The sequence below is a fragment of the Homarus americanus genome, unplaced genomic scaffold (assembly GCF_018991925.1).
Source record: "Homarus americanus isolate GMGI-L3 unplaced genomic scaffold, GMGI_Hamer_2.0 scaffold54443, whole genome shotgun sequence".
NCBI lineage: Eukaryota > Metazoa > Arthropoda > Malacostraca > Decapoda > Nephropidae > Homarus > Homarus americanus.
In genome coordinates, this window is record NW_024750852.1 from 6,225,587 (window position 1) to 6,473,086 (window position 247,500).

A 247,500-nucleotide genomic window follows, 5' to 3' on the forward strand; every position below is an offset into this window, starting at 1 on the left:
AAGAAACCTGTACTATAACCAAATGCTGTACAGTATTGTTCTGAGAAAATAAATCCAATCTAAAGACACAAGTCTACTTCAAAAATTAAATGGTTACAGCCTGATGCAGGCCAAATGAAAAATTAATAATAAGACCTGGAGACTAGACTGTTCTCAAAACAGCACAAACATGTTTCAGCAACCTAATTTATCCAAAAGTCTTGAAGTGAAGACTAGAATTAAATATCCAATACATAAGTCTGAAAAGCCTATACAGTAGTACTGTACCTTGAAAATTATGCACTACAGTACAGTACTGTGTTTTCAAGTTATTAATCAGTTGTGATCTTAAACTTGTTACTTCTATAATCCAAAATTCATACTACATATTCCTAAACCCCTGTCTTCAAGCTATGACCTTAAACCTTTCAGTATCATGTGACCTTCACATCTCTTGACTCGGGAATTTGTCAGAATGAGCAAGTTAAGTTAACTAACCCAGTCTCACTTATCAATCTATAAGTTTTCACAAAATATTACCTATGGAACCAGACATTTTGTAAACATTTGAACTTAAAAATTTGAAAGCAACAGTTTAAACTGTTCAAGTGTCTTGATACTAAAACACAAATTAAAACTGTTAAGATTAACATGTCAAATTTCCAACAAGCATTAACAATCATAATGTGAAGTTGTTTAAACTATTAATAGCTTCCAAATATTTTCTTTAATATATTTTCTATGCAATTGATGCATTATTGTGTAAATTTTTAAGCCATCTTCACTTTACAAGGCATTATGTTTAGCAGCTAAAACAACTATCTGTGCATACTTTGTGGGAAACAATGAGACCATGGACGATAAATTTTGGTATATGAGGGCTGTCACTAGTCACACGTAAAATTTTGAAGCATATCGATCCCCACCTGCACAGATAGTTGTTTTAGCTACTGTACATACAGTATCCTCCAAGGGTCACCAACTATTTCGCCACATTTTTTTCTTGCACTATGAACAATAAAGCACTTCACTACATCCTCATATACAAATGAGGGACTGACCCTTAAATGTTATTTTCTAAATAGACCAGTAGTTTGGCAGTACTTGTTAAGATGCCATATAGAGGTTAATCTTGTAATTGCCCATCCCTCCCCATCATAACTGTCACCCTTAAAATGGGAGATTGGTTGCACTGGTTGCCTTCTAGAGGCAGGAGATCTAGAAGTAGCCATGTCTACCTAGCCAGTACAGTACAAACTTCATGCCAGTCACATGGCCACCATCTTGATTAAAGAATCAATCAGACATTGAGAATTAACTTCCAGTTGACTAATCAAGAGCCTATGGGAGGAGGTAGGGTATCTGAAGTGCCTGGCTAAGGACTTCCCTTCTAGGTTGGTGACCTCTGTCAGTCAGCTGTTGTTAACCATAGACAGTTAGAAAAGTGAGGAAAATCACACAACCACATACCATCCCCTTGGATAGTGAAGGAATAGATATTCTATGTAGAGCAGCTAAAACCCAATACGAGCTGTTCTCACCATAAAATAAGCACATGACATTCCTAAAACTATAAGCTGGCTCTCTGCAAGTTGCATGGAATAAATCCTACATAACTGAAGACTGAAGCATAGAATTATCAGTTTGACTTTAAAGGTATGTAACACCTACAAACTACCCCCCTAAAACATAACCAAGTCAAGACGGTGTCCTTGTGGCTGGCACATGTACAGTAACTTCATACCACTTCATGTCAGACTTTGCAGCCTTTCTTGCTTTTTAAGGGCAATAATTATGATGGGGAGGGATGGGCAATTAAATAGTTCTAAACCCTTTGGACAACATACTCTGACATGAGTTGCCTGGCAGAGGACATCAACAAGAAAATATATGCAAATCCACACACAGATATATATATAAATGTGTGTAATAACACTAGACTCAACTTGATAGATGTGATTTTTATCAACCAACAGTAAAGTAATTATCACCTTTGACTGGCATCCAGCTAGTCCCAGGACTGAGCCCTCAGGTTGGTGTTTTACTACAGTACATTAGTTGTATACCAATTTGCATATTGAATCCCCAGAACTAGATAGGTAAGCTTTATTATATAATTTCATTTAAATAATGCCATGGGTAACATTCATGTGCTCTACATTACTGTATAGTGCAGAACTAGTGGTTCCAACAGCAATGTGACTTTTATTGACAAGTGATGAAGAGAATATCATCTTTCATTGGTTCTATCTCCCCATCTAATCCCTGGTTCAAGTTCCCAGGTTTGGGAATTTATACAAATTTCACTAATCAATTGGTAATATTCTAGACTTCTAACCCATAAGCCATGGGTTCAATCCTGTGCTGAGTTGGCTACCAATCACATTAATGCACTAAATTATATATTAAACCTCACCCTAGGGTTGCCACTCTATAAATTGTGGTATATGATATAGTTGTAAACTTGGTTAAGTACTGTACTGTAATTGGGATATTGTGTCTAATCAACACAACAGTATATTCTTTAAGGGTAAAGTATATACTGCACTTGACTCTTCCATAGATATAAAACTTAGATAATTTCACTTGACCCCTCTGTAGATGTCAGACATGATCATTCTACAATCTCTCTCTCACTCTGATAGCAGAGTGCACTATCTGTCTCTTCTTAACAATCCCAGTAGATCATAGTGAAGCAAAAAATGTTTGTATGGAATCAACATACAAGACACTCATTCACTCCCCCAACAATATCTAGTGCTACTTTCTGCTTCAAGCATAGGGAAGTAACCTAAACACTTGCCTTGAAAGTCTTGCCCTAATACAAAATATAAATTAAATATATAGAAACTGTGTGTGTGTGTGTGTGTCTTATTTAATTTTAAGTGTACAGTATAGTATGCCATTATGATATACCAGTAATTCATTCATTTTTTAAGACTAATGTAATTTTATGTGTACAACAATATGATAATGTAATTTGTACATTTTTTTAGACACCATGTGGAAAAAGAAACATTAAAAAAAAGAAAGTTGGTACAAATGGAAACAATAACAAATATGAAATGCTTCTGGTATGAGGGAGTGAATGTGTTATAAAGTTGATCTTAGATGACAAATGCAATACACAGAAACTGAGGGAAAGGAGGAAAAAGGGAAAAGTTGATGAATATAAAGCATGTAGTGTGGAATAAAAAGGGGATAAGGAAGATATATGGGACAGAAATGATGTGCTTAAGAGATTGTATGGGGTGAATAGATTACAAAGAATAGGTAATGCAAAAATAATGGCTTGTGAAAGTAAAGAATTGGACCGAGACAGTTGGTTTAACGAGAAGTAAAAGAATGTATTCAGTATTTCAAAGATGGATGGGAAATAGGTACTAGAGATAGTACAAAGTGGTGAAGGCACACTAAAGCTGAGGGTGAGAGACATCCAGGAAGGAATGTGTGAGAGTGAGTGAGAGCTATATATAATTAATATCTGTTAAAAAAGATATATAAAAATCATCTTGATCTACTATCTTCAAACCAATATAAACTGCAATACGGTTACTAAACCGCATGTGATTTTTAAAGTAGTCTGGCTTAAATTCACCATTATAGTGCAGTATCTTATTTCAATTTAGCTATTTATTGATTCTAATAAATTTTGACATTTGGCTGTTTATTAAACTGTCAAAGATTTAATAATACAGTTATATTGCTGCTTTCCTCTTTAATTTATCCAAATGGGTCTCGAAAAATAGTATTAAGTGAGCAAACACAAACTGAGAAACAATAGTGAGACACAATACACATATGAGGTAAACATAACCAATTACTTGAAACCAAAACCATTCAGAATTTATGCACTGTAGTTAGTTTTTAAATATTTTTGGTGCAAAATAGAATTCATCTTGAACTAATCTGGTAATTACCAGTTGACACAATACAGAAGTGACAAAATCTGTGCCCGAGATATGCTACTACGTGCTGCACTTACAGTATCACACACACAATAAAAAAATGACAACTAATGACGGTACTACTCTAGTAATTTTAGACTAGAATACTGGGTTAATGCCCCCATGACAAATGACTTGAACAAGAAAATTAGAGTGAAACAATCTCCAATCTTGTGTGTTACCTGTACAAGCCTTAATACAATAATATCTCCGTTAGCCGGAATCCCTCAAACCCGGAACTCTCCGATAACCGGAATTTAAATTTCCTAGGAAAATCGTTCCCAAAGCTGGAATTTTCAGGAAAATTACGGATTTGGGAAAGATTTTCCAGAAAATTTCAAGAACATTTTCCCGATACCCAGAAAATTCCGGAAATGGGGGAGATTTTCTCCGGGTTTGAGAGATGAAAATCAGGCAGTTTCTGGAAATTCCGAGAAAAACTTCCGTTACCTGGAAAATTCCATGGATTAGGGATATTTTTCCGGGTTCGAAAGATGATAAAATGAGCAATTTCTGGAACTTTCGAGAAAATTTTTCCATAACCAGGAAAAATCCTGGAACGAGGGATTTTTTTCCGGCTTTGAGAGAGTTGTCTCGTTACCTGGAAATCTCTCATTCCCGGAAGTGCTCTGCACCAATTGTTCCGGCTAACAGGGATATCACTGTACAGTACTTACATTATGATAATAAAAAACACTAACTGAAAGGGTAATTAATTAACATGAAAGACTTTAAATATAACTCTTGAGAAAATAATTAGTTAATGATAAGGGTATAAATTTAAAAAAATGATTCTACTTTTGACTTGCATCAAGACCACTAAAGAGGATGCCAAAGAAACAAACCAAGCAGCACCATATATGGCTCTCAATAAATCTATATAATGTACTATAACATTCAACTAGAGTTATATATACATTAGCAGCTCACAGACCAACGATCAATGTACAGTACCATGTTTTCAAGTCAGTAACTGTCAAAACAAGGTCTCAGTAACTGCCAGTATAACCAGGTACTAAAATAAGGCTAATGTTATCAAAGGTAGAACTTGTGAAGCTTTTAATGTCATAAACATGAAAATTGTCATTCATACTTTACAACCAACAAATTTTAGAGTTATTTCCTTTGATTATCATTGATCAGTTTTTAATGTCTTTGATCAACTTCCAAGCTTCAATATGATAACTTGCATTCTTCTATACCAGATTTAATTAACATTTACTATTTAATTAGAAAGAGACACCTCATTGTTTGAATAAAAAAATAGATCACTGTTCATTACCACCAATAAATACTACATACACACACATATCTAGATCTGATATAACAAACTTTAAGATTTTTATTCCCAGTGTACAGTATTTTAACATAACAATATTATGACAATATTGTTAACATTCTTAAAAGTAACAGAGATCCTCAAAGTTCATGTCAGACTTTTCTTTTTTTAGAACCTTTTTATTGAAAAAATAATGTTGGGGTTCTTTTTGATGACCACTTACACTTACACTTGCCTCAAAACCAAACACAAAATCATGATCAGCACTGTTAAAAGCATCATTTGTTAGCCATGATTCAAAAGAAATTTGACTTCGTTGTGTGAGTTTAGCATCAGTGTCAACATAGAACTGTAATTTGTTCAATATTTCATCCTGTTTTCTTAAAGACTTATCAATTTTGTCTTGTTTTATACGTAAAGATTTTTTTACTGGATTTTCACACCTTTTCCATAAGTTTAAGGTTGTTTCTGGCACCTTAAAGTCACCCAAGGAGCTGTCACTTGCTATAAAAATCACATCATCAGTTTCACTTGCATTTTTATCATCATCACTATTTCTCAACAAAAGAGTGTCATGAACATTCTGATCTTTGACCAGATCTTGTGCTCCATTATTTTCAGTGTTTTCATTAGTGTTTAAATCTCTCCAGGATTTAGTTGAATCACTGCTACCATTTTCATTTACTGTCAAAGTATCCTTAACAGAATCATACTCATTAAATTCAACATTTGCATATGAATTGGCTGGCTGCAAATGTTGTGTGTCTTCTAACTGGGAATGATCTAAAGGTGGTGGTGTACTGGGGACAACAGGCATTGTAGCTAATGGTGGTTTGTCATCATTTATATGACATTTTACATGTTTGGCAAGATCACTCTTGCAGTCATAAGACATTAAACAGTCCTTGCAACCATAAACCTTACACTTGTGGGGATACAGAGAGTCATTAGCATTTAAGGCTTCTCCACAATCCTTACAAGCGTACCATACATCATGTATTCGCTTTAAATGGTTTACAATTTTACCAGGATAGAGAAAATCATCACCACAAAATTGACAAATGTATGGGGGGCGGCCACTATGGTTGACCAGGTGAATTTTCATTTTCCAGGCCTTATTAAATTGTTTCTGACAATAAAAACATTCATATTCTCCAACGTAGTGAAAAGATGCATGCATTTTAAGGCGTTTATCTGATTCAAATGTCCTGTTGCACAAAGAACAAACATTTTCCCTTCGTGCATGATGCTCTTTTCTTCTATGTTGCAGAAGATCTTTCTTTGTGATGAAAACCTGATTACACTCATTGCAAGTTTGCTTCTTTTTAGCTCTCTTCACCATCCTATTCTTAAGAACCTTTTCTTCAGCGTGACTTACCATGTTTTTCACGAAGACAAATTTGCTAACAAACACTTTCTCACATTTGAAGTTTCACTGACTGTAACTAATCTTTGAGAAAGCTTCACTAGATAACTCTACAAGATATAATTATTCATGGACATCTTAAGCGTGTGATGGCATGCATTAAATTTATGCTTCATGAAACCTTTTCTTTCTTTAAGTTTACCAAGGAGCAGTCTTTAAAAATGTCACATCAATTCTAGTTTTACATCCATTTATTCAGTCCCACCTTGTCCTTCCTTTTCTAATTATAATTTCAAAGTCACCATCTTTCAGGATTTTCTTCTCTGGGTAAATAACAAATTAAATTCTTAAGCTGTTGTCTACAGGTGAAAGGCTCCATAAAATCTGTAAAAAGGTAAAAAATGAAACTTGAGTTGCACTTGTGAAACATACAATATACAGTACACTTATTGGCAAACTTTCATTGTATAACTACTGCTACAATGTTTAAATACACTGAAGGATAAACTAACAGAGGGTGGACAACAACTACTGTATACAGAAATTGATCAAAAGATTTGAAATCTCATCACATCACATAAGATGCATATAAAGAAGCTTACTATACACAATTTAACCACTCACTACAGAATACAATTTGATTACCTCTGCTAACAAAATATATTACATGGGTATAGAGTGCACAGACAAAAACTGTAAAGTTTAAATACAGTATCATAAAAATCAAACAACTTAAAAATAATAAATGTTCAAAAGATGCTCATAAAGAGGCATAAAGTGTTGGAAAAGTCCCAAATTGGCTAATGCAGTAAGAAAAACAGTCTGGCAGATTCCAACAGCCAAGTAAAATTATTACTGTACCTGTAACCAGTCTCTCATTTTTTACTCAGAATAAACTCCAAATCTGCCCTTACCACCAAATATTAGAAAGATACACATTACTAATCCCTTCATTTACATACTGTAATGTATTTTTTAGGTTACGAGAAGTGTTGGGAAGACTGCCCAGAACACACTGCCAATTATTTACTTTAAACTGACAGGAAAAGCATTCCTTATCAACAAAATTTTAATACCTGCATCTGAAAAGTTTTTTGAGAAATGCATCTCTTTCACAAATAGAGGAATTCTGTACCTGTTGATGTATCATGTATATGAGAATTTATAAAACGGCTAACTCAATTAATAACTGACAACAAAATCTCAATACTTTTATTTTTACTTTTATCCTCTTCACCAGTGATCGACTCATTAGCCGCTTGGGCAGTCGGTCACGTCTCTGTTACGCACTGTTGGCAAGTACTGTACTTGGCATGCACTGGCTCCTGAATGCATCAGAACCTGTTCCGGTGCTATCACAACACTTTCTGGCAGGTTGTTCAAGGAACTCACAATTCTCAGAGAAAGTTTGCCCTCACAGTTTGTTACACTTGTAGTTTCTTCAACCTTGAGCTGTGACCCCTTGTGGGGAGGGCATCCGCCAGCTCCAGGTATGGACACTCGACTGAGTAGTGATCCTTTGAGATGTGTATACAGCTCACAAGGTCACCCCTTGCCCGTCTGTAGTATAAGCTAGGCAGTTGCAAGTGCTCTAATCTCTTTGGATAACTGAGGTGCCGAAGTGCAGGCACCAGTCTGGTGGCCCTCCTCTGGACATTTTCAATCAACTGACAGTCTCTAGCATATCTCGAGGACCAGACACGGGGTAACAGTACTCCAGGCGGGGAAGCACCTAGATATCTGAACGATCTTTAATTAAATTCTAACTTCATAAATAAATAGAACCAATGTGTTTTCAAGGTAGCCACAAAAATTCAAAGATTTGTTAAGCCCAAATAAACTATGATAACAGAGACAAACATAAATATTCAGTACCAGATAAAATACTATTAACCCGTTATTGGTCAAATTCGTAGATCTACGTATGCACGTGACCTTCTCTGAGTGGTCTATTACGTAGATCTACAAATTTTATTTTTTTAAATTCCTGCAGGGTCTGAAATAGCACAAAAGGATTAATATATTTAAAATATGACAAATGGCAACCTCTCAAAACACATCAGCCCTTTTCAACAACCTGTCCCTCTAAAATGCTCTTTTAAGTCAGACGATACTGTTAGGCAAGGTGTGATAGGGGGCGGAAGAGTGATGTGAGACAGTTGTGAGGGGAAGTGCAGAGCTTTGATTTCTGACCCTGCACCCATGCACACACACACACACACACACCCCCAGCTGCACTCTCCTCACCTCTTCCCAAATTTGCTGCCCTCAAAACAGGCTAAGAAATACGTCCAGAGACCTTTTCACGTATGCAATAACACAGTGTGGCATGAAAAAGTGCACAAAACACTAAGTACTGTTGCAGCGAGTGTGATTGTTTCACTGTGCTTGATACCCTGCTTGAGCAATATCATATCATTATAATACAGTACTGTATACTACAAAACAGAATAAGTAACATTGTAAATACGTAAATACCGATATAATTATTGTAGAAGTAACTTTAGTGATAAACAAAGATTTTTTTGTGTGCAGGGTTGGCCGTGTGTCAGTATTAAGACACTTTGTTGGCAGTTCATAATGTAAATAATGTTATGGTAATATGAAGCAATAAACTTGTAACTGGTACACTTATCACTGTTATGAGTAAATTAACCATATACAGTATAAATAACAAAAGTGATCAAATTATGTGAGGGGAACAATAAATATATAAGTCCAGGACTAGACACTATGAGTCCATGCCCCAACACGGTTTGTCACGCCATGCAACCACGAGCCGCACTCGCCACTCCTCCCGACCCAGAGCTTCAAAATGATAAGTACTGTACAACCAAAACTAATGTTATTCTCAGGTTTTATACACCAAGATGCACCTTTTAAGAAAAAAATACAATAATATTAATAATTTTCAGCTGACCAGGTGGTAACATCCCATAACCTGACCAAGTACAGTTTAATAACATAATACTGAAGTGAAACACAGGGTCTATAAAATGGATAATGTATAGTATAATATAGAGACAAAATGGGTATATCTGAGTAAGACAAATTACAGATGCTGAGATGCATTTTGGACATGGCAGGAGAGTAAAGTACTGTATGTGAGAGCACAGAGAAGCACTGTAACATGCAGATATCGTACAGTAGTGTTGTATGGAAAGAAATGATACCCAGCATTGAATGAAATTGTCATAAAAACAACCTCTCAAGAAATAAATAACCATTCTGAACATTAAAAGTAATTTCTGGAGAAAATTACTATACCTTTAACAAGGTTTGGGGGCACCTTATTTAGCTCATCAATCTGCAGGTCATTTTGATTGTCTTGTAAGATTGGCCATATTGTAGTATAACACATTCTGTAAAAAGGAATAGTGGCATGAGTTTCTATTACAATAGGTGCTTCACAAAATGGTGGATTCATCTTAAAACTCCCATCTGTAAGGCCATTGCACAATAGAAGGTAAATGCTTTCTTACCTCATGAAAATACAAAAAACTGCACAAGAAAGAAGTTTATCATATTATCACATTTACAATTTCCAGTACTGCATTTCCATTTTGAATCATAGAGGTGATGCCGAGGACAGTTTGTCCTGTTCATTTCCATGACTGGAAGTTTACCAGACTTTTTGAGGGAGCCTTTGGATAAATTATTTGGCTAATATCAGGGTTGTTGATTGTTTTTTTAATAAAAAATCTGATATATTTGATTAAAATTAAAATAAAGTATTATTGCACCATGATAGTCATCATACAGTCCAAAATGAGTAATATATACAGTATTATATTATCAAAGATGAGTACTGTACAGCATCATTCGCTGCCAACCTGTTACATCATGATAAAACCTGTGCCAGTGTGTGGTAGCCCTTAGTCACAGGCTCACACGATGTCAATGATCTTCAAAATTAAACTGTATGTCTTACATTAGATGGATGGTCTAACATTCACAATGATCCCATTATATGTGTTACTCTGACAACATTAAGTGGTCACAAATATCTAGTTGACACAATGGACACATCTGGCCAACCCCATACTGCTGATTATCTTGAAGAACTTACAAAGTCTTCAATCCAGGAGTCTGAAGAAGATTTTGGCTGTCATGTTGGCAATGGCATGACAGATAACGCAGCCAATGTCACCAAGATGCAAAAACAGAAGAATCAAGTGAATTGCACCTGCTGACCTATGGATGTTCAGCACACATTCTAAATCTTTTGGCTCATGACTTGGAAATTGATAATGTAAAAGAGCATGTGGTTTATGTGGTAAAATATTTTAGGAACAATCACTATGCCTCAGTAAGATACTGTCAGGAAGGTGGTCAACATCTTGTCATGCCCCAGGACATTAGACAGAACACCATCTCAGACTGCCTCAAGATTTATATAAACCACTGGCTACTTCTCATGAAATCTGAGAAATCAACAGGGAAAAAGATTGATTTCGGAGTAAGAAACAAGGTGTCGAACCTTGTGTTGAATTGGTCTGCAGAGGAACTACTGGCTCCACTGGAGCCAATAGCTGTGGCTCTAAATAAGGTACAGAGTGACAAATGCACAATTGCTGAAGCAGTTAATATTTGAAAAGGATTATGTACACCCTTAAGAATCACGCAGGAAGTGGCCAAAACAGTGAAATAAAAGGTAAACCAAGTCCTCACCAAGATTCACCTTCTTGCCAAAGGCACTCAGTGAAAAAGAAATGAATATTGCAATTGAATATGCCAATGAGAAATACCCCTTACTCGCTCCCACCATCATGAAGTTTCAGGCAAAATCACCTCCTTTCCAGGCATTTAAGTTTATTGACGATGTGACCAAGCTTGTATCGGCTATTGAATGGTGGAATTCTCACGCAAGTGTTTTGGGCAGTGATATACTCTCAGCAGTACAACAACTCCTGTCAGCAGTAGCCTCATCTTCAGGTGTTGAACAAGTCTTCTCCTCCTATGGACTTGTTCATTCGAAATTAAGGAACCGCCTTGGTACAGAAAAAGTAGCAAAACTTGTGCTTCTTTTTTAAGTCTCTGGATACACACACTGCTCATGGTTATGATAATGAAGATACTTAAGTAAGTCAGAAATTGTTGTGTATTGTAACAAAACCAAGGAGACATTAGAAATTGATTTTTATACAATTAAATGTAATGTTGTATCCAAAAGTATTGCGATTCAGTTGGTTTTGCTTTAGTTTTCTATATGCAAATTAGAAACAAGTTATCAGTGCCCTTAATATTTTCCTACAACTCCTACTTGTTTGAAGCATAAGTACAATACAAGAGAACATGTAAACTAAGACAAGAAATGTGATGATACTCATCTGAAATTTGAGTTTGTTGTTTCAGTTACAAAAGAATATTGTAATTTTTGCTGTGAGAACAGTGAATGGTGAACATTGCAAAAGTGGAAGTTCCTTGTGTTTAATTGTATAAGCTTCTGTAATAAGAGCATATTTTGTTTCTGTCTGATTAGCAATACAGTAGGCTCTGTAAGCAGTTTCGTTTAGTTTTTCTTCTTTCCCTTTACATTTACATGTAAAAATCAGATTTAAATCAATGATTATTTTTAATCTTTTGATTTAAAGCATGATTTAAATCAAATTGATTCAAATCAAACAGCCCTGGCTAATATGGAGAACTTCACAACCAACGAGTTATTTGCTTTAATGTGTATATTCTTGCTATATTTTCATCAGAGTTCTGATACAATAATCATCTTTATGGAAATTGCTTTGTTTGGTAAATATTTAGACAAATCAGGCGTGCACTACAGTACATTGTTTGGCGCGCACTACATTTTGTCTTTCTCAGCAGTTATGCAGCGGTACTTAGCCAATCATACGCTGCGCAAGCTGCGCTGTCGCTCTCTGCCCAGCGAGTTCAAATTTCACCATGGCATGTGAAGGGTGTCGCCGTTCATATATGGACATTAGCAGGAAGTAGGTAGCTATCAAACAGGGAGGTACTACCACCTGGGAAGTTATTGGAAGCACAATGGTATTGTCTAATGGTAGACCCTGCTGCTATATGGCATCACAAAAATTGTGACCAAGTCCCAGGTTGCTGATCTGACTTTCTGCCTCATTTACACACAATTGCAGGATCTCAATTTTTTCACTTACTTTGACAACACAACATACATCTATTGTTTCTCACTTTTGATCTTTTTTCATTTTTGTATTTCTTTATGGTTCTTTTTTATTATTATTATTATTATTATTATTATTATTATTATTATTATTATTATTATCTTAATTTTAATTTTTTTATCTTTTTGTTATAAATTTAGTTTACTGTGAATTATTATCATCATTAGTAGTAGTAGTAGTAATAAATTTTTGCCCCCAAGGCCCCGATATGGATGAGTGACCTGTGCCAGGGTGGGCTAATCCCTGTAAAAAAAATAAAAAGTAAAATAAATTGTGAATTCCGGGGAAAAGGTGGGGTCCGACTAATTACCCAAATGTACCCAAATGTAGCCTTAAAGAAGTCAAATAATGGTCCTACAAGAATAAATCAGACTGCCAATCACTTCTCGACTAGTATTTGGTGTCACAAAGTCACCAAAAATTGGCAAACTTAATTTAACCTGAGTTAATAGATCGAGTGCATGTACCTAACCTAACCTAACACAACTCAGATTAAATTAAGTTTACCAATTTTTGGTGACTTTAAGACACCAAATAATAATCAAGAAGGGATTCACAGCCCGATTTACGCTTGTAGGACCATCATTTGACTTCATTGCGACTAAATTTGGGTACATTTGGGTTCATTTGGGTAATTACTCGCTCCCTCGGTACAAGCACGCGATCTATTAACTCAGTTTAAATTAAGTTTTCCAATTTTTTGTGACTTTGTGACACCAAATACTAGTCGAGAAGTGATTGGCAGTCCGATTTATTCATGTAGGACCATTATATGACTTCATTGCGGGTACATTTGGGTAATTAGTCGGACCGGAAAAGGTGATCTGACGCTTCAGTTTTTTACAGAATTATACTCTAATTTATGAACGTGTTCATGAGGAAGTACTTTTCACATCAATACTGTGAAACTGAACTGGGTTTGTCTTCAAAGACAACAACCATTCACCACTTCCTCCCGTCTCAGTAACAGTAAGTGATGCTAGGTTAAGTTGTTAGGTTAGGTTACCTTGAACTTTAAAAAAAAAAAGACTTTTTTTTACAAATTTTCCACAGCTACGACAGAGTCCACTGTAAAACACAGTGAAATTACAGCATTTTAAAATTTGTTTACTATGAAAAATCATCGGCAAAGTTGTAAATAATTACCAATTACTTTTTTTCTCTTTCTCCCTATACAAGACACAATATATAAGTACGTGTTGGCAACTTCTAAATATTTACCATATTTAGCTATTACAAATACACACTTCAACTTTTATGGAAAATAAGAACAATGTTCCAGACACTTTACAGCTAAACTATGAATTAGAGTTTTATTCAAACTCCCGTCAAAAAGTATTTTGCATATTTAGATATTTAGGCAGATTTTCTCCATTACTTGTTTTCACGGACAGTGATGGACTGTGAAGGCTTAATCCAAACATTTGGTGAAAATAGAAATTTCACTCAGCATTAAAGAGTCAAGCTTATAATAAATCTTCTAATTTATCTCGTTCTAACTAACTGGAACAATTATCAAACATGGTATGGCCTTCTCAACTTATTTCGTCCATTAAGCATTATTGAATCGAGGAAAAGACCAAACAGTAATGGTATTTACCCTTGAGGAAAGAAGGCTCAAGGGACAACAGGACACGAACACACGATAACAAATATGGGTCGCTTTTTCTAACAAACTTTTCTTCATTAAACTTAGAAAATGGGAAATACTTAGTTTTTAATTTCTTCATTTCTAATTTATCATTTCACCACTTATAACAGCTCACGAACCATTAGGACGGTTAGTATTTTTTTCCTATGAACTTTTTTGTCTAATATAGTACACAAGGAAACCAAAGTACAATACTTGGAAAAAACCTGCCATGTTTATTTTAACAGATTTATCCTCTTCACCACTGATCGGTCACGTCTCTGTCACTCACTGTTGGCAAGTACTGGGCATGCACCGGCTCCTGAATGTACCTGAACCCGCTCCAGTGTTGGTCAAGTCTGGTCTTGAAAGAGCTCACACTCGGTGCCGTCACAACACTCTCTGGTAGATTGTTCCAAGAGTTCACAACTCTCACTCCGAAAAAGTTTGCCCTCAGTTTTCTGGACTTTTTTTTTCTTTTTACGGGTATTAGCCCACCCGGACACAGGTCACCGACCCACATCAGGGCCCGGGGGGAGAAAACGTAATAACAACAACAACAATAATAATAATAATTCAGATACCGGTAAGTAAAATTTATAATATAAAATACAAAAATGAAAATAAAATAATAATGATAACAATAATAATAATGAAAACACTGCAATAATAATAATAATAATAATAATAATAATAATAATAATAATAATAATAATAATAATAATAATAATGATAATAATAATAATAATAATAATAATAATAATAATAATAATAATAATAAGGAACCACAAAGAAATTAAAAAAAAAGATCATTAGTGAGAAACAATAGATGTATGTTGTGTTGTCAAAGTAAGAGAAACAATTGAGACCCTGCAATTGTGTGTAAATGAGGCAGAAAGTCAGATCAGCAACCTGGGACTTGGTCACAATTTTTGCAATGCCATATAGCAGCAGGGTCTACCATTAGACAACACATTATGCTTCCAATATCTTACCAGGCAGTAGTACTTCACAGTTTTCTGGACTTGCGGCTTCTTCAATCTTGAGCTGTGACCCCTTGTGGGGCGAGCGTCCGCCAGCTCCAAGTAAGGACACTCAACTGAGTAGTGCCCCCTGAGATGCTTATACACCTCAACTAGGCCCCCCCCCCCTTGTCCGTCTGTAGTATAAGCTAGGCAACTTCAGGCGCCCCAATCTCTCAGGGTAGCCGAGGTGCCGAAGTGCAGGTACCAGTCTGGTGGCCCTCATTTGAACATTTTCTACCAACTGACAGTCCCTAGCATATCTCGGGGACCAGACGGGGTGACAGTACTCCAGATGGGAAAGCACTTCACTCTTGAAGATCGTTACGAGGGACGGACCGTCTAGATATCTGAACGACCTTCTTATAAGACCCAATAATTTATTTGCCTGATTTACCTTCTTCTCGCAATAGCCCGAGAACATCAGCTCATTGTCAACATACACACCTAGGTCCTTCTCACACAGTCTCAACTAGTGCAGTTTCTTCATCCCGTTGGGACATATGATACGCCTCCTTACCGTTGGTACGCCCCAGGTGCATCCTCTTACACTTCGTGACATTGAATCTCAGCAGCCATTTCTTCGATCATTCCTGGAGCCCACAGAGGTCCTTCTGCAGTAAATGCAGTAAATGCCGGGCACGTACTGGTTCCAAAATGTATCTGTATTTCTTACAGTGTTGGTCAAATCTGATCTTGTAAGGGCTCACATTGGGTGCAGTCACAAGTTTACAACCCTCTCTGGCAAATTATTCTTAGAGTTCACAATTCTCACTCCGAAAAAGTTTGCCCTGACAATTTTCTGAACTTGTGGCTTCTGCCTTAAGTTGTGACCTCTAGTGGGGCGGGCCTCCGCCAGCTCAAGGCATAAACATTCGATTGAGTAAATTACTCAGAATAATATCCTCTGAGGTGTTTATAAATTTATATTAAATTGCCCCTTGCCCACCTATAGCATAAGTGAGGCAATTGCAGGCGTTCTAATTGTTCTGAGTACCTTTGGAGGTTTTCAATCAACTGTCTCTAGCATATTTTGAGGACCAGACTCCAAGCGAGCAAGCATCTCACCTTTAAAGAGTTACGTTTTTACTTTTGTTTTTACTTTTATCTTCTTCACCACTGATCGGCTCACTAGCTGCTTGGACGATCGGTCACGTCTCTGTTACGCACTGTTGACAAGTACTGGGCATGCACCGGGCACTGTCTCCTGAGTGTATCTGACGAGGGACGAAACATCGAGGTTCCTGAATGCTCTTCTTATACGACCCAGTAGCTTATTAAGGGCGGATCCAGGGGTCCGGATCCCCCCCCCCCCTTTTCATCAGGAAATTCCAATACTTTTTCTTTAATACGGTTTTGTAATCAGGTAGTTTTGTATTGTAAAAAGTAATTACTATTGACCTCAGGATATCTCCTAATATCAAGTACACATGGCTTCAAAATGGCCTGAAAATGCCCATGATATTGGTTAGATTTCGAAAAAATTTCAGGGGGCTGATAGCCCCCCCCCCCCACCAACCAGCTGGGTGGGCTCCCTGTGTTTGCCCTGTTTCCCCACTCAACTTCCTGTTGATATTTCTGGATCCACCTATGCCTGTGGTATACCCCACTTAATTGTCACATATACACATGATGATTTCATGCCATTAATCACCGTACACTGCCTGCGGTCACGAAGAAGTCTGCGATCCACGCTAGGACACAACTGCAAATCCCGTACCCTTCAAGTTTAATTCTCAGTTTTTTATTGGGGTACTCTGTCGAAAGCTTTAGCAAAGTCCATATATATATTATCGATTGATATTGTCACCATGCTCCAGGACCTGGGTCCATTTATGCACTTTAAGTAATTGCGTCAAGCAGGAAAGGTGTGTCCCACGAAAAAAACTTGTTGGCACTCCTTTTTTTTTAGGTTGTTACATAGCAGATGTTCCACCATGGAATCCTGTATAAACGTTCTCTACACACTACATTCGTCAAGTTCATTGGCCTATAATTGTTTGTGGAGTGGCGATCAGCCTGTTTGAATATGCTATTTTGCAGTCACTGGGGATTTTTACTCACCCCATTCATTTGCAGAACAGGATTTTAGGAGCTCAGCTAGCTCGTTGCACATCTCTTTTAGCACTCTGGGATGCACGTTCGTCAGGGCCCAGGTTATTGTGAACCTTTAGCTTTGACTCTTTGTTCCTAATAGATTTTTTTCTGGGAAAATAAGGCTAATATGAAGGACTTCACAGACGACGCATTATTTGTTTTTATATTTATATTCTTATTATATTTTAATAAGTGAGTTCTGATATAATAATTATTTTTATGGAAATTGCTTCCTTAGATAAATAATTTGACGACTTCGTCAACCAATTATCTCCAATTATCTCCGATCGACGTCACGGCCACAGTGGACTCTGTGGCTTCTCTCACGTAAAAAAAAAAATAGACCATATACTGTAATAGTAAATTCTTTCTGTTTAATATGCCAGGGGATCCGGATGATTGAGCCTCATGGTGTTTTAAGAAGCACAGAATAGCTATCATGTTAGGTCTCCTGTATAGCACAGAAGTTCCCCACAAAGACTATATTGTGGGGTTTCGTGATGTGGTCTCACACTCAGGATGGGTTGGAGAAAGGACACTCACAATGCATTTTCTTATATATAAATATATTGATTGTACAGTGCAGTTTGGTGCTGGGAAGTTGCTGCTTGGAAGAGGTGTTTGCTGAGAGGTTTTGCCGGTTCAGGAACGTGGAGTAGAATGAGAGCTGGTCAGCGAGGAGCTTGCTCAGAGGAGGTGTTGCGTGTTGCAGGGCTGTAGCTAGAATGAGAGCTGGTCAGCCTCGATCAGAGTAGAACATTCTAGAACTTCCCGGGTGTGTCTCGTTCCGACTTGTAACAGCTGGATAGTGCTAAGATGTTCTAGGGGCACCTGATGAGGTATATATGCAGAAGCAAGTTGCCTTGAGGTAGTCAGTTGTCTGTTCTGTTCAGAGTGTGAAGTACAAGACCAGTGACAAACTAAAGATAATTGTTGTTCAAGTATTGTGAGCAATATGAAGTGAAAAGACTAAGGAATTGTACACTAGTAGTGTGCTGACTATATATATTTGGAAGTGAGAAGTCCTGTACTAAGAACATACCCTGTGAATAATTTTGTGAAGATTTAGTGATTATTAAAGAGAGACTACAGTTCACAAGTGTGTCTCTTTGACCTGGTGAAAATCTACCTGCTTGTTGTTTGTCTATACACTGATACCAATCGTCGAGAAATTACCGGAGACTGGCGGGACAGCTAGTGGTAATTTGACTACACTCGTGATATATCTACTGCTTCTGTATATACGACCTGGCTGCTGGTAACCAGTAGTGGAAGCTGGCAAGTGGCAAAAGGGGTTCGTAACAATATAGCGGTTAGTGACTCTCTCTGTGGTAGGAGGTCCTTGACAGTGGGACAGTCAAGGCAATACAGTAATGTTGATGGATTTTAGCATTAGGACAGTCAGAGTTTACAGGAAGAGAAGTGCAGGTCATCCCCCACCTCAGATAGGTCTGTACCCTAACCGAATGCGAGCAGAGACAACAATATATCTGCAGACCACAAGTCCATGTCATTGATATACTTGTGTGGATAAGGAGGAGTGATCATAGTGTTGGATGGATATATTTTCAGCCTATTCACTATCCCTGTAATGGATTGTAGGAAGGGGGGCTGAATATATTCTCTTTCAGTAGGTCATGCTAGGCTTATATTTTGGGCCTAAGAGACCCTGATTAGACAGCCATAATTTTGAGAATCGGTTATTGATTAATCCCAATAGAAAGATTTGCAAAACATGTGTAATGCTGTCTTTTATTTCTGTTGGTAGTTAACTAGTTTATTTTATAATTTACTGTGTATTTATTTTAATATTTGAAACAATATTGCTGTTACTCTACTTTCAGTACTTGAGTACTTTATTAATGAGATACTGTACTTTTATACTTCCACTTGAGTACTGTACATTGATCTTTGAATACTTCTACTCGAGTAACATTTTGTCAATGTGACAATACTTTTACTTTCATAGCAAAGTCCGGTACTTTTTACAACACTGCTCATAGGTGTGCGTCACAGGAAAATGAATATACAGTACAGTGGTCCCTCGGTTAACGAGCACACTCCGTCCCAGCAGGTTGCTCGCTAACCGAAAAACTCGTTAACCAAAACCATTGTTTCAATGGGTTTTTAGGTAATTAGTTCCAGCTCACCGAAAATTGCCTAAATTCAACAAAAAAGGTAGAAAGGTACACTTACTTTGAGGTGTGTATGTAGAAGGCTCCTGGATGATGATGATGATGGGAATTAGAATGGGGGTGGAGGAGAAGGGAGAAGAGAAGGCATTGGGGTGGAAGAGAAGTCACCCCATGTCGCCATTTCACCCATAAAATTTTAGTTCTCTTGGTGTAATTCAAGATTATTTTCTTTAAATCAACACTGCACTGCATTATACAGTATATTGTCAATATGTAAATTAAATTTCAAAATGACCAATAATTTGCTTGGAAACACAGAAAAAAAGCATTTAGTTGAAGAGAGTCTCAAGCAAGATGTTACCTCCACTGAAGAGAGAGACTAACGCCTGTTTGTGTGTTAACAGGCTGGATGGCGCGCCAGAAACTAATTTCTTTACCTTCACTTATGTTCAGTAATTGTTAAAATGACTAAAAAAGTTAATATTAAACTTTTAAAATTATTGAATAGTATAAACTTCTTGATATTTACTAAAATAGTAAGGAATATAAGCCCTAAAACCGATTACTGTATTGGCGGACTAATACCACAGCTGGTTGACCGCCAAATGCAAGCGAAAACATGTTGAAGTCGCCTCGTAAAAAACTCATTAATCGAGGGATTGCTCGTTAACCGAAGTCAAGGTAACTCGTTAACCGAAATCTCGTTAACCGAGGCATCACTGTACAGTAATTCTTTTTTTTCAGGTGAGAAAATCTTAAGAAATCAATGAAAATTACAAAGAAATTAACAATAAAGGAAAAAAGTAAGTTTAATACGTATTGATGATTAGAAAAATGATGCTTCACACACAAACAATAGCCGAGAGATTTTAATTTACACCTAATATGCTTGGATGTTGTAAATTACGGTAAATTATTTTGCAAACGATTGGTGTGAAACTTATAGCTTTCTGTACATGAATATTAAACAGACTTTCCTCTTAGTGTTAATTTCTCTGCATCTTCGTGGATGTCTGATGATTGCCTCACCTGAAAAGAAAAAAAGAGCAATAATTTTCTGTTGGTGCATGACCTATAAGACACTGTACAACAGCATCTGCCCTCAGGAAGTTTGGCCTCACTGAAACCTTCATATCTTTCATTGTTTCATTTATAATTTGATTAACTAATTACATCCACATATACAGTTGAGAGTTACTCTTGTTATACAAACAAAGTAGAGATTAGAATCTTTTTATCTACTAATGAAAAACTGGCTATGAAGTCCGTACAGGTATACAGTACTGTACTGTGCTGTACAGTAGTGTATACACTAATTACTGCTGTAGTTTTGAAATTGGATTTCTACCAATTTCTTTGTTCTCTCTGTTGTCACTTATTATTCTAATTAACCCACCAAGGGTTTACTTCTCTATATTAGTAAAAGAAGGAAAGAAAAAAACAGTTCAAAGACTAACTTTATTCTGCAAATCAGAAATAAAATTAAAATATAAAACACTGATTTATCTCATAACAAATATGCCAGTGGACATGTTTCAATAATTATAAAATATAATACAATAATTTTCAATATACTTAAGCTTTACACTCTTTAACCAACAAACTTTTCACTTACTTATTGCCAGTTACATCATTCAGAAAAATACCAAATTATAGGCCTATAAAATTGGTAGCACTGAGATTATATTTACAGAAAAAAAATTGCATAGGAACCAATTTGCAAGTAAGAAAATGAATGGTACTACTGTATTGGCACATAACACGAGACAATATCTTTGATTTAATGGCTAGCCTATGAAATGGAGCATATGTCATTGACTAGGTGACATCATATATCACTTTTTAAGGGTAACAATGCTTAATCCATGCTTGTATATTGTTCAGCAGTCATAACCCTTACATAATTTGCCATCTCTAAGAGTAAAAAAACCTTCTGCAGTACAAGCAACATCAACAATGTATAGCAGCGATAAATGGATAAGGTAAATAAAATGAAGTTAATGCATTATACACTACTGTACTCCTAATTACAGTAAATTATTTAAGGATAATTAACAAATTCATCTGAAGCTTGGAATTATAGTGATTATAATGTCCCAATTATGTGTCTCAAAGCTACCTTTCATATTTGACATTCCATAACAATCTTTCCCAGAGGCTACACTTACTTCTCCTCAGAAGCTTCTGTCTCTCGAGGCTCATGAGGAGCTGGAAGCTTCTCCCAAGATGGTTCTACTCCCCAGATCTCCCGTCCATATTCAGCAATTGTGCGGTCACTTGAGAATTTGCCAGATGATGCAATGTTAAGAAGGGCCTTCTTCGTCCATTCTGTTGGCTTTTGGTACAATTTGTTTACACTGTCCTGGCACTGAATGTAGGATTCAAAATCAGCAAAGAGGAAGAAACGATCATGATTCATAAGGATGTTGATCAAATCCTTATACTGGTCAGGATTATTAGGAGAGAAGAATCCACTTTGAATCTGATCAATGCACTGGCGTAGCTCTGGTAACTTGTTGTAGAATTCATATGCATTATAGCCCTTGCGTTTAAGTTCCTCAACTTCATCTACAGTCATGCCAAAGATGAAAATATTTTCCCTACCCATCTCTTCCATCATTTCAATGTTAGCACCATCTAGTGTTCCAATTGTGAGAGCTCCATTGAGCATGAACTTCATGTTGCCAGTGCCAGAAGCCTCAGTGCCAGCAGTGGAAACCTGCTGAGAAAGATCAGCAGCTGGGATAATCTGCTCAGCTAGTGTAACACGATAGTTCTCCAAGTAAATAACTTTCAGTTTGTCACCAACAATGGGGTCATTATTGACAACACGAGCCACTGAACAGATGAGACGGATGATCTGTTTGGCTGTGTGATAGCCAGGTGCAGCTTTTCCACCAATCATTACAGTGCGAGGTACAAATTTACCACTTGGGTTGGCCTTGATGCGGTTATACAAGGTGATGATGTGGAGGCAGTTTAGAAGCTGACGCTTGTACTCATGGATACGCTTTACTTGGATATCAAACATGGAAGAAGGATTGATCTTGATACCATACTCCTGTTCCAGTTGCTTTGCCAGTCGTAACTTGTTCTCCTGCTTAGCTGTCTGGACAGCACGAATGAGGCCACTGTCATTTACAAAAGATTTGAGTTTGGCCAACTGATCCAAATGAACTACCCAATCTTCACCAATCTTCTCTGCAATGACATCAGCAAGGGCAGGGTTACACAGCAACAGCCAACGACGGGGAGTAATACCATTGGTCTTATTCTGGAATTTGTCTGGTGTCATTTCTGCGAAATCATGGAAAATGTTCCTCTTGATAATCTCGGAGTGTATTGCTGCAACGCCATTAACAGCATGTGCCCCAACAATACATAAGTGGGCCATATTGATTCGCTTTTCACCGTGTTCTTCTACCAGAGACATGCGTCCCAGACGATCGTTATCACCTGGCCACCTAGGGGAAGATGATTACATAATGGTTGATCAAATATTGCAAATATTAATAAAGAATAATTTTGGGCCCTGCTGTCGGAACAAGTCAATTAGAATAAAACAGTCATTTATAGTTATCATAATGCAGAACACTTGCTGATCGGTGCTACTAGTTTAGTATGTGGTCTATCGAGCAGGAGTTCGTCTACTGGGATATTTACATTGTAGCACCTATTAACTTAACCTAACGCTACAGTGTAAATACTGTATCCTGGTAGACTGCGTACCATAATAGCACCTACTGATTTACATCAGTTTAAAACTAAATTTTTAAACTTTAAAAACTGTTACAGTAATCTCTCCATTAATTGAAGTCTTCGATCCCTCGAATTCTTCATTACCCAGATTTTTTTCATTCCTGAAATTCCAGGAAATATATCTCTGTTGGGTGGGGGGGGTTGTTCCAGAGTGTTCATGAGCTACGATTGGCCACTACATACAGTACTGTCATGTGACTGCATGGGATGCCTATGATTGGCTGATATATCTCACAGCCTATCTCCTCAAACTTTAGCATCTTGATGCACTTAGTTCAGAGTCTGCTGCCATTGTACAAGCTTATTTACTAGCTCACTGCTAGCATTCAGACTGACAGACTTGACAAGTTTTACCAACCATAAAGACAGTTGAAGCTTTAAACATCACTCACAATGGATCTTGAATATTCCAACTGTAATCAGACATACCTAAGTTGCCTCAACAATTGCAACCCCAGTTGCAATATCAAATTCTGTGTCACTACTAAAAAAATAATAGTCTCTGGTGCACTCTTAAGATTAAGAGAAAATGGACGACTCAGGAGTGCTGAAGTGAGAGAAAACGGACTCCTATGACGGGGCAATCAAATAAACATACACATAGCTGTATAATGCAATATTATGCAATATTAACACCTAAATTGGTGTTTTAAGAAGGTATATCATAAATTATTTAATGTACTACTGTATTGTATGTGTTTATAAATGTTTATTTTCATTAATAAAAGTGCTTGAATTACTTTTTTGGGGCCGAAAAAATTCCTTAGGAATGCATCTCCAGTTTTATAATGGAAGTATACAGTATATATATATATATATATATATATATATATATATATATATATATATATATATATATATATATATATATATATATATATATATATATATATATATATATATATATATATATATATATATACCTGTATATACAAAACTTTGGACAGCTATGACTATTAAGAGGGTTTCATCCACAAAAAGTATGTACTGTATAATATAAATTAAGCTCAACATACTATTTTTCATCAATAACATGTCAAGTGGTTGTCATAGTTACCTTCTAGCAACTTCTTGCAGGTGAAGGTGGTTGATCTCATAGATGATCTGCAGGTGTCTTGGTAGGATGTGCTCTAACATACTTACTGGCCAGCGCTCAAGAGCCTCAGGCAACACTGTGTGGTTAGTGTAAGCACATGTCTTCACACAAATATCCCAGGCTCGAGCCCAAGTAAGTCCTTCAATGTCAATCAGGATGCGCATCAGTTCAGGTATAGCCAATGAGGGATGAGTATCATTCAGTTGGAGGGCCACCTGATAGTAAACACTTGATAAATTACTGTAGTCAAGATAGACATTACAAAAGCATGTAAAATATTGCATCTTATATTCAAAGTTTACAAATTCCAAGGAACAGATTGGTATAAACTTTTTTTTTTATATTACTGTAGTGACTTTTAACAGGAAGTTTCACCTTAATATTTATTTTGCTGATAAAAGAGTTTGAGATAGAGTACAATTAATGCCTATTACAAGCAATAACAGATGGATGAGGTGATAAGTATCAAATATAATAGAACACATGTACAGTACAGTATATGGCACACTACCTTTACAATACAGTACTATATACTGCTCCTAATGTTTTAAAAGGTTATTTCAAGACACTGGAATCACATATTGGATACAACAATAGAAATTAAATGGATATATACAGTATGTGTAGACATGAAAACAGGCAATGCAGCAGTGTACTACATACCTGTACTGTATTACTGTACTTTGAATACTGTACTTGCCCTATGATTTTGCAAGTACTGTATGTGTTGTAAATATCAATAAACACATGACAAAACCTTCTTTGGAAGATGAGATGAATGTTTTCTTGATATTGCATGATAATTTATACTACTTTTATTTAATTAATCAGTTAAATACAAAGTATAATTTGGTGTTCCTATGAAGTCATTTAGTAGAATTTAATACCCAAACTTTATAAAAATGCTTACCTTATCAGGGAATGTGTCAAAGGAAGTGCGAACTTGATCTTTAGAGCCAAACTTGGAAGCCTTAAAGCGCCTGATGATATCTTGTAATGTGGCAGCTACCATGAAATATTCCTGTTTCAAGCGCAACTCTTTACCCTCAAAGAAATTGTCATTGGGATAGAGCACACGAGAGATGTTTTCTGCAAAGTTGCGGTCTAACACAGCCTGAATGTAGTCACCATCATTGACTGGAAAGAATAAGAAAATTAATGTTTTCAGTCCAATGGCAAATGAATATTTTGTTATGGTTAGAATATTGGTTTTACTTAAAAGGACAACTACAGACATAATTTAGGAATGTTTTTACTCTTCCCCCCCTTTTTTTTAGTAAGTAACAATATAAGTCCCTTATTTTTCCAGAGGCAGTGATTTGGTCATTTACTTCCCCAAAAGAATCACTTATATCAACCCTCAAAATTTCACTACAGTCTGTCAAACTGTTTCAGAGATACAGTCTGAACAAGGTTTTGGTCTTTGCCTATAAAATGCAATGAGGTTTTCAGCTGATATAAGAGCAATTGAATGTCTGGCTGTGACTTTAAGTTGTGAACATACTGTACAATATTTTGTTGACAAACCTTACACCCAGTACAATCCTGTACAATAAATACACAATCCAGATACATCTTGAAAGTGAAGTCAAGGTTACCAGAAACTAATAGACTCTTAAGGTGGTACAGTGCTGTACTGTATTAAGATATCTACACACCAGCTTTGGTCTGGCTCTGGTCAGAAGTTCTTGATATATCCTGCCAATAACATGTGTGACTGATGATGCAAAACACACTAATACACCTACATACGTAATTCCCCTCACACTAGAAACAGATTACAGGATATGTACTTGGAGTCACTGCTTTACTGATCATGAATAATACAGAAATCTTAAAGTACAAAGAGGATCTTTAGATACACTTACAGAACTTCAGGTTGAAATTGTTAGGTGACTTAGCTGACCACAGCCTCATGGTGTTAACAACATTGTTCTTGTAGCCAGGAATTGGGTTGTCATAAGGCATGGCAAACACAATCTGATAAAGATGAAATTATGCAAAATCATGATAAATAAATGAATAAAAATGTTACAAAACCAAATTGTATTGACATGAAGTTAGAAAAAAAAATACACACCATACTAATACCTGTACAGGTATTTAATGTAATTCAGCACCAAAGGAACTGTACTAATTCAAACTACAGGTACTGTACATAAATTACCTGAGTGTCAACCCATTTCTTGCCCTGGGGTGTATCCTCAACTCGGCCATAGAAGTTGACTGGGATCATGTACTCTGGTCTTGCCTTCTCCCATGGGTTACCATAACGCAGCCAGTCATCAGGTTCCTCAACCTATAAAGACATTCAACTCTTGAAATATATATTCTGCATTACAGCACCTCTTTATGAGAAAGATAATGGCTGTACTGTATATGGTACTGCTGTATACTATCCTAATACATAATAAAGTAAAATTTAAGTAATGTAATACTGTACAGTATTAAAAAAGTTAATTAAAATATTATCATCCTGATACTTATCTCACACATTTAAAGGACATTACAGTACCACGTACCGATGACTAAAGAATTGAAATGAGTACAGTATAATATTGTGCTTACCTTTGAGGTCTGTCATCAATTAAACAGAACATAATATCTTTTTCTCTTGTAAAGGAGGGTGGTTAATTAAAGAGGAAGCAGAGATATTCCTTAGTTGGCATTCATTCTCTCTGATACGCTGGTGCTCCCCTAACATAACAATGACCCCATACATCTCCTTACTATTTTTTTTTTAAGGGGAATAGCCATCCAGGCACAGTTCATCGACCCACAATGGAACCTAGGGGGCAAAAAAATAATACCCTGTACAGTTGAAAATAACAGACATCCAGGAAGCAGCAGTCTATTCCCCTCAATTCTAGCGGGACTGCCCAGTATGGGCCAATAGGTCCGCTGCAGTTTCCTCCATTCTTATGTTCTTGCCCTCTCTCTCTCTTACAATCCACTTCTGAATAATTATAACCTCACCTATCTTTAACTTTGGTTAGCTCTGTCTGACACTTCTCTCACTTCCATATCTATGGTAGTCATTCTTGCACTTATTCTCAGCACTCTATTCACCTTACATAGTGTTCTCAACCGCTTCACTTATCATTTCAAATTTTCTTCTTCCCAAATCCAGAACTCAAAATAATAGCAGCTCTGAGATTCACCTGTACAACCTCATTTTTACCACCTTTAACATAATTCTCTCTCATCATACATTTTTAAATGCACACTTTTTTTTCTTCTGCTAGGCTAGTTTAACTTGACACACTTCTATTCGCTGACACATCCACTCCTACACACTATACAGTATTTGAAACATCTCATTCGCATAATTTTCTCATATTCATAATGGGCACAATTATTATTTTCAATAAAATGTTTCTCTATATATACACATTGTAATATATAAAACGGTATACCTGTTCTCCATTCTTGATCTTCTGGGCAAAGATACCATATTCATATCGAATGCCATAGCCATAGGCAGCCATTCCAAGAGTGGCCATGGAATCAAGGAAGCAAGCAGCCAAACGTCCCAGACCTCCATTACCCAGACCAGCATCTTCTTCCAGAGACTCCAGTTCTTCAATATCCAGACCAAGTTGATACAAAGCTTCATCACAGGCAGACTGGATGCCCAAATTGATCATAGTGTTTGTTAGTGACCTTCCCATATAGTACTCCAGGGACAGGTAGTAAACACGCTGTAAAGAAGTTATCAGTTGTAGATACAGTATAAAATTATAGCAATTTATTTCTAAATATACTATTAGATATCAGACCACAAAAGACGCATGTTGTGAAGAAAAAAATTATGACACAAGGCACCCTTATACGATGTACAGCCGGGGTCAAAAGACTTAACACTTGACAGTATTGGCATGTAAGTACCCGAAGATCTTAGGTATTAAGGAGAGTTTTATCCCATTTTGTGGTTTAGGCATAGTATGTGATGACAAGTAGTGTTATTAGTATATCCCAATCATATATGTATAACTCAGAAGTAGATGCCAGATATTGCTTAGTGTTCAAGACTTTTGACCCAGACTGTACCTATACTAGAGAAATGTATTCTTTAAACCTTAGTGATGGTCAGTACAAAACTGATAATATGTTACACAAGTATATTTGTCAGTGGCCCAAGGTTAAAAATGATTTGAAAGCATGTAAGGTAAATGTATGACAGATGATTAGTGGGTCTCATTTTTTACCTGACGTGACATAACTAGTTGTCGCCCGTTCTTTAATCTCTTCTTATGTTTGCTGAGTGGATTAGTGGATGTCATGTTTTTTTAACCTGACCTCATGTTTTGTAAGGTCACCCTGTGCACATAAGCTCTCTCTCAGTCTTTGTAATTCAGTTGCCTCTGAAGATGTCTTGAATAAAGACGAAAGCTAAGGTTCTCCATTGTTTCCCTTTTCCCTGTGTGATTTTATCAAGATTTATCTTAGTCACGTTTCCATTGTGGATCTACATGAAATATATATATATATATATATATATATATATATATATATATATATATATATATATATATATATATATATATATATATATATATATATATTCTACAGGTCTCAGTAAAAATAAATCGAGAAAACAAATTACTTTAAAGTATATGGTAGACATGTAGGCCAGCAATGCACCTGGTTATAAGTTATGCTGAATTAAGATGATGATATTTAAAATTTGAAAAAAAAAGTTTAGAATGAATTGCGGAAGCCCAGCCTCACAATCCTGGAAATACCTTACAGATCAGCATCAGTCAAATCATATGGGTAACTAGATTAATAGAATACATACATAGTAAAGACGAATAAGCTAAATATGGACTAAAATAAGAATGGGTGTTTATTTTTCTATTATTCCCTATTTTCCAATGTAACGGATCACCATGCAGTTTCCTATACGGTGAGTTTAACTCAAGGTAATATTTTATATTATTAACTCGCCACTATAGTAAACATCTTTTTAATGCTACCAACTTAACGAACAGAGGATTCTTATTCTACAAATAAAATCAAGAAGCTAGGAGGCAGCAGCGGTCACCAGGGTAACAGATCACGCCGGCATCACGTGACATCTCAGCTGATCCAACCAATATGAAATGTTGCCATGTAGTATTTTTTTACTACCAGGCTAAACATAAGTAGTATAATATTGTTTATAGTCATGTTTACAATGTTGAACATTATACATATACTTCTACTTGGCAATTCTCTCCAAAGTAAATAGTAACTTTTACCAACCTTTTTTGTGCAAATAAGTAGATATGGTTAGGTGTAAATTTGCTTTTCTTTACACAAGCGTGTATTACGTGTAACTGTCTTGTTACATCTAAATGTACAATGTGTAAGCATAACCCGAGTGAAGAGTGTACACACAAATTGGCAACACTTCTATTCACTTACCTAACCCCCCCCACCACTGGTCCATTGCTTACTGCAGTGCCTGGCCCCTCCCTCCGTACTCAACCCTGCCACCAGTCATATTATCATACTGTGTTAGAACTAGTTTATACTACTATCGCTTTATTACTCTCTTTTTTTTCTCGGTGGACGTATATACATGTTGGAGGATAAGATGAAATTGGCTGGCAGCAGGAATAAAGTCATTGCGAGTGTATAAAGTGATTTATTTTTATTTATTATTATTATAGTATTACATTTTGGTCCCCCAGGCCTCGATGTAAGGTCAGTGACCTGTGCCCTGGTGGGCTAATCCCCGTAAAAAAATAATTAACTTACAATGGCCACGGTTGATAAATGTTAAATTTTTTACCGTCTTCTTAGGTTGTTTGGCTGCGTGTCTAATGGTGAGTTTCCCTCCCTTTGTGCATAAAAAAAGGGAATACTTTTTTCATCAAATCTCAAACCAAAATAACGGGAAATCTCTAGCCGTTTCGAAAGATCCCAAACCTGTATCTATAACTATTAAAATGGACTAACGTGACTATTTCGTTGTACGTGCATGGCCTTAAAATACATAAAGCATTTATCTTACAACCGCCACATTTTGATTAGCATAAAATGGAAAAAAAAAATATTATTGCAAAATGTGTATTTTGAGTTTGAATCGAATTCTAACCTCTCAAACATAGGAGACAGTCCATTTATAATTAAGAATTAAGAGACAGCTTTAGTTACCCCAGATGAAGGAGTTATTGAGGAAATTGCGAGGTGCAGGCAATAAAGCAAGTATTACTAATTCATCACACCTGGCACATATACTGTACAACTGATATCATATATTTGCATAAAATATTGACCAAGTTTGACCATAACTCAATAATGACAGAATATCATGGATACATATCGGTAATGTGTAGTGTACAAAGAAAAAAAAGATAATTAATTTTAATCATATTAATTTTCTTTGAACTACTATTCTTTTTATATTCAAGTAGAAGTGGATTAAATAAGGAAAATAGCTAGTCATATGTTTTAACTTTCGGGTTGCCTTTCTCCCATATTCATGGGCATCGTAGGATCTTTACCGGAGGGGGGGGGGGGAGGTCAAGACCTGCTATATCAGTTTATTAAAAACTGGTATACACATCCATATAAAAGTACTGTATGATCAAGCATAATCGAGTTACCTTCGAGTAATGTATGATCATCAATATCACTTATTAGTGTGAACAAATAATCACTACAATTTTCATGTTTGACCTTAAGCAATAAAAACTAAAGAAAATAATTAATTTGATATAATTAGTCCTGAAAATCTAGGGACGACCAATGCTGGCTGTCTGTCACGGTGGTGACTTGCTCAGAATATTAGAGGCGTAATTTGAGTACATAAATAAATACTGCAGGCAGCACTTACCAGCCCCAAAACGATCAATCACGTCTTCAGTGGAAGATTTCATTCTATCTATAACATGTTCTGCTGATGCACGTCGAGCATGCAGCCCCCTGCGGACGTCCATGCCTATTATATTTGCTCTATTATGTCAACCTGCTGGGCATATGAGTGTCCCTAGAGGGACAGGGGAGATTCTATAACATTCCAGCGGTTATTGTTGAAGTTGTAATTAAGTTGTATCAAGCAGAAGTGCCAGTTTAATATAGGCACCGTCTTCATGTCTTCCAGGTTCCCCTACGATATCGTGTGGGGTGATGGCTAAAACTGTATTATGTATTGTGATGTACCCACAGTAGTATTACATTGTTTATTTTACAAAATAGGGCTACGAGTTAAATAAAAGATACCCTATGAAATGCTTTGTTTTGAACCGTCCAATATGGACGTTAGCCCCGCCCACTGGCTTCAGAAGTCCTGCACGAAGGATGACGTCATGCCGCTTCCGTGTTTAAGCCTCCTTGAGTGGAACATGATTGAAGTGTAGGCAATTCTCATGTATTAAGTCATATGTCTTCCAAGATCTTAGTTTTCATTTCCGGAGGTTTTAATTGTCTGAAGGCCTAGTAAAACCATTCCCAGCACAGTATGGTATGGAAATGTGTATAATAGTGATTTGCCTTCCATAATTTCATTATTAATTACAATCAATGAAATATTAGGCGAGGATGCAAGTTCTGTAAGCCTGCCGGCCCGTTTAAGGCAGTACGGATACAACACAGTGAAAACCAAGCCTTTCTTTGGATGCAAAAGGAGGAAGTGTTGCTAGCACTTGCATTCGACAGCTATTACTTCCCAACCGTCGAGTTAGGTACAGTCGGGGACAAAAGTTCGCTCCCCGTGGTTTTTTAAATTGAATCACGGGAGTCTCCGAAACGACTTACCCTGACTGTTTCATTTTAAGCGGGGTCAAACTTTTGACCCCGACTGTACCTATTCACGAACCAGCAACTTCCAACAGCCGTATGACCCTAGTAGTTAACTGAAGCAATGAAGAGAAAGTTATATACACTCGGCTGCCCCAGTCATAAGCAAGATGTTTAAGACTGTCATTGCGCAATTAACGTATAGCCAGAAACTACACAGCTAAAACTTAAGACGTTCTTTCTTGTTTTATACCAACGCCCGCCTGATATGCAAATACAGTACAGTACGTATATAAATTCAAGATTTTAAGATTAAAAAATAAACCTATTTGTTAAGAATATCGTAATATTGCTATCAATTTATGTAAATTTTGAATGAAAAAAGTTCAGTGGAGTACCACAAGACTATCCTTGGACCCATCTTGTTTGTAATCTACATAGTAAACTACATAGATGAAAATATATCGAGCCACATTATCAAGTTTGCGGACGACACGAAGGTGTATGTGAAGGTAGCAAGCCAAGACGATGTCGTAACAATGCAGAAAGACCTGCATGAACTGCTCTGTTGCATTACGAAATGCAAAATCCTATAAGTAGGATACAACAACCCTAAGCACAACTATTCTCTTAAGAACACTTTCCTGGAAAATGCTCCTTCAACTGTACAAATCTCAAGTACGCCCCAGTGTAGATTATTGTATACAGGCATGGAAACCCTTCCTCCAACAAGAGCAAACATCCCTAGAAAAGGTGCTACACTGAGCGACTAATATGATTCAAGAACTATATCACTTCGATTATCCAAATGGACCGAGGGTCTTAAGATTAACACCCCTTCACACAAAGGCACAATAAGACAGATCTCATTGAAGCATTCAAGATCCCACAAGGGATGGAAAACGAAACCCGGGACTTTTCTTTCTAATGTCACTTACCACCAACACGAGAGGACAAGGACTACAAGCTGGCCAAGTTATCCTATAGATTGAACACAAGGAATTGCCTCTTCACACAGAGGGAGGTAGACCAATGAAACGATCTAGCAGCCCAAGCTGTGGAATCAAAATAGCCATTGACAAATTTATCAAGAACAATAGAGGGATCCTACACAGGCCACTGGCCTCAGGTCTCCTTCCCTCGGCATGGCCACCTCTAGTGGGTGGCCATTAGGTAAATAAGGTAAATACAGATTTTCGATATAAAGGTTTTCTTAGCCCTTCACAGCACACACCTTGTGGAAAAAAAATTGAAAATAATTATTGTTAACTTGAAAACTACAAGCTGAGAACATATCTAACCAAGCAGTCTCAGCGTAAATTTGACACAATCTAGGCTGACAGTATGATGCGTTCTCACATAATTAAACTGAGGGAAAACTGAAGCATGAATCTCGTAGAATTCGTACACAGATTATCTTGAGACGCCAGACGCCATTTGACGCCAGGGCGGCGCCAACCTACAAGTAAGGGGTGGGAAGAGAGGAGGGTGGGGGATGTCGCCGAGTTGCAGCACATCAGAGTGTGGGGTCGGGAGGCGAGGTGGGGGCGTGGAGGGGTACCCTTGGCCTGACCTTGGCTGTGTCCTGATCGACCGGGCATCCCTTGTGGTGGTAGCCGGCGGGGCAGCAGCTGGCCCGAGGGGAGTCACACGTCTGCCAAAACTTGGGGGGTTGAGGGGGATGAGGGCGTGAGTGAGGCAAGAGGTGGTATGGGAGGCAGAGAAATTGAGTATGGTGGCAAGATGTCAAGTGTAAGGTACCAGTATGGTGTTAAGAAAAAGGAGGTGAAGGGTGGTAACGGGGACGGGTAAAGGAGTTGAGGGGCAGGTAAGTGTTACAAACTTACAACCGGTTTTAAAGTTACTTCAGGCGTATCATGGTTAGTCTTGCTGTACTCCCATTCATTCCTACTTATAAAAGCGGTTTCTGGCAGGTCCCACTTCAGTTTGATTCACCAGTTATCCAGGAGTCAACATTCTGAACTAGACCTTACACTGAGCAAATTTAAAGCTTAGCAAATATTACATAAAGTTCATTAAACCCAAGATGAATATATCCTTCACAATGGAAAGTGTCCTATAACAGGGGAAGTTGTATTGGGGGATAGGTGTGTTATAGGGTTACCAGTCCACTCTCAATAAGACGTCAACCCAGCCCCTCCCTTCGCTCCTTTAGCTATGACAAACCAGAAATGCCTGCCCTCACCACCAATCCGCTTCCTTTTTTACTGCCACCTGTGTTCTCTTGACTATTGTGCGTTATACACCCAACACAACCCACCACAGTGTATACACCCCCCCCCCCGCCCCAGCATCCCCCTTTCCTCTCTTCCACTTGCAAAATTTCGATCTTGTAACAACTCAACACCAACCTGACCATCAGTGTCTGTGCCAGAATGGTTTCGTTATATAAACATCACACAGGGAGCTCAAGTTTATATATATACAAGTGCACCTGTTACATTCAAGCTAACGTTCTCCAAGTAATATAAAATGATAAGACACGAAAACGTTTAACATTATCTGACGATGAAATGAAATGTAAATAAAAACAAATGGTTTATAAAATTATCGCGATCGTAACGCATGTTAACCAATACAATGTTACCGTCATTTAATTTATTTCCATGTTATAGAAATCATTCACCGACGGAAATTTCATACCAATCTGGGTTCAAGACCAAATTCGCTCTGTGTAGTAACCAATGTGGCAAAATTCCAAGTCAAGATAAATATGAGCAACTTAACTGCTAACAAGGCACGTGTAGGCTATTGTGTAACACATCGGCCAGCCACTAACCTTCCTTTCTATGACACTGCTTGTCAGACGCGTGCAGTAGGTTGCATCATTGCTGCCAAGCACCTACTTACTGCCTACGTTTGTGGTTCTCATAGCTATCCTACATCTGTCATTCATAAAACTGTCAAGGTAGTCTTGCAGTATTTGTTTTTCTTCTTCTAGAAAACGTCTCTTTGGGGTTCGTGGCTTTTGCTTAGCAACTAAAACAAACTTAAGCAATTGCACTCGTTCTCTCGAGCTAAATGAAAAAGTATCTGTAGTTCTTCTCCGATAGAGTACTCATTTAACTTACTTACACACACACACACACACACACATCACTTGACCACCGAAGGGTCAAGACGTACCTGGCGCTCCTCTCGGAGCAGCCAGGTCAACTGTTATGTTGGCCCATACCAACTCCCTCCCCTGAACCCTCCTCCCCACCGGAATATCAACAAGTTCTCGCCAGAAGTTACTATTTCATTTAGGAAAGAAATGGAACCAGTGTTAAACAGAGGTGAACAGTGGTGAACAGTGCTTAAGTCAGTGAGAACAACTCAACAGTAACAGTGGTACCCAAGTTGACCTTTCACACAATGAGGTCCCAGGTACCCAGTGATAACGGCCCGTGAGACCCAACTACCAGCGATGTGTTAATCCGTCTACGATAGGAAGGCCTGGAACCACACCTCACTCATATAACACCATCTGTGAGGGAATTACTACACCACGTGAGGCCCCTCATAACACCATATGTGAAGGAGTTACTACACCACGTGAGGCCCCTCATAACACCATCTGTGAGGGAATTACTACACCACGTGAGGCCCCTCATAACACCATCTGTGAGGGAATTACTACACCACGTGAGGCCCCTCATAACACCATCTGTGAGGGAATTACTACACCACGTGGTGAGGCCCCTCATAACACCATCTGTGAGGGAATTACTACACCACGTGAGGCCCCTCATAACACCATCTGTGAGGGAATTACTACACCACGTGAGGCCCCTCATAACACCATCTGTGAGGGAATTACTACACCACGTGAGGCCCCTCATAACACCATCTGTGAGGGAATTACTACACCACGGAGGCCCCCATCTGTGAGGAACTACTACACCACGTGAGGTCCCTCCTAACACCATCTGGGAGGGAGTTACTACACTACGTTTTTGCTGTTCAACACCTACATTAATCTGTATGTTCACTGTATGTTCCTTTACCTTTCTCTAATGAAGGCTTTTGTTAAACCACCAATGTATGTAATAAGTCATTTATGCCCAATGTATATTTTCAGCCTTCGGGCTGCAGAACTTTTTCAATAAACCGTTAATTATTATTATTATTATTATTACACACACAATGACCAGCATTATAGCAGCTGTGGTTATTGGTGTACCACAAAACTTAAGAGGCCACATCAAGATCGTCTAACAAAGCGAATATACTGTACGTAGATTCTGAAAAGTCAGGTCACTGACCCACATCGGGGCCTGGAGGGCGAAAATGTAGTAGTAGTAGTAATAATAATAATAATAATAATAATAATAATAATAATAATAATAATAATAATAATAATAATAATAATAATAATAATAATAATAATAATAATAATAATAATAATAATAATAATAATAAAGAAATACAAAATGAAAAAAATCAATAGTGAGAAACAATATATGTATGTTGTGTTGTCAAAGTAAGAGAAACAATTGAGACCCTGCAATTGTGTGTAAATGAGGCAGAAAGTCTGATCAGCAACCTGGGACTTGGTCACAATTTTTGTGATGCCATATGGCAGCAGGGTCTACCATTAGACAACACATTATGCTTCCAATATCTTCCCAGGCAGTAGTACCGCCCTGTTTGGTAGCTGCCTAATACTTCCAAATTCCTTCCTGTAACTTGGAGACAAGAATCAGCATACAATTTCAGTTAGCTAAACTATGAGTCGTGAAATAATCTTTAATATTAAAAAAAAAAAGAACTTTTTGGTATATAAAGTGGTCTGCTACTGAGTCTTGAGGCAGGTGATGGCCACCCGAGGCTGAGGGACCATTTGTTAATCAAGGCTGCGGTGGGATTAAACTGGGTCTCCTGTTGCTAAACACCGATAACATGATGAACGACGATATGTCTTATTGTTTAAAGTACGTAATCCCATAGTTAGAATCTTAAGGTTCCCCAGATAACCAAAACCAAAATAACACCAATATTGTTTGCAATGTTTATACTATGAAATTTGTAGTAGGGACAGCTAATATCCATTGAATTAGTTAATGTGCTTAGTAATATTTATATATTCAATATAGCATTATGTGTTGCACAGTAAAGCACAATTAATTACCTAATACTATTTATTTACAGAGCCGATCAGCCAAGAAGGTTGGACAACTACTTCCAGGGTTCATCAAGGCAGAAGAAAGTAATTTACCAAGAGTAGATGTCTTTATGATTGTAGAGTATTATCAAGAACTCCGCCATCCAGCTATGAAGCACGTTAAATTACATCTGATCATCTCAAGCCCATCCCCTGGCCCTGGTCGCCCCTTGTCCTTCCACAACATTAAATATAGACATCAGTGACGAAAACTTACATTTTCCAGACATGAAATAGAGAACAGTGATGAAAGCTCCATGTTGGAGTTATCGGTTTTGCATCATTTTGGCACCCAGCAAGTAAATGCACACGATGAGACTTGAGCAGTAATTTATTTTTACCTAAAAATAAGGTATGCCTGTGTATATCAACATTGTATATGGCCACAAGTCCTGTTAGTGTATATACAGCATATCCCTTTCACCGTGACAGGCGATAATTTATAACTTCTTTACACTGGTTCATTCTCAAAACGAGCTCAAATGAATCACATGAGGTTTGCCGATTCACTGTCATTGTGAAGGTGGGAGTGGAGGCAACTGTATATACTGTGCAATCAAAGACAAAAATCGTGTCGCGGTTTTGTCCGAAGATTAAATATAACCCGTGAACCATAATGAGAGCCTCCTCCCACAAGGCAGAGCGCACCAAAAGTTTAGCCCTTCAGCATATGTTTTCACCAAATTTCACAACACGACTTTTGTCTTTCATTATACATCACCGATAAGTGCAATAGCCCCTCTGATACGATTCGTAAATTTATCTGCTCTTCGTCCATAGTATTTGCACCAGTCAAGTTTTTTAATAATATTTTAGAGTTGATTTAATAACGTGAACATCTCAAAGTCGGTGCATATAAAAAAAAGTATTGAACGCCAATATGGAATTAATTATAAACTACAAGACATTATCAGCCAGCAAAAGTAAAGAATCGTCAATGGAAAAAAGTGGTTACGACTTTCCCTGAGCCGGTCTAGCCTACTTGAGGTGCTGTACTGTAAATGCAACTCGCAAACTACACTATCTGGTGCACACAAGGGAACGGGGAAGAGGAGAAAGTGTTTCACCTGACCTACCCCCACTTAAGATGTAACAGGCATGATGCTAGTACTGTATGAAAATATATTGGATGGTATGATATTAACGGTGAATACAGCAGGTGACTCAAGAAATTTAACCCAACAATTATTAGTGTCATTTATTTACATAGCAGTGGATATATAGTCAAATTATATGCTACTAGCAAGACGGTGTCCTAATATAGCCAAATGTAAGGTAGTTCACCATGACCTAAGTTTGGATTATACGTTCAAGCTGAGACAAGAAAGAATATCGTCCATGCACAATGTCTGAAGGCAGTGATCGTGTTGTTTTAAATTCAAGACGTCTCTTTTGTATGTAGTATTTAATTATAGTTTATATTTGACTAAAAAAAATATATGACGCATATTATAACTACATCAACACGTCAGTGAACACTTTTCAAAAACATCAATAAGAAGCACAATATTCATGTACCTATTTAAAAAGGAAACTAAAGTAACCTTTTTTCATTTCTATTTTTAATTTCTTTCTATTCCTATTTTTTCGCCCCCTAGGCCCCGTTGTGGGTCGTTCCACCTGTGCCCGGGTGGGCTAATTCCCGTAAAAAAAAAGCCAGACTTCCGAACAGTGTCTACAGACTTTACATCACGTGTAAAGACGTTATCTGTGTCTGCTCTTTAAAAATAATTCGTATCAGTGCCCGGTTACGTCTAGGAAGTTAGATATGAGAGTGACCTAACACTTCAGAAACTCGTGTGTGAGCATAATTGTTGAGACCCAAAAGTGTGGGTTGTCGTGGCAGGGGATGTTTGACTTCACAAATATTACATCTCCCTTGTAAGGTGCGGCCTGTAACTACACTACCATTATCTTTCTATATCGACAATGAACTGTGGTTTCGTCACAAGACGACAACATTGAAGTTATCCATGGTTGACTTCAAACACCTCAACCGTAGTTTTCTTAAAACACTAATTTCTAAATCCCTTAGCAATTTCTGATCTATCTATAATACAGTACTCCGCATTTTTGCTTGGCTTCAATCCACAACAACAAAACTTGTATTTTTGTAATTTCTTGAGCAGAACCTTCCTCTGCCCAAGGTCACCAGTAAACTCCACCCCGCCCAGAGCGCGATCAATATACTCACCAGCCTCACACTCCTGGCTTTATTGCTACCTACACACTTCCATGTTATTAAAAGTGTGTGCGTACTCTTGTGAATGAACCACCACAACACATTGAACTCAAAACAAACAACCAAATACTGACGTTATGTTTTCATGAGTGCCAAATATGGTAAACAAGGAAGTCTAGCTATATTTAAAGGCAGGAAATGTAAACCTTTGATGGAAGTTGGACTTAGTGTTCAAAACAGACAATGATTAGCACTAGTGACGACGTTGCTACACGTGCGAGTCGTAATTTCTTAAGAACCTATTATACTGTACTGCACCTAAAAGAATCGCCAGGTCTTGCCCAGTACATTTTGACAATGATGACTTCGTCTTCCCTCCATCTCAAGTCTTTATCATCAATGCTGGGCTCCCTACAACTATGGCCGTTATACTTTATTGAAGGAATTGACAGAAAGTCGCCTGGAATTTTCGACTGTTTTGCTCTACCTGATACATGATATAATACAGCATTATGGTTACCCATCAATTTGAGAGCCAAAGGTGCACCTGAACCAAAAAATAGTATCTAAGGTTAATGAGGAATATTAATGTCCATCACATTATTTTCCGACACGAATTTCAACATCTAAAGCCTATATATTCAATATTTACTCACATCGAGTATGACTTGTCAGTTCTAACGCAAATAAAAAAAAAAGAAAGTTCGTAATTATCACGAACAGAATCGCATTTTGTTTTTAAGTGACAAACTGTCAACCTTAATGTACTGTATAGTCACCCACAAAGTCCTGTCGCCTCTCCTGCTGTTCCACGAACCCCGAGAATCAAGACTCGTGAACACGAAGCAGTAGACACTGGTGCATTATTCTGCCCATAAATACTTCGGATTCACGCGTCTGAATCTCGGGATTCGTGGTTCAGGAAGAGAGGCGACAGAACTTTTTGTGGGTGACTGTACTATACCTGGGATATGTTATAAGTTGTCTCATCAGACAAATTACTGATTCTGAGGTCATGCCTGCGTAATTTTTCAATTTGGGCCATTTTGTTGTTGAAACATTATACTACTACGCAGAAGTAGGGCGTCGATGTAGTTTAAACCAGCTTACATGTTGACGATTCAAGGCCATCTGAGGCTTTGGCAAAGCAAACTCCACGGGCTTTGGATCAGTCAACCTCAGAAATGCGTAAAAATTTTCGGACACCAAATATCTCTGGCAGTATCTTTCATCGTTTAAATCCAGATTATAAATACAGTTACATGACTCCGTTTCCCAAGAATTTGTTGAAAGACCTGAGGTCCGACTCATGTCTTTAACTCTAGCGAACCCCGAGCCAAGGACAACTTTGTTGTGCCACTCCACATGAACCATTTCTCATTTAACATGGGGATATATATAGCTCCTCCAACCCCAGTCAGCGCCAGGCAGGGCGAAGTGGCGTTTCAGTTATTTATTTTTCAAGTTGGCTAAGTCGCATGAATCTCCCATTTCCGCCTATTCTTAAAATTGTTTCCGTATCGAGAGTAAACACACGACAAAATAAATATTAAAAAGCAGTCCTAACTCTGTCCTGGGCAATACGATGCAATTTTAAATAAACTACAATAAAAAAATAAAAAAATAGTTTCAGCTGTTTTACCCAAATTAAAAAAATGGGGGTGGTTCAAATACCGCTTTGCTTTGTTTCTCTGAACCAGCTACAAACATGAACCACATAATGGCAACAATAGTTACATAATACCCATCAACTTTGATCGATCAAGAAAACAGCTGTTGTTACATAAGCTGTGGTTGTGTTAGACTTGGGCAGGGTACCATAATCTTAAGTTCAGGGCGTTACACTCCCTAGCAACACAATAGATAACACAGGCTTCTATCTCTCTCTTTTTTTTAATCATATTCGCCACTTATCAGCTTACTCGCCATTTGGGCGGTTTATCCAGTGTTAGTACAGGAGGAAACCTGGGACTGGGAAACCTGTGGTGTTTGGTAGGGTCACACTGTACCACCAACACTTAAGACATAAACTCCAAATCACCTTCGTAACTAGGCTACCTTAGATAACTAACTCATGAGGTATACGGCAACTAAATGAAGAAGGCACAATATAGTATAATATGCTCATCTAGGTATTTACATTTGTCTCGTAGATATCAAAGACCGGAAACCCAATATCACAAACAGCCGGGGAGACACTGTGCTTGTTTATTCTTTCTGGTTACTTTCATCCAACCTGGCCGCCGTAGTAGGATTATCCAGTATACACAAAAAATAGCCCTATCCAGTTTCCGTGAAATTTATATATTGTACATTATTAATTCATCCACACCGTCTTCCTCGGGGGAACTAAATCATCATTCCACTATCACTATCAGAGGGGTTGTAAAGCGGTGACCTGTTATTTTTGGTAGGTTCACATTTACTTTTATCCTCTTCGCCACTGATCGGCTTGTTAGCCGCTTGGGCGATCGGTCACGACTCTTTTCCTTTATATTCTTCACCAAAAGGTCGGCTCGCTAGCCGCCCGGGCGATCGGTCACGTCTCTGTCACGCACTGTTGGCAAATACTGGGCATGCACCGGCTCCTGAATGTACCTGAACCCGCTCCAGTGTTGGTCAAGTCTTCTCTTGAAAGAGCTCACACTCGGTGCCGTCACAACACTTTCTGGTAGATTGTTCCAAGAGTTTACAACCCTCACTCCGAAAAAGTTTGCCCTCACGGTTTTCCGGACTTGCGGCTTCTTCAATCTTGAGCTGTGACCCCTTGTGGGGCGAGCGTCCGCCAGCTCCAAGTAAGGACACTCAACTGAGTAGTGCCCCCTGAGATGCTTATAAACCTCAACTAGGTCCCCCCTTGCCCGTCTGTAGTATAAGCTAGGCAAGTTCAGGCGCTCCAATCTCGCAGGGTAGCTGAGATGCCGAAGTGCAGGCACCAGCTTGGTGGCCCTCCTTTGAACATTTTCAACCAACTGACAGTCCCTAGCATATCTCGGGGACCAGATGGGGTGACAGTACTCCAGATGGGGAAGCACTTCACTCCTGAAGATCGTCACGAGGGACGGACCGTCTAGATATCTGAACGACCTTCTTATAAGACCCAATAATTTATTTGCCTGATTTACCTTCTTCTCACAATGGCCCGAGAACTTCAGCTCATTGTCAACATACACACCTAGGTCCTTCTCACACACAGTCTCAACTAGTACATTTTCTTCATCCCGTTGGGACATATGGTACGCCTCCTTACCGTTGGTACGCCCCAGGTGCATCCTCTTACACTTCGTGACATTGAATCTCAGCAGCCATTCCTTCGACCATTCCTGGAGCCCACAGAGGTCCTTCTGCAGCTCTTCACAGTCCGCTTGGTTCTTAATTTCCCGAAATAACTTGGCGTCATCGGCAAACATTTGTATGGAGGAGTGTACAACGTCAGGCATATCATTTATGAAACAAACAAACAACAGCGGGCCCAATACACTACCCTGCGGTACCCCACTTGTTACAGGTACAGATGACGATTTCGTGCCATTAATCACCACACATTGCTTGCGGTCATGTAGAAAGTCTTCTATCCACGCTAGGACATTTCCCCGAATTCCGTACCCTTCCAGTTTGATTTTCAGCCTTTCGTGGGGTACACTGTCGAAAGCCTTGGCAAAATCTAGGTAAATATTGTCGATATTACCACCCCGTTCTAGAATATGGGTCCAAATATCCAATACCTTGAGCAATTGTGTCAAGCAAGAGCGCCCCGGCATAAAACCGTGTTGGCAATCTTTTACAAGGTTGTTTCGTAGTAGATGTTCCATCGCTGCATCTCTGATAATACTCTCAAGTACTTTACATATTATGCTGGTCAGGCTCACCGGTCTATAGTTGTTCGTGGAGTGCCTATCGCCCTTCTTGAAGATAGGACTCACATAAGCCACTTTCCATTCACTGGGGACCATTTGTTCATCCAGGCATTTACAAAACAGAATCTTCAGGGGCTCTGCAAGCTCGTTGCACAGCTCCCTTAGCACTCTAGGATGCACCATGTCAGGTCCAGGACTCTTATGGACCTTTAGCCTGGACAGTTTATTTCTAATACCCTCTTCTGTGAACACAATGTGGGTCAGTGCTGTGTCGAACCGTCTGTCCTCAAACGCAGGAAGGTTAGTTGCATCCTCTCTTGTGAACACTGAGGAAAAGAAGCTGTTCAATGCCTCAGCTTTATCCTGGTCAGAATCTGCGTAACTACCATCTTCAAGCCTCAGGTCTGATACTCCTACTCGCGTTTTCAATTTCGACTTTGCATAGCGGTAAAACGCCTTTGGGTTTGACTTGACCTCGCGTGCAACCAGCCTTTGGAACTCCTTTTCAGCCCTCCTACACTCTATCTTTGCTTGGTTTCTGGCTCTTGCATACATCCTCCTGTCTTGCTCATCGTTTGACCCAACCCACGTCTTGAATTTCTGGGTTTTCTTCTTAATTTTGTCGACCGCCGCATGGTTCATGTGTAGGGATCCCCTCGTATTCCTAGAAGCACTGGGTTTGGTCTTGGGTATATATTTATCGATCAAATGGGTCATTTTACTAGTTATGATATTCAGCGTAGTGTCTGCGTTCTTGTACCTTAATAAAAAGTTGATGTATTCTGCCACCATGAAACAACATTGCATAGCACGCTTAGTTAAACCGGTACTATAATTGGCAAAGGCAGTATTGCCGAAAAACGCTGTTTATCGAACTGAACCCAGATATCAACGATATTAAAATATAAGCTAAATTTCACTTCGATTTTATATTCCGTTCTTATGTTAATAATCTGAAAACGCATGTCTCTGACAAATGTCTAAACTGTACGAATGGCAATTACTAAAGAATGGGGAGACGAAATGATTGTTATGGACCTCGCCTACAAATCACCAGTAAATTTCTCTCCATCAAATATCATATCGATCCGTAAATCTATTCTTCAGTGTTTAATTAAAATCTATAAGATGGGATCATGAAAATTCAGCAATTACACATATCTAGTTTCCGAAAAGGGAACATCACCTCCTTATCTACACAAATGGGGCCCCAACTTACTGTAAGTGGTATACACCCCCTTCAGCACGTACTCAGAAGTCCAGACTACCCAGGTTGCCTCACATCCACATTATCTTATGCTTAACAGATCATTGATCGTAGTCCGCGTGGGACACTGAATTCTATAACAAGTAATCAAGAAACTAGATACTACACCATTAAAAATGTAGATATGTAAATAACTGGAATCTAATGAGAATATGCTCTCTTGATAAATCCTACATTACCACTAAATCCTAGTTCATGCACGGCTGAGTTCCTTTATTTTCTGTAATTAACAACAACCAATATTTGTTTTGAACATTTAAAAATATGAGACTAATTAGAACCTGATCTCTTTCAGATACTTGCAGAATTAGCCTTAAAAATAAACGTGCAATAGATTATATTTTCGACCTCTAATAGAAGATATCCCTAAATGTAAGGTCAGACAATGATGATAATTGTACTGTATCTATGTTCTAGATATTTACAGCATCGTGTCTAAAAACCTACTATAAAATAGTCACAATTACATTCTGTATAGGCTAAAATAAAACCGAAGAAAGCTCTAGCAACACAAATGACACGATGAAAGGAAAAAAAGTCTAAACAATAAAAGTAAATGCAACCTCAAATTCACTAACAGGTGCTCCATATATTACTGTGTTCAAAAAACCAGGTCAACATCTCTAAATACCGTAGGCAGCTATCAAACAGGGAGGTACTACCGCCTGGTTACATATTGGAAGCATAATGTGTTGTCCAATGGTGGACCCTGCTGCCAGATGGCATCACGAATATTGTGACTAAACCCAGGATGCTGATCTGACTTTCTGCCTCATTTACACAAATGCAGGGTCTCAATTGTTTCTCTTACTATTGAACACAACATACATATACTGTTTCTCACTTTAGATATTATTATTATTATTAATTTATTATTTTATTTTCAAATTTGTATTTTTTATTATAAATTTTATTTACTATGAATTATTATTATTACATTTTCGCCCCCCCCCATGCCCCGATGTGGATCAATGACCTGTGCCCGGGTGATAACTAAAGTACAGGGTGAGCATAGTCTTTCCCTGATTATGAAAAATGATATCTTGAAGACAATTCTAGATAGAAACATGAATGTTGTAGCATTATGTAGACGAATTCATAGATTTTTGTTCATGCATATTTTAAGCTGCAAAAAACTGTATGTTTGTACCTAGCATATGTTTTGTGTAATAAATATTTGTAATCAGGGATAGACTTTATGCTCACCCTGTATTGCAAACTGCATCAGTACGTGTGGGTTACCTCTGGCAGAGATCCCCCCCCCCCCACCATTGTTACATTAAAATTAATCATTGTATTATCTTGTACACAGAAATTTTTATACCTTTAAGATAACATGTTGGTTGTACTGGTTTTACCTCTAACATGAAAACACTCAATAACATTAAGTACAGTACTAATTAAAAATATTCTATGAACTTTTTTTTTCAGGGGTCTATCCTGCCACCCCATATGACGTCACCATCTTGATTGCCTGGAGACAGTTATGCAGGTCACTGAACCTTGGTACCCGTGATCGTGAGTATCATATACTGCACAGTACTGTGCTTCTGTGTGTGTGTGTCTTTCGTGCGCATTCTTTAATATGGTGAGTAGCTGGAGATAGGGAGTTAAAATGTTTAAAAATGGCGAGAGAATGCGGTGACTGAACAAGGCGAGTGATTTGAATGCTAAGTGAATTGGTGAGTGCATTTGAATCTGACAAGTGTTTAAATATGAACGAGTTTGAATATAGTGCGTGTGTTTGAGTATGGTGACTGAGTGTGTTTGATTATGGTGCACGTCTGGATACAATAAGTAATCTTGAGTATTGAGATAAGGTGAGTTTAAAGTTAGTAAGAGTTCCTATATAGTGAGTGTATTCACATATGATCTCTGTGAATATAGTAAGATTTTAATATGAAGTCAGTCTTTAAATACAGTGAATACATCTGAAAATTTAGTGTATTTAAGAATGGCGAGTTTTTAATATACTGAGTGTGTGAACATAGTGAGTACAGTATACAGAAAGTGAATTTGATAATTAACCACCCGAATGCTATTGGGGAGTTAGGTTAGAATAAATTAGATGATGCTAGGTTTGATTAGCTTAGCATTATGGTGTTTAATGATCAGGTAAGATAAATTGTGGTTCCTAATCTTCATGAGATCCGTTCTCAAATACAATGTGTGCGTGTGACAATAATCGGCTCGTTAGCCGCTTGGGGGGTCGGTCACGTCTCTGTTATGCACTGTTGGCAAGTACTGGGTAAGCACCAGTGCCGGATTTAGACCTGTGGAGGCCCATGGGCAGCCTCTTTGTGGAGGCCCCCCTCATTATAACTACCCAAGAGGGTGGGGTGGCGAGTGAAGCGAGCCTAAACAACTGGGAGTTCCGGGGGGCGCTGTAAGCCCCCCCGGAATATTTTGAAATATGAACACTTCTTTAGAGAATTTTGAAGCCATATGCAGTTATATTGAGAAAATTAGAACATTGAGAAATTGTTAATTAACTGTATATTTATTGATAGTGTACAAATTCCCAACACACACACACACAAAAGTGTGTTTCAAGTCGACCAGCCCTGATATAGCTACTACTGCACATGTCAAAAATTTTCAAGAGACTTCACAGAAAAGAATATAATATTAATTATTACAGAGAGATGATTCTTTGCATTATTAATCAGATAAACCTCTACTCAAATAATGGTTCTGTCCAAGAATGCATGTATAGGCTTCTTTAAGTCCAAGGTCAGATAGATTCAGAATAAGTATTAACTCAACTATAAATAAAATTGAAGTTTTGCATCCAATAAATAAAATATTGTAATATGTGGAGGCCCCTGGGCAGCTGCCCACTTTGCCCACTCCTGAATCCGGCCCTGGTATGCACTGGCTCTTGAATATATCGGTTCCGATGGCGAGTTGGGGAAGCGGGGGGGGGGTGGCTGTGAAGTGTGTAGTGAGAGTTTGGTGTAGTTATTACAGTCCCCAAGGGAGATCGTTGACCGTATTCAGTTTCGACATCTCTACCTTTCTCCTTCATTCTGAAGGAGGTCAAGCCTCACGGCACCGCACGCACACCGGGGCTTACACACACCAAACATACACTACATGCATTATTCCATCTCAATTAATGTATGTGTGTAATGACGTACTCAATAATAATGTTTAAGTTCCAGTTTAGTCCTTGGGGATCGTGTGGCAATGTGTGTTATTGGGCGTTTTCCTTATCTTTGAAAGACACCAAGTTATCATACAGAGAAAGCATGGCAACCTATTTTCCTGGACCCCGTTATTACGATTGATTGTACTAGTTCACAAACATCAGATCATTTGGATGGAATAAAATATATTAAAATATGGTAATTGAAATGCTGGTATAAGGCTACGAACCTTAAAAATAATATCGGGAACTAGAAATAATCGATAAATTAACGGAGGCAGGATGTTGGATCTATTGTGTTTAAGAACAGATGCCAAATTGTACCTGCGAGATTATATTATTCGCGTTTGAGAGATACTGTTGTACTTACAATATATAGAAAAAAATATTAAATTATGAAATTATACTGGCCATCTCTTACATTTCCTGACAAGATACAGTGAGGTAATGAGCTCAGTTGCCATGTCATATCTACCCGCTTGAACTCCAACATGAACATCCCCTATATGGTGAGACTAAATTAATTATCAACGGCATAATTTCTTACCTTTGGATCCTTCTCGTAGTAATGCTGCTGAGTTCTGATCCATCTTGAGGTGAGGTGATCTCTGACTGTGTGGGCAAGGGTGAAATAATAATCACGGGGAGTTGCCACATTTCTGTCTTTCACCAAAGTGTAATGAAGATGACGATTAAATGTCTTCTTGACATTAGCAACATTTTCAACTTGAGCAATCCCCCTTACGGAGATCTGCTTTCTTTTCTCGAGGTCGGTCTGTGGAGTGGTCATCTTGCTTCGCGTGATCCTTCTCTCACGGAGTTCAGCGGTCCACTAGAACCAGTAGCAGACGACGCGTCCTTACACGCTCTCTCATGGACACCTCAAGGTCACGGCACACGCATGCGCGCTATTCCTTAACCCTCACCGCTAGATTTAAAGGGAAACAGAGCAATGCCTCAAACAACGTCAGTGACCTTTGGGTAACCTCTCTAGGTCACTTTAAATGTTCATCATTTTATATAATTGTAGACCTTGTTGTTGCTGTCTAGAAACAGCAATTTATTTTTTTTTTATTCCATGACCTGTGGTGCACCTTTAGAGCTAGTGGTTGACTTTGAGAAGGTCGTCTGCACTGTATGCTGTTCCACGGAAGCTAATTTGAGCTGTGGGTGGAGCATGATGACTGTGATAAATTAATATACAGTATAACTAAATTTTTCGTTCTATAAATAAAAGTATGTGATCAACGACCAATTAATGATCTGGATTGGGTTAAAAATTTTATTTGCCAATAATAGTGAATAACTGTACTGGTTCATGCAGTATAGCATCAAGGCCGTTCTCATAAAGTTATTACCCTACCTGGAGAAATGTTACTACGAACAATAACACATTAGAAATTATCCTGTGTCGTTTAAAACTACTTGGCCTTTATTTATGTTTTTATTTTTTTAACAAGTTTACAGCGCATTTTTATATATTAGTCTAATCATAAACTATATATCTAGGAGATGATTCTTTTGTAATATAAGATGATGAAAATTATCTTTCATTTTAATGTGCGCAAGCGACAAACTAAAAAGTTGCCATTGGGGACCGATTTTTATTTTTGACTTGTGACTTGTGAGGCTAGCTCAGGTGGATCAACCATTATTGAGTTGGGGCACAGTTACACAACACCGGCAGGTCACATACGATGACCGATAACACACTGGATGCAATATTTTTCCTGGGCAAGGCCGTCGCTAAACTAGAAAGAACATAATATGGCAATATATTGATTATGATTATGTAGAACTGCGGAGCGGGCAGAATGGGGTATAATTGGAAGAAGATAGGGTTTGATAGGTTCCCAGAAGTTTGAAAATGTATATGCACTACGTTTTCTTGCCGAGGTTACACATCCAAAACATGAGTGCCTACTTCATCATTTTCTGCACTTAATTGCATTTTTCGTCATGTCATGTCTATGATTCTTTACCATTCCGCTCGGAGACGAATACAATAATGTTCAACAAACTGACGTACTATTACAGTACAAGTACACACAGTACTTGTTCATATCCTCAGTTTACAAACACAGTATACCATGTGAATCTTTAATCCCCACATACAATACACTCATAGTGCTTCATATTTGTTTTTGTTTTTTATCAAACTCTTAAGTGGGGCAAATTTATATCCCTCCCCCTACAGGAATTGCCTAGCTTAAACTATAGGTAGTCAAGGGGCGAATTAATTGAAGTTTATAAACAACTCAGAGGGCATTACTCAGTCGAGGGTCCATACTTGGAGCTGGGGGACGTGCCCCACTAGCCTAGCGGGGCGGGTGGTCACAGCTTATGGTTGAAGAAGCCACAAGTTCGGAAAATTGTCAAGGCAAACTTTTTCCGAGTTTGTAAACTTTTTCTGAGTTTGTAAACTCTTGGCACACTCTGCCAGAGAGTGTGAGAGCACCGAGAGTGAGCTCATCCAATCCTGAGTGTGAACCAAACAATCTCATACCCAACAAATGGTGACTCCCGGAGATTCGCACTCACACAGGATGGAGGAGAAACTGACCACGCTCCCAGTCTTCAAGCAACATGGAAGACTGGCTTATCCACCCAGAAGCAGCTCTCATCGGCTCTACAGCTACTGTCTCTACACCACAGGTCAGACACCCTAGAGCAGCTCTGCTACTCTAAGCAGACAGTCGCTCCTCTTCCGACCCCAGCACACCCGTCCTGCCTCAGACGCCGACCCCGGCCCAGCAGTAACCCCTGCCGCCCCTGATGCGGCCTCTGTTCCTGAGTGCGGACACACACACCCCTCTTTTCTCCCCCAGGTACTCCCTGCTAATGTCCTGCACCCTGCTGCTGTCGTGGACCCAGCTGCTGTCACGAGCCCTCATCCGCTTCTGCTGACGCAGCCCCTGCTCCTGACCCAGGCCCACACACCCCAGCAGGCGCATCTGACGACTCTGTACCTGCCGTGAGGGAAGCACAACATTCATCGCCTCCACACACCCTTATTCTCCCTCTCTACTCCCACAGATATTGTGTATCTAGACAGTTGTATCCAGCGACCGGCTCATCACGCCATCGCCGTTGTCTCACATGAGGCACGCACCGCCCGTTCTGCCTCACATGTGCTATGCAACCCTGCAGACAACAAGTCTCCTACACAGCCTGGAGGGAAGGGGGAGTATTGTAGTGGAATTCTCCCCTACAAACGCTGTTTGTCGCTGCCTAGCCGACCCCACCAATTCCCCAGTGTATGCCTCGTGGTCTAGGTCAACCAGCGCCGCCATACACCACGGAGCGGGGGTCAACTGCTAAGTCACGCCTACCCCCGCTATTTAAGACCTGACCTCGTGGTGATCTCTCTCTCTACCTTCAGCCACGGCCAGCAACACCTCCTCCTCCGCCTGCCTGGCGGTCCTCTCTCCCGCTGGCGAGCATGGCGACCCACAAGCTGTCCTTCTCTGAGCGTCCTCACCAACCAGCTCTCTCTACATCACGCTTGTAACAATGCTGCCTTCCCAGCACCAAGCTGCATTGTACATCCAATACAACATGTATATAGAGAGCACATTGTGAGTTTCCTTTCTCCATCCAATCCTGAGTGTGAACCAAACATCTCATACCCCACACCAGACTTGACCAACACTGGCGCAGGTGCAGATACATTCTGGAGCCAGTTCTTGCCCAGTACTTGCCAATGACGACATGCAGCCTGTCTGGCATTGAGGATCTGTTTGGTGGAGTTCTTGGCCAGCCAGATATTTGCCTCAGCCCAGCCAGCCATTCACCTCAGCTAGCTAGCCATTCACATAAGCCAGCCAGCCGTTCACTTCAGCTAGTCAGCCGTAAACCTCAAGCCAGCCTCAGAGAGCCAAACAATCTAAAAGAAATAACAAACCCCTGCCCGCATCCACACACTCTCCCTCCCATCCACCCACCCTTCCTCCCACCCACCCCCTCCTCCCATCCACACACCCTACCTCCAACCACACACCCTTCCTCCCATCCACATACCCTACCTCCAATCCACACACCCTTCCACCCATCTACACACCCTAGAAAGAAAAATAAATTAATATTTGATGATTTTGATATTCTTCATGAGCAAAGAGCGAGTCATCAGTCGAACATTAACTCACGTCTCACGGCCTAAAACCCCAAATAATAATAATAATAATAATAATAATAATAATAATAATAATAATAATAATAATAGTAGTAGTAATAATAATAATAATAATTGTAATAATAATAATAATAATAATAATAGTAATAATAATAAAAATAGTAATGGAAGTATTACGCTTATGCTAACCGTGGAAGCCAACTGCTTGTTTGGTTGTGGACTAGTTTAGTGACGTAAGAGCGGATCGTTGACGAAGCTTCGAAACTCATGACTATCTTTCGTTAATAATTATCAGTTTTATTTTAGCTAATGGTGGATAGAAGTGATTTAAGAAAACTAATGAGATTATAGATGACGGACCAATCGTGTATGGTATTCTTTCCGCCGTCCAGTCGATTATTTTCATATGAATCAGTAAAGCGAACCAATGAATTAAGGAATCGAAGCACCTCGGGTTCGCCACTCGCCAGTGATCATTAGAGGTACGACTTAGGTGCATCATCTTACAGTTCCGGGTTATACTTAAGTACATCCAGAATAACACAAAAACACCAAAAGTTACCTGGAAAACCATTGGGAGTGAGTAATTAGCTCTGCAAAAAGTACAATAAATAAAATTTCCCATATGTCATTGGGCAAGTACAGTAATTACTGTATACAGGGGGTCCCTGGGTTATGAATGGGTTCCGTTCCTGAGGACGTTCTTAAGTCGGATTTGTAGGTAAGTTGGAACACATACTCTGTGCATACCGTACTTACAGAACAATGTTTAAAATCCCACTACAGTATATCATAGCCTAAGTCCTTATATACATCTAAAATCACTTAATTTAAGACTAAAGAAGAAAGAGAATAACAAAATACAGTAAATGAACATAAAAAATAAGTCATCAGGTAATTAAAATACTGTAAATTTCAAGTTTAATCCCGTTCGTATTGGTGGGCGTTCGTTCCTTTTAATACTTAAGTGAAGCACATTTTACAAACACCAATTCTTCAGACCATTGTCATGTTATTTGCAACCCTCTGATCTAACAAAAGTATTTCTAATGTTCTAACAACTACCTGTACAGTGGTCCCTCGGTTAACGAGTTACCTTCCATAAGATTCTTAACTTCGATTAACGAGCAATCCCTCGATTAACGAGTTTCTTACGAGCGGACCTCAACATGCTTTCGCTTGCATTTGGCGGTCCACCAGCTGTAGTATTAGTCCGCCAATACAGTAAACGGTTCTAGGGCTTAAATTCCTTACTATTTTAGTAAATATCAAGAAGTTTATACTATTCAATAATTTTAAAAGTTTAATATTAAATTTTTTAGTCATTTTAACAATTATTGAACATAATTGAAGTACAGGAAACTAGTTTTATGCGTGCCAAACAGCCTGTCAACACACCAAACAGGAGTCAGTTTCTGTGTCTTTTCAGTGGAGGTAACATCTTGCTTGAGACTCTCTTCAACTAAACGCTTTTTTTCTGTGTTTCCAAGCAAATTATTGGTCATTTTGAAATTTAATTTACATATTGACAATATACTGTATAATGCAGTGCGGTGTTGATTTAAAGAAAATAATCTTGAATTACACCAAGAGAACTAAAATTTTATGGGTGAAATGGCGACATGGGGTGACTTCTCTTCCACCCCAATGCTTTCTCTTCTCCCTTCTCCTCCACCCCCATTCTAATTCCTATCATCATCATCATCATCCAGGAGCCTTCTACATACACACCTCAAAGTAAATGTACTTTTCTACCTTTTTAGTTGAATTTAGGCAATTTTTGGTAAGCTGGAACCAATTACCCAAAAGCTGTTGAAACAATGGTTTCGGTTAGCGAGTTTTTCGGTTAACGAGCAACCTTCTAGAACGAATTGTGCTCGTTAACCGAGGGACCACTGTACTAAAATCCACATAAAAATATTCTATTTCTATCAGTAAATCACTCATTGAAGACACACACACAGCAGTAAAAAGAATCTGTACAAGACCTTCATTAAATTATCATTTACTTCAATACTTCAGGGAAACACTAAATAAACCTGAATTTAATCCACTTTAACCATTAATGCTCCCACATCCAACTCTTCCTCTCATATGAATATGTTTTAAAATTCTGTATATAGTACAGCTAGACCCCGACTTACGACTGCTTCGACTTACGACCGCCGCAGTTGTGACCATTTTTTTCTTCTTCAAATGACGCACGCATTTTCTATACCGAAACGTTTCCAGTTAATGTAGTCTCCATGTATAATTAGAAAATTATGGGGGCCCCATGTGCATTCAGCTGACTACATTAAAGGTAAGTGCTCAGTCACACTGTATCCATTCCTCATTATTTATTACTTTTACTGTACTGTATTTCATTGTAGATTTTTTATTAAAAAAAAAAAAAAAAAATTTTTATCTATGTCGGACTTACGACCATTCGGACTTACGACCTGGATTTGGGTCCCTAACCCCGTCGTAAGTCGGGGTCTAGCTGTTTATGTTTTTTTTTATGTCTCAGGATATTTTCCTTCAAAATGTACATTTATGAACTAATCACTCATATTGTTTCATACTCAATTAAAACCTTGAAAGAAAAATACCCTATAGGGAGTAATCCAGTGCTGATCTTTAATGTTGAGTAACTGATACAGAATGATGAGATCAGATAAGAGATTGTAGTTAGACCAAAAATTCTACATAGAGAATGGGGGGTATATACAGTAATGGCCAGATAGACCAAATTTTTAATAAGGAATAATGGTTCTATGGTTCTGGTAGAGCCTCATTTGATAGACCATAATTTCAATAGTCACAGGTCATGGAAAACAGGCTCAATGAATTATGGTGAAAGCAGCTGAAAATTGTAAAAACAGCCATTTACCATATGAGCTTATAAAAGGATTATTCCTTAAAAAAAAAAAGAAAAAAAAAGAAGCATACAAAAATTCTGAGGTTTGGTAAGACATCCCTATTTTTCCCATAAGAAGTTAACTTCAATTGAAAAGCACTTGTTCATGAAGTATACACAAGGGAACTAAACCACATTCTCTAACAAGGTCCTTATGGATAACCAAACACAATTGTATTTTTAAATGCATCTCCTGTTTGCTGCATTTGACTGGTTTACTCATACTAGTTATACAAATACATTCTCATTTCCTTACACTAATACAGGTACAGTAATATCTCCGTTAGCCGAAATCCCTCAAACACGGGACTCTCTGATAGCAGGAATTTAAATTTTCTCATAAAATAGTTCCCAAAGCCGTAATTTTCCGGAAAATTACGGTTTTAGAAAAGATTTTCCGAGGGGCACATTTTTCAGAAAATTCTGAGAAAAATTCCAGGGGTGGGGGAGTTTTATTCCAGGTTTGAGAGATGAAAATCAGACGCATTTTCTGGAAATTCCGAGAAAAATTTTCCGTTACCCGGAAAATTCCGGGGATGAGGGATATTTTTCAGGGATTGAGGGATGATGTAATGGACATTTTCTGAAACTTCCGAGAATATTTTCCCGCTACCCAGAAAGTTCCGGGGATGGGGGATTTTTTCCGGCTTTGAGTCGTCTCGTTAAACGGAAATGTCTCATTCCCGGAAGTGCTTTGCAACAATTGTTCCGGCTAACGAGGATATCACTGTATATCTATAAGATTGTCAATCAAACAAAATTTCTTATCACATTTACAGCACAATAAATTTTTGATCACATACCTCAAATTCGGTAGCAGGATATCTTGTTCCATATGCAAGCACAGTAAAATCTCTCAATAAGAGAAGTGGACCACACAGACTAAATAGAAATGATAATTCAATCCTCACTAAATTAGTTACCCAGACACAATATCTCATGGTTGCATTGGTCACAAGTTGCATTACTGAGGTGTATTGCATGTAGAGACCTGATGTACAGAGAGGGGCACAAGTTATAACTAGGCCAGAGGTGTGGGAGTAAAATTCTCTCATGTACGTTATTTAGTCCTTTCAGTCATCTACAAAGCTGATTAACACAACCAAAAATTGTATACTACTATGTTAGTTATATTGGGCTATGTATCTAATTCAAAATCTTGCACTTCATTTCATACAGCACATTGCACTTTTATAAATTATTACACTCCTTGTGTGTACAGTATATCATTATTATCAATCCTCTCGGGTAGTTTTTGATGACCTAACTAATTTTAGGGGGAAGATTTTCTGCATCTACTGCAGTACCTACATGTAACTAAACCAACTTAGCACAGCAGTCTTTCACCCAATAAAATATCTAAACTTGCATCTCATGATCATTGCTGTGTGTGAATTCTGCTCATTCCTAATCACACATGCTCTATAAAATATGTTGCTATTGTGCACTAATCCAAACATATTTCCAATCAACAGATAAAATTTAAATCTAAAATTTTCACCATAGGGAAGTAAGAGAAGTTCCTTCCTCTACACCAATGGTTTAGTACTAGAGTACTACACAATCTTACTAAATTACCTGTACTGTACTTGTTTTTGAAACGATTACCCATAAGTGACTCAAGTTCTAATACAGGTTCCAACAATTCATTTTTCAAATATAATGTCATTACTCTCTTATGTAGCAAAATAAATTCTTCTTTCATTTAAACCACATTCACATTTCTTTACCAGGTCAACACCATAATAATCTACCAGCAGCAACACACCCAAATCTTGATTATCTACTCATTGAACAAGTTGTTTTATGATGTTCCAATAATCTAAAAACACTTCCTCACTGATATTTTAAAGAATGCAAAGAAAAAAGTTTAAAAAAGAAGTCTGTGGTAAAGTTTGTCCAGAAGAGAGAAAATGGTTCCCAGTGAAATTAGAATGAGTCCTGTACATGAAAAGTATATAATTACACCAGGATTATATAATACATTCATGGATGAGGTAGTAAATGAGGTGACAGCACGAGTTATAGGCTCATGTATAGTTCTAGTAAATAATGATAAAAAATGTTGACAAGTGTGTGAGCTGTTGTTTACAGGTGACACTACAAATCTTTCTGAATGTGCTTATGTGTACAATAAGGAGAATGGTACCTGAGTTGATACAGTGCTCAGCTCCTGTCTTAGGGTTGCTGATTTCATCCAAGGGCACTCCCAGTCCCCCCAGCTATAAATGGGTACCTAACTTTATGGGTTGGTGAAGTTAAGGTGGTCGAGTGCAGTGCCCCCAACATTGCCTCCTTGTGTACCAAAGGCTCAGTATGTAGTGTATCCACATTGATCCTAAAAATAAGTAGGGAAGGAATACAAGGAGAAATTTGTTAGTTTAAATGGAGATAGACTGGAAGATGAATTTTTCAAATATCTGGGAGTGATGTCTAAAGTAAGAGAATGAGAGAGAAAGATTAGAAGACAAATATAACATGCTTGAGAGCAACATGTGAAGTAAACAGGATGCAAACAACAAGAAATATGGAGATGTGCAAGTAAACGGGGTGTTAAGCAGTGAACAGATTAGGAACTGCTCTAGTGTTATGGACATACATAGAAGATGGGAAGTGAAAGAAAGATTAATAAAATATGTGCCTGTTTGAGGTGAATGATATGAGAGATAGAGTGCAATGAGAATGAGATGAATGGCTGGGGTGAAGAATGCAATTGAAGTGAGACACCTAAGGGAGATAGAAATCCAGGAACCAGAAACATGAGTAAAAGAGCAAAGACTGCAGAGAGTATAGAAAAGGTGATTTTGGGGGAGGACATGGTGTTAATGCATGATGCTGGCTTGTATGAAGTGACTGGAGTAAATCAGATGGATATTTAGGACCTTATTGTGAAAGTGGTGTACCACATCTTTTAAAGCAATAAGAATGAATGAATGACAACAAATGAAGTGAAATTGTGTGTGTGTGTATTTACAGTATGTACTCTTGCTTCAGACCAAAGTGCATAAAGTAGGGGAAAAAAGAAGCAGGTATGAAAAATCTAAACTATATTAGCAAAATCAAGACAAGTATCAGTGTAAAGAATAAAAATAATATGATAAAAGGCATGAGAACTGAAAATGTCAATTGATAATCTCTCGGGTGAAAGTATGAGAGAGTATGATGAATACAATATGTTGAAATTAGTGTAAGAATATAGTGAAGAATTACGAAGTTAAAGTAAGATTGGAGAAAAGTAAACTGCTCAAAATGGACACATAGTAAAAAAACCAATTGCTACAGTCAAGAAGGATAGGAACACGTGTTACCAGAGGAATGACCAGAGATCGTGCACACAAACAATCTTTTTATGAAAGAGAAAAATTAGGTACAAATTTCACTCGCATTATTTTAACTTTTATAGTGAATAGATACACACAGTTGAACAATGCAAAACTGTATACAGGGTATCTTAAAAAAAGGTATATACATCATAGATCACATGAATGCTTGTATCACAACAGCAATAAAGGCCTCACTTGTAGATATCCTCAAACACCAACACACGAGGATAATGTTGCTACTGTAATATAAAAATTCACGAGATCACCATGAAAATCTGTAAGACAGTGTATATAAATTTTTCTGAGACACCCTTATTTGATCCATTTTATTATACAAAATATGAGAAATACAAAATTTGTTTTTTGTTTCATTAATTTTAATAGCCAAATTGAAAAAGGTTGTAATCATCTCTTTCCCTTCATATTTCGTACTGTATTATTACTTTCCTTTATTTCCCTCGAGAACTTCTGTACTTGGTTCACCCTTTTTCTACAATCATTAACTGAGTTTTTAAATATAGATCTTAAATTTCAATTATTGTTTCGCTGACCCACTGTTCCCATCTATACTTAATTCACTGGTGTTTTATGAGTTGTTTATCTACTCCACAACTAGTAAAATGAACATCAACTGCATATGGAATCTAATTACTGTATTAATTGAATTTCATCTATTACCACCCCTTACAGTACCCCAAACTTACATATAAAAAATCACCTTCAGACTTTCATGGCATACAATACCAGAACAACTGATATACATAATGACATTCCAATTATTATGCAGAGAGAGAAGAATAATTTTTTCCTCCTGGTAGTGAAATCACTCGACAGAAAATACATCTATGAATGGCTCAACTTATAAATTAAGTAGAAGAAAACCATGGACCAAAAGGATGGCATTAAACTGTACACAGTATCTGGAAGACCCTAATTTTCTAAACGGTATGGAATAATGTTTAATAACCATAAAAACTGTGATTAGCTCAACTGTAAATTCCCAACATCCAAAATTAGACATTTTTCTGATCTTTCACTCCCAGACGCATTTTCAAGTTTTCTTTTAAGATTGACTCTCGTGTACTTAGCCCCCCCGCCTTCACATGTCGGGGGTAAAATGTCTGAATTTTCTTCACTATCTGTAGTTTCACTAAGGCTGTCAAGCATCACATCACTTGGTGTCATTTTATCATCTGGAGATTCAAAGTGTCTGTGCTTAGGGTTCATTTCATTACTACTTGTTTGTTCCTGTGCATGAACTGCTGCTGCAAGATTACCACAGTTATTCTCATTTAATGAATAAGGTCTGGAAGATACTCTCTCACCTGCAAAAGCTGAACAAACACCTGTCCTCAAGGATGAGGTTTCCTTCATAAGAGAAATTTCACCACTTACAGGTTCCTGAGTCAAATCACAATTACTGTACTCCATCCTGCTGTCATCTGGCTTAATATGTGCACCCGAAGATGCTTCAGCTGTACCTCCAATGACGGCCCAGCAATCACTGGCACACACACTGCTATTTCCTACTGATACAAAGTCCATCTCTTTATTTGTTCCCTTGAAACAAGGTTTTAGCTCCTGATGTAGAGGCTCATCTTGTTGGCAGAAAAGTCGCTGAAGTGGCTTTTCAACTTGCAACTGCTGTGGTCTGTACATTCTTTCACTACACATTACAGTAGCACTTGCAGTATCAGCATCCATCTTTGAAGTTCTTATATCATCTGGGAAAAAAATAAAATATTTACTAATATATAAACATATACTGTACCTTCATCACAAAATGCAAATTAAAAAAGGCAGAATTTCTGTGAACACATTGTCACATACCTCACACATCCCGGTACGGAAGACTCAACAACAACACATTAAAATTCTGCGGGGGAATTCAGAAATAGAAGCCTTTTCCTTGAATTAATGAAAATAAAACTACAACCTGTAAAAAATAATATTTACATAAACAAGTAAGGTTTCCAAGGTATATAAAAATAATAATGGCAGAATATGATAGGAACTGTAACCATAAATGAAGCATCACTAGATTAAGCTACATAATAACAAAACAAATGAACAAGGATCAACCTATGGCAACTGAAGGCCCAGTTTTCTATGTTAAAATCCTTTTATTATCTCCACACCAGAACTTGTGATGGCACCTTACAGCACATCTACAACTTACCGAATCTATCCTAAATACACGATTTATTGAACAAAATCTAAATAAAAAGAAAATTTTACATATCAAAACAGAAGTTGAGCATTTTCCACTCACCTCGAACATTGGGTGGCAAAGTCACCAATCGGAGGTAATCACTCTCAGAGAGGGAGAGAGAGGCTAACAAGTCTTCAAGGGGCAGCACTGGTAGTAGACCAACTTGTTCAGTGCTAAAGGCTGCCAAGCTGTATCGATCAATAATTCCATGACGTTGGCATTTACTATCCTCTATGTCAAAACTGCAAGAGAAGTATTTCATCATATAATTCTTTAATAAACTCATCACCAAAACACTAAAGAAGTAATGTTGTGTTAGGTTCTGATAAGAGGAACAAGAGCCCAGGTCCATATTAACATTCCCACATAAAATGTCAGGTTAAGTTATGGTTTTAAACATATAAAACTTGTACTGTAACTCAAAGTAGGAGTAGCATCCTAGTACAGTGGAACCTCACTAAGGCAGATACTCAATATAATGGAAACTGGCACTATCGGACATTATTCACCCACCATGATACTGTACTACTTGCCATCCATGTTTTTTGCCATATGTTGGCCTCCTTAGCTGTGCGCAATATATCAGGTAGCGTTAGTCAGTATGAGTCGTGTCAGTTTACCCATGGTGTACACACACAGGTTAAATATAAGAAGCCACATTGTGGTCTGTACTCCACAGTCACACTATAATTCTTTTAAAATTACACCAGTGTTTAAAGTGATTGTGAACATGACCTCAGGAGGAAGTTGTTTATCTATTCCAAGGTGGAAGAAGCAGAATTTATCAAAGAAAGTGAAACTGAAACTTTTCAAAAAACAACTAAGGTGTCTGCTCAGTTTTTAATGGAGAAGTCTAATATAAAGAAAGCAACATTATATGACATAGTGCACAATGGAAAAATATCAGAAAATTATCTGAAATACTGGATACAAGTGCAAATTAAGCTAAAATATGTTGATATACCCAGAAAAAGGATGAAGGTGTTCCAGTTCATTATGTACCTTTTGTGGACAAATTAAAGGAAATCATTGGTTGAGAATGACCTGCATCATTTTCAACTTACAGTGGTAAATGAGACTGGGATACTTGTAGATAAAGAGCATATGCCTGTTTACACTTTATACCCGCCCCCATTAAATGATGACACTGTACATCATTACATATACTGTTGTGTATTGTGAAGTGCTTAGAGTTAGTAAATACAGTGTGTGCCTATTTACACTATAATATTACTGTACTGTATTAAGTGACCACTACCTCCACCACCACCAACACTACCTCTGCCACCAACACTACCTCCACCATCACCACTACCTCCACCATCACCACTACCTCCACTACCACCACTACCTCCACCACCACCACTACTTTCACCATCACCTGTCTCATCTATATCAACAACAATTGATCTGCCAAGTTTCTTGTAAAGCATTTATGTATGTAAAGTTTAATGTACTTTTACTTGAACTATTACAGTTGAATAAGAATACAGTAGTATCAGTAGTAATTACACAGTAAAAACAGTAACCAAAACACCAGTTAGCTTGAGACAGGATACATATCTAATGAAAATCTGGTATCAGTTGGTTTCAGAATACCATCTGATATTTCAGAATATGTCCGATATGTCAAGTAAAAGGTTCAGTATTGCCTTCACTGGAGTGGCCTTCATCCCTATTAGTCTGATATAGTGAGGTTCCACTACTAATAATGCTGACAAGACTGCCCATTTTCTTGCCATCAATGACTTCTGCTGCACAGTAAAGTCATTTCAAGCATACTTAATAAAACCTCAACCTCAAGTACTTGTAGTTTCTAAGACATTTTAATGATGAATGTGTATACCCTCAGCCCACTATCAAGAACCTTTTCACTGGCGAGTATCACTACCATTCTTCAATAACATGAAATTTTTGCTATCAGTAAGAGACATGCAACTTCATATACAAATTTTTCTCCTCATTACAGTGACACTGGAGCAGTAAGAAGGGTGAAAGCAAGAGTGATGGAAATGGGGTGTAATTGTAATTAATAAGGAAGACAGATAAGTCAGTTACTGTTTCCAGATGAAATTGCGAGATGTTGCAAATGTTATTGAATGATTTTGGAAGAATGTAAACTAGGTAAAACAACAAATGTGTACAAAATTTATAAAATTAAGTAGAGAAGGGAGATGGCATAAATAGCTATTAGTCTGAAAGGAATTGAGACGTTTGATGTATCTGGAAGTAGATGTGTCAGCAAATAGAAAAATAAGTGATGACTAGGAGAACAGCTGAGGGAGGACAAGTGCACTGTGGATTATATGGAGATAGAAAACCAAGTCACAGGAGACAAATATGGTGATGTGCTCAGGAATGACGGAAGGATGCATTGAGGAAGACACGAAATGAGGGGAGGTTAGACATATAGTAAGTAGCAGTGCAAGGAAGTGATGGAAAATTATGGCATAGACTGGTTTTGGGGGATACAAGTGGAGATAATGTTGGTGGTGAAACAAGAGATAAATAAAATGGATAGAGAGGGGGGGGGATAGGCTACATCACAACAAAACACATCTATTATGGGGAAAAAATATGAGAAAGCAAATAACAAAATACTGTGTATAATCATAAGTCTAACTACCCTGCATCATAACATGAGAGCTTTCAGTGTGGGGAGAAAGGAAGATGACTGTAACTGTCTACTGTATTCAACTTTCATTATAATCCTCTTTATTTCCCTAACATACTGTACTGTGAGGTCCTTTTTAAATCTTCTATCTTCAGTTTTTCTATTTCTCAATATTAAAATCTCAGACCTTCGACCAATGACCGCTTGAAATTGTCCGGTTATACAGGCAGAAATTATTTGTGTAAGTAACTTAAAGGTTTCTAAGGCTTGGCTTTATAAAATATATTTCTTATCCCAGACAGTAGAAGGTGATTAAGACAGTGTGCAAGTGCTAAAGAGTGTGGTCTAATGCACCTGCTCCTACCCAGTACTTTGAGAATGGACTATGATTAACAGACAAAAAAAAACATAGGTAGCTTTGCAACATGGATAATTCTCAAAGCAAGCTCACTTTTTACAATATAGTATTAAGGCAGGCTGGAGTAACTGGAACTGTGTGAAGCCGGATATAATGGGCAGATTGGGCCATGGCGATCGTGATAAGATGTAACCAAGCAAGACACAAGAGCTGCCAATCTGAAAATCAACAATAATCCCAAATTTGTTTGCAAAATATAGAAGAATGTAAAAATATAGAATAATATGCAATTGTAAAATGTTAGATATCAGTACTTCACACTAATGTACTACACTGTACTTGAGAGGTGTCTTTGTTCACCTGTGCCACTGTGGTTCTTGGAGGGAAGGAACAAGTTGTGGCCAAGTCACACAAGAATCGAGTCCACTCTTGAGTTATTGTTGGGGCTTTTACACTTTCCAGCAATACTGTTGCATAGTCTAGAACTAATACAGAAAAATAAAGACAATTAGCAAATAATTATACCAACTTGTTTTGGACACTCCTCAGACTATTCATGATTACTACAACTATATCATGCATAATAATATATACAGTACAGTATAGCATTGATTACTCACTGGTGGGAAGGGCAAGATTAGCCTTGAGAGCTGCCATGATGTGCCCAATGGTACGTACAACATGGTTATAAGAATAAGTGTTGTCAGTGATCCAGGAAGCTTCACGGATAGTTAACATTGATGCACCTGGGATGAACCTAAAACAATGGGAAATTCTCATTTCAAATATATGATTAAATATGTAATTCACATCAACACAAAAGTAGTACAGTGCACCTAAAATGATTTAGTGAACAAGCTCGCTAAACTGAGCGAAAATAATGGACATTCAATTTAGCAAACATTTTTATTAAACGGAAAGGGGTGGCTCAAATTATTTTATTAAATCGAGAAAATACTGTACTTTTATTGCAACAAATTAAAGGTTTTGTTAGGGAGCTTGTGTATCATATGAAATAGCATACTGGTATTGTTTATTTATCAATATTATTCCAATTGTGCATTTTGGTAATAATATCAGTATCGGCCATTTCTAAGTACTGTATTGGAGTATCGGTATTGGCCAAAATCTTGGTATTGGCCAGAATATTGGCATCGTTACATCTCTCCTGAGAATCTGGACTGAAATTGAATATCAGTCAGAGGTTCTTAGACCAACTATGTTAAGAAAGTGTTTGAGTTGGGCTACAAGATGATGCAAACTAGTACCTGATATGTGAGTTAGTTATTCTTATACTGCACTGTACAGTGTATGTATATATATATATATATATATATATATATTAAAAATAGTCAAGATAATTTACATTTTGATCTTGACATCCCTTATCCCTGCTCCCTACAGATCAGCTGGCCAATCACAGATCCAAATAACATCAATCACTTTACCTTCAGATATTCATATCAAAACCACACTTCTGGCACGTAACCCCTTGTGCATGAGACCCCCTCTGAGAAGACTAAAAACATCTGATGTTGCTATATATCAAAAGTGACATTCCTGTAGTGAAGGGATTATTGACAAAAACCTGCTGTACTGTATTATCACTCAGGAACATGAAATGTGTTATAGATGGTTGAATACTCTGAACATAGCAACCTATAATATACTGTACTACATGTGGATTTAGCAACTACAACAATAAACCTGTACTGTCTTGTGGTGTGTGGATAATTTGTTGAGTGGACATATTTAGTGTAGCTTTTCTGTTATCTGGAAAATTTATTGTGTGGGCATTTTTGTTATGTGGACATCTCTGAAGACTAGTAAGTACAGATGGAGGAACTCGTGGGGTATTTCAACATATTTATTTACATTTAGTTTTGTTTATTTCATCATAATACAATAGTTTTTACTCTTTATATTCTCTTGAAGACATTTATGAAACCCTGGAAAGATGACAAGAATTCATTGATGTGTTCCTCTATTAATCTTAAAATCTTTGGTAATATACTGCAAGACTATTAACCTGGTGGCCAGAAGAATGGCAGTGATGCCAACAAGTTGTAGCTGATTACACTCGACTTGTTCCACACTCAAGTAGGCCTCCACAATCTGTAAAACATAAGCAGCATATTATAAAAAGTCTTAATGACCTATTTAAATTGTAAAAAAAAATTATTATTGAAAATAATGATAGGCTTAAGTGGCCTTAGAAGTAGTACAAAGGGACAAGTTTTATAACTAATTCCCCATAAACCATCTTCCAATACTCATCTCACTGGTTCACAGCAAGTCTAATCAATGTTTGTTTATCTTTATACAACTCAACATATTACTATATAAAGGAGCCCCTTCATCACCCTCATTATCAATCAATGTTTTATGACCTTTTCTCACAACCTCTACCCATGTCATTCTTGACGTTCCCCGAGCTCTCTTCAACCTTCACATTCAAACTCATGCATCTCTTGATCCAGTTGATCTCCTCCATTCTCTCCACATGCCTAAAACATCTCAGTCTACCTCTATGCAAAACCTCCCTTGTATTCTCAATATCTAACCACCCTCTTAGCTCTGAAATGGCCTTCCTATCTCTCAACATCATACTACACACCCTAATCACCATTGTCATTTCAGCTCATCCAAGAGTGAGTGTGTGTGTGTGTGTGTGTGTGTGTGTGTGTGTGTGTGTGTGCGCGCGTGTAATAATAATTAACGGTTTATTGAAAGAGCATGGCAGCCAGAAGGCTGAAAATATACAGTTACATAATAGGGGAATGGGTCTCTTGATTTACAAATAAAACACAAGTGACATAAGTGATACAAATATGTTATATAATAACTAGGTGGGGAGAAGCTCAAACTACAGGGCATTTCAACATAGTGACAGTGCAAAAAGTAAGATTGACTAGGAGTGAAAAAACTGGTTGATTACAAGTTATTGATAATTTTTACAATGGTTGGGACTGGGCTGTTCTTATAGCGATCAGTTCGTGGTCATATGGGCTGGATGCGGTTGTGGTGTTGAACAGCAATTGTCGGGCAAGGGATCTCGGGTGGTAGTAGGAGCCGGTGTCGAGGATGGTGCAGAAGCTTCTCACCAAATTTGCAGATGAGGTCGTGGTGGTGGTCAGTGAGAGCCAAGAGGGTCAGTGTGTTGAGCGCTTCTTGATATGTGGAGTAGGAAGGGGAGAGAATAATCTTGCATGCCCTCTTTTGCACTTTTTCTAGGTGTTTACGTTGTATGGCATTTAAGAAGGAAGACCAGGTAGGGGAGGCATAGGTGAGCTTGGGAAGTATGAATGTTGAGTAAACACTGAGGAGCTCGGGGGCAGGAACTCCGAGGGACTTGAGTCAGAGGAGGTGGAGACAGAAACTGGAGGATTTGACAACTTCACTGACGTGTGGTTTCCAATTTAGTTTGTTGTCTATGGTGACACCAAGGAGCTTAGTGGAATCTACAACCTGGAGTGTGTTGGGCCCTAAAGTAATGGAAGGGGGTGGGACAACGTCGGAGGAGAGGTTGATGTGCATAACCATGGTCTTGGTATGGTTGATGGTGACGTGGTTGTTGGTGGCCCAGTTTTGGAGACAGTTCAATAAATCCTGAAGGGCAGTACAGTTGGTAGCAGAATTGTTGACGCTGATCCCAATGGTGGAGTCGTCGACATATTTCCAGCGACCTGGGGTTTCTATTAGGGCATCATTGATAAGCATAAGGAAGCATAGTGGTCCCATCTTGATGCCTTGGGGGACGCCACAGGTGAGTGACTGAAAGGTGGAAACAGCCCCTCGGAAGCGTACAGCTTGGCATCGGTTACTGAGGAAGTCTGCAAGCCATGGTATAAGACTTCTTCGAAACCGGAGGTCGATAGCTTTGTTGATGATTAAATTGTGGTCGACCAGGTCGAATGCCTTAGTGAAGTCAATGAAGGCGGCAGCTACAGATGTTTTTCGTTTCTCCAGATGCCGGTATATGTAGTCAAGAAAGCTGACAAGACAGTGAGTGGTGGAAGTTTTCATATTACCAAATTGCTGGGGATCTACGGCTCCTGCAATTTCAGCATAAGCCCAGTCAAACACAAAACTTTCACAGATTAAGCTGGGTATTGGGGTGATTGCAATAGGTCGTAGCTGATTTAAGGAGTGTGGGCTGGTTGACTTGGGCACTGGTAACACATATGAAGTCTTCCAGTCAGCTGGGCATCTGGCATTGATGATGGAGCAGAGGGGTTTAGCAAGCTCCAGGGAGAACTCTTTGAAGAGTTTCATTGGTAAGCCAATGGGGGTCGTGGAGCGCTTTAACTTCAGTTTGTCCAGAAGTTTTGCTACTTCAAATTCTTCTACTAAGTCAGTGGGAAAGGCAGCTGGTAGATAAGCATGGAGATTGGTTGTGTCAAGCCGGGGGAGCGTCCGGCATACAGTAGCGAAATGGTTATTTGATTGCTCAGCTGCGTCAACATTAGTGAGATGTCTAAGGAAGGGGAAGGGGTGTGTCTTATTGTTTAGTCCACAGAGTTCTTTAAGCTTACCGTACCACTGACTGATGTTGGTCTGCTTCAGGAGTTGCAATTTGGTTGGGTAGTGCAACTTCTTTGCAGTGTATATTTCGCGGATGACTCGGTTCCGAAGGGACCTGTAGTGGTTGTGGTCACTGAGATAAAAGGCTTTGCCTCTCTGTTGCATAAGTCTTTGATCAGAGGTGTGATCCAGGGCAAATCAGCTGGGTGAGATCTGACGGACTTCTCGGAGAAGTGGTGGTGAGCTTCCGTGGTGGTGTTGGTATAATTTATCCATTTAGTGTCCACGTCATCCACACTAAGTACTTCAGTCCAGGGATGGTGAACTATCCACTGCCCGAAGAGACGCACTGCAGAGTCAGTAATCGGCCTGTAGGTCTTGATGTAGGGTCTCTGTACTTGAGTGGGAGTAGCAGCTGGGGACCAGAGCACTGATAGGTGTGTGCTACACCCGATAGGAGGCATTGGTTGAGATGGTTGGTACTGGTCCGCTAAGTCGGTTAAGATAAGGTCAAGGGTATTTTGACCGTGTGTGGGGAAGTTCACAACTTGTGATAGTGACAGCTGGTTCTGGATATCAGTGGTGTCAATTTCATTATAATCCCCGTATAATACTAACTTTTGTGTGTGTGTGTGTGTGTGTGTTGTTTCTGAATATTCTACATTATGGTTAGAAAAGACTTGACAGATGGGGGCTTGGATCAATAAGTACCTGTGTTGCAGCATGTAAAACTTGAGAGGTGTGAAGCTTCATGGTGGCAACTTCACAAAGCCAATCCACCAATACATGATGCATGTGTGGTCTCACGTGCCGCTGGTAATTAAGAGCATACCAAGTGCGAGATGGTGGGCTGTTTTGTAGGAACTCTCGTATCTCAGGGAAACATTGGTTGCTCGGATGCCTAAACAAAAGTCAGGAAAAATGAATGCGTAAAAGATCCTTACAAGGAAGATCATAAAGAATATAAATGCTACAAAATGGAGTAAACTGATAACTACCAGGTTGAGTTAATTAACTTATTTTTTGCTAATTGACTTATTAATTTGATTAACAATTTAAATTCTAAAATACAGGCTAACTTAAGTCTCATTTCTCTGAATTAACTGATTAAATTTAATTTAATTGATTCTCCTAAAGAAAATATTGAAGTGTTATAACCCAGCCCCCCCCCCCCTCCCCCAAGGCATACAGGCTGGCTAGGGGGAGGGGAGGGAGCAGCGATACAGCTCTCCACTGTTATAAAAAATCCATTTCTCTTATCAAAAACAAAATTAGCAGTCCTTGCTATACTGAACTAAAAGGCTGTGTTCTAAAGAAGTCATATGTAAAGTGAAAATTTGTATCATGAAAGCAATTTTTCCATGGACACAGTGTTACACAGGGAGGAAGTGTTGTTGGGGGCTGTTTTTCATGCATCATGTACAACTAAAACTAATCAAACTAAAATACAAAAGATATAATCAACATGGCCATTTTATAGCTGGGTTAGCCATGATTACCTGATGGCATGGTCTCCCAGTTACCATCAGGCAAATTAGAAGCAAGTTCATGGCTGAATGACTTTCCCATCACTAACCCACTTTTACGAAGTGAGAACTGGGCATTATGTGTAGGGTTTCCAAGTGTCCTCTTAGCTGGCAAGGCAGGTTTGCTACTCCCCGAAGTAATAAAAGATTACCCACCTATTCTCACAAAAGATATATGGTAAGAACTCAATAAATTAGTACTCACCATAAATACTGTACATTAATAAAAGAACAAGTAGAAAATTTAAATATTGTGAAAAAGGATTTTGACACATTTACGGTATAATTTATCTCGCTCCAGAAACTTCCCTTAGGTTCCCCTCATACAGGGAAAGAAACATGCAGAAGCCAACCTTCGACAGGCGAAGCTTCCATGCACAACACCTCCCTAAAATATGAACAACCCAAACCAATGACATAATGATGCTCCCAGATGACTGTGTCAGCACCTCAGCATCTGATGATACACAGAATAAAATTACTATTAGAGAAATTAATCAATACGAAGGGAAGGTCCCTGGGTTGGTAATAGAATAGCACTTGCACAGTGATCCTTATCTAGGGAGTGATGCAGGTTGTATTATAGTGGTGCAATCCAAAAAGTAGCTTTCAAAATTTAAACAAAACAGGAAAAAATATGTTGTGCAATGAAAAGTGTCCACTAAATTACACATTTTGTATAAGAGAAAATATGTAAACTATTAGTGTATATAGAGAGGACTGCTGTATTTACCGCTTTGGTAATGTCTATCAAAGTCTAAAGAACTTAAAACTAGTATCCTAGTTACATTCTTCACTTTAAAAATCCCTAAATTTTCTTGAGATTATTGCACTCTTATGCATATTTCCCTCATTTCAATACCACTAACATCTTACCTAGAAGTTGCAAGGAAGTGGGAGAGCAAAAGCACAGCAGGATAGTATCCCGTGAGACAAAGCTCTCGAAGCTCACGACTCGCCTGCAGTTCTGTTCCAGGATCCAGTACCCCTTCAAGGTGTCGTCTCTCATACCGAGAACGCCACTGTAGGAGTCTTGCATGTGTGTCTCCTCCCTGTGCAGCAATCTTGATCCAGTTGACATCAGGAGGATTTGCAAGGTTCCTACCATCTCCAACAACTTCTGATATACGACTTAAAACTCTAATGGCCCACGGACAGCCTGTCATCTGAAAATAGAGCAAAAACCAACATTTATCAATTTTGAAGATTAAAAGCTGAGTTACCTAGAATAATGACAGTTGGATAAATAAAAGCAGAAAAGGAAAAAGCCAAATAGTAAAACTCAAGAAAGAGGTCAATTTTATGCATAACACATGGTATATATAGGAAGTTTGAGAATTTAGTTAAAAACTTATGAATAAATATAGAAGTCCTAGATATTCATATAAATAACCAACAAGCACAAAACAGTACCAATGAAAGGGTGAGTACATGACCTAATTAATTACATTAGCATTGTAAATACCTTATCTACAAATAGTTTTATACAGGTAATCACAATAAAATTATTAAATCTATATATAAATGCGAGTAAAACACAAATTGTAGTGCACGGTTGTCACTCAGACTCCCAAATGCAAATATTGCTCGCTCCAAGTTTCTCTATTTTTTTTCATAAATTAAACATAATGTGTTTATATATGCTTATTATTTTCGAAATTCATATTAAATAATAATTGTAAATTACTGATTAAATATAATGCATGAAAATATTATTATTTTTTGTTTTTGTTTTTTACAAAAATAAAATAATTTATGTATTTTACATGTTGTTAGATGTTGGAGCTCTTGGTGATGTCCCCCCCCCCCCCAGTCCTGCCATTTTTGCCCTTCCCTGGGACAGCACTTCTCTTTGGCCACACTGAATACAGGTGTGAGGAATAAGAACATGGAGTGATGGGTTGGCAGAAACAAAATGGAAGAAAGTGGAAAATGACATGAAGGGCAGGTCTCATACGGGGAATGGGTCATGTTCAAGAGGCAGTCTGGAGGCTTTTCTGGTCTTGTCACTCCTTCCAGGAAGGATTAAGTACCTATTATATAAATACCCTGTACTAAATAACTTTTATAAAATGATACACTCCTATGATAAATTGGATGTGCAAAGAATGATGAGGTCAATGAGTGTGGAGAGGAAAGCCAAGGACCACGTGAGAGACAACACAGCAGTATCAGGAGTGATGACATGGAGACACTGTAACTCACCCAACTGAATTGAAATAGAAATAAAATGGGAACTGACATCAGCATACAGTATATTTAATAATACACAGTATTTACTATACAGTACAACAAAAAACTCAGGAGATTAAAGCAATATTATAGTATCTTACTTGAGCAATGTGTGAGACCCGTATGTGTACATAGCGCTTACAGCACAGTGGTTGACTGCCCCATGGCGGACGGTATAACAGCCACAGCTGTAACCGAGGTCCCAATGTTCCACTAGTTTCAAGGCGTTCAAATACTCTTACAGCAAGTTCTCCATTGAGGACTGGTTTGCCCAAAATCACTGAAAATTTAAAACGATAATTTTAAACTTCCTAAGTATTAAAAAAAAAAATAATAATATATATTAGATATCCAGAATTCTTAATGTACTGTACTGTACTGGGAATATTTAGCCAAAAGTGTTATTATTGTTGCCCAAACATATTTTTTTTATATTGTTCAACTTTTTGCTTTGCAGACCTAAACTATGGATTTTCCTTCACCCACCAAATAACACTATGCAGTAATGAATAGGTATTTTGGCCATTGTGAGAAGTTTCCAACAGACTTTGTGATCACTGGGTCACAGGTCAAAATCATTGTTATTAAAAATAAATATGATGCCAATAAGTACCGTATTTTACAGCATAAAAGACGCACAGCCATATAAGACACACATACCATTTTTGCAGGGAGCATTTAGGAAAAAACTTTTGTGTAAATTTTCCTCCTGTAGCCATTTGCTTTCTTAAAATAATATAAACTACAGTACAGTACCAGTAAATGTGAGGAATAAATAAAAATAATATCAATAAAGAAGTTACAACAAAAATACTGTATTGCCAAGCCAGTAAATAAAAGGCAAATGAATGTTTAACAAAGTTGCCATTTGCATATACTGTACAGTACTCCCTGATTCACCATAGCAACGGAGACGCTACCTCCGCCGATTCCTAGCAACACTCCCCCCACATGCCTTGCCTCCTCCCGCTCCCCCACTGAGCCAGCTAACTGGTGTACAAAGAAATGTATATTTGCTTTATGTGTTTACCCTGAGGACAATTATTTCTTTTACTTTTTTTCACAATATGTATGTAGGATTCAGTGTGCATGTAACCGAGTAAAAATAAATAAAGTAAGTTACATAAATCTTCCCGAAAATATGAGATTAAAAACCACCTTAACACCTCACAGCTTGGCCCAGTACCCAAGTTATTTGTAAATCTTCATTTGTATCAAGTATTTGTAAACTTAAAAATAAATGCTGCAGGTTTGGCATTCATAGATTGTAATGTTTGTAAGAGTTCAGAAATGGTTACTACCTCTGACATTAATTGTCTCAGGTTATCATCACCAGTACAGTACAGATACTCCTCGACTTACGACCACCTGGACATATGACCGCCGCAGTCGTAAAATTTTTTTTTCAATTTACGTATTTTCGAGTCCCAACGTTAGTGATTGCGCTGTGTACTGACAAAATTTTCGTTTGTAATTCCCTTTGAAATGGCTGGCAAGCTTAAAAGTGAGAGTTTTGTGATGCTGAGAAGAAAAAGAGACACCCATTTTAGATTTTCTATGTATTATTTTCGCATTTTCGACTTAAGGCCTGGATTTGGGTCCCTAACCCCGTCCTAAGTCGGGGACTGCCTGGAGTTATAAATCAAGCTTTTATATTTACAATAATTATTTTTTTAATTAATCAAAAATAATAATAATAATGTGTTTAAGTAAGCAATACCATATTTTAAATTCTGGAGTTGGGTTAGGTAGAATTTAGCCGACTGGAGACAGCAACTGGGGGATTCATTAGCTTACGGGATGCCACAACTTCACATATAGGACTCGCTGATTTTTTTAGACTTTTTCAGACCAAAAAAGTGCGTCTTATATGCTGTAAAATACGGTTCTTTATCTGTGAGGCGAGAAAATTTCCTCAGGGTCTTGCCTCTCTAAATCAAAGGTTAGTCATTTCTTATAATTTTTAATAGTTACACAAATTGTTATTTTGAATTTTCAAACTTTGGGGCTATCTTTAATAATAATATATTTCTTTGTTACATGTCTTTAAGTTTTTCAAATATAAGGTTACTACATATAATTTACTGTATACACTACACACATACAGTACTGTATATAAAATACCATAGAAAGGAAAAGACATGGAATAATGTGGTATATAATGAAATAAAATGGGCAATTTTTTTTAAGTAGACTAAACTAAGAAAACTGAGGCACAAAAATGGTATTGACTGGAAACAATAAAGAGAAAACATAAAAGACTGTAATTGAGATGATATAGCAAAAAAAATACATGTACAGACAAGCAATCTTAGATTACAGACAACTCATTTTCCGACACAGACAGGCACACAAACAAAAATTATATATATTCCATTATCTCCAGCCCACTCAGGCCAGGGGATAATAAAATATTTAAATTGTGCTAATGTATAATAATGTTAGTTAATAGAAATTTATTAAAAGCTGAAGGTGCAACAACCTTTCAGTTGACTATTATTCAGCCTTTTACCAAGGGGTCAAGGTAACCTCCCTGGTCACTCTGCATCATCGCAGAAGATGCATATTTAAAAGGGAAAAATATACTGTACTGTACTCTGAAACATGAAGCCTCACCTCCTTCACTGTAGAGGAGGGCCACAGCTAGCTTGATGCTGGCTCCTACATTGCCACAGTGGGCTGCTCTCTCAAACCAGTGCCATGTGTCCTTATTAGGCCACAGCTCCTGTGTAAAAGTATACAGTAGTATATCATTTATGTATAGTATCAGCCTAACTATTATCATTACAGAGGAATAAATACAGTACAGTCAGGCCCCCCAACCACAAGGAAAAACCAAAATAATTATAAATTCTCTATCCTACAAAGCAAACATATGATCAAACTAAATTACCATAATTACCTAATAATAACAAATACAGTATAACTATTCAACAACACACACAAACTAAAACTCCTCGAATTCAGTAGCCCAACTTGGTTTCGAAAAATTTAAAGTACCTATTGAAGCTATTCCATTAAATTAAGCCATTTTATCCCAAAATATGCAAATACTGTATTTAAAAAAACAAAATCAACTCGGGTATTCAATAGACAAGCTGAGAAATTATGGTAAACTGTTGTGGTGGCTGTGTGTGTTGTTACTTGCATTGTATGATACATACTATACTCTGATAACATATATACTCACACTTTTCTAATTTCACTAGAATCTCTTAGTTTCTCCACAAGTGCTCTCTCCATTAGCCAGAACGTCCAATCTCCAGAACTCTCCAATAGCTGGACATTTTTTAGCATTCCGAGAAATTCCAGGGAAAATCTGCCCATTCCAGGCATGGGAATGAATTTCTGAGGATTGCATGGTGCAAATTTCCAGAAAATTCAGAGAAAATATTTCAGTTCCAGGTATGGGAATAAATTTCCAAGAGATTGCATCAAGTTTCTGATGTGGGGATATGTGCCGGGTGCTTGGGTGGGTAAGCTCAGAGTGCTTGTGAGCTATGATTGGTCACTACTGTTATGTGACTGCATAGCTTGCCTATGATTGGTTGATATATCTCGCAGCTTATTTCCTCAAATTCTTGCAACATGACTCTTAGTTTATTGTCTGCTGCCATTATACAAGCTTGTTTGCATACAGTGTGTGTTGTGTAGCACAGTATTGTACAGTATGTTACTGTACCAGCATATAATTAGCCAAGGCTACTGTTAAAGCAGTTGTTAATGCAGTGTTAAGATGTAAAAAGTGATTACTGTACAGTTATGAACACTGTACAGTATGTACTGTACATTCAGCAAGTGCAAAAGTACCGTATGTACATTACATAACACAGTGGACAGTATATACTAGTGTGTAGTGGATGTATGTATAATCCTTCCTTCATGGAGGGAAAGGAGAGCGACAGCTATTAACACCTGCTACAGGTTAAATGCACGCCATATTGTATCATCATAAAACCATTTGGCCTGTCTGCATCACAAGTTCAAGTGAGTACAGTACAATATAGTGTATACAGTACTGAAGTACTGTATACCTGTATTTTGTTTATTTACAATACCTGTACTGTATATTGTATGTGGACAGTAGTGTTTGCATAAAATATATCAGCTCTGTGTCTGTCCCTGTGAGATGCTTAATTTAGGCTCTCAAAAAACTTTCCCCAATACAGGGTGGAAAATTCCAGAAAGTGGGGTGATTTTCAAGTCAAGCTGCCTAAGAACACAGAACTTACTGTAATTTTTAACCTAGAGTTAACACTCAGGGTTTTTGTATGCCGTACGAATGTTTCTTCTTTTGTTTTTGCTGCTTTGGGTTTTTTAACCTCTGTTGAACAAAAATAAAATTTTTCCTTGGTCTCTCATATGCTTCGGCACCTCTGCAAGTCATCGCCACATAGTTGCTGATGTTGGTGAGAACTCTCATACACCTGGCAGAAGGGTGTGACACACTCATGCCTTGCACCCCAAAAAGACCTCCATTTAATGGCCCTATATAAATATTTATCTAACTTACAATAAATCATTCAAGATTATTTGGGTAAAAATGGAACTTTTATCTTAATATGTAGTGATTTTATACAGTAGACTGGTATAATTATTTTTTTTTAGATTTTTCATAAAATAATTGAGTCTCCATCACTGTATCATGTTAAAATATTTTGTTCAAGAATCATTTATTGAAACAAGCTTGAAGAGAATTTATTCAGGATCATTATGGTACCAAATTCATCTTTCAAGTACCTGTACAATTAGAACAGATTCGGTGGATTAAAGTTTATACACTTTTCGCTATCCATAATTACTTTCGCTCGTTACTGCAGCCTAAATGTAATGGGAGAATGTTTGTCCGTGCAAGATGAGATGCATAGTTTAGACTCAGAAAACTTTCCCCAACACCCAGAAACATTCTGGTGAAGTGCAATAGTGTCTACCAATGTGAGATGCATAGTTTCGACTTGAAAATCTTTCCTCAGTACCATACTTGGACAAATTCTGGGGATGTGTGATCCTTTTCTGTGGATGAGAAAATTCACCTTCATACCCAGAAATCTCTCAATCCCGGCTACTAGGGATTTCACTGTAGTGTAAATATAAACTAGGCATGGTAGACCTCCAGCTATCCCCTGTAGAAACCTAACCCTTGTAGTTTGTTATTCTGGATCACTTATGGTTAAACATAACGACTTTTTTAGCATTCCGAGAAATTCCAGGCTTCTTGTACTGTATACATGAAAGAGCAAACAAACAATGATCATAAACAACAGCAAATCTTTAAAAAACCTAAAATACTGAAACCAGTACTGTATAATAATACTCAGCATACCTAATACTGTACAGTACTGTACAAACATGCTTCTTCTAACATAGAATTATCAATCTCTTAGCAGCAAAATAATATACAGTAAGACAAAGATGCACATATACAAAACTTTTATCACATACCTTTGTATGCACATGAGACCATAGGAGAGGAGATTCGTCAATAAGGTTTCGAAGATATTTACTGGTGGCTGAGAGAGTTGTTAGGTCACGCAGAGATACATGACGAAGGACACGATACACCAGTTCTAGAGGCACACCTTCCACTCCCACTTCACTCCACCCGGCTCCCATCCTGGATAATGTTCATTCATCCTGGTTCAATATGAAGGTATGAGGGGAGAGTTAATATACTGCACAGTACAGTATTATGAAAACAAACTACACTAAGATCTCATATTTCGGTTAGGAAGGTACCTAGGTGAGGTCGCCTGGGAACAGTCAGGTCAGTCCCCAGTAGGAACGGGTGAGGTCACAGGTGACACAACATGACTATAATATATTCACTTGTATACTATGTAAAGCACAAGAACAAAATATGCCATACAGAAAAATTAAGTCAAATAAAATGAGCCAAGGTGGATGACCAAAAAACTTAAACACGACATAAGAATAAAGAAAGGAATTTATAAGAAATTAAAGGGAGGGGAGGAGCAGCTCAGAAATAGGTATAATGAACTATCTAGGAATGTTAAGAAAAATGTAAGGAAGGCAAAGAGGGACTACGAAATCAGGATAGCAAGAGAATCCAAGGCGAATCCCAAGGGATTTTTCCAGGTATATAGGACAAAGGCCAAAGACAAAGTGGGGCCTTTAAAGTCAGAGAGAGGGGAAGTGATCGATGAAAGTGAGAAAATAAGCAAAGCATTAAACAGCCACTTCTTATTAGTTTTCACAGAAGAAATCCACGAGGAAATTCCAGAGGTGGAACTGATATTTAGGGGATATGAAGAAGAGAAATTGAAGAATATCACTATCTGAAAAGAGGATGTTCTTGAGAAGATCAATAAATTAGAGAAGACAAAATCCCCAGGGCCGGATGAAACTTTCCCTCGAGTTTTGAAAGTGTTAGGAAGAGATTAGCGGACCCCTCGTAAATTTATTTACAAATCATTAAACACGGGAGTTGTGCCAGACTTGTGGAAACAGGCAAATGTAGTACCCATATTCAAAAAGGGAGACAGAGCATCAGCGTCAAATTACCGGCTTATTAGTTTGAAGTCAGTAGTGGGGAAATTTCTGACTCAATTATAGCAAATAGTATCCGATCGCATTTAGAGAAAAGCAAATTAATCTACGACTCTCAACATGGGTTTACAAAGGGAAACTCTTGTCTAACAAATCTGCTGACGTTTTTTAGGAAAGTCTTCGAGGTAGTAGATAATGACGAAAATTACCATGTTATTTACTTAGACTTTAGCAAAGCGTTTGACAGAGTACCGCATCAGAGGCTTCTGAGAAAATATAAGGCTTATGGTATAGCAGGGAAATTTTTAAATTGGATAAAATCAGGGCTCACCAATAGAACACAGAGGGTCAGCGTAGATGGTCTTAAATCGGAGTGGGGCTGTGTAACCAGTGGGGTTCCCCAGGGGTGAGTACTGGGCCCACTCTTGTTCATAATCTACATAAACGCTCTAGATACTGGGATCAGCAGTGACATAAGCAAGTTTGCAGATGACACCAAAATAGGGCGGCAGATTAATTCAGGGCAGGATGCAAATGCACTACAGGAGGCTTTAAATAAACTGAAGGAGTGGTCAGAGAAATGGCAAATGAAATTCAATACCAGCAAGTGCAGCGTACTTAATATTGGAAGAACAAATACTGTCAATGTATACAGCCTTAACAACATCAACCTAGAGCAGTCGACTTGTGAAAGATACTTAGGGGTACTTGTAAGCCCGGACCCAAGGCCTAGAAAACAGTGTGTTAATGTTCGAAATAAGGCAAACGGAGTATTAGGTTTTATATTTAGAAGTTTAAGTAATAAGAGTGCAGAGGTCTTATTGCAACTATATCTTGCGCTAGTCAGGCCGCACCTCGATTATGCTGTTCAGTTCTGGTGCCCTTATTATAGAATGGATATCAATGCACTGGAGTCGGTGCAGTGAAGAATGACGAAAAATTTTCCGGGACTTAGAAACCTTCCATATCAAGATAGATTAAAGAAACTAAACTTGCATTCCCTAGAGAGATGAAGAGTGCGGAGAGATGTAATAGAAGTATTTAAGTGGATGAAAGGAATCAACAGAGGAGATATAGATAAAGTTCTTATAATATCAGAGCAGGATAGGACTCGGAGCAACGGATTTAAGTTGGATAAGTTTAGGTTTAGGCGGGAGATAGGAAGGAACTGGTTCACAAATAGGGTGGTGGACGAGTGGAACAAGCTTAGCAACTTTGTAGTAAGTGCGGGAACGCTGGAAAGTTTTAAAAGGAGGCTAGATAGATTCATGGATGATAGAGAGTGGTAGTAACTCTCGACAGGAGCTGCCATGTACAGGCCAACAGGCCTATTGCAGGCTCCTTATTTTCTTATGTTCTTATGTTTTGAAATACGTCAATATGATTGGCTGTTTACATCCTGGGGTGAGACGTCATCACCACATTACCGCCGAGAAGACAAAGTATTGTGCGCCTGGGCGCCTAATTATCTACCAAACAAAGCATATGCACAAGAATGATTATCATATCAGAACTCACTGATGAATAAAGTAAGAAAATAAACAGTAAAACAAATAACTCGTCTGCAGGTCAGTCGTCAATGTTAACTGGTTAGGTTAGGGCGGTTAACACCAGAAACAAAGGTCAGATTTGTTCCAATCACAAGAACCAGAGGAAAAACGTATTTTTATGGAAAAATCGAAACGTGACTACTAACATAAATTGACCAGATGAAAGAAATCGAACAACTTCTGGTGTTAGCAATCTGCTCCGGTATTACCTTTAGTTTTGTTTTCATATTTCTGGTGATACTCATTAACAAAAACCAACCATTTTCTGATGACTATGACAGGAGTAAGCGGCATTTAAGCAAACCTATAATATATATAAATTCTAACTTAAAACAACCTTAACTACCGTGCAAGTTAAACACAGAGAGGGGCTAGGCTGCCTTACCACCCATACAGTGACAGTATTTGCCTCAGCTCTGGTCTCAGTGTTCCCTCAGCCGCCCGCCACAACAACAATGTGTCCGAGTCTATCACCACAACCTACCACTAATGTTTTATCTTCCTTACGCTCTTTTTAAACCTTGACTCAAAATATGGATATTAAAAATATAATAAAATATAATGGTACCAATTTTAAAATATATATTACTTTAAACGACAATGATTTTAAAATGTGCGTTTTGAGCATAGAATCGCATACAGGAAGAGAGGCTGCCAAAGGAATTTTTGTCCTATGAAGAAAGAGAAGAGAACATAACACCTGTACGTGAAGAAATAACTATTGTTTGATGTAAATTAACCAATTTATAATTAGAACGAGTGAATTAAAATTAATATGCATTAGTGTGGTAATATTAAAATACAATTATCTTGTTTACCTAAGGATAAAACAATTTTTTTTGTGGCCGACTTAGGTCTCGGGCGGGGCAGGTGTAAGAAAAATGCGCCATTTTCCGGACGAATTATTTTAGACAAATACCGCAAAAAATCTAATACAGTACAGTACTGTATTTTTTCTACTTTGACAATGCTGTTTACCTTCATGGAGAAAGTAAACATTGAATAAAAAGTTTATATATATATATTCCACAGCGATGTGTTATAGCTCAACTAGTAATAGATTTTATAAGAAGGTCGTTCATATATCTTCAAGAGCAAGGTGCTTCCCGAAGTTCCCGACCTTCTGGTCCTGTCACCCCGTCTGGTCCACGAGGAGGGAAGGTCAGTGGCCTGTGTAGGATCCCTCCATTGTTCTTGATAATTTTGTCAAGGGTTACATTACTGTTCTTGATTCCACAGCTTGAGCTGGTACACCGTTCCAATAGGTCAACCACCCTCTGTGGGAAGTATTCCCTGATATTCGTTCTGCATAACTTGGCCAGCTTGTAGTTATGCACTCTTGTGTTGGTGGTCACCTCACAAAAAAATGTCCCGGGTTCACGTTTTCCATCCCTTGAAAGATTTTGAATGTTTCTGTGAGATCTGCCATATTGTGCCTTGTTTGAAGGGTTGTTAGTCCTAAGGCTTTCAGTCTATTTAGATAATCGAAATGACAGTTACGGACTCATCTTTGTCGCTCTGTGTTGCACCTTTTCTAGGGATGTTAGGTCTTTCAGGAGTTAAGGTTTCCATGCTTGTACAGTATATAGCAATCCAGACAGGGACGTACGTGAGATGTGTACAGATGATGGAGAATATTTTCCTAACTTTGTAAAGTAAGAAAGTCCAAATCACCCAAGGATTTAAAATGAAACATAACATGTTGGATCCTTAGGCATTTTTATAAATACAATAACACTGTGATAACAACATGATTCATCCTAGACAGTGGCGAGTGCATAGGAAGTGGCACACATTCCACAAATTAGAAAAAAAATATCACTAGCACAAGTTGTGAACTTAATATAAAATTTCAATAAAAGTATGTCCAATAATAATAAAAAAAAACACTGGTACAAAAAGCCTGTTACCCATTACAAAAACAAACAAAGGATGACATCTAATGTCTTTACAACCATTTCTCCTCAAGATTTTGAAAATTTTGCTATAATATCCATTTGTGGCTTTGACAAAACAAATTTCCACCTGTTTAAAAAATACGTCACTGCAGAAAACTCCCCACAAGACTTTTTAAGTACAGTACAGTACTGTACTTTTAATAAATTTAAAAAATGCTTCAAGAGTTGTAATTACAGTACTAAGTGTGTGTATATATATATATATATGTGTGTGTGTGTGTGTGTAAAAAAAAATTTCATCCCCTACAAAAAGATTTCTGAATGATATGAATGAGAATATTATTCATAAGAAAAGATTTCAACCTTGTAATTACAGTACATCAATAAAATTTAGATGGTGTACAAAAGTAAACATACTTTCTCTTCTAGAAAATTTATTGACTTATCCACCTTTCTTATACAGTACAAGCATTACTATTTGGCTTCATAAACCAAGTCCTTGTTCCTCTGCCATTTTTAATAGATGTGCCAGAACCCAATATTTAAAGGAGAGCAAGTATGCACATCCCCAATAGAATACTAGAGCTATGATATTCACAAGCATAAGAACAGCATTATTTACATTGAGCCACTGGACACAGTTTTTGTGGCAAGAATCCCATGTCAGTCAACTTATTTTCACAGAACAAAATATTTTACAAGGACTAGATTGCAGCATCAACAGTTTCCTATTTATTTTTTTCATTTTGACACTTGCATCCAACTTTACTCTGATTTAGTTGCTCTTCTTTATCACTGTTTTTAATTAAATTAAATATGATGTTAATAGTGTAGCATTTCAAATGATTTCAACAAATACTTATGGTATAGTAACAGAAAATAAATACCCTGTATAGCATTTGTTCACACGATATCTTCAAAAATTTCATACAAAAATGTTTTACAGGTCAAGCAAAAAGCTCTGAAGTTTAACAGTTGGATAAGTCAAGTTTCTTGACTTTGATAATTTTCATACCATACAATACAGAATGAATTAAAATTACGACAACACAGTTTAGATTGGTCACTGATGCTAAACTATCAAAATTGACTTTTAAACATCTCTTCAGCAATGTTTTATAGCACCCCAAGTATGAAAATGTAATGCATAACTGTGGTCACTGAGCTTTGAAGACTTGTCTCACTGAACTTCTTGTTTAGGCATTATGGATAATCCATAAATATGTAAAACTCTTCCGTCTGACTGTACTGTACTTTCAAATAATTATTTTTATACTGTACTACATTTCATAGGAATGTGACTTTATAAGCATAACTACCAAAAACTACCTCTGTAATTCTCTCATTACATAGGTATAGATTCCCCTAAAAAGGGAGTCTAAAACTATATTACCTTATAACAAATATTCCAAAACTTTATTTGGACACAAAAATATAGGTACTGTATGTACCAATTTCCTTCTATCACCGTCCAAATTCAATTCATTATTGCCCACAGATATAAATAAACCCAAGACATACTGCAAGAAATGAAAAAATTGCTTAAACTAAATGCGTCCATATAAAATCAAGATTTTTTTTAATTCCTTGTATAATACTAATAAGTCCCCAAATTAATAACAGTTTAGCTAAATTTCACAAGATAAACTTGCAAAAAACTTGAATATAGCAATCTACATTATAAATACTGTAGCCCCAACCAAGAAAATATTACCATGAGCCTGTATTTAATGTATTTCTGTAATAAATATTTACTGCCATTTATCTATCGATGAATGTAGCTTTTGCAAACAATAATCATGAAGTATTATGCAATGAACTTAATACTCTACACTCCATTCTTTCCAAGATTACTGCATTTTTTTTTCATGATTGGAATGAAAAGGGTTTCCACAACAGAAAATATCAATATTTCCACTGTTAAATTGTGTAAAAAACTTTATGTACATATTTTCCTACATTCAAATTCTGCCATCTTAATGTTCCACAAAAAGTTTCTTATAAGTGGTTTGATAAATTGACAGATGATGTTGAAACAAAAGTGTGAAGTATAAGGATGTAAATTAATCAGATGGATCCTGGCTGTTACAGTTCATTGCACCGTAAGATTGTTCCTACCATTACCTACATTATCTATGACCCCCTTACCAACAATATTTATTATCCATAGCACAAAAAATTTGAAATAGTCACCATTTTTCAAATTATTTAACATTAGGGATACATTTCTGGAAATGTATATAACAACATTTTAGGGGCCAGGATAAAGAACATGTTGTAATCAAGTCAAACTTAATAAAGGTACTGGTTGATTTCCAAAACATGAAGCCAAAAATAGGCATTATGATATAAAAAACTTCTGTGAAATTATCTATAGGATGATTTACACATGGGTAGCCCAAGTGTATCTCTAATATATCCGTTATTTGTCAAAGCTATAGAACAGTATTAGTGTTTCGTGTATGTTCAATAAAAAAATTTGATATTACAATCTCAAGTGTTTCAGCCACTCGCTTATTATCTCATAAATAACAGTTATATAAGCGAAACTTTGGAGCTACTAATGAGTGAATTACCCTTACGCTTCAGCAAGATTCATTTCACAGCAAAGCTAAGGCATGAGCTGGCTTCACAAAATTTGCTAGCCAGTAAATTGTCAACTTTCATCTAGCTAGTAATATCTGGAAGCCTTGTTGCTTGAAGAAGATTTAAGACATTTTATCATAAATACCACTTGGATTTTTTATTAAATAACTTGTGATCCTTCTAATACAACTTCCTATCAAACACCCGTGAATATTTTTTTCTTTTTCTTTTTGCAAATATGCTACATCCTTCTCAGTATAGTACTGTGGAAGTACATTACATTCTTTCACACACCTAAATTCACACCCAAGCACACACATCAAGGGGTGAAAAGTGAAATGGACAGATAGAATTAGTAACAAAATAGTGTAAAAAGTGGGGAAAAAGAAGAATGTTACCAATCAACTACAAGCTAAATCACCTCCAAACCCTAAGTGAGCTTGGTCTTTGGTCGGTGACCCTTGACAACCACTGGCCTGTTCTTGATGGAGCCCCGGCGCCTCTTGCTTGTCTGTTAGAGAAAGTGTAAAGTTAAAACTTGTCCTGTAAATAAATTTAAAAGGAATCATGTATTTATTTCCATATATGTATCTCCCAAAATACAGAAGAAAAATAAAGTACAGAGGATCCCCGGTCAAACTTAGTCCATTTATCACTGTTTTGTTATTATGTTGGCCAGTCAGCTAGCATGGAATTACTGTGACATAGAATGCAAGACCACACTGAGGACCCAAGCAGAATTCCCACTTAACATAATTTAGAGCATCTCTGTGCTGTCAAAAAATGCAACAAGCAAATGTACAATGCCTAACACCAAGAAAAAAAAAATGGAAGTAATTTATCCTTCTTTACAGTAAATTTCCAGGAATGCATATTTAATAATAAGCAGGAACCCCCTGTACCTTCCATATATTGTAAATATTCAATGTGCACTAATATAAAGATCAAAGTGTATATAATGATTAGTTTAAAATATTTACATACAGTATATCACATACTATTCAAACCCTTTCTTATGACAATTTATATTCACAATGAATGACTAATATTTTCGGACTACGATAACAAACAAATCTAATGCTCACATGGTAGTCCTGTTTTTCTATTTCCTTAATGTAAACACAACAAAAAACATTAACATCTCTTACAAATTGTTTATGTATTATTTACAGAGCATTTATGCAACAGGGAACTTAAACAAGTGAAAAATGTGTAATTGGAAGTAACATTAGCTGTGATGGTAGATGTACAAATGAAATCAAAACAAGATTAGGGCAAGCAAAAACAGCATTTAGTATCCAAAAAACCTAATAAAATGGGACAATACTTCAATTTGAGAGAAAGACTTTATATGGAAAGGACCGCTGTATGGGTCAGATGGGTGGACACTTTCAGTAGAGGTAAGAATAAGCTACACTGGGAAACAAATGAAGTACAAAGGTTAGCAAAAACCTCAAGCGAGATACTTAAAATGTACAGAAAAGAAAATTGAGATACTTTTATCATATAATTAGAGATGTGGGGATAATATAAGAAATATTAATGGGCAAAGTTGAGGATAGGTGGGCCAGAGGAAGGCAGAGATTGGGATAGATGGATGAATGAAAATAAAAACTAGGTCCCTGGTGAGATACAAAATATTGGGAGGATTAACAACCCGAGAACGTTTAGGGTCGAGGACTGTGGTCACCAACCTTCAGATATGAGAACAGTATTCAGATTGATTGATTGAGGACTCCTAAACAAATGTGAACCTTTTATTCCATTAAACATTCTAATGCTAAAATACTCTAAACAGATGCAACACTTAACATAAAGCAACACTAAACGTCTACTGCAGAAGCACTAAGGAGAACCTTGCACATTCTTATTTAAGTTCCAGTTGCCACAAAAATAAAAAAACAACAGTACGAATCCTGTGCCGAGGAAAAGAAAAAAATATGTATTACAGTAAAACTAAGGAGAACAATAAATTATTTCTCCACTAAATATACTGTACATTTATCTGACTTCCAGTTGACACAAATCAATTACACAAGCAAACTGTATGTGTTAAGAGCTATTATCTACTACTAATACTGTATGCAGTACCAATTAATGTCTTTAACTATATACTGTACAAGTAAGACAAGTTTCACTCATGAAATAATACTGTACCAAGTTCAACTGCAATGTCTGAACTGGTTACTAAGTCACAGATCAGACAGGAAAATGGTGACACAGACAGATTGGTGTGTGTGGGAGGGGAGGGGGGTCACTGTAGTGTTTGATGCAAGATTACCCAAATAAAATAATGTTCCTAAATCAACATGTAATAACAGGAAGCTTGCCAGAAATTCCTGCAAACATAATATCAACTGGGATACTATGATGACAGGGACAATGATGATACTACTGCAAAAGGTAAGTTATGTTGGCAACGTCACTAAAAACGTACGACTTTGAAAAAAAAATACAATCTTAAACCATCCAAGCTTTCTAACTTGACCTTATTCAACCCATCTTAACATTATGCATATGAAATGAAAAAAGGATGTTTTCCTTGAATCTTATGTAAGAACAGTTTCATTGTCTTTGTACACACACACAATATATATATATATATATATATATATATATATATATATATATATATATATATATATATATATATATATATATATATATATATATATATATATATATATATATATATATATATATACACACACATACAGTATACCCTTGCAATTCGTGATTTCGACGATTTGCGGTAAGCAGATGTTGGCTAGCGTGTGAGCCTTTTCCTGCAACACAACGAGTCACCCCACACAGCATCTCGTGTTGTACTCTCAAAATTTAGTGTTTCTGTGTGAAATGGCCCTTAAAAGACTGCCTAGTATCAGTGCTAGTGGAGTGAAATGTAAAAGGCATTGTCAGTGATGACCCTGACAAAGAAAGGTTTTTTTATTATTAGACAAGTTAAAGAAGGGGACGAGTGGTGCCGTGGCTGCTCGGTTGTTTGGTATACTGTAGGTAGACAGTAGTGCACTAAGGTAGTGTTCATTGCTATTCACAATTCTGCCAATTCGCGCCATTTATTGTAACCTATCCCTTGCGAATGGCAAGGGTCTACTGTGTGTGTGTGTGTAAAATATATATATATATATATATATATATATATATATATATATATATATATATATATATATATATATTAATATATATATATATATATATATATATATATATATTATATATATATATATGTGTACACATATATATATATATATATATATATATATATATATATATATATATATATATATATATATATATATATATATATATATATATATATATATATATATATATAACAAACACATAGAAAAATTACAACACAAACTGAGCCTGTACAGAATAAGCTTAAAGCCCATTAATGCCAAAAGCAAATTACCGTACCCTTTGAATTCCAGGAAATATTATGCATCTTGTACTTTCAAAGATATTCATTAGGAATACAACAACTATGTGATCAGCAAATATATACACAGACAATAATTATAAAAATTAGAACATTAATTTGGTTAAAGAAAATAAATAAAAAAATAAAAAATCAGTTATATTGACGATATGAAGATTAGGTGGTTACTTGGACTGACAGAATACACTTCTATATCCCCCACCTATTTTACTGAGTGGGGAATAGTAATAAAAATTAAATTTTTCTGTAAAATCTGTTATGACTTTGCACTTAAAGGCCTTCTTAAGTGACAATAAAAGTACTGTATAGTACAGATCTGTTAATCACAATGCATAAAAATCATCTGAAATATCATACTATCACAGTAGATCAGAGTCTCTCACTGAGGGTTAAACTTACCTGAATTTTATTTCTTTTCACCCCAACACAAGCAGATGAGAACTTTTGTCTTGTTAGTCATCTACTGCCTGTGTCACAGAGAGAAACAATGCCAAACTTTGTCTTTGTAACAATCATAGTGTTATTTTGTTCCAAAAATTAGGTTAAAAGTTTTCTAGGTTCCATAAGGATATCATACTTATTGTACACATTAATGGCATCTCATAGTGTATGACATACTTAATATATAAGAACACAACAGTGATTAAAAACTGGCAATAAGAAAGTAAATTATATTTATGGAAATTTATGGTAAGTATGAATGATAATTTTCCTGCACACAGTAAACTGGCAAAGTATTTCAAGCTCACTTGGGAAAATTCCAGTGTTCCAATACATAGGGATATATTTTATAATTACGTACTGTACTGTATGTGTGTAAATGGGAAGGCCTCATATCTTTTTTTTTTACTTCAAAAACCCTTTAAAAAGCCTGAAGGGTATGAAAACAAACCTGAAAATGGTTACTGAGATACCTGTACTTTAATATTAACCTACACTATGCTAGCGAGACAAAACTACAGCTGTTTTAAAATATAAATAATGTCAAACCTAAAGAAATGTAGTAAAAGACATTTTATAACTACTGTATGTCCTGCTAAGGTAATTACAAGTTGTTTTCAGTCATACCACTTTCCACCAACTCTCCTTCATTTTCTGAATAATAACCAATATATAGTATATTTAGATGAATATCCAGTTAATTTGTGAAGAAGCTAACAATATTTCAATCAAACAACACTTAAGTTTACAATTCAATCCTTAACCGGCAGCTGAGGATTCCCTACTCCATCCTATATGAACAAAAATGAAATGCAAGGAACATGAAACTTCCACTGAAAACTGCTGTCCTTAAAACTAAATTCCATTGGTAATGGCTGCTGTTCCTACAGCAAACTTCCATTGGTAATGGCTACAGTCCCTACAGCTAACTTCCATTGATAATGGCTGCAGTCCCTACAGCAAACTTCTATTGGTAATGGCCACTGTCACCTACACCTAACTTTCATCGATAATGGCTGTTGTTCCTACAGCTAACTTCTATTGGTAATGACCACTGTCCCTAAATTAGTATTTCTGGTGACCAGCGCATCTCATGAGTTAAAAAAAGTGAATTCCGATATATTGAAGTCCGATTTATCGAGGTTTTACTGTACGTAATTCATTTTAGCTATCTATTGTCAATATGATCTTATGGCACAATAAAAATACTGCATATTATTTTTTACTTTATCATCCTGATTATAGTACAATCTATATTTTGAGTGTAGTGCTTTCATAACTTCATCTCGTCTCTTGACTCCCTCCACACTATGGGTTACTAATTATTCAACCATCCAAGAGCCACAAGTAAATAGCATAGCCAACCTAATTAGCGGCTTTATTTTCAGTTTCTATACAGTGCATTCATACATAAAATTTTTGTGAATACCCTCCCTGTCACTAATTCTAAATAACAATTATACTGAATCAAAAAGAGTAAAAATCTCTTGGGAAATTCAATACTGCACATTCAAGCAAAACATCTACCATACTACATTGCCAACTACATAGTGTACCAACTATACACCTACAAAGCCTTCTTCTCTGTAATAACATCTTCCTTCATAGAAAAACTTTAGCATTAACACACCACTGTTCTAAAAGCATGCCTCTCACAGGGTTTGATTTATGCACTGTGGTTAGAGTGAAATGGTTACTTACCTTCACATCAAAACAAAAGTAACAGGCAATAATCTATAGAGCAGAGCCATTGTTCAAATAAATTCTAATTAGAAGTTAAATAAAAACTAAAAACAAAAAAGCAGCCTTAAAACTCTTGAGATATTGGTTAACTACAAATTCTCTAATGAAAATAAATCTGTTGCATCTGGAACTTGGTTACTTTACTTACGTCATGATCACTATACAGCTCCTGGTCAATATGGGAATGAGAAAATTACCTATTAGGGAGATTCAGCTAGGCCAGTAATGCAAAGTCATTCAATGTGAACTAGCCCAGAAAAATATTACACAAACATAATATTGTTGGGGAGGTTGTTTGCCACCATTAAGAGATGATATACTTGAACCATAAGGCGTGATATACCTAAACTGTAAGGCATGATAAACACTCAAATTGTGAGGCAAGACATCCCCGAACTGTATGGCATGATATACACAAAAAGTAAGGCATGATATTCTGTATTTGAACTGTAAGAACTAGAGTACGTCTAAGATACTGACGAAAATGAAGATTATTATCGCATAAAGCCATCCAAATTAAGTAAATAATAAATACATAACTGAGCACACAAACAGCGCATGTACTACACTAGAGGCCTGTACTTACATGATGTACTTCTGGAACACACACATTATCAAATATACTGATAAACATCCATATTATACTTCCAAATATCTTTCTTATGATGAATATGTAAGACAGACATCCATTATCATATGAACAGTTTGCACTTTCCTGGGTTTACAAAGAATGAGTTAAATGTGTGTACTGAACAGTGTATCAGAATCTTTAACCACAGCCAGATGAATATTAAAGAGAAACTGGACAAGGTGTTACTTCATCAAGTAGGTGATGTCACATCAACCAAAACTACATATACCTTTTCTTTACATAAAACAAAGTACAGTACAGGTATTCATCAACTTATGTACCATGAACTGTATGAAATTTCCATAATTCAATTAGCTAAAGGATGAACCTGGTTGCAAAACAAGAAATTTTTCTGAAGGCGGGGGAAGACTCAACAGTTTTTAAATACTCTCAGCGTCATGCCTACTTTGAACCTCTTCAGCTTAATATACAGGGATCCTCCTCTTTAAGATGGGATTAGGTTTCTCAAAAGCTGATCGCTATGTGAAATATAGTACATCGGGATCATTATAACAAGGATTTCAATAGGATATGTTCCCAACGAGTCCAACACGTATCAACATGTACAAAATCTGAGAATACTTAAAGAACCATAAACAAATAATTGGGATGTTCTTTTCCTTTTACTTCACAACTATTTCAACACATAACTTTGTTCAAATACAAAGGAGTCTCAAATGATACTGAAAGTTTTACTGATAGAGAAACAAGATTCCGATACACTGGTAATATAAGTACTGTATGAGTAAAATCTTGAAGGAGTATTTATTGATAATTCTCTATCACATCATCCTAGTAAAAGCCAAACACAATGAGTTATACCTTTTTAGTGAGGTAGACATTCCTCCTCTTCACCTTCCTCTGTGACACTGGGATACGTGGGCGGTTAAACTCGTCTGGTTTTTTTACTCTGTTAATAAAAAAATACACTAGAATAGAAAATTTTTATCTAAAAAGCAAAATGTATTTAGAGAGGGAGGAGGAACTGGAGAAGGTATGTACTGTATGGTTCAAGAATACCTGTATTTAGTAAAAGGGCTTTCATGATCCAAAAATATTTGCATATCTTCTGCTGATTTTGAAGCTTCCGATAATGTAAAACCATACTCGGCAATAATAGAAGATTTTGAAAAAAAGAAAAAGAAAAAAGGGCATTAATGAAGGATATATTAAAATTCTAATATATCTTTAATAAAGTGCTTGTAAAAATTTATTTCACAGAAGGTTTTGAGTTATACAGTACTGGGAGTTAGACATAACTGTGTGCCATCTCCAGTGCTCCAATGTAATAATATCTCTTCAGAATATCTCGATAAATTGTCAGTAATGATGGAGGAATTACAGTTAATGATATAACAATATTAATAGTTGGTATGCAGATGAAACTGCTGTAATTACAAGTAGTGAAGAAGCATTGCAAAAAACTGGTTACTGAATTAGCAGAAAGTAGGTTAGAATACTGTACCAGTAAAGACAGTGATACATAGTTATTTCCAAATTAGAAATAAATTCTAAAATAAAAATTATGGTAGCCTACAGAAAACTTATTTGTGTACTTGCTAAGCAACATTAGTTGTGATGGCAAAAAAATAAAAATAAAAAATAAATAAATAAAATAAATAAATAAAATAAATAAATAAATTAAATAAATAAATATCTTAAGTCAATTAAAATCAGCATTAAATAAACTAAGACTTTGAAGAGGGCCAGAAACTTAAATTTGCAATAAAGGCAGCTGAAATATATGTATAATTAGTAGTACTACTGTCTGAGTCAGAGGCATGGACACTTTCATCAAAAACCTGAAGGAAGTTAGAGCTCTTTGAAATGTGGCATTACAGGAAAATGGTAAAGATGAGTTATACTGATATACTTGGCCCAAATAGTTAATTGGTGATGAACTTTACACCTCAATAACTTAGGTTTTAGTGCACCCCTACACTATGGGTGGGATGCCACTTTTAGTTTTTTATTTGGCTAATACTAGACGATTATATTCAGCACAGAGACACCCCTCGAGTTATACCTAGAGGGTAAAGATAATAGTAATAATAACAAAAATAAACATTTTGTGTTTTCTTTAGTTCATGTAATGTTTTCATTGGAACTACATATAAAAATGCACTTTTTGTGAAGTTGCTCAATTAGTATTGTCAGTTTGGAATAAAGTATTGGTTTGTTCAGAGACAGAGAAGCTTGACAGTGCTGGTGATGGGTGGGAGACTGCCTACTGGGAATAACCTAGATGCAACACCTCGACCATCTTAAAGTTCCTCACCTGTAGACTCGCACCAACCAGTGCTCTGTAGTGTAGGCCTCCTCCAAGTAGGTCAACTTGAAGTCCTTGTTGCCAATCACAGTGTTACGAGTGCGATCAAAGCCATGAGGAGTTCTAAAATCCAGCTAGAGAGGAATTTGTGGTCATTAACATATTACATAATATGCAAATCATTAATGGAGAAAAAAAAAGCCTTTAGCTATTACAATGGAGGATGGCCACTATTAAAAAAAATATTTCTTCCTTTCATTAATGTCATTCATTCACTCCCACAGCTGTAAGAAATGTATTCTGCTGTGGTGCTCCTTTCCATAACAGCGCCTCAAAATGTTTACCTCACCCATCCCTGTCACTTCAAACAACTTAGCATTACCCATTTACAACAATGTCATCCCTAAAATCCTCCAAGGTAAGTTCTCCAGCAGGATTATTTGATTTAAATCAAGATTTTTTTTAAATCAGTTTGGTTTTATTTGCTAAATGTAAAAAGAAGGTAGTAAAAGTTTAACAAATGCTTATATGCTGTATTGTTATAACTAATCAGCCAAAGAAATTAATTATTTTATGCCTTTATCACAGTAGCCCACATAATTAAGCACAAGAAACCTTTATTTTTGTAATATTCACTATTCAATGTTCTCACCACAGAAATTACACAAGTTCAAGATAAATAACTTCACTTTGCATGTATTATTGTACTGTTCTTCTACTTCAAATGTGTAGGCACTGATAACTTGTTTTAGGATTACAGCACAGTACTGTACTTCAGAGTTGAAAATAGTAAATCAACGCAAAACCAACTAAATCACAACACTTTTGGATACATCGTGGCATTCAATATTTGTAAAAATAAAATTCTAATGTCTCTTAGTGTTTGCTACATCACATATTGCAAAAAAAAATCTGATTTAATTAATCACCAGTGTCTGCATTCAAAAACTTAATAAAAAGAAAAGTTTTGCTGATTTTTCTATACCAATAAACAAGTCCAGAGGAGGAAAAGACTGGGAACAGTTGTCAGTCAGTCAACAAGGGAATCTGATTAAATTTTTTTAAAAATTGACTTAAATAAAACAAATCCGATTTAAAAAATAAACAAATAAATAAAAAATCAACTACCCTATTCTCCAGCCATGTACTGTGCACACACAACTGCTTCCTAGGTTTACAGTACTGTATATTCAAAGATGCAATGTTTTTTTTAAAGCTAAATACAAAGGCATAATCATTGTGAAACAAACATAACCCAAATTCATACAAAAACAAATCAAACGTCTTGAAAAATCTAACCAGGTACATAAAGAATCTACATAAAAGCTGCAAAACTTGACTGCTTCAGATATGAAACTTTTTAGTATTCTTGCAGACAAATTTGATTGAGAAAAATATGCAAAATGCATATATTTGTCCATACAAATTAGTGCAAACTGAATTTTCCCAACATATACAGAGAATGTCTAAAAGATTATCTTCTGAATCTATATTAGTTTGTCAAAGTGACCAAAACCAAATCTAAAAAACTTCAGTTACAGGAGACATTTGAAACTTCATTACTTTTTCCATCTCCTGAAGGTATAATGTTAGGTAATTTATCTGAAAATGTTAAACATGGATTTAATATCATAAAAGAACTACTGTATCAAATTGTGAATTTTAGTGGTAATCAAAGTACTATCTATGGTCACCAAATAAACACTGAAGCATATGCAGATTTTGCCTTTCTACTCACACCTCAACAATGGCCTATAATTAATCTCACCTTTAACTCTCCAAATCGATAATAAGATAACTTGTACATCAGGCAGTTCAGTAGAGTTGATGAACCCTGGGCATCCACTCTGAACTCTCCTCGGTCAGTGAAATAATCACTTTCCTGCACAAAGGTAAATTAGGATATAAGTTGACTCGCACACAATAAAACATAGGAAAATACATCCATGATCACTTGAATTCTATGACAAAAAAAAAAAAAAAATTTGTATGTATATTAATAACACTACAAGTAGAGAACTAGCCAAAGGTTAATGATAAATACCCTTAAAAATTTTCATTTTAAACGTAAAAAATTTCACCATCATTCCATGAAACTATACAGTGTCTAAAAAACACAAAACGCAAGTACCGGTATAAACCCTGCCTTACATATTTTTGTGTAGATTATGAGAATGCTTGTATTAAAAAAGCAGCATTGTCATCACTTATGGCAGACTTCAAACATCAATAAGGGAGGACAATGTTGCTGTTTTAACAGTACAGTACAAGCATTTATAAATCTCTAAGAATATCTGAAAGGCAGTGGATATACATTATTTTGAGACACCCTGTATAATGGAAAATTTACTAATACCAGATCCCAAGGCCATCTCTGTCTTCCTCACAAAAAATGATCTTCATTTTTAGCCAATAAAAAAGGATTTTTTTTTTTAAACATGACATCAATACAAATTTCTCTCTTAAATATTCAAGATGCCAATCTGTTTTCACACACAACAAACACAACTTATGCACTTTCGTGAAATAATTTATTATTTCTCTACAGCCATCACTTACTTTGATATCCTTAGGGTGTTCACCTTCAGCAATCCTCACCATCCACAGGAACTTGTTGATGTCATCCCCTGAGTAGCCAATGACACCACCAAATATAACAAGCACATAATCAACATCCAGTGCAGTCATGATGTCATAGGCTGCAGTTTCATTAGAGGACATGGCCTTCCCTACCAGGGCTATGTGAGAATTATTCCAAGTATTGTTGTCGACTAGAGTAGTTCTATTTGCCATGCCAGCTATCTGGTACCCATAATCCCACCAGGACATTACTCGTGCATCTGTGTCAGTGTTCTGTGCCAGCCAGTAATAAGCTTCACGGAAGTCGTCTAAAATCTGGCGACTCCTGTAAAGGATGAGCAACTTTATTTCTGTGTGCGCGCGCACACACACACACACCATGCCCTTAAAATTCACGGGGATTTGGGTCTCAAAATGGCCACAAATAGCCAAGTCCGCGAATATAATTGGCTGACCGGGGGGGGGAGGGGTTACATTTTTGCTCATGTGCAAAGAAATGTACACAAGAGACCCTTGCCATTCGTGATTTCGACAATTCGCAGTAAGCAGATGGTAGCCATGGTGGCTAGCTTGCGAGCCTTTTTCCCGCAGCACAACGGGTCACCCCACGCAGCACCTCATGTTGCAATGGCCCCTAAAAGACTGCCTAGTGTCAGTGCTAGTGGAGCAAAATGTAAAAGACAGGTGTCAGTGATGACCCTGACAAAGAAATTTAAATTATTAGATAAGTTAAAGAGGGGAAGAGTGTTACCTTGGCTGGTCAGTTGTTTGGTATACAGTAGTGCACTAAGGTAGTACAAGTTGCTATTCACAGTTTTGGCTATTCATGCCATTCCTTGGAACCTATCCCTCGCGAATAACAAGGGTTTACTGTATTCCCATTATGTGTTTGCCCTTAGGACAATTATTTCTTTTACCTGTATTGTATATGTATGTGTGTGTGTGTGCACAAACACACAAAACACATGCAAATAGATAATAATGTTAAAATCCTCTCACAAATACTCGGAAACAAGACAATAAAATGTATTGAAATGTAGAAAAAATGTGAGTCTACCCTCAAGTCAACTCCATGCTTTGTTATCAAAGTTGAGTTGCTTGGGTTGCCCTACGGCAATTTTTTCCTTATAAAAATATTGTCTCCAGAACGAATGGCTCTGTCCCGGCTGCAAAAATGCCAGCAACTTTAAAACTAACTGCAGACATTCTTGGGTACATTCAGGGTGTCATCCGCGAATTGTCAGGGCATGATGTATGAATGTATGTATGTACAGGATATATATATATATATATATATATATATATATATATATATATATATATATATATATATATATATATATATATATATATATATATATATATATATATATATATATATATATATATATATATATATATATATATATTTGAGACACTGCATTTATGCAAAGAATGGAAAACATTTGCAATGGACAATTTATAGTTGATAATAGCTACAGGATAAACAATCAAATCTGTCAAATGTTAGCACAGCAAGAAACTCGAGTTCATACCTAATAAAAAGTACAGCAGTAAACAAAGTTTCATTAACATTCTTGGAAGTTATTGTAAAATGATGAAAAATATCAATTAAAAAACTAGGAAACCTGAAAATAAAAATGACTGACCCATCTTGGCTGTACGACGCTAGGACTATTGAAGGTGAGGAATATGCATTGGAGGTGACCCATGTACAGTGGACGGAGAACATCATGAGGATCATCAGTACAGCCACAATCACCATACTACGGATGTTGACACCAAGTCCATCATTGCTGGACTGAGGGGAGATGGAAACAAACTAAGGTCAATCCTAAGTCAGAAATTATTTTTTTTTACTTATGGTTATTTGACTGTAGACAAGACAAGATCTAACTCTGTTCTGACTTATGAACAGGGTCCAGGAACCTAAACCATTCGTAACTCAGGGATTGCCTGTAATAATAAAATATATACTGTGACCTAGAGGTATTTCTACTTCCAAAGTGGAACAGTCTGTATTATGGTAATGCACAATATAAATCATTTAATTGTCTTTCAATAGCATATATTTAAATACAAAAGATTTTCTTCAGACTATTTATGAAACCTCACTTCCTCTGAGAGCTTCCCTTTGATGGGGTAACCACAAAAGTAAAGCAACCAGTGTAACCTACCACAAAGTACAGTATTTCCTTTGCCCTCTCTATTCCCTTCATTCCCTTCCTGATCTCTTCTACATGTACTGTAATGTTTTCCTTCCCTCTCAAGATGCAGCTTATCTCCCTATAACATTGTCTATGAGCGAAAACAAATCTAGGTTACACAATACCTGCTGCTCGTGCTTCATCTTACGTAACTTTCCAGCCTTATCATATTTGTTATTTTTCTCTCCATCTTCATCATCATCACTGGAGTCTCCACTCTGTGGACGGGACTGCTCCTCTTCCTGTTAATATGAACAACAGCAGCTATCAAGTAAAAGACATTACCTCCTCATATAGGATGTGGTCATTTACAACAAATTAAGGCTCTGGTTGAACACATATCTAAATAGACAAACCACACCGCATCCAGCAAAATTTTATTCAAATTTTAATTATATTCTCAATAATTTGTCTATATTCTAGTATTAAAATAAACAGCAAATGACTTCATCCTGCTTGTTGACTAATAAATATTTAGTTCATGTACCTTTAAGCATGCAGTTCTATTTTGCATCATCTCAATGTCTCAAATTACCCAGATCGTACCTTCAAATAGACTTCAAAGAGCCGTGAGAAGGCAATGCCACCAAGAACACAGACAACAGGTGTGAGTGTCAACATCAGACGCACCATCACACCAGCAAAGTAAACTGCACTGACAGCAAACAACACAACTGCAAAAGACATGTTCATATTAAAGCAAAATACAAGACAGGCATAGATTTGAAAAGAAATGTGAGGGTAAAATAACATAGTATACACTTTCTCTTACAATATTCCATATCTTTGCTGGTGTAAATCTTAATACTAAACCTTCAGTCTATTTCTAATATACAGATATAAGAAGGAACAAAGTAGAGTAAAACCCTCTTACTCCAAACTTTTTATCTGGATTTCTGCTTTATCCAGAACGGCAAACCACTCCAGTCTAATTTTTGTTAATCTGGATGATGCCCGAATTAACATGAAATTGTTCGGACCTACCCACGTGGTGGCAAAAATAAAGAATAAAGAATAAACTTTTGTACCATTAACCTACAGGATAATATATATGTAATTCTTGTACATATTAGACATACAGTATTTACCATAAAGTTGGTGATGCTGTAGATGGTTGATTTTTTCAAGTCACATTTCTCCATCAAAACTCTGGATTTTTCTCGGTTACTCCAGTCCTTTTCTGGATTAAATAAACCCCTTTGCAAATTACTTTATCCAAAAATTTGCTTAATATGGACTGGATACCCCCAATTAGTCTGAATTAAGAGGATTTTACTGATAAATACTAGAATCAATGATACTTACTGAAAACTCTCTCATCATTGATATTTTTGATGCAGTACCACAGTCCTACCGGGAAGGTAGCAACAAGGATGTGTAGGTCAAAGAAAAAGCTGAACCATGTGGTGGGCTGATGCTCGGACACAGATGCGATGATGGGAATGTGAATCTTGGCATAGCCCGTGTCCCATAGAGAGTAAAATCTGTCAAATACACCATATGTAATTTCCTTCTCATATAGATTGTTTACTTAAAAATAAAATAAATAAATACAGATATTCTGAATACACCTTTCCTTACCTGGATCTTTCCTGTGACCACAATAACCACACTTTATTTACATATATAGTAGTAATATTCTTTCTTTTAGTCACATGCATACACCAGCATTACATCTTTCACATCCTTTCAAAGTTGCTCTTTTTACATTCCAAGTATTATACTATTCTTTTAAGTTTATGACTGCCTTCTTTTCTCCCAAAGTAACAATATGCAAGAGCTAAATTTTTCCCATACCAAAGCAAAGCTTAACTATGAAGCCTCCATACATTAAAATCCCATATAATTCACCGACTTCTAGAAATCATGGTTATGATTAAACAAACAAAACTTTTTGCCTGTATTTTTTACCTTTCCCCTCCTTCCAACCTTTTACTGCTACGACAGCAGGCCACCTCAACCAGGAAAAATGGATACATGTACCAATAGATCTGATTATAATGTACAGTACTTTATTATACAATTTCTTTTTACTCTTTCAAACCTCTTCCCACTTAATTTATAGCATAGGACTTCGCACTTATGATAATTAACCCCTTCACTGCAAGCATACACATTTTAATATTTTATTTGGCTAACACCAGTTGATTTTATTCAGCTCAGAGGGGGACCTGTACACAAGGGGTTAAGAATCTCACAATATGAGCAAATGGGGCAAGAGTTCTGGACCTTTCCAATCATTATGTAAAACATCATTGGTCTAATGACAACCAATATTTAGCTAAAGCACAAAGAAACATAAATCCACTGAAGGTAAAGATTTGACAAGAAGGACAACTTCATAATTATGGGGGTAAGTGTTAAAAATGACACACATACCTGCCACTCCACGGAGCAACAATACCCATCCACGTGAGCCCCACCACAGCCAGGAACACAGCACCAGCAGCCGTCCCAGCAGCCACGAGGAAGAAATGTCTAAATTCTGCCCGGGTCATGACACTCTGCAAATACTTGAGTACAGCGACGGCATTCAGTAGAGCAAACACCCCTATAAGGAGGAAGAGTAAGTAGCTTCAATACTCCCATTAATATCCCCTGTACAGTACAGTTTTACAAATATTGTACAGTAAATGTACACATCAATCCAAAAATGCTTGATGAGCCTCTTTCACTTCATGCTAATGAAGTATGGTTTGTGTTCATACATGTTCACAAGCAAACAATATACCGTTACACTGGCATACATAGTGCTCACCACAAATCTAATCTTACAAAAGGGCAGCCAAGAGTCTGTATTGCTCAGCTGGTTTAGAACTACTATACCAGGAGCATGGAATTTCTAAGAAACAGTTAACTAATCTGAATAAAGTAATCTAATCACATGTACATTGGTATACCAACTATATAATTGCACCCATCTTGAGCTACACCACCATGGGAATTCATTAAATGACATTTTATCAAAATCATACAAGATAATAATAGAGTAATAATAAAATAAGACATAACCCAAAATTAAAAGTAAGTTTATAATGTTTCACGATTTAAGAATGATTCATCAACCAGTTTTTCTGATTCAGCATGTGTAAAACTTAAAAAAGTACCCCAAAATCTTAAATTTATTCAAACTAATAATGGATACATGCAACTGTTTTGGGTACCAATTGGTTTCACTTCTGAAATTCAAGACAAACTGATTGAAACCACCTAATTTTTTATGTAGTATTGCTCTTTAAAAAATTGGAAACTGTTAAAAACCTAATTATTTTTCAAATCATTGACTATATAATGACTAAGCACAGATGCAACAGTTACATCTCATGCATTCAGCAGGACATCAGTAATTTTGCTGAGAGATGCTTTCCAGGTAATACTCTGACCATCCACAGTGTAGCGAGTGGTATGCTCAACGAGAAAAGGAAATGAATATTATTCAAGTGTGCAAATTCTTTATAACACAAACTTTATATACCACAATGGTAATTTTTGTCAAATATACAAGTTTGGTCTGAGGATTCTCTAGCTCAATCCAACTGAGATTTAAATAAAGCAGGAAAGTTAAGTCTGATTAAATTTTCTTTTTTTTTAGTTTTGTTAAAATACATCTGCCAACTACGGCAATGCACATTTACCCATCCAAAGATATCTTTCTAAATTTTTCCCACCTTCCTCAGTCAGGAAAACTTTTATCGTACTGTATTCCATTATATGTTCTCATTTTTCCCCAATGAGATAAACTTTCCTCCCTTAGACATTGCTCAATGCAGCTCTTACTCTCTTTCCAAAAGCTGTTCAATTAACCAGCATTCCAGTCACTGACAATATTGATAACTAAATCATGAAAAATTTATTTATTGTAAGAGTAGCTATGCACCACCTGTACATTGTTTCCTCAAAGATGTTATTATGGTGCAGTACTGTAATTCCCAAGGCCACAGTTACTGGGCATACCAGCCAACACCTGCAATGCTGTTATATCTGATGACCAAAACAAGCTAGAGAAGCTATAGAAATGTTTAGTAACTTTTATATTAACAATGAAGATACTGTATAGTACTGTACTCTTATTTTCAATTTCTACTTTATTTACTTTCAAATACTGTCACTATCTAACCCCTTCACTGTAGGAATGCCACTTTTAATATTTCAATTTTATTCAGATCAGAGGGGAACTTGTACACATGAGGTACAAGTTAGCTACACCTTGAAAAGGATAAGCTTCTTAACTATAGTGTTCTCATGTGTAAGAGGACTTGAATATTTTGGCCCATAAATATTTTAGTTCTTAAAATTTATGAGGTATTACAATGTCTGTTTAACCCCTTGTGTACAAGGTCGCCTCTGAGCTGAAAAAATCATCAAGCGCTAGCCAAATAAAATATTTAAAGTGGCATCCCCATAGTGATAGGCTAAGTGGAGAGAGTCTACAAATTACATCACTGGCATTCTTAAGAAATAAATATGTACATACTTGATCTTTGCATGAAGTAGTTGGCATTTTCTTCAAGGTAGGAAAGTAATTAGTCAAGCAAGGAAAGTAGGGAAGACATGTGAACATAAAAGTATTTATAACTAAAGAAATAAATACTTGTGTGTTCATAGGGTCCTGTTGTCAGTTTAACTGTGTTATGACTACAAAATATTATTACTCTACACGGAACACTTTTTGTTTGTCATCCTGTTGACAAAACTACCTTGGAAGTAGGTGCAGTACACACATGGACAGGAACAAAACTATATACCCCATTGGATAAACAGTGAAAATAAAACAATTCTACCACAATGTACACTGGAGATGAGGGGATGAAATACATGCTTAAAACAAAATGATTAATTGAAGTCAAGAGCTAAATGAGGACAGCAAGAGTTCACACAAAATATAAAGGTCCTCACCAGCTGCTGCCATGTGTTCTGAGGTCCTTATCGGCTGGAAACCAACAAATGGGATCTGCATTGAGCAAATTAACCCCAAGATATAGAAGGTTGTATATGCAGTGTAGAGGCGGTGGGAGAAACGTCCCATAAGTAAGAGGGCAAATACGTGCAGGGGGATGAGGTTGATGATGTAGACATAACCACCCCACGCGCTCACCATATAGAAATATGAAAGGGAAGCCATTGAAGACCAAAATAAACTACCCGTCTTCACAGACTTTACCTGTTAAACAGAAAAAGAGGAGAAATGTTATTGACATTAACTTGAAAACTTTTTAGCATTACTATACTAGCTAAATTGCAACTAATGTTTAGTGCTGTCATTAATAATTTATAATCATCCAACTAACCCCATTACTCAATTAGTTTAAACTCTGCTGAAGTACAGGTTGTCCTCATTTATACCAGGACTGCATTATTAGGAAAGTCAGGTATAAGATAAACAGAGAGAATGATTGCTTTCCACAGTAAGAGGAAGGTTATATTCTTAGCCAGTCAACCTTTTCATTTTTTGCAGTGATTACTCTTTTCTTGAAAGAATTGTATGTAACACAAACACTACAGTACTGTATAAACAAACAACTGAATGTTTATTTAATATCTGACACTTGATATTGTGAAAATGCAGGACAAAACAGTACAAGGAAAAGACTTTTATACTGTACAGTGAAATCTCCATATAAACAACAACTCTCTCCATATAATCGGTGACATAGGGGGTTTCACATCTAATGGACCCTCGATATAACAGACTCGTCTATATATAATTCTTTAGATGGGGGTACCACATCTACACACTCTCGATATAACTGACTCCTCTCTCCATATATTCCGTTAAATAGAGGTTTCACTGTAGACAAGAGTATTCTAACACAGCTCCCGGTTGATGATGATGCCACGATGGTTCGGGTGCTGTATATTGTATCATGGCATTTCTTACAGCATACATACTGTATATTTCCAGTATGATAATTAGGCAGTTTGAGTTAAAATTATAAAATGCACGAGGCAAGAAGTGGAAACATAAGAAACTTATCAGAAAGAACAAGTGCTTTCTTTAGGCTTAAAGTGTAGCATTAGTATATGAGATACTGTACTTTGGGGGTAAAATTTTTGGCTGCTTCTAAGCCATAATACAGTACAGTACTGTACATTATGCATGACTTTTAAAACAAAATTACCTTACCATTGTATTATACAGTATAAAAGGTCTATCCAACATTATGTAATTACCCCTGAAAAACATATCAACATTCTGTAACAACAGCTGGAAAAGTACTTCATGTATTTCTAGTTTATGATTTTGTTTTATTACTTTTTACATAGTATTTTTTCAACTGATCCAAAGACTCAGTTGAATCAGTTAATCTTGGTGGCAACAGATTAAAAATAAAACACACACTGCTCCAAACTTACCCACAGGAAGTATGTAAACATCAAGGCAAAGATAGCAATACCCTCATTGTCATAACTCCCTGCCACTGATCGACTGATGTACCCTGGGACAACAGCAATAAAACAGGCAGCAAACAGACCAGCTCCAGCTGACCAGATCTCTTTGGTTAACAAATAGGTGGCAATTGCTGTTAAGCCACTGCAAGGGACAAATATATGCATCAGTGATTGTACTAAATATTTTTTCAGAATTTATGGTAAGACAAAATTGTCAAACTGTGCAGTCCTACATCTTTTTATCATTTGTGCAATACTGTATGTAGGTGTGTCTGTGTGAAGTGGATAAAGCAGATAAAAATGTCAGTGAAGAGAATATGGGAAGTGAACGATTGATAAAAAGAAAGTACTGTATAATTCATAGGAGGAAGTGGGTAGGACAAGGAAAGAAATGGCAGGATGGAGTGAAGAACGAAAGACTTAAGAGAGGGGGGTGGACATCAAGGAACGAATGGAATGAATGAGTGAAGAACATTGTACAGTATATTCATTTTTAGGAAAGTACAAGCTGTTGATGGTTTGATTTAAGACGGAGTGAAAAGACAAATGTGAACCTGATGAACACTGGGACCTTGTTGTGGAGGGGTACTGTATTAAAAATTATTATACCATTCCAGTCACATCTATTATAACCATATATTGACACTATTTTTAAGTCATAATTATATATTCAAGCACAAAAACATATTCACACAAGAATCTCCATGACACCCTAAAAGTGCAACTCCTCTTACCTGAAAATTGGTGCTAAAAAGACGCATATATCCCGAATATGTACTGGGATGTTAAGAAGATTGAGTATATAGTGTATACTGCCGGAGGTGACCATGAGTCCCGGGTACACTGTGCCTCCTACTATCCTTCCCAGGGGATACCACGCCCTCTCATCAAACCAGTTAAGGAAATTGTAAAACCCATTCTTGACCATATGGGCAGTTGCTCTATAGTTGAACCTGGAAATGAAATTGGATGACCCAAGAAATTTTATCAACTCACTGATAGTATAGGGATTTGATTACATCAAACACAGTAAGACCTCTTATAGCTGAAGGAGCACCAGTACACCCTCCCTTGGGCTGAGACTATTCATAGGGGTATGTGAAAGATTTAAAGTTAGGTTAAACTGTATTAGAGAAAGTCAAGTAATTCTGTTAGTGCCTCATGATTGTTCAGTAGCTAAAACAACTATCTGTGGAGGTGGGGGTCGATATGCTCCGAAATTTTACGTGTGACTAGTGATACCCCTCATATACCAAAATTTATCGTCCATGGTCTCATATTGTTTCCCACAAAGTATGCACAGATAGTTTTTTTTAGCTACTGTACAGGCACTGTATTCTCTACATATAATGTGTTATGTACAGTACTGTAATTTTAATCTATGTTTACATCAACACTGCATTCTTGGCTGATTGTGCTCAGGTACAGTAATGTACAGTACTGTACTACACAACATAAATTGTATGCGAAAACAACAGCAAGAAGGGAACAACCTTGCACGAGAGCCTACAGACTAACTTAATCAAGCAGCAAGCCCACCCATGCACCCGGCACATGGGAACGCATCGTAGCATAATGCTAAAAAATCATTCCAGCTATTGGAGAAATCTGGGGACCATAGATTCCGTTTAACGGGGAGATTACTGTACTACACATTACGTTATGTAATAACTTAAGGGGGTGATTCCTGATTCCTTGCAGTTTTTGTAAATTACCATATTTTAAGTTCATATTCAGATTTTTCCAGAGATATTTCTCTTAGTGTAAAGAGGTTGTGTAGATCCATGCCTACAGTGTTCTTGCAAATTAAAAAACGACTGAACTATGTTTGATTGAGTTACTCAGTGGTTCATTCCTATTCAAATTTGCTGAAGCCTTGTAAAGAAGAGACATACTGTAGCTACTTACTTGCCATTTCCTATGTAAATACTGCACTGTATACCGGTTATTTATTCAAAACACTGCCACCGCGGGATGGATCAACACCGATGCTCAGTGCATGCTTAAGAACCATTTGGTACGGGCAACTTATCTCAACCCCCCCCCCCCCGAAAATAAAACATAAAATTACACCATATTATTGTAAGTTCTTTCTGTTTAATATACTATACTGGAGGGCCCGGGGGCTCCGAAAGTTAGGTAGGTTTGTTTGCTTAGGTTGGCGAGGTCTAATAATGCTTCTGCGGTAAATTTTCACTTGTTGCCACCATATGAAATCTATGTTGAAACTGCATTTTTCCAATGGTTTTGATCTGACATGAAATAATTTGACCATTTCTGGCACAAATCAGTAGTTTCTAAAAAAGCTCCCCTCCCATCTAAGAATCTAGAGATTTTCTATAAAAATCAAGGTAGTGTTCAAAACATATCGATAACCATCGGAAAAGTTTTGAATCTGACCGAACCGGGGAACTCCACAGTCGTTCAATGTTCTGGGTATCGCCACGTTGTTCGATGTTCTGGGCGTGTACTGCCACATACGAACTTACATAATAAAATGTTAAATAAAATGTAAAATATCTTGCTTAAACGTAATTTACATCAGAAATGCCATTGTGTTTTAGTCAAATCTGACCTTTATTTCTTGTGCAAAATAGCATTTTTTTTTATTAACTTTTTCATTTGTAACAGAAATTGCCGATTTACAAAAAAATGGCAGTCGGGTTTATGTAAAACACACAAAAATAACAAACCTAACCTACCAATTTTTTTCAACTTACCTGCTACTGTAATGGAGGATACAGCTGGGCGATCTGGTATGCTTATAGTTACAGACAAAAGATTTTCTGTCTTTTCTTAAAAGTAAAAAATTATCTCACTTAGGACACAGTTTTGATGTTGGTAAGACACCGTGATCTTGTAATATTTGGATTGCTTCACTGCCGTTCTCATAAACTCGCTGAATTACAGCTAGATAAGGGAGGGAACACTTATCACACGCCATCAGGAGCATTAAAAATTTGAAATTACGCAGTGGAAGGCTGGTTCAAAATGATTGGCCAGCCAAGTCACATGATATGATAGTTAAAGGTTGCCATGTCGCAAAGAGGAGGAGGGGAGGAGAGAAGTGACTTTGGCAACATGGCGGGTACAGAAATTTACGCAAGAAATGATATGAAGTTGTATGTTTGGTTTTTTATTGTCTTTATATTGAAAACTGGAAACATGCGGATAGCCAATGGACGAATATAAACCTAAGAGTTTTCTAAGAAAAGTTGACCGTGGGTCAGTTGTCAATATTTACCATCTTGTATCATTTGCTAATTTACCTCCAATTTCCTTTCTCACAAATTCAACCAATTAGCTATTACGTGATGGTCCAACATTACGTTTATAACCATAAGCATTATTGAAATAACATACATCTGGTGTTGGGTCGTTGCTGATATTAACTTACCAGCAAACACTGCTACTACAGCTGCATAAGGAAACATCTTGTAGGTCACAGTAACATAACTATTGTTGGGAAAGGTGTATTTAATAATAATTAGTTGTGGAGAGCCATTTCATAAACCAGGAAGGTGAGTAACACACTCACCAAGGATCAAATTCGTGGATGATGCTCTCAAAACGTATAACTGCAAACAGCCTGGAGAGGAAGCCAGCCAACCAAGCCAGCATCAGCACCGTGAACACTAACAAACTCTTCACCCCTAATGGACTGGACATGCTAGACATGGTCTTAGCTTGTGTCCGACCCATGGTAGTGGTGGTGTGTGACCTGAAGCTGTCTCAGTGACCCAACATGGAAGGTGACGCGTCGCCCTCAACTACAACTCTCAATCACCCGTTTGCGTCTTGTTAGCTCGCCTTTGTGTTTGAAGGAGAATATTAACTAGTCATGAGTGCCATGGGGGTTGAGCTGACACACTTGTACTGGATGTAAACAAACCCCGGCTGACGCTGCCGCCGGTGGCAATGTGCTATTGGTCCACCACTAACAAGTCCCGGCCGAGATGCGTGATGGTCTTCAGCCTCAGTATATAGACTTGTGCAAAAATGAAAATTTGGATGGGTACCACTACTTTATAATAAATAATAAGCCCTAGGATAGAGTAAAACTATTCTGTTCTATCATAATAACATAATAAAGACACCCCCGAGCACAGTCTCCTTCAGAGCTTGTAATATGGCATCACTTATGATATATATATATATATATATATATATATATATATATATATATATATATATATATATATATATATATATATATATATATATATATCTTAATATAATATTATACATAGCATAGATATAGATATAATATTAGGTGATACACAAAACATCAAGGAAATTAAGAATCGACAAATACAGTGCCTTACATACAATCAGAGGTAATTTTATCGAAACCGTCAGCACATTTTACAAAAAGTAAATATGACGCGTTAACAAAATCAGCATACAAAGTAATTGTTATACTGTTTATATAGATATAAAATAACCCCAAGCGGATAATGAGCCGATCAGTGGCGAAAAGGATAGGTTGTAGTGGATTTCTCCCCTACAAACGCTGTTTGTCGCCGAGTAGCCGACCCCGCGAATTCCACAGTGTATGCCTCGTGGTCTGGGTCAACCAGCGCCGCCATACATCACGGAGGTCAACTACTAAGCCAAGCCTATCCCCGCTATTTAAGACCAGACCTCGTGGTGATCTTTCTCTTTCTACCTACACCAACCAGCCAGCAACACCACCTCCTCCTCCGCCTGCCTGGCGGTCCTCGCTCCCGCCGGCGAGCATGAAGAGCCACAAGCTGTCCTCCTCTGAGCACTCTTGTGGGGTATGTGTTGTTTGGTCAGATGCGCCTGCTGGGGTGTGTGCGCCTGGGTCAGGAGCAGGGGCTGCGTCAGCAGAAGCGGATGAGGGCTCGTGACAGCAGCTGGGTCCACGACAGCAGCAGGGTGCAGGACATTAGCAGGGAGTACCTGAGGGAGAAAAGAGGGGTGTGTGGGTCCGCACTCAGGAACAGGGGCCGCATCAGGGGCGGCAGGGGTTACTGCTGGGCCGGGGTCGGCGTCTGAGGCAGGACGGGTGTGCTGGGGTCGGAAGAGGAGCGACTGTGTGCTTAGAGTAGCAGTGCTGCTCTAGGGTGTCTAACCTGCGGTGTAGAGACAGTAGTTGTAGAGCCGATGAGAGCTGCTTCTGTGTGGATAAGCCAGTCTTCCATGTTGCTTGAAGACTGGGAGCGTGACCAGTTTCTCCTCCATCCTGTGTGAGTGCAAATCTCCGGGGGTCACCAATTGTGGGGATGAGATGTTTGTGTCCACACTCAGGATGGAATGGAGAAAGGAAACTCACAATGTGCTCTCTATATACAAGTTGTATTGGATGTACAATGTAGCTTGGTGCTGGGAAGGCAGCATGGTTACAAGCGTGATGTAGAGAGAGCTGGTTGGTGAGGGTGCTCAGAGGAGGACAGCTTGTGGGTCGCCACGCTCGCCGGCGGGAGCGAGGGCCGCCAGGCAGCGGCGGAGGAGGAGGTGTTGCTGGCTCGTAGGTGGAGGTAGAAAGAGGTCAGGTCTTAAATAGCGGGGGGTAGGCGTGGCTTAGTAGTTGATCCCCGCTCCGTGATGTATGGCGGCGCTGGTTGACCTAGACCACGAGGCAAACACTGGGGAATTGGTGGGGTCGGCTACTCAGCGACAAACAGCGTTTGTAGGGGAGAAATCCACTACACTCTCACCAACCAGCTCTCTCTACATCACGCTTGTAACCATGCTGCCTTCCCAGCACCAAGCTGCATTGTACATCCAATACAACATGTATACAAAGAGCACATTGTGAGTTTCCTTTCTCCATTCCATCCTGAGTGTGAACCCAAAATATCCCATACCCCACAAGGTAAGCAGTAAAGTATCAGGCTTAACCGTCTTTCAATGGCAGTGCTAATAATATACAGGAAACATGAAAGATACTGTAATCTTAATTATTTTTCACAAATTTAATTATTTTTATTTTCTAATTTATCTTTTATCCTTAGGGATATCCACCAGCGGCGCAGAACCCCCTTTCTACATATTCCAGCTTGCTTATATATTTTTTCATTTTATCTATTTTTTTTTTTACTTTTATCCTCTTCGCTATTGATCGGTCACGTTTCTGTTACGCACTGTTAGCAGGTACTGAGACAGGGCCATGCACTGGCTCCTGAATATATCAGAACCTGCTCCAGTTAGTCCAGTGTTGCACTGTTGGTCAAATCTGGCCTTGAATGAGCTCACTCGATGCCGTCCCAGCACTCTCTGGCAGATTGTTACAAGAGCTCACAACTCTCACCTAGAAAAAGTTTTCCTTCACAGTTTTCTGTACTTGTGGCTTCTTCAACCTTGAGCTGTGACCTCTTGTAGGACGGACGTCTGTGGGGTACGATATTTTTGGGTTCTCACTCAGGATGGGATGGAGAAAGGAAACTCACAATGTGCTCTCTGTATACATGTTGTATTGGACGTGCAATGCAGCTTGGTACTGGGAAGTGGCAGCGTGGTTACAAGCGTGATGTAGAGAGAGCTGGTTGGTGAGGGTGCTCAAAGGAGGACAGCTTGTGGGTAGCCATGCTCGCCGGCGGGAGCGAGGGCCGCCAGGCAGCGGCGGAGGAGGTGGTGTTGCTTGCTGCGGCTGTAGCTAGAAGAAGAGAGAGATAGGTCACCACGAGGTCAGGTCTTATATAGCGGAGGTAGGCGTGGCTTAATAGATGACCTCCGTGATGTATGGTGGCGCTGGTTGATCTAGACCACGAGGCATACACTGGGGAATTCGCGGGGTCGGCTACTCAGCGACAAACAGCGTTTGTAGGGGAGGTATCCACTACACGTCCACGCCAGCTCCAGGTATGTATACCCGAGTTGTGCCCCTCTGAGATGTTTATACTTCGACTAGGTCGCCCCTTGCCCGTCTGTAGTATAATCTAGGCAGTTGCAGGCGTTTTATTCTCTTTAGGTAGCTGAGGTTCCGTACAACAGGCACCATTCTGGTGGCCCTCCTTTGGACATTTTCAATCAATTGACAGCCCAGCATATCTCGAGGACCAGGACCAGACGGGGTGACAGTACTCCAGGCGGGAAAGCACCTCACTCGTGAAGATAATGACAAGCGACAGACCATCCAGATATCTATACAACTTTCTTATAAGACTACTAGTTTAGTTGCCTGATTCACCTTCTTCTCACAAAGGCCCAAGAACTTAAGTTCATTGTCGACATACACACTTTTACCTTTATCCTCTTCACCACTGATCGGCTTGTTAGCCGCTTGGGCGATCGGTCACGTCTCTGTTACGCACTGTTGGCAAATACTGGGCATGCACAGGCTCCTGAATGTACCTGAACCCGCTCCAGTGTTGGTCAAGTCTGGTCTTGAAAGAGCTCACACTCGGTGCCGTCACAACACTTTCTGGTAGATTGTTCCAAGTGTTCACAACTGTCACTCCGAAAAAGTTTGCCCTCACAGTTTTCTGGACTTGCAGCTTCTTCAATCTTGAGCTGTGACCCTTGTGGGGCGAGCGTCCGCCAGCTCCAAATAAGAACACTTGACTGAGTAGAACCCTTTGAGATGCTTATACACCTCAATTAGGTCGCCCCTTGCCCGTCTGTAGTATGAACTAGGAAAGTTCAAGCACTCCAATCTCTCAGGGTAGTTGAGGTGCCGAAGTGCAGGCACCAGTCTGATGGCCCTCCTATGAACATTTTCAACCAACTGACAGTCCCTAGCATATATCGGGGACCAGATGGGGTGACAGTACTCGAGATAGGGAAGCACTTCACTCTGGAAGATCGTTATGAGGGACAGACCGCCTAGATATCTGAACGACCTTCTTATAAGACCCAATAATTTATTTACCTCTTCACGTTCTGGCTCAATTAATGCAGTTTCTTCGTCACGTTGGGACAGGTGATGTGCCTCCTTACTGTTAATGTGACCCAGGTGTATCCTCTTGCACTTCGTGACTTGAATCTCAGCAGCCATTTCTTCGACCATTCTTGAAGCTCATAGAGATCTTTCTGTAGCTCTTCACAGTCTGTTTGGTTTATAATTTCTCTTATTTGAGTGTACTGGGCAAAGGTGTCAAAAATTATTATTCACCATCTTTCTAGATTAGAAAAAATCAAACATTTAAAATAGCTCAAACAACTTTTCAATTGGCACCTTATTAAATCATAAATAATGCAACTTTTGAAATTGTTTTCACCCTCACCACCGCTAACTCTACTTTTACTTTCATCCTCTTCGCCCGTCGCCACTGATCGCTCATTGGCCACTTGGGTGGTTGGTACCATCTTTGTTCTGCACTGCTGGCAAGTACTGGGCATGCACTGGCTCCTGAATGCATCTGAATCTGCTCCAGTGACTGTTGGTCAAGTCTGGTCTTGAAAGAGCTCACACTCGGTACCGTCACAACACTCTCTGGCAGATTGTTCCGAGAGTTCACAACTTTCACTTCGAATAAGTTTGCTCTCACAGTTTTTTTGACTTGTGGCCTGTTCAACCCTGATCTGTGACCTGGGGCACTCCTGCTTAACACAATTACTCAAGGTATTGGATGTTTGGACCCAAATTCTGGAACAAGGTGGTAATATAGACAATATGTACAGTACCTAGATTTTCTCCAGGACCACAAGCAGTGTGTGGTGATTAATGGCACGAAATCATCATGTGTACCCATCACAAGCAGGGTACCACCGGGCAGTGTATTGGGCCTGCTGTTGTGTGTTTGCTTCATAAATGACATGCCTAACGCTGTACATTCCTCCATACAAATGTTTGCGGATGGTGTTAAGTTATTTCGGGAAATTAAGAACCAAGCAGACTGTGAAGAACTGCAGAAGGATCTCTGTGAGCTTCAAGAATGGTCGAAGAAATGGCTGCAAAGATTCAATGTCACGAAGCGTAAGAGGCTGTACCTGGAACATACTTACGGTAAGGTGGCGTATCATATGTCCCAAGGGACGAAGAAACTGCATTAATTGAGACAATGTGAAAAGGACCTGGGTATGTATGTTGACATTGAGCTGAAGTTCTCAGGTCATTGCGAGAAGAAGGTGAATCAGGCAACTAAATTATTAGGTCTTATAAGAAGGTTGTTTAGATATCTAGACCAGCGATTCTCAATCTGGGGTCCATGAAAAGTTTTTGAGAAATACCCGGGAGTGAGTTTAATGTTTGTGAGAGATTTGGCAATTCCAGTTCGCAGGATATTTTGGATTTGGGTTGAAATGAACAAATGCTTTGGACTATGATTTATTCTTTGATTATTGACAATATTTGTATGCGTCATGGTATATAAGGGGTCCTTGGTTGAAAAAAGTTTGAGAACCCCTGATCTTGATGGTCTGTCCCTCGTAACGACCTTCAAGAGTGAAGTGCTTCCCCGTCTGGAGTGCTGTCACCTCGTCTGGTCCCCGAGATATGCCAGGGACTGTCAATTGATTGAAAATGTCCAATGGGGGGGCCCACCAGAATGGTACCTGCACTACAGCACCTCAGTTACCCTGAGAGATTAGAGCACCTGAAATTGCCTAGCTCTGAAAAAGTTTGCAGTCACAGTTTTTTGGACTTGTGGCTTCTTCAACCTCGAGCTGTGACCCTTTGTGGGGCTGGCATCTGCCAGCTCCAGGTATGGACACTTTACTGAGTAGTGCCTCAATTAGGTTCTCCCTTGCCCATCTGTAGTATAAAGCAGACTATAAGGATCATCTTCCTGTCATTTACAAGGCAAACAAAAAGGCATGGATAACCGGCGCCATATTTAGCCAGTGGTTAAATGTGTACGCCGACCCTGCAATGACAGAATACTATGCCAAGGAGAACCTTGACTTCAAAATTCTTCTGATTGTTGACAATGCTCCAGCTCATCCTCCCAATCTCGACGACTTGCATGACAGTGTAAAAGTTGTACTTCTGCCTTCCAACACGACAGCACTGATGCAGCCTATGGACCAAGGCGTCATCGCCGCATTCAAGGCTTATTATTTACGCCGTACCATGGCCCAGCTGCTCAAGGCTGCAGACGGAGAAAACAAACCCACGATCCGAGAATATTGGCATGGCTTCAACATTCTTCATGCAATTGACAACATTGGCAAGGCATGGGAAGAGGTTTCAGAAAGATGTCTGAATGGTGTGTGGGGTAAATTGTGGCCTGAGTGCGTCAACAGTTTTATGGGATTCACGGACTTAGTCCCAGCTGTAAATAGGGATATCCCCAGCTTGGCTACACAGGCAGGCTTTGATGAGCTGGAGTCAGAGGATATTGAGGACATCCTGGCATCTCATACAGAAGAGCTCGCCAACGAAGATCTGTAACAACTAACAGAACACAGTCCAGTTGAAGACGACGACAACAACGAAGAAGAACCTCAACAAATGCCAACTTCCAGGAGGATGGCAGAATCGCTCAACATGTTCCAGCAAGCAATGCAAATCCTTATAGATGACGACCCAAACAGAGAACATAGCTCAAAGGTTCAATGCAGAATTGATGACAGTCTTGGTTATTACACTGAGATCTATAAGGAGAAGAAGAGTAACACCAAGCAGTCAACACTGGATTCATTTGTTCATCGCAGTATGGCAGAAGCAGCTTCTTCACAACAGCTGGCAGCCAAGGAGGAGCACAAAGCAGCTGAGGAGGAGCACAAAGCAGCTGAGGAGGAGCAAACAACAACGGAGGAGGAGCAAACTTCAACGGAAAAGGAGCAAACAGCGGTGGAGGAACCCCAGTCGGAGCAGGAGGACAAGGCAGCCGCAGTCTCAGTGACTCACTATCCTTTTCTTTTCCTGCCCTCCTCCTCCACTTCACTACCCACCACCTCCGCCCATCGGTGAGTAACAATACAAACTTAATACAGTACACTACTGTACTATACTATTTTCTGTAGAAATGGCAATGATTTTCTGTATATGTAATGTTTTTCATGGGGCATAGGGAGGCTTAGGAACATAACTCCTGTATTTTATCTATTTCTTATGAGGAAAATTGTTCCGCTTAACGTTGTTTTGTATAAAGTCACGTTTTAGGAAGGTAACCCCGACATTAAGCGAGGACTTGCTGTACACTGTACCGTTCAGTAGTTTGAATATTGAATACTGTATTTTCGACACCCTCCCCAGTATCTTGTGAGGATAGTGTAATCTTTTAGAATGTTTGTCCATTCTCTTTATAAACATACACTACAGTTTAGTAATGCTTAAGTACTAGGAGATGGGGTTAAGATAATTTCTATTGTACAAATCTAAAGTTTATTCTATAGAATAATCAGCAGAGTGCTGGAAGCTGCAGTTAAGTCTAGAATAGCCTGATGCTGGGAGAGAGGTGTTGTTGCTTCTGTGGCTAGAGAGAAAGAATGTGTAGTTGATTGTTGGCACCGCCTTATACAGTATACCCAAGTGGTGGTCTGTGATTGGTTCAGCGGGGTTTTGTGTTTGGGTGGTTCGATAGTCAATCAGCGTGCTGGGATCAAGAACAGCAGCCTATAGTTGGCTAAATGCTGATGCCCAATTAGCATGTGGATTAGGAGAGTGCTTGCTCCAGAGATTTTGTAGGGTGTCGGCTACAATCCTTCAGACCATTTTTGTAAAAAAAAATTCTGTGCTCAATGAATCACCCAACAAGTCATTTTACTTTTGTCACTACTCCATATTCAGAAAAATGAGAATGAAGTTTGAGTTTCAGTTATTGCACTTGAAATCATACAAGATGACACACTGCCTCTCAAATATGTTACCACTTTTACATATTTATTTATCTATTTGATAATATTGGAGCATTTTTAACACAACTTATTTTTATAGCAAATACATTCACTGAAATGTATATAAAAAATAAGCAAATTAAAAAAAGTTCTGCTCAGGCTAGTGGAAATAAGCAGCTTGTTTAAGTTTTTAATTTATCATTTTGTAACTTTGTAGCCAACTTCTCACCAACTTTACATAACTCCAGCCTCATTTTTGGACAACAAGAGATTACTTAAGACATCATTTAACAAAAAAAAAAATCACCTGTACAGCTGCACTGTACAGTGAAAAATGGGGTGGGTGCAAGTCATTCTATGAATGTGTAACACCTACTTTGCTTATTACTCAGCATATGTTGAAGGTGCTAGACAAGGTCTAGTACAGATTTATGAATTTGATGTGTGCCTCATTTTCAAATTAAAGAGTAAAATTGTAAAAGCAATCAACATAATTTATAACAACTGTTTCATTAAGTATTTAACATTATAATACTTTTGTCAGCCTGTACCAGCCAAGTCACAGTACAGGTATTGTACTAAAATACAGCAACTTTATATCACACACACACACAAAAAGTGAAATCTACAGATATGCAGAGTTCAAAGCTGCCACATAAAAATATTAATTGCCATGGCATCAGTTCAGGTGTGTATTTATCAAGATATTTTTTTCTTGTTTGTGGTTACTTTAGTGCAGTGTATTGATATAAAGCTCTACTTTCATTGTGAGTATACAGTATTATATAGGTGCTGACCATTATACAATTGATTGATACAGTATATGATTGATCAGTTTTACGATGTTAAGAAATTAACACCAAATTCCCCATAAGTTATGAATACAGTATAAGTATACAATCAGTCACCTTACAGTGGCTTTTCGATGTCCCTAATCCCATACATATACAGGAATGGTCAACACCCGTATAGGAAGTAAATAGTGGAATTATTTTTATTGAGTGCCACCCTATAATATATCACAATCCTTTTATAATGGTCCTTCGGTTAACGAACGGTTCAATTAACGAAATTTTGGTTAACAAATTAGCTCCCATAAGGATTTTCAGTTCGATTAACGAACAAAACTTCGATTAACAAAATCCTTACGACAAACACGAATTGTGTTCGTTAACCGAGGGACCACTGTATCTGGTTTACACATCACTTCACACATACAGCAGCAAAACACCTTTCCGTAAAAATTACTTACCGGTAGATCCATAATCTCTGTTCATTTATGTGCACTGCTGTTTCCTTTAGCTTTACCCTTATACAGTACAGGTACATGCACTCGTTTTAGCAATCTTATACTTTTCATTCTTTCAATAATATGTCCATATAAATTCATTAGACCCTAATCTACTCTCCATTCCAATCCTCTTCCACATACGATATACTCCTACACTTATTTGTTCTTATTTTTATCTTTATATTACTGTACAGTTTTCTCTTTATTCCTAAGACAAATTCTGTGGTTGCTTTCTTGTAACACGTTACAGTAAATAACAATCGTCTCAGTGACAACAGATTCGTTGACAACCAGACTTACATGTCTGACTTTCAACCCAGAGAGTTCTGTTTCATAGTTTTTTATTGTTGATGTAATATTCTTTTAATAACCTTGGTATACACTTAAAGACCTTAGTTGTTGAAGTGCAGTACCTGTAATAACATAACCAATTTTCTTTAAATAGTTCAGATGAGCAGTGTTATCAACCCCCCCCCCATACATTCGTTTTTTCGGACTGGGGTTTGCACCAATTAGTCCGATTTATCGAGGTTCTACTGTACACATTTTTTTTTACAAATCTGCAATCCTTACCTTGACTTAAAAATAAAAACCCAAATTAAGGGATGTCATACAAGTATTTAGTTGCCCTACAGAACCAGGGACCATTTTGTTTAATGTTTTGATCAATTATAATAATTTTTCTTACAGGTTTGAAAGACCTTTAATAATTCATAATGTATATGTGTAAAATAACCCTTGTACAGTATATTACAGTAAAAGGCATATTTTGTTGAAAAATAACAATTACAGGCATGAGAAATTTGTAAGGAAAATTTTATGTTTTTTGGTAAACAAGTTTTGAGTGATAGCAATCCATAATTGTTTTCTTTAAACCTTTATGATTTGAAAAATATATCCCTATTTATTAATTAGACACTAAATTATTGAAATTATGTTATTTTCCAGGGTAGTTTTATTTCACTCTTTGGTCCTGGATGTAACAACAAACAATAATTGAAGTACCATATTTGGTACACCAGTGAACCAACACGAGGGTAACATGTTAAAGGGCAGTGGTGGATTTGTATCCAGTCTTAGTTTGTACAAAACTGATCAACATTAAATTTGCCAGCAAGAGTGAGGGAAAAGGAGATTATTATCTTCTGGGGAGGAATCACACATCTATCCAGTGTCTGGGACAATGGAATTTTAAACACAAATGGTTAACCTGTAAAAAATGCCTTCTGAGTAATTGTAGACAAATAAGCAAACTGAAAGCAACTTAATGGTAAATTATGGAAGAAAATAAAGCTATTTCAGACTTAAGAGAGCCTTATTACCCAGTACAGTACAAATAGATATTACAAAAATTCTTCTTCATTTCTAAAGATATTTATAAAACCTATCTACCTACCCCACTCCATTCCAAATATATTTATGGAACTGAAACATTGCAAAACCTGCTCTTGCAATACTGTATATAATGCAAAATACATATAATTTCATTCTGCCAAGGAAATTTTTTTTTCAATTCTGCTAGCTATCTATGAAAATATCTAATTAAACCACAGCCAACATTTAACACACTATCTGCATCAAAATAATTTGATTATTGTAAAATATAGAATTTTATCTAGATGATCTGATGAGAACTAAATCTTCATGACCCAATTGTGGATTACACTTTACCAATAATGGTATCCCTATCTGAAACCTAAGTTTTTACTTATTTTTTACAACAAGCAATCAAACAATTGAGCCATTCTTATAAAAAATTCTATACACTGTATTTTGAAACATATTTCATGAGGCTGAGCAAATAAGTTCCATCTGACATACAGAGATATGGAGGAAGGTTAATATAATCATCTCTTAAAGATGGATTTATGAACCTTAATACTTTAAACACTTAATGGTAAATTATGCAAGTTGGTTTATCTCATAAAAGTGAAACTACCTTCAGCTTACAGTACGAAAAAAAAAAAATTAGTACAGTACAGGTATATGAATTTGTATATGATAACCCTTTCAGGAGTAAATGCTTAAATTTAAAGTTATCTTATATGTAGAGAAAGTGTATAACAATAGAGTAAGTACAGAACAATTAATGTACTTACACTACTTTCTGCCACCACAAATCATGACCTCACAATCCTACCAGGTTTCCTCCAGTACTTACATAGTGAGAGTGAAAAAACTTCAATCACTAAAACAGAGTATGTATACAGTACAATGTGAACTTTAGTGATGCCCTCTCACTGTAAGGTAAAAACAACAACACCAATGATGATCAATGAACATTGAGTTCCATTTCTTATACACATATAATCAAGAAGAAACAATATCTAAACTGTAGTTCACCAGAAAGATGGCCATGAGGCAGAGTTTGGGTAGATGATGCCTCAACTGACAAATGAGGTGAGTGATGTGTTCTATATGCCGACTTGGCAGAATGACGAATATCGTCAATGCAAGTTTGTTTACATCACATTAGGGGAGTGGTCTTAATATATCAGCATTGTTCACATGAATTATCATAGATTGGAATATTGTAAACAGTTTACCTGTACTGTGTACATTATTTTCACTAGTGTACAAATACAGTATTCTACTCGCTTCATAAAAAAATATTAATAATAAATAAAAGAAAAGAAAAAATATTGGGTAGCCCTCTGAGAATTTTCACTACGTATGGGGCACAAAACAGAATAGCTAAGCAACTAAGACAGGGGTTCTTAACCGAGGGTGCTGGGGTGTGAGACCGGTTTCTTAGGGGTGCGAGGATGCTGTGATCAAACGTGGCTCATATTAGGGGAGTGGCGTAAAAAACTGAGCATAAAATTTCCTTTGTGGATTAGGTGTGTAGAGAAGGGGAATTTGGCAAATTTCCCCTCTTTTGAAGGAACTGTTAATGAGGATGCTTCCTTGCATCCAGACTTTGTTTCTGACATTGTCGAACATTTGCAGATGCTGCGTACTTCATTCACTGGCTACTTCTCGTGTGGAGAGCTGCAAATCTGTGATAATTGGATCCGGCACCCTTTCCAGTTGAATTTGGAAGACATTGATAATGACAGCGACATCAAAGATGATCTCATTGATTTGAGGAACAATCATGGAATCCAAATGGAGTTCGCTGAGGGTCATTTGGAACACTTCTGGGCTTCTCAGCTTGAAACATTTCCTGTACTAGCAAGGAAGACCCTTGCTGTGCTGGTGCCGTTCGCAACCACATATCTGTGTGAAACTGGATTTTAGTGTCTGCTTCACATCAAAACCAAGTGCAGGAATCGGTTGGATCCTCAACACGACATGCGAGTAGCGCTCAGCACCAGGACGCCAAGGTTCGATACCATCATGGAGGACAAACACCAGCAAAAAAGTTACTGATTTTCATGCGCAAGCATAATCAATCAGTTTCGTCCGCAACATACCATGCAAAGTACGTACTAGCAATTGTAAAGTAATTTTGCACATTTGTTGTTATCTGAAATTTTACAATGTATTATTTAGTTGTCAATTGTGTTAGTTTTTGCACTTTGGTAATTCAGTGCATTTTCACTATTTATTTTTGAGTTGTCAAAATTGATAACAAACCATAATGGATCTGTTATATATATATATATATATATATATATATATATATATATATATATATATATATATATATATATATATATATATATATATATATATATATATATATATATATATATATATATATATATATTACTAGCTTCATATGGTTGAATTAATTTATCTTACTGACATAAAAAAAATGCCACTGGTGAGGTCAGCCAATATTCACAGAACAGTAGAGCACTCACTCATGAAAGGGTTAAGACCTACCTCACTTAATTACACAACATTCAACATCACTAATATTAATTAGAAAAATAAATAAAATTACATATTTTGTAATTTACGTTGTAACTATGAATACAAAAAAATCATTAATAAAATATAATCACACAAAATGTTTAGTTTAAAAAATTCTGCAAAATATGTAAAAAGATACCAGTACAGTATTTGTTTATTATATAACATAAACACCCAATAAACTAGTTCTAGAAAAGAACCTCAGCCTGAAAGAGTATAAATCATAAAATTTTGGATAAAATTTAGTGAGAGAAAAGAAACTTTGGCAGGTACAACATCCACATCTATCATACGGTCACCGAGACTCACAGAAAATCTGAATAACTTTGTGGAACTCAATTATTAAACATATTCTTTAATATTATGTTGGCAATGGTAGCTCATAACCCCAAAATAACAATTGAATACCTGGTATCATTTCTTGGAACTTTTTTTCCTTTTCTTCTTCTTTTTTTGGTCATCTGAACCGGAAACTTTTGATGACAATGATGACTCTGAGGATGATGACTTGGAGGAACTGGAAGAAGAGTCTGTTGAGGAATCTGAGTCAGATGAATCAGATGATGATGATGATGATGATGATGATGATGAGGATGAGGATGATGATGATGAGGAAGAAGAGGAAGAAGATGATGATGATGAATCTGAATCACTTGAGTCGTATTTCTTCTTCTTCTCTCGTTTTTGTGATTTCTCTTTGTGTGATGCCATCTTCCTCCTAGAGAAATAATAAACAGTAGATGAGTGTATGTTAGAGTATTCTACATCATTCATTAAAGTATAACCACATGCAGTTGAAGCTTTTGTCCTTCAAAATTTATAAGCACTTAATATCTTGCTAGAATACTGTACACCAAAATTGTTTGACGGTAACTATGCATATATTGCCTTCCAAACTGAAATTGTTTACACGTGAGTCTGAATTTTGGGTATTGATCACCAATTAAAAGTTTAAACCCGAGATATCAATTTAAACTATAAATATTGGAAAAATAAATGAAAACAGGTACACACCATACTGTAAGCATGAATTTCTGAAATTCTTTCCCTTGAGGCCAATAAATGAAGAGTTAGTTTCAATGGTAACCAGGTCAGTCGAAATAACTGTATGAGACCCCCCTCCCCTTATACTGTACTACAGTAATTTGGTGTCAGTGGCAGTAACCCTTGTCATGTGAGGTTATACCTTCTGTCACCTTAAGCCTAATACCTTTCAACTTGGCGGTTCTTTTGAAATGCTGCTTAATATTATGAATACATAAGATGTATTCATGATGACAATCATAATTTATTCTAAAATGATCTTATACAGTATCAAGTAATAAGAACATACTGTTGATATGAAATTCATCTCACTAAATGTCAACAACTACAGTACAATATTATACATCTGCCTGATAATTTTCACAATGATATGCTGTACTATATTGTAATGCTGAGACACAGTAACAATACATGTGTAAAATAACTTTTTCTGATCATTGATTGATACAGAGTAGTAGACATTCTGATAACATGTGACATTTTCAGAGTAGACTGAAACAGAATACACAAAATGGAAATTTGGCAGTAGACAAAGTTGGCATAAACCTATTAAATAATTAATGGTGTTATATAGCTTCATGACTTTTTAATTGGCTGCTTTGGCTTTGTGACTTTCCAATGGCTTTGGCTTTGGAACCATGTATGATTCACACATAATTCTCTATATGCTAGAATTACTTCAGTAATCCTTAATTGTTCAAATTGATTATTAAATTATCATATTTATCCAGTAATCAAATAACATCATAGCTGTAACATGGGTGTAACAAGAGAAAAAAGCTTATTACATTTGGTCTATCTGTTGTTCTTGCTGTTCCTGCTTAACTCTCTTGTTGAGCATGGATGTGCGAGACTCTCGGTGAACATATTTCCTCTTGCCCTTACACTGATACATCCAATGACCAATTTCCAAGCACTTTTGGCATCGTACTCCTTCAGCTGATGGCTTTCTGCAAGAAATATAACTGCCATTATCATATATATTCACATCAATAACAAGGGCAGTTAAGTGATGTTAACACCTCCAAGAGAACATTGAAGACAAGTTTTCTCTTACCTTCATGAAAATGCAAATCATATCAAATGCTACATCATATGATTTATAATTTATAAAGTGATCAAACAATCTACCTATCTTAACCGAAGGTGAGGTTGGTTCACCTTTTTGTCATATAAATCACATTACTGTAGCACTGGCTGGAAGTGTTCAGTTGCTGGTAGCATTTTCATGTAAAAAATAAAGAATGCCGCTGAACACACCGGTACAGTATTCATAATGTACGTAGTGAGAAAAACAAAAGAATAACAAAAGTTAAAAGTCTGGAACATGGTCCCATATAAACACAAAAATTTTTAGAAAAAAATCTCCATAGAAAATAATTTCTTTCTTACATCAAGAATATCTGAGAACACATGGAGGAATTGTAATTTTTGTGATTTTTTGTTTTTTCCCTAGTTCTTGTTACAGTACAGTATAAGTAAATACAGTACACTCTATCCACCTGAGGTGTGCCATGCCTGTGCTTCAACTAGTGACAAACATTTCCCAGCAACCCTTCCATACCATACCTGTATGGAATGTGAGATCATTGAACTGCAGACAAATGACACCCTGAAAGCTAAAATTACAACAGGTGTCTACCACTTTTGGAATGTGGTCCCTGACACACACACTACCCTGCTTTGAAGATGTGTGTGTGCAAAAAGTGATGTCCTTCTTTGTCAGTACATATACTGGTAAAATGACATTTTCAACAATGAACATAATGAAGTGAAAACAAAGGAACAGATTGACCAATGCCCATCTGGATTGTCTTACAAGGATTGCAGTGACAACTACAAGTACAGTATTGAATGAAAACAGTTAAGGAACAATAATAGATAAGTTTTTCTTTAATAGTATAGTTTATGCATTATTATTTTTAAAGAATATAATACATGAGGAAAGAATAACATTAAATATATGTAAATTATCGTAATTAGGAGTAAGTGTGGCTCTCTAAAGGAATGTTCTTTGCCAAAGTGGCTCTCTTGCTAAAATCAGTGAATAACACTGATTTAACCTAACCAATCAAACCTAACCTAACCGGGGACCTCCACAGTCGTTCGATGTTCTGGGTGTGAACCGCCACATACGAATATATAAAATAAAATGTTAACTTTTCTCGCTCATATGTAATTAGTACTAGAAATGCCATTGAAGAAAAGTGTCTTAGAATTGTCAAAATTACTGATTGCAACTATAAATTCCCAAGATTCATTAAGTAGCAATAAGCGAAATAATACCGAGCAATGTGTTTTTCCGATGTTTTTTTTTTCAACATGGAAAAGTAGGGTTCAGGGTAAATTTATAGAAAAGCACCGTTCTTTCTTTGGATAGTACAAAAATGTTTTTCCTATGGTTTTTGATGAGTTTCGAACGAATTTGATATTCATTTCCACCGGAAATCACCCGTTTTTGAGATCCTCCTCCCTCCAACAAGGGAAGATGTTAGGAAATTGGAGTTTTTTGTAGGGTAAAGCACAGAAACACATAATTTCCAATGGAGAACAAGGCAAAAATCGTTCAAAACCCATAAAAACTAAAGGAATAAACATATTTCTAATACTGAAAGAAATGTAACCTAACTTAACCTACCCCTTTATAAAAAAAACAATAAAAAAACAAACCTAACCTAACCAGGGGGGCAGAGCCCCCTAGACCCCCCTTTGTTTATGCCCCCACATCTTAATCTGAAGAAGAATCAGGCCAAATGTGTTGTTCTTCACGCAGTGTACACTGATTATTACACATTGGACAAGTAACGTTGTTCAGTTATACACAGCATTTTCTAAAAAATGAAATTGCCTCACTATTTTTCTGGTGAAACTGGCCAATTGACGTAAAATAATCTCTATCACAATGTCGGCACAGCTCTTCAACCTGTCTGGCCATATCTTGTACTGAAAATTAAAATCTCCGCTCCTCACGCACCCACTCATTGTTCATTTGGTGTTTCTTGGTGTGTATTATTCAAATCTGACCTTTATTTCTTGTGCAAACAAGTGGGGTTTTTTTTTGCAAAAAAATTAACATTTTCATTTTTAACAAACAGTTAATTTGCGGTCCGACTAATTACCCAAATGTAGCCAAATATAGCCAGAATGAAGTCAAATAATGGTCCTAGATGAATAAATCGGACTGCCAATCACTTCTCGACTAGTATTTGGTGTCAGAAAGTCACAAAAAATTGGAAAACTTAATTTAATCTGAGTTGTGTTGTGTTAGGTTAGGTTAGGTTAGATTAGGTTAGGTTAGGTACATGCACTTGATCTATTAACTCAGATTAAATTAAGTTTACCAATTTTTTTTGACTTCGTGACACCAAATACTAGTCGAGGTTAGGTTAGGTTAGGTACATGCACTCGATCTATTAACTCAGATTAAATTAAGTTTACCAATTTTTTGTGACTTTGTGACACCAAATACTAGTCGAGAAGTGATTGGCAGTCCGATTTATTCATCTAGGACCATTATTTGACTTCATTCCGGCTATATTTGGGTACATTTGGGTACATTTGGGTAATTAGTCGGACCCGTTAATTTGCACAAGAATGGAGGTATTTTTTTTAGCAAAACACCAGACACAAACACACACAAAAACTATTGTCTACCAAAGGAACCAACATAACCTACAAAGAGGGCAGGAGACAAGTGACTCAAAGTGAGTACAGTATAGCCTCAAATAACCATGGCGGGAACCTGTGGACAGCCAATGGACAAATATTAACCCAAAACTTTAGATTGTATTTAGTGTAAACACCTTATTATTTACTGTGTACAATCTACTTACGGTTTGGAGCTTAACAATCCTCCAGCTCCAACAGGCATCGTTACACTTCAATGTAAAGTTGAGTTACTGTATATGTGTAGTTTCCATCAAGGCTTCTTTATTTTGATTACTACACAAGTTTTTCCCGTATTTCTAGTAATGTCTGGGCAGGGAGCATGAAGTTTGTAGCACCACCATATACAACACGTAGTATTATTGGTACCAGCAGCTGTAAGTCGGTTGTTCCCCGGGCCAGGGTGTCAACACAAACGTTTTCTTCCAGTTGGTCTTTGGTTTCGTTTTTATCCTCTTGGCCACTGATCGGTGACGTCTCTGTCACTCACTGTTGGTAAGTACTGGGCATGCACCGGCTCCTGAATGTACCTGAACCCGCTCCAGTGTTGGTCAAGTCTTGTCTTGAAATAGCTCACACTCGGTGCCGTCACAACACTCTCTGGCAGGTTGTTCCAAGAGTTCACAATTCTCACACCGAAAAAGTTTGCCTCACAGCTTTCTGGACTTGGGACTTCTTCAACCTTGAACTGTGACCCATTGTGAGACGGGCGACGGGCATCCACCAGTTCCAGGTACGGACACTCGACTGAGTAGTGCCCTTTGAGGTGTTTAAATACCTCAATTAGGTTACCCTTTGCCCGTATGTAGTAAAAGTTAGGCAATTGAAGGTGCTGTAGTGGAATTCTCCCCTACAAACGCTGTTTGTCGCTGAGTAGTCGACCCCACCAATTCCCCAGTGTATGCCTCGTGGTCTAGGTCAACCAGCGCCGCCATACATCACGGAGCGGGGGTCAACTACTAAGCCACGCCTACCCCCTGCTATTGAAGACCTGACCTCTTTCTTCCTCCACCTACGAGCCAGCAACACCTCCTCCTCCGCCGCTGCCTGGCGGTCCTCTCTCCCGCCGGCGAGCATGGCGACCCACAAGCTGTCCTTCTCTGAGCACCCTCACCAACCAGCTCTCTCTACATCACGCTTGTAACCATGCTGCCTTCCCAGCACCAAGCTACATTGTACATCCAATACAACTTGTATATAGAGAGCACGTCGTGAGTTTCCTTTCTCCAACCCATCCTGAGTGTGAACCAAACATCTCATACCCCACAGTGCTCTTATCTTTTTTTTCTTTTTTTTTTCATTCTCATGGACTGAAACTGTGCCTACAATACACAGGGAGATACAGTGTACACAGTGATAGCACAAATAGATATAGTCGTCTATGAGAACAGGAAAAGAAAGTGTAAGGAAATACTAGTTGAAATAAAAATAAATATATAAATGAAATCAACAAGCTTGGCTATCCTTAAAGGCATTCAATTACCGCCCCAAAGAAAGTTTTATTTTATTTTTCTGTGTTTCGTAAGGACTGAGTGGGTGTATAAAATCTGTTATTCATAGCAAAATGCAGTGTACATAGATGTAGCACATACATACCGACAAACGCCGAAGTGAACTGAAAAGGAAACAGAAGACAACTCTAAAGGCAACGGGGCAGGTTTAAAGCAAGAGCAGAGGGCAGCTAAGTACTGTTCTTTTTTTTCCTCTTTATTCTTAGATAGGTAGATTTATACACAGTCCCCACAACAACAACAACAACCATGAGTATGATATGTGATTACTGCAGGGGGACGTCAGATATGGAGGAGACAGGCCTACCCTTACAGCGTTTAGGATGTTGCAAACTGCCGTAAAGCATGAAGGCTGTTGCTGGTATTGCCCTGACTGTGTAGTCAAGGTGAATGTCATGTACAATTCCATGTACACTAATACTGACACGTTCCTTGATAAGAGAGAGGAGTTTGAAACACTACTGAAGGTACACCAACCAGATATTGTAGGAGTCGTCTAACTGTTGTACAAGAACAGGAGAATCGACCCAGAGGAATGTGAGTTCAGTATTGCTGGATATGACTCATTTACAAACCTTTCTCAAGAAACTTGCAAGAGGAGTGTGGTTTTCTATGCTAGGCAAGATCTTGGAGCCAGCCAGATGAGGGTATAGGATGTTTTTGAAGAGTCCAAGTGGTGTAAAATTAAACTAAAGGGAAGGGACTTACTTATTGTCAGGTGTATCTACAGATCCTCAAACTGTGGCCCACTAAATCAAAGGAACTTAAGAGCCTTAATAGACAATGCGGCAATGCTCAACCCTAGCCACCTCCTTATCATGGAGGACTTTAACTCCCTGACACTGCGCGGCGGAGTTTAGCGAGACTACCACCGAGTGCATGTGTTTGAAAACAGCGGTGTGAGCCTGGTGTACTGATCTCGATTTTATGTGTTAAGTAGTATTCTTGTACATGATTGGGAATAATTAGCAGGAATATAATTGTCCCAGGCTGAGTCCTGAAATCATAAAATATTGCTAATGCCAGTAGTAGAGTTGAATGAGTTGAATAAACCATCAATGTATACTCACAGCCGAGGTGCATATCAATTTCTTAAGGCTATTGCTTCCAATCTAAATGGTGTTCAAGCTTGCAATGAAATAATTAAAGTGCAAAAAATGCTTAGACTGGCATTTGCACTTTGGGCAGAGTCAGCAAAAGACCCACAGAGGCCTATTGACGTCCTGCCGTTAGAGTTTCAGGCCTTGAGCAGTTGACAGGTTTCTATCAAATGATTAATGACATTCATAAATACTGTACAAAACTGACAAGAATATCAATAAAGTCATCAGATTCTCTATTAATCGCAAATCAAAACAATATGACCAGTGGCCAGTAGAACTCTCGTATGTCCCACTGGGCAATGTCAGGATTCTTCACTCTCCCTTGCAAACTCTACACTCGACTTACTTTTTTTTTAATTTTTCCTGCAGACTTTATTAGATTCTTCATCACTTATCAACTCATAAGCCTGTTAGTGGCCTTGTAGGTCTCTCTGAGCCTTCCAGGAGACAATATCCAAGGTGGAACAAATTTGGTGGGAAGATTACATGTTGCCTGCTTCTGTCTAAATTTTTGCCCTTTCTCTCAACTGCTTAAAAATCCTCACACTCTAAAAACATCCTTCAGTCTCTCTCTTTTGTTTGTGGGTTAACAATCAAGTGGATTTATTGCCTATAAAGGCCAATATTTTGACCATTACATTTTTAACAAATAACTTGTAGTTATTAACTGTTTAAAAATAATTTAATGTTTCTGCCAATCCAGATAAGCAGTTTACTGGATTCTTGAATGTTTGAGTAAATGCACTGTAGAGAAAGGTGAGGCACTTCGTAAGTGTGTCAGTTGTTGAGTCTTTTTCTTGATTCTGTTCTTTGGAAAGGAGGGGGTTGATGCTTGGTCAGCATGGTTGACAGTACCAACCACGTTAATCAGTGGTTGAGTCATCTTTTCCTGAGGAAGACATATTCTGTAACTTGTGATGCCGAAGTAAAATACAGGGGGGTCCCCAACTTTTGGACGTCAGATTTACGAATGCCCGCCGATACGAACGGGGTTAAACTTAAAATTTACAGTACAGTATTTTATTTACCCGAGGACTTATTTTTTACTTTCATTTCCTGTATTTTGTCATTGTTTCTTTTTCCTCTTAAATTAAGTGATTTTAGATGTATATAAGGACTTGGGCTATGATATAGTGGGATTTTAAACATTGTTCTGAAAGTACGGTATTGAACGTAGCATGTGTTCCGACTTATATACAAATCCGACTTAAGAACGTCCTCAGGAATAGAACCCGTTTCTAACCCAGGGACCTCCTGTACTCATACAATATATACAATATATTCCCAGCACTTACTCACAGAACCAATGATTGCAATTTCGTGTTTTACTGCTAACCATTTAGGGTTCCCCTAGTGGGTCCAATTCCAAGGAGATAGGCAGTAGAGCAGTTAAGAGTTACTATTTTAATCAACCTTCACCTATGTACGACCAGTAAGGGTCTTCTTTTCTTTTAAGTGTGTTTTGCTCTCAAACATGTAACATTTGGCATGTGATAATGCAAAGTCATATACAAGAACAGAGATTTTATTTTATAAATAGGTTTTTGACATCAAAATAACATTGTAAAGATTCAAAATAATATACAATGCAGAAATAAGCATCACAGATGAAAAGTTGAAATACTGTACATATACTGTACTGTACTGTATCAATAAAATTCAATATTAACAAGCAAACATTCATACAAGCAGTGAAACTTTTTGTAGTGATCCATAGGGTAAAATTATCTTCATTCATGCCATAGGGTAGCCAAAGTAATTTTTAATGATCATAAAAACAACTACTGAACCTGTTTACAAAAGGTTAAAACTATTTACTCAACAAAAGTTTTAACACAGTGACACCTGGGTACAGTAAATTAATTGCATGAACTATTGGGTACTGGTACTGCACTGTAGACAGAGCACAGACAGTGTTACAATACACATTGAAGAATTATGTACACCACTACTTGGTCAAAACTGCCCAGGATTCCTTATAAATATAGAAGGAAATTTATATCTTAGGCATATTTGTGGAGAAGCTGTGTAATATGAAGTTCAAACTGCCCAGCTATATTCCTCTTCATGCCACTTTAATGTGTTATCAAATAATGGCAGTGACAATTAATATGAAAATGTTTGGAAAAGTACAATCAAGTTTTCATATTTTGTTTTATTCTATTCCAGTTTTGTTAATTGAATCCTTGAACGGCAGTGCATGCATATCTAACATTTACAATGGAACAAAGCACTATAAGGAGAGATAGGTCCCACCCTCATCCAAGTCCAGAAACAAGGAGGATGAATTTCTGGTCTGCATACCCATGGAGGCAATGGTTGAAGATTAGTGATGATAAATAATGTGTAATGTATGTATGTACTGAAGCAAGTTTATTCTCTTGTTTAAATTAATATAAATTGTGTATTTGAGGGACATCTTACCTATGAAGATTTTGGTAAGAGATATCCTGAATTTTGGGGGGAATACAACAGGGCATAGCTGAAGCTGCTTGTCTGTCCATGGTAGATAGCTATTGAATAGTTGAAGGTGCCAGTGAGAGTTGAACTTCTTCTTGCATGATTTTATAATTCTTGCAAAACCTACCCTAAGCTTATGAGTCACAGCAGCTAAAGTTTTCAATTCATTTATCTTACTTATACAATAGTTCAAGCCACACACACACTCACACACACACATATACATTTAATACAGCAATTGCACTTGGGCTTCAGGAAATAGCGAAATACAACTGTCAGCAGATCTTCGCACTTCAAGCATAGCAAATTCTCAACATTATAGACTTGAAGTTTAAATGAATACATGTTTAAATTCTGGAGGGTATTTTGTGACAATGAGTATTTTTTTTCATAAGGATTCCAAAGCATTTGTTAGATATTATGGTTATGTCTTGAATATCCTTACTTTATTTTTCTAAATCAGTATTTTGCTTAGAAAGTTCAGCAGTAAAGAAAATAACAGATACAGGTGGAAAAGGCTCTTTGGTTATCCAATATTAAGCTGTTTAAAATTTTACTCCTTTTTTTTTCATTTAGATTAAATTTACACATTGTGACTCCTATTGAAAGGTACCTTAATTAAGTAGTATATTTTGAGATATGTAATCACAGAAAATTCACAAGAATAAAGGCTATAGAAATAGAACATCAGAATACTATGGTAACATACACATCCTTCTGGTAATGTATCTAATTAGCTGTGACTAGTTAAGTCATTTTCCTGTTTACCTAATGGTATTCAAGTAGAGTATAGTAAAATGCATTTCTTAAGTTATTAAACCATTTTCATTTTCCATCCAATATCTTTTTATATCATAATACATTAGGCCATTGGCACAGATGACTAGCTGCTATAGGAATTCCTATATAGTCTGTTTATTAAATCACTCCAGTTTGATGATTAACTATTTAAAAGTTCATTTATAATCTAAAAATATAAACAAATGGACAAGGTTCATTTATATGTCACCCTAAAATAATGACATGCACTGTATGTACAGTCAACTCTGACTGAGACTACATATAGGAGTGTGTGCGGAATGTCTCGGCTTCAGCTGTCTAAAGGGTCATTAGCATTGATCTTCCCCCAGCTGCCAACCACCAGTGTGCCTGGCTGTTCTCAATACAGCACAGACTCATGATGGACACAACACTGCAACAAAAATATCTCCAATTAGCTTGGGTTTACTCAGTTACAAGGCACAAAAACTGCAAGATAAAAATCCAAATTAGTTTGCCCCAACTACTAATAACAAGGTAATAAATATAATTACAGTTTTGCTTGGTGTTGGGGTGTCTGAAGGTTTTGTTTGTGAAATATTGATTAAGATGCTATCCTAAAAGCACAAGTCTGACCAACGAAAGAAGCTGGGCAAATATACAGAACTAATATAAAGCACTACAGTATACTGTACAGTACAACTTTATGTTTATTAATATCTTACTACTCTACACAAAACAATACTACAAATTATTATGTTACTGGGTTTGGGCATGAATCAATATATAGGTTTCAAACATCTCATATTTTCTTCAAGGACAACTAAAGGTATGTTGGAGTTTGTAACCACCTCCATATCATGTACAGTCAACAAAAAAATTATCTGCACCATTTCAGTGTTATACAATATGACGCACCGGACCAAGAATTCTGACAAACGCTCTGGGTTTCTGCCATATGATGATTAAAATTGTTCTATTTTAAACTGATTCATTATACTGTATTCCTTTATGGCAACTCATTCCTTCTGGTTAAATTCATTGCTACATTGGCAAATGTAGGTGATATAATAAGAGGTTTCGTAAGCTCCTTTCATAATGCATTTAATTCTTTACAGCAACTCATCCCCTAATGTGAAATACTGTGCTCTATGGCTTACAAAACGTAGTAATGTAATCTATATTGTTCTCTCTCTTGGGTGAGGTTTTATATTTCATCCAATATTGTTACTATAAATTAAATACAGTATAAGTTATAATACCGAGGAGTTACAGAACTTCGCTTCATCTCATATCTGAAATTCCTATACAGCAACTCATTTCCTATGGTCAAAGACATTTCTTATGTGGGTAATACATTGTAGTATAGACTGTATTGATATACGGGTAATGTCTTCTCATTAAGGTCTTCTATGTATTCTTGTTAATTTCTCTATCTTGTATATACTGTATGTGATATACAAGATACAGTATTGTACAGTGTATCACATTTGTTACACAGTGGATCACACAATCAGAAATACCAACCCTACCAAATGAACACGACCTCATTCACAGTGATCATTTCAAAAGCCATCAGACCCAGGGGTGAAAATTTCTAGTCTTGGCTTATATTGGCAGCCTTGCTTTCCTGTTATGGCAAAGACCATAAGTGGACTTGCCAGTTACACTATCCGTTACACCATGAATCAATATACGCTCGATCAGTTTTACGTTGCGAAAAAATTAATACAATTCACTGCAATGCGATGAATAAAGATTAGTTTTACGATAATCGCTACCCAAAAGTTTTTCCTGCATTGTCACTGCTGTGAAAGTGATGTGCAATTAACTAGCAAAATTCTGATATATGAGGAGACAATCTTGGAATGGTATAACACATGTGACCCATGCAGGATGCATGGGAGGTTCTGCCTGTCCCCAGTGATTGCCAGGCTAAGCAGCTGAATGTCTCACGTCACTTAGAGGATGGTTTGAGTGTGGAAGAAGCTATTCTTTGTGCAGTATCTCAATAAAGTATCTGCCAGGATGGATCCAATGATTTCCAAAATGTTGCATGCAACTCGTGATACCCTGATATGGCTGGTATGCGTTGCTGTGTGGCATACTGATCCTACTAAATTTGGAAGCCGAACATCATATTAATTTTGCCGAAATAAATACACATTACATTATGATACTTATGTTAAATTATATACCAAAGAAAACGTAAGTCCCAATACGTATCTTCCGTAGTCTCATGTTTCACACAGTATGTGGACAGATGCTTTTTTTTTTAGATACTGTGCATAAAATAATATATACCCTGTAATAGATTTATATAGGTTTAATAGGATGAAAATTTTATGAAGATATTTTTTCCAGTAGGTATTGGTTATACTGTACTGTAAGTCTGGTCTACCTCTTGTAGATGAAATCCAAGTTATCTGGGTAAAACAACAAAATTAAAGGTTAAGAAAGAACAGAATAGTCAGAGAAAAAATTAAAATATGCTTCAAAGCAGAATGTAATGAGCACAATACCCCTGTATGTCCAAAATAGGAAATACGACTAGGTTGGTCATTAACATGGCGTAATAAAGAAATTTGGGGAAGGAAGCCAAATATAAATATAAATAAAAGTGGTCTAATAGAGAAAAGAGTGTAGTCAAGTGAATAGGTCAGGTGAGTATTTAGAGTTCAATACAAAACTGTATTTCAATTTTTTTCCTGTAATATCAAAACATCTGTATATATATATATATATATATATATATATATATATATATATATATATATATGAACAAGTAAAATCAATACAACAGGGATCCAAAGCGTTGCAGTACATGTCATTTTCTAACGAGCAAAAGTACAATTTCGGTAAATGTAACTTCTGTTTATTTAAAATTATTCCACCACATTTAATATTTATATGATTGATTATATTCATAAACCAAAGTTGTATCCTTAGACATCTTAATTAAACACAATATGCTTTCTACATAATGAACTTATGAACTTACACATAGAGTAACAATTGTAATGGTTGAAACTTAGTTATTCCAAAATACAAATTAAACCTTGTGAAGCTAAAGCCTAATGTTAGTAAATGAATGATATTTACTGAAATAACAGAATACAGTACTGGAGGAAGGTTCACATATTATATGTTAACTACCTCTTCAAGGTTCACTTGCATCATCCAACAGATTTTGGTTAAGTGACCTCCATGCAGTAAAACTTGGTTTATTAATAGGGATTGATCATATATATATATATATATATATATATATATATATATATATATATATATATATATATATATATATATATATATATATATATATATATATATATATATATATATATATATATATATATATATATATATATATATATATATATATATATATATATATATATATATATATATATATATATATATATATATATATATATATATATATATATATATATATATATATATAAAATTCAAGAAAAATCACGAAAATTTTTGGATGTTCCTTACAGGTGCTGCCACTCAGCTCAACCCTGTGACTAATACCTGTACTGTACTGTACAGAGTATCCTGGTATTTTTGTGGTGGAGGGAATGCATGATGACAGCACTACAAAACAACTAAAATAAAGGGAGTGCATGGGGGTGTGAAATAGTTATGTGACAGACGAAGTTATGGATATTTCATTTGCAAAATTTATATGGAAATTCTAATTAATGTGTCTCTTCTCATTGCAAAGGTAAGGTAGTCTTTGCAGTGAAAGGAATCTTAATTTGTTCTTGATTAAAAATAATGTTTTGTAATAATAATAAAAATTACATACACTGATGTAGACTTCTATTTATAATTGTTTTGTGTATAACCTTCTTACTATTTGAAACAGGGTGGCAAATATATGTCTTGAAGCATTTTTGTAATGTCACTTTGTAAAAGCGAGTTTTATTCTATGTACAGTATTACTTAGTTCCACATATTTTCATATCACTTTTTCAGTATACTGTACTGTATCCTGAATTTTTACTTGCCACTGTCTGCATACATGCACTTCATAAGTCTTACAAATGTTCGACAATTTCACATTAAATTCTGGATTGCGCTGCACCATTTAATGAAAGTCTAGAAACATGAAATATGCACAACTATGTCTTTTGAGGTTCTCCTCATTTGGTTTGGATACTGTAAGATCCCCTAAAGCATTCTTTTAACTTGAAAAATGAAGGGGGATTGAGTACAGTACAGTATAAAATATGAATTGTAAACTAGGCAATAATTCAGGGTTAGGAACCGAGGTGGCTGCTAGGGCACGGATAGAGTGAGTGCAGAAGACTCTTGCAAAGCTAGCAAAAATTATTGTGTGGATTGTCTTATATTGTATGAGATAAACTCAGATGTTGTACACTGTAAGGACAATTAGAGTACAAATTAATGGTAATTATTTTTCGAGAGGTTAGAGGTCAGTATTGTGTAGATGTGGGCCTCTATCAGGATACCTGAAAATTTGAAAGATAAAATGCTGAGCTACTTTAACAATGTGATTTTTTTTAAATTCTGAGCGAGGCAAAAAATATAAACTTTACAGAATACTTTTCAGTACACCTGTATTTTAAAAATTTGAGAATATTTAACTGAATGGCATAAAACTCAATTAAAAAATATTAATCTATATAAATTCTCAACATTCTCAGCTATCACAAATTTTATCTTATTTTTTACTACTGTTTTCTACATTTTGTATTTTAATCAAACAAATACTGACATGACAGAGTTATAACACATGACAGTGACACGGTGCAGGACAGGGAAGTGTGGTGAGGGGAAAGCAGCACATCATGTGGTAAGGGATCAAATTATTAGACAGGCTAAATTACCACAACATTGCAAGTACCAAGGGATTGTATATTATCCTACAACAGTATAAACATATTAAGTATAACAGTCGTTTCTTTCAACATGCACCCATTCCTCTTGCTAGATTTATCAAGCCCTTCAAAACCCAGAAATATTTGCATCCTGTATTATGTTTATAAAGATATTTTTGAAAACCAGTGGGTATGCTGTCTTTATCTTCAGGATTATGAGAGCTTAAAAAATTACTGATCTACAGTATCCCTAACTAAAACTGTTTGCTTTTAGAAAACTTCAATCTTTAATTGCTAATTTTCTACTATAACACCATTCCATAATATCAGACATGAAACTCTACTTACAAAAAATTTCCATATTATTGCAACAGCAACAATAACAAGTATGTCATGCTTTATCAAAAATATTTTGAAAACTTCAAAATCTGCATCCATCCTATGATACGATAATCAATCTTAGTTTAATGAACAACTACATGTACTTAAAATGTAATGTTATACAATATCAGCCATTCTATATTTTGATCACTACCCTCTCAACAACTGGTATGAAATAGAAAAAAATATAATAGAAAGCCATGTAATGGTGGCCAGAAAAAAATCCACCCAATATTTCATGATTCCATTAGTATAAAACTGACATCATGCATCTTTAGACCATGTTCGATATTATACAACATCCCGACTGGTTACAAGTCCTGGTTACATTACATTTTGGATTTTTATGCCATTTACTGTGTTGTGTTATAATGAGGTGATACAAATGAAGACTTCTTTATTACTGTACTGTATTTTTTCTTTGATGCTGAGGTGTTTATCAGGCTTGTTTTATGGTAAATATTTACATTTACTATTCCATTATTAGACAAATAAAATTTTTATGAAAACAATAAAAAAATCCACACCCGGCTAATCACAGCTTATAAAATGTAAAAAAAAAAAAAAATATTGGCATCATGCAACCATTCACCCATTTATTATGCTAATGATTCCTCACGACAAGTCAGAAAAGACATATAGTAAGGGAAATGTAAAGCAAACTACATGAATTTTCTGTCATGATACCATCTGTGTGGATCACAAAAACTCGGGTTAATTTATTCCTTGGCCACCACATAAACAAGTTGAAGTTTTACCTTAACTATCCACTTTCCACCGGGGAGAAATATAGATGAATAACATAAATTTTTGTTCACTAGCAGCTTCACACATTTGGTAGATCTTCAATTATTAAACAATTTTACAAATACATACACGTACTGTACTTGGGAAAATCAATACTGTATTGCACTACCATCTCACTGGAGCCACACTAACCTTTTAAGATGTAATCAGTGAGTAATGTTGGTACTGTAGGACTATCCTCATTAATGGCCATCAAAACTAGAGAGAAAAAAGTGTCCAGTATTATTACCTTATGAAAACCAAAGAAGCTACATTTAAAATTACAGTATCTTCAAATATACTGTAATTACATTCCAATGATTTCTTCTTTGAACAGAGACAAATGTCATAATGCCTCAAAAATTATTAACAAAAGGGGAGATTTATTGATAAAGTTAACATATATATCTGAGAAATAGTACAGTATGAGTACTGTACTTTTTATGAACTTAAAGCAGACCTCAAGCCAAAGTTGGAAAGGCAAGAAGTAAAAAAGTGGAAGAGGTATGACACACAGGAATGTTCCCATATTTTTTTATTGCAAAATTCTGGTATATTGTATTCTAAAAATATTTTCATCTTTGTTTTTAACTTTCAAGACTTACAAGTCTTAAACCTTATCACAAACCACCATAAACACTAAAGTGATAGTAGGAATTATTATCATTATCACATACAGCATTCAAACAAGATCTATAAAAAACCCTAGGTTCTATAGGTAGTGAATTTCAAGTAAACAATAAATTAGCTAGAGGAGAAACTTAAAACAGTATGCCAATTTAAAAGGACTACAGTATTATAGTGAGTGTCATAACAACTCACTCTTAATGAGGATCTGAAGCGTTGGATTGTGCGGGGGACCATGACCCACGTCGTAGGGAATGACTGTAGTCAGATACTGCAGGGAAAAAAACTTAATAATTAACAGAATATACAATAAATCTGATACTAATATTTAAGTTAAATATACAGTACAGTATACACCTCCTTAAAATACATGGCAATTTGTTAAAAAAAAAAAGAAGTCAAATACTGTATTTGTACTGTATAGTACATACAGTACAGGGAGTATATTAAATCTCCATCCCCCTTTTGGATGACAGTTGGTTCTTCAATAATTCATAAAAAATGTATTTAATTGGTAAAGATGTAAACCTACTCATCAGTCAGTGCCTAGTTGCTAGAGAATGTTATTATCCCTGCTGAAGCAATATAAAAAGAAGCAATGTACATACGATGTTTAGTAGAATGAGATAGCTGTAACTTTAAAATCCTGGAGATGGAAATCAAGGCTTCAATGTACATCTCATCTCACAATAGGCACTTTAATGTTAGATGTCATCCTAAGTCAAGTAATGTAGGAGTGGAATATACAGTTTTAGGGAATACTGTAGCTCACTTTTACATCTATCCGAGAGGTTGTCACTAGGATGCCTCTTGGTTGAGCAGTATGGGAGAAAGTGTACAGTAAAAGGTCATAATTAATTATAAGTCACAGTCAATATACACATCTACCACATGGTCGGGGGTCTTAAGAAGTAAGAATAACTAATAAACAGTTGGAGGAGATAAAAATAGGGCATAAAAACCAATAGTACAGTATATCCTCTCTGGTAGGGTGGACACTTAATATAGATACCATAATGAAAGACTGATCCATGCTTAACATAAAGAAGTAATGAAAAAAAAAAAAAAAAAAAAATATATATATATATATATATATATATATATATATATATATATATATATATATATATATATATATATATATATATATATATATATATATATATATATATATATATATATATATATATATATATATATATATATATATATATATATATATATATATATCTTATGGAAATACAGTATGCAGTTTTAAAAATAATGCTGAAATGGCAAACTCAATAAACTTGTTCAACTAAAAACAAAACAAAAAATAAGACGGCCACAGTAAATTTAAATCCACCTTCGGATCTGTGCCATTTGGTCCAACCTTCTTCTGTTTCTTTTTCTCCACATTAAAGTTCCGTCTCTTGTTCTGCACCTGTTGGAGACAATAGTACACAACTGTGTATTGGCTACATACTTATTGTAAAATATTTTCTGTCAAATTTCTTTAGAAAAAATCTTTAAACGTGTGTAAATATGTACGGAATATCACAATTACAAATATCAATAATAAGCAGCTCTTTAGCATTTTTTTATATTACATTACTTTGTTTATTCAGTATTTATCAGTGCTGGATTTACAAAGGGGCCATTGGGGAAATGGCTTTCATAGTCAATGGCACTAGGCCCTGCCAAGTCTAAATACGGAACTGGTATTTACCATACACATAATGTTAAATGTTCTCAGTTAAAGTATTCTTGTACAATATCTAACTTAATGTCTCTGATGATATTTTATCACAACTCATTACCATGCAATGTTTAAGTACAGTATTAAAAAAAAAGATAACAAAAAACTTAAATCATTTATTCTTCATACCTGAAGGAGAAGGGAGATAAAGGAATTCTTGAGTTCCTTCTCATATTCCAGTTCATCCCTTAGTGCTAACTGGTTGATGAGTGTCTCGGAGTACTGTCGAATTACTAGCTCCAGCTCCATGAGAGACTCATTGAGCTCAGCAACACTCATATTCTTTAACTCTGTCCCAAAAAAATTGTAATTGATAATCCATACATCATCTTTTTTTGTGTAAATAAGAAATCTATTGTATATTATTACAGTATACATGTACTGTATATATAAATATATTAAAAAATGAATGATACAGTACATTGCAAAGCAGAGAAAATAGGGATACAAAGCAAGTAAAAGAAGATAAGGGTAGAGTGTACTGTGCACTACAATAATTAAATCAAATTAAAATTATTGATTTTTCTCAGGAGAGTACTATATACTGTACTGTGATGCATACTGGAGAGTATGTCTTTTGGTGCAAAGGAATAGGGAACTTTTCTAATCTAATATGTATTTTATGTCAGCAATCCACATTTGGTTGTCAATGTGTTAAAAATTATACATGTATGTGTAACTTATAATTTTTATGAGTTCAAAGAAACAACAAACACAAGACAAGAAGCTAAAATAAGTGAATTTTTCATTTTAACTATTTCTACAGTGGCTGCTTGGTTACATACTGTCTCGAGCCGGTTATCAAGTTACTGAACTTACTTTCTGCAAAGAGTGGGGCCGGAAAAGGTCGTGATGTGGATTCCTGTGAATTTTCTCCTGATGATGAAGTCTCCTCCCCGCCTTCATCCTCAGATGAGCTTCCCTCCTGTGGAAATAAATATACTCTATTGTATATTCATACTGGCTTGGGTATAACGCTTTCTTATTTTACTCAAACTAAAGTGTACAGCACTTGAAAGAAACTTTTTTTTTTACTTGGTAATATGACATATACTCAAGCTTAACTTGCTTAATAAACCATGGATTTTAAAAGTCAACCCCAAGCTTCACCTGTGGGCCTGGAATCACGCAGAACAGACCGGTTGAGACTGGACACATATACTGTACAGTATCTCATTGTATGGTTTAGATGTTTATGAGTCAATTGGATTACTAAGACAAGGGAGTGGGATATGGCCACACAGTGCTAGTACTGTACTGGTTCACCCTGGATGTCCAGCACACATTGCCTCCTCAAAGTGAATTTTATCCTGGTACAGTACTAGTAAATAGCTAAACCAGTCCTGCCATGATAACCACTGTGCCAACACTCCCTTAAATTACTAAATAAATTATGTTTGATATTAAACAGATAATAGAAATAGTAAATACTCTACTCATGACCAAACATCTAATGCAGTATCTGTTAAATTGACTAACTTTCCACACACCTGCATGATATCATCAATTTCTTGAATAACCTCCTCAGCACTTTTGACAGGGTCAGCAGTGAGGCCATTGAGGATCAGGTGGTGTAGGTCAAGGTCCTGGGCCACTTCTTCCTCCTCTTCGGCATTCTCATCTGTCCCTCCATCAGTTTCATCTGCCATCTCACCAGGCACATCCTGCACAAGTACAAAACACATTTGTGTAATTGCTTTATACAGTATAAACACAGATTTTACATTCAATTGTCCAGTCCCCACTCTTTAAAAATGGGTTGGTGATAGGAAGGGCATCCAGTCATAAAACTTGTTTCAATTTGCCTAATGGCAACTAGACACCATGCCATCAGGTAATCATTGCTAACACATGCAAACATTGAAAATGGCCATAAAATGGTGAAGATGATTATATGTTGGCAGATTACAAGAGCATCATTATCCTTTGTTCACATGGGTGGTTAGAATTATCTACCATTAGTGACTATCCTATTCAAAATAAAGATTCAACTCAGCTTTTTCCCCTAGGAAGGACACTCACAAATACTGTAATGTACTGTATCCTACTGTATGGACTACCTCAGGCTTACATCTGGTACAAACTAGGGTGTGGTGAGGACAGTGCTCAGACTAACCTTGATTTCATTGAGGTTGAGGACAGGGAGGTACTGCTGGCGGGTGTAGGTCTTGCTCCAGTCGATGGGTAGGATGTTGCCGAAATTGCCCGTGATTGTCCACCACATCCTGAAAGAGAAGCAATATGATATTAATACTGTATTCTTTACCTGTGGCATAAATTTTCTTTTCGTGATATATAAGCCTTCAGAAAAAACTACTACCCAGTACTCTTCACAACTATCATAGTACTGTATGTTTTAAGACTAAATACAGTACAGTACATTAGTGTGCTGCTTTATTAGCCAATAATGATATTTCTGTAGTTCCAACTCCAGTTATATACAGTACTAAGCATTTCTTCTCGGCCTCTAATTATGCCAGACATCTCTGGTCCGGAATTCTTGTCTGGCACAAGTTTAGTTTGCCTTTACTGTATCTATATTACAGGGTACAGTACCTATCCTAAAAATAAACACCCTGTATTGCTTGTCATATTTCGTTTTTTTTATTATTGCAGTTTCACTCCCAATTGGGTTAGAGCAATTTTGTGTTCACCAGAAGTTATATCCCAGTTAATATACGACTGGTGATCGTCAGTGGTCCGGTAACTATGGGGGGGGTGTTTTTAGACACAGTTTTGTATGTTGATTCCTTTCACTTCTATTAATTTTCTTGGCCAAATGCTTAGCTTTCTAGGCATTTTCTTGTGTAAATGGTTAGTTTTCTAGATGCAGGCGAGTTAAGATATAGGATAGGATAGGATAGGTTAGGTTAGGTTAAGTTAGGTTATCTTTGATATGGTTAGATTAGCTTTTAGGATCACAATATTCTGGTAGTGGAGCTGTAGAGGATGGAAGGAGGGAGGAGAGGCGGGGGGGAGGGGGTAGGAAAATATTTAAGTTGCACAACGAAGACACGTTGTAGATCATGAGATACAGTTATACAATGAATGACATCAGCAAGAATAAGAGTTATACTGGTATACTTATCATTGGTTACAAGAACTAAACTGACAGATTGTAAGGTTCAAATTGGCAGAGAGGGTGGTAAATAAAAAAACTATATATAACATTAAGTATGGATATGTGAGCAGTATAGGGGGTATGAGGCCGCTGACAATATGCTGTGTGTGAAATCTTGGATGATGGCCTCGGCTCAGGCGTGTAGTGCCGAGTCACCCTAGATTAAAAGGCACACAAGTTAATTCACGCTAGGCTGTAATTCACAGCATGTCGATTTAAGCACATCATATAATTCATACCTTCCTGATGCCACCAACCCTGTGATTATATATTAATTATTAAATATAATTTAAATCTCCGCTTAAGGCAGAAGTGGCAGGGCCAATGGTCAGATCATATTTTATCTCGGATTATACAGTACTGTAGTTTAATAAAAACTGCATTTCATTGTAACACAAACGCCTGGCTTAGACCGTAATTTGGAACTGAAGTTCGATAAAAGTATATAATGTTAACAGGATAAGTATTTTTTCTTTGACCATCATGCAAACCACAACCTAGTTACATCAACCATTCTATAGTTATTTCCTCAATGATCATATCCACTTACTCTCAAAGTTGACCATACTATAGAGACTACAAGTAAGCAACACCTCGGTACCAGGCCCCTGGCTACTACTTTCAACTGAAAGTCAAGGGTAATGAATAAATAATAATAATCAACCGCGAGCTCTCCCTGCTCTTTCGCCCCTCACCTGACACTTGCCCCCGCAAAAACATATTTTCTGAGCAAGTGTTATTTCCTTGTCCTGCTGTCTTCACGGTCACATCATTATTAATTGCGTTCCTTCATCATTCTCACTAAAATAACCACAAGCATTATCACTTGGCATAAAAGTTATTACTTTCAAAATACGTTGGGCAGGTGTGACGTACTGTACCTTGTAACATACAACTGTTATGATGGCCTAGAAGTTAGAACAAGGACTAAAAACAGTCTCTTATCCTTGGTCTAGAAGACCATCACCTAGAGCAAGATACAGCATCTTATCTCTATCTAGAATAGACGAAATTTTTTTTTGCATACTTGATATCAACGAAATTCAAAATCTGCCCATAACCATTAACGAGACTGAAGTGAAAGGATTCTCTAAGCAGCCAGGCAAAATTATCATCTCATTCAACCCCCAACTGTGTCATACTCGCCTGAAGAGAAGGTCAAACTAAACCGAACCAGTTTAAGTAGGCCATACTTTAACGATACACCAAAAAAATCCTAAGTTAGTTCCTGTTAAATGTTATTTATGTCTGAGTTAGGTAATAATGGTCAGAGAAAAAACAATTACTGTATGAGTGAAGAGCTGCAAATGCGATTCACTTGCGGTATACTGTATATTAATCTCAGCAGCCTGCACTGAAGGCCATTTCCTCCTCTCACCGACCAGTACAATTGTCTGTGAAGACAAAGGCACTGAAGGAAAGCAGTACAGTACAATTTATATTAGACTGGAGTCTAGAGGTGTACAAACATGTACTGTAAGCTGTCAAAGGGACAAACAAGGCCTGCTTATTTGACGATTTTAACCAAAACTTTCGTAGAGAAAAAAGAATCTTTCATTTTGGGGGAAAGTTCATCTATGTAACAAATTTAAGCATATACATGTATATGTACCCTTTAGCACCAAAGTCTGGAACAGGCTCAATATAACTCGAACTAAAAGTTTCCCGGCAGTAAGAACCTTCGAGTACATAATTATGCCGGGGTGACAAATGAACCTCCCTTTATTAATCGATTGGGTAAACTGCAAAGGAAATTAACACACTATAACCAAAGAATAAATAGAGAAAAGATAGATAAAAGATAATAGGAAAGAGAGTAACATGTGCAAAACACGCAGGCCTGCCTGACGTACACCCGCCAAGCATTAGCATAACGAGTGGTAATGAGTGGCAATGAGAGACCATGAGTCTTCCTCGACCAGACTAGTGACTACACACCTCGTCCTCCACCACTCATGCATTATTCACTCTTCCACGTCTTAAATGGTCCTTCCAGAGCCTAATTACACTATCAATCTCCACTGTGTTTCAGTGTTAAAATTTCTTCTTGCCGATGCTAATCTGGATTTAATGAACTTTCTTTAAGATTTGTTCCACGTATAGGACCTACATCTGAAAACATTGATTTGTATTAAGGTATTTATTACTAATACTGCACATTCCTTTCTCTCAGGGTCCCAATACAGTGTATTCAACGTTAAGCATTAGATCTAATTGAGTATTTATAGTGTTTTTGCCATATTTTATACATACGAGATTAAAAATTAGAATTTATATACAGCATACAACTTCGTTTCTTGTTTTCGTGATGCATTTATCGAGATCTTTTCTACCGCAGATTTTAAATCAAGTATCCTCAAATTCTGATTTGGCCTCTTAGGTTATCAGTCTGATGATCGCTATACTCGTACCCAAAGGGAAACAATGGACGAATAAAATCATTCATCAACTGCATTGTTTGTCTCTCTTAAATCAATTCCCAACGACAAACCTTTCTGAGATCTCTCATACTACCCTTCTCTTAGTGCCTAATGTCGCCTAATTCCCTACGAGCGTGATATGTCGGCCCTATTAGGGATAACCATGCGACAGTTATAATATCTCTTGTTTTAACTATAGCAGTAAAATCATCAGATCGTGAAGACAGATTCAAATACTTATGAAGGGCGTAAATAGACATCAATTACCCCCAAGTGGTAGCTCCAAGTATGAAAATTTGTCTAGGTCATATTTCACATCCTAGCCTGCACCTCATTTTCAGTAAGATATAAAATGGAAAAGTTAAGTATTAAACTGCACAGCGAGGCGATGTGGGAAATTACCAACTAATTAATATTTTAACATCAAATTAACCTCAGCATTTAGCTAAATGATAAAAATGCCGCTACACAAGATTCTTTAGACTACTAAAATGCCATGAGACCAGGTAATGGAAGGGGTTACATTGGGTTGTGAGGCGGGGGCACAGCTGGGGGTGTCATTACTGATAGCACAGGTTGTCTTATTTAAATTTATTCAGGCATTAACAGGATGCCACCTAAATGGTGACAATGTTTGACGTTTACTGGTCACATTGTTAGAGACTTTACAGGTTAGTAAAATTTGTCTCCAACCAAGTGTTCATTGGTAAAATATATTTCACGAGTTTCATAAGTACAAAGCACGATATAGTATTCAACATTTACACATACTGTACATTTACTTACAGTTTTTAAGCACAGTAGACATTCGTAAATTAGCTACACAATTTATATCTTTCACATAATTACTGTTCCATTGTACACAGCAACACGGACATTTTCTTTTCCCGATGTTCCTCGTCGACAAAAAAAAAATAAATACAAAATCCGATTCATCTTTCCAGTTGACCATTAAAAGGTACCGAAGTCATATATTTGATGTTCTCTATTTCATTCACAAGATAAGTTGAATAAGGAGACATTTAAAGCCCATTTCAAATACTGATTGCGTTAAAGTGCTTATGCGGATTAAATAATTGTTGGTCGTATTTTTTGTCATACGAAAGGGAAGCTACGAAAATGTTTAAAAGGGTGAATATCTACCTAACAATTTATATTTTAGTAAAAAAAATCGGTTATGCATGATAATCGTTCACGTTTGTAAATATGAATAATATTTGAACATAATGGTAAATAACAGTTTACACAATCAACAACTTATACACTAAATTCTCGTTAAATCTAAATGGCAACAAGCAATACACTAATACTTAAGTTAATCTGCTGCGACAGTAAATTTAATTACTTGACCCAGGTGGTCATCCATGGAGACTGGCCCACCGTAAATAGGTTTGAGGCCAGTAATCGAATGAGTGGAGGCTGGGAGTGGCGGTGTGTCGGGGATAGTCTATGCCACAAATTATTGATGAATTACACAGGCCGGTCATTTCCCTCTTGTTCCTTACGAGAAGAATCTTAATACGTGAGGTTAGGTTTGCTTCGGCAGTTTGAACATACGGGCGCTTTTCTTGGATGTGCAGGGGCAGATCCAGGAATATCAAAAGGGGTGTCCAAGAAGTTTTGGGTGAGGGTAAATGGCGAGCACAGTGAGCCCACCCAATTTTGAAGCCATGTGCCCTTGATAATAGGAGATATTCTGAGGTCAATCGTAATTACTTTTTACTATACAAAAATGCCTGAGTACAATACTGCATTAAAGAAAAAGTATTGCAGTTTTTTTTATGCAAATGGGGTCCGGACCCCCAGGATCCGCCCTGTGTGTGTGTGTGTGTGTGGGGGACGGTTCCGGCCAGGTTAAATTCTGCAGGCTAAAGCATACTTTCAGAAACCCATCACCTACACAGAACTTAGTAAATGGAAAAAATATATTCCAAAACGCAGATTTCAGAAATGTTTCACCAGCCACAAATGCCAAGGAACCAGCAACATCTACCACCTCACCCTCCACTCGGGCCTCGGTCCCCCCCTTTCCTACAATTTCTCAGCGGCCGCCGTAAAATGTCACTTGAGTCGCGTTTAACGATCGCCTCGACACCAGGATCTATAAAAACTGATACATAAGCTGACTTTTTAAAGCAAACGAAGATTACGTATGGCGTTTAAAATTATTTGGTAATACGAATTGTTATTTATATTATTTTGCGGTGTAGACTCTAGAGATTAGTGTTTTGCAATATCCCAGGTGGATCTGAAACTAAAAGGCGACAACAATCGCGCCCGGCGGCCATAACAAACCACGCTGGGCTGGACGTCATGGCATCTATGGAATCTTTACCTCGTCAGCCATCATAATAAACATTCTATTGGTGATTCTTCGTCTCATAAAATTTCGTCAGTAATCTTAAGTGGGTGGGCAGAATGATATTATAAGAACTTGGAGACTGATTAGTGGCTAGTGAGTGTGGTGGATCGGTTTACTTGGGCGTAAATGGCTAACGTCACACGTGGTTTATACTGTGGGAGGTACTCCTGCAGTTTTTATATCCCAATTTCACTCATGTCCCTCCCAGGCATCCACACCCTGTCTCACCTACACGAGGGTCTCTATCCACCATGTGTGTTCTTTGTCTTAACTCCCATGTCCTTTCCTGCTTCCGTACTGTTTTTTACATGTATTGTACCTTCTATGCTCACGTGTCCTCCCACACTTGTCATAGTCCAACAACAGAATCCAGCGAGTGTGGCTGGCTGGTGGTGTGAGGGGGACATCCTCTCAAGTCTATAGAGAGTTGAGTTAGAATCCTCTTCCCCCACGACGCAGAGCCCCACTATCAAATTATTCGCCCAAACTCTCCCTAATATAAAATAATAGCGGCTATCTTCGGCTCTCAGAGAGAGAGAGAGAGAGAGAGAGAGAGAGAGAGAGAGAGAGAGAGAGAGAGAGAGAGAGCTCCTCGACCATTAAATGAATTCCACGCAGGTGTTCTCCTTTTAGGTAGCTTACAGATGACTTTGTACACTAAGACGCAGTTGGCATGGAAAGTTTTGTGTTAAGTCCAATGTATTTACATATAAGCACCAAACACAAGCGAGTTAGGAGTTAAATTATGAATCAATATTTCACACGAGTGTCCAGGACATCAACTAGTTCCAGCTTGGCTCCTCACCCGACCCATTCGCACATTTTATCATGGCTAGTTGTCCAGGACAGAAGACTCTCTGGAGATATATCGGTTCCTGAAGTTGACAGTATATTTCACAAAACAAAATGGTAACAATACGGTATATCATCACCATCATAACTCTCGTCACCTGAACGTGAGTTTTCACTGGCATTCCTTCATACACGGTACTCTATTGCCGAGGCTGGTGCGATGAATGACCAAGATATTTCATAGTTCAGCGACTTTAAGCAAGGGGGTCAGGCTGGGCAACAACCTCCCTCCTACCCAACGCCCCTGATGACGCCGGCAGCCACACCTGCATATAGCCACCCCCAATGGGATGGTGCCGCCCACGGAGTCGGAAATGAGCAGCGCGCACCACTTCCTGAGAGAAGGTCTGGTAATGGCACCAGCGGGAGGCGGCCGCCAACACCTACACAAATCTCCTGATGGAGGTGAAGGAGAGGAAGAGAGAAAGAGAAGAGGGTACAAGGAGAGGGGAAAGGAAGACACATAAGGAACAAAAACAAGAACATAAGGGTACGAAACTGATACATGATTATTTTTGTTAGAAAAAGGTACCTGCATATTACTGGTATTATCTAAATACATAATTTTATCAAAAGTTTCTGAGTCGCGCCACAGAAACGAAACTCAGACTGATATGGATGACGCCCCCCCCCTCCTCTAGATACCCCACAGCTGTCTTGGCCAGAGAATTGAATTGAAACAGTTTATTTAGCCAGAAAAACACAGATACAGAGTGGATAATAATAATAATAACATGGCTGAGCCAGTTGAGAACCTGAGCTCTCCTGTAGGCACCTGATATATACTATACATTTATCTCAAGGAAGTATTATGTAATATTTAGTAACATCTGAAATAGTACAATAGCATGGTGGTAATAAGAACATCTCATAATGTTACCACGGTTATCACTTCAATATTTATTTATTCCATTTATTTATTATTATTATTATTTTTTATTACAGTGTATAAGTACGTATATACATAAATTACAGTGGAATTGAAAAACATAAGTATAATGGGGAAGCAGTACAACATGGGTTGTATAGTATTAAGGTTGAACAAGAGCACAGGGCTGTCAGGATTACAGTATGTCTAGTTGGCAAATATATTTATTGCAATGGTAATTTCTTATCTATTTACATGATAATTTCCGATAAAACGGTTTTGATGGTACAATAAAAGCAGGTTCTGTAAATACAGTAGGTATTACAAGAAATATTAATACTTACACAATAGATATTTTTTAAGAGATGATTTAAAGGAAGGTCACCACGCTCCAGTAACCCCCCCCCCCATACTATCCACCAGTTTAAACTCAAGACAGAACAGCAACATCAAAACAGCAAGGTAAGAGAGGGGTAAACTAGACCTCACCTGTCATTCTACTCTCCGCCGAACCCCCTGGCAGGATTCGAACCAAGTGGCCAAATAAAGCATGAAGGTCGGCCGAGGGTAAAATAATCCTTGGCTTACAGCAACGTCCCGATGGTTTTTGTGATGGAGCTATTCTGAGAAGGTTTAAATTTTCATATATGGCATCACAAGCGTGTATGAGTAAAAAAAGGGGGGGGGGGTTACGTACTAAAATATGACATCTTGTCCCAGAGTTCACCGCGTTTTGTGCCGTTGTGCTTCGACTGTTTTGGTCTGCCTCTCTCAGTCTTAGTCCATATATGACATGGGCTATGATTTGGGCAGTGACTCACACGCTCATCCCGACAACTTCCCGCCACCGCCAATTACGAGGGCCGGGAAGCCCTCTGAGGGTCCAGGTCTACGTTCTCTCGTACGATATTACTCATATGCAAAGAATTAAGAATTTACTTAACTGGTCTATTCAACTTAAAAGTCCCCAAATAATACTATTAATAAAATTGTAAGTTACACAGACTATTTTAACAAGTTAGTTAAAGTATTGAAATAATTAAGGTAAGAAGACTTTTGGAAAACATTATCTGTCGGTTGGTGTTAAGTGAACGCATTCAAATAACAGTAGTCTCTCAGTGTAATTTTAGTGTTACTTTTGGAGGCTAATTTCCTGTTTTAGCTCAAGTCTCAGGTTTTCAGTTAAGAGGAATATTCCAACCATGAACCCAGAGCTGTGGTGAGGGCTAATGCAAACCTCCTTCATGAATGCCGGATGACTTCATCAGTAGCGTCCCGGCTAACACTTCCCCTCGGGCTGGACCTGGGTGTGTGAGCCCTATGGCGCCTGCTCATGTTGAAACGACTCCACATAAGTTCTATCTAACATACGACACATGGCGTCAACTGCAATCGGTAGTAGCCAAAATTATACATGGAGTTGAAGCGACTGATTAGCTCTCGTTTCTCAAATATATTTATGGCCAATGAAAAGATTAGGGAATAAAAACTGTTCTTTGACTAGTAACGTAGGTTTCTTTTACTTTGTATTTCATTAACACATTCTTTGAAGTTATTTCTATTAATTTAAAGCATAAAACTATCGACTTGAATCAATCATCTTTCATTTACCACAACTGATCAGCATTTTTCGATTTTGAGGCAAAGTCCTGTTATTGGGTCGTATGTTAAACTTTTGCCCAATTGGATTAAAGATATCTAACCGACTGACTCGCTCTTGTTAGTGCTTAAAGACGGTCCCCACCATGGCTCCGACACTGTACTGTACCGCCACGGGAAGGGTAAATATCGAAGAATCTGTTGTTGGCTAATTACTGTAATTCCCGGCCGCACTACTTCACACACATGGGTTTATATACCACCCCCCCCATCCCCGCCCCGCCCCGCACACACCCATTTTTTCCCAATACCATCTCCAGTCGTGACGTCACTGTGACACCCAAAACGGGGCAGTGAGCGGCCACATCCTCCCTGTGTATACAAAGCTGGTAATACAGTTTCTCTCCTGTGTGTACATCACTGCTAAAACATCTCCCCCTGTGTATATAACCCCACAAATACCGTGCCCATCCATGTGTATATAAGCACAAGTCAAACATTCCCGGCATGCGTGTGTGTGTGTGTGCGTGTGTGTGTGTGTGTTAGTACCACTCTTAAATGCCACGGCTAGTTAGACCAAGCTTCTTTATCACACTAGTAACTTCAAAACACAAACACACATAAAACACGAAAAAAACTGATCAATCAAAATACGGTAGCCTAGCGGTGAGTGGGGCTGACGTCACACAACCGCACCACCACCTCAGAAAAGCTCTCTACCTGAGTGACGTCACGCTGTCAATATAACTTCAACATGGCAGGAAACATCTGTGGTCTTCGGATCTGACTCAGGATTGAATCTCACACGACAACCATTGTTGATTTCACGAGTATTGAATTTACTAACGCCCAAAATACGGGGTCAGTCTATATATCTATGCAGTATATAAATATTTTACTTCAGGTAACAAACAACAACTGACTCAAACCTCCGACGCGGCACAGCAGATAAAATCTCTCAAACGGCCACAAAAATCAACAGAGACCGAGATGACTGGCAGGTTGAGTTTATATATCTTTGTTGTGGTTCTTAGTTGTCAGACAAGAGTGGTGGTGCTTACACTAAGACGCCTTGACGACCTCACGCTGCGACAGATGGCGGAGAGCTTCAACACGGCTCTAGCCTCCCCACACACCCGTTAGTAGAAAAAACAACTTGGCTCTTGTTTCCTCAATAATATGTAATATAAAAATGTCCTCGTAACTGGTGTCGTCTTAGGACATAAAGGAGTGGACGGCTGAAGCACCATACTCCAGCGAGGTTACCTTAACTACACCTTAACTACACACGTTCTCTTAAATACCAGTCAAGGGAAAACACTGATGTAGAGAACCCTAGTGAATCGAGAGAGAGAGAGAGAGAGAGAGAGAGAGAGAGAGAGAGAGAGAGAGAGAGAGGCTAACATGAATTTTTCAGCCTGATATAAACAAGTGTGTGTGATCACCTCCAGCCTTGGCCGTGTAAAGCCAGACATCTTCAGGGAAATCCTCCCGTTGTAACTATAATGAACGCCAATGTGCGTTGTATATCACATACACTGAACACACAATAGATATTTGCTGTATAAAATGCATGTTGCAATAGTTAAATAATCACAGATATAATACAAATATGGTGAGATACCATAATATACAGTATAGAATATGTATAACACAAGGTCGACCATGAACTTGCCATCTGCTGCGTGAAATCGCACTTGGAAAAATAAACATTTCCTGGCGTGGGGAAAAACTGAGGCCAGGAAAATCTGCCTCTGGACTGAGTAAACGCAGTCTTGTTGGTTCATACACATACGATTCACAAGATATGTCAACAGCAATGTACAGGTCTAACACCGAGACAAACAAACACACACTCTCTCAAGCTACCCAGAGTACAGCAGTCTTCAGGTGTGTGGCCCGGTAATTAAGCAGCGTGCAGCCTCGTAAACAAGAGGTGGCGGTTCCCTACAGCTGAGGCACACTGGTTCACTGTCCACAAGCTCGAACCCCCAATTTAACCTAATTTGTAATTATCTAACCTAACCTAACCTACCCATCTAACCTAACCCATATACCTCTCTAATCTGGCCTAATTTAGTACCAGTACCTACCTATATAACCTAACATAACTTAACCTAACATGAGATATATGATATTTCCAAGACACTGTTGAATCCATGACGATAGACCGTTCAGGAGACGATAACTCCAAAGCCCCAGACTACTTACTTATTAAGCTTTAATAACTATGATATCCATATAAGCAACTAATAAAAATCCTCACAATATTTACATCAAACGTCAAACCACAACACGGAAGCTAAGCCGAATGACCTCTACAATGTTATCAATCCAACTTAAATAAAAATATGAAAGTAGGATTTAAGGAGACGACTTCGTGCTCAAGAGAGACTACACGCCCTAATAGAAAGTCCTAGTTATTACGCTGGGACTAATCAGAGCGTGGGATCGGTGTCACTATATAGCCTCAGGCCATGTAACCTTGCACTCAACTGGAAATATATACAAGTACAGTAGTTTTATTACACCAGGCGCATTAGACACAGGCTCGTGTTGCAACATATGCGATAAAGACGATTACATCCCACTTGGACGATTCCCATTTGGACGATCGTCTGTTTTATGCGTTTTAACCTAACCTGATCATTTAACTAAGATGGTAAAAATCGCAGAACACAGACGATCGTGGGATAACACCATAAAGACAGCCTCATACTAAACCAAAGTATACGCATGTAAGACGACTCTCACTCCAGCTGCCGCGACAAACAGCCTCGTGTTGGAGCATATGACTGTAAGGCAAACTCGCATTAACACAAAGACAGACTCTTGTTACAGTAAACGCGACAAAAATAGCTCAATCACAACGTCTACTACCAGCGCCTTCACACCATACCGGGACCACCAGCATGCAGGCGAGTTTGTGCACCACAGCCTACGGCAGGGTTCACCACAGACTAGCACCAGACGCTGCCATGATGACCCACCACCGCGGGGCCCAACACCATCACCACACAACGTCGAACCCCATCACCGCAGGGCCTCACACACCGTCATTACCGTCTCGCCGCCCCTGTTTGTGACCGCACTCCATACATGGCCTCATTTAATCGAATGTGACCACGCTGGGCGACTACTGGCGGCGAAGAGGGGCTAGAGGCGGTAGTGTTAGTGGTAGAGGGATTTCTGCTGTTCATACAGTTCCGTAAGATCCACTATGCATTATCACACTTCCATGAAAACTCGAAACAATCTTAATAAACGTACTAAATATACTTCATGATTCAATTTAGGTTGGGGTATAATAGTAAATATTAGATAATAAGGAAACACCTTTCTAAATAATGTGTATTAATCTCACTAAAATTTAGCATCATTCGAATCCCTTTAATTCTCAGTTTCAAGATTTCGTGCGCACATTTTTTAAGGATACCCAACACAATGGTTACACACAAGCACACGACACAGACTGGCTATCACGTTACTCGTTATCATGCAAATATGTCTGCCGCAAGAACTTCCTCTTGTCTCGTGATGCCCATTCATGTACTCCAAATATTCCATGTTGGCAAAGCACAATGTTTCTTTTGTTGGTAATCTGAATGGCTCGTAGAAACTGAAGGGAACACTGTGAGGGTGATGCCTTAGTAAACAAGATGATTACACCCCCATTAATCGCTCGTACAGTAGCTCAGCGCATCAGATTATGTAAAACACTTTGATTATGATGACTGCCCCTGGTGGTAATCCTCTGAGTACTATGACAACCTTTCGCATATGAGAATTTAATTTCATAGCTCGAGAACAGATCGTTAATTGCTGCTAACTGTGCTTGTACTTGGTGACGAACAGATACAACCCAAGGTGGCTACTGTGCTTGTAACACACATGAAATACAAGCAATACATTCAACTTATAATTACCCAACAATAATAAGACTCACAAAAAAATGGACGGCCGTGGCTTTTAAGTACAAGTGTCGAAATGATTGGCACAGGGAACACACGCAGCCAGAGCTCAATTGAACAGATGAGAGAAGGAAAAGAGAAGAGACGATAAATAGTCGCTATGGTTATACTACAAATGAGCAAAAACTCAAGTTGGGGAAAAACCACGACAGGGGCTGGCGAATGCGGGCTATTTCCTGTTTTCTCCACTCACCTAAAAGGCGGTGAAGAAGAATGGTGGTGTGGTAATGAGAGAGAGCGCTGAGAAAAGGAAAAATAAACTGCACATCTGGGTAGAGAGAGAGAGAGAGAGAGAGAGAGAGAGAGAGAGAGACATACTGTACTGGAGCACAAGCGTTTCCTGGGTGCTGCGTTACATAACCATATACAGTGATTCATTGTATTAGCGCCTAAGTTGATACTACAACCCACAGTGACAGACGCCTAACACACACACACTAACAACCACAGTAACAGAAGCCTTAACTTAAGTCATCAACCAGTTAAGATATATTCATCATGTGGTCCTTTTGAGAATCTGGACTGAGGCCGCTACCAGGAACGTGTAGTAATCATAGTCTTGGCAAACCCCGGCGGCTACAACTCCTACTAAACAAGTCTGGGAGGTCAGGCGATATAGGGGATGCACATTTATGGAGTGCAAGTAATTAAGTCAATATAAACTTCTTACGTTATTATTCAAACGTTTTTGTGATGATGTCTCGTCCGGGGGTTTATGGTCTATTGTATTGTACCATTTACATACAGAGTGAGAGATAAATTCGGTATGTAAAGTGAATTATTGTAAAACAGTCGGTATTTCAGATTTGTCAGGCTGCCGATTCTTGTGGGCACAGATATGATATCCTCGTAACTAAACATGTAATTTGCTCATTACACTTTCGGGGGAGATAATTAACTGGTTATTAATTTGAAGGCATATTTGTTTTCAAGAACTAAAGTACAGCTTATTGTATTAGCTAACTCCTAGTCTGCCAGAGAACGTGTGGTAAGACCTCATAAGAGGCGCGTCACAAAAACAGTGTGTCAATGAGTTGCACTTCTTCGCAAAATTAAAGTTCTCTCCCTCTCAAACGGGAGAAGCATAACAAATTAACGAAGATAACTGAGAACTAACACAAGAGGAAAGTGTCAGTTTAATATTTATGTACGGAAGGCCAGTTGCTACACACATCGATTAGTTTGCACTATAATTTTATCGACTACAATACACCTACATGTTTCCGTGTTGTCGGTTTAATTATTTTGTAACTATAGCAACTAGCTATCTGATTCTTTTCTCTGGTGTTAATTTTTCTACCATGTTCGTTAATTTGTTATTATTCTCTCTGCTAAAAACAAAACAAAAGAGAATGTTAATTTTCTGTATTGCGCTATGATACACCCTGCACTGTACACTGGGGGCAGGATGTTGGTGCCTCTTGACGGGGATAAGCAGGAAGCGCGGGCCACATGCTGCAACACAACGCCCTTCCCACACTGCCTTTCCCTCCCATGGTACTGCCTCGCTCTCCTCCCTCCCATGGTACTGCCTCGCTCTCCTCCCTCCCATGGTACTGCCTCGCTCTCCTCCCTCCCATGGTACTGCCTCGCCCTCCTCCCTCCCATGGTGCTGCCTCACCTTCCTCCCTCCCATGGGGCTGCCTCGCCCTCCTCCCTCCCATGGTGCTGCCTCACCTTCCTCCCTCCCATGGTGCTAACACGCTCTCTTCCGTCGTCCCTTTCTCTTCCATTCTGTCCCATCATGTCCTGTTCTCTGTAGTTCAGACCCGTCTTGTTGCCTAAAATTCTATTCCACATAAACTTGTTTCTTTCCATCACGTCTCCTACTGTTCCAGGTTATCCCGTTCCATTCTAACCCCCCTTTACCCCGTTCCGTCCTGCCCCAACATAACTCCTTCCCGCTCTATACAACCCTGCCCCACCCCCACCCGTTATCACCCCCGCCCCTTGTCACCCCCCTACCCGTGTTAACTACCTCACAGCATCCTACTAGGTCCTGGGTGCCTCTACTATCTGGTCCCATCATCCCTGGAGGTACTTCCCGCAACTCCTTTCGACCTTGAGTTCACTGTCACGGTGCCACCATCGTGTGAGTGACCACCAGTGATTGCGAAGGATTGAGTGACCATCAGAGATTGTGAGGGCGAGTGACCACTAGTGATGGTGAGAGATTGAGTGACCACCAGTGATTATGAGTGATTTCCAGTGATTGCGAGGGTGTGAGTGACCAGGATGTATGTGTGTGACGGAGAGAAGGGAGGCAGGACGGGAAAAGGAGGAAGAGGGAGGTGCAACAAAAGCCATCACCTTCACCAGCCGTATACTGTGACCCATAAACACTCCTCACGTCAGTTCACGTCAGTTCACCCCCAGGTCCTCCCCCCTCCCCATATACACTTTCAAGGTCAATAACCCTTCAAACATAATCAATTTTAACTTAATATCATATTTAACTAAATTTAATAGACTTAGTTCCCTTCCTTATATTAACATAACAGCCATTTATACAAAAAGTCTCTGGTACTTCATTTCTTTTATAAACATCACTAAACCCAAAATTTAAACGTTATTCAGAACACTTCGAGCTGTAAACATTCCTTAAACTCTTCCTTCTCTTGACTATGGTAAACTACCACACAAGGCGGTGCTGGACGTATAAAAACTAAAGTATGTCACCCATGTACACACTTCTACTGTCGTCTGGAGGCACCAACTCCCTCTGGGCCACACCTATTATACGCCTCCCTGTCCTCCTCCATCTTGCTCTCCCACATTTCGTCCTGTTCTGTTTAGTTTAGTCCCGTTCCATTTTGTTCACCCCTTCCCTCCCCGTTCCTTCCTGCCCGCTATTTTTCCTTCTTTCTCTGTCTTCTGCAACAGTCAACTCTTCCAGTCTTTCATTCCAATATCCCGTTCCAATCCACCCCACTCTGTACCTACTGTTGATGCAAGACAGTGAGAGCGACGGCGGCGGTGGTGAGGCTGGCGGTCACACGAGGCTAGTGCACCAGGGTGGTGTTTTAAGGGGCTCAGGTGTCCTCCTCCTACCCCGCCTCCTCCTCCTCCTCTCTCGTCTTCCATCACCTGAAACGATACCCCCTCCCCCTCCCCCACATCACTTGACGAGGGTCTTGGGTGCACCTGACACAAGGCTCCACTATAATGAACCAGAACGTCTGTGTGACACCGTTTTACAGAATCACCAAGAACAACAACCTCTCATGACGTGGCTCGACACTAGTGACATGAACTCCAGCATCACGGTCTCCAGGCTGTGGTTCTTGCTAACCTCCACACCCTGGTATTCTGGGGAGGGACGAGAGTGGGCTGATACCAACCCTCATTACCTCCTCCCCCAGTATCGAGGACAGGTAGGCGCCAGGTAAAACTATCAGACTCCGCTAACCTTCTGGGCCTTCATCAATCCCTACACCTGTCAACCAAACATCACCACAAGTACTCGTTGTCACACACCTGTTTTAGAGAAGAGGAAGCCACACCTGCCTGTAGCCGCCACGCCCCTCTGACCCCGAGTTAGAGGAGGTAGTGAGTGACCAGAGGCTGACTGGTGAGGCATGAATGACCGGTAGACAACACATAACTCCCACACAGGGACGCAAACTGAGGAAATCCTGAGTGACGCACACCACTATACCCTGACTACCCCTGCCTGCACCTCCCCAGGCCCGTGCTGGTACTGGTGACCACGGCGTTATGTGATGGTCGCCAGTGTGAACCATTAGGGAGAGTTATTGGCGGGGTTTAGTTATCCAAGTATCCGCCTTTCACGTCCCGACTCAAAGATATTTTTACAAGTGAGGGAAGTTCTTAAGTCACCCTTGTTAAACACTGTACAAGAAAATTTTCACTCCTATATACAATTAATCACTTCTCCCTTCACCTGTGTATCGATTATAAATATACATTGACAAACATTATTACGGTAAGGCAGGAAGACGACCTACGGGACCCCAGGAAACTGATCAAATTCCGATAATTAATCAATAACTTAAAATGTCTGCCGTTCATCAGCACACAATTCACAATTATACATAAATATAGAGTATAAATATAAATCTATGATAATTTGGTACTGATTCACACAAAAAAATATCTACATAAACAAATACAAATGTTTATATTTACGTACAGAGAACGTGAGTCACCTGGGAGGGCGGTTGGGAGGAAAGCTGTTTTATGGGTTCCTTGCCCTTGTTGCCATATTTATCAACGGTGTCCGGGGGGAAAGTTACATGAAAAACATAGGGTATAAACATATCATTCAAATGGCCTAAATAAGGTTTGGGTTAAGTTAGGGTGGGTTAAGGTTAAGTTAGATTACGTTAAGGTTAGGTCTGTGATTTTCCTGTGACCTTTCTTCCTACATTCTTATCAACATCAAAGGAAGGACAGAGTTGTTAAGGAAAACTATCCTCCGCCGTCATCAGGTCTGGGGGCACAGGAGCGGTGTGACAGGTGACGTAGACTGTTAAGCTTTCAACAAGTATTAAGGAAAGTTCTCAGATGAATACCAGTCATGGACGGAATACTTTAGGATATTACAGCACATCCAAGTAATTCATTTCGTCTGGTCAAAATAAACTAGACTCTCATATGACGAATATTTCCATCAATGCTACACTAACACTCTGAAGAAGACCACCCCATGATTATTCCAGACCATGTCCCCCGTGCGTCATCCGGGGGCAACAAACGTTCACTGATGACCAAAACAAAAATAAAGTCGCCTACAAGTTACGCTCCAAGTGGCCCTCGAGACAAGAGTCAAGTAGCCTAGCCCCTCCAACCAGGCTCTCGACTCCACTGGCAATGAACAGTGATAGTACCCTCAGTATCAAGACCTGACCGAATTACTCAGAATAGGCAAATTGTACTTAAGTTTTGCCAGTAAATTTAAACTAAAACTATCCCCACTGGCCCAGCTAGCCTCATGGTGCATCTTACAGTCGCGCCATTTTCATCAGAATAATGACACTCACTCTTCTGGGGAGTTAGTGCTTATTAAAAGATTGGATCAACGCGTTGGTCGCTGGACGGATTTCTATGAAGTGGCTGATGCTGTGGCTCCTGCCTCCCATACGCCTCCCCTTAGCTCCTGGTGGTATCCTGCACCTCCCCAGCCCTCACACCTTGCACAAGCAGCTTATGTTGATATTATAATGGACTACAGAGCTTCAATATCTAAGGTCTATTAACGCGTAACTATATTAGTAAATACACTAATCATTAACAATGAAAACAAAGAGTACAAGCATAGTACATGCGATATAAGATTATTTTAGTACTGCTGATGAAACAAGCAGTATTACTCATTTGACGAAACATAACACACCCACGTTCCCTTTTTATGGCAAAACACAGTGCTCAGTTCACATTAAGGTAAATAATAATAAAAATAATAATAATAATAATAATAATAATAATAATAATAATAGCGAGGTTGTGCTTTTGACTGGAGTTACAATGTTACCCGTCAGTTAAGGCTTCAGTTTGTTCACAGAGGAAGGTGTGGTCGTGCCCTAGACTTGCTGGTATAAGTACCGTAGGTCAAGTTTCTCTTATCCACGGGCGATGTTGATGAGGTTGCTAAAATCTAAACATATAAATATACAAACTAACATGGGGGATAAAATATGCCCTATACAGTATATCCCGATGAGCGGCACTGTTGTAATGGCGGATACTTATAGATATATCCTTTTCTTTCGCGGATAAAATTTTGGAAATAGACAAAGGAAATATATTTGTTCCGGTCTTGATCACAGTACAAGGCTGCTTAACAATTTCACTGGTCTCTGGAGCGATAGGCTGAAGCAACGCGTATTGTTATTTATACATTACAATTATTAATATTTGTATCAGTCAACTTACCTGATATTAAAAAACCCAAACAACAAGTGGCAGTCTACCTGTTCCCGCCGCCTTCAGCCTCTCACTTACCTGTAGAGAAAATAAAATGCATTAGTATATCAAATAACTCATAAATATATATTCCTTAAATCATATTAATTAATACAATAACTATATTGTTATTTTGCAGCCAATAAAACCATTATAATTTACTCCCTTCTGAGCCTAAAAGAAAAAAGAAAATAGGAATTATAAAAAAAAAGCAGAAACAAATTTACGGTATTTAAAATATATTGAATAACTAAATTACTGAATATAACTACAATTACCAACATATGTCACATCAAAGTCATTTTAGTGTGTGTAAACTACTGATACACACAATAGTATGGCAAGGAAAATAAATCAGAAAGTCAAGAGGTGGATATAAACAAATTACTGATAACAATAACACAGACGAGAATTCCCTACAGGTGACAAGTGGCGCCCCAAGCGATCACCAGCGACACTAATATAACCCGCTTGCCCCAATGTCCGCCCTCTGAACCGTAACACCCATCATCATTATTCTGCTGCCATCCACACCACTCATCTGGGAGGCAGCAGCCGTGCCTCGCCTTACCTTTTACGGTGTCTTACCCTCACACTATTATCTCTAGCACCCGCCTATTATTCTACCAAGACTCAGCAATGGCGTTTTGTGATAGTGGTCTCAAACGTCTCTGACCTCATGGTCACGATAGACTCAGTAAGGGATTTCTTTCTTCTCTCACTAACCACACAACTGACTCACTAAGAAAAGCCTTCCTCCTCGGAGAACGACAGTAGGCCTCCCCTTCCCTCCTTTACTGTCTCCTTCCTCTAATATGTCCCCACTTCTCCCCTCCTCTCCCCTCACACTACACAGGACGTCAAACAGCAATATATTTTACTTGGCTGGCGTCTTTCCACCTCAAGGATCATCTTAGGTGTTTTTTTTATCATCACTTCCTCTGTCTCCTGTCACTGTCCGTCACGTCAGTGACTGCTTCCTCGTGTCACTGTCCGTCACGCCACCTTCAGTCTCTAGTCACTCCCCGTTACCCCACGTCTTTCGTTACTGTTTATCTTCGTCACAGACAATTTCTTGGCCCTGCCCATATCTCGTCCTTCCCTTACCATTAAAACATCTCTGGCCATCTCCTCGTCCAGGCCAGAGTGTGTACACGAGTCTCCGAGGGAGCTAGTTTATTGGGCACCCCCTTACATCCCGTGCAAGGTGAAGCACAGAAGCGTTTACAGCGCCCATCTGGGAAGCATGCGTAGTTCATGCTGGCCTTTATGACTCATGCATTGGTAATACAGAATTCACCAAATAGGTAGGATCATGTTACCACCACCACACAAGCCTCCGTCACCACCACCGTCCTCGCCACCCTCACCGTTAATTGGGTCAATCTTAATTCTCTATCCTTACTTTTCTTCACATTCACGTTTACCCCTCCCCTCCCTCTCTCTCTCTTCGCTGTGGTCTCTCCTCTCCTGTCTCAGCTCAACCAACACACACCTTCCACGCTTAAGTAATTAACTAACTCACGTGTCGCTTTCAAATTAACATAGAGTAAAATAACACGCTACACGGGTGACGGTGTTGGCCCCCTCCTCATCTTCCTCCCCTCCCACTCTCCTCTTTTCTGTCTTCTTCGTCTCCTTCTCCTGTCTTTTTCCTCTCTTCCTTTCCTCTTCTTCTCCTTCTCCCTTCCTTTCCTCCTCTTCCCTTCCTCTTTTCCCCTCTCCCTCCTTTCCTTTTCTCCTCTTCCCCCCCTTTCGTTTCTATCTTTCGTCCCCTTCTTCTTTCCTCTTCCTTCTTTTTCTTTTTCCTCCTCCTTATCATGTCCTACCGTTACAGTCACATGTTTAAGAGTAGAGACCACGTGTACACCGCAATATGACACGTGTACAGGCTGAGGTTAAGGTGTCAAATGTACTCAGCAAGAGGTCGAGTTCCCGTGTACAAACCGGTTCACTTTTCTTAACCTCTGTACACTTACATAGTCCCCACACATCTATACACTTACAGTCTCCAAGCACGTACACACTTAAACAGTCAACAAGTACGTACACACATACACAGTACTGGCAATACGCACATAAACCACACTTACACAGCGTTGACATAATTCGTATAAAATTTACGAAGGAAAACATTACCTTTATGTCTGTCTATCTATCTGTTTTTCTTTTCTGTCTACCAATCTTTCCTCTGTGTATCTGTCTATCAACTCTACCTATCTTTCCCTATCACACACACAGTCACGTGATGGCAGTGTGAGGGACATACTCGTCACGCACCAACCCCCGGCCCACACGACCTCCCTGGCTCACCTGTCACCCAACACCAGTATTTGTAACACGACCACAATCATCAAATCTCAGGTAAATCTGTTGTATCTAGGTTAAGGCAGTGCACCACCTGTATGATACCGTCACCACCTGGGAATTATTGTACCTGTAAACTAAAAAAAGATTGTCCCAGAACCGAGATTTTCCCATAAACTTTCAGAATCAACATAATTCTCCCTGGCCCAACAGACACTCCTCGTCTGGCTCAGCGAAAGAGGAATATTGATGAAGACCTAAAGGATATCTTCCTCGTGTAACACTGGAGGGGGCTACTACTCCTACTATTGCTATTACTACTCCTACTACTACTCATTCTACTGCTTCTAATACCTATACTACCACTACTACCCGTACTACCACTACTACCCGTACTACTACTACTACTATTACCACCTTTTTTTATTTGGCCTCCAGCCTCCCCCAAAAAGCCACACTTTCGCCGCCATTTTATTACCTTAAAATTAAATATCCTAATACATAAGTAGCTACCCTGGCTGTGTTGAGTTAGTTGAGCCGCAGATCTAAGCGGCATTCGGTGACTGTTGTCTCAAAGTCAATATCTACGACAGTTGTTGGTTGTGGGGCCGAAAATCTCGTTCCCTGAGCCAAGGCAATGGAGTCCTAAGCAGAGAGGACAGTCGACAACTCAACCAGGCTGCAACGTAACTTTTGGGCTGCTGCTTCTGCTCGGATAACACCTCGGCCAGTCTTGCATAGGAACATCTTGCACTTGGTCCCATCCGCCAGAGGTTGTGAACACCAGAGAAGTGAAGCTGCCTTGATCAACACTCTGAATTCTCTCCCCATATTCCCCGATCTTGTCATTCTCGTTCCTCCTGTGTACAGCATCGAGAGCTAGGTTACGGTGACATGCAGCCATGGGGTCGAAATCCTAATGTCAAAGAAGGCTCTCTGTCCCTGCGTCAAGAATCCTCGAGCAACTGACGTCCACACTACTACTACTACTACTACTACTACTACTACTACTACTACTACTACTACTACTACTACTACTACTACTACACACCATCACTAGGGTGTGTGGGGGCCAGTGACCTTAGGGGAGGTACACGCCCTGGGTTAGTCGGTGGACAAACACGCAACCTTCAGTCACACGTCGACCTTGGCTACCGACACGCACCAAACACAACACAACTACACTGACACCATCTACACTGACATCTTTACTACCACCATAACCACTATCACCACAATTAAGCACCATTAACCACCACCATCACTACTACAAGGAACCAGGATCGACCTCCCACATATTTACTTCACTATGACTAATTTGGGCTGCTTCACTCACCACCTCCTCCCCCTCCTCCGTGTTTCTCCTATCCACACTCTTCATTATATTTCTTCTTCTTGCCCCTTATGTCCCCTTCTTAAGAAAGGTCATTTTTGTTTCTTCTTATTTCACTTTTATTCCTACATCATCACCTTTCAGTCTTATCTTTCCTTTATCTCTATTTCCTCATCACCACTTCCCCTTCCCCCACTTCTTTACTCTTCTCTCTCTCTCTCTCTACACTTCTATCTCCCCCTACTCTCTTCCTCTCTTATTCCCCTCCCTCACGTCATCAATATTCTAACTCTTCTGTATGGATTTCTGGCTCAGCGTGTTGCTATGTACTGACACACACACACACACACACACACACACACACACACACACACACACACACACACACACTTAGCAACCAGCCCCCAATCAACGTCTAAGAAAGGTAACGGTTGCTAAGGGAAGTAATATATGGGTGGAGTTTAGCGGACAGGTAACATTGGTGTTGAAACCTCATTAACGTCACGAGCCGCAACCTGACGAAGTAGTAAACGAGATCACCAGCGACTGAGGAAAGCCCGTAGCTGTAGTGTTATGTAGTAGTAGTAGTAGTAGAAGCAGTAGAAGTAATAGTAGTAGGGATGTGTTGTTGTTGCAAAGGGAGAGGGAAGGAATTACCAGTCATGTTAAATCTCAAGTGATTAGTAAGATTCAAACACCTTTATTATTTTTGTACAGCTGTGGATAAGATTCCCTCGACACACTTAATAATACCTGGCATCTACCTGAGCGTCGTGTAGGCAAAGTGGGATTGGGATTTTAACATTGATTTACTTTATTCCTTTGTACTCTCTCGCTTTAACTTTTTTCTCTTCCTCGTCTTTATCACCCCCTTCCTTCATCTCCCACATTCCTCTCTCTCATTCCTATTCCAAATCCTTTCCACCCCATCAATCCTCACCCCCCAAACTTCTTCCTTGGCGACACCCCGAGCTCGTCCACACCCTCCTCCCCCCCCCTTCTAGCCCATCCCTCCCTCCTTTCCTACCTCAGGATCAATAGGTCCAGCAGGTAAACAAATCAATAAGAAGCGTCCAATACCTGAAGCCCCGAGACTACTCCACCCGTACTGCCCCGCCCCTGCCCACCTGCCCCGCCCCACCCCCCTCTGTTGCTCTAACTCGTAATTAAGAGTAAATAAAAACAGCTGTAGTAAATAAACAAATAAATACGGTAAATTAGAGCATCCATTAAAATGACGAAGATATCAGTTGAAATAAACCAGAGAATCCATTAATATTGGCGTACATAAGAGAATCTAATACTATAAACAAAGGAATCGGTTAATATAAGGAAAGGCATCCATTATAATATATCAACTAATGACGAACGACTGTAAAAAAAAATATGATCGCTAAGATAAATGGTCAAGTGTAAAAACAGAAAGCATTATGAGGAATGATTATTATATTAGACGAATGATGAAGACTAGCAAGATATGACGATCGGTAATAGCAATTCTCCAAGAACAACAAAACAAATGATGATCGTACACTGAGGGTTTTTCCGGGAAACATTTACGCAGGAAATAAATACTAAGAGACGGGGCGAGGTATAACCAGGTGACGCGTGGGTAATTCCCGACACTAACAAGCTACCTGGGCGCCAACTGACAGGTGTTAACGACTTAGTCACCAACGAGAATCTCCCCAGCAGCGTCTACCTCACGCCGGAGTGACACGCCAACTTTAGACTTGCGCCGTTGGTCGTCGCTTGGCACGCGCCTTAATTATTAATTGCCGTTACCGGGTAAGAACTAGGGTCCATTGCCTGAGCACACACACACACACGCACACACACACACACACACACACATAACATGCTAAACAAGAATGATCAACAATAACAACAAACAACAAAATTAACGCATAAAAAACAAAAGAACGATCAAGAACATAACACAGGTTTCCGTTATACCTGAAGAAAATCCCCATCAACTGACAATACACCATCAATTAGGTCAGTAAAGGCGGGTTATGAGGAGAGTAAACTTAGCCACTACTGTACAAGAAGCACCACAACAACAGCAGCAGGAAGACAGAGGAGGAAGCCAGACAACATGACCTTCCTGCCTAAGCCGCCATACAGTCCCACTATAGTTACACTTTGGTTCAGGTTTATTAAGTGAAATCGTCATAGTAGAAGCTAACATTAATTTAGTATGTGTATAGACAATGTAAACACACAATGTACGTAGACAGTGCGAGTAAACAAACACTGGTAAACAATGAGACCGAGGAGAGCCAACAAAGTCATCAGATGGTTCTCTTCTTCTCAGTCAACTGGTACAAGCTGCTGTGAGTGAGATAACATTACTCCACTACTTAAACTAACCTAATAAGAGAGAGAGAGAGAGTGTGTGTGTAGACCAGCTGTTGAATTAAGTTAAGAGTAACACCGACATATGAACACTTGACACACCTCGACATTAGAGTGACAAGCGTGGCGGTGAGCTGTGAGTGCAAGTGTGGAGGGGCCGTCACTCACCCTGATACACACACACACAAACACACACACACACACCAAGGGTACCTCTACACATGCACAAACCAAACGTACACATACATAACAAGAACGTACACAACACGACGTACACAACACGGACGCACACAACAACACGGACGTAGGTTAGGTTAGGTTAGGTTAGGTTAATCTTTAGGTGAAATAAGCTGAGGTGGTGATTCTTTAGGTAATCCAATAAAAGTTTAGAATTCCCTTAAATACACACAAGTTCACCTCAGGTAAACTTTAATAGACCTTCAGTAATTCTTTAAGACACGGTAAGTTTATCTTGAAAATAAAGTGATACTCTTACCTCCCTCCCCTCCCCCACCTCTTAGTGGCCCAGTCCTAACAGGCCGTAAAGTAACGAAGCTTAACTTAACATGACCTAACCTAATTTAACTTAACCTAGGCCCCAGTGCTTATGGTAAAGTTAGGTTAGATTAGGTCAGTTCAGGTTAGGTTAATGTCAGGTTTAGTTTAGTTTTAGGTTAGGCCAGGGTCTACTAGAACACCCGAGCCTGCGGAGATAGATGAAGTCAGTCTTCCTTCATTCAATTTATTTCTCAATCACTGTTTCCCCTTTCACTTCTATTCGTCTCTCTCTCTCTCTCTCCACGCCCTCATTCGATCCAGTTGGTGGCGTGGGAGGCGTGGGCAGTATGGTGTAAGCACATTGATAACCAAACTGCTCCTCCCTCTCTCGGTATACACACACACCCACATTCATACGCCCACACATCACACACACCCACATATACACACACACGCGCGCGCGCCCCCAGGCCTTCTGTACAGTACAAACAAGATTCCCTCGGCTGACCTTGCTGCTGCTGCTGCTGCCGGTTTTACAACAGGTGATCAATACTTACTTCCCCAGCGACCTTCACACACACACACACACACACACACACACACACACACACACACACACACACACACACACACACAGAGACGAAGACCTCCTGAAGCACCCGGGTCTTGTTCACGTCCTTCCAGCATCACAAGAAACCACCACATCCTGTGACAAATAAAAATCCTGACGAAGCATCTTGGCCTTCCTCACGTCCTTCTAATATCACAGGAGACCACAACATCCTGTGGTCAATCAGTATCCTGGCGGAAACTTCCCCCACCCCCACCATGATAATCCTAAAGTTTCCCAAACAGTAAAGGACATCACATCACCCCAGCAACCAACACGATTTAAGACGACTCCCCCTCACACATTCCAGAATTTTAGGCTAAATTTACATAAAAAAAACTCGTACATTTTCTTCTTTGTTTCGTAAATATAAACACCAGGACGCAACCATCTATTTATAGTTAAGCTTCAGTACCTCTTCTGGATGTCATATCAGTCATCTCAGATTTGCGTGTCATGTCAGGCAATTGTGTGTTATTTTTGTTTTTCTATTTCAATCTTCAGTTTGGGAAAGCGATCACCATCCGAGTCCTCCTGCGAACCTGGGTTGTGTCTCCCTTCCCGCCCTTGAGTTATTATACTGGACCACAACATCCTGTACGATATCCTACACGCTTGAGGATTCCTGAATGACGCAGCTGTGGAAGCCTCGAGGAACGTGGTGGAGGATCTGATACATATAAGAGAAACATTCACCATCACAGACAAGATCTATACGTCAGAGCATAACACGGGTCACCCTAACACTATTGGGGGTGGTTAGGTTAGGTTAGGTTTGGTTAATCTTTAGATGAAATAAGCTGGGGAAGAGATTCTTCAGGTGATCCCATAACATAATGGGTTGGATGGAGGCTTTTTAACCCTTCCTGTGTCGTAAGATGAAGGTAAGACTATCGGCTCACGGTACAACACAAACAAACCTGGTATAGCGTTAAAAAGTTAAGGCACTCGGCTCTTTGTGTCGCTGTGGTCAAACCCCATCCACAAAGTTTTCTAAATGGCGTCTGATAAACACCACGACACGTTCCCTGTTGTATCTCCGGCCTCTAACTCGGGGTTCATGACATAATAAAACCTTCCTGTGTCTTGAGGTGACCACACAACACTGGTGGGGTGAGTTAGTGACACAGTAGTGGTAGTAGTGTCTTGAGGTGACCACACAACACTGGTGGGGTGAGTTAGTAGTGACACAGTAGTGGTAGTAGTGTCTTGAGGTGACCACACAACACTGGTGGGGTGAGTTAGTGACACAGTAGTGGTAGTAGTGTCTTGAGGTGACCACACAACACTGGTGGGGTGAGTTAGTGACACAGTAGTGGTAGTAGTGTCTTGAGGTGACCACACAACACTGGTGGGGTGAGTTAGTGACACAGTAGTGGTAGTAGTGTCTTGAGGTGACCACACAACACTGGTGGGGTGAGTTAGTGACACAGTAGTGGCCAATTTCCACTTTCCCTATCATTTTGGATGCGTTTTATTCACCTCAATGGCGTTCTTTCCTGACCTGACTGATAAAGTTTGTCTTGAAGGAGGTAGGGATATCACATGAAGAATAACCTTCCTAGCTTATTTAACACCCTAACGTTACCTGGGGGGAGGGGGTTTGGTAAGGGTAGACTCAGGTTAGGTTAGGGCAGGTTAGTTTAGCGGATCAGGTTAGGTTAGCTTCGGTTTATCTTAAGGTGAAAAAATCTGGGGTTAATCTTCAGGCGAGTCAGGCAAGGGGACATTTTTATCGGGTAAGGCTTAAGGCGGCCAGTGACCAATACCTCCCTTCCCTCGTGTACAGTTCTCCCCCAAAAAGCTGGACGAAAGGCTCTGATAATATTCCCCAATACATCGTAATATGTTGGTATACCTGCTTGGAAGTATTCATATATAAACAACACAGGTATTTATATAAAATATCTGTATTAATAAAACTGAAATTACTAGTCATTCTGAAATTATGGCAATGTTACAGGATAATTTGATCCACATAACAGATAATAGTGTACACCAATACCTGTGGTCGACTGTACCAACTGTTCCCAAATTCGTGGACTGACACAGCTCATAAAACCCCCAACCACATCAATTCCATGGGGTGGGTAACGATACTTTTGGGGGGGGGGGAGGATTACACTGTAAGTCATATGTTTTACTTGGTCCTCAGCACCTTCTCTCAGGCAGACGTGCGTGACATTACCCACTGTATCAAGTTCACTGTTGCCCTGACGAGAGGTTGACAGGTACCTCCCCTCCCCCTAAGAGCGCACTCAATCACCCTGTTACCTCAATTTACAATGAATCAGTCACATTCTTGGGTCAATCTTCACTGTAAGGAAGGCATGAGGGTTCAAACTATGTATTGTGGAGATTGCAGCACACGAGGGTTCTAGTGGCTGGTATAGGTGGCGTGGGAGGCGTGTGGAGGGTCTAGTGACGAGTGGAGGAGGCGTGTGGAGGGTCTAGTGACTAGTGGAGGCGGCGTGTGGAGGGTCTAGTGACTGGTGGAGAAGGGCAAGGGGCGTGGGAGGCGTGTGGAGGGTCTAGTGACGAGTGGAGGAGGGCAAGGGGCGTGGGAGGCGTGTGGAAGTCATGGTGGCGGGGACGGGGTCAGGGGTCAACATAGTGGTAAGTCATGGGTGTACAGCGTGACGACTCTAGCAAGACCAACATGACTGACTACCCGACACACTAAGGCAAGATGGTAGGGCTAGGTTGAGTAGGATAAAATAGAGAAGGATTAGGGAAGGCGAGTGTGAGTTTAGAGAAGAGGGGGGAGGGAGGAAGAGGGAGAGGAGGGAGGAGAGAGGAGGAGGAGGGAGGGAGGAGGACGGAGGGTGAAGGGAGGAGAGGGAAGGGGAGGAAGACCCCTGGTGATGAGCAAGGGCCTGACCTGCAACACTACCCTGACGATGTCCTGCCCCTTACCCCTCCTCCCTCCCCTAGAACCACACACACACACACACACACACACACACACACACACACACACACACACACACACTGCATATTAACTAGTTACTAATATCTAAAGCGCAACGAACACTGACTTAACGACATTCATCTGAGAGTAGGAATGTCCCAACGGCCTCCTAAAGGTGGGGTGGGCGGGCGGATGAACGGGCGGGTGGGGGAATGGGCGGGTGAGGGAATGGGCGAACAGGCGGAGGGAGAGTCATCTAGGCGGACCCATCTTGGCAAATATCCAATTCAGATACACCATTTGTGCCAAGGTTCCCAGAGAATCCTTTTGAAAACTGACGAGCGAGTTGGCTATACAAATTTCTAATGACTGACAGACAGACAGACACAAACGTGGCCTAAGACTTTCATAAATGACCTCTCTCTCTCTCTCTCTCTCGCCTCGGGTATAGGTCAGAGGCGGTACAGAATGGTCACGACAGCTACTAATATAAACTTCTATGACCTAATTCTTCCGCATATTTCCCCTTCCTTATCGGCGTCCACCTCACTAACGTATGAAACTTCCCTGATTACACCACACTAATGCACGATACTGCCACATTCCTCCACCACACTAATGCACGAAACTGCCACATTCCTCCACCACACTAATGCACGATACTGCCACATTCCTCCACCACACTAATGCACGAAACTGCCACATTCCTCCACCACACTAATGCACGATACTGCCACATTCCTCCACCACACTATCAAGGTTGTCTATCTTCAAACCCAACTGAGACTATACTTGGCTGCCCTACGAGTCACAGGTGAGAGAGAGAGAGAGAGAGAGAGAGAGAGGACACGCATTCTCTCTCCCTCTCTCGTCTTTTTCTCTTTCTGTCTGTCTCCTCTCTCTCTCTCTGCTCCCCTCTATTTCTCTGTCTGTTTATATGTCTTTTTCTTTCTTTCTCTCTCTCTCTGTCCTCTGTTTTTCTGTGTCTGTCTGTCCTTCCTCATCACAAACACACCCAGGTGACCTTTACCTGGGTGAGTTGCTTGGAGTCTTGGTTCCCTCTATGAAGTCAGACAAACAAACACACAAACACAAACAAACAAACAAACACTTCTCTTACGTAATATGTTGTGGTCTAGTGTATGAACAAACACTCACTGAATGATACTTAGAGACACTTGTTTGTTTTACTGCCTAAAGATATACCAAAACAAACACACACAAAAAAAAACAGTTTCATAATGTTTAAATGTTTTTGTTTAGTGTATGAACGATATTTTTTTTTTTGCTTTTTGTTTCACCTAAATTGACGAAAAAAAAATCACAGTAATAACAACGATTTCAACATATGATTAAATTTTCGTAATGTTTCGTCCAGTGTCAAATACCCGAATACATTTTTTTTTATTTAATCAGAAAACGACAACAAAGATATTTACTTTATTACCAAGTTCCCATTTTCTTTAAAGAGGAATTTTATTAATTGGCAGTGTGTGTGTGTGTGTGTGTGTGTGTGTCAAGAGCCTCTTCTTATTTGAGTCTTCCCTCTTTCTCTCTCCTCATCCTTTCCTTCCTTCTCACCACGCTTTCACCCCCCTCACCCTCTTCCTTACCTCCCTCTCTTTACCCTACCCTTCCCTTCCCTTCCTTCACCCCTCCTCTCAATCCCTCCCTCACCTCCCCTCCCCCTCCCTCATCCCTCTCACCTCTCCTCACCTTTCCCTTCCCTCTCTCCCTCTTCCCCATCATCACATCTTCTCCACCACCAGACACAAAAACACTCAAGAATATGCAAATCAGGATATAAAAGTTTTACCGGAACACGAAAACAGCCACTAATTGTAACCCCCGAAAAAACATATAATCAGGAATTTCTAACGAACAGTAATAAGACATTAGGATGAAGTGTAGAGGAAGTAAGAGAGAAGATATAGATGGAAGAATATGATAAACACAAGAATAAAGAAAGGAAGAAGAAATACATAATAATTTTGATGGTTTTCCTGAAGAACACACACGCACACACACACACACACACACACACACACACACACACATTGAAGACTTTAATGAGAGATGGAAGACAAAAACCCAAACTAAATATTAACACAAGAATAAAAAATATATACAACTGTGTGACAACGTTTCAGTTTGTCAAGCGTTAAAGAGACAGAGAGACAGACAGACAGACAGACAGACAGACAGACAGACAAAGACAGACAGAGAAAGAGAGAGAGATATTAAGACAAATTTCCCCCTAAAACTCTTGAATCTTTGCCATGTCAACAATCTGGCCCCCACGCTGTCCATGCTAATGATGTAATTAGTCAAAACTTATTTAATTTATTCGTCTCCAAAGGGGCCAATTAATTCGAGGACTTGGGGAGGGGGGGGGTGATGATAACACACACACACACACACACACACACACACACACACACACACACACACACACACACACAAATCTGACAAGTGAGAGGCGGAGCGAGACACTAAGTCGAACACAATTGAGACACGAGCGAGACATCTGTTTGACACCGGTGAGAGACAACGTGAGAGGTGAGAGACAAAGTGAGAGGTGAGAGACAAAGTGAGAGGTGAGAGAGAAATAGTGGCCAGGTATGGTAATCAGCTGAGGGTCGGCGGAGGGACTGTGGCCACACTTTCTACAATACAGCTTTATTTGGCGACCCTCCCTCCCTGTCTCCTTCCCTCCTCTTACTCCCTCCTTCCCTTCTCTTACCCCCTTCCTTTCCTGTCTCCTTCCCTCTTCTTACCCCTTCCCTCCCTCTCTTCCCTCCGTTTCTTTCCCTTCTCCCACTCCCTCCTCTCTCTATCTCCCTCCCACTCTCCTCCTCTCTCTATCTCCCTCCCACTCTCCTCCTCTCTCATTTTCTTCCCTCTCAAGTGGTCTCTCTCCCTCTCTCCTTTCCTTTCCCCACCCCTCTTTCCCTCTTTAATCATCATCATCATCAGTGTTTCCCCGCGTGTCACCTCACCACCATCATCGCTTAATTGACCAACACAGTGTCAAACTCGGCGGCAACATTGTAAAAGTTTGAGTATAAATTAATTATCAACAACTAAACTCCGAAAACCTAACCTAACCTAACCTAACCTAACCTAACCTAACATTAACCTAACCTAACCTAACATTAACCTAACCTAACCTAACCTAAAAATATCTGAACTGACCTAATGTAACCTACAGTAAATACCTAACCTAACCAAGCCTAACCCTGACCTAATCTGACCTTACCAAATTAACCTATTGAAACTCTCAAAGTATTGATAAACTTCCCTACTTACCAACAGTATATTTGGCCAGCCTCCTTACATAAGCGGTACAGAACTGCATTATGCTCTGGGTGTGTGTGTGTGTGTGTGTGTGCGTAGACAAAAATATTTTTTAAGGAATATTTCTATAATGCGGTCTGATATTTCCTAACCTAACGCCACAACGTTAACCTAACCTAACGCCATAACGCTAAACTAACCTATAACTCTTTAATGACGATGGTTTAAGCTATAACTCTTTAAGGACGGTGGTTTAATCTACACTATATCCTCATGGAGTTAAACCATCGTGTACCAATTGTTAAAACAGCGACCAACAGGTGACCTCCTTCAACAAGCTCCTGAAAAAGTTGTCTCCTGCAGCGTCCAGCAAGACCTTGACAACACGAGGCAAGGAAACATCTGCTGGGTTTAATAATAATAACAATGTTGACAAGATGTGGTTCTCAAGTCAGTACCTTAAGTGAGTAGCTTCTTGTTCCGGGTAATGTTAGTCGAGGGAAGGTGAGGTGGGGTGAGGTGGGGTGTGGGAGATGAGGTAGGGGAGATGAGGTAGGGGAGGTGAGGTGGGTAGATGAGGTGGGGAGGTGAGATGGGGAGAATCACCTAAGGGGAAAGGTTGGGGGGAGGTGTTAGTGACAGGTGAAAGCAGGAGTGGCACCTACCTGGCATGGTCAGCATCTAGCAGTTCCTGTACCTCCTGCGGCAGGTGGGGAGGTGCCCGACCCTCTTCATCGTGGCACGAACAGTAGCACATGTCTTCCTCCTCCTCCTCCTCTTCCACCTTCTCCTCCAAGCCACTCTCTTGCCATCTGCTTTCTCCCTGAGCCAAGTCACTCTCCCTCGAGGTGCTCTCTCTCAGAGGGGAGTCCTTCTCGCCCCAACTAACTTTTTCCGCGTTAGTTTGGGGGTCAGGAGCGACACACACGGGATGGGGCTCAGTGAGGGAAGGCACTTGTGTTTCTATCGTGTTATTTAGGTCACTTGTCTCTTGTTTATCACTTGTTGCTGTCCTGTGTCTACACTTACACGTACACAAGATGTTCTTTTTGATCCACTCTTCGTCCACTACAACATTAGCACTCTCAGTGTCTTTACTCTGTCCCACATCTCCCTCCTCTTCCTGATTATCCTCCTCCTCCTCCTCCTTCCCTCCAACATCACTATCCCTTGTGATATAATCAGCGCCGCCAACCTTCTTCCTGGAGTGTGCCATGAAGGTCCTCTCCTGACCATTATATAACACAGAGGCGTCAGGGGGCGCCAGGGTGGTGACGGGGCCGCTATAGTACCCATGATCTCGGAGCCATGAAGCAGCCCGTTGGACATGATCCTCCACCCAGATGGGATTAACCTCTACTAACGACGGCGGAATGCTGTAGTAGCCGCTGTCTGCGTCATCCCGGGCCAGGTGGTGGTCGCCTGTAGCCTCCGAGGACCAGCTGCTGCCGCTGGGAGAATCTGCTCTTGTGTACTGTTCCAGTTTGTTCTGTGTGGCGCTGTACACGTCGGACAGGAAACTCCTTCCCTTGTTGACAAACTGAGCTAATTTTTTTCTGACGCTACGAGTCCTGGTAAACTCACCAGCACCGCCCCCCTCCTGGTGGGCCTCCGTCGGATGTGGGAGGGCGTGGGTGTGGGGGATGTCATCTTCAACGTCAGCCTCCGTGACGCCCACAGCTGCTGCTTCAGCTGATGAGGTTTGCAAGGTGGTGGTAAGGTCGGGCAGTGAGCCTGATGAGTCAGTCTCAGTGTCACTGTTCCCTGCATTCTCGCCCACACCCTCACTCTTTGACGTGTTCTTGATGACGAGTGTGCTGTTGTTGTAGGTCACCAGCCGCGTCTGTACACTGATCTTGTAGAACTCGCCCTCGTCCTCGAGTTTATCTGCCTCACACACGTCTTTGTCGTCGTCGTCTACGGTCGCCTTCTCCTGGGGTCTACCTTCATTAACCCGATCCCTAACTTTCTGAATGACCTCGGACGTTGATGGTACAGTCACGAGTCTCGTTTCATTTCTTATCTTGGGCGTGTCAGCCATAGTAGACGGCGGCTGAAGTGACCCTTGAGGGCTGCCACTCTTCCTCACCTCCTGCTTGACGGTCTTTTTTATCGGTTCAATTTTCGTAGGTGCTTTGTTTGGCGATTTTTGAATCATCTTACGATCTTCCTTACACTTCCCTGCTCTACTGGTGGATGAATTACGAGTCTCACAAATTTTATCACCTTTCTGGTTGCCAGCGCTACCTGTCGTCAGCTGCTGAGATGCTCTCCTGGTGGGGGTGTAGGTCGCTGCCTGGGGGGAGGTGTTCTGGCCTGTAGTTCGACCGTCCATCTTGCAGTAAGGAGGATGCGACTCCGGTGTGAGGGTTCCTGCCTGTTTGTACCTCTCCTGCACTGGAGGTCCTGGGGAGCCCGTCATTCTGCCAACACGCTCCTGGCAAGGCGTAAGTGTGGGGGTGGCAGGACCTGGCGGCGACTCTGTAGAAGGCGTCATGGGTGAGAGGTCCCCACCACCCCGACACACGGGGTCGTCGCGGTCCTTGTCTACAGTTTCCGGGATGTTTTCCTGCTCCTGTTTCTCCGTGGAGGAATCTTTATCATCCTTGTCGTCCTCGTTACTCTCCTGTCTGTGACCACCGCCGCTGATGATGGAGGGGCGGGTGGGTGTGTCCCTCCTGATAACCTCACCGTTCTTCACCGGGCTGATGTCTCTCTTTCGCCGGTGTGTGGGTTTCACCGAGGCATCGCTAACACCCATTTTACGGCCGCTCTGATGCTTATCACCGCTGTTATTCTTCTCCTGGGGGCTCCTCCTGCCGCTCTTCATAGTACTGCGGTCACTAGTCTTGTTACTGACTGGATGGTCCGCCCGGCCCACGCTTTTGTTCGAGTCCACCTTTGAGAGTCGCTCAAAAACATGTGGGCGTCTGGTGTTCTCAGAGGCCTGAAGGCTCCCTCTCTTGTCGTTCTTGTTACCAGTATTCAAAGTTTTCGTGGGACTAGAGTCTCGCCTTCTGGTGTTTTTAACAGGACTGCGGTCTCTCTTACCTTTGACGGGACTCGCCTCCAGCATGTTGTCCCCGACGACATGGTTCATCTTCAAGGCTGAGCTGGAGGTCTGCCGCTGAAAAGACTTGAGGGCCCCGTCTATATCACTCTTCTTCCGTCCCCGTGTCCTACCACGAGGGTCCTGACCTGGCGACTCTTCCTGCAGCCCCTTCTCCAGCTCCGCCGTCAGGGACTTGGACATAGAGACGCCCAACACACTCTTGGCCGTCTTAGCCGTGGAGGTATCCGAGGCGAGGCGTTTCAGCAGCTCGTGGTTCCGACGCTCGTGGTCCATCTTGGCGTGGGCGTGGCGCTGAGGACCCGCCACGGAGCCGCTGTGTTCCCGCCTACTCCCCATCTCCTGCCTCTACACCTCAGCAGGGATCCTCGGCCCTCAACACTACCACATAGGGACTCCTGGAGGTATACACTGTACTAACGTCAACCTTTTTCTCTCCACTTATTTCACGTCACATCACCACAACACTTGAGTAATCTTCACTGTTATTCACAATTTGTCACTTATAAGATTTTTCTAACCTGTAAAGAAATAAACGCAGCCTTAAGTAAACATTGTACTACTCATTGTTGATACTCGCAAAGGTAAATACTTGAGGGTATTATCTCCAAGGGTGAGGTGTCTTCTCTCACCTGCTTCCCCTCCCCATCACGACACACTACTTCCTCTACACCACAACCTACTACTTTCTCCCCACCATAACCAACAAGTCCCTCCACATCACGACCCAAGAGTCACGACATTCTCCCCACCACCACCACACTAACCTCTCTCCACCAACTCAAACCCTCCCCACTCCTACCAACGACACACAACTCATCCCCACCACAACTCACAACCCCTCCCCTTCACCTCAGCTCGTAACAATACTAGTGTGGGGTCATCCGAGGCCCAGAAGCCCTTCTGTAAGTCTCCCGGGAGGATCCTGTACATGGGGTGACGGTAGGGGGTGAGGGGGGTGAAGACGGGGGAGGTGTGAGGACAGTGGTGAGAGGGAGTGAGAGAAGCTGTAGGGGGTAAGATAAGAGCGACACGGTTATGTTAAGGTGTGAGGAAGGTGACCAGGGGGAGGGAGGGTGTTACGGGGAGGGAGGAAAGAAAGAGGCGGGGAGAGGGAGGAAAGGAAACAAGGAGAGGGGAGGAGGAAAAGGAGGAAGGGGAAGAAGGAAGGAAGGAGGGAGGGAGGAAAAGAAAGTGAGGGAGGGAGGGAGGAGGGACGGAGGCAAAGAGACGGAGGAAAGGTAAGGGGGGGGGAGGAGGGCAATGAGGGATGGAAGCAGCAAGGAGAGAAGATTACCCAACAGTCTTCAACACACAAGACAGTAACCTTCCCGCAACACCGTCCTCAACCCCTGAACAATGGACCTCCTCCTCTTCCACCACGGGTCCTGGAAGCCGCCCCACCGATCCCCATCATTATGTTACCAAGTCCACCTCCCGGAGTCACCTTCAGGACGCTACCAGACCGGGTGTTGATGATATCCTTCAATAAACACAAGGACACGGGTTTATCAAGGTTCTTAAGTCAATTTTCTCTTAAACTGAATCTTGTGAGAACGCTTCTGACTTACCGACGGATTCTGAAGCGTTCGAACGTAATTTCCACCCCTTAACTGAAGCTGTAAGAACGTATTTGATTAAGTCGTTTAAGATATGATATACAGACGGATTCTCAAGGGTTAGTGAGTTATATTTTCCCGTAACTGGTGATGTATGAGTGAATACAACTATCTCACACGGCACAAATATGGCGGATAAAGCTACACCGAGACTCGACCTTGACTACCTCGTTGTTAAGGGTCACTGGTTGAGTTAAGTCGCACGTAAAGAACCATCCATCAGTCAGGTCCGGGAAGATGTATATAAACCCCATGGATCCTTGAGTTACCTTTACACCGTCAGGAAGGTAATTCATCGCAGCTTAGAATATCTTTCACCTCGTTACAATTACACTAAAGACAATAACCATTACAAATTCTTAAAAGTTGCTTAATTAACAAAGAAGCATTACGTCACTGTACATTAATCATCAACCCGTGTAGGAGGAGGAAAGGTCAGTAAGTCTCTCTCACACTCAAACGGTGGGAGGAGTCAGATTGAATCACGGGAAGTTACGTGAGGTAGAATAAGAGCGTCATCATCCCCCCCCTCCCTACCCCCCCTCTCTTCTACACCATCTCAACGTCTCCCCCCATCATCCCTCGAGTGCAATACTAGCGATAATAATAATAATAACAAAGGCACTAAATAACACATAACAAGACCTACACCACAACACTTCATTACATCCTCCTCATCACCAACAATAGGAGGAACTGACGCAATGTTTATCAGTCACCACGAGGTAAAGGCGCAGTTACCAGGTATAATGATGTCTGTGTTATCTTGTTCACTTAGATAACACTGAATGATAACTGTTATTATCTGGTGATACTATATCCAGTCACACACACACACACACACACACAGACGTACACATATACACAGACAAAAAGAGAGATACACACACACACAAAATTCCTGTCAATTTATATCATTTCATAAAGGCCAGCATGAACTCCGCATGCTTCCCAGTTGGGCGCTGTAAACACTTCTGCGCTTCACCTTGCACAGGATGTAAGGGGGTGCCCAATAAACTAGCCCCCTCCGGAGCAATCTGTAAATCTTCCTCTCACAGTGACGTCCCGTGAACTATAGCTGGTTGGCTCTCTCTCTCTCTCTCTCTCTCTCTCTCTCCAGTATCAACACCATCTACATATTAACCTTGGCCTAACCTAATGATACGCCAACTTAACCTAACCTAACACTATTCTAACCTAATCCTCCCAGGTAGCGTTGGGTTAGTTAATGTTCAGGTAAATAAGCTGGGGGGACTAATCTTCAGGTGGTCACTCTCATTTACCCGATAGCTGTAGTTTAAATGGAACCTTCTATAACAACTGACAACTTGACACAACACATATTGGGTTAATTAAAAAACTTCTTCCACAACTCTATATTCCAACTAATATTTATCTAATTCCTTTCTAAATCTATATCTTTCTCCTCTAAATATATCACCAAGTGTTCGATCTTGATTTAATTATTTAAGTAAAGTAATTCCTTGATTTACGAAAGAAAAGATCAATTACTTCAAAATCTTTCGCAAACTAATAATTCATAAATAGAGGATTATGGGTATTTTAGTCTACCTGTACATCACCTTTATTTTATGTCACACACCCCGGAGCCCTCAGGTGAAGGTCCCCCCACCCACCCCAACATCGCCCGCTAATTTAACATCCTCACTAAACTCCAACGCTGATGTTTATCTTTGTACCCCGCCAACCTGGTCCCCTTACCCTCTCAAAAGACCCGGCCGTTGAATCCCCCCCCCCCAGTCCCCGCCCCTTCCAGACACACCCTCTCTCTGAACTGAATCTCATCTAGATCCCAATTCTTGATATGTTTGGATCATATAAAGGTTAACCCCCCTCCCCCAAGCTTATTTCACCTAGATCCCCCCTCCCCCTCGTCAGGTAACGTAAGGGTGTTTAATCAGGTTAAATAAGCTTGTTAGGGGCTAATCTATAGGTGATTCAAATGTCTCGATGAAAACTCTGAATACGTGAAGCGACGGAACACAGATAACATACGTCAGCGTTGTATTATCAGTGCGTATAAATCTTATCAGGAGAGGAAAGTGTTGTAGCGGCTCTCCCACACACAGGATAAGTCAGGAATCTGGGGAAAGTCACCACTACCCCAGACGCCACACGTAACCACACCCCCAATGCCACACCTTGCGCTACACCACAAGACAGTCGAGATACAGATACACGAGAAACAATGGTATAGTAGATGGCGGTACATGAGCAATAACGCCCTCCTCCTCCTCCCCCAGAACAACACAAACACCAGCTGGGGAACAATGGTACAGAGACAACGGTACAAACACATAAATCACCAGTAGAGTAAGGTACAGAGAAAACGGTGCGTAGATAATAAGCCCTGGAGTTACACAGTCAACGGTACACACTAGGAGAATCACATGGCAGGTCCCGATACAATGGGCGACGGTACAGTATGTGTAGTCAGAGGTATGGTTCAGTCAATCACCAGCAACTGTAGTAGTAGTATCAAGGGTACATACAGTAAGGCGACGGTACAGAGAAACTAACCCTCGGTACACACCTCGTCAATCACCAGTACTGTACCTGTATTCTCTATTAATTTCAACGGTACACTCAAGTGACGGTACGTGTAGTCACAGACAAGGATAAGTGGAAACTGACCTCCCAGGCTCCCACACTCCAGTCACACACACATCCTGCCCGGCACACACACACACACACACACACACACAGACATCCTGCCCGACACACACACACACCACCTGCTACTGACTGACCTCACCATGGGTCAGGTCAAACTAGGTCAAATGAGAATAACAGACATACAAAGAAAACACAGGAGGCCTCAAGTGGGGTGATAAATACGAGGAAGAGAGAAACTACAATAAAGAGGGAATAATGAATACAATATGAGGGATCTATACGTGCGTGTGCATGTATGTATGTATGTATGTATGTATGTATGTATGTATGTATGTATGTATGTATGTATGTATATATGTATGGGTGTGTGTGTGTGTGTGTGTGTGTGTGTGTATGTATATGTATGTGTATGTGTGTGTGTGTGTGTGTGTGTGTGTATGTATGTGTGTGTGTGTGTATAATATCACCATGTACGTATTGCTCAAAGCTATGTTGTGTATTATTTTACCGTCGTATCAGGGTTCGACTTTTTCTGACAACACCAAATCGTCGCCACACACCCTGATCAACACCCGTCACTTCCGACCGTGGATTACGTTAAAGGACGGATTGACGGTGTAGACGGGACTTGAAAGGCGAGTGACTAATAACACACACGTCCTCCTCGTAACCCTGGACAAGCGATTCCCAGAAGATAGTGCGACGGGTATTGTCTTACTCCAAGCGTTTGACTCCACCCCTGGCACACTCCCCAAGATAAGAGAACACCGTCTATAGAATGTATCATATCGCTTAGGACTACCAGATCATATTACTGTACCATTCATGTACCGAGAGAGAGAGAGAGAGAGAGAGACCATCAACAATACCCTACATTAAGTGTTTACATGGGGGTCTACAGTACCAGGTGACACTCCTCCCCCTTCCGGAAGTACTTGAGACTGGCCAACAACACCTCTACACTACACTACACTACACTACACTACACTCAGGAAAATGTCACTACACCCATCCGCTGCCCATAACTACACACACACTTCCGGTGACGTCACCACAACAACACGACTCGACGCTCCATAAAGTGACAGACAGAAGCAGCACCAACACAATGCTAAGCCAACACGTAAACAAGGCTCAAATTCACCCTCCAGTCACCCAAAAAATTGAGTCTTACGCTACATAAACTGGGGAGGATGATGATGATGATGATGGCAGATAGTGCTAAGCCATTACGTTTCATAAAGCTGGAAATCGCACTCTATAACCCAGGGATTTTAAGTCTAATATGCCAATGAGTTTAAGGACAACAAAAGCCTGGAGGACAATACAAGCAGAAAGTGCCAAGCCAATACGCACATAAAGATTAAAGTCTTACTCCAGAAAACAAGTAACTATACCATACACACACAACAAGGCGCAAGAAAACGATGGTGGAAGACAGTGTTAAGTCAATATTATTACTAGAGTTGGTAATCTCATCCTAAGGACGTTGATTTTCAGTCGTATGTTCTCGTGTGTTTATGGCCACCACACCGAGAGACAGATTTGGTGGGAACTTTCGTCTTAATTATGGATTTTCCGTCTTGGGTGAGTATTTTTGGTGATGTTATTACTCCAACACAACCTACCATCACCATATCCTGCCACCATCACCATAACCAGTTACCATCACTATATCCTGCCACCATCACCATAACCAGTTACCATCACTATAACCTGCCACCATCACCATAACCTGCTACCATCACTATATCTTGCCAACACCACCATAATCTAAACTAACTTAACCATATTTTGTGAATCTGCAACTTTTGGGATCACATCACAGGTTCAAAGTTGACAGGATAATGTTTTAGTGTGTGTGTGTGTGTGTGTGTGTGTGTGTGTGTGTGTGTGTGTGTGTGTGTGTGATTACTATCGGGTTTAATTGTTTTATAGTTATGGTAGTATGGGAATAAAGGTCTCTCTCTCTCAGCCGCCAAGGTAAACAAACCGTCGGTGTAAATAACGAAAACTGACACAAGAGGAATAAATAAGAGACTGACAAAAGACGTAGTGGGTAACAGAAGCACCAAAAGAGAAGGAGGAATCTTGCTATAATAGGAGTTGGTGGCCATGTAAGCTCTTCTCTCGACCCCCTTGGCCAGCTCGGGGGTGAGCGATGGGTTGTGGACTCGACCGACCACTGCCAAGGATGGTAAGGTAGACGGACCAATGCCCAGTTGCCCTCCACACGGGCTCTGAGGACAACTGCCCCCCCACACGGGCTCTGAGGACAACTGCCCCTCCACACGGGCTCTGAGGACAACTGCCCCTCCACACGGGTTCTGGGAGGACAACTGCCCCTCCACACGGGTTCTGGGAGGAAAACTGCCCCCCAAAAATGTAAAAACTAGTTATTGTTTTCAGGTGAAGGAGAACAAGTTATATATTTGTAGTCAACACGAGGGACACCTGCTGTAGCTCTGATGGTGCTGTGACAAGGTGTTGGGGAGGTGAGGAATGGCTCCATTGTACGTTTATCTCCCCAGCCCCCCCCCCCACCACCTTCCTCTCCTCTCCACCCTCCTATCTCCTCCTCCCTGCCCTCTCTTCATTCCCTCATGATCCCTCCCTCATCTTTCACTGACTCCCCGTCATCACTTCCCACTCTCCCCCATCACTTCCCACTCTCCCCCATCACTCCCCACTCTCCCCCATCACTTCCCACTCTCCCCCATCACTTCCCACTCCCCCAACCACATCCCGGCACATTAAGTCGCTGTCGGGACCTTTAACACAGGTGTACAAGTCACGCACACCTTTACAGCGCCACTAAGCCATCATCCTCAGTCAGTCAGTCTCCTGTGTTTACCTACGTCAGCTGGTCACCTTCTTCAGGCCTTTACCAGACTGTTGTGTTTACGGTCACTTACCAGACTTGTGATAAGTCTTAAGTCCTAATTGACCATAGTCCTAATAAGTCCCAGTTCTAGTTCTTATAGGCTCCAGTCCCTAATAAGTCTTTGCCCTAATTGGCCCTAGTCTCAACATTCTTTAGTTGGGTATAGTCCTAATAAGCCCTAGTGATGAGAGGTGCTACTCCTAATAGGTTGAGAAGTCCTAATAAGTCTGTTCTAGTGCTTGCCATTCACAACCTCCTCTCCTCCCCACCTCCTCTTCTTGGCCTTCTCTCCTATTTCTTCCTCTTCCTCTCCACCTCCTCCTCTGCTTCTTCTTCCTCCCTACCTCCTCTTCTCGTCCTCCTCCCCCATGGTGAATAGTTCCGGCACAGAGGGAGGGCCGTGATGACCAACCCCTCCCTCCCCTCCTACACAAATCCTTCTCCCCTCCCTCCCCTCCTACACCAATCCTTCTCCCCTCCCTCCTCCCCTACCTATCGTCCATTCCCCCCTCCTTCCAAGAACACCTAATCCTCCACCTCCCCTCGAATCGCTAAATCCCTCCTCCTCCACCACACCTCACTCCACCGCTTCCACCCGTCAGTCCACCGCCTCCACCCTGTCCTTTATCATCAACACCCAGGTCTCTTCCCCACTCCACCCTCTCCCCCCCCACCACCCCTCCCCGCAGCGATCCTTCCCCGCCGCCTACGCCCACCCACACGCCGCCCACGCCTATAAGAGGAAGTGCGCGCATATCCTGGGTGGCTGTAGGAGGCCAACACGCCACAGTGGGCGGTATAAGGTGGGGATCTAGTGTTTGGGTGGAGGGGGTAGTGGTACTTACAATTTAACCATAATAATAATAATAATAATAATAATAATAATAATAATAATATATTAAGTACGAAGTCAAGAGGTTCAAACCCCACAACACTACACGACCAACACACAGCATCACTAAAGGGGTTCAAATCCTACATAAACTTAGGTTCTGTTTCAACTACGAGACAATTATGAACCTTACCCACGAGGAGGTCCTTTATATTACAGAACCCAAACCAACGGATCCTTTTATAAGAGAGAGTTGAATCCTTCCTAAAGGAGCTCCTCTAAATCGTTTAACTCCTACTCTAGCAGATCTGAGGGCGACCAACACGTCCAATATCTTAGACTGGGGGGCTGGGGGGTGGGGGGCGCTCGGCTACACCACCACCACACTAATAACCACCTGTGACACCTTCCTTAAGAGAGGAGGAGGAGGAGGAGGAGGTGGTATAGTGAAGGAAGGAGAAGTGGAGGTAGCATAGTGGAAGAGGAGGTGGTGACAGTGGAGGTGGAGGAGGGAAGAAGGTGGTAACATAATACAGAAAAAAGTAAGATGATCACGTAGGAAGAGAGAGAGAGAGAGAGAGAGAGAGAGAGAGAGAGAGGAATGCTGCCCCAATGGGCAAGGCTGTGATGGTATCGAATGACTGCAGTGCTTAGAGACTGCGCGTCATATTAACAAGACAGACAGACAGACACACACTGACAGAAAGACAGACAATATATGCCAACTCTGTCTAGGCACTACACTGTTTGTATAACTACACTGTCTATGTATATTGTGTACCTGTATTGTCTACTGTATATACACACACTAAATCAAAGTAAACTTGTAAGACGATTTTACTGAATATCTCTCTCTCTCTCTCTCTCTCTCTCTCTCTCTCTCTCCTGGGAGTAACGACCACAAGTTGAGAAACACCAGCTGGCAGATGTATCACCAGCTGGATAACATAAACAGGTGGTACAGAAAGCCCAGGTGGTGGATGTGGTGGCAGATGGATACCTCACACGGGAGAGATCCAGATGGTGTGAGAAGGAAGGAGGGAGGGAAAGAGAGGGAGCGAAGGAATAAGGGAGGAACAGTACGGTGGATGGGAGGAAGGTATGGTGAGATGGAAGGAAGGAGAGAAGCAAGAGGAGAGAGAGAGGGGGAAAGAGGGGGGAGAAAAAGATGGAGGATTGATGAGGAAGAAGGAAGGAAGGAAGAAGGAAGGAAGGAAGGAAGGAAGGTGGAGAGGAGGTGCACACCAGCAATAGTATGTCAGGATTCTTATAAGGTAATGAGTGAGAGAATATCGTGGTAGTGTGGGTGGAGGGGGAGGCAGGGTGGACGAGGCCTGTGGTGTGGGGGTGTTGTGGTGGTGTGGGGGGTGTTTTGATGGGGGTGTTGTGGTGGGGGGTGTTGTGGTGGGGGTGTTGTAGGGGGAGTGTGGGGGTGTTGTGGTGTGGATGGGCCATTGAAACTGATCTGAAAAGGGAATGGATTAGCAGGGAGAATCCTACTCATGATTTATGTACAGACAGAGACACAGACAGACAGAGACAGACAGACAGAGACAGACAGACAGACAGAGACAGACAGACAGAGTAACACAGACACGGGGGAGGAGAGGCCGTGGGCTGGTGTTGGCAATGTTCAGGTTTACCCTATATGGCAGCTCACGCCCACACCGCATATATCCTCTCACGCCCACACCACCTATATCCTCTCACGCCCACATTCACCCAGTATCCCCTGCCGCCCAGCATCACCAACATTCCTTTCTCCACATGCCCATCTACAACACATCTCTATTACTCTGTCTACGTCCTTCCCCACCTCCCTCCCCTCCTCCTCCTGCCGACCCTCCTCACCTCTCCTCCCTACCTCACTCCCTCCTTCCCACCTCCCTCCCCTCACCTCCTGCCCTCTTCCTGACCTCCTCCCTCCTCCTTCCCTGCACCGCCACCCTCCATATCACAATCTCCTATAGAGATGTGTGCTATCAACACTTGTAACCTCCACCAAGAAGCCTGACATCTCTCTCTCTCTCCTCCATAACAGCCACTCATAAACACGATCAGCCTCTCAATTGGGAAGGGGACGACCCAAACGTTGCCAATACACTGATCTGAAGCACAAAAAAAAAATACAAGATGGTCGTTATAGAGAGGTTATACACACAAAGAATACAAGATGGTCGTTATAGAGAGGTTACACACACAGAATACAAGATGGTCGCTATAGAGAGGTTATGCATACAGAATACAAGATGGTCGCTATAGAGAGGTTATGCATACAGAATACAAGATGGTCGCTATAGAGAGGTCTGAAGCACAAAAATACACCACTATACACAATATGGTTGTCGTTATAGCGAGGCTTAACCTACAAAGACTACATCAACACCCAGCTGGTCGTTAAGGGTGAGTGGACGCTATAATGAGAGGGGGCTTCGATATGGATAAAATAATCGATGGTAAAGGCTTCCCTGTAGACTAAACTGGTACACCATACACCATTACTGCACACTATCACCACTACTACACTATTACACACCATCACCACTACTACACACTATCACTATACGCCACCATCACACTATCACCACACATACTATATTGGTCACGTGGTTTTCTACTGAGATATTGTGTGGTTGAAGACGAAGAAAATAATAATAATAATAATAATAACAATAACAATAACAATAACAATAACAATAATAACAATAATAATAATAATAATAATAATAATAATAATAATAATAATAATAATAATAATAATAATAATAATAATAATAATAATAATAATAAAGACTAGGTGATGAAATTCCCTCAGGCGACCACATCCGGGTACCACAAGTCGGGGTGAACACGGAACAATTAGAGAAGAACGAACAATTGTATCCGACCAACAAATGTGCTTTAAATATCAATAACACTTAAGAGAATTTAAGTTGTAAGAGGCCCTAAGTTGCATTCATAAAGTGTCACCTCATTCTCCATTATAAACACGAAACACAACGACACCAAAACAGGACCTACATAATATAAATAAACTCCACTTCTCTCTCTCTCTCTACCTCCAACATGGCCAAAGAAGGAGCCTGAACGAGATTCCTAATATGGCCAAGGGTGTCAATAGTGGTAATATTAGGGACAACTCTATAACCAACGTCCCTATAAACTACAAAGCGTATTTTAATCTAGAGATACATATAGTGTTTACAGCCCCCTTGATATACCTCCTCCCCTCCCCTCCCCATAAAAGGTTCCTCCCATCCTCCCCAATCTCCCCTCCCCTCCCCTCCCCAGACATGAGAACCTCCGCCTCACACACCACCAACAACACGCTTGATAAATTTCTTTGAGTTCGTCGGCTTCATACGAGGGTAGTAAACGTATACTACCATACTTGTAATACAAATATACACACACAAGTTTATACACTTCGAACAGTATAAATACACACTTTAGTTTACGCTTTGTCAGCTGTGTAAAGTAAGAAAAAGAACATAGGAGGGTCCAACTAGCCTAACAAAACAAGCTTCAATGGTTTAATGTATGACTGTAACTACTGTATAAAATAATAAAACACCTGTAACCTTTTGTACCGGCATTACTAATCAGCAACATACAAACATTTCCGCTCATTTAAATACAAAAACATTCGACCTTATTGCTTCATACATCACTATAATCACCCTATGCAACATTTATCTCATGTCAACAAAACACCCGTTGTGGCCTCAGATGCACCAATAACAACACAATGTATTTAGAGTGGGAGGCACAGCTAACACGGCAAAGTAAGTTAGCGGCCCCCAGCTGGTCCCGCCAATTAAGGCAAAATAATTAACTATACCGGCGGTCGCTTCTACACCACCCATATAAACAAACCTTTATCTATACGACCCAGCTGTGGCGCTCCAACCAACCCCTTCCCCCTATATCTCTCAACCCCTCTTCCTCCTCTCAATTCTCTTCTAATCAACCCCCCCCCTCTCACTTCTCTTCCGATCAACCCCCCTCCTCTCACTTCTCTTCCAACCATTCCCCTCCTCTCACTTCTCCCCCCTTCTAACTTCTCTCAAGTAGGAGGGCGAGGGGCGAAGCAGGTAAGGGAGACATTTCGTGCGTATCTTCGATCAATTCAACTCAATACCAACTGCTGTGGAATGAAACCATCGAAGCAACGAAATTAAAATGTAAATCGGAGGATGAAATATAAATCACCATAACGAACTTAACAACGAGTTTAAAAAGATTACATTCGAGTTAGGGGTCTTGATATAACGTTAAAAGTGACCAGCATACGGGGGTTAATAACATAGTACGGGTAACTACGGCATTATCTGGGGGTGAACGAATCCCATAATGACCACACAACAGGTGGTGGTCATAACTACACTGGTGGTGGTCCTTCCTCACCACCAACAGTTATATAACCAAGGTAAGGAATGAAGATTAATTCCTTTATTGACCAACATTAACTCGAATCAAGATGGTTTTACCGAGTTACCGCACAGTACTGTATTCCTCAGCCGTCGACGACCTCTCGATCCGCCTCGCACAGACTATCTCAATTATTCTAAAACGAGGTTGTATTTTATGTTCATACAGTTAAAGAACCTTCATTTTACTAGAATATATTTTTACTGGTTATTGGATTATATTTTAATTAGTGTGAGTCAAGCGTTAGCCAGCCAATCAACGACTCAGGAACTTCAACGTAGCCTCATACACGCCCACCTTGCCTCCAACCCACGCCCCCGCACCTTCCACACGCCCCTGCACCTTCCATACGCCCCCACACCTTCCACACGCCCCCTGCACCTTCCACACCCCCCACACCTTCCAGACGCCCCCACACCTTCCACACGCCCCCTGCACCTTCCACACGCCCCGACACCTTCCACACGCCCCCCGCACGCCACCCTCGCCTCACCCACGCCTGTTTAGTCGCCATGGAGACTAATATTGCATCATAACCTCTTGCTTATCAGAGGACAAGTGAATAGCGTGAGGGATGATGACCATATAGGAACCCACCTCGCCCACTCACACACCCCCATCCATCTGTTGAGTGGGAGAAACCGAGTGTTGGGTGAGTGGGACTTGCCCTGCCCTGCCCAGCCCAGCCTCAGTTTAGTCTAGTCTAGCCTGGAGGAAGCACACTGGTCAGAAAAAAATACCTTGGTTGACCTTCACACACACACACACACACACACACACACACACACACACACACACACACACACACACACACACACACACACACACACACCAAATAAAACTTAGTTGTTCGTTATTATCGTTCCAAAGATAATTAATATACCCAAGGTCTTAAAAATTTAATAAATACGAGAAAATAAAATAAAAATACCTTAGCCAAATATAATTATTACTATGAAACAAAATTATCTTCAGAGATAAATAATTAGTAATGGAAGAATAACATTGTTTAAGAGTTGATTTTAGGGAATTTCTTAATGACGATACGAACATAATTCTCTCATCCAGTCATTAAATAATGTTGTTGCTGTGGAGGATGTGTGTGTGTGTGTGTGGGGGGGGGGTGTGTGTACAAGACCTGGCGGCCCACTCGGCATGACAAAAGTGCTCTTAATATCAGTGACTTGAACACCAATCCCCGCCCCAACCACCCATTTGACCGCCCAACCACCCACCCTTAAGATATCTCTCAATAGGCAAAAACGACTTACTGACAACTGAAGGACAATCGCCAAATATATAAGCGACAGAATTCAATCGTTTATACCTCGCCCAAATCAATAAGTCATGGAATTCAATCACTTATACTTCTGGCATAAGGTGAACATAGTATCCAATCACATAATAGTCCAATCATAGTGTGAAGATTAGAATCCAATCCCCCATACTCCAATTACAGTGAACTTAATACATTCCAATCACCTACAAGCTCTTGCGTAGACGATCCAACACGACGAATCCTTAGAATCGCGTCTAATCACAGTGTGTCAATATATTCCAATCTTATCACCCTGAGCTTACAGTGAAATGTGATATGGAGGGATTTCACGCAACACTACCCAGGAGGAGGAGAGGGGGGAAGTTGGGGAGGAAGGAGTGGGGAGAAGGTGGGGAGGAGGGGAGGAAGGAGTGGGGAGAAGGTGGGGAGAAGGCGAGTATGAGTGGGTGGGGAGGTGAGGATGGAGAGGCGTCAGGGAGGAAGGAAGAGGTCTGGGGTGGGGAGGCGAGGAGGGAAGAAGAGGAAGGAGGAAGGAAGAGGTGTGGGGGGGATATGGGCAGGTATCGAGAGACAATCCCCAGGTGTTCATTACCACCAAAGAAACCCTACAGGTAATGGTGCTGGTACAACTACGGACATAACAGGTACTACGGACTAGGTAGGTACTCATCCCTCCTCATCACGGACCAGACACGTACCAATGACTAGGTAAGTACATACACACGGTACCAGTGACTATATACCACGGACTACCCATAACCCCCTCATCAAGGACGAAGTATACCAATTACTACACACCACGGACAGAGTACCCACTGACACGGACTGAGTACCTCTTACCACGGACTGAGTACCTCTTACCACGGACTGAGTACCTCTTACCACGGACTGAGTACCTCTTACCACGAACTGAGTACCTCTTACCACGGACTGAGTACCTCCCGCCACGGACTGAGTACCTCCCTCCACGGACTGAGTACCTCCCGCCACGGACTGAGTACCACCCCACAAGACACTGACCACCGCTTCGTTCTAGGTGAGTGAGTCCTCTCCTTCACGCTTCGCTAACTCCTCGTTATTACCACTTACGAGAAACAATATTTTCTTCAATAGCAAATTATAAGTTATCTTTTTTTTTGGGGGCGAAAGGGTTAAGCACCTTCTGTATGGCTACGCTCACTGTGTTGACGCTCATGGGTGTACATGAACCCAGTTGTGTACATGTGGTGTGGTGTGTGTACATGTGGTGTGGTCTGTGTACGTACTGATGTGTGTACGTATTGATACCCTCACACACAGAGCGAGATGGATGCTTGACTACAAACACCTTGATTAACTGAAGTACTTAGTCAAACCTTTACTTAAGTGGCCCACACACCATGGCCGCATCTATTCTTAGGTGGCCCACACACCACCCATGGCCACAACCATTAAGTGGCCCACACACCACCATGTACTTTACACAGGTGTGGTGTAACTGACAGGTGAAGTCCAGATACTATCACAAGCGGTTGGGGTGAGCTGCGATGAGTCATGGTGAAGGTTGTGTGTGGCACCAGGTCACCAATAACCCCCCTTCCCTCACCACCTGGCACCTGGGCACATCCACAGCTGGTGCCAGGTGATATACAGATGGTACCAACGGAGCCCCCGGTGGCTCCCTAATGAGGCGAAGCTCTCTAAACGAGCTTAATTATTGTGTCTTCACAGTTGGATCATCTTATAACTTGGCAGATGGGTATTAGTTTTATACCAGCTTTCACCTGGCCTTCTACACGTTCACAGCTGGTGCCAAGTGACCCCCCAGCTGGTATACGAGGCTGCCACTGTATGAGGTATACTGTCAATCCCCACAGCTGGTGACAGGCGACCAACAGCTGGTAAACAACGACACCATCACGGAGCCCAGAGCTGTGTCCTAGATTAGTCATCACTATCACCTCCCTCCCCTTGTCACCCTCCTTCCCTCCCTCACCCTCCCACCCTCCTTCCCCATATCACCCTCCGTCTCTCCCTCATATCACCACCTTCCTCCCTCACATCATCCCCCTCCTCCCTCACCCCAGCCCCCACCACCACCCCTATTAGACCACCAGAAGGATACTCTCACTATAATGACTACTACTACCACCAACAGACTACCAGAGGCTACTACCAGTGTAAAAAAAACCCAGACCACTAGCCTTTGACCTACCACTGTCTACTCCAACACCAGCACGACGACTACCACCATCGCACCTACCGTCATATCTACCACTAATGGCTGTCAATATCACCTGTACTACCGCCACTGCCAACATCACTACCATCACATGTACTGCCACCGATCGCTACCACGACCACCACTATGCTTCCACCATTAACTCTACCAGCAATTATCGTCAGTGGTATAATTATAATCTCATCTGTGACGATTATTTGCTACCTCTCCCTATTCTTTTTTGAGAGGGACCACCAACCCTCTCTCTGTCCACCTCCTACCCTCTCTGTCGATCACCTACCCTCTCTCTGTCCTCTCTGTCTACTTCCTCCCTCTCTGACTACCTCTTACCCCCTCTCCCCTCTCTGTACTACTCAGGTAAGGTGATGGAGGGGCGTCCTACACACACACACACACACACACACACACACACACACACACACACACACACACACACACACACACACGTTGTTGAAAAAAAAAGACAGGAAAACCAATCAGGAACTTTAAACTACAGAGAAGAACTGTCAATACAAGGTAATCAAACGAGTGTAAATACGTACAAGGATTACCTGATGATTAGACACCCCTGAAGCTACTTGGAGGGGTTAGGTTAGGTTAGGTTAGGTTAGGTTAGGTTTGGTTAGGTTAGGTTAGCACAGCATGTCGTCACCACTGGACCAAGACGGGGAGAGAAGCACGTGTGGCTGGCTGTATGACTCATGCTGGCGTGAATCATACACACTATAGAGAGAGCTGACTAAACAATACAACACTGACCACACTACAACACTATAACTCTCTGACCACATCCTGACCACACTATAACACACTGACCACACACTACAACACTCTGACCACACTACAACCCTACACTACAACACTCTGACCACACTACAACCCTACACTACAACACTCTGACCACACTACAACCCTACACTACAACACTCTGACCACACTATATTAAATTAAAAGAAACTTTAACTATGTAAGGACAGGTTCAAACAATAACACAGACGATTATTTGGATTATATAAAGATTATCACCCCAGCTTACTTCACCTGATGATTAAACACACCCTTTTTTTCCCTCTAATAGCTATATTTCTCGTTTTCTGTAACACCCGTTATCCCGTTTTCTGTAATATGTATCTCGTTTTCTGTTACACCCCCTATCCCGTTTTCTGTTACACCCCCTATCCCGTTTTCTGTAACATCTCTACCACGTTTTCTCTTATGCATTATAATATCACAACCTCATCCCTGACCTTACTTGTCTCTCTTTTTTGTAGCGACGAAAATATAAGCCAAACCGCAAACCGTGTCTCTTTATGTTAACCAATCCCCAGCCCACTGTTGACATCACGGAGAGCAAGCAACAAGGCGTGCTAATCCTTCCTTGTAGATCCGGGAGAGTGATTCATCCTCATATCTTTCTCTCTTCTCACACACACAGATAAAAAGATACATAAACCTATAAGACTTGGACCCACGAGAGAGAGAGAGAGAGAGAGAGAGAGAGAGAGAGAGAGAGAGACATCAACCTCAACTAACATGAACAACACGCTGCCAGACACGCTTCTACCTCATTCACCACCACCCCCTCCTCCCAGCCACACATAGATGGTGATAAATGACCGTGGGAGGGAAGACCACAAATAGGTAAACAGTGCCTACGTGACATAGAAAACGGTGAAACGGTTAGGAACGAGTAGAACATGAGAACTAGGTACTGATAGAGAACGAGACGTGTGGGGGGAGTGACAGAAAATGGGAGGTCGGTTGATATACAAAACAGAAGATGTGTCAATGTTTTTTTTTTAGAACAATGGCTGTGGGTAGATATACTTGACAGGTAGAGTGAACTGTAGGTGGAATAATGTAAAGAGGAAGGTTCATAATAACAATAATATTGATAATGATAATAATAATAATAATAATAATAACAATAACAATAATAATAATAATAATAATAATAATAATAATAATAATAATAAAAACAACAGACGCCCCGTGGGTCATTATAAAGTCAAAACAATTATGCAGCGTCGACAGTTGTGTAGCAGCAAGACATTGGGCCCAACACCTGGTACACCTTGCCTGGCCACCTCGCAGATGGTGCACAATATAGGGTAGGTGTGTGGCAGGACAACAAGGACATTTATCCAGTACCTGTTGCACCTGGCCACCTCACAGATGGTGGTGGTGAGGGTGATGCGGGTACCCTGATGCTCTGTACAAGTCCCTTCACTACCACAACTACCACCATCACCACGGGGTTCCTCCTGCCAGGGGATACTTGGCAATACACGGAGGAGGATGCTGCTGTTATATCCTCATCTCCCCGAATTGGTGTTTTTCAAGTACCGCATCACTTCACAAATTCCTCGTAGCTTACTGTACTAACATCTTCATCTCTTCTCCTCACTTAAAATTACACTTCGCATATTTCCAAGGTTTTGATAATCACCTCGGGTCACTAATATGATAGTATACACACATACACGGGGATAGATGCTGGGTATACACAAGGTTTGATTTTAAGTTTTCAGAGAGGGCGGCGGTGGAGGTCTCGGGCAGCCAGTGGGGCACAAGAGCACGAGTGGGCACCAGCACCAGCCAGCCTCACCGCACGCCCAACACTAAGTCACTGACTGAGATACACACACACACGCCTTGCCTCTCTACCCTCCACCACCACCACCACCACCCTCTCGTCCCTACCCCGCCCTGCCCACCACCACCCTCTTACCCCTAACATAACTTACTCTGCCCTGCCCTACCCACCGCCACCACCCCCGCCTTTAGTCGTCTCCTCGACGTCTCCCACTACCTAGGAGGACGATTTTGAAGAGGAAATGCTTAGAGTTATTCAGGTATTAGTTGTTAAGGTTGATGAGTCTGGCCTCCTCCATTGTCTCCCAGCCCCATTCACTCTGTCTCCCAGCACATAGTGTTGGTGATGCTGGAGAAGTCAGGTGCCTCTGCGTCTCCTAGTTCCTTGTCAAAATGTCTCCCAGCACGCAAATTTCTTCTTGAAAACGATCCTTCTTCACCTCCTGCGTTCTCCATCCTATTTCAAGTCTCCGTTTACCCTGGTCTCCTACCCTCACCTCTACACCCGTCTCTCAGAAGCCCTATTGGAGCTCTTACCGATGTGTGACCCCCTTCTCCCTACCTTTCTCCTCCTCCTCCAACCTGACCTCCCCCTCCACCTCCAGGATGCCTTTGAGACCTCAACATCACCCCCTGCATCCATATTTTTCCCCGCCCTTGTTGACTCGGGTCTTCTTCAGCCCCTTCTTCAGACCCCCCACGCCCTTATTCTCTCCCCCTTCCCTTGAGGCTACTATGTCATCTAGCAGTTCATTCTTACTTTGGTCTCCACTCTTCGCCCCTCCACCCGTCCTCCAGATGCTACATCATCAAAGCCCTTGGAGATGCGTTCCTCCTACCCTCCCCCATCCCTTTGAGACCCGCTCCTCGTCTTGTCAGTACTTGGAGACATGTTACTCTTCCCCCTCCTACTAGCCCATGGAAACCCCTCCTCTTCCTCCTCCCTACCCTTGAGAGTCGACCCCCCTGCCTGTGTACTCTAACCTGTCTGCAACTTTGTTTACCTTGGTGGTGTCTGAGTGAGCACAACCCTCGCCACCGTCCACCTGCTGCACCTTGTACTCCTCTTCGCCTTCACCCCATCCTCCCCTTTGCCCCAATCCTTACCTTCCACCCACACCATTCATTTAATTCTCCTCACCCTCCCCAGGAAGCGACTATAAGCGTATAAATACAACCTAACTGTACCGGGAGGAGGAGGGTGACGGAGGGGGTGACCAGTTTCCGCGATGGTTGCAAAAATAAATAAAGTAGACCTTCATTAGTTCCTCGTACGCTCACTGACGACGCCCAAGTCAAATTACTGAGGATCTGGATGACTTGACTTGTATCCGAACGAGAGAGAGAGAGAGAGAGAGAGAGAGAGAGAGAGAGAGAGAGAGAGAGAGAGAGAGAGAGAGAGAAATGGAAATTGATGATTGAATTGCAATTTAAAACAGAATGACATTACAATTGAAACAGTATGATATAACAATTACAACACTTCTATCTACTGTAACTGAAACAAAACGTGTTGCTGAAACAGTAATTAAAATCAGGTGATTGTAATTACAGCTAGAGTTTATAACAGTAATAAATTCTGTAATTATAATTCATATGATAGTGATACAAAAAAAGTTACAATAGATAATGAGATTACTCTATTATTCTTCATTGTCTGGTTCAACCCCTCCTCCAAAGACCTCCCCCCCCTCCCCTCCAAAGACCTCCCTCACACCCTCCAACAACATAGCCTCCTCCCCCTCCACCACCTGTCTCCATCTTAAAAACTCGACCTATTCAACATCACGTCCAGTCCTTATCAGTGTGAGCGTCCTCCTGCTGCTCTCACCCCTGTGTGTTGAACGTCCACACACACACACACACACACACACACACACACACACACACCAAACAAGACATTGAAGGAGGGGACTCGTCTTCAACACACACAAACATATTCATCTATTCACACACTCATCCGTAACCCATTTACCTTCAACCATTTCATTCTAAAACCAATTTGTATTCTGCCCATTCAGTTCCTCCAGCCCTATTTAGTTTCTGCCCTTTCATCCCGCGCCTATCTCCGCCTCTCTTCCTTTTCTTCTATGAGTCTATTCACCCACCATCCCTCTCTCTCTCTCTCTCTGTCTGTCTGTCTGTCTTGGGGTCGAGTATGGCCGTGTTGGGGGTGGGGGGGGAGAAGAGGGGAGAGGGGAGAGAAGAGGGAAGGGGGGAGAGAAGGAGGAGGAAGAGAGGGGGTGTCTTAGTCGTAGTAAATCCAGGTAAGAAACCTAACCTAACCTAATCTAACTTAATCTAACCTAACCTAACCTCATCGTCCCAAATAGTGTTAGGGTGGTTAATCTCTAGATGGTAATAAGCTGGGGGGTGGAGATTCTTCAGGTAATCCCAACATTTTACCTTCATTCTCACGTTCTTCAGTCAGCAGCAGTTCAGGGAGGAGTTTTTCATCGTACGAATGTTTGTGACTCAGGAGATAAGATTCCCAGATGTGTCGTGTAGATACAGATCATGTGTTCACGCTCAGGTTTCTAATTCCCTGTTTTTACCGTCACACACACACAAACACACACACACACACACACACACACACACACACACACACACACCTCAGAACCCTTAATAATCTCCTCTTCAATATAACTATTTTTCACAGGATGTACAAAATAACTAAAAAATATTAACTAGGTCCATTAAATCGTACTTGAAAAAACACCAACATCATCCCTCACTCATGGATAACAATACCAGAGAGGTGAGGACAGGCGCACACTGGTTCACTATACACTTAACAGTCACTTGTATAATGTTCATTTGTGTAGGTGAACAGACGCTCTATAACCTGCTGTCAGCGTCCGTGTTATTGTGGAGTGACTGACGCTGTGTTAGTATGGAGGAGCGACTGCAGACATTACTGTGTATTTGGCCTGGGGGGGGAAGGAGGGAAGGAGGGAAAGAAGGAGTGAAGCAGGGAAAGAGGGAAGGAGAGAAAGAAGGAGTGAAGCAGGGAAAGAGGGAAGGAGCGAAAGAAGGAGTGAAGCAGGGAAAGAGGGAAGGAGCGAAAGAGGGAAGGAGGGAGTGAAGCAGGGATACAAGGAAGGAGGGAAAGAGGAAGAGGAGTGAAATGGTGCACAGAGAGAGAGAGAGAGAGAGAGAGAGAGAGAGAGAGAGAGAGAGAGAGAGAGAGAGAGAGAGAGAGAGAGAGAGACGGTGTTCACGTCATAGTGTATGGCAGAGAGCCCACGGTACTGTACCACCACTATCTCTAGCTGCTGAGGGGGTGGCGACGGGCTGGCGGATGGTTGGGTGGGTGGGTGAATAGCTAGGAACGATGGGTGTGGTGGCGAGAGACGATGGGCGTATGGGGGGAGGCAGGGGCGTCACTCAGGAAGCCACTCATTCCTACCCTCATGTTTACCCGCCACCATAACCTGCCTGACGGAGTAATAACAAGTACACTCAACACCGCCTTGTGTATATTGGCTGTATCACCGAGCTACTGACGGAGACCACGTGGGGACGAGCAGGGGCATCACACACCCCTGGGGGCGCCACCACCTGGGGGGGAGCCAACGGGACCCCCAGCACTAGACCACGGGGAGAATGTGGCACCCTGTTTGTGATAATAATGATGATAATGATGATAATAATAAACAACTACAGTCATTCCTACAACACACTAACGTCGGGGTCATTTTCATTCTCTCTAATAACCGTTTCCTCCACCAGAACGTTCTCCTCTCCTCGCCCGGGAAAAATTCTACCACCCGGAAAACTTGTGTGGGATAAACACTTTTTTCCTGACTCGAGGTTGTCAAGATGGAAGGAAGCATCACGCACTGACTATACCATCACCACCACTACGTTGACCAACCACCATCAAACACATCGCTACCACTACTAACGCCACCAGTCACTACCACAATCAAGATCATTATTACTACCACCATCAAAAGTACAAACAAACATACAAACTACTACTACTACAATCAACCACTATTAGAGGCGACAGTATAGAGTGTAGTTCGTCAGACCGTGATAGTAGAAGCATCAATAGAATCTCTCTCTCTCTCACATTCCCTCCTTGACTTACCTCAACACACACGACCAATAAACACACATCAACGGCTATACCAGTTTACAAGAGAAACATTCCTCACGCTTCTTCCCCTGTGTGTGTGTGTGTCGTGTGTGTGTGTGTGTGTGTGTGTGTGTCGTGTGTGTGTGTGTCGTGTGTGTGTGTGTGTGTCGTGTGTGTGTGTGTGTGTGTGTGTGTGTGTGTGTGTGTCGTGTGTGTGTGTGTGTCGTGTGTGTGTGTGTGTGTGTCGTGTGTGTGTGTGTGTGTCGTGTGTGTGTGTGTTGAAGCCCTGTTATTATTCCTGAGTCAGCTCGAACACCTGTTGTTTGTCTGTTCCAATAACACACACACACACCTGGACTGTGAGTGTACAGGAAACGCCATCTATGGTCCGGGTCAAGTACCTGTAGTGAGGTTTATTGACTATACTTAATTAACTCGGTGCACCTGTTCTCTTCCCGGCCACTCACTGCCTCCCTGAATATCCCACGTTGTTAAATTAAGTCCTCTCGCTCGTGGCCACACCGAAATAGTTATGGCCACACCGAAATAGTCATGGCCACACCGAAATAGTCATGGCCACAACGATACACCCAGAGCAACACACCCACGCCTAGAGCAACACACCCACGCCTAGAGCAAAGCACGAAGAGTGCGGGGAGATATGATAGAAGTATTTAAGTGGGTGAAAGGAATCAATAAAGGGGATATAGATAAAGTTCTTATAATATCCGAGCAGGATAGGACTCGGAGCAACGGATTTTAGTTGGATAAGTTTAGGTTTAGGAGGGAGATAGGAAGGATCTGGTTCACAAATAGGGTGGTGGACGAGTGGAACAAGCTTAGCAACTTTGTAGTAAGTGCTGGAACGCTGGAAAGTTTCAAAAGGAGGCTGGATAGATTCATGGATGATAGAGAGTGGTAGTAACTCTCGACAGGAGCTGCCATGCACAGGCCAACCGGCCGATTGCAGACTCCTTATTTTCTTCTGTTCTTATGTTCTAGAACCACACCCATGCCCAGAAGAACACGCCCTCGCCTCAGTCAGCCACACAAGAGGAGCCTGACGTGGTGGTGGTGGTGGTGGTGGTGGTGGTAGTAGTCGTAAATAACTCAAGAGTTTGGTACGAACGTCACGGCTGGCTGATACGTCACGCTCTGCCTCCTGTTTTAAGCTGACCCAGGTGTGACGCCCAAGTGTGACGCCCAAGTGTGACGCCCAGGTGTGACGCTCAGTATAACACACACACACACGCTACAAGAAATGTGGGTAACCTAACCTAACCTGACCTGACTCAAGTTTACTCCTCCTTATACCACTGACCTGCTGACCTGACCTCTAAACACCTCTGATAAGCCCCTCCCCTTCTCCGCAAGCTTCCCCTGTTGGGCGCTGTGAACGTTTTTGCGCTTACCCTTGAACAGGATGCAAGGGGGTGCCCAATAAACTAGCCCCCTGGGACAAATTATTAAAAAAAAATCCGCCTCCTCTAACACCCCTTACTGACCTGACTGGTGAATGGTTGTTACACTTACGGGACATTCCATCATATTAAGGTTTAACTTTACCAGCGACCAATAATGATAGATACAGATATCACCTAACTTAACCTAACCTAACCTAACGACATTTATTTTTCTTATTAATTTCTTCCGAAGATATATCACTTAATTCCCAGATAGAGAGAGAGAGAGAGAGAGAGAGAGAGTTACATCACCCTCAGATAGTAGTTTGCTTTTGTTTAGTCTAACCAAGGACCAACAGCCGGAGTAGTGACGTCACGGACCAACATTCGTGTGTACAGTTAGTGTGTACGGTGACATCTGGAGGGTCCCAGCTGGTGTGTGTGTGTGTGTGGGAGGGGGGGGTCACTCGACACTAAGACTAGGTGTGGCTTGTTAGGGTACGTGTGTGTGTGTGTGTGTGTGTGTGTGTGTGTGTGTGTGTGTGTGTGTGTGTGTGTGTGAGAGAGTGTGTGTGTGTGTGTGTGTGTGTGTGTGTGTGTGTGAGAGAGTGTGTGTGTGTGTGTGTGTGTGTGTGTGTGTGTGTGTGTGTGTAAGGCAAGGTTTTCTATTCTTCATTCACGTGTTTTCCTTTCTCTCTTCCCATTCCCTCCTTCATTCTTTACTCTTTGCTTCTTCCTCTTTCTCTCCCTTCTTTTCCTCTATGTCCCTCCCCTTCTTCCTAGTCTTTCCTTCCTCATTCTTTCCCTTCTCCCTCTCCCTCCTTTCTCATTCTTTCCTTCTTGCTATTTCTTCGCGTCTTTCTCTCCCTTTTCCACACCCACCCCCCCTTCCTAGACACCCGGAAATACGGATGGATATAAAACAAGAACGGAAGCACGGACGGGTGAAGAGAAACCCCGGAAAAACGGACGAACTGACGGAATGAAACAAGGACAAGCGGACGGAAATAAAAAAAGGTAGAAATTAATATACCCGACCTTAACCCACTACAACTTTTATTGTTTTTGTTGTTGTTTTTGTTGTTGTTTCTGTTGTTGTGGCACAGGTGGTTCATTTTGTCAGGTACACGGTGTAAAAGCATAAAGGTGGGTCAGTGTGTGTTGTGGGACAGAGTGGGACAGGTGGTGGGATAGTGTGGGGACAGGTGGTGGAACAGATGGTAATACATAGGACGAGAAGGTGAGGCAGATGGAACGACACAGGTGGTGGTGGAAGGGCTGAGGAAAGGGAGGTGGAGGAAGGATAGGGTAGGGTAGGTCGTCATGGATAGTGGATGAGGGCGGGGCTGTTACGTTGACGCCCGTGATACCGTCTATGGGCGGCCGCGCCTCAACACCCCCGCCCTACACACACACACACACACACACACACACACACACACACACACACACATGTAGTTTAAAAATCCCATTAAACCGCCACAACACAAATTCAGAAACAACACTGCCAGGTAAGTTTGCTCCTGAAATTACGTATTAACAAGATTCCGAGACAATCTGGAGAGGTATTGAGTTTGGGATGAGGGTGGAGAGCGAGTGTAGTGGGATGGGAAGTGGGTGGGGAGAGGGTGTAGTGGGTGGGGAGAGGGTGTAGTGGGTGGGGAGAGGGTGTAGTGGGTGGGGAGAGGGTGTAGTGGGTGGGGAGAGGGTGAAGTGGGTGGGGAGAGGGTGTATTGGATGGGGAAAGGGTGAAGAGGGTGTAGTGGGTGTAGTGGGTGTAGTAAGGAACTGGGTAGGCGGGATATGACTCTAATGGAAATATGGGCCGTGATGTGAGTAAGTAACATAGGTCTAGCGTGGGCTGGCTGTGGGTGTAACGTGGGCGGGGCGTGGATGGAGACGCGTGTCGTGGGCGGGGGTGTTGCTTTCCCACGACCACTACACCTTCAACACCACTGAAATAATTACCAACCTAACCTAATCCAACCTAACCTAACCTAACCTAACCCAACCCAACCCAACCTAACCTAACCTAACCTAATCCAACCTAACCTAACCTTTATTTAAATACCTGTTGGGTTTAATGGCGTTCTTCAGGGGCGTTGTATTGGATGTATCGCATCATTAAGAAAAGCAATCTGGTTAATGGCCTAAAATGACCACAACACACAGGTAATAACTGTGTGTGTGTGTGTGTGTGTGTGTGTGTGTGTGTGTGTGTGTGTGTGTGTGAGTTGATGCCGTATCGAGCTACCAAATCTTTGTAATCTTGACGCCATTACCGACGTTATCTTTGAACTGTTGGTTTACTGAAGAAGATAAGAACGTCCTGACATTAAGTACTTCCGGGAGGCAGTACATGAGAACCTTATGTGAGATACTGTGAGTGTCGGGTCCCACGGCGTCAGGGAGGAACGGCAAATGTTTCGTCTAACTCAGCGCCCTCCTGTGTTTACGATCAGCTGACTAGTGTAAACAAAGCCAGGAGGAGCCATCACCACCACTACCACTGTTACCACCACTACCACCACCATCGCTGCTACCACCACCACTACCACCATCACTACTACTGCTACCACCGCCACTACTACAACTACCACCATCACTACTACTGCTACCACCACCACCATCGTTCCTACGTCCATATGAAGTTATCAACACACCCACAAACAAACTGACCCTTGTTGTTAACGACCACAGCCAAGGTTCCCTCACGGTTTCAAAGTTGTAAAATAACTTGGTAAACTCTTAGTACTTTGGAGTATTGTCACCCCGCAGCTAATCAACAGGTATGTGAACGATTGTTTCCCGCCGCCATGTTAATTCAGTTAACTCAGTCGAATTTTGTGAATATCAGTGTTCATGTTTTAACAAGTGAAATAATCATGTGCCAGGTAATTCATGTAAAGTAAGTGTCGTCTGTATTGTTGCCAGACGTAAAGTTATGTGTATTTGAGTTTGACATTTACACGCTCGTGACTCTTCCTCAACGCATCTCCAAGCACCGTCTGTGTTCGGTAGCCGCCTATGGGCAAGATGGTCCTTGAAGAATGTCTTGAATGTGGCGAGATTAGAATCCGAGAACAGGACTACCCAGGGAACACGGTGCGAAGACACTGTGTATAGTAACATAGTAGTGAACATATTGTGTATAATCGTGACACTTCTGGGCTGCATGCTCATCTCCAGGCCGTGTTTCAGCTCAAATTTCAAAGCTGTAGACGTGCATTACGGACAAACAGACAAATACAGTGTTTTATAATAGATTAACCAAAGGAAAGATTATGTTAAAAAAAAGTATGGTCAATGGTTCCGGTATAAACGCTAACACAGAACTATAGAACTCGACTTGTGTATTATCAGGTTTCAGCACCATCATTATCATCACCATCATCATAATCATCATAATCATCATCATGACCACCAGTCAATACCAATCCCCCTACAGAATTAAACCCTTCTTATCTAAGGCTTCCACACCCATCCTCCCTGAAGCCTCTCCTGTCCACCAAGCTTCCCTTCTGTCAGTCATCACGGGTCATTTACCGAGTATCTCCTTGCCTCGTGCGGGCATCAACTTGACCCACTCTCAGGGGTGTGTGTGTGTGTGTGTGTGACGGTGTGTGTGTGTGTGTGTGTGTGTGTGTGTGTGTGTGTGTGTCGGTGTGTGTGCGTGTGTGACGTGTGTGTGTGTGTGTGTGTGACGGTGTGTGTGTGTGTGTGTGTGTGCGTGTGTGTGTGTGTGTGTGTGTCGGTGTGTGTGTGTGACGGTGTGTGTGTGTGTGTGTGCGCGTGTGTGTGTGTGACGGTGTGTGTGTGTGTGTGTGTGTGTGTGCGTGTGCGTTTGGTAGTAACGTGAGCCCTGAGACGCCTCCTCATGATGATCACGACCCAACAGAAGCGATCATAGGACCTGGCCCTCCCGACACCCAACACCAAAGGGCACCACCACGTAGGATCACCTCTCTCCTTGGTCTATAGCTAGTATAGGATCCCCACCTAGTCTTGAAGGATCTCCACCTATAGTCTCACAGGATCCTCAGTTCGTCTCGTATAGGAATCCCCACAAAGTCCTAGTAGGTAGCAGTCCCTCGCTTACACTCCATCCGTGAAGGCAGCGAGCAATCCTATTACTTCGCCTTGGCTCTAAATATCTTCCAATATGCTAAGCAGTTCATGGCGGAGATACTGAAGAAATTGCTATGATGATCTCTCTCTCTCTCTCTCTCTCTCTCTCTGAAAAGAACCACCACCACCACAACAACAACAGGAGTAATAATAATAATAATAATAAACTGCCACTCACACTAACTTCGCCATCTTCCTTCACCATAAAAAGAATCCAATTCCCTCTGGCTCTCAAGTGTACGCTTTTTATCCCGTTTTCTTTTTTCCTTCCTTCGTATCTTCCTTCTTTATTTCTTTCTTTCCTTCCTTCCTTCCTTCTTTATTTATTTCCTTCGTTCTTTCGTTTCTTCCTCCATTTTTACTTTCCTTCTTGCATTCATTCTATTCCTTCCTTCCTTCCTATCACAGAGCAAGCACTACCACCTCCCTCATGGTACGCACTCCAACATACTCGAAAGGGTACGAATTTGACCCCTCCTCCTCCTCCTCCTCCTCCTCAAAAAACTCCATCTACCCCACCTCCCCCGGAAGAGTAAACCCCACCCCCCACGGATGAACAAGAACCACCCCTCCCCCACCTCCTCCCCCGGATAAATAAGAATGACCCCCTCACCCCCAGATGAGTAAGAATGACCCCCTCACCCCCGGATGAGTAAGAATGACCCCCCCTCACCACCGGATGAGTAAGAATGACCCCCCTCACCCCCGGATGAGTAAGAATGACCCCACCACCGGATGAGTAGAATGCCCCCTCACCCCCCGGATGAGTAGAATGACCCCTCACCCCCCCCGGATGAGTAAGAATGACCCCTCCCTCCCCCCGGATGAGTAAGAATGACCCCCTCACCCCCCGGATGAGTAAGAATGACCCCTCACCCCCCCCCTCCCCCCGGATGAGTAGAATGACCCCCTCACCCTCCCTCAGTAAGAACCGTAAGTCACACCTTCTCCAGTTACCCCAACAGATTAAGACGCCCCTCCCCCCCTACAGTACACCCTCACTCACACTCTCTCCTGCTGACTCACTTGACACAGTACCACACAATATACAGTTGACACTGTACTAGGCTGATTATACAGTCTTCCTGGGTCCTCTTACTGCTCAAGACCTGCCTGGTATTACTGTATTGCTGCTCAAGACCTTCCTGGGTCCTCTTACTGCTCAAGACCTGCCTGGTATTACTGTATTGCTGCTCAAGACCTTCCTGGGTCCTCTTACTGCTCAAGACCTGCCTGGTCTAAGTGTTGATGGTTGTCCCTAGTGCTAACCTTACTTTAGAAGTCACACTCAACACTCAAAGGCCTCAGCTAACCAATGTCTCAAGGCCTCATCTAACCATTCTCTCATAGGTCTCAGCTAACCAATGTCTCAAAAGCCTCAGCTAACCATTCTCTCATAGGCCTCAGCTAACCAATGTCTCAAAGGCCTCAGCTAACCATTCTCTCATAGGCCTCAGCTAACCAATGTCTCAAAGGCCTCAGCTAACCATTCTCTCATAGGTCTCAGCTCACCTTAATCTCCCAGCATGACTCGTCCATTCTCAAGCGGCAGAGAATATGGCGTGTTGGGAAACTAAAAAAAAAAATCTCTCAGCAGAAAGATATTATGCTAGCCCCCCTCCCCCCCCCCATAAGTGGAGTAGTGAGGCGAGTGCTGCACATTACCTCTTTTTACCACAACTCCGAGCCAGTGTGTTTGGCAGGTAAGTACAGGTGAGCGGTGATGAAGTGGACGATATACAGTACAGGGTGTCTCAGAAAAATGTATATATACCGTCTTATAAATTTTCATAAGAGATCAGGTGAATTTTTATTATTTAGTTTATTTGTGTTATTTTTTGTGTGGTATTTCAACAGCAACATTGTCCTTACTTGTGGGGCAGGGCGGGGTGGGGCAGGGCGGGGTGGGGCAGGGCGGGGTGGAGCAGGGCGGTGGGGGAGGGAACCACACACACCAACATTTCTCTGAGACACCCTGTATGATCTCTCTAATAGGCACACCTGGACAGCAGCTCTTTAATATAACCTGGATTATTTTTTTTCTGTGAGTAAAATGTAATGATATATATTTTTTTTAATCTTGACTTTGGTAAATTTCATGTATGATTATTCGTAATACAAGTGTTGCAACGTGTACGTGTGAAGGATGAGGTAACCCAGGTAATGTAGGCGACTTGGTTACATATGACGGGAGATTTTATTCACAATTTCGCTTTTTTTTTCGCGTTCGTTCAAAGTCCGATAAACTATTTTTTTTCTGCTCAAAAATTGTCAGCGTCTTTATCGAAGTTGTCTTGTGTACGACCAGCCCGATACTATACGAACTAATTTGCTTACCCTTGTTTACCTGTGGATGGTGTGAGAGATTTACCTGTCGTCGTGAGGTTGATGAGTAAGCGCCACGGATCACCTGAAGGTTATGTGAGAGAGAGAGGGGGGGGGGAGTGCTAATCTTCAGGTGATCCGACAATCACAGTACCCTACAAGTTTAGTCTGGGAAGAATATAGGAAACACGTTATATTTTTAGTATACAAGACTTAATCCCTACTTTTACCCCCACCTTTAGCCCAGCCTTTAACCCCGGCTGGTACCTTCCCACAGTAGCAACAGACACTCATCCTCCTCTACTGAATTATTAATATAGTCAGTCCGTCACACACACACACACAGAGCGTCTAGCAGCAGCCATAGTACACACACGTAACTAGACACTCATATGAACGTGTTGGGGGAGGTTGATCAGCCGGGCGGGAAACGGGAAGCTGTTCACATTCTCCAACTTCCTCGTATTCAGACCAGCGTAGGGCGGTGGTGGAGTGTTGGGGGTCATACCACACAACACAACACACTCGTGACGTAACCTAAAGTAACCTAACACATCCTCAAGCCAGCAACAACACCACGTCGTCAGGTACAGTACTTCCCCTGCAGGACAACAATTGATGACTTCCCCAGCAGACACTTCCACTATGACCTCTCTCTCTCTCTCTCCTTACACTCTATATGCACCTCACAACTCCTGTACCCTACACACACTATGTACCTCACCACAACCCCCCCCCACCTTACCCACCTCTCATCCCATTAGTACTCCTTACCTCACTCTCTCCTCCTCTCCTAGCAACACCACTCTCACCCCCAACCCTCCCGTTCACTTACTCTTTCCTCCTCCTCTTCCTGGCCTCAAACCTCACTTTCCCCACTCCTTCCCCATTCCCTCCTCCACCTCCTTACTTCCCACACATCATCCTTCCCTTTCTCACTTCCCAACACCATCCTTCCCTACCCTCTCTCACCTCTACCCCCCACACCTCCCTTTAACGAGACACACCTCCTCCCCCCACACACACTCACACTGCCCTTGTCCTAAACGACAAAGTCAAACTCTCTTCTCAAACTAACCTCCAACTCCCACCATTACCTCCTCCCCCTCCCCTTCACCCAACACCCTATATTTAATGTTGTCTTTTATCTCGGGGGGCGCTGTAATAATACCTGGCTTGATCCCACGATAAAGCCGGGATGGGGTAAGGTGGGACGCGGCCGTGCAGGTTAAGTGAGCGGCGCACCCCAGCTGTCACGGCGCCAAGGTGTCAAAACCATCGCCTCAAATGATGACAAACCACGAATTTCTGCAGCACATCAGAGTTTTATTTACTATAACGACGTAAATGGAAGGGACGACGTAAATGGGGAAAAACGTAAATGAAAAACGACGTAAATGGGGGAAGCGGATGATCAGCAGCATCTCGTCCACACATGCTTGACTATTTTAACAGGAACTTCTGAGAATACGTACCGCGGGACCTTCCATAAACAGAACTGCAACCTGTGGTTTTACAGCTTACCCGTCGCGCTCGCTAGTGAAGAAAAAAGATGACCATAATGTAATGTTTTATTGTTAACGACTGAAATTAACGACAAAAGATGGATTTTAACACGGCAATAAAGGGAATACTAGCAAAGACCGGCAGACATATTGGTTTAGTTTATTATAATGAAGAGTAATGGTGGAGGTTATGACTTAGTGTGCACTGCTGGACCTACAACATCTCCCTCTCTCCATCACCACCATCTCCCTATCTCCATCACCACCATCTCCCTCTCTCCATCACCACCATCTCCCTCTCTCCATCACCACCATCTCCCTATCTCCATCACCACCATCTCCCTATCTCCATCACCACCATCCCCCTCTCTCCATCATCCCCCTCTCCCTACCACCACCGTCTCACCATCACCACCGTCTCCCTCTCCCTACCACCACCACCACCACCGTCTCCCTACCACCACCACCACCACCATACATGGACCGCTGCTCTCTGAGGCAACACGTCCGGTAAAGGTAACTTTCCTTGACAAGTGGAACCTGTTTGGCGCCGACACACACACACACACACACGCATATATATACATGCCCTCGTGTGTATTGAGAACATGAGAGAGAGAGAGAGAGCCAGGTGTGTGACAAGTGATGTTCTAATCAATAAAACTTATGACCATAACATACTTAACACTACAATAACCTAACTTAGCCTAATCTTACATTACCTCACCTTACCTTAACCACACAACCAAAATTATAGTAACACAAGATGAAATAATACCATACACGAAACTGTTAATTATTATTATTATTATTATTATTATTGTTGTTACCCTGGATGTAATTATCACCAATCGTCTTATACACACACCCTGTCCTGTACTTCCATAAGGCTTAATCTACCCCAAAAGTTACCATCGTTACTGATACTCAACATCACAACCATTCAATTCAACCACTAAAACACAACTACAACACGAACAACAACAACAAACTGAGTAACAACACTATAGTCACTCCTCCAACACATCATCACCCTCCAACACTCCCACAACACCCTCCAACACCCCCCACGGAGAGCCAGGCCACGCACCATGGCAATACAGTGTCATTACTCATTACGTTGACGAGTGAGTGATCGCCCCTCCTCGCCTCCTAGAATACTGATGCTCGCCACCCTACCACCAACACCTCCTCGCCACCCTACCACCACCACCTCCTCGCCTGCACCTACCAGCCAATGAGAGAGAGAGAGAGAGAGAGAGAGAGAGAGAGAGAGAGAGAGAGAGAGAGAGAGAGAGAGAGAGAGAGAGAGAGAGAAAAAAAAGAGAAAAGAGGAAAATAAATAACTTTCAGATCTCCTTGCTGGTACTAAGGCCCTCAACATCACTTTCCCACCAGTTCACCACCCCCCACCAGTACCAATTCCTACCACCACCAACCACTACCATACCAGTCAACCACTACCATCACCCCACCAGTACCACCAGTACCCAACCACCACCACCATCACCTTACCGAAATTGAGCAAAACATCCAAGACTTATTTTGTTTTCAACTTACGACCGAACCGTCAAAACACATTCCTGCCAACAGGTGCCAGACAACAACGAGAGAGAGAGAGAGAGAGAGAGAGAGAGAGAGAGACGGAACATTATGACAGATTTTCTTAGTCGCTGGAAAGTAATACAATGACCTGCTGGTGAAAGGCTACTGTTAATGTGTGTGTGTGTGTGTGTGTGTGTGTGTGTGTGTGTGTTAAACAGTTACTGTCACTATCACCATACCTGCCCATACTATTGCTACTATCACACACACCCGTCTCCTCTACACCTACCTGTACCCCACCACACACCCGTCTCCTCTACACCTATACCTGCACCCCAAAACACCTACCTGTACCCCACCACACACCCGTCTCCTTTACACCTATACCTGCACCCCACCACACACCCGTCTCCTCTACACCTACCTGCACCCCTAACACACACCCGTCTCCTCTACACCTACCTGCACCCCTAACACACACCTGTCGCCACCAGCCACCTGTCCCTACCTGGCCATCCTAATTAACCCTCCATCAATCGTGTTTACTTTCCTCTATACCTGTCCAACGGTCCTCTCATTAACCACCTGCCTTGACGGTGTTCGCTAAATATACACGTGAGAGAAGAGAAGAGAAGAGAAGAGAAGAGAAGAGAAGAGAAGAGAAATAGAAAAAGAGAGAAAGAGAGATAGCATTTTTCTACGTGTGTGTGTGTGTGTGTGTGTGTGTGTGTGTGTGTGTGTGTGTGTGTACATCAACCTCTCAAATAATGAAGAATCTCTACAATTAAGTAAATGGTTAAGTAGGTAATTAAGTAGGTAGGTAAGTAAATTTAGTAGATTATTAAGTAGTTAAATAAAAGTGTGGAGGTTGTGACGCCCAGGAGTAATGACTGACTTATTTCTGCCTCAGACCGTCACTCATCATCACCACCACTCTTACCTCCCTCTCCCCTCCAACGTCTCTTCCCTCCTCTTCACCTCTCCCCTCCAAGCGTCTCTTCCCTCCTCCTCACCTCCCCACTTCTTCCCTCCTCTTCACCTCTCCCTCTCCTCGCCCCCCTCCACTAACGTCTATACTTCTAATTATCCTTCCTCTCCTCCCTCCTGCTACTTCCTCTCCCTTTCCACCTTACCATCCCTCTCCTCCGTCCCTCCTACCATCCCTCTCCCCCCCCTCTCTACCATCCTCTCCTTCCTCACCCCCCCCTCCCCCCCTCACATCTGTTCGAAGATTACTGTAAAATAGTAGTGGTTGATGTTGATAGTTTGAGGAGCCTTGAGGCGTTCTCTCCCTTCCCATCGTGACTCCATCCTCCTTCACTCCACCACAGCCCCTCCCTCTCTATACTCCCTACGTCACTAAGTCAGCGCCCCTCCCTACAAACTCCCTCCTGGTAGCTCCTCCTCCATCATCACCCCTCATTTTCTCTACAGTTTACATACTCCATCATCACCCTCCAACACTCCATCATCACCCTCCAACACTCCATCATCACCCTCCAACACACCCATCATCACCGTCCAACACACCAACATCACCCTCATCACACCACTCCTCATCACCCTCCAACACTCCATCATCACCCTCCAACACTCCATCATCACCCTCCAACACTCCAACATCACCCTCCAACACTCCATCACTCCATCACTCCTCATCTCTTCTTCCCCTTCCTCTTCCTTCGCCACAAAAAAAATGCATTCTTCACCCGCGTTATAACCTGAACCAGTCAAGTCAGGGCAGGCGGGAGTTGGGCTGAGTAATGGACGCCAAAGGTAAATCACAGCAAGGAATTCCCACGCCAGCCACACACACACACACACACACACACACACACACTTACCAGGGAACTAACACACACTTACCAGGGAACTAACACACACACCACACCAGGGAACTAACACACACACTTACCAGGGAACTACACAACACTAGGGAACTAACACACACTTTAACACACACAGGAACTAACACACACACTTACCAGGGAACTAACACACACTTACCAGGGAACTAACACACACAACTAACACACACACTTACCAGGGAACTAACACACACACACACTTACCAGGGAACTAACACACACACACTTACTAACACACACACACACACTTACCAGGAACTAACACACACTTACCAGGAACTAACACACACCAGGGAACTAACACACACACACAACTAACACACACTAACAGGAACTAACACACACACTTACAACTAACACACACACACACACTTACCAGGGAACTAACACACACTTACTACACACACTTACCAAACACACTTACCAACAACACACACACACACTTACCAGGGAACTAACAGGAACTAACACACACACACCAGGGAACTAACACACACTTACCAGGGAACTAACACACACACTTACCAGGGAACTAACACACACTTACCTGGGAACTAACACACACACAACACACACACACTTACCTGGGAACTAACACACACACTTACCTGGGAACTAGTCTACCTGTGGCTGCCTCACACCAACACAACCTTCGTCACTTACCTGTAAAGAGATGCTAATATTAACATAAATAAATTAACAATTATAAGTAACAATAAGAGCTTACATCAGAGGTTGAAAGTTGGTGTGGTGGTGGTGGTGGTGGTGGTGAAGTGGTGGTGAGAGTGGTGGTGAGTGGTGGTGAAGTGGTGGTGGTGAGGGTGGTGAGTGGTGGTGAGAAGTGGTGGTGAGTGGTGGTGGTGAGGTGGTGGAGGAGGTGAGGTAGTGGAAGTGGTGGTGTAATATAGTGGTCGTTCTCAACAATCCCTACATCTCCCCCTAGCACACACACACACACACACACACACACACACACACACACACACACACACACACACACACACACACACACACACACACACACACACACACACACACACACACACACACACACACACACCACACACACACACACACACACACACACGTATTCTTCAAGTTTAAAGAACTTCCTCCATTTCCTCGCCAAGATGAATTATTCTCGGGTAAAAATATAAGCAAAAGTCGGCCAAATGTTCCTCCAGACACAACACAAAAATATAAATAATTACTCGGTCATTTGTAGCAGCTAAAAGTACTTCAGAAGATCTATCGTCTTTAACCTTTACTGATTAACGTTTATGGAATAGTAATAATAATAACAACAACAATAATAATAATAACTAATCATAACAGCAATAATAATAACAGTAAAAACTAGTAATAACAACAATAACATCATCTAAGTTACAACAAGACTCTACCTTAACTAGACACGTTCACATAACACCAGACAAAATTTCCCACTTAAATTGTGCCTCTTAAATGGACCCCAGTCAACGTTTACATTCGATCTCCTAATTGGCCTTCGATAAACGTTAAAGTTGTCTCGTAAATGTTCTCAGTTAACACTTAAATGACCATCAGTAAACGTATCTAGATAAGGTCAAGTCTCCGAGTAATTTTTCCTTTGTGTTTTATCGTTTGTTAAAAAAAATAAATAAATAAAAGTTAAGTGTATTCCTTTGGTCAATTCATCAGCGTGGAAAACTTGTAAGGAATACGAGGAGACCAACCAGCCAACCAACCAACCAACCAACCAACCAACCAACAACCAACCAGCCAACCAGCCAACCAACCCAGCCAGCCAACCAACCAGCCAACCACCAACCAGTCAGCCAATCAACCAGTCAGCCAATCAACCAGCCAGCCAACCAACCAACCAGCCAGCCAGCCAGTCCAGGGTCATCTCAATACAATTCCAACACCAATTTGCTAGGCCATGTTTGTGTCGCCATTTTAATGAACCAGTTAGACCAGTCCTCACTTCCTCAGCTGAGAGAGAGAGAGAGAGAGAGAGAGAGAGAGAATAAAGAAGAACAAGAATAAGAATAACAAGAACAAGAAGATGAAAAAGAAGAACAAGAAGAAATCTACTTCCAGCATTAACATAACCCAAATATTCACACTCATATCACCAGCTTTACTACAACGACTACTATTACTACTTCTTCTACTACTACTACTACTACTACTACTAGATGCAAGACAAGGAAGACCCCTATGACAGCCTCTTCTCCCACCACCAACGAGTGCCATCTACCCCACCAAAGAGTGCCACCAGTATCACATTATCCTGCTGCGTCATCTGGGTCTCGGAAGATGAGGGGGAACAAAAACACGAATAAAAACGGAGAATGAGAGAAAAAAATAAAGGACACAAACACACACAAGAAAAAACAAGCTATATGTCCTGAGTTTTCATTCAGGTCGTGTGTGTGTGTGTGGTTACGTCACAGGAGGCAATGGGTGGGTTCGGTTTGTTTTTTTGAGACCAGATGGAGGCAAAACATTGTTAGGGTGATGAGAAAGGAGAGAAGAGAAGATAAGGGGAGGGGGAACTCCTAACACCTTTATATCAACGGTCCTTCAAAAACAAGACCAACTTCATCAATAAATTACTAGGACCCTCCCAAGCAGTTCCACCCACCAACCCACCCTTAACGTTTCCCTCCTGGTGTGAGTCTAGCCCACCCCTGACGGTCTATACAGCCCACCCCCTGTTAGTCCCTCAACCCCACCGTCAACACCAACCCACAAACCATCCATGCAATGAACCAAACAGCTAGTCTAAGTTCCAATGGTGTGTACCCAACATTGGAGGTGGCATCTTTTTTAAGCTGTATTTAGTCAGTGTAATGGTTGCCTTTCCTGGACTCACTGGCGGGTCTTTTCGTTCGATTTCTTTTTTCAGGAGCAGCTCTTGGCAGCCACAGCTCTAGGCGACCAAAACTCTTCCCTGGCCACACTGCCAACCTTCCACCACCAATAGTAACTATATGGGCTTGGCGGCTATGTATATATATCATCTGTTTCCCATTGTGATCTTCCAGACAATCTTCCAGCAGCGAGACTGACTGGAATATCCTGGAAGCCCCTGGTGACTCCTGGACACAATCTTCCAGACGCATGACAGTCTTGTAAAGCCTTGGCAGACGGACGCAATTTACTTCTGATGACCTTCCAGGGAAACTTCCACAGCGGCAGACAGGGGGACGGTGTGGGTGACTTACATCATCCGGGCGGCTACAGAGAGCGGTGTGGGTGGCTTCACATCATCCGGGCGGCTACAGAGAGCGGTGTGGGTGGCTTCACATCACCTGGGCGGCCACACAACCTTCCAGGCTACTGTACTCTCGCGAGACAACAGAGTGAGGACGGTGTGGCGGCCGCTCACTGTCTGAACCTCCGGGCGCTGCTGAGATGAATCATGCGGGATGAACTAGATTAAATGATTCACTTGGCTGACTCACTCTTCTGATGGGTGGGTGAGTGGGTGGGGTGGGTGAGTGGGTGGGTGAGGGTGGGTGGGTGTGGAGTGGGTGGGGTGGGAGTGGGGAGTGGGTGGGGTGGGTGAGTGGGTGGGGTGGGTGGGTGGGTATCTGAGTGACTGGGCATGGGAGCTACAACAGAAGGGAGAAAACAGGGACGGGAGGGTTATAAATAAAATGGAAGGGTCTAAAGCACCACAACACAACCCTAGTGTCATGACGTCACTAACAAGGATGCTCCAGAAACAACAAACACATACTAAACAACAAAAACACAGAACAAACAACAACTACAACAACAACAACTGCAAAAAACAACAACTACAACAACAACAACTGCAACAACAACACATAACAACAAAAAACACAGAACAAACAACAACTGCAACAACAACAACTGCAAAAAACAACAACTACAACAACAACAACAATCCGCAACAACAACAACTACAACAACAACAACTGCAACAACAACAACTACAACAACAAACAACCTAGCAACAACAACTACAACAACAACAACTGCAACAACAACAACTAACAAACAAATGCAAACAAACAACTACAAACAACAAATAAATCAACAACAACAACTACAACAACAACAACAACTGCAAAACAACAACAACTGCAACAACAACAACTACAACAACAACAACTGCAACAACAACAACTACAAACAACAACAACTGCAAACAAACAACTGCAAATCAACAACAACTGCAACAACAACAACTACAACAACAAACAGCAACTGCAAATAAACAACAACTACAACAACAACAACTCCAACAACAAATAACCAACCTACAACAACAACAACTGCAACAACAACACAACAACAACAACTGCAAACAACAACAACTACAACAACAACAACCCAAACAACAACTACAACAACAACTGCAAACAACAACAACCACAACAACAACAACAACAACAACAACAACTGCAAGAGACCCCAATTTTTCTCTATCTACCCACAGTTTCATCACCATCTCATCACCAAAGCACCACCACCACCACCACAGCACCACCATAAAACCATCACCACCACAGCATAATCACCATTAAAGCGTCATCACCATAGCACCACCAACACCACAGCACCACCACCACCAACACAGCATCACCACTGCACATCCATCACCACCACAGCACCACCATCAAAGCATCATCACCACAGCACCACCATCAAAGCATCATCACCACAGCACCACCAACAAAGCGTCACCACCACAGCATCACCACTGCACATCCATCACACCACAGCACAGCACCATCAAAGCACCACCACACCACCACACACACATCATCACCTGCACATCCATCACCACCACAGCACCACCATCAAAGCATCATCACCAAAAGCAGCACATCACCTCACACATCCAGCATCATCACCATCCACAGCACCACCACAGCACACATCCAAGCATCCAGACTCATCGTAACATACCAAATTTAGCCCCATTACTGCCTGCTAACACTCATCTTCATCATTGAGAGGCCAAGCTGTGATGTTCTTTACTGCTGCTGTGTGATGCTGTGTGCTGTGGTGGTGTTGTTGTGTGATGTTATGTGGTGGTGGTGCTGCTGTGATGCTGTGGTGGTGCTGTGTGATGCTGTGGTGGTGGTGCTGTGTGATGCTGTGGTGGTGGTGCTGTGTGATGCTGTGGTGGTGGTGCTGTTGTGATGCTGTGGTAGGTTGCTGTGTGATGCTGTGGTGTGTGTGATGCTGTGTGGTGTTGTTGTGTGATGCTGATGCTGTGGTGGTGTTGCTGTGTGATGCTGTGGTGATGCTGGTGGTGGTGCTGTGGTGGTGGTGCTTACTGCCCTTACGTCATGTTTCTTGGCCTCCCACACCTTCCTCCTACGCCATCAATCTGGCTCATACAGCATCCCTCCAGGCCTTTCTGCCCCCCACACTGCCCCACCTCCACCTGTCCTCCCCCACCACACTGCCCCACCTCCACTACTGTCCCTCCCCCACCACACTGCCCCACCTCCACTGCCTCACCTCCACTACCGTCCCTCCCCACCACATCCTCACCCCACCACACTGCCCCTCCCCGTCTCTCCACCCCACCACCATCCCTCACCCCACCACACTGCCCCTTCCTTCACCCCCACCGTCCCTCAACCATCCTTCTACTGCCCCACAACACTTGCTTAATTCTCTGGTTTGGTGTCGTGTCGTGGTGTAGTGTCCCTTTTGCAGTTATCCGTTGTTCAGGACTAACACTAGCTCCCCCTTCTCGCCCTCACATACCTTTCCACTCCAATTTAATCTATTTTCCTTCCCTCCCTTCCTCGCACCTCTCCATTCCCCCCCTCCCTCTCTGCTCCCCCTTCCCTGCTTCGTACCTTTCCCTACTTCCTTCCCCACCTCAATCTTTCCCTCCCTCCTCCACACCCCAACACCTGGCCAGCAGCACTCGTACAAAATGAATAAATTATGAACAAGGGAATGGAACAATCAAGAGGCAAGCCCCCCCCCTCCCCTTTCCTTATTGACGTACCTCAGGGTCAGCCCAACCACGACCCTTACAACCACTCACCCCATTATCTAAGGTCCTTTGGTGTTCTACTATTAATAAGATTGACAAATAAAGAATAAATGTTCACTGTTGAAATACCTGATAACTTGGTAAATAAATAAAATGCTTTGTGAAACTCTTGGTATGTTTATCGTCCTGCTTCGCCCTTTGCTTCCTCCTCCTTCTGCCTCATCATTCTCTGTATCCTCCTCCTCCTCCTCCTCATCCTTCCTCCTATCCTTCGTATCAACCTCGCCTTTTCTGCACCACTCCTCCTTCCTCACCACACTGCATTCTTCTCCTCTGCCTCATCCCCTCCTCGGCATTCACCTCTTTCCTCCATTACTCCTTCCCCACCGTCTCCTCCTCCATCCTCACACCTCCTCCTCTCTCTTCCTCCTACATTGTTTTATTCCCCTCCTCCTCTACTGATTCCCCCTTCTCTTTTATTTTTCCGCTTCCTCCTCTCCCCTCTCCCCCACTTCTCCCTCCTTTCTACACCCCCTCCTTTCCTCACCCTCCTCTCTCGCTCTCCCACCACAGTCCTCCCCACAACATACCTGAGGCCATGAACATTAATTAGCCCTCATAATTAGTCCTGTAGCAACATCAGGTAACTACCCGGGCCACCTGAATCTCTTAGTGATACTTTGTGTTGTGTTCCAGTGTAACGTGAACTCTTACCTGTCCTAACCTAACCTAACCTAACCTTTACTGCATGGTTACCTAGCCTAATCAAACCCGACCTGACCTAACCTAAAATAGCCTAGTAACATATCCTTAATATAACCTAATATAACCTAACATTATTATTATTATTATTATTATTATTATCATCGTCATAAACAAACTCACTACACGGCAAGTAACACCTTTAATACACCTGAGACGTTAACAAATCACAAGCTATTACGACGCCAGACAGGTAATACCAGCTCACCTGTGTGTGTGTGTGTGTGGGAGGAGCGGACAAGATACCATACGGTGAGAGAACGAGGAGGAGGAAGAAGATTAAGAAGAGAGGATTAGGAAGAGATTAGGAAGAGAGGAGGAGGAAGAAAGGATGAGGACGAGAGGAGATAGAAGAGAGGAGGAGGAAGAGAAGAGGATGAGGGGTGACAAGTTTATGGACCATAACTCAGCACTGATAAAGGCTCCAGGGATTAACTTCATTTTTGGCGACCCACAGAGTAATACTGCCCCCACCCGACACACACACACACACATAAAGAGGAAGGAAAACAGAGAAAATAGGGACAAGGAAAGATAAATAATGAGAAAGGAAAAAAGAGAAAAAAAAGAGAGAGAGAGAGAGAGAGAGAGAGAGAGAGAGAGAGAGAGAGAGAGAGAGAGAGAGAGAGAGACTAGCCACAAAATTACTCATATCAACAACATAAATTACCAACAATAAATTTTACTCCACCACATAATAATATAACCCCCCCCCTCCCACCACCTCATACCTACACTGTAAAATGTTGTAAACTCTTGTAAAAATAATGTAAATGGTTATGAATTCGTGTATCTTGTAAAATCCTTGAAAAATATTGTAAAATGATGTAAATTCGTGTATAATCTCGTAAAATTCTGGTAAAATACAGTAAAATTTAATAAAATGTCGTAAAATACTGTAAAATAGAGCAAAATTTAAATTGTAATATCTTGTAAAATATAAATAACTGTACATTGTAAAAAAGTGCAACACACACACACACACACACACACACACACACACACACACAGCTGTTCACCCTCCAAGACTGGCGCGTGCAACATTTTACAAGCAACCCAGCAGCCACGTGGGTCAGGCAGGCTGGCAGGAGTCATATATCAGGCAGGCAGGCAGGCAGGCAGGCAGGCACGCAGGCAGGCAGGCAGGCAGGCAGGCAGGCAGGCAGGCAGGCAGGCAGGCAGGTTGATATATGATGCCCATGTCTCTTATTCTTTGTCTGATATATTTTTTTCTCATTGCGGATTATTGCATGAGCTTACGACACGACACACCATGTGGTTACGACACGACACACCATGTGGTTACGACACAACACACCATGAGCTTACGACACGACACACCATGTGGTTACGACACGACACACCATGTGGTTACGACACGACACACCATGTGGTTACGACACGACACACCATGTGGTTACGACACGACACACCATGTGGTTACGACACAACACACCATGAGCTTACGACACAACACCGATAGTAATAACCGTAATAACAACAACAACAACAACAACGCTACTACTCGTACTAGTAATAATAATAACAATACCAATAATAAACAACATATGCAAATAAACAATAAAATCAATACATCTTGTTTAAACATACACAGACAGCAACAAATAAAACACAAATGTAAAAACAACCAAAATAACAGAGAGAGAGAGAGAGAGAGAGAGAGAGATTCATTTTCTTAGTCAAGTTACAGAGACGGATCGTATGAATCCAATATGGCGGCCGGATACTATGACGTCACAGCTACCCCCTCCCATTACACAACATACAACACCCAAGGAACATTAATGAACATCCATGAAACATTACATCTTTTCTTGTTGTTAAGTGAAGCATTGCAACATACTTTTATCATTAAGTGAAGCATTGCAACATACTTTTATTATTAAGTGAAGCATTGCAACATACTTTAATCATTAAGTGAAGCATTAATGTGAAAGCTTTAATGCCCCGTCTTAGGGTGAACCCCGACCTCTCCCGGACCACTCGAAATAATCAGTAACTTCATCAATGTTGCCTAATGATGCCTTGACTGTGAGGGTAACATGATCCACACCCAGCCGCCCCCGTTAACCCACCCAGCCGCCCATATCAACCCTCCCAGTCACCCATATCAAACCTCCCAGCCACACCCCTGCTAACCCACCCAGCCGCCCCCGTTAACCCACCCAGCCGCCCATATCAACCCCTCCCAGCCACACCCTTCTGTTAACCCACCCAGCCGCCCATATCAACCCCCTCCCAGCCGCCCCTGTTAACCCTCCCAGCCGCCCACAACAGCCCTCCCAGCCGCCCACATCAACCCTCCCAGCCGCCCACATCAACCCTCTCAGTCGCCCACATCAACCCTCTCAGCCGCCCACATCAACTCACCCACAGTCGCCCCTTTCAACCCTCCTTCCAACTATATATTTCTAAATTATACACCATTTTAACTTTTTTTTTCATCTTCCATTCTTTCAATCAGTTCAAATTACTTCAACACACCCTAACAGGAAGGTGTGTGTGTGTGTGTGTGTGTCAGTAAATAACACACCAATTACGCTGCCAAACACTCACCAGGACAAAATACAATCCCGGGTATAGATAAAAGCCTGGTTGGGCGGCCACCACCTCCCTATCATAAGTCGGAACCCCACTTAAGGCGGGTGTAAGTAGGCCAACCACTCGGGGTAATGGAGTGCTGCTATTTACACACTTTTAAAACCTTTCACACGATGCATATGACTCCGGGAGCTTTTTGTTACTGGTGTTTAACTATTAAGGACCATTACGGACCACTTCATAATGAGATGCACCACTATGAACCACTACGGACCACTTCATAATGAGATGGACCACTATGAACCATTACGGACTACTTCATAATGAGATGGACCACTATGAACCACTACGGACCACTTCATAATGAGATGGACCACTATGAACCATTACGGACCACTTCATAATGAGATGGACCACTAGAACCACTACGGACCACTTCATAATGAGATGGATCACTATGAACCACTAGTACGAGATGGACCACTATGAACCACTACGGACCACTTCATAATGAGATGGACCACTATGAACCATTACGGACTACTTCATAATGAGATGGACCACTATGAACCACTACGGACCACTTCATAATGAGATGGACCACTATGAACCATTACGGACCACTTCATAATGAGATGGACCACTATGAACCACTACGGACCACTTCATAATGAGATGGACCACTATGAACCACTACGGACTACTTCATAAAGAGATGGACCACTATGAACCACTACGGACCACTTCACAATAAGATGGACCACTATAGACCATTACGAACCAGCTGAAAGTATTAAAAAAATTCTGTACTCTATAACTATATTTTCTAACTATAAATACAATAAATATTTGTTTTTATGTCTCAACCATGAGCGTATAAAAAAACCATTAATAAACCTTTAAACCCCAAATAGTTCCCGGGTTTTTCCCCAACAAGTCCCCCGGCTACTGTACACCGGAACACGTTAAAACAATTCAACGATATATATATACAGTATATATAAATTAAACTCAATGACCCGGCCTGAACTACCAACAATTTCTCAACTTTTAACAATTATATTATTTGAGGCGTGAAGGTTTATTTTTTTTTTAGGGAATCTCTCTCTCTCTCTCTCTCTCTCTCTCTCTCATAAATTCACAGCCAGTGACCTCACCAATGTTCAATTGACTGGGGCGTGTTAACTGTTCCTGTGATCGGCTGATGTAACTGGTGGTGTGGGAGGGAGGTTGGTGTGGGAGGGAGGGTGGTGTGGAAGGGAGGGTGGTGTGGAAGGGAGGGTGGTGTGGAAGGGAGGGTGGTGTGGAAGGGAGGGTAAAGGAGGGGGTGAGGGTGGTGTAAAGGATAACATCACTCTTTCGTCTTCATACCACACACGATCATCTCTTGTATCCCATCACACCACCTCTCCCAACACCCTCCTTCCCAAGATCCACTCCTCCAACGCTCCCCCCCAACACACCAATTCCTCCAACACTCCCCCCAATAATCCACCCTCCAACGCTGCCCCAACACACCACCTCCACCAACACTCCCCAACACACCACCCTCCAACACCCCCACACCACCCTCCAACGCTGCCCCAACACACCACCTCCACCACAACACCCCCAACACACCACCCCCACCAACACCCCCAACACACCACCCTCTCCAACACTCCCCCAACACACCACCCTCCAACACCCCCAACACACCACCCCACCAACACCCCCAACACACCACCCCCACCAACACTCCCCAACACACCACCCTCCAACACTCCAACACACCACCCCCCACCAACACTTCCAACACACCACCCTCCAACACCCCCCAACACACACCACCCCACCACTCCCCAACACACCACCCCCACCAACACTCCCCAATGACCACTCCCAACACTCCCCCAATACACCACCTAAATATTTACTGCCCCAAATTCCTACGTGAGGATGAAGGTAATGTCGCGGTTTTTACTCTTTTTTATTTCCAAATATTTATGACTTAAGAAAAAAAAAGGTTGTGACGTGTGTGTGTTTGGTTAGGTTAGGTTAGGTTAGGTTAGGTTAGGAGTATGTTTCTCTTTCACACACACACACACACACACACACACACATATATATACATACACTGACCTCATTTGAACTCCGGATATAACCTGTTTAATACACGTATCATTTAGTTGTTCGTCATGAGGGACTTGTATTGATAACATGATATTAATGATACCTTTCACCTCTATATGGTAGTATAATAAGGCCTATAGTGCTATTATCACGGTGTTCCATTTCCGCTGCCATTGTTCAGACAGACAGACAGACAGACATATACGGACAGACAGACATACGGACAGACAGACATACGGACAGGCAGACATACGGACAGACAGACATACGGACAGACATACTTACCGTACACCGGGCGCCTTTTATCCCCCTCCCTCCCTACACCAACAGGTAGAGGCACTTACCTGAAAGAGAGAAAAAATCATATTAACATTAATAGTTAAATATCATCAGTCTTCACTTGTTAATACCAATGGTGAAAAAGTTAACATTATTTATCATTAGCATCGTAAATATAATTAACATCAGGTATATAATTGAACTACTAATAAATTAATAAATAATCTTAAAATAATAATAATAAAAAAATAAAATAAAATAAATAATAATAATAATAATAATAATAATAATAATAATAATAATAATAATAAATAAATAGATAAAGCAGAGGCGCACTACAACAGTCATAACTACAAGTTGCTTTTACTGTTAATAGTATATAATGATGGTAATAACAATGACGCCAGCCAGGGAAGAACTCTCGCGTGTGTGTGTGTGTGTGTGTGTGTGTGAGTGAGTGAGAAAGGAATAGGGAAGATACGAGACACACGGAAAGGGATAATTATGAGAGAGAGAGAGAGAGAGAGAGAGGAGAGGAGAGAGAGGTGGAGAGAGAGAGAGAGAGAGGGCTGTATCACTGTACTGACATAATAGCATCTGGGTACCCATTGTGTAACAATCGATATATAATAATACACACACACACACGCTAATTAATTATACAAACACGATCCCTTCATTAACATATACCTGAGTTATTATAGGACAAAAGTGAACCTAAATCCCCCGCTGTAATTTTAGTGTCTGGCCAATGTTATGTTTACCAGCCTGGGGTAATAATAATAATAATAATAATAATAATAATAATAATAATAATAATAATAATAATAATAATAATAATAATAATAAACTAACAATAATAACAATATCAATAACAAACAACAATAACAATAAATTAACAACAACAACAATAATAATAATACCCCATCAACACAGTAAAAAAAAATATAACAAAAATCTACTCTAATTTTTTCTATATAAATCTATCTAAACCAGGAGCTGTGTCTATATAATCCAACTGGCTTAAAACTCCTATCTTATCCCAGATGACTATAAACCTTAAAACAGTAACGCTAAATGCAGTGTTTTTCATGTGTCAAGGTTAGGTTATGTTAGGGTTTGGTTAGGTTAGGTTAGGGCTTGGTTAGGTTAGCATAAGTTAGGGCAGGACAGGGCAGGGCAGGGCAGGGCAGGGCAGGACAGACAGACAGACAGACAGACAGGCAGGCAGACACAGACAGGCAGACAGACAGGCAGGCAGGCAGACAACACAGTCACCAACAACACAACAAGTATTTAACACATTAGCAATTAGGGTCAACTACCACATAACAACTTTAGTCATAGTTAGGTTTTTTTTTTTAACCACTGGCGGAAAAGATTATATTCAAAAATGAGATGCTAGACTTAAAGCATATTTAGGTAGGGTAGGGTAGTGTTAGATTAGGTTGGCGTTAGGTTAGATTAGGTTGGCGTTAGGTTAGATTAGGTTGGCGTTAGGTTAGGTTAGGTTGGCGTTAGGTTGGCGTTAGGTTAGATTAGGTTGGCGTTAGGTTGGCGTTAGGCTGGTCAATCTTCAGGTGATCCTATAAGTGTACCTTGGTCTCACGCTCGCCAACAGGATATCTAACTCAATATAAGAACCCCATCATGGTTGTGCGGCAGGATATTATACAGTACAGGATACCTCAGGATATCACCGAGTCCTTCAAAGCGATACTAGGGATGTATCCTGACCGTAACCACGGTGACCACATAAAGACCTCTTAAGAGCTTCAATATGACCACACACACAGAGGCAATACGACCCCTCACCGTGATGGCGCCTCGAGAGAACACCAGACAAGAACTGGGCAGAACAAGACATCATTTTTTCGCCATCAGGGAATATCGTGTTACGTCAGTGAAGCAAAGAAGAAACAATAAGTATACAGGTTTAAAGTCATCATCCAGAATAAAACTGTAAAGGTAACAAGAAAAAAAGAAACAAAAAACATCAAACATATTCGGTCATTGGGTAAGTTAAGATTACTCACTGGCTAAAAACATCCATCCATCAGTCAGCGCAGTAGAGGCGCACACGAGGCTGATAAAACCCAGCCAAATATACCGTTTAAGGTACTCCCTCTGACGGTACATGTTTGATAGTACACTTAATTGCTGTATATACATGGCTTGCGGTACAGTACACAGGTGAGTGGCTGGTGGTACCTCAAGAATAAATCAATACAAATCTACTCGCTATGGTACACGGGCGGTGGTACACGGGCGGTGGTACACGGGCGGTAGTACACGGGTCGCTGTACTTCTCTCCCCTCACCATAAAATAATTAACAGAAGACTGACCCGCAACACTGCCGCCACCATCAGACCCTCGCTGGTACACGGCTGACTTTATATACACGGGTGACTCAATACACGGGTGACTCAATACACGGGTGACTCAATACACGGGTGACCATAACAAGAGTCGCCGTACTTCTCGCCAACACCCCCAAGATCGCCGACACTCACCCTCCGCCACCAGATACTACCCCGTCAGGAGGAAATCTCAGCTGGTCGCCCCCGGCTCCTGTGATCAACACCCCTGAGTTATGACAATGTGTCCCCCAGTCACGCCTACAAGCACCATCCCAGCTGGCAGGTACCGAGGCAGGGAGGGGAGCTGGGGAGGGAGGGGGAGCTGGGGAGGGAAGGGGAGCTGGGGAGGGAGGGGGGTGCTGGGGAGGAGGGGGTGCTGGGGCGGAGGGAGTCAGGAGGAGGAGAGGTGCTAGGGAGGGAGGAGGATGTTAGGAGGGAAGGTGCTGGGAGGAGGGAGCTGGGGAGGAGGCTGGGGGAGGGAGGAGGAGGAACGATCATTGGCCCTGGAGCCGAGGCAGGCGGGGGGACCCTGTACTACTACAACCACACCCCACCACGTATCTCTCTACCAGTACTACCACAACTACAACTATTATTTGAATGGCTTCCAACCACCCAATATAGCCATACCTTCTCCACATATTTTATTACCTCACTATCCTAATACATTACTACTACTACTACTACTACTACTAACATACCGTACTACGACTACTAATACCATTAACACAATACAGTAACCACCACCACCACCCCCACCACGAATGCATCCACTACCACCACCACCATTCCCACCGCTACCACCACCTCCACCACTACTACCACTATCACAGGGGTTAGTTATACAGACCCTTTGAGAACTCTACTCTGTAAGCCTATTGCGCTACCGCCCACAGGATGAGTAGGAGATGCACAATAAACTAGCCGCTGTAAGTGGCAAATAAAAAAAAAATCACTACTACCACCACCACTACTACTACCACCACTCCCACCACCACTCCCACCACCACCACCACTACTACCAGCACTACCCCCCCTACCACCACTACTACTACTACCACCACCAGAGGTTCCCAAAGCCAGCGGAGAGCAGTGACCCGTGAAGGCCAGACACTGCAGGTCGACCATCCGGCTCCCCACACAAGGAAACTAGGCCAACACGATCAATTGGTCCTTTAAGATAAGATAAGAGAGAGAGAGAGAGAGAGAGAGAGAGAGAGAGAGAGAGAGAGAGAATAAACAATACTCAACAAAACTTTGCCTAAAATCAATATCTTACATGAACACCGTAAATATCGCCCGTCTTCACATTTGTCCTCCATAAAACACACACACAGACAGACAGACAGACAGACAGACAGACACACACACACACACACACACACCGGCTCCTACTACCACCTGAGATCCCTAGCCCGAGAATTGCTGTTCGACACCACAACCGCATCCAGCCCATACGTGCACGAACTGATCGCTATAAGAACAGCCCAGTCCCAACCATTGTAAAAATTATCAATAACTTGTAATAAATCAGTGTATTCACTCCCAGTAAACACTGCTCCTTACACTGTCACTATGTTGAAATGAACTGTAATTTGAGCTTTTCCTCTATCTAGTTATTATATGTCTTATTTGAATTACTTATGTTACTTGTATATTATTTGTAATTCGAAACCCATTCCCCAAATATGTAACTGTATATTTTCAGCCTCTGGGCTGCTGTGCTTCCTTCAATAAACCGTTAATTACACATACATATTACCAACAGACAGACAGACAGACAGACAGACAGACACAGACAGACAGACAGACAGACACACACACACACACACACACACACACACACACACACACACACACACACACACACACACACACACACACACACACACACACTACCCAGAACTTTACCCCCAAAACATTATCAATATCATTTCCGAAAACAGTAAAGAAACAAAAACAAGAAAAAAAAACCCACTTTGGTCTCAACACTTAGGCAGGGGAAGTTTGTCTCCACCATAACCAATATCCTGCCTGTTGACCGTAAAAGCTATCCTGCCTGTTGACCGTAAAAGCTATCCTGCCTGTTGACCGTAAAAGCTATCCTGCCTGTTGACCGTAAAAGCTAAGAGAGACTTCCCCTGTTAAACACTAAACACGGCAAGTTTACCTAAATTATCATCGTCAGGAGCCTGTTTGGTACTCTCAAGGCCAGGGCTTCGACTGGAAAAGAGCTTACCGTGTGATAGGGGTTATGAAGAGAGAGGGGCGAGGAAGGAAGGAAGGAAGGAAGGAAGATCGAGATCACAACAAAGCCAGAAGGACATGATGGTAGATGGTGGAGATCCTCAAGGAAGCTCTCATGAGTAACCCGGATTATCCCTTCCAGATGACTTGATCACGACCCTCACCACCTGAGTCACCGCCCCCCCCGCCCCCCAACTACCCCACCAGGAACACCGACGTCTTGAGGGAGGGTCCAAAAAAATATATATGTATATATTTTTATATATATATTCCTTCGCCTGGAAAGCCTTCTGGATCCCCACGAGAGGCACGTATAGGCCTAATGGTAATGGTAGTGGTGGTTAGTGGTGATGGTGGATTTGTGGTGGTTGGTGATGGTAGTAGTAGCGTTGGTGGTGATGATGGTGATTGTTGGTGGTGATGGGTGAGGGAGGGAGGTTGTGTTTCACGTCACCTCCCTCCTGGATCCCTGCCGTGTCTCGAGGCCAACAACAAAAAGAAACCAAAAAGGAACACAAACACACATACACCAGAGGAGTAAACAAATAAATATATAAATAAATAAGTAAATAAATAAATAAAACTTCCTGGAAATCCCTTTAAAACCACTTAGGGTCAAGAGTGTTGTAATAAGACACATCTCAAGGGAGGGAGGGAGGGAGGGATGAGGGAAGGAGGAAAAGTGAAGGATGGAGAGAGGGAGAGAGGGGGAGGGAAAGAGAGGAAGGCAGGAAGGGAAAGACGGAGACAGGAAGGGAGGGAAGGAGGAAGAGAAATGGGAAGAGGGGGAGAAGGTTCAGGTGCAACGGGGGCCATCTTCCTCACCCTAACCCTAAGGCGGAACCACCAGACACAACCCTGGAGGACTCAAAGAGGCCCCCTTCCCCTCACAATCACAGATACGCCTCCTTTCTCCCTGGATAACTCTGAGACGCCCCCAGGAGGCCACTAGACCCTGATGATGGGGTCCTTCAGGAAGGTTCTCATTACAGTGTTTAGGATTATCCCCAACTGCTGACGGGACCAATAGTTGGCTGATGCAAAAAAAAAAACACCAGAAAAAAAAACCTCTTCCAGTTATTCGTCTCACTGAACAGAAAAAAAAGACTATTTTTCACTTCAATAACATCAAAATCGACACAAAAACAGCATGGATAAAAATTTACTATTAAGATAACTGAGAATAAAAGAAATTTCTCATCACCTTAAGTAAACCAGAAGGAAAGACTCGTGTTGTTTCTGGTCTATTGTCTAGATTTTTTCCCCAGTCATTATTTGAGGTGACTTGTAAGGCTCGTGGCTTTAAGAGACTCGTGGAGTTTAATTTACTCTATTCCTCTTGGTGTACGTGTTAACTTAAGTGTTACTCTAGTCATGATTGTTTAACACAGTTTTAAATATGTTAACTTAATCTAACCTCTCAAGGATAGCTTTAGGGTTTAATCATCAGGTGAAATAAGATAGGGAGGGGTTAATCTTGAGGTCATACACACACACACACACACACACACACAAACACACACACACAGACACACACACACAGACACACACACACAGACACACACACACACACACACACACACACACACACACACAGACACACACACACACAGACACAGACACACACAGACACACACACACACACAGACACACACACACACACACACACACACACACACACACACACACACACACACACACACAGACACACACACACACACACACAGACAGACACACACACACAGACACACACACACACACACACACACACACACACACACACACACAGAGACACACACACACACACAGACACACACACACAGACACACACACACACATACAGACACACACACAGACACACACACACACAGACAGACAGACAGACACACACACACACACACACATACAGTATCGAGTCAGGGCAGGAGAGGCCAGAGATGCATGGAGTGGATTAAAAACAGCTAAAAAATACTAAACTTCCTGTTGGTGGTAAGAACGGACTCAACTCTCCTTACTAAGACAAATAAAAAAAACTCAATCAACTTAAAACCCCTTAAGAGGTTCAAATAACATTCATAAAAACAACTAAAAACATAACCAACAACAACAACCAATAACAACAACAACAACAACAACAACATACAACTCTATTACTCTTCCTAGAATTCAGTGAGAGTTAAGTGACCAAATGTGGTGTTGTAGTGAGGATAAACAGACTGAGTCATTGGGGGAGACAGTCACCTACGTCACCCCTTCACCTCTTGTGCCCCTCATAGAAAACGGGTGGCGGTTCTCTCACTCAAACCATTACATTTTATTATTTACAACTATTTTTTTATGAATTCAAGAACAGCAGTACAGGTGATGATATGAATACAGGTAGATTACTATTACAGGTAGATTACTATTACAGGTAGATTACTATTACAGGTAGATACAGGTATGGGTGATGATACGAGTACAGGTAGATAGAGGTATGGGTGATGATACGAGTACAGGTAGATACAAACACTTATACAGACACAAACAAATTACAAGTTACACAAACACGACACAGGTGAAATATATATAATTAACCTGTCCTTACCTCTAACACACAACGAGGTAAATTACTGTCTCTCACGGTTTAAATTTTCTCCATTACAATTACTAATAGATCAAGGTCGCCCCGTTGATGAGGGTAAAAAAAAAATAATAATAAATAATAATGATAATAAATAAAAATATCATTACTACATTATTATTTACCAGGAATATCACGGTGTTATTTACCACATGAACGAAATATAAATAAAATAACATAACTATTACACTAAATAAATGTTGATTAAAACTCATGTTTAACAAAAGGTATATATATATATTATTCTAAATGGTTCGTTCAGTATTCTCTCCTAAGACAAAACACAGTCTCCGAAAATAATCTCAGAATTATACCAAGACAGTACAGTATATACCTTAACTAGATACGTTCACTAAGCACCAATTAGGAGAAGCCATTACAGTGGAGGAACTGCTCGTTACATCCTTTCTACAAACTGCTTATTAGTCTGCATGATTTGATTTATTTTTTCGTCCCCTTAAGGGCGGTGTGGGTATAGGGCAGTGCGGATATAGCACACTGTAGACGAGGCACTTCTGTTTATGGTACACAAGGAGGATATGTGGCCGGCACTACACTCGACCATCATCACTTCCCCAATAGTAAAGTCAGGTACCCGTCCACAGCTGGGTGACCTGAGGGTGCCCCGGGGTCGAACCAAGACAGAAAGCGAGGGTCATAGCCACTGAGCCACAGCAACTCTCTATGTCTATACATATACACTGTTAAATAAAGTCAATGTACACACACTGCCTATAGAATCCAATACTCTTTAAGCCAAATAAATGATCCAAACCCCTTATACTCCCATCGTTAAGAGGATCAAACCCCTTATACACCATTATCCAGCGCCATCTTGAACCTCCAGCCATTAAGACGCCTATATGTCCTCAGGCCGCCGTATAAGGGATCAAACCTTATTTACCGCCACCATAAATAATATCAGATTCCTTTTAAGAGAATCAAATCCTTTTCCCAGGACCAGCAAAGGGACTGAAGCCTCCATAACTCTCCTTCAGTGTAGTTAATAATAATAATAATAATAATAATAATAATAATAATAATAAAATAATAATAATATAATAATAATTAATAATAATAACAATAACAATAATAATAATAATAAAATAATAATAATAATAATAATAATAATAATAATAAAATAATAATAATATAATAATAATTAATAATAATAACAATAACAATAATAATAATAATAAAATAATAATAAATAATAAATAATAAATAATAATAATAATAAAATAATAATAATAATAATAATAATAATAATAATAATAATAATAGTAATAATAATAATAATAATAATAATAATAATAATAATAATAACAGTACAGTAATAATAATAAAATTAAAAACTAGTTAAAGAAAAGTAAATAAAGAAATGAGGAAAAAACGATAAACAAGAAAGAGAAAGAGAAAAAATAAACAACGAAGGAAAAGATAACAATAAACAAGAAAATAGAAAGGAAACAAAAAATAAGATAAATAGAAAAATAATCACAAGAGAGTAAGAAAAGATAAACAAGGGAGTAAGATAAGATAAACAAGAAAGTAAGAAAGAAAACAAAAATGGCCTCACAAACAACAATCGCTCAGCTGGTCTATCCATTAAGGGCTTTTACTCTCCCCTCTCCTCTCACTCTCCCCTCTCACTCCTCTCCCCCCCCCACACACACTCTCTCTCTCTCTCTCTCTCTGTGTGTTTTCCTGTAATTTGTATTTTCCTTCATTTTTCTTTCTTATCTCCCTTATCCTTCTATCTCTCATCACTACCCCTCTCATCCTCTTCTAGTCTCTTCTCCTCCCACTCCAATACCCCTCTCACTCCTTTTTTTTCCTTCCCACTCCCTCCCACACCCCCCTCCCACTCCCTCCAGACTGACCTCCACCGCCCTCGTTACGATTCCCGCCCCGTACTCCTTCCCGGACCCCTCCCCACCCACCCCTCACCCCACACCCCCACCTCTCCCCTCACGATGACTCACACCAGCACCGAGGGGAGAATACCCGACAGGGGAGGGCGCGGCCACATCCAACACGAGAGACAGAGAGGGGAGAAAGAGAGGGAGAGAGAGAGAGAGATAATGGGATGAAATGAAGAGGGAGATAGACAGGGAAGAGAAAGGGAAGGGAAACAGAGAAGGAAGACAAAGGAATGACAGATAAAGAGGGGAGAAGAGAAGGGAGAAACAGGTGAGATAAACACAGGGGGAGATTAGAATGAGGTAAAAAGAGGAAGGAATAAATAAGAGAAGATGATACGAAGGAAGGAAGAAAGAAGGGGAGGAGATTAGAAGAGAGGAAGAGGAGGAAGAAAGGGGAGGAATAGTAAGAGGACGAAGAGGGAGGGAAGGAAGAGGAAGAGAAAGGGGAGAGGGGGGGGGAAGGAAAGAAACGAAGACAAGAAAAAGAAGAAAACGATAAACAAAGGAACACAGAGAAGGCGAGAAGAAAAATGAATAAAGAAGAAGAGGAGAAGAAAAAATTAAGTGCAATAAAGAGGAAACAAGAGAAACACAAGATAAAAAGAGGCTAGATAAAGAATAAGACACAAACAAGACTTACGAACAGGGGAATAAAGAAACGAGAGAATAAAAAACAGACAAAAATTAACACAATATTCCTCATAACAAAAGACGTAAAGTAAATAATACAAACTAATTATTTTATCTCAAACAAAAAACAAAAATAATATTAAAAATGTCGTCAAAATTAACCCGAGACTCTACCTTAACTAGATACGTTCACTTAGCATCATAATTACGTTCATCTTGGAAAATGGTATGAGAAAAGGAGTAGGAGGAGGAGGAGGGAGGAGGAGGAGGAGGAGGAGGAGGAGGAGGAGGAGGAGGAGGAGGAGGAGGAGGAGGAGGAGGAGATCAAATCAACAGACAAACAATAATAAAACAAACAAACAAAACAGCAGAGAATGACAAAGAAAGAAGAATGAAGCATAAAGAATGAAGTTGACAAAGGGGGTTATGAAGTAAGGGGAGAACCCATTCGTGAGTGGGTGGCTGTGGGTGGCGGGGGTGGCTGAGTCTCCTCCACTTAGTCATGGGGCCGCCCTTTCTGTGTGACTCCCTCCCTCCCTACCCCTCCCCCTTCCCTCCTTGCTGGTTACGTACACACACACACACACACACACACACACACACACACACACACACTTTAAACAACCAGAGAACAGGAGAGAGAGAGGTTGTCATCTTACATGTTGACTCAATGTAATATTATCCTCTACTACCTCAAGTATTCCATTTATTCAATTACTCATCCACCTCCTTTACCACTCATCCACTCATCCACTCATCCACCTCAGCTCTCAACTAGGGGAAGAATTTTATCCTCATCATTCAAGGAAGGAATTTATCTGACCGACTCAATGATCTTGGGAACGTGGGAAGACATTCTTGTATGACGTTCAGTGTGAATGTTTGTAATAGTGGTGGTAGAATGTGACTGAGTGAATAGATTAGGGTATTAATTTCTTCCTATTAAAATTTGTTTAGTGTTGTCTATCGTGTTAATAAACTGTCTAGAGCGAATAATAATAATAGTAATAATAATAATGGTAATAATAGTAATAATAGTAATAAATAATCATATAAAATCAAAATAAAGCAGAAACTAATTACACTCGAGCTTGGTTCAAAATGAGAGAGACTGGAACACAACACATTCAGCTGAGACAACAACGACACACCCAGACCAGACCAGACCAGACCAGACCAGACCAGACCAGACCAGACCAACACACATACAGACGGGCTGTGTTAGGACGTGTGTCTTCTGTTTACTGCTGTTACACCCTTACTACTACTGTTGTTGTTATTGCTGTAGTTAGGTTAGGTTAAGGTAGGTTAGGTTAGGTTAAGGTTGGGTTAGGTTAGGTTAAGGTAGGTTAGGTTAGGTTAAGGTTGGGTTAAGGTAGGTTACGGTAGGTTAAGGTAGGTTAGGTTAGGTTAAGGTAGGTTAGGTTAGGTTAAGGTTGGGTTAGGTGGTTAATCATCAGGTGAAATAATCTGGGGTGTGTAATGTTCAGGTGATCCGTCGGGTACACTGCCCCTTCAGGATCCTCCGTCGGGAACACTGCCCCTTCAGGATCCTCCGTCGGGTACACTGCCCCTTCAGGATCCTCCGTCGGGTCTACCTCCCCCAGTGTGTCACATGAGGTGGAGAAAGTGGCTACTGACGGTGATCATCTGACCCGCAGGTCCTGTTAGTTCTGGTGGTGGTGGTAGTAGTGGTGTGGGTAGTGGTAGTGTGGGCGGTGCTAGTAGTGGTGGCGGTGTGGGTAGCGGTGTGGGTAGTGGTGGTGTGGGCGGTGGCAGTGGTGGTAGTAGTGTGGGCAGTGGTAATAGTGTGGGGGGTAGTGGTAGTAGAGGTGAGGTTAGTGGTGATGAGTGTGGGTGGTGGTGGTGTGGATACTGGAAGTGGTGGTAGTGTGGGTACTGGTGATGACAAGACAAAAGAGTGAGAGAGAGAGAGAGAGAGAGCAGTGTCGCCTTGCCAACACAGAGACTCTCCTTGTTGTGTGCCTTCCTCACACTATACACCACAGCTGCTTTACCATGACTCACGCTCAAACTATGCTCCTCAACTATGCTACTCCTCTTGAATATGCGCCGTTATGATATTATGCTCCCGTATAGATGCTCCCGGTGACGTGTTTTGAGAGTTATGGTCGTATCTGCACACTCTACTTCCTGGGGTTATAACAGACGTCTTAAATATACTAGATATATCCTCGTGTCCTATAAACAGATTTACCCTTTATACCAAGACTCAGATCTCAGATATATAGCCCCTCTAGAGTATATATATCCTAAAAGGTCTATATCATATCCTCTTTGCGTTATATAATACTTTTTTTAATATATCTCTGCTGTATAAAATGGCTAATGATATACGCCAATATCCCTTAAATATAACCTTTACGCACGCTCTAAATTATGCCATGATTTACGCAGATATGCATGACACACACATACACACACACACACATTATACATACCCTGGCACACACACACTCATACACCATGACGCATGCTCTTAAATACGCACTTAAATACGCACCCCCCTCCTCCTCCCCCCCCACACACAAGTTCTCCTGACGCTCGCCCAGACACACACACACACAAGGGCCCTCATCATACAATCAACCAACTCTTTTAAACAGTGAAACGCCATCAGCTAGAGACACCCTGTGGTAAAATGCGACACTTTACTGGATAACAAGACTGTCAAGCGATACCCTCAGTGGCTCCCGGCATTACCACACCCATAACAACTTGTGTAATCTTCACTACTACTACTACTACTACTAATTATAATAATAATAATAATAATAATAATAATAATAATAACAATAATAACAACCTTAGTTTAACAAGAGTCGTCGCAGGAATTTGGGGCGTAACTTTTGGCCGCGTTTAAACTGTCAACATAACTTCTGACTATTCTGACCTGACGGATTGTGTTTGGGTTTTTTCCCCGCGCGTAAAAAAAAAAGAACAAAAACTCACGGAGAGACATTAAGGTATTTTTCCTATTATCTTTAGCTTGGTTTTCTTACTCCAATTCCCCCCCCCCCACCTCCCTGCCTGACTTAACTGAGGAGGTCTTACAGTATGATTTCCTGACCTCACTGATCATGTTTTTATAGTGTGAGGGAATATTTTTTTTTCTCATGTGGAACTTAAGGCAGATTATAACCTCTTCCTGTCCATCCTTGTAACACACACACACACACACACACACACACACACACACACACACACACACACACACACACACGTCAATACTCTCTCATACACCGACAACCATTTTACAACCTCGAGTCACTTTAAAACAGAAACTAATTCAACAAAAGGGTCACTAAGGTAATTTGGGACATAATATGATAATGGTGGCACTGTCAGGGGATAAACCACGAGGGTGTCAGGTTGAGGCGTGTGGCACCAGTGACGTAACAGTGCCAGGGGTGTTATTTGGGGTGTCATCTTAAGATAAATCGTCCAGGGTGCCACAATGATAAGGCTTCGTGTGATTAATAGTGTGTGTGTGTGTGTGTGTGTGTGTGTGTGTGTGTGTGTGTGTGTTAATTTGAAGTGTCCAGTTCTCCTGCTCTGTTGAATGTTATTATTGTCGAGATGTCAGTTAAATTACCCACTTGAGTACGATGATTTAACCCCTTGAGTACGATGACTTTAACCCCTTGAGTACGATCATTTTAGTCCCTTGTATACGATGATTTTAACCCCTTGAGTACGATAATTTTAGTCCCTTGTATACGATGATTTGAACCCCTTGCGTACGATGATTTAACCCCTTGAGTACGATCATTTTAGTCCCTTGTATACGATGATTTGAACCCCTTGCGTACGATGATTTTAACCCCTTGAGTACGATGACTTTACTCGTGACACACACAATAACAAAAGACAAACAACATATACGCCTTCCCTCCTTCCTTACGCAAACCTGAGCTGGAATCTCTTTAATATGTCAACAAGACCCGCCACTGTGGATTCCGACACGGTAAACAGGATCAAGTCACCCATGATGGTATCCAATGCCCTCTTGGAGTGGATCATGTCATGTGAGATCCTCCTCGACAACTGGAGAGGGAGAGAGGATCAGGTTATGAGAGAAGGGGGGGGGGGATCAGGTCATCGTAGAAGGAAGATCAGGTCAATGTCATGAGGAATCTGATCGTCAAGGGATAAAGGAGGGATTCACCAATGATAGCGTGTTGACATTTATATTAAAGGGGTGTTACGACGGCTGAGGATGTGGTAGTCTCTCTCTCTCTCTCTCTCTCTCTCTCTCTCTCTCTGTTGTGTGTGTGTGAACGAGGCCCTAACACGCCACCTCTGAACTACAACAGATACAAAAAAAAAAGTCACGAGTATATTATACAGTTAACAGTAAAACACCTACCCAGTGCACACCTCACCTCCTGTACCCACACAAACAACACACATATATATATCTTTACATACATACAGCCATTAATAACACTATACTTTCAGATTTGGTGCCAATTTTTGACCCCTCCCTTGATATGACCCTCTAAGGCACCACTACCACCACCAGCTGCGACTCGATATCATGGCAGCTCTCAAGGGTGAAGTCCTACTCGAGCTGTCCAGATTCTCCTTCAAGAGGCCACGACTCTTTTAAAAGATTCTTACCTTTAATATTTACCCATCTAGTTACGGCAGTGTGTTGGTGTGTCATATCTGTGGTGTCAGTGTGTCATATCTGTGTCAATCTCAGTGTTGTGTCGAGTCTGAAGGAGTAGCTAGTTAAAGGGGTCCTCACACCTATAGCTGAGGCAGAAACTTAACTTAAAACCAACCTGAGTTATATATCTAGACTAACCTAACCTGACCTTATCTAAGTAACCAAACCTAATATACCCAACCTAACCTAACCTACCTAACTACCCTACCCCACCTAACCTGACCTTATCTAGTACGACACGAGTCACCAGCACTACACTAGGGTCGCCCAGTGAGTCAGTCGTCAGTGCTTTAATGTGGCCCGAGTGTCGTGAGTCACAAGTGCTTCAATATGACGGTGTGAGGCGGCGCAGGCACCCACCAAGAGGGAAGGGGGGAGAGAGGGAGGGTGGAAGGAGAAGGAGAGAGGAAGCAAGGGAGACAGAGAGAAAGAAAGAGAGGGAGGCGGGGAAAAAGCGAGATAGAGAGAGAGAGAGAACTTGAAAACATGACGCCATCAAGTCTAACAGTTGACAGGACCCCCTCACTCCTTAACTCCATCTGCCTTCGCGCCACCTCCCGCCCAGCCCCTCAAGTCATCAATTAAAAGCTATATTACAGTGACGCACCACCGAGACTACAGAATTACAGCATCAACCAACACAACTAAATTTCACGTGAGTCTGACCAGCACACGAACCATTAATATCAGTGTTTCAGGGTCAGACCAGGTCACACAAGCACCTCTATTAATGGTAGGGTCAAGTCGCAAGCATACCGGAACACCCTCTCTCGTGATCAACCTTGAGCAGTGCAGGGCGACACTAGTAACCTCTTGAGTTAGTTTAGTTAAGTAGGTAAGTTATCAGGACCACTTGACTACGATTATTTGACCCCTGATTGACCTATTCCTGCTCTACTCGAGGGGTGAGGTCATCGTCCTCAAGGTTAGTTTATAAAGTCATCATCCTAGACACACACACACAGACAGACACATACAGACACAAACAGACAGAGACAGACACACCTCTCCCCTCCACATCTCCAGCTGACAACAATACACAAAGATAACTACCCCGGGGTGTAGCAGCGAGTGTAAAACAAAATCGTTATATAAACAACTGTGACTGTGTGTGTGTGTGTTAAGAATAGTTTACAGCCTCGGGTTAATCTGGTTAATGGTAAAAATAATGTTTGTCTTAGCGGTAACCTACAGTCCAGTCGCTGACGTAACACATGGATGATAATAATACCTCATATATATTTTTGGGATCACCTTAAGAATCTCCACCCTAGCTTACTTCACCTAAAGATTAACCACCCTAACCAACCCTAACCTAACCTAACCTAACCTAACCTAACCAACCCTAACGTAACCTAACATAACCCAACCAAACATGTTAGGATATGAGATAATGACGTAATAATTGGAATATCCTGTTTAAGATAGTGTTGTAAAATTGTACTGTAGTTCACGACAGACAGACAGAGAGGCAGGAAGACAGAAAAGAGAGAGAGAGAGAGGGAAAGAAACAGAGAGAGAGAGAGAGAGAGTGAGAGAGAGAGAGAGAGTGAGAGTGAGAGGAAATCGAGCCAGACTAACAAATGGCAAGGAAGGAGACAGAGACCCAGACAGACAAATCAAAGAAGAAGAAGAACCAGACTAAACACATTGGAGGAGGAGGAGGAGGAGGGAGGGGAGGAGGAGCTGGAGGGAGGGGAGGGGGAGGAGCTGGAGTGTAGCCAAGGGACGGGACGAGAGGAACTAGGCCACTGGAAGTCAGGTCGGGTCAGGTCAGGTCAATGCACTTGGCTGGCTTCGAGAGAGAGATGGAAAGAGGAAGGGAGGAAAGGATAGAGGAGAGAAAAAAAGACAGATAGAGATAGATAGATTGATAGAGATAGATAAAAATCACCTTAAATCGACCTCAGCTTCATATTTTGCCGAGAAAAAATTACAATTGAGGAAAAAAAAAAGTCAGAATCCGCAACAATGATAAAAATAGCAAAAAAAAAATACAAAAGCAGGAACACAATCACAGTGGGAACAGATTTACAGTGGGAACAGTAGCACTAGGTTACTCTTGGTTGGCTTCACCCTGTGCCTGGAGGAGAGAGACAAGACAGTGCTACACCACACTTTACACTGGCGCCAGGGGTCTCAACTGAAGATACTGGTGACTATTGTTTAAAAAATATATATTGGTATAGTTTAGAATCACCTCAGTCACGTTATTTTCGTGGGAATATAATAATAATAATAATAATAACAAATAACAACAACAATAATAATAACAATATACCTCTTTCAACATTCTCACACAACAACTACAATAACTACAACACCCCCCTGAATACCCTCTCACACACACACACACACACACACACACACACACACACACACACACACACACACACACACACACACACACACACACACACACGCCGCGAGGTAAAAACCGAGTTACGCTTCACCTCACACCAAGTTGTTTCACGCCCCGACAACTTCTTAAAAGCCATACAGTATATTCACTGTTCATCTTCGCCTACGTCTTTGAAGGCTAGAATAAATAAATAATTAAATAAATAAACGATTCTATAAATAATAATAAATAGGAAAAACAAAAGATGAATAAATAAATAATAAACAAATCTAAACTATAAATGAAAAACCAAAATATCAATATAATGAATAAATACAAATGTAACATATATAAGGCGAGAAAAAAATTATTGGAAAGCTTTATGTATAATCTAAGAGGACTCGAAATTAATCACAGCCATTTCAACACAGAATACTGAAATTAACTAAATCTTTCCCCCATATAATATCGTTTTAACAGCGCGTCCGTTTGTGTTATTTGTGGATGTTGGATCCTTAAACAGTCATAACCTCTCCGTTTGTTTGCCTAGTAAGAGTAATATGCTGGTTCTGGTTCTCTTAGGGGAAAACAAACTTCTAAAATCCCACCCGAGTGTGTTGAACGCGCCCAGCTGTGTACACAAACGCCTTTCGTGAATCATATATGGTTAATTATTCACGGCAGACATTTGTATAGGCTAGGCGGTATCTCTCACAACCCTTCCTAATGGAGGCCTAGACGGTGGTGCCAGGGATGGTGTTAAAAGAGAGAGAGGAAAAAAAAAGAAAAACATTCCACACACTGCCAGCCATGTGACCCTGGGAACGTCCGACCCTGGAATTATTTACCACCTTGCTAGATCTGGATTTTTTTTTTACGTTAAGTTCCAGAGTTTGTGACTAATTTAATTTAATTTCTGAATTACAAGAATAGTAAAGGAATATCTTCGTTTTATGGTATCCTAAAGTAAAGTGTTTATTTATTCATTTGATGTTTATTTATGTCCAGGCCGGGAATTAATTACCGTCTCGCTGAACTCAGATTTTTTTTTTTGACGTGAAGCAAAATTTTTCGCCTGATTTCATGTTATTTCATGATTGAATGAACAGAAAAGTGACAACATTTATTGAAAAATTGAGTTATTCATCTATTTATTCAATTACTTATTTCGAAGATATCACAATTTACCATTTTCATAATAATTATATCTCTGTACACTTGTCAGATCTTCGGGCAAAAGTATTATTAAAAACAATTTAATTACAAATAATCATAAGACAAAATTCAAAGACAAAACTACAAGAACATATCAAAACAAAAATCCACGACAAATAAACGCAGAAAAATTACAAAAAATATAACCTAAGAGAATATAAAAGTACGACTCTCTTCCCATCCCAAATTATAGTGAAATAAAAAAAATATATAATCACAGGTAGAGTATATTACAAAAACGACTTCAAAGGCAATTACTGTGTGTGTGTGTGTACAGAGGCGTGGGTGAGGGGACAGTCAAGTGTTCCGTCAAGAGTAGAGGCTTACCTAGAGTGCCCCATACATGCGTCTTGGTCACGACCGCTCACACCTCACCTGTCTCCCTCATCACCACGACCCCTCACATCTGCCTCACCACCACGACCCCTCACACCTGTCTCCCTCACCACCACGACCCCTCACACCTGTCTCCCTCATCACCACGACCCCTCACATCTGCCCCGCCTCACCACCACGACCCCCCCACCTGTCTCCCTCACCACCACGACCCCCCACAGCTGCCAACCTCACCACCACGACCCCCCCCCAGTCCCCCTCCACACTGAACAAAAGGTTATCCAATAAAGACCCAAGCAAGCACTTACCCAGAGGACACAATCCCACAATTACAGTTTCCAATAAGTAAAATCTCGCAAGATCCCACCAGACCACTTTTAACTATGAACAAAACATAAGAGAAAATCCCAAGGAACAGAGGTTTTTTCTTTATGTCTTGTCGTTAGGTTAGGTTAGCTTTATACACACAACACTATACACACACGCAACACTATATACACACACACACACAACACTATACACACACAACACTCGCACTTACACGTGTGTCTGAATACATTTCTTGAACTTTAATTTGAATAAAATTTACATACGTTTTCGTGAGACGTTTCAAGCATTAATTAAACCGCCCTCTCTCACCTGCTCACCCCCCTCACCTCCCCACCCCCTCATCTCGTTGCCTGTTCACCCCTCACCTTATTATCTGCTCACACCTCACCTCCCACCCCCTCACTGCTCACCTGACCTTACTCGCCCCCAATCCCTCACCTGCCCATCTCATCCCCCCACCCCCCAGACCTCTACTCCAGACATATTAACATACATATGAACACAGTTAGGTTAGGTTAGGTCTGATTAAATTTTAAGCTAACTCAGGTTAAATCCAGAGACTAAACAAGCAGTAGGAATAAGATTATTACAATATAAATGCACCAAAACCAAACAAGACAAACAAACAAACAGAGCGAGACAGACACACCCTCGGACTCATCATCTCCAGGAGGCGGCGGTGAAGGAGAGTGAAAGGGGAGGAGGAAGGGGAAGAGGGGGGAGGAGGGGGTATGAGTGGAGGAGGGGTTATTTTTAGGGGGGTGGGGTTGCATTTCTGACGTCACGGAGGAAGGTTAAAGGGGTGGTGTGGTCTGCCCTCACTCCCACCAATACTGTCTTAACGCCATTGACTTCACTTACTTCAACCTATTAGCTTCACTTTCTTCAACCAATTAACTTCACTTACTTCAACCTATTGACTTCACTTACTTCAACCAATTAACTTCACTTACTTCAACCTATTAACTTCACTTACTTCAACCAATTAACTTCACTTACTTCAACCAATTAACTTCACTTACTTCAACCAATTAACTTCACTTACTTCAACCTATTAACTTCACTTTCTTCAACCTATTAACTTCACTTTCTTACCCATTATAAACCCGGTAAGAGTAAGGAGTTTCCTTTCCCCTACCCATTCCCTAGTCTTTCCTTCTCCCCAAGCCTTCCCTATTTCCTTTCTCATCTCCATTCCCCCTTTCCTACGCCTCCCTATTCCCCACGTCTTTCCCATTCCCCAAGTCTTCCCTATTTCCCTGCCCCATTTCTATTCCCCAGACCTTCCCATTTCCCCAGCCCTCCCCCCCTGCACCACCTCGCCCCGTGTCGTCCAATACACTTTTATCACCAGCCTATCAGAGTAAAATATCGCCTCCTCTTGCCTTCCCCAGACGCCCTGTTTATAAGAGGGCAGCAGGTGCACCCACAGCAGACGGAACACCTAAGAGCAGAAGCAGGAGATACGGGAGCAGGAACACCAAACAGCAGGAGTGTGGTAGCAGAAACAGACGTAACAGCATAACACCCACAGCAGCAGACGGAACACCCAACAAGAGCAGCAACACCCAGCAGTAGATGCAACAGCAGGAACAAACGCAGCAGAAGCAACAGCAGTAAGAGTTGCAGCATGACGTCTGTTGTACCCATTAATATCATACTGATCACCCTGCCATGACCTGAGAGAGAGATCAAGCTTGGGCATTCATAACCTGTAGGTGACCCTGGCAGTGAGATAATCATGCTCCCCCTCCCCACATCTACATGGTGCTGGGTCTACAGGCTGGTGTAGGACGTCACCATTACACCAGAAACTCTGTTATAACGAGAAAATACAGATATATACATTCTACCAACACCAAAACTACTTTCTATTTCTGTACTGAAAGCTCGGTGTTGTTAGTGCACCAGAACGAACATTCCTACAACTTTCTTTTCAGGAGCTGCATCATAGCGGTCGTCTTTTGTTCCCAGCTGCATTCATGGACTCCTCTCCTCTCCTCCCTTACCAAATGCATTCTAGCAGACCTCCCCCCTCCCCCCTCCACCTCCCCATCTTGAGCTGTGAATGAGACGGACGGAGGAGTATTGTACCTTCCCACTCCCTGTGTTGTGAACCTCCTAACCCCACTGCCTGTGTTGTGGATCTCCTGGCAGTGAAGGAGACTCAACCGCCCCCACCTCTTGTGCCGGGTCGTCCCCTGAGCGCTGGCGAATGTGTGCGCTGGGGCGGTGGTGTTCGTCAGCCTCCGCCACTAGAGGAGATGTCTGGCTCTTGTCTGGCTAACACTTCCCCCACTCTTACCGTCTAATTTTTATTTTTAAAGGTGGAATAAATTTTGAGAGTAATATTACGCTTAAACAAAAAACAAATATACAGAAATAAAATAACTGGGGCTACACAAAACAAAAACAATAGCCTAAACGTCAACAAACACAAAATAAATAATTTGACCCCTAAAAAGACTAATACAGTACTGGTTCACATCAACAAAAGCAACAAATAAACAAATAAACAAACAAACACACACACACACACCAACAAAAATAATTACACTAAAGACAAACAAAAAAGTAACTGGCACCACAAAAGCAACAAATAAAAAGAATAAACTCCTACAAAATCAAAATAATAATGTACACTACAAACTAACTGGGTCTCGTTCGCTTCAATCCGCCATAATCCGCCACAAGCTGACACCACCGTCCATTAACAATTCCTCCCCCTGAGTTTGTTCCTTCCTGCCCCCTGTGAGTGTGTTCCTCCCCCTGTGAGTGTGTTATTTCCTCCCCCTGTGAGTGTGTTATTTCCTCCCCCCGAGTGTGTTCCCCCCTGTGTGTGTTCCTGCCCCCTGTGAGTGTGTTCCTCCCCCCTCCCCCTGTGGTGTGTTATTTCCTCCCCCCAGTGTGTTTCCCCCCCTGTAGTGTGTTCCTCCCCCCCTCCCCCCCTGTGTGTTCCTTCCTTCCCCTATGCAAGAGCTCCTCCTTCCACCCCGTATGTATAAAAGCTCCTAACCTAACCTAACCTACCCTAACTAACCTAACCTAACCTTCTTCTTCTTCTTAACCATTACAAAAAATAACGTGATTCAGCTGACAACAGTTATACCTTACTTGTTAATAGTCCGCTCCCCAAACATAAGCCTACCTGGTGAAAAACGCATAATCGGACGCTAAGCTTTTAAAACGCTTGGTGCAGTCTAATGCCAGGCGATGGACCAGATTCTCGGAACTAAATCTCTTCCTCTTGATGTATTTAATTCCTGGAGTTGATATAATAAATTCTTGGGTTTTATACAGTATATAAGAAATTCCCAAGCTTGGTACATTAAATTCTTGAGCCAGAGATTAAATACAGTATAGTTATTGTAAATTCTCAAGCATGATACAATAACTTCCTTGTCTTACTACATTAAATTCCTAAGCATGATACAATAAATTCTTCAACATGATACAATAAATTCTTTAACATGATACAACAAATTCTTGGCCAGCAACAGTGTATAAGGTCAAGACAGCCCTCAGGAGATTACACAAGGTCCTCTTCCCCCAGTGTGTGTGTGTGTGTGCGTGTGTGTGTGTGTGCGTGTGTGTGTGTGTGTGCGAACCTGTCCACTCAAACTCCTTCAGGTAGGTAGGTAGGCGAATCACAACCTCTAATAAACTATCTGATTACAACCTCGAACAACCACGATGATTACAACCTCTAACAACCCGATTGATTATAAGGTCAGGTCAGGTCAGGTCAGGTCAGATCCAGTCTCAATGTATACGGAAAGAACCTATCGCAATCATCTGGAGGTACAACACAGGATTACTATACAAGGTAAACTGTGACCTCTCCCCCTCCCCTCCCCCTGGCGTGTAACACAACCCACCTGAGATGATTAACAGGTGTGAGACGATGGGGGGTACCTGGTTGACTCTTACCCCCCCCCCTTCCCCTCCCTCCCCCAGGTGTTCTCTCTCTTCCCTCTACTCATCTTCCTTTACTCCGCCTGTAACTCATCTTCCTTCCTTACTCCTATGTTCTTCCTCTTTCTCCTCCCCGTCTCTTTCATTCTTTCTCTTCCTCCTCCTTTTTTCATCCTCCTTCTCCTCACTCCATTCTCCCTCATCCTCCATCTACCATCTCATTCCTCCTCCTCCTCCTCCCTCCGTCTTGTGCACCCAGGAGACAAATTCTCAAAGGTTTCATAAGGTTTTTATTTTTCCCTCGTAGCTGGGAATGGCAGAGACGCATTTAGTTAAAGGTAGAGCCGCAAAGAGCGCAATTGTCGACGCTAATTACAACCATCACCTGTGTTTTGTTGATTAAGTGCGAGTCCAGGTAGATACGTCCTGACATCACCACTTCTTATCCATATCTGTCCTTACCTGCCATCAATTAACCCACACACCTGTCCTTACCTGCCATCAATTACCCACACACCTGTCCTTACCTGCCCCACTTGCCCACACCTGCTCCTCATTACCCTGCCGTACATATATCACCCGCCTGAAGGTCCCATAGGAGTGACCAGGAGTGACCATAGGAGTGACCAGGAGTGACCATAGCTCCTCTTGT

At 40.5% G+C, this 247,500-nt stretch overlaps 6 protein-coding genes across 16 annotated transcripts; all 6 read right to left on the reverse strand.

The window, feature by feature from the left end:
- Positions 1-4,970: 4,970 nt before the first annotated feature.
- LOC121854399 (myoneurin-like) lies at positions 4,971-14,425 on the reverse strand. The gene is made up of 3 exons (XM_042349061.1): positions 14,330-14,425; positions 9,839-9,933; positions 4,971-6,955 (listed from the first exon to the last, which is right to left on the reverse strand). The coding sequence occupies exon 3, from the start codon at positions 6,584-6,586 to the stop codon at positions 5,327-5,329; it is 1,260 nt and encodes a 419-aa protein (XP_042204995.1). The 5' UTR covers positions 6,587-6,955; positions 9,839-9,933; positions 14,330-14,425; the 3' UTR covers positions 4,971-5,326.
- Positions 14,426-21,057: 6,632 nt separating this feature from the next.
- LOC121854383 (glycogen phosphorylase-like) lies at positions 21,058-48,666 on the reverse strand. The gene is made up of 7 exons (XM_042349026.1): positions 48,365-48,666; positions 27,885-28,169; positions 26,636-26,767; positions 26,337-26,448; positions 25,379-25,605; positions 24,430-24,683; positions 21,058-23,077 (listed from the first exon to the last, which is right to left on the reverse strand). Exons 1-7 carry the CDS (start codon positions 48,605-48,607, stop codon positions 21,778-21,780), a joined length of 2,553 nt encoding a protein of 850 aa, XP_042204960.1. The 5' UTR covers positions 48,608-48,666; the 3' UTR covers positions 21,058-21,777.
- A 6,354-nt stretch (positions 48,667-55,020) lies between these two features.
- On the reverse strand, positions 55,021-80,171 carry LOC121854284 (cyclin-F-like). The gene is made up of 12 exons (XM_042348850.1): positions 80,080-80,171; positions 77,080-77,271; positions 74,254-74,362; positions 71,739-71,917; positions 70,282-70,571; positions 68,591-68,780; positions 65,385-65,470; positions 63,976-64,112; positions 63,716-63,840; positions 63,449-63,573; positions 60,444-60,625; positions 55,021-59,895 (listed from the first exon to the last, which is right to left on the reverse strand). Exons 2-12 carry the CDS (start codon positions 77,248-77,250, stop codon positions 59,153-59,155), a joined length of 2,337 nt encoding a protein of 778 aa, XP_042204784.1. The 5' UTR covers positions 77,251-77,271; positions 80,080-80,171; the 3' UTR covers positions 55,021-59,152.
- A 1,225-nt stretch (positions 80,172-81,396) lies between these two features.
- LOC121854282 (dolichyl-diphosphooligosaccharide--protein glycosyltransferase subunit STT3B-like) lies at positions 81,397-107,847 on the reverse strand. 7 transcript variants are annotated; one of them, XR_006086527.1, is made up of 17 exons: positions 107,441-107,847; positions 104,637-104,855; positions 103,867-104,044; positions 102,409-102,673; positions 99,892-100,063; positions 98,818-98,996; positions 98,059-98,186; positions 97,638-97,754; positions 96,955-97,106; positions 95,285-95,630; positions 94,494-94,607; positions 92,735-92,859; positions 91,279-91,366; positions 89,974-89,994; positions 88,041-88,108; positions 85,264-85,287; positions 81,397-84,689 (listed from the first exon to the last, which is right to left on the reverse strand). XR_006086527.1 is itself a non-coding variant. In XM_042348846.1 (16 exons), the coding sequence occupies exons 1-16, from the start codon at positions 107,602-107,604 to the stop codon at positions 84,609-84,611; spliced, it is 2,373 nt and encodes a 790-aa protein (XP_042204780.1). In that variant the 5' UTR covers positions 107,605-107,847; the 3' UTR covers positions 81,397-84,608. The 7 variants fall into 7 exon arrangements, 4 of the variants coding, with proteins under 4 accessions (XP_042204780.1, XP_042204781.1, XP_042204782.1 ...); XR_006086526.1 differs by lacking the exon at positions 85,264-85,287; XM_042348846.1 differs by lacking the exon at positions 88,041-88,108.
- Positions 107,848-115,767: 7,920 nt separating this feature from the next.
- On the reverse strand, positions 115,768-126,320 carry LOC121854268 (zinc finger CCHC domain-containing protein 10-like). Its single transcript, XM_042348811.1, has 3 exons — positions 125,620-126,320; positions 122,575-122,736; positions 115,768-121,460 (listed from the first exon to the last, which is right to left on the reverse strand). Exons 1-3 carry the CDS (start codon positions 125,655-125,657, stop codon positions 121,157-121,159), a joined length of 504 nt encoding a protein of 167 aa, XP_042204745.1. The 5' UTR covers positions 125,658-126,320; the 3' UTR covers positions 115,768-121,156.
- Positions 126,321-129,577: 3,257 nt separating this feature from the next.
- LOC121854314 lies at positions 129,578-195,708 on the reverse strand. Of its 5 annotated transcripts, XM_042348909.1 has the most exons (11): positions 195,562-195,708; positions 174,771-177,696; positions 141,790-141,898; positions 141,164-141,337; positions 140,493-140,598; positions 139,803-139,963; positions 139,281-139,358; positions 138,131-138,206; positions 137,462-137,527; positions 137,281-137,292; positions 129,578-131,718 (listed from the first exon to the last, which is right to left on the reverse strand). In XM_042348909.1, exons 2-10 carry the CDS (start codon positions 177,512-177,514, stop codon positions 137,282-137,284), a joined length of 3,525 nt encoding a protein of 1,174 aa, XP_042204843.1. In that variant the 5' UTR covers positions 177,515-177,696; positions 195,562-195,708; the 3' UTR covers positions 129,578-131,718; position 137,281. The 5 variants fall into 5 exon arrangements, with proteins under 5 accessions (XP_042204843.1, XP_042204844.1, XP_042204840.1 ...); XM_042348910.1 differs by lacking the exon at positions 137,281-137,292 and having other exon boundaries at positions 139,308-139,358; XM_042348906.1 differs by lacking the exon at positions 137,281-137,292.
- Positions 195,709-247,500: the final 51,792 nt, after the last annotated feature.

Excerpts from the sequence above, each read along its gene's own strand:
- LOC121854399 (XM_042349061.1), bottom strand. The coding sequence starts at position 6,586 with ATGGTAAGTCACGCTGAAGAAAAGGTTCTTAAGAATAGGATGGTGAAG.
- LOC121854383 (XM_042349026.1), bottom strand. The coding sequence starts at position 48,607 with ATGACCACTCCACAGACCGACCTCGAGAAAAGAAAGCAGATCTCCGTA. Across the intron at positions 26,449-26,635 it reads AGAAATGGGTTGACACTCAG|ATTGTGTTTGCCATGCCTTA; the intron begins GTAATTTATGTA and ends CATCTTTATCAG. Across the intron at positions 24,684-25,378 it reads TTGACACATTCCCTGATAAG|GTGGCCCTCCAACTGAATGA; the intron begins GTAAGCATTTTT and ends GTTTACTATCAG.
- LOC121854284 (XM_042348850.1), bottom strand. The coding sequence starts at position 77,250 with ATGGGAGCCGGGTGGAGTGAAGTGGGAGTGGAAGGTGTGCCTCTAGAA. Across the intron at positions 74,363-77,079 it reads GGTCTCATGTGCATACAAAG|GAGCTGTGGCCTAATAAGGA; the intron begins GTATGTGATAAA and ends ACTTTTACACAG. Across the intron at positions 70,572-71,738 it reads GGGTCTCACACATTGCTCAA|ATGACAGGCTGTCCGTGGGC; the intron begins GTAAGATACTAT and ends CTCTATTTTCAG.
- LOC121854282 (XM_042348846.1), bottom strand. The coding sequence starts at position 107,604 with ATGGGTCGGACACAAGCTAAGACCATGTCTAGCATGTCCAGTCCATTA. Across the intron at positions 104,856-107,440 it reads ATCCACGAATTTGATCCTTG|GTTCAACTATAGAGCAACTG; the intron begins GTGAGTGTGTTA and ends TTTCATTTCCAG. Across the intron at positions 89,995-91,278 it reads ATGTCTACCTCACTAAAAAG|GAGCTGTATAGTGATCATGA; the intron begins GTATAACTCATT and ends CATATTGACCAG.
- LOC121854268 (XM_042348811.1), bottom strand. The coding sequence starts at position 125,657 with ATGCCTGTTGGAGCTGGAGGATTGTTAAGCTCCAAACC. Across the intron at positions 122,737-125,619 it reads GGATTGTTAAGCTCCAAACC|AAAGCCATCAGCTGAAGGAG; the intron begins GTAAGTAGATTG and ends TATTTCTTGCAG. Across the intron at positions 121,461-122,574 it reads GAACAACAGATAGACCAAAT|GAGGAAGATGGCATCACACA; the intron begins GTAATAAGCTTT and ends TTATTTCTCTAG.
- LOC121854314 (XM_042348906.1), bottom strand. The coding sequence starts at position 177,514 with ATGGGGAGTAGGCGGGAACACAGCGGCTCCGTGGCGGGTCCTCAGCGC. Across the intron at positions 141,899-174,770 it reads CTAGATGCTGACCATGCCAG|GATGTGGTGGACAATCACGG; the intron begins GTAGGTGCCACT and ends CTTCTCTTTCAG. Across the intron at positions 139,964-140,492 it reads GGCCCCACTCTTTGCAGAAA|AGTTAAAGAATATGAGTGTT; the intron begins GTAAGTTCAGTA and ends TTTTTGGGACAG.